The sequence below is a fragment of the Oryctolagus cuniculus genome, chromosome 19 (genome assembly GCF_964237555.1).
Source record: "Oryctolagus cuniculus chromosome 19, mOryCun1.1, whole genome shotgun sequence".
Lineage (NCBI taxonomy): Eukaryota > Metazoa > Chordata > Mammalia > Lagomorpha > Leporidae > Oryctolagus > Oryctolagus cuniculus.
In genome coordinates, this window is record NC_091450.1 from 61,493,973 (window position 1) to 61,782,330 (window position 288,358).

At 45.6% G+C, this 288,358-nt stretch overlaps 2 protein-coding genes and 1 pseudogene across 3 annotated transcripts; 2 read left to right on the forward strand and 1 right to left on the reverse strand.

Moving 5' to 3' along the window:
- Window positions 1–34,661: 34,661 nt before the first annotated feature.
- On the reverse strand, window positions 34,662–59,016 carry LOC103346529 (trafficking protein particle complex subunit 9-like). The gene is made up of 6 exons (XM_070063919.1): window positions 59,012–59,016; window positions 58,399–58,524; window positions 46,352–46,497; window positions 39,974–40,059; window positions 37,348–37,474; window positions 34,662–35,057 (listed from the first exon to the last, which is right to left on the reverse strand). The coding sequence occupies exons 1-6, from the start codon at window positions 59,014–59,016 to the stop codon at window positions 34,933–34,935; spliced, it is 615 nt and encodes a 204-aa protein (XP_069920020.1). The 3' UTR covers window positions 34,662–34,932.
- An 8,341-nt stretch (window positions 59,017–67,357) lies between these two features.
- LOC108176275 (glutamate receptor ionotropic, NMDA 2A) lies at window positions 67,358–166,066 on the forward strand. Of its 2 annotated transcripts, XR_011384394.1 has the most exons (14): window positions 67,359–67,528; window positions 68,145–68,239; window positions 79,902–80,020; window positions 80,425–80,518; window positions 108,909–109,066; window positions 132,244–132,383; window positions 138,952–139,127; window positions 139,385–139,911; window positions 140,409–141,093; window positions 147,469–147,674; window positions 151,443–151,612; window positions 151,718–151,869; window positions 163,074–163,167; window positions 165,817–166,066. XR_011384394.1 is itself a non-coding variant. In XM_070063805.1 (12 exons), exons 9-12 carry the CDS (start codon window positions 141,064–141,066, stop codon window positions 151,804–151,806), a joined length of 495 nt encoding a protein of 164 aa, XP_069919906.1. In that variant the 5' UTR covers window positions 67,358–67,528; window positions 68,145–68,239; window positions 79,902–80,020; window positions 80,425–80,518; window positions 108,909–109,066; window positions 132,244–132,383; window positions 138,952–139,127; window positions 139,385–139,911; window positions 140,409–141,063; the 3' UTR covers window positions 151,807–153,705. The 2 variants fall into 2 exon arrangements, 1 of the variants encoding a protein (XP_069919906.1); XM_070063805.1 differs by lacking the exons at window positions 163,074–163,167; window positions 165,817–166,066 and having other exon boundaries at window positions 67,358–67,528; window positions 151,718–153,705.
- On the forward strand, window positions 70,503–73,005 carry LOC100340126 (26S proteasome regulatory subunit 10B pseudogene; annotated as a pseudogene).
- Window positions 166,067–288,358: the final 122,292 nt, after the last annotated feature.

A 288,358-nucleotide genomic window follows, 5' to 3' on the forward strand; every position in this document is an offset into this window, starting at 1 on the left:
GGGCTCCTCTCCCCACCTCTTGCATGGGCTCTCGGGCAGGAGCAGATGCGGCGCTGACTCCCAGCGGAGCACCGCTGGGCAGTCGGCGCCAAGCGTGCCGGTGCACTTCCGGGTCATAGCACCAGGCGCAGGCGCACTCCACATGGGCTGTCACCATGGCACCCCAGGACGCATCTGCACACTGCTGCATCCAGCGTCCTAAGCCCCAGGGCCGCTTCCAGTCCCGCCTCTCCAGGCTGCTACCAGGGACGCAGATGCTGATGGCCCAGGTTCTCTGGACCCCACCTCCCTGCCTCATGGGAGTCCTAATTGCAGCTCCTGCCTCCTGACTCCTTCCTCCTGCCTCCTGCCTCCTGGCTTCTGCCTGGCCCAGCGCTGGCCATTCACTGGAGCCACTTGGGGAGAGAGGCAGTACAGGGGGCCTCACCAGCACTCTCACACACTCTCTCTCTCTCTCCATGTGGAGGTTCACCCCCGAGCTGGCTACAAAGGCCAGGACTGGGACAGAAGCCAGTGGCTGAAGCAGAAGCCAGGGACTTTAGCCGCTGCTCCATTCTGGGTTCAGGGGCCTAAGTCCTTGGGCCGTCTCCTTCTGCTTTCCCAGGCCTGTAGCAGACAGCTGGATCCCACGGTGAACGGCTTGCGGGAGGGTCGGCACTGTGAGGTAGCGGGTAAAGCCAAGGCCCACAGTGACGCCACCCCATATGGGCGCCGGTTCGAGTACGGCTGCTCCACTTCCGATGCAGCTCTCTGCTGGGGTCTGGGAAGGCAGCAGAAGACACCCAAGTCCTTGTGCCTCTGCACCCATGAGGAGATCCCGGCGAGGCTCCTGGCTCCTGGCTTCAGATATTCTCAGCTCTGCCCATTGCAGCCAATTGTGTAGTGGACCAGCAGCTGGAAGACTTCTCTCCAAACACACACACACACTCCCTCCCTCACTCCCTCCCTGTCTCCCTCCCTCCCTACCTCAAGCACCCTCTGTGTGTAACTCTTATGCCAAGTAAATAAATATGATCTTCAAGAAAAGTAAAAAAAAAAAAAATTAAAAAAGGAACCCATAGCTATAAATAAAAAACCACATCAAGGCCAACTCCTAGAGTTTCTTTTTGTTTTTAGAAATTGGTATTATTTACATTACCTACCCTATTAACCCAGAATTTGAAAAAGAGTTTAACTGGGTCTTAGAAGGGATTTTGGTACCCAGTCATTCTCTTCTTCCTTACAAACATTCTGCGTGGCATTATCTCTGACTTGTGCATGAGGAAATCTTTGGAATGTACTTATTCAGACACTTACGTACCCACGCACACAAGCACTTGAAACACCTGGGATCTACAGAGTTCTCCACGGAACACAGGTCTGCTTCCACTCACCGCCCCCCACAGTCTAGCCCTGCCTTTAAAGTATGGATCATGTTGGACACAGGCCAAATCGTGTCTCCCACAAAGCAAGAGAGAATACAGAAAGGTAGCATCGGAGGTCACTGCTGACATTTGCTACGTGCACATTATCATGTTGCTACTTTTTCTCTCATTCCTCAATGTTAGATACAAATTGGGAGGGAGGAAGTCCAACTATCCCTATTTGCAGATGACATGATTCTCTATATAGGAGATCCTAAAGACTCCACTAAGAGACTATTGAAACTCAGAGTAGAGTGTGGTAAAGTGGCAGGGGAGAAAATCAGCAGCCTATTTGTATACACAGACAATGTCATGGCTGAGAAAGGACTTCAAAGACCAGCCCTGTTCACATAGCTACAAAGAAAATAAAAGAGCTTGGAATAAATTGAACCAAGGGTGCTCAATATCTGAGAAACACAAAAGATTAAAGAAGGAAATGGAAGAGGACACCAAACAACAGCAACAACATATTGAGAAGCTTCTGCACTGCCAAAGAGACACTCAGCAAAATGAAGAGGCAAACTAACAGCTGCAAAGCATGCAGCTGATAAAGAATCAACTACCAGAAACTTTCCAGAAGTTCAACACCAGCAAAACAATCCACCCACTCCAGAAATGGGCAAGGGACTTCAACAAGCAAACTATTTCAAGAAAGGAAATCTTCATGGCCAACAAACACATGCAAACATGCTCAGGATCACTAGCCATCAGGGAAATGCAAATCGATATTACAACGGCCTTGAGGATGTGAGGGAAAAGGCACCCTAATCCACTGCTGGTGGGAATGTGAACTGGTATCACCACTGTGGAAGACAGTATGGAGATAAGTCAGAAATCTGAATACAGACGTAGCATATGAGCCAGCCACTCCAGCTCTGGGAATGCACCCAAGGGAAATGAAATCAGCATACAAAAAAAGAGTTCGCTCTGCCCCCATATTTACTACAGCTCAACTCACAAGAGCAAAGTTATGCCATCAGCCAAAATGCCGATCCCCTCAAGACTGAATAAAGACATTACGGGCTACGGACACCATACATGCGTCTGCAGACTGCACAGCCTGGCTATTGTGCATCCTCCTGCAATAAGCATAGGCCTGTGAAAGCCTCTCTGTCTACACAATGATTTCATTTCCTTCAATATGTTCCCAGTAGTGGGTACACCCATACAGTTTTCCATGTTGACAGGACCAATTTCACATGAGAAATTGTATTGCTCTGCAGGTATATATTACAGAATACAGACATCGGATCTATAAATCCAGTTTTAACTACCTTAAACACTAGAACAGTAAAGTAAATTTAAGAAACTGGAAGGAGGAAAAGATGCAAACAGAAATCAACCCAACGGCATAGAAAATATCACAACAGACATTCAGTGAGACCAAAATACAGTTCTGGAAAACTTAGTGAAACTGACAAAACGTTTATCCTCAGGAAACAGAGGAAAAAAAGGAGAACAGACTCAAGTGACTTGACAACAGAAATGACAGAGAGGACATCACTACCAACCTTGCCAAAATAATAAACCAAAAATACTAGGGAAAAACCAAGGCACGGGGATTTGGTCAACCTAGATAGAGTGGCTTGATTCTCCGAAAGATGCAAACCACTAAAACTGAATACAGTGAAACAAGAAACTCTGAATACACTTATAATTTCCAAAGACACTGTAGTAGCAGGGAAACCAAAACAAACAAAAAAGACATGAAGAACATGAAGGAAAGTCCAGGACCAGATGGCTCCATTGGTGAGAACTCCCATTTAGAAGATAATTAAAATCCGTGATTCGCACACCCTTCCAAATAGAAGATGAAGAGGAAAAGCCTTCCATTTCATTCCATCAGACCAGCATTATCCCAACATCCCAAACAAGCACATCATAAAGAAAATGCATATATATATATATATATATATGTATCCGTAGTGAATGTGTCATAAGCCTCAACAAAATATGACTAGACGCCATCCAGAAGCACAACCAAGGCTTAGCACATTGCGCGCAACTGAGAGTTACTCTGGAAATGCAAGGATGCCTACCATAAAAAATCAATCTTTCCCAGAACAGAAGTGGAGGATGGCCGAAGTCCTTGGGGCCCTGTACCCACCTGTGATACCAGGATGAAGCTCCTAGTTTCCTATCAGAGGACACCAAACAACAACAGCAACAACAACAACAACAACAAATTGAGAATCTTCTGCACTGCCAAAGAGACAGCAAAATGTAGAGGTCAACTAACAGTTGCAAAGCATGCATCTTTGGCCGTGCGGCCATCTGGGGAGTGAACCAGTGGATGGATGATCTCTCTCTCTCTGTCTCTACCTTTCTCTGTAACTCTTTCAAATAAATAAGATAAATCTTTTTTTAAAAAAGGACAGTGCATAGCACTGGATTGTTCTTTCTCTTCTATCTTTAAGCAAGAGCAGACTTTCTAATTGTTTCTATCAAGCAGTGATTGAAAACCAGTATCTACCTCACAGAGTTGGTGCGAGAGGGCACTTAACAACGTCCAGCACCAGGGACTCCCCCCATGCCTCCACAGCATCCAGCAGCCTGCTCTCTGCTGTACTTGTTGGTGGGACAGTGAACAGGAATCACAGGAAGAAAGAGCCCAGCACAACTTCCTACTGCAAAACAAACAGCAACACCTCATTCCAGAAGCCTTAGTTCGTGTGAGTCCTTGCCAAGGAGCAAACAGGGCCCACAGTTAAATGGAGTTAACTCCCCAGTTAAATGCTTCTGAGAGGGGCAGACTGAGAGCCACCGCAGGGTCAGCTCCTGCTTGCAGGAGGCCACAGATGAGCCTCTGCCCCCGAGCCTGAAGCTTTCCCTAGACAAGGGCTTCACGGTGGCCTCGTGACTGCACAGGTGGAACTGCAAGTGATAATTCACAGCCTGCACCAAAACCCCTATGGTCCTTGGGTGTCCACCTTGCTCTCCCATGACCCTGGCCTGTTCTGCCTTTTTCTGTGCAAACATCAGCATTGCGCTTCTGTTAACCATGATCAGCAAGGGGGGCATCACACACACACACACACACACACACACACACACATGTCCTGTCCCACATAGGTGTGTGGCTCCCTCATTGCATTTACAAACCACAGGGTATCCAAGATGCTAGTTCTGATTTTCTTTTATTTCAAAAGCCAGAGGAAGGTTTTCCCACATGTGAGCCACAAACTGCCACTTCGTTCTCCACTTAGGATGGCAGAGGGAATGCCTGAGCCTCTCCCATGACAGACACCAAGGCAAAGACACCACCAAGCAGGTCAGTATCGAACACTGAAGGTGCCACCAAAACCCACAGAGCTCAGATGTCCACTGGAAGCTTGTATGCTGTTCCTAGGCAACGACATTACACGTGGTACTGCCCCCTGCTGCTCACAAATAATCCCCACTGGGAGTCTGACTGCTGAGCCTGCCCAGGACCCCGGCACTGGGCACCACTCATTATGCCCAACTCCCTTCTGGGGGAGAACTCGGGATCTGTTTACCCACTGCCCACTGAGAGGAACACGCAGTGCAGAGGCACAGAGCACTGCACAAACCGAGAAAATCCACCGCATCTGATGCTTGAAGCCTGGTAAGACATCCCCTTGACTTTCTCCATTGCTAACGCACCCAGTGCTAAGCCTGCTTGTGAACAACATAAAGAAATTGTTTTCTTAAGCACCAGCACAAGCCGAAGGAACTTCCTGATGGTTCATCAAACACTGCAGAGAGACAGCAAATTCTATGCAGGCTGCCGTGGACTGAAGCGTCTGTCCCTCTAAAATCCAGGTGCTGAGGTCCTGGACCCCAAGGCGAGGGCATGAGGAGGCGAGGCCTTTGGGAGGTGGCCGGGGTGGCTAAGCTCAGGAGGGTGGGGTCTCCCCCTGATAAGAAGAGGTAGAAACACCAGAGTTCCCCTCGGCCTCCTCCAAGTGAGGACACAGCGAGCGGGAAACACACTCTGCCAGCAACGTGGTCTCGGCCTTCCCAGTCTCCAGACGTGAGAAAGCAATTTCTGCTGCCTGAGCCACTCGTCCTGTGGTGCTCTGCTCCAGCAGCCCCAGCTGCCCAACACAGAGTAGCCGGAGAGACCCCAACAAGCTCCCTGTTACAGGATTTAGTTCCTAATTCCTAGTTTCAGCCCTGGGGCCATTTTGGGCATTGTAGGAGTGAGCTAGAAAATGGGAGATCCCTCTCATCTCTCTCTCTCTCTCTCTCTCTCTCTCTCTCTCTCTCTTTCTCTCTCTCTCAACCTCCTTTGCTTTTCAAATAAGATGAAAATAAATTAAAATTAAATGCCTGTGATAGTGGTTTGTGCTAGAGACTTGATATCTATATATGTACACATTCACACATACATAAACACATATCCCAATAAGTAAATAAATTCTTAACCATAAGACCCAAAACTCTAAAACGACTAGAGGAATGCAGAGGGAAAGGTCCATGGCATTGATCTGAGCAGTAATTTCTTGGATGTGACCCCAAAGGCATGGGCGGCAAAAGCAAAAAATAGACATATGAGATTGCATACAAGAAAATCCTTCTCCAAGCAAAGCAAACAAGCAACAGAGTAGAGAACTGACGCACACACTGAGAGAATATTTGAAATCATTTATCAGGTGAGGGGCTACTATCTTAATACAAAGAACTCAAATGAATCAGTAACAAGAAAACATGCCCTGAATGGACACTTCTCGAAAGAAGACATACAAGTAACCATCTCCAATTATCAGAGAAATGCAAATTAAAATCACAACAGAGAGGCCAGTGTTGTGACACTGTGGGTAAGCTGCCACCTGAGACGCTACATCCCACCTGGGCACTGGTTTTTGTCCCACTCGTTTCCCTTCTGATCCAGCTCTCTGCTAATGAGCTGGGAAAAGCAGTGTAGGACAGCCCACGTGTTTGTGCCCCTGCATCCAGGAGCTCCTGGCTCCTGGCTTTGGCCTGGCACAGCTTGGCCATTGCGGCCATCTGGGGAGCAAACCACCAGATGAAAGAGCCCTCTCTCTGTCCCTCCCTCTCTCTTCCAACTCTAACTTTCAAATAAACATAAAAATCTTTAAAATAGATAAATAAAAATAAAACCATATAAGACATCATGTCACTCCACCAGACTGGCTATTACCAAAAGACCCAGGCCACAGGTGCAGAAAGAGGGACCTAGCACACTTCTCAGGGGAACGTCAGTCAGTACAGCATTTTGAAAACAAGCACAGAGGGTCCCTAAAGGCTAAAAACAACTCAAGCTCTCCCACGACCCCACCAGCCCACATCCGAATTTATGTACACGTGCATGTAAGGTGTATATGTACATGTATGTCATGTGTGTATGTACATGTGTGTGATATCTGTGTGTGACATGTGTGTGTAATATGCATGTGTATATGTATGTGATATATACAAGAATACATATATGTATATGGCAGAGCCATGTCTTCACTTACATGTCCACTGCAGCACTGCTCACCACAGCCAAGACAATGGAAATGCATGAATGTGTCTTGGCAGGTGAATGGACAAGGAACAGCAGCAGCAACACACCCAGGAATACCCAGACCAAAAACAACCACAGGAGGGTCTGTCATTTACAGCATGTTCATGGAGATGAAAGTCACGCACTGTATACGAGGACTCTAAAGTCCTTAAAACACAGGATTGAAATGTTCTTACTGGGGCTGGTGTTACAGCACAAGTGGTTAAGTCACCGCCTGTGTCCCCAGCACCCCATGTGAACACCAGTTCATGTCTTGGCTACTCCACTTCTGATCCAGTTCTCTGCTAACATGCCTGGAAAAGGAGCAGGAGATGGCCCAAGCTTGGGCCCCTGACACACACACTGGAAACCTAGATGGTTTTCCAGGTTCCTGACTTCTGCCAGGCACAGTCCCAGCCATTGTGGCTACTTGGGGAGCGAACCAGCAGGTGGAAAATCTTTCTTCTCTCCCTGTGTGTTTGTGTGTGTGTGGGCATGCACATGTGTCCCTGTGTGTCTCCCTCATCCCACACCCATAACTGCCCTACAAGTAAATAAATAAATCTTAAAAAAATAAAAGGAAGGGGAAGAAATACCAGAGAGCTGATCTGTCTCCACCCCATTAGAACACAGCAAGAAGATGGCCACCCTCACCAGGACCCAACCATGCTAGCACCTGGGTCAGACTTACAATGCTGAGAACCGTCAGAAAATCAATGTCTGTGGTCAGGCCAGGCCAGGTGTGGGGTTTGTTACAGTAGCTTGAGCTGACTAACACACCCCCAAGGCCTCCATAAGAGCATGTGACAACCTGACACAGCTAACCCGTGAACTCACATCCCCACGCGGCCAGGCCTGGTGCTGCAGCAGATACAATTCCCATTGCCCCCAGCTCTGTCTCCTTACTGGCATCACCAGATGGGAGAACTCCATCATCACCACTGTGTATTCCACCAACACAGCAGGTACACTTGGGGGAAAAATCACAGCATTCCACTCCCTTAGGACAACCACCTAGCACATCAGGACAAGATGGTCAAGAGTGGGAATTGAGAAACTGTCTCTATAATGTGCCTGCAGTAAGCCACGCTGTTAACCAAGTGCAGGGGCAAGGTCTCGGTTGAGCGAGTCACATGACCGGTGGTGGGTGCTGTCGCTCCCCCTCTTCACGGAGGAACGACACAGGACCCTGCGCTGTTCTTTTATCTGCTCGGCCCTCCCCGGGTTTGCTGCTGGTTCTTCCCAGGTTGGCTATCGTCCCTTCCACCTCCGTGGAAGGGCGGTTCCCCCTAGCCACTTTCCCCACTTCCGCAGGGGAGCGGCACACTGCCGGCCGGCTCTCTCGGGGGCTGCACAGGTGTTCCCTCAGATGTTCCTGGTGCATGTTGTCTCTCTCCTCCTTTATAGTCCTCTTCCACCAATCCCAACTCTGCTACCCACACGCCGAGTACGCTGCTCTCCTCCAATCAGGAGTAGGTCCTACAGTTTATTGGTTGAACTGGAGGCAGCTGTGTAGAAGCTGTTTCTCCCTTCTCAGCGCCATATTGTGGGAGAGCAGATGCATAGAATAAGTCTTAATTCCAGTAACTTAGTCTAGTCCGAGTTGCTCCCCACAGATCCCCCTTTCTTTTTATTTTTGGCGTTGATACGCGCCTGCCTTCGGTGCCCCCATGGCTCACACTCGGCTCTGCTTGCTGGAGTTGCCCACAGGTGCTTACAAGCCCTATCAATCAGGCAAACCGAATCCGGGTCCTCTCTTCGCCATGTTGTGAGGAGGTTTTTAGGCGCTGATGCGTGCCTGTGTTCGGTGCCCTGCAGCGCATGCTCTGCTCTGCTAGAACTGCCTGCAGGTGCTTACAAGCCCTAACAATCAGGCAAACCGAATCCAAGCCTTCTCATTGCTGTATTGTGGGGAGACTTATTGGTGTTGATAACGTGCCTGTCTTCGGTGACCTGCAGCCACCCACAGGTGCTTATCATCTTACTAATCAGGCAGACCAAATCCAAGCTCTCTCATTGCCATGTTGAGGGGAGGCCTTATTTTTCTCTATTTCTCTATCTCCGGGCATTCCTATCTCTCCCATTTTACTTCTATCTGCCAGCATTCCTATTTCTCTCATTTTACTTCTAAAACTTCTGTTTCTCTTATCCCTGCGGCTTCCCGGCGCCCGCCCCGAGGCTGCTTCTCGGCGGCTTCCCGGCTCTGAGCCGCTTCAGCCCGCGCTTCTCTCATCTGCGTGGCTTCCCAGCTTTGCGCGCGCACTCCGCGGTCTCCGCGCCCCTTCGCGCCCGCACCATGGCCTCGCACTAGCCCCACGTTCCCTATCTATTCACAGCCCGCGTGCTCTCTCTGCATGCGGCGGCTTCCGCGAGTCACACAGCGTAGCTTACGTTTCCGCCACCGGTATTCAATCTAAGTTCCCCGGGCTAACCTGGCGAATTCAACCTAGCTTACGCGTCTCCACCTTATGGTTTGGCTTCCCGTCTTTTGCTCCCCGGGATAATCTGACGGATTCCAACCTGGCCCACGTTTCCGCCTCTGGTTTAACTTTTCACCTTCTGCTCCCCGGGCTGAGTTAAAGAATTCTAAGCTGGCTTACGTCTCCGCCTTGGCCTGCCCCCGCAGCTTCATCCTCCCTAATATTTTTCTCTACCCTGTATGTTTCCCTAAGTTTTCTTCCAACAATATTCCTCCCTCATTTCTCCTGGCTTCTCCCCACAGTCCGTATCCAAGTCTGTTTGTTCTAGCTTTCACTTTCGCTTTCGACCTTAGAGATTTCTCCCAGCTTCCCCCCGTAGTCCGTATCTGAGTCTATGCCTAGGCTTTTGATAGCTTCTTTCGGCACCTTTTCCGTCCGGCTTTTCCCAAGGCTCTTTACTAGTCTCTCTCTCCAGTATTTTCCCACTTCTTCCTGTTTCTTCCCTCCTAGGTTTCCTATCCGAGTCACGGCACCATTATGTCGCTCCCCCTCTTTGTGGAGGAACGACACAGGACCCTGCACTGCTCTTTCGTCTGCTCGGCCCTTCCCGGGTTTGCTGCTGGTTCTTCCCGGGTTGGCTACCGACCCTTCCACCTCTGTGGAAGGGCGATTCCCCCTAGCCACTTTCCCCACTTCCGCAGGGGAGTGGCACACCACCGGCCGGCTCTCTCGGGGGCTGCACAGGTGTTCCTCTTAGATGTTCCCCTCAGATGTTCCTGGTGCATGTTGTCTCTCTCCTCCTTTATAGTCCTCTTCCACCAATCCCAACTCTGCTACCCACACGCCGAGTACGCTGCTCTCCTCCAATCAGGAGTAGGTCCTACAGTTTATTGGTTGAACTGGAGGCAGCTGTGTAGAAGCTGTTTCTCCCTTCTCAGCGCCATATTGTGGGAGAGCAGATGCATAGAATATGTCTTAATTAGTCCGAGTTGCTCCCCACAGGTGCCACAGAGAGCTGACTACAACACACACCTGGGAGCAGGTGAGCTCTCAGAAATGAGGGAGCCACTTACCATCACTCAGGTCCTGCAGGAGACCCTCCTCACAGGAGAAGTCCAGGCTCGCTTTGATGGTGACAGTGAAGGTGGCTGCTTGCCCAGGCTGCAGGGGGAACTGGGCGAGGGTTTCTTCCATCTTCCAGCTCAGGAAGTTGCCATACAGTTTATCTGCAATGATAACAACAATAGTGATGTTGATGGTGATGGCAGAGCAGAGGCACAATGAGACTGACACCAACCCGGCTGGGAAATTCTGGCACACACTCAAAAACAAAAGTGAGAACCATTCAAGATGTCAGAAAGCAAAGTCCTAGGAAAAGCCCTGAATCAGAAGAGGCCATGAGGCACAAAGAGGAGGGAGAATGCATCACACCCAGGCACAGGCCCAAGGCCAGGCTACCGTCCCTCCTGGGGAGCCGCGGGATCTGCAAACAAAATGAAGGCCTGTGGCTCTGGCAAGTGAAGCTAAGTTTCTCCACCATGAACATTTTCTGTATTGTACTGCTGTGAGGGAAACACACCCATGTTAAGCAGGGACACTGCCTCAGAGAAAGGAATCCAGAATTAGAAACACACAGCTAAGAGCAGAGCCTCAGGCAGGGCCAGCGAGGAAGCGGCCTTGGGCCTGGAGCACCATGCAGAATGGTAAATCCTGAGCTGCGGTTTGTCTGCAGACAGCATGAGGGAGACAGACACTGCATCGGGGGCTGGTGCAGAAGCTGTGCACGGTGGCCAGCACCGCGGCTCACTAGGCTAATCCTCCGCCTTGCAGTGCCAGCACACCAGGTTCTAGTCCCAGTCGGGGCGCCGGATTCTGTCCCGGTTGCCCCTCTTCTGGGCCAGCTGTCTGCTGTGGCCAGGGAGTGCAGTGGAGGATGGCCCAAGTGCTTGGGCCCTGCACCCCATGGGAGACCAGAAGCACCTGGCTCCTGCCATCGGATCAGCGTGGTATGCTGGCCACGGCGGCCATTGGAGGGTGAACCAATGGCAAAGGAAGACCTTTCTCTCTGTCTCTCTCTCTCACTGTCCACTCTGCCTGTCAAAAAATAAAAAAAAGAAGCTGTGCATGGTGACCTCTGCAGAGAACAGGGCAGGGGGCATCATCATTGCATCGGGGGCTGGTGCAGAGGTTGCACACGGTGACCTCTGCAGAGAATGGAGTGGGGTCATCATCACTCACAGCAAGGCACCCTATGGAAGGACAGGAAGAGACACAGGGGACACCCAGTGTGGCCTGGGAAGTGGCCATCCCTCCTTCATTAGTAACTGGGAGTGAGATGTGAGACATCCAACCAGGGCCCAGGATTCTCTGCAGCCAGCACACCTGGGAAAACTGACAACCTCCAATGGCTGTGCCACAAGGTCAGCTTCCAACTCTGCTCCACTGAGAAGCTCCCAGCCCCACTGCCCTCCTGCTCACAGGGGCAAGCACAGATGCTGCACAGCCCTGAGCAGTGAGGTCCAGTGTTCGGCCAGCCAGCAGAATGACACAGACACACCAAGCACATGCATGGTGGGTCAGTCATGGCTCCTGGGCAGTGCACTGCAGAGCCTAGGGTCCAGGTATGCAGCACTAGGAAATCTTCCCAGAGAGACTTGAGGGGAGGAAGACAAGCCAGCGATGGTTAGTAGGAGGAGGATTCTGGTCCTGTGCTGTGTCCAGCACGATCTTGGTATGTGGCACAGCTTAACAGATGTCACGCTCAAAACTGCCTTCACACACTGGTTTTGTGGTCTGTCTTCTGTGTAGCCGCAGCACGTGGGGACTTCAGACATTCACAGCAAACATCCTTAGTGGGCAAGGCACTGCCCTAGCCCACAAAGATCGTTGAAGCTTGTGTGTGTTCCTACTCTCCAGTCTGCACCGCAACCCTGAGGTCCAAACTACCCTGGGACAGCTGCTCTGGGTGCTGTAGCAGCTCCAGACGGAAGTTATGCCATTCCTCCCGCACGACGGATGGGACCGAGACCCTCCAGCAACCCAGGAAGTCTATAAAGATATTACATGGATTTTAATGAACTCCACTTTTTTGCTTTTTAGCCCAGTCAATCCATTCAGGAATGGAATGGATAAGAGATGCCAGGTGACAGAGAGCCAAGTGGACCCTGCTTACTAGGGCCAGTTCCAAGGCCCCAAGGACACAGGAAATGCAAGCTGACTGCCCCCGTGGCCTATGCATGAGCCACACCAGCAGCCACCCCCTTCCTAAGCACAGCCCATGTCAGACAAGACACCAAGGCCTTGCAAAACCTCACCTCCCAACATCCTCTCCAAGCTGTTTCTAGAGCACAGTCTGTGTAAATGGCAGCCACTATGTCAGCTACCCGGTTCAGACAGCCAGGGATGGGCAGGAAGCACGGGCAGGCTCTGAGCGAGCGCTCCTGCAGCAGGAGGAGCGCACACACTGAGGGGCCTCAGGAGGGCACTCTGGCCCACATGTTGCCAACTCTCCTCCACCAGCACAGCCTGTGCCTCTGTGGAGAGGGCCAGGCCCACTGTCTCCACAGAGGGGTCCCACTTGTCCTCCACAGCCCCACTCATGGGCTGCGTTCCTGTGGGCCTTGTCCCCCACACACATACACACAACCCTTCCATGCCCTGACAAGTAGGATACTATATCCAAGGGACTCATTCTCCTACCAATCAATCAATCAATGGATGGCACCAGCCCCCAACACTGAGACCCAGCACCTGCCTGGAGAGAGGCAGGAACCATGAGGGTTAGGAGCACCAGCTTCAGGACAGGGCATCTCTCCTCACCTGCCAGCCCTGGCTGCATGTCCTAAGTGAGCCACCAAACATCCGTGTCTGTCAGTTTAGCCATCTGTAAGATGGGCTGTCGTGCCAGGTCAACAAGGTAATAGAAGCCAAGTGCTTAGAACACAGCATGGGCCGGCGTCACGGCTCACTAGGCTAATCCTCCGCCTAGCGGCGCCGGCACACCAGGTTCTAGTCCCAGTTGGGGCACCGGATTCTGTCCCGGTTGCCCCTCTTCCAGGCCAGCTCTCTGATGTGGCCAGGGAGTGCAGTGGAGGATGGCCCAGGTGGTTGGGGCTACACCCCATGGGAGACCACGAAAAGCACCTGCCTCCTGGCTCCTGCCATCGGATCAGCATGGTGCGCCGGCCGCAGTGCGCCGGCCGCAGCGGCCATTGGAGGGTGAACCAATGGCAAAGGAAGACCTTTCTCTCTGTCTCTCTCTCTCACTGTCCACTCTGCCTGTCAAAAAAAAAAAAAGAACACAGCATGGACTAGAACAGCACTTGGGCAGTGTTAATGATTCCTCCCATGCCTCAAAAACCCCTCTCTCCTTGTCCTAAGTGAGTAGTCCCTCCCCAAGGCCGAGTGAGGATGAGCTAGCCCTGCAGAGTGTGGGACCCCGGCCCAGCAGTCAGCAGGCGCACTCTAGCACTAGCTGCCACCAGATTTCTGCCCCTCCAGGACCTGTCACGGGGAAGCAGACACAAGTGACAATAGCGTGGGCCAAGTCACAGTGTTCGGTTTATAATTCAGTTTATAATTAGAACAGATGGAAACAAGTTACACGGAAAAAAAAAAAAACAGGATGCCAGACTGAACGTACAATGTAATTTCAAATGCATAAAAGTACTCAAGTAGAAAAAATGAAAACATATCTATACACTAATATTAGTTTGCTTGGAGTCATGGGATCATGGGTAATTTCAAATGGTTTTGTATTTTTTGAATTTTCTGCAATGAGCTTTTATCATGCTTTTATAAAGAAATACACACAAGGATACTTCAAGAAGTTCACAGAAAATAGAATTAAAGGGTAAGTTTATTTTGATGCCAAAAAAGATTAAAATGCTTGCATATGAGGGACCTTCAAATCATTCATGAGAAATGTACATTATGAATAAAGCATGCATGGATTTCAAAAACGTTTGGCACCAAATAAATTACTTTTAGTTCTGTTCTTCCATGAGCTTTGGGAAGTCCCCTTGAGCCTGCACACACACACACACACACACACACACACACACTTGTATAAATCTGCGCTAATAGCTCTCTAAGTCTAGGCCCCTGCCCCCTTAACCTGGTTTCATGCAGGGAGAAGCCTGTGGGTCCTGGCTGAACATCCACATGCAAGACCAACCACACCAAGGCCTGTGGCCCACCTGACAGAGAGGTGGGTTCTGAGCCAATGCACATGCCTTCATGGTGCCCCACGCTGTGGCAGGGCAGTAATGTTTCCTGATGACAGGGGCAGCAAATCACAGGGACTGTGTGTCCCCAAGTCCCAGACTCGTCTCAGCCAGCTGAATAAACTTCCCTAGGGCAGCAGATTAACTCTGTGGCAGCCATGTGCATTGGCAGGCAATCAGATGCCTACAAAGAATTTGGTCAGGCTAAGGAAAAACTAGCCCACCCACACTAATTAGGTGAGCTCTGCCTCTCCATGCCACTACTGTGCTCACTTGGCAAGGCAGGGACCATCCGGAGGGACCATCCAGCAGGAACAGCCCCAGGCAAGCAGGGCAGGAATTGGAGCAACTGCCTAGTTAGCAGCTTCCCAACAGAGATGCTCCATCCCAAGTCATAAAAGAACCGATTACAGCACAGAGATTTACAGCAATTTGCCCAAAGCCAAGCAGCTGGTAAGTCGTGGAACCAGGAGTCAGCGCTTGCATGGCAATGGCCTCCTCCCACCTCTCTGAGGCCCTGACCAGAGCCGGAGTGAACTCCAAAGTGGAGGCTTCGTACAAGGGAACTTCATGGAGGGCATGCAGAAAACAACACGGAACACTCAAGAATGGGAGCTCTGGCATCTGCCCACCTAAGTGTGAAGCCCAGCTTTGCCCTTCAGCAGCTCTCGGAACAGGTAGGGCTACAAGTCCTCTGTCAGCCAAGATGACCTGTCCTCAGAGGAGGTGGTAACAGAGTCAGCATGATGGTAACATGAAGCAATGCGAAGACTTAGCATAGCAACGCGGCACCCAGAAACTGCTGGGAAGATGGATGAGATAGCCCGGGCCCCAGTGAGGTTTGCTTCTCACATTCCACACTGCCCATTTCAGTCGTGCAAGGAGCATTCATTGCACAGCCACTGAGGAGCCTCATGGCAGGCATGAGGCAAGGTTCTGAGGACAAAGAGACCAGGAAGATATGACCCCTGCCCTCGAGAGTGGTCAGGGGAGAGGTCTCTGACTGCACAGTGGAAGCTGCCAACATACACCAGATGGAGATGAGGCGCCCGTGAATCTGAATAATATGTAAATATCACCACCACTGCATCATAGAGAATGGGGACAGTAACTGCCTGCTGAATTCACTGCCCACATCTGGGGGCCCAGAACTAAAGGAAGACTCATTGCCCAGTGGCTTGAACTGCTGGGTCCCAGACTTGGCAGCTGCCCATCTAGCCTATCAGAAATCCATAACTAGTGGGGCGGAGGGCTACATGTTACAAGCAGCTACAGCACTCTCCTCGCCTGTCCAGAGGGCTTTTCCTTCCTCAAAAGTGCTTCACTGGAGAGATGAACTCTGGGACTGAGGCCACAGAGCCCTAGGGGCAGGGGGACTGAGAGGCGGTGGTGTATGGCGGAGAAGGGAGGTGCAAGGAACATAAACCCTGACTGTTGCTGACCTGCAGGAGGCACCTGCCAACCACAACCCCAAAGGAAGTGCAGGAGCAGGGGGCAAACGTGGGCTCAGTGCTACGTGCTGTCACCAAAACACCAAGAGCCAGGCAGCTGGTGTCTGTGCGTGTTCCCCTGAGCAGGTACCTGCTAAGATCGGTGTATATATTTTCTCCCTGACTTCTGCATGGGCTCTGCTCCCCATCCCATCTTAGGAAGGGCACCAAGTCCACATGGCATCCGGCACTCTGCTGTCCAACCCTGACCACAACCCCGTGAAATGATACCATTCTTTCAAGTGTAATTTTATTTTTGACAGGCAGAGTGGACAGTGAGAGAGAGAGAGAGAGAAAGGTCTTCCTTTTACCGTTGGTTCACCCTCCAATGGCCGCTGCAGCAGGTGTACTGCACTGATCCGAAGCCAGGAGCCAGGTGCTTCTCCTGATTTCCCATGCGGGTGCAGGGCCCAAGGACTTGGGCCATCCTCCACTGCACTCCTGGGCCACAGCAGAGAGCTGGCCTGGAAGAGGAGCAACCGGGACAGAATCTGGCGCCCTAACCAGGACTAGAGCCCGGTGTGCCAGCGCCACAGGTGGAGGATTAGCCTATTGAGCTGCAGCGCCGGCCTGAAGTGTTATTCTTTACACGAGTGTGGTACACCGAGATCCCGGGATAACCGCCTGGGAATCTGGCAGCCAGTGGTCTCCGAGCTGCAGGGCCAGGCATCCTGCATTCTCTTGCCCTTCTGCCCTGCTCACTTAGGTCCCATCTGTACTCCCAACCAGCGGAAATTAGCAAGCCCCACAGTGTGCGCCTAAAGGCCTTCCACTTTCTCTTGAGATCAAACTTCTCCATCATGACCCTGGTAAGAAAGCCACTGCCATCTGGCACACAGTGGGCCAGCAGGATGGAGGGCTCTTAGTCACGCAGGAGTTTCCAGGTCCTTCTGGGAGGCACACCCAGAAATCCACTCACTGTGGCAAGTGGTGCAGAGCAGGAAAACACAGGATGTATAACAAGAGCTCTGTTCCATTAGGTGAGTGGATCTGACTCCTATACCCCACCGCAAGACCCAGCAGTGTTTATGTGCTAAGCACATGCCTAGTGTGGCGACTGGCATGTAAACGTGGTGCACACACGTTCAACTGTTGCCAAGTGAGGTGAGCATCTCTGCAACAGAGGACAAGCAGAACATGTGAGGCTGCAGAGGTGGAATTCATTCCACTGGATGGGGAAGCTAAGCATTCGGGAGGGGACACGTGGCCTGGGCTGCAGAGAGGACAGAACTGGGCATGCACAGAGGACAGCCAGGAATGAGTGGAGCCCAGCAAGCGTGAGTGCAGAGGCCATGGAGCCTAGTGGCACAGAGGTGGGTCCAACTCATCCTGCAGTCTCCAGGGCACAGGCATCACCAGCAGTGGGAGGCACTCACTGTGGGCTCACCCAGCAAAAGATGAACAGCTGATGGCAAAGGACAGACACCCGGACAGGCAGAGGCAGCAATGGTGGGGAAGGGGAGTGGAGCACCTAACCCCTCCCTGGACAGCCCCATCCTGTCCCTCTGCTTGCACAGGACATGCTGCACCTGTCCCTGTCCAGCTTTGGTACCACATTCTCAGCCCCATGAAGACACAGATCACAGTCCCTGAAGCATAGTGGTCACCAGAGGAGAACAGAGGGAGAAATGTGGGCAGGGAGCCTCTGAATGTAGGCTAAGAAACTGAGTAGAGGAAAACGATTTTAAAATGTTCAAGAGGCCGGCGCCGCGGCTCACTAGGCTAATCCTCCGCCTAGCAGCGCCGGCACACCGGGTTCTAGTCCCGGTCGGGGCGCCGGATTCTGTCCTGGTTGCCCCTCTTCCAGGCCAGCCCTCTGCTGTGGCCAGGGAGTGCAGTGGAGGATGGCCCAGGTGCTTGGGCCCTGCACCACATGGGAGACCAGGAAAAGCACCTGGCTCCTGGCTCCTGCCATCGGATCAGCGCGGTGCGCCGGCCGCAGCGCGCCGGCCGCGGCGGCCATTGGAGGGTGAACCAACGGCAAAGGAAGATCTTTCTCTCTGTCTCTCTCTCTCACTGTCCACTCTGCCTGTCAAAAATAAAAAATAAAAAAAAAATGTTCAAGAAAGGTGGGGGCCGACACTGTGGCATGGCAGCCTAAGCTCCACCAGTGACGTCAGTTTCTCATATAGGCAACCGTTCAAGTCCCAGCTGTTCCACTTCTGCTTCAGCTCCCTGCTGACTGCCTGGCAAAGCAGCAAAGGATGGCCCAAGTGCTTGGGTCCCTGCCATCCATGTAGGAGACCCAGAAGAAGCAGCTGGCTCCTGGCTTCAGTTTGGTTCAGTTCTGGCCGTCGTGACCCTCTGGAGAGTGAACCAGCAGATGAAATATTTCTCTCTCTCTCTCTCTCTCTCTCTCTCAGTCTCTCAGTCTCTCTCACTCTGCCTTTCAAATAAATAAAATTAAATAAATATTTTTTAAAAGAGTTCACGGGGCCAGCCCTGTGGCATAGTGGGTAAAGTTGTTGCCTGCAGTGCAGGCATCCCATATGACTACCAGTTCAAGTCCTGGCTGCGCCTCTGCCAATCCAGCTCCCTGCTAATGCACCTGGGAAAGCAGCAGAGGATGGCCTACATGCTTGGGCCCCTGCACAACATTGGAAACCTGCATGGAGTTCCAGGTTCCTGGCTTCAACCTGGCCAAGCCCTGGCCATTACAGCCATTTGGGGAGTGAACCAGCATATGATCTCTTTCTTTGTCTTTCCCCTCTCTTTGTAACTCGGCCTTTAAAGTAAATAAATGAAATTCTTTGTAAGATAGATGATAGATAGATAGATAGATAGATAGATAGATAGATGGATAGAAAGACAGACAGATCAATCTGACCTGAATATCTCTGATGTCTCCCAGGCACCAGCAGACCAGGGCAGCAAACCTCAGCTCTTGTCCCCACTCACAGGAGTGGTGAAACAGCAGTCACTCTTCAGACACTCTGGGGAATTACTCATTCTGGAATTACTGCATGAGGGGAAGACTAGATCCCAGTGAGTATCCAGGAGGCACATTAAGCCCCCAGCAGTCAAATCGCTCAAGCCAAGTCAGGCAGCTGGTCACTAGCAGATAACCCAGCAACAGCAACATCCAGGAGAGGGAAAGCAAACCCTGAGGAATCTGAGGAGTGTAAGGGACCGGGCCGTCCCCCATACATGTGCGGCAGGAGCAGAGCATGAGAAGAGGTGTGAAAACTGCTGGCACAAGGCCAGAATGTCAGTGACGCTCCAGGGCTCACACCTGGAGGCCAGCATTAGGAAACTCAGACAGACACCGAACACTCTGCTTATGTTGTAGGAAACTGTGCCTTAAGTGATGTGTGCAAGTCACAGACAGTGCCACACTCAGGGACCATCTAATGCCAAACAACCAAAGCCTTTATGGCTAAGACACAGCATGCAGCAGTGGGCAGGGCCAGTGAGCCGTCTCTGTGGCTGCAGTATCACAGAAAGCTACACAGCTCAGGCACCAGATTCAAGACCAGGCCCTGCCTCGCAGGCGGCCCTTCCTGTTTGTTTCTTCTCTGTATTTCTGTGCTATCAGACAGAATGAAGAATGCAGCCTCTCAAAATCCCACAGAGGGACGTGCGGCCAGAGGAAAAAGGAGAAACAGAAGTCAACTGTGGGGCACACGTCACTCATTCTCCCCCTGAAAAAAGTGGTGTCAGCATCTTAACACCGAGTAGCACTGGATGATGAGGCAGGGACCGCTCAGCTCTGCCTGTGGTTGCTGGCTTCTCCCTGCACCTGGGCTGAGCTCCAGCATCCATGGGAAAAGACGCAGCCCAAGAAGCTCGGCCCAGTCAAAACCTGCATTAATCTTCAATCACGCTGGCATGGAGTCAGCACTTCTTGTTGAAGAAAAAAGACATCCAGGATTGTGTGCGGGTGTGGCTACATATGTGCATGTGTCTGCCTGTGTGCACACCCTCGCACACGTGGATGACAGGTCATTTGTTGGAAAGCTTAAACAAACAGTAGACTTTTCTGAATCTGGGACTATTTAAGCAAGAGTGAGTATTGACATCTTCCCAAGTCTACAAAGGATGACTTGTTGCTGGTGAATTATAAGTAAAGGGTTAAATCACTAGACAATCCTGGTCCTGAAATGCAGTGGAGTGTAACAGCTCATCTCCTGGAAGGAATGTGTACACGCGGGAACAAAAGACTCCACTAAGACAGTATTGAAACTCAGAGTAGAGTGTGGTAAAGTGGCAGGAGAGAACATCAGGAGCCTATTTGTATACACACACAATGTCATGGCTGAGAAAGGACTTCAAAGACCAATCCTGCTCACATAGCTACAAAGAAAATAAAAGAGCTTGGAATCAACTTAACCAAGGATGTTCAATATCTGGGAATCACAAAAGATTAAAGAATGAAATAGAAGAGGACACCAAAAAAAAAAAGTGAGAAGCTTCTGCACTGCCAAAGATACACTCATCAAAGTGAAGAGGCAAACTAATAGTTGCAAAGCACAACTGATAAAGAATAAACTACCAGACACTTTCAAGAAACTCAAAACCAGGAAAACAAAACATCAAGAAATGGGCAAGAGACTTCAACAGGTAAATATTTCAAGGAAGGAAATCGCAACGGCCAATAAACGCATACAGAAATGCTCAGGATCACTAGCCATCAGGTAAATGCAAATCGATACTACAACAGCCTTGAGGATGCGGGGGAAGAGGCACCCTAATCCACTGCAGGTCAGATTATAAACTGGTATGGCCACTGTGGAAGACAGTATGGAGATAAGTCAGAAATTTGAATACAGACGTAGCATATGAGCCAGCCATTCCACCTAAGGTATAAACACAAGGGAAATGAAATCAGCATACAAAAAAAGAGTTCTCTCTGCCCCCATATTTACTACAGCTCAATCCACAAGAGCAAAGATATGCAATCAGTCAACACGCCCATCACCTGAAGACTGAAAAAAGCCATTATGGGAATGGACACCATCCACGAATACACAGAGTGCATAGCCTGCCTATTGTGCATCCTACTGCAATAAGCATAGGCCTGTGAAAGCCTCTCTGTCTACACAATGACTTCTTTCCTTCAATATGTTCCCAGTAGTGGGTACACCCATACAGTTTTCCATGTTGACAGGACTAATCTCACGTGAGAAATTGTATTGCTCTACAGGTATATATTACAGAATACAGACATTGGATCCATAAACCCAATTTTACCTACCTTAAAACACTAGAACATCAAAGTACATCTTAGGAAACTGGAAGGAGGAAAAAGATTCAAATGGAAATCAACCCAACAGCATAGAAAATATCACAACAGACATTCACTGAGACCAAACTAGGGTGCTTGAAAACTCAGTCAACTTGACAAAACGTTTATCCACAGGAAACAGAGGAAAAAGGAGAACAGACTCAAGTGACTTGACAACAGAAATGACAGAGAGGACATCGCTACCAACCTTGCAAAAATAATAATCCAAAACCACTAGGGAAAAACCAAGGCACAAGGATTTCGTCAACCTAGATAGAGTGGATTGATTCTCAGAAAGACCCAAGCCACTAAAACTGAATACAGTAAAACAAGAAACCCTGAATACACTTATAATTTCCAAAGACACTGTAGTAGCAGGAAAGCTGAAACAAACAAACCAAACAGACATGAACAAAGTCCAGGACCAGATAGATGGCTCCATTGGTGAGAACTCCCAAGGAAAAGATAATTAAAATCCGTGATTCACAAACCCTTCCAACAAGGAGATGAAGAGGAAAAGCCTTCCATATTATTCCATCAGAGCAGCATTTTCCCAACATCCCAAACAAGCACACATCATCAAGAAAATGGCACACACATATCCGTCGTGAATGTGTCATACGCCTCAACAAAATATGACCAGAAGCCACCCAGAAGCACAACCAAAGCTTAGCACACTGTGCATAACTAAGAGTTACTCCGGGAATGCAAGGACGGCTACCATACAAAATCAATCAATCCCAGAACAGAATACACATGGGGAAAGCCCACAAAGTATGCCAATAGACACAGAAAACCTATTTCACAAAAACGTCCACGACTTTTGCGAAACTAAAAAACGAATCATGAAATTAGAAACAAAAGGTACACCTCGGCCTGACAAGGCTCTTTCATGAAAAACCCACAGAGCGCTAACATCACAGCCAATGCCAGGAACCCGAAACTGTCCTCCTAGACCAGGACACAGACACGCAATTTCGCTCTCATTCCTCCCGACAACACTCACAGGTCTAGAGCAGGGCGGCTGGGCCCTCCAAAAGCAGACAGACAAGATCACAAGGCCGTTCTGGGAGGAGATCCAGCCACCTCTGCTGTTGCACAGCTGCTCGCACCCTGGGGACCCTTCCAGACCGTCCGCACTGCACGACCGCGACTCCACCCGCGCCTTCGGGACCCACGAGCAACAGGCACGCCAGCAGCCAGGACGCCCAGCAGGAAACCGCAACAGCTGCGCATCACTCACCTCCAAGGGGGCCCAGTCTGCTGGGGGCACAGAGGTCCGTGAGGGCCGTTGCTTCCCGAAGGGGCCAAAGAAAAGCAATGCACCTGGGAAACAGTGCGGCAGACTCCCACATACAGCCTCTCTGATGCTGGCCTGGCCCTGGGGTCGCTGGGTCTCCCTCAAACTCAGCCAGCCGCGTCGAGGACGGCTCCTCTCCGTGTGGCTTCTGCAGGCTTCGGGCAGAAGCAGATGCGGCGCTGACTCCCAGCGGAGCACCGCGGGGCAGTCGGCGCCAAGCGTGTGGGTGCACTTCCGGGTCATAGCACCAGGCGCAGGCGCACTCCACATGGGCTGTCACCATGGCACCCCAGGACGCATCTGCACACTGCTGCATCCAGCGTCCTAAGCCCCAGGGCCGCTTCCACTCCCGCCTCTCCAGGCTGCTACCAGGGAAACAGATGCTGATGGCCCAGGTTCTCTGGACCCCACCTCCCTGCCTCGTGGGAGTCCTCAGTGGACCTCCTGCCTCCTGCCTCCTGCCTCCTGCCTCCTGCCTCCTGCCTCCTGTCTCCTGCCTCCCGCCTGGCCCAGCGCTGGCCATTCATTGCAGCCGCTTGGGGAGAGAAGCAGTGCAGGGGGCATCGCCAGCTCGCGCGCTCTCTCTCTCTCTGAGTGATCGTCCATCTGGGGGTGCACCCCCGAGATGGCTACAAAGGCCAGGACTGGGACAGAAGCCAGGGGCTGAAGCAGAAGCCAGGGAATTTACCCGGCGCTCCATTCTGGCTTTAGGGGCCTAAGTCCTTGGGCCGTCTCCCTCTGCTTTCCCAGGCCTGTTAGCAGACAGTTGAATCCCACGGCAAACGGCTTCCGGGAGGGTCGGCACTGTGAGGGAGCAGGTAAAGCACTGCCACAGTGCCTCCACCCCATAAGGGCGCCGGTTCGAGTACGGCTGCTCCACTTCCGATGCAGCTCTCTGCTGGGGTCTGGGAAGGCAGCAGAAGACACCCAAGTCCTTGTGCCTCTGCACCCATGCGGAGATCACGGCGAGGCTCCTGGTGCCTGGCTTCAGATACTCTCAGCTACGCCCATTGCAGCTAATTGGCTAATGGACCAGCCGACGAAAGACTTTCTCTCTCTCGCTCTCTCTCACTCACTCTCGCTCTCTCTTTCTCTGCCTCCCTCCCTCCCTCTCATCTCCTCTGTGTGTTACTCTCAATGTCAAAGAAATAAATAAGATCTTCAAGAAAAGTAAAGCAATTAAAAAAGGAAGACATAGCTATAAATAAAATACCACATCAACGCCAACTACTAGAGTTTTTTTTAGAATTGGTATTATATGCATTACCTACCCTATTAACCTAGAATTTGAAAGAGTTTAACTGGGTCTTAGAAAAGATTTTGGTACCCAGTCATTCTCTTCTTCCTTACAAACATTCTGCGTGGCATCACCTCTGACTTGCACATGAGGAAATCTTTGGAATGTACTTATTCAGACACTTACGTACCCACGCACACAAGGACTTGAAACACCTGGGATCTACAGAGTTCTCCACGGAACACAGGTCTGCTTCCCAGTCACTGCCCTCCACAGTCTAGCCCTGCCTTTAAAGTATGGAACATGTTGGAAATAGACCAAATCGTGTCTTTCACAAAGAAAAATAGAATACCGAAAGATAGCGTTTGAGGTCCTCTGGCTTTTATTTATTTATTTTTTTTTTTGACAGGCAGAGTGGACACTGAGAGAGAGAGAGATAGAGAGAACTTCCTTTTCCGTTGGTTCACTGTGCTGATCTGAAGCCAGGAGCCCGGTGCTTCTCCTGGTCTCCCATGCGGGTGCAGGGCCCTAGGACTTGGGCCACCTTCCACTGCATTCCTGGGCCACAGCAGAGAGCTGGACTGGAAGAGCAGCAACCGGGACTGAATCCGGCACCCCAACTGGGACTAGAACCTAGGGTGCCAGCACTACAGGCTAGGATTAGCCAAGCGAGCTGCGGCGCAGTTAGTAACCTTCTAAAATGCATGCAAATGCACTGTACGGGATCATTACTGAAGGTATAGTAATGTAAAATGTTTTGTTAGTAAACCTCTATCCTGTCAAAAATAACTTCCTAATTCATTTGTCATCAATTTAACACATGATGAATTAAGTGTATTTCAAATAAACACTGACAAAATTAAATATTTTTGTTGCATTTTTCTCTTATATTAAATTGATGTAACTTTTCACTTTTTGTGAAAATCCGGCGCCCAGACTGGGAGTAGAACCCAGGGTGCCGGCGATGTAGGCCGAGGATTATCCTAGTGAGCCATGGCGCCGGCTGGTCCCCTGGCTTTTAATGGGAGCCTAATTCACTATCTCCTCTGTTCAATTCTCTGTCATTTCCTCCTGAATTTCCTGTTTTGAGTCAAGGGTGCTACCATCTTCTTAGTCTTGGAAGTCTCTGCAAACTCTATGTGCCTGCTGTGTCCTGTGTCCATGTGAGTTGATCTCACCTTGGCCCCTCCTGCCTGGCGTGTCCTTTGTCCACAGGTGAGTTGATCTCACCTGGGCCCCAGCTGCCTGGCATGTCCTATGTCCATATGAGCTGATCTCACCTGGGCCAGTTCTTCCCCTTCGCGCTGTCATGGCCCTGGTGCAGATCTCAGGTCCCTCCTGCTCTGCAAGCTGCAGCATCCTCTCAATGTCATGCCCCGTCCCCTGGCTTGGCTCTTTCCAGCCTACTTGTCACAGGGTAGAGAGAGTTTGCGCCTTCTGCTTAGCTCGGGAACCTGTGGGCTGGCCTTGTGTACCCTGTGAAGTCTTGGCTTTATCTCAAGGAAACTCACGGTTTGCTTCAAGCCATCTTTTTAGCCTGGTTTCATACTTTCCCCATCTACATAATATGTATTTGGTTTACTGGGCATTTTTGGTTCTTGGAGCCCATCATGCAGTTTGGTGCTGTTCCTGCCGGAGCAGAAGCTCTGTGCTACTCCTTTCCCCAGCTCCCCTGCTGTTAAGAAGTCAGGCGATTCTTCCTCCTCTCCTTTTGATTACCTGGCTATCTCAATGAGATCATTTAGTTAGGCTCCTAGTGTCCCTTAGCTAGCTGATCTCTCCCTGTGTTGTGCACTCCTGGGGACAGGGATCCTGCTGTCTTTCTTTCCCTGTAAGTTGGGCAGTCTGTGTGGAGCTGAACGACTTCACATTGTCTTTTCTGAAGGTTTAGTAACCCAGGCAGAGTGACAGCCAGGAGTTAGAGGACTGATGTTTCTCTTCAAGAGATGGAATCTCGCTGAGTCGTGTCAGGGAGGGTCTTCCTCACAGGATGATGGCTGCTTAGGCAGTGTCTGCATGCTGGGGGGAGTGCAGTGAAATCTGGGCATGTGGGGGAGGAGTGGCAGACCCCCGACGTGGGGTGAGTCTCTGAGCCTTGGCCTCCTAATCTGTGGAGAAGGGATGGCAGTGACTGTGTGTGTCCCGAGTTTGCACTGTCCTGGATGCCTGTCGCTGCTGCCACGGTCATCTCAGGTCTAGGAATGCCCTGCATTCAAACCAAGGCACCTTGCAGCTTCTGTCCACCTCTGACCTTTTATGGTGCTGGGTTCTGTACCCAGAGGGAGGGTTGTAGCAGGCCCCGAGTTTTCTTTGTTAAAGCTTTTTGAAAATTCAAGTTGAAGCATTTAAAAAAAATGTTTGTTTATTTATGTAAGAGGCTGAGTGACAAAAAAGAGAGAGAAATCTTCTATCCAGTGGTTCACTCCCCAAATGCCTACAACAGCCAGGGCTGGGCCAGGCCAAAGTTAGGAGCCCAGAGTTCCTTGCAGGTGTCCCATGTCGGTGGCAGGGACACAAGCACTTGAGCCATCACCTGCTGCCTCCCATGGTGCTCATGAGCAGGAAACTAGATCTGTCACTTGGAGCAACCAAGACTTGAACCAGACTCTCCAGTGTGGGATGTGGGTGTCCTAAGCTGCAGCCTAACCTGCTGCACCACAGTGCCTGCCACAGTTGAAAGCATTTCAATGATAAATTTTAGCTTACAAATTATGTATGTTCCTTTTAGAAATCTTGAAAAATATAAATGGATAGTAAAAAAATAATTCCTCATCCTGCATCCTAACTGTGCATAGACAGGCACACTTAACATTCTATGTGTTTATTTAGTACTGTATATTTTTTTAAAAAATTGGATTGATTTTAAAAATTGAATTTATTGGCTGGCACCGCAGCTCACTTGGATAATCTGCCTGCCTGCAGCACCGGCACCCCAGGTTCTAGTCATGTTTGGGGCGCCGGATTCTGTCCTGGTTGCTCCTCTTCCAGTCCAGCTCTCTGCTGTGGCCCAGGAGGGCAATGGAGGATGGCCCAAGTGCTTGGGCCCTGCACCCGCATGGGAGACCAGGAGGAAGCATCTGGCTCCTGCCGGAGCAGCTGGAGCAGCCATTTAGGGGGTGAACCAATGGAAGCAAGACCTTTCTCTCTGTCTCTCCCTCTCTCACTGTCTAATTCTGCCTGTTAAAAAAATAATAAAAAATTTTACAAAATTTAATTTATTTTATAAATCTGTATTTTGATTTTTGAAGTAGCATAAGACTTTTCCATATTATGAAGGTTTTCTGGGAGTGAACTAGAAAATGGGAGATCCCTCTCCTCTCTCTCTTTTTTTTTCTCTCTCTCTCAGCTTCCTTTGCCTTTCAAATAAGATGAAAATAAATTAAAATTAAATGCCTGTGATAGTGATTTGTGCTAGAGACTTGATATCTATATATGTACACATTCACACATACATAAACACATATCCCAGTAAATAAATAAATTCTTAACCATAAGACCCAAAACTCTAAAACGACTAGAGGAAAGCAGAGGGAAAGGTCCATGGCATTCATCTGAGCAGTAATTTCTTGGATGTGACCCCAAAGGCGTGGGTGGCAAAAGCAAAAAATAGACATATGAGATTGCATACAAGAAAATACTTCTCCAAGCAAAAGAAACAGATGGGATCTCTCTGTCTCTCCTTCTCTGTCTGCCTTAACCTCTCTGTCTCTGACTTTCAAAAAAAATTAAACAATTTTTTTTGTAGTAAAATAGGTCAGGAAAGCAAGGAAGATGGAAGGGGGGATAACAGAACAAGATACTTTTCTTTCTCTGAGGTTGGTATCTGAAGAACGGGGGGTTATTCAGGGTGAGTGCAGACGTGTTAAGGGGCTGTGCGGGCCCTGCCGAGACCCTCGGTGCCTCCCAGGAGTCAGGCAGGAGCAGGAAAGGACACAGGGTGCCGGCAGGTTCAGCGGCATCAGGCACTGAGACCACAAACGCAGTCCTGCAGAGAGGAGGGTGCACCAAGCACCGCCACTGCCAAAGCAAGCTGGGTCCAGCACTTCGGTGCCTAGTACTGTCCCCCTGTGTCCTGCATCCTCAGGACGCCCCCAGGAGGGGAGAACCAGGGTTGACACTTGTGCAGCACCTGCTAAGTGACAAGCGCTGCTCTGGGTTCTCAGGCACGGGGGATGTCACAGTGAAATAAACAGATTACCAGAGCACCCACCCCGATAGCCCTCCTGTGGTCACTGGGACAACTTCATATGGAAAAAGAATGTCAAGTGCCTTACACCTGGTGCATGAAATGAGCTCCAGGGTGAGAGCTCTTCCTAATTTTAAGATAGAAAATAACTCTACCACCGGCACAAAGAAAGAAAACGTTGCAGGCACCAGAGAAGCATTCCATCTGCAGAGCAGGCATTCAGTAGGCTCAGTGGGCCCAAGGTGAAACTGAGGCGAGAATGGAAATAGATGCTCTTTAATATCCACAGGCAAACCTGCTGCTGTCACCATGGCCCCACACAGGAGCCTTGCGCACGTTCCCAGTTTCTAGTGCTGGCGGTCATCTGTCACCACTGGGGGCCTTGCCTTGTACAGCAAAAGCACCAGGAATTATTCCTTTTGTATATTCTGGAAGCATATGGTTTGTTTCCATTAATTTAATTCCACATGTAAATGTATGGCAGCTTGGGAGGAAACTAAAGAAAGAATGATGGCTTTAATTTTTCACTGGTAACTGTGTTGCTCTGAGATGGCTACACCGGGCAGTGTGTTACATGATTATGGTGCTTCTGCCTCCTAAGGGTGACTACACCAAAGCTGAGAATCAGGAGACTTTGGTCCTCCTGCTGGTTCCCCGTGCACCTGCTATGTGACCTTAGTTAATCACCTCTTCTGCCTTTACTTCCCCTGTCCATAAAAAGGAGGAGAGTAACATAGACCCCAGCCATCCTAGGCCTAACTAGAGACAAGGGCCTTTGGCCCTTTGGGAGTTAAACAATCTATGGATAATATTTCTCGCTCTGTCTGTCTTTCTGCCTTTCAGGCAAACGAAAGTAAATTTCTGGCCGGTGCCGCGGCTCACTAGGCCAATCCTCCACCTGCAGCGCCGGCACACCGGGTTCTAGTCCCGATCAGGGCACCGGATTCTGTCCCAGTTGCTCCTCTTCCAGTCCAGCTCTCTGCTGTGGCCCGGGAGTGCAGTGGAGGATGGCCCAAGTGCTTGGGCCCTGCACCACATGGGAGACCAGGAGAAGCACCCGGCTCCTGGCTTCGGATCGGCGCAGTGCACTGGCCCCAGCGCACCAGCCACAGGGGCCATTGGAGGGTGAACCAACGGCAAAGCAAGACCTTTCTCTCTGTCTCTCTCTCACTGTCCACTCTGCATGTCAAAAAAAAAAAAAAGAAAGAAAAGAAAGTAAATTTATTTAAGATTTATTTTATTTGAAAAGCAGAGTTACAGAGAGAAAGACACACAGAAAGAACTCTTCCATCTGCTGGTTCACTCCCCAAATGGCTCCAACTGTCAGAGCTGGACCAGGCCGGAGCCAGAAGCCAAAAGCCAGGAGCTTCCTCCAAGTCTCCTACAGGGACCCAAGCACTTGGACCACCTTCCATTCCTTTCCCAGGCATACTAGCAGGGAGCTAGATCAGAAGTGGAGCAGCTGGGACACAAACCGACACCCACATGGGATATCAGTGCCACAGGCGGTGGCTCAACCAGCTACACCACAGTGCCAGCCTGAAAATAAATGTCTTTAAAGATTTTTAAGACCGACCAGGTGTGGGCAAGACCCAGTGGAAAATTAAACTCAAGGTAGGGAAGAGAGGGTGACTGGGCTGCACGTCTGCCAATTGCCACCTGCCAGTTGATATGCAAGTCACCCACACCCTGCATCACCAGCAGTAAACACCCAGTGGGGCTGCCCAGCACACAGACGACAGACAAGAGTGTTTGCTCCCGGGGTTGCACTGGGACTTGCTGGGAAGAAAGCTGGGGAACTTTCTGGGGTGATGGAAATGTTCTGTATTATATCTTGATGAGGGCTTAGATTACACAATGACATGGGCCAGCATCTGTTGAAACTCATCGGATGAAACATGTTAGACCTGCACATTTCAGCGCATGTGCATTTTATCAAAAACATCGAGCTCAGAAGCACTCACAGGTGCTTCTGAAATCCGGAACAAGATACTGGGCGGGGTGAGGGGTGTAGGTAGGAGGCCAGAGAGATGTGTTACAAGGCAAATGCAGCAAAATGCTAAGTATGGAAGCTACACAGCAGGCACACAATTGTTTAGATAGGATTCCTGCAAGTCTGCAATCAATAGTGTCCTGATAAAAGGCAGGAAAGAAAGGGATGGCTGACACGGGACTGAGTTCCAGAAAAGTTCAAAGGCACAGCAACAGCAAAGGAAACAGCAGCCCAGAAAGGTGGAAAAGCTACACCTTGGGCTTGGCACTGTGGTGCCGAGGGTTAAGCAGCCTCCTGCAATGCTGGCATCCTTCGGAGGTTTGCCCAAGTGCTTGGGCCCCAGCTATCCACATGGGAATCCTGGATGGAGTTCCTGGCTCCTGGCTTCAGCCTGGCCCAGCCCTCAAGTGCTGAATCAGGAGGCGGCCCTGGGCTGCAGGAACCATGGGATCGGCCTGTTCCTGTCTCCCAGTCTTCCACTCAGTAACCAGTCTGCTGAGGATCTGACCCCTGTTCAGATCCAGTAATGGGAACCAAGGGCACGAAGGGGTCAGCCTCATGCCTGTAGCATGTGGTGTTTGATCTCCACCCCCATCAGGACTGCACCAAACTAAAGCAAGCTTTGAGGTTTTCTGAACAGTAGCTATGTAAAATATCACTTGTGCAAGGCAACAACGCAAACTTCCCAGGTCTGACGCACTGACCACACCTACCCTTGGTGGGGAGCAGTTTGGAGGTGACCTGCAGTGTCTCCAGGGGTTCCAGGCCAATGTTTTCTAATGTGACGATGAGTTGATGAGTCTCCCCGTTGAACAGCTGCATAGACACGTTGGTAGATATCTCGTCACCAGAGGAAGGCTGCAATGAGTGTGCCGATCTAAACCAAAAGCAGGGAGAATAAACTGAAGGAAGAAACCAACGCTGTGCAGGAATGATTCACATCAGGGGTCGGTGCTGTGGTGTAGTGGGTAAAGCCGCTGCCTGCAGCACCAGCCTCCCATGAGTGCCAATTCAAATCCCAGCTGCTCCACTTCCAATCCAGCTCTCTGCTAATGTGCCTGGGAAAGCAGGGGAAAACGACCCAAGTGCTTGGGCCCCTGCACCCATGTGGGAGACCCAGAAGAAGCTCCTGGTTCCTGGCTTTGTCTTGGTCCCAGCTCCAGTCATTTGGGGAGTGAACCAGCAAATGGAAGATCAATTCGTTTTCCCTCTCTCTCTTTCTCTCTCTCTCTGCCTTTCAAATACTAAATTAAAAAAAAAAAAACTGATTCACATCAGGTAAAAGGAAGACCACATTTTGGCATTTCAGAAATAGGAGCTAGAGAATCTTGGCTTGAATGAGAAATTCTGGAGCCAACCATGCTAAGAACAAGTCAGGTTCTGTAAGCCAGGCATATGACGCGCCTCGGCTCCAGGCTCCGATCAAAGGCAATGTTTTTTCCCAAACCAAATCCTGAGAAAAAAAACAGCACAACAGGTTGAGGCGATTTCCTCTGTGCCATCTGTAACAGCGTTCCTCGCTCCTAGGTCAGGGAAGGAAAGCCGATGCACAACCTCCCTGCATGACCCCTGTGCAGCTTGCACATCAGTCCCTCCTGGGGGAAGCTTTCAGGAGGTAACAAAACTCAGCCAGGACTAATCACTGGCTGTCTCGCACAGCAGGGTGTCCAGGCCCTCTGTGCTGCAGGGGACAGGGGCGGAAGGAGGCACCCACAGTGCAGGAGCCCCGGAGCCACGAGGAACGGCATCAGAGTGAGACTGCAGCTGGCACTGCTGCAAAGCCACACTCGGGACATGGCACTGGGACCCAGCTCCCACCAGCAGCACTGTCCTCCTCAGTCCTGCGCTGGCCCCAGAGCCTTCCCAAGGCAGGAACGATGTTTCTGTCTGTTTGCTATCAGCTCCTAGCCATACACCTAGTGTCTAATAGGTACTCACTAAGAATGCACTGAACAGACTGATAAGCACCTCAACTCTGAACCTCCTGTGTGGCATACAAGAGCATCTCATCAGTGTCTGCCCGAGCCCAGGACAGAGTGACCACTGTGTGTTCAGCGGCTGCTTGCTTGGTGCCTGGCCTGGTGCAGCATCTCTCAAGGTGCGGAATGCAGGGGCTGGTGTGGTGGTGTAGCAGGTGAAGTCTCTGCATGCAGCACTAGTATCTCTTAATGGGTGCCGGTTCAAGTCCCAGCTGCTCCACTTCCAATCCAGCTCCCTGCTAATACACCTGGAAAAACAGTGGGAGATGGTCCAAGTATCTGAACTCCTGCCACCCACATAGGAGACCAAAATGAAGCTCCTGGTTCCTGGCTTCAACCTGGCCTTTGTGGCCATTTGGGGAGTGAACCCACAGATGAGACCTCTCTCTCTCTCTCTCTCTCTCTCTCTCTCTCTCTCCCTCCCTCTCTCTCTCTCTCTCTTTCTCCAGGTGTGTGTGTCTGTGTGTGTGTGTGTGTGTTTCTCTGTAACTCTGCCTTTCAAATAAAAATAAATAAATCTTAAAAAAAAAAAGAGACTGGAAGGAAGGCACAGCCCCATTGTGCCCACACACAAGCCATCAGGCCACAGGCCTAGCATCATTCCTCCTGCCAGGCTCTGTTGCCCCCCAATGCCCACAGGGTTATTCTCTTTTGTGTGGCTGACCCACAGGGAGGCCTGTGTCCACTGTGCCATGCGCTGAGCTCACTCTGTCTCTGGGGAGCTGCCTCTCCAGGGCTCTGCATCTGTCCCATCCTGCTGTTCTCAGTCGTATTTCACTCCCTTCTTTACGGTCTGTGTTTGACCATGCTTTGTAAATCCCACACTTTCTATGGAGCCTTCCTGAACCCCACAAGACAGGGTCAGCGTCCCCTCCTCTGGTTCACATTACAGGAGCAGTCAGCAAATCCCAATGATCACACCAACCCCCTAAAGCCCCCATACCCCCGATAGGGAGCTCTTCTAAAGGGTCATGGCCTAGGTCAGGGTCCTGGAGCACAAGGTGGTGTTCACAGATGCTGGTGAGTGCATTTCACCAGTCACAGGGGCCTTTATAGCAGATTAGTTACAATCAACACCTAATTAATCAAGAGTCACTTGAAAAAAAAATACTTATTTATTTATTTATTTATTTATTTAAAAGGCAGAATTACAGAGAGAGAGAAAGCACACTTCCATCCACTGGCTCACTTCCCAAATGGTTGCAAAGGCCAGGGCTGGGCCAGACCAAAGCCGGAGCCAGGAGCTTCTTCTGGGTCTCCCACGCAGGTGCAGGGGCCCAAGCACTTGGGTCATCTGCTGCTGTTTTCCCAGGCCATAGCAGGGAGCTAGATCAGAAGGAAAGCAGCTGGGACACATACCAACACCCATATGGGATGCCAGTGTTGCAGGCAGCAGCTTTACCCACTACACCACAATGGCCAGCCCAGAGAAATAGGGTATAATGTATTATACCATTTTTCAGTAAGAGATAAAAGGCAGCCATCCTGGCCTTCGGTGTCCATGCTGAAGCATGTGTCGGGAGCATGCGTCAGTGCGTCTCCACTGCTCAGCTGCACCCCAGGTGTAAATGGGCCATATTTGGTTCCTGTGTCAGGGCCCTGCTTGCCTGTCTTGCTCAGCGGCAACCCAGGTACAAATGTGTCACATTTTGTTCAGCCACTTGCCAGGCAATGGGCATCCAAGTTCTGCCTGCTTTCTGGACTGTTACAAAAAATGCAGCTGTGAACATTCATATACAAGTTTCTGAGTCACTGTGTGCTTTCCTCGGCCTTGGGTGGACACCGAATTTCTGAGTCATATGGTCAATTTACGTTCAACATTTGTAGAAACATGGCAAACGTGCAGGCTTCTCCAGCACCACACATGGCTACCGCCTGTCTTCTGAGGACAGCCACCCTGGCAGGTGTGAGCAGGAACCCCACACGGTACCAGCTCCAGAAAGATTGATGATGCCACACACCTTTCCAGGTTGCTCGTTAGCTCCTGGGAAGTCTTTCAGGGGGAGAGAGCTAACCCATACTTCTGTCAACCTTTCTAATTTAGTTGTTTGCCTTCTTAGTTTGGGTGTTAAGTAGCAGATCCTTACCAGAAACATGATGTACAAATATTTCCTTCCAGCCTGTGAGTTGTCTGTTCATTTTCTTAGTGGTATTTCTGGAAGCACAGCAGTTTTTAATTTTGATGAAGCCCAATTTATCAGTGTTTTTTTTTCTTTGTGGATCTTGCTTTTGGTGACATGTCAAAGAACTCTTTGGCTAATACAAGGTCGTGAAAACTCTCACCAGCTTTCTTTTCAAAGGCTGGTGCTCTGAGCTCTCACAGTCAGGTCTGGGATCTGCTTTAGAATTCATGCTTCCTGCATTTCATTGCATTCCCCAATCACCTGATGCTTTCTCCACCTCTGACAAATGCTCCCAGCTGCCCACTGTGCATGGCTAACTCCTGCTCCCAGCCCCTCACGGCCACCAGTGGGGACCGGAGGGCAGTGGCCATGCTGGTTCTGCCTTCTCCCTCTCTCCCGCTGAACACAGCCTCCTTGAGCACCAGGCCCCAGAATGCTGGGCCCACGGTTTCAGCTCTGGCACCTGGCCCACTGCCTAGCAAGCAACAAGCATGTATCAGACACACAAACCAGTTAAAACCTTTTAGAAAATCTCAGACATCCTAAAAATAGCCAAAGGATGTCCAAGAAGTGTCACCCCTGAGGGCAACAACTGAGAATGGCCCAAATCCAACAGCAAGGAAAGGGCGGTTATGCAGTCCTGAGATATCCTCAGGCTGTCCTTTTTAAACGCAACTAGAAACGTTTTTTTAAGACTCTGTGAAAGTGTGAGGAAAAGCTTATTAATGTGATTTCACAAAAACTCATCTATGACACCGTGTTCAGAAAAGTGTTTTCTAAAGTGGCAGGAAGCACCTCCAAGCATTCACAGTGACTGGCTCCAGGCCTCCCGACAGCCACTTCCCTTTCTCCTTTATGCTTCCCTGTGATGCTGAAAATCTAAAACAAAAATAAAACAATCCCATATGGGTGCCAGACTTCCACAGTAGAGCCGCTGGTCTTTATTCCCGGGAGGTGGTCCAGCAGGCAGTCACTGACAACACCAAAGATGGTGGTGTGGTAACCTGGGACACAGGAAAGTAGAGACCTCACAACTCCCAGCAAAGTTCCATGCCCCATGTCCACCTTTCTGTCCACTGCTGAAGTCCCCAATCAGCAAGGGCAACCCTGCAGTAGACCTGGGTCCTGGTGCTGGCTCCGTTACCTGCCAGTCCCTGCCCACAGCCTCAACATCCCTCGGGCTCCTCCTTTGTGGTGGGGATTACAACAGCACCTGTACTCCCATCCCACCAGGCTGACTGGGCCCAATTGGGAAAGCTCCTGTAAGCCATCAATCTCTGCACAACCCGTAGTCAGCATCTCAGCCTGGGACTCACTTGCTTTTCAGATTTATCCATCTCCACAGTGAGGATGGCAGTTAATATTCCTTCCCGGGACATAATGTAATTTAATGAGTATTTGAAAAATGCTTCAGAACCTTCTGTTGAGAGACGAAAGTTCAAGAGCCAATTATTATTATTGCAGCAGCTTTGTGATGGGGTGAACTGGCTGTGTGTGTGTGTGTGTGTGTGAGCACTGCCGTTTAAGATGAGCAAATTTCCCACTGGTGAGATAAGCACTTGAAACTATTTAAGCAAAGCTGTAGAACGGCTTTTGAAATTTAGCTAATTATTGTCAACAGCATTTACTGTGCAACAAAATGAAACCATACCCAGTGGCTCGAGGCTCAGGTGACAACCTGCCTACACTTGTGTGAGCCTGGGGTGTGCTCAATGGAGAAGCCAGCATGGCTTTCAAGGGCTCCTGGGGCTCCAGCAGCCTCCTCGGTCCTCGTGAGGTTCCTGCTGGCTGGGAGCTGCGCTCTCAACACCATTCCAGCTCACCCTCCCTCAGAGAGTGGGCTTGTCAAAACACCCCTGCAATGGGCAAAACACTATTCTCCCCACAAATCCATACCTGGAACCAGGGTCTCTTGCATTTCCCTTTCAACAGGAACCTGATATATGTTTCGCCTGCTGAGCAACCACTATTTTATAATCCCTAATTAGAATCAGGCCTTTCCTTACCATTGCTGAAAATGGCTGTCACATAATAGTCTGATGACAAAGACTTGGGGTCCACAATTACTGTGCACAGCAGTACAGGGTCAGCCCGTCTAGCTTTGTGCACAAGACACACCAAAGAACAATGCCAACTGCTCTGTACAGAGATGCACAGCTCAGGGACCACTAAGTCCACACAGGTAGTGGAGGAAGTGGAAAAGGATAGGGCACTTGCAAGACAGCAAAGGTAGAGGAACAATGTGTAACCCAGCAGGAAGGCTCGGCAGAGGAGCACAGAGATGGACCACACAGGGCTGGGGAACTTGGCCTGATGACGAGGGAAAGTTACTCCCACTGGTTGACCACGACGCCTTTTAGAGGAGAGAGAGGGGTCTCAGAGAAGAGACTGCTTTGGGGAGGGGAGCTAGTACACTTGGGTTGGACGTGTTGAACACGCATGTCCCACCCGCTGGACACCAGGGGTATAGCTGGGAAGTGCTGGGGCACAGGCCAGGGAAGTGCACCTGACCCCAGGTATGGTGAGCAGTCTGCGGGGCTGTGAGGCAGAAAAACACTGTGGGGCTGGGGACACCCTCACCACCGGTGACTTATGGAGGACAGAGAGGAGGACAAGAAACACAGAGCGAGGGGCACCTGTCAGAGGGCTGGGCTGCAAGGGGACACCTGCATGAGACCAGCAAAACTGAGGAAGAAGGGCCAAAGAGACCGCAGAAAATCTGGAGGGTGTGGTGTAACCAAGGCTGGAGGACACAGCTCGCCACACATGCAGGGTGGCAAATGAGCACTAAAGCTCCAAGCAAACCAAACCACTGGTCCCAGGTTTAGGCAGAAAAACGCCACTAGTGATGCCACAGACAGGTGTTCTGGTGAAGGGATAAGGGTTAAACTCAGGACGTGGAAGGGTGCAGGAACATGGCACTGGTGGCAGAAGCGACTCAGTGTGCACAGCCAACCCTCCCAAGAGATCCAGCAGAAGACAGGGGCTTCCTGAGAGCACATGGGACATCGTGGCATCAGGAAAGGTCAGGATGCAGAGGTAGGAACCAAGCTGTTGGAAGACTGTCTGGAGGAGGAGGCAGACAGAGCACAGGAAGGGGCCCCGCCCAGCGCAGCAGGAGCCTGGCAGGTGCCAATCACACTCCAACAACTTGCACCACATCCCAAGGAAAGGCAGTCTTTCCCCATCCCTTGATGGACGAGGACTAACGAGATGGGTGAGAGGCTCTGGACCCTGGTGTACGGAACAGCAGTGTGGCAGCCCCTCAACAGCAGCAATCAGAAAAGCCCTTACCGTTCACGGTGATCGTTCCAGTCATCTGTGGGACCCCTACGAGCGTCACCAGGTACAGACCAGACTCGGCTGGAAGGGAGAGCGCTGTGGGGCGTGACTCGAATTCCACTCCACTGGTCAGCAGCCCCTGCAGCAAGGCACAGAGCAACGTGAGCAGGACCAGCCTGCACCGCACACCTGGCAGCCCAGAACAAGGCAGTGGAAGGCTGCGGCTTCTTAGAACCCACAGAGAACTGCAGAGACCATGCACACGTGACGCACGGGGCAGTCAGATCAACAGCCGCTGCCCTTGATTTTGGTCCTCTCTGCCATGTTTCTGATGTTCGCTTTGCTTTCTTCTTGCACCAAATGGGAATATGAACACAAAGGAAAATTTTTATTTATCTTTTTTTGAAACACTTATATTTATTTGAAAACAAGAGGGAAACAGAGACAGAGAGATCTACTGTTTTACTCCACTAATGGCTGCAATGGCCGGGGCTGGGCCAGTCCAAAGCCAGGATCCAGAAGCTTCCTCGTGGTCTCCCACAATCTAAAAGATGTCAACAATCACCAGTCAACTATTAGAAAATAAAATGTTTAAAAAAATGAACAAGACACCAAAAATTCCAACTATCTTGGAGTAAATCTAACGAATAATGTGCAAGATTTCATCACAGTTACAGAACCCTGCTGAGATAAATTAAAGAACTCAAGACACAGAGAGTCCTGCCCTGTTTGTGGGGTTCCGCTTTCCACAGTTCGCAGTCAAGGCAACCCTCAAACTCTCAGATCCAGGGCCGGCATTGGGGCGTAGCAGGTAAAGCCTCTGCCTGCAACACCAGCATCCCATATAGCTGCTGGTTTGCATCCTGGCTGCTCCACTTCCGATCCAGCTGCCTGCCCATGTGCCTGAGAATACAGCAGAAGATGGCCCAAGTGTTTGGGCCTCTGCCACCCATGTGGGAGATCCAGACAGAACTCCTGTCTTCAAGCCTGGCTCAGCCCTGGCTTGGGCGGACACTTGGGGAGTGAACCAGCAAATGGACTCTGTGACTCAACTTTCAAATAAATAAATAAATAAATAATCTTTAAAAAAAAAAAAAACCTCTTTTATCTGTGGCAGGACAAGGCATGTAAGTAGGTGTGCTGAGAGGAAGGGCGCAAACATGGAATGCAGGAAGGCAAGATGCTGGGCCTTGGTGTGAGTTCAGGGTGTATGAAACCTGCATGCACAGATGTGTGCGTGGTGTAGACAGCTGGGTGTGTGGAATGCACATACACTGTGTCTAACTCTGTGCACAGGAGACGCCGGCAGCAGAGACACTCTGGGGGCAGTGAGCACGCCTGCCGCCCACATGTGAGGCAAAGGCGTGAAGTGATCTGTGTGTGTGCGTGTGGAGGGGGTGCAGTGGGCAGGGCACACTCAGTGAAGCTGATCGTATGCCTTTCATCTCTAACAGACACACTGGCCTCTCTGTCTTCATAGAACAGCCAGGGCGGTGTGGCCACCGCTGCCTGCCTGAAATGCGGGTGGGTTGTGCACGTCTGAAGTGTTCCATGAGTCAGCTTTCGACACAGCACCATGGTATGCTGGCTATATCCAAGTGGTGTTTTTCTCTTGTCTAAGTCTCTACCCTTCCTGATTTGTTAAAATATGTAATTTATTACTTTTAAACCAGGTAAAAATGCTACTTTTAAAATGAAAAAAAATGTATAAGAAACAGCAGCAATCATCTGACATTTTAACTACTTTGTGGTAAATTCCCCCCTTGGATTCCAAGAGCCAGACAGCCACAGCAGAGGCTGACCATGGCCATGTCCTGAGGCCAGTGAACCCTTGTGCAACAGTTGGGGGAACACTGGTCCTCAGTCAGTCTCAGGACTGCTGGCTTAACACAGGCTTGGGGAGCAGTCACATGCAGCAGGGCTGCCCAACAGTCCTGGCTTGCGGAAAACTGTGGCTCCACCAGGCAGTCTGGCCCAGCCAGCAGGGGCGTCTCTCCCAGGCAGGCGCCATGCATCCCCAACACAGCTCATTGTGTTCACACCAGGGATAAGGGCTATGGGCCTTTGTATCCCCCGGGCCCCACGCACCCTGTACCTGGCACAGGGCATGGCCCTCAGTGAGACACCAGCAGGAAGAGCCTGGTTCTCACCTGGAACACCGGTTATGAAACTGGTTGCAGTACAGAGAACCTTGGGAACGGATCCCATGGTAGTCTGAAGGCAGCACAAGTCCCCCAAACAAGCATGGACCAGGGCGTGAATCTTCCACACCCTACATGGTGCAGTAACACAGCACCTCTCTCTACAGCTCCCCCTGCGCCTCAATCCCTGTGTCACCTCACAGCAGCACAACAATCTCCAGTAAGCCCCTATGAACTCAAAAGTGCTGACTTCCAATCTCACAGCCAATGGGCAAAGCTCTGTGCGTGTACAAGCCCAAGGTTGCTCTGTGCTGTCTACTCGGCAGCAAGCATGAGACACGGTAATGACAAAACACGGACTTCATTCACCAAACGCTTACTATCTTGGGCAAAGCAGACATGTGTGCCAGAATTAGTGCCTCTAACAGTAAGCAAAGACGCATTTTAGTGACATGCTGGGGTTCTCGGTCACAGAGGCCCCTGGCGGTGGTACATACCATGTTCTGCACTCGAAGCTCAAACAGCATGGGGTTGTACACCATCAGATGGACTTCACATACATCCCCTTGAACCCACTGGAAATCTAGACACACACACAAAAGAACCCTGCGGTTAGCAGGTAGTTTTGAACTTCTCATGGGGTTTCAGATCAGCCCACTGACGATTTTCTTCCCACAAAGGTGGTGGCCGCCATGCCCATTGTGAGGTGGGAAGTTCACAGCTTGGTGTGCCCTGCTTTCTCTGAAACCACGCAAAGCAAGGTATTGCCACTGTCCTGACACTACACACAGGCTGCCTCCCCCGCCCTCTGCAGGCTGCACTCCTGCTGGCACCCCAAGGCCACCTCACAAAGCTACAGCTGGACCTGGTGTGGCCCCTTACAGCACACAGCACCCCAAGGGCCCCACAGGCTGTCAATGCAGGAAGAAGGCTGGGGTCATTGGCAAGAGGCCCAGAGTGTGGGTCACCTGTGCCCCCCAAGACCACGACTTTTCCACCCAGCCCACCTCCTTGTCAGTTGTAACTCAGCAGCCGCTGGGGGAGACCGAACTCTGAAATAACCCCAAGACTCCAAGCAACCCCAAAACAACCCCAAGATGACCTGAGTGTGAACATGATGACCAAGCCACGTGACAGAACACAGGTGAATGGTTCCTGTAGACTTAATAGAGGTCCCCAACCAGCTGACCAAGTTCATCAAAAGGGAGATTGCTCTAGATGGGATAGACATGATCAAGTGAGCCCATAAAGGGGGTGAGACCCCTCCTGGAGGGGCGGCCCCTAGGAACTCAAGCCAGCAGCACAGGGACCTGAGAGAGGGGCTGGGGGCCAGCAGGGGATGGGGACCTGAGGGAGGGGCTGGGGGCCAGCAGGTGTGAACAGGGACCTGAGGGAGAGGCTGGGGGCCAGCAGGGGAACAGGGACCGGAGGGAGGGGCTGGGGGCCAGCAGGGTACAGGGACCTGAGGGAGGGGCTGGGGGCCAGCAAGGTACAGGGACCTGAGGGAGGGGCTGGGGGCCAGCAGGGGTGAACAGGGACCTGAGGGAGGGGCTGGGGGCCAGCAGGGTATGGGGACCTGAGGGGGGCCACCCCAGGGAAATGGCTGAGGATACCATGAGGGGTATGGACACAAACCTCCCCTGGACAAGCCTGAGATGTGGACACAGCCTGGGCATAGGACTGCACTGGACGCCCTGATTTCACAGACAGTGAGGAAATCAATCTGTATTGCTCTAAACTGGGAAGTTGGTGATTTCTTACAAAGCAACGAGACACCAGCAGAGTACCCATGATGGGTGTCCAAGATATGCCAGCAGGCAGAGCCTGGCTCTCACCGGAACACCTGTTATGAAACTGGAAGGCAGTGAAGGAAAATCAGACCCCACGTGAGGCGTAAAGCCCTTCCACACGGCTGCCCCACTGCTGTTTGTAATCACCTCGGGGGAACAGCAGTGACCCCAGGGTCACAAGGCAGGCACTTGGGGTCTTAGCAGATGAGCAAACCTGCCTGGGAATACCACTGCCAGCATCTTGTGCCACAGGGACTCTGGCCCAGGCCTGGGAACTCCGGGTGGGGCCTAGCAGAGATGTGGTGGCAGAAGGGGAAGCAGAGGCTTTTCCAGCATTTGCTGGCCGGAATTCCTTGGCTTTCACAGAGCCTTCAGCTTCTGCAAACACCTTGTGCCAGGGCAGCCTGCACAGGATCCAGGACCAGCTCCACCACACCTGTGATGATGACCGGGAGCTGGCATCTTGGATCCATTCACAAGATGATGGCACAGAGTAACACAGTGCAGGACCGACTGCCACCTGGTCAGAACCAGCACTTGCCTTATTTTACGAAGAGGGAAAACTCCTCCTGACAGGTGGGGCAGCCTGCCCATCTTAGGCCCTGATAAATCATTGCTCAGACTCAAAACACAAGGCTGTCAGCTCTGGAACCCACGCTCTTTCTCCCTCCACCAAGCTGCCCCTCGGTAGCTCCTGGGACTGAGGCTGCCCTCTCTCTGCAGGGGTCTGACGTCAGCCTCTTATAAGCTGCAGGAGCTTCTCCACAAAGGAGCCAGGGCAGCTGTGCTCATCCCACCTGACCCCTCCGCCCTCAGCAGCCTCCCTTGGCCTGCAAGAGACTGGCACCCCAGCCCACCCCCAACCAAAGATGAGGAACTCATTGTCTCTTAAACAGGTCCTTATGTCTGGTATCACAGATTTGTTCTCTCTCGTGGTCAAAAAATGATCATTGTTCTTTCCAGGGTGCCGAAAAAAGTAATTTGTACTTTGACGGCTTTTGTCCACTACAGGTAAGTCTAAAGTCAATCACTGAGTCTGTGAGAAGTGATTTTTGTCAGAAACAGACAATCCCCTGCCTGTGCCCCTGCCTCAACAGTCCCTCCCTGAAACAGCAAGGGAGCAGGAGTCAGCGGCAGTGAAACCCGCTGTCTCAGGTTCGGCCCATCCCCTGCGCCCATTATCATCTGTGCAGACAGGTGCTTCTGTGGCCACGTTTGCCTCTGCCTGTGGGAGGAAGCGCTCCTGATTGCCTGCTGCATCCCAGTACCGAGCCCCAGGCACACGAGTGCCAGTGCAAACATCATCTACAGGGACATCAGGAACTCTCTAATCTGACCCTCAGCACAATGCTCCCATGAGCTCCCAGTGTGCCCACAGCATGGAGGGCACACGTGCAGCCCAGGTGGCCCTGTCAGCTGTCCAAGGTCACATGGTGGGGAGTGGGGGTTGCAGGGCTAGGCTGCAACCCAGGCTGCCACGTTCTGTCCAGGCCACCCTGCCTGGCAGCAGTGACCTCAGACTGAATCTGGGATACCACAAGGTCCTTTCACAAGAGGGAGGAATCTCTTCACCCCTCCAGGCCTTGCCTGGGACCTTGGTTGCCATCATCTCTGCTCAGAGCAGGGCCCAGACGAAGCCTGCACACAGGCACTCAGGCCAGGATTCAGTGCAGGCGGAAGGCAGGTGGTGTCAGCACTGGCCCTCAGGGTCTGCCTCACCTCCAGTGCCCAGTTAAAGATGGACTTACAGAGACTAGAATCTCAGGCAAAAGGGACACGAGTCTTCACACTATAGGCAGAAAATTGTCCAAAAGATATCAGAAGTCATGGAACACAAAGTACATTCTCCTACCCATGAGTATTCAACAAATAATATGCATCTCAGCTGAACCTTCTGTTATAGATATTTCAGAAAAAACACAAAGCTTGACATTATCCACTGAATAGATGAGCAGGCACTTCTTACTATGATGCAAAACTGTATCACAGAGGATAAGGGTGGAGGGCGTGAGGCATGGTGGTTCAGACACCACTTGGGATGCCTGCATCCCGTATCAGAATGCCTGGGTTTCAGTCCCTGCTCCACCTCAATTCCAGCTTCCTGCTAACGTGCACCCCGGGAGGCAGGAGGTGCAGTTCCAGCTTCCTGCTAACACACACCCTGGGAGGCAGGAGGTGACAGCTTGGGTACTCAGGTCCTTGCCACCTGGATCATTGAGTTCTGGGCTCCCATCTTTGAACTGGCCCAGCCCTGGCTGTGGTAAGCATTTGAAGAGTGAACTTGTGGATGGAAGATCTCTCTCCATGTCTCCCTCCCTCCCTTGCTCTCTCTCTGTCTCTCCCTTTCAAATAAAATGAAAAGCAAACAAACAAACTGCAGTCCCTGAGTGCCGAGTTCTAAGCCGAGGGAAGGAGACAGGGCCCGGCCATGACCTGGCTGGCTGGCTCAGGGCAGGTGATGTGCACCCCTCAGTCTCCACCCTCTCCGTGAACAGGCACCTGCAGCATCAGCATCCCATCACGATGAGAACTCCTACCTGGTGTCGGCTTTGGGCCTCATTCACAAAAGGAAGCCTCATCAATTGCTGAAGAACAAAGAACAGTAATGAGGCTGGATGCTGGGCACGAGCCACAAGGGCAGAGACTCCAAGCCAAGCTCCAAGGCCTTGAGTTTAAGGCTCTGATGTCGCTGTCTTTGAATCCTTAATAATGTTGTAACCAGGGGCTCCCTGATCCCCTGCTGTGCTGGGCCCTGTGGATCACACAGGTGGCCTCAAGAAGAGGAGCCTGGCCTCCAGCCCCTAAGCCCTCTATACAAGTCTGCTCTAGAGCCTCTCTGGCCCCGCCTCCCCAGTGCACAGTCTTTGCTCAGACTCAAAGGGGAGGTACCCAGGAGCACCTCTGCCACCGACATCCTGTCTCCCTGTTTGACTTCCTATGCACTTGTCCAGCCTGCACGAACTGGGTGGGTAGGGGCAGGCTGCAACCCTCTGGCTTAGCTCAGTGCAGCCCAGTGTCAACATGCTTGGAACACTTACACTAGCCAGGAACTGGGCTCACATGATTTACTGAACACTGACAGCAAAGGACAGAATGGTGTATAGGTGGCTGCCACACCACCATGAAGCCATGACGCTGTACCTGAGCCCTTAGGAGCCAGGCATAATCTGCAGCTAACTGGGGCCCACACCAGGTGTGCATGCACATTAGAGCAAACCAGAGAGCACCCCTGGGAGCGGGACACTTGGTCTAGGGATGTGTGAGCCCAGCTCTTGGCTTTGCCACTAAGCAGCTAAGTAACCTGTAGGAAACCATCTCTCTGAGTCTGTGTTTTTCTGTCTATAAGAGGAGATAAAAATCAACTCCTCCAAAATTAATGCGACAACTAAAGGCACAAAAATACGAGCCAGCCTCTTCTCAAGCAGCATCTGAATGAAGAAGTGATCTCCAGGGACAGAAAGCACAGGTCTGTCTAGGACTCCCAACTTGGTCTTGCCCTGTAGCTGAGCAAGCAACTTTCCTTCCAAAGACGCACTGTTTTCAGGGAGTTCTGACAACATGCAACTTGTTGGTGATGTTTACCGTGAGGCCCTACTAGGAGCTGAGGCCAGCTGGTGCTGGAGTTACAGGAGGAACACTACGATGATGATCTCCACACAGCGCTCCGGTGTCCCTTCTGCAGGGAACAACGTGGCACTGCGGACAGCACAGACTGAGCAGCGAGGCCACTTCTCCTGGCAGTGAGGTCCTGGACAAGCCCTGTCCACTCCATTCACTCTTTCATTGTGCTATGGGCATTGGGGACAGGACAGGGAGCAGCACAGAGCTCCAGGCCTCTTGCTACATTGTGGGAGGGAAGCCATAAAGAGGCAAATGTCTAATTGAGTTAAGGAAAGGCACTACCGAGGGGCAAGCTAGGGATGCTGAGGGCAGGGTGGCCTCCAGAGTGCTGGGAGCAGCAGATTCCCCCTCTGAGAAGACGATATTTGAACAGAGACCCAAGCAGCGTGACTGTGAGTGAGGCAGCGACAGCAATGGGACGAGGTCCATGCAGAGACCAAAGCTGTGGGACTGGGACAAGTCATGTGTTCAAGGACCAGAAAGGAGTCATGTGGCTGGATCTGAGAAGCAGAGGTGAGAGAGGTGGGGGGGTCAGGACAGGCAGGCAGCTGCGGTGGTATGCGAGGCAGGGCCCCTAAGGAATGAAGGTGCCTTTTCCCTAAAAGGAGGCACAGCAATCAAAATCAGAAATAAAGAGGCAGCACAGAAAGTGCTGAGGATCAAAAACCGAGAGCGAGAGAGCTGCCAGCAGCCTTGGGCCTCCACACCAGGAGGGGACCAAGGGCAGTTGGCCTCTGGGCAGGGCCCGGCCTTCCCTAAACTCGGGCTCCTTGTCTAGGAAATGCAGGCCCCTGCCCCTGTAGATCTGTCATGGGGACGCACAGGCCAACCAGCATGACAGGCAATCCCCACCCCATATGCAAGTGGACACTGGTGTCTGTCTCCAGGGCAGTGAGGGAGAGAGCTCAAGCCATGGCCAGGCCTTGCAAAGGACACCAGAACACCGGACAGGGAGGGCCTGGGGCACACTGTGCCCTGGGTCAGTGACAGGAGAGACATGAGTGGTTGCAGCCTGGGAAGGGGCGGGGAGCTTGGAGCCAGAAGGGCAGAGGCGAGGTCTTCAAGAGAACCAGGGTTCTGCTCCCCCTCTCCCCACGTTCACGGGGAAACGGCACCAGGGACACGGCCCAACCCCAGAGCAGAGCTTTCTCTGCTGGTGGGAAGTCAGCACGGATCATCTGAGATCACGCTTGTCTCCACTGCCTTTCTGACATCATCCGTGTTAAGTCTCAATAAACACAGCTCTTTTCAGTTCCTGGGAATTTCCTGAAAATGCCGTCAATGAAATACAGCTTTAAAACTCAGCTCCACGGGCAGCTGCCTGCCAAAGGCAGCAAACCAGACAAGCTTCCGTGGGAGGAAAGGCACACAGGCAGCCAGCCTGGAGCTTTGCGCTGACATCCAGAGGCGCCAGGGGCAGTGGGAGGCAGGGCGGGGGGACAGAGCTGGGGCCACGGGGCCTACCTATCTTCTTGTTGCACTCTTCCCTGAGGTCGTGTGCGATGACCGGCGAGTAGATGAAGGGGCTCTTGGCCGACACGTTCTGACCCAGCAAGCTCTTCATTGTCTGTGGCCGGAGGCTGGCGGGGAGGTTCAACAGCTTCACACGCCTGTGACAAATGGCACAAAGATGTCAGCAGACATGCTGGCCTGGCCTCAGGGAAACAGGACGTGTGGGAACAAAAGTGGATATGTCAGGGGAGATGAACCAAAGGAAGGGAAAGCACTCAAAGTCAGCAGCAGGGCAAGGCAGCCGAATGCCACACACAGTGAGCTCAGGAAGGCCCAGGAATACCCCCACCCCGGGATGGGGGCACAGCCACTTTCCCCTGGCCCCACAGACAAGGCCCAGGATGAGCCCCCACTGCTACTGCGACCAGCAGGCTGGGCTGCCCTGGGCTCAGGAGGTCAGAGGCCAACAGCACCCCTGCTTTCCTGTCAGTGCCACCTGACCCTTACCCTGCCTCCCCGGAGTGGGTTAGCTCACAGACCCACAGAACCAACCCCACACTTCATCTGTGTGGTCTCACTGATGCATCACATCCACCGTCAGCTTGGGTGCCATTAGTATGATCTCCACATAACCAGTTATCAAACAAGAGATTAAGTGCACAGCCTAAAATCCCATGGCTGGACAGGGATGACAGCAAGAGATGCTGGCTCTGAAACCATGGCGGGGGCGGGGGAGGGGGGTCTCTCCTGGGAGATTGTCTTGGCAAGGTGGTGGATCAGCTCAGGAATATTGCTAAGGAAACCTCTTTGGATGGGGGAGAACAGGTATGATAGCAACACTGCCGGCAATGCACCTGCATGTCCCTCCACCCCCACCTCCCAGAGATAAGGCCATGGGAGCAGCTCTGGCCACCAGGTGAGGGGTGGGAACCATGCAGCTCCCTCCCAGAGGAAGCCTGGGCCTCCTACTTTCTCCTTCCACAACTGTAAAGCCAGACACAGGGAAGGTGAAGCAACCAGGATCATGGAGCAACCCCAGGGAGCTCAGGGGCCTGGAAAAGGGCCCAGCTGGCATCAGATTTCATTGCAACAAAGCACTAAGACTGCAATGAGACTGCAACGGAAATTTCTGCTACCGTGTAGCCCAACCTCTACTGGAGAATGAGGACTGCCGTACCAAACCCACGAAGCCACAGCCTTGCCGGGCTGGATGGGGTCTCCAGATGCCTTGTACAGTCCTCTTCCCTACCCGCTACATACACTCACATACAGCATCCCCACTGTACCCAGAAAAAACACCCGACAACTTCCCATCCCCATCTTTGCAGAGTCTGGGTCACAGCTGTGATTTTCAGCCAGTGTCCACGGCATTCGCAGGCAGGAGCTGCAGCTCACAAACCAGCATCCTGCAAACCACGGGTTATGTCGAACATGCCCCGTCCGCCCCCCTTCTCCTGTGGGCACCCTGTGTCCCGTTTACCAGAGAGGGTCAGAACTGTGCATCTTTTGTCTGCTTCAATTCTGCTGGAAGCTTGCAGAGGACAGCTGCACCAGAGCCCTCTCTGTGTCCCCGCCAGGCACCCAGTCCAGGACTCGGACTTTGAATAGAATCCCAAGCTTCCAAATCTTTCAGAAGCTAAGCTCAAGGCTAAGCAGCTCATTCCTGACTACTGCAAATCCCAGCCCTGTGAACATTCTGGAAATACCAGCTGCACAATCCGTGGACTCAGGCCCCTCTGAAGGCTAGGCTGAGCCTCAGGCCCACACCCAGCCACCTAGGGACCTGCCTGTGGCCAGTGCTCACCATCTGCCTGGGAGACATTCTCAGGTAGGAGAAAGACCATGACCACAGGGCAAGGAGTTGCCAGCATCCAATCCCAGAGGCCACTGGCACTGCGTGGCCCTCGGCTCTTTCACTGGAAAGGTAGGAAAAGTGAGAAGTCCCTGAAAAATAGTAAGATCCCCATGTACCTCAGCAGTCACTCCAAGACTAAGCTGGAAACACATGTCAGGTACCTGTATTAGCACCTGACAGGTAGTAGGTCAACATAATCCCCTCCTCTGCCCCTTCCTAAAACAACATTTACTTATGCACACACAGAGCAGAGTCCCTGGTGTAAAAATCACAGCACTGGACTGCAGTGAAGACATGAGGTTCTGGATCCCTGCTGCTGACCCCTGGGCTAGGACACAGTTGCTCTACACCTGAGGGTTAACTCATGTATAAGACAATTCAGGTCTCTTGGGACACAAACAGCTTCCTATTCCACACCACAGTCACCACCTAAACATGAACTTGGCTGTACTTCCAAGGAATCATCACTGTAAGCAGAGAAAAATCTAGATCCACCTAAAATGTTCTTAAACATGGAAAAGGGATGGGCATTTGGCACAGCAGTTAAGATGTTACTTGGGACACTAGCAGCCCAGGTCAGAATGCCCAGTTAGAGTCCCAGACACTCTGCCTCCTATCCAGCTTCCTGCTAGTGCACATCCTGGGAGACAGCAGATGATGGCTCAGGTACTTGGGTCCCTGCCACCCATGTGGGAGCCTGGAGGGAATTCCTGGCTCCTGGCTTTGGCCTGGCCTAGCCCTGGAGGAGGCAGGGAATTAAAAGGCAATAGAAGGGGAAATCTCTTTAAGATGGCCCAGAAGGCTTCCTTCCCCCCAAAAGCTGCCTTGAGCAAGACAAAAGTGCCAATCCCACTCCTTTCCCATGAGAATAGCAAGGAAGCAGTGATTCTACCCTCTGAGTTTTCAGTTTACAGTGAAAACAGAAAGAAGGCCCTTTTTGTTTTATCATGAGCAGGCAAGACAGGACAGACAAGATTACAAACCCAGCCTTTTGATGCGTTTTGCCCCAGCCTCCTAAGGGACTGTTAGCTACTATTCTGTTTTTCACCCCTGAAGTTGTACTTAAGAGACTGGACAGACACAGTTTCTGGGGCTGTGTCTCTTGGATAACCCTCCTGGCTGCAGTGGCAGCAGGTTTCTGACTTAAATAGAGCTCGCTTTGCTCACTGCTGTGTCCAGGTGGAAATGCTTCTTTCGTGGCAAAGAACCGAGGATGCCTTTCTTCACTGTTTTTTTACCCATAATACTGGCTGTGGCAGCCATTTTGGAGAGTGAACCAGCAGATGGAAGATCTCTCCCTCCCTGTCTCTCTCATTCTTATTCTCGCTCTCACTCTCACTCTCTCATTCTCTGTCTCCCTGCCTTTCAAATAAAATGAAAATAAATTTAAAAATTTTTTAAATATGTAAAAGCATTCCAAGAGCTCTTGAGGCAACAGTCATTCTTCGTTCTTCAGTGTTGGTTATGCATGAGATCAGAGGCCAAAAAACTCATTTACCTGTACACATGTGTGTACTTCTTGGTATGTATACTTTTTTCAAAAAAATTATTTTTTAATAAATGTGAAACTACATATTATATTGTGTCTTTTTTATCTTTATTTATTTATTTTTGACAGGCAGAGTTAGAGAGAGACAGAGAGAAAGGTCTCCCTTCCACTGGTTCACTCCCCAAATGGCCGCTATGCCTGGCGCACTGCGCTGATCTGAAGCCAGGAGCCAGGTGCTTCCTCCTGGTCTCCCATGCAGGTGCAGGGCCCAAGGACCTGGGCCATCCTCCACTGACTTCCCGGGCCACAGCAGAGAGCTGGACTGGAAGAGGAGCAACCGGGACAGAATCCGGCACCCCAACCAGGACTAGAACCCGGAGTGCAGGCACCACAGGAGGAGGATTAGCCAAGTAAGCCATGGCGCCAGCCTTCAACAATGTTCTTTGTGGGGGGAGGGCTCTGAGGGCAAGTTCAGCCAGAAAAGTACCCTTGCTTAGTGGTCATAGCTCAAGTTTTTTCATCTATGTCATTTTACAAAATATGCCCCCCACCACTACCACAGAAAATGTCCAGGGCTCCTGCCCTAAACGCAACATAATTTGGCACAGATAACCACAGAACTCACACGTTCGGCCTGTGACACTGCCTATGGCGGAGCAGGATCCCTGGGGTAAGGAGTCCCAGAGAAGGAATGTTCTTCCAGATTCTATCTGGAAAGCCTGGCTCTGCTCAGCACACTGTGGCTAACTGGAATCAAGCAAAGCAACCGTGGGATGCTAATTAGCAAACTGACAGAAAATCAAGTGGGCAGGAGGGAAGAGACAGGACAAAGAGCACTCCTTTTTCTCCTGCCCTCTTAGTTCCTCAGCCTGCCTTCTAGGGAAGCATGGAAGACAGCACTGGAGAGCAGGTAACAGAAGGGCGATGGCTGTGAGAAGCCTCACCAGGCCGCAGGTGGAGCAACAGGGAAGCCGCCCATGCTCCAGGTCCTGCACTGACCACACTGCAGAGGAGGACAAGACCTCCCCGCTCTGACTTCCGAATGCTACAGACATTCCTCACTGGCTCCAACAGCCCTGGTTTGAGAACTACTTCCAGGAGGATACCAAGTAGGGGAGAAAATGCAGGACCAGGGCTTACAACTGCTGAGAGCACAGGGCCCCCACCCTGGGGCACCTGTGAGGCTGACAGCTTGCCTCAGTGCTGGGCCTCTCAGCCTCTTTGTGATTAAATGTGTATGATCCCCCCTCAAGCTGCATAATTAAACCTAAACTTTAAGTTGCAAAAGCACCAAAGGCACTCAGAACTCTAATTGGGGGATTTAGATCCTTAGATTCTTAAAAATTTCAATACCTTCAGTAACTCTAGGGCTCTTTGCCAGGTGCAAGGAGCTCAGCAATAGCTCCTAAAAAAGCAGACTCCCTACCCACATCACCACCCCAACTCGGAGGCTCACTGGGGAGTGGGAAATGGCACCTATTTCTTCTTTAATAAGATGTGCTTTTGGTCTGCATGGTTATTTGTGGCTGGTGCTATAACTACTGGTCATCCCCCTCTGTAGGCAATTCTGTGGAGAATCAAGCGGAAGGCTTGTAATCTGAGCTGGCTGTCCTCGGCAGGACCTCCAGACAGCAGTGCCCACGGAGGGTTTGGCAGCCCTCCTGGCAGTCATCCTTGACCATGACTGAGTCCCTGGCAGTTAGCACAGAGCCAGACCCATCTTGGGCACTCAATACATATTAGATTAATTGACTTCTGCAATAGAATTAAAATAGAAATGCACTTTGTCTCCTTTTTTATTATTAATTTGCATCATAATTACTTGAAACCATTTAGGGGTGAGGTTAGTTCCGGTTCTCCTGCTCCAGAGAAGAGGTAAGTAGTTTCCTATAAATTGCTAAAACAGCTTTACCGTCAAAAACTAAGAGACCTCAACAGAAAAGAAAATGGCTTCAATCATCTGTTCTGGCACCAGAATTACAAGGATGAGACTCTCCTCAGGTGCGTCTGATAGCCCTATACAGCAGGTGTGATCATTCACTCACCAGCGCAGGTATCCTCCAAGCAGCTGACTGCCTAGCACTAACAAGGTGCTTCAGTCTCCAAATGCACCTCCGCTGAGGCTGCCTGGAGCTAGCAGGGGGCCGTGCAACACCTGATGTAAATGTTTTTTTTTAAATTAAGCACTCCTGGGCATAGGACTTTGAAATCATTGGCTACTACGTTAAAATAGCCGCAGACTTGATTTCTGAGGAAGACTATGGCCCAGTCCACAGAGCTGCTGTATAGGACTGGTCAGCAAAATACCTTGGACAAATACCCATGAAGAAAGATGGGTTTATGCAGATCACTGTTTTTGGAAGTTCAACTCCAAGGTTGGTCGCGGCACCTGTTGTGCATCTGTGAGGGTGGCAGATGGCTGGGTGGAGCGCACACAGAAGAAGGACCCCCTGGCCAGCCAGGAAGGGGATACAACAGCTGGGCCTGACTCAGGCATCCACAATCACATGAGAGTTATCTTTTCTGGGCAACACCCACCAAAGACCTGGGGATCTCCCAGTAGGCACTCTTAGGCCATGGGACTGTGTGAGGCTTCCACCCTCACAGTCCCATCAGTACAGGACTCTGGGGTTTAAAGCCCCGCATGAGTTCAGGACTAACATCATGTTTCAACTGTGAGGATGAGAAGCAAGACTGAGGAAGAGCAGACCACCTGTATACAGTGCCTCTAGTTAAGCATCCCACACCAGCTCGCTGGAGGACTGCCGGGAACCAAGCACCTGTGACAGGCAGCTGCCATCCTCAGTCAGCACCCCCACCCCCAGCCACTTCTTTCTGATGCCTGAGAACATAACTCTGCGAGGTGCTGCCTGACTCCTGCCAAAAGCTCACTTAGGAAATCACATTCACCAGGCAAAGCTGATGTGTCAGCAATCCACCCGTCATTCTGGACATTCTCAGTGGTGGTGCCGGAGCAAGCCAGACAGCAGCCAGCCAGGCACACCGCTGGTCATCAGTGAGCACACTGGGGCATCACACCCTGCATGTGCACAGCCGACTGCTGGGATTGGAGGAGACCTCTGCAGTGATGTTGTGCAGGAAGCCATCCCCTGCACCCCAAGGTCGCCTCATTGAGACCCCATGAGCCTTGTCACCACGAAGACGTGTCTCCCCAGTGGGACTGGACCTGTCTGCTCATGAGACAGAGGACCTCAGCATCCAGCAGGCTGACTTCTTGTTGGCCACAGCCAGGTTATGCTTTGCCCCTTCCAGCCCTCACATGGTACCTTAAGACTTCCAGGTACTAACAAAACTTGTCCTTTATTTTCCCATCGCGCCCTTGCTTTCCCATCACTCTGGCAGGACTATTTTTAATGTATATTTATGTGTGCTGCTGCAAACACTCTAGGAAATAAGGCAGAATAGTACCCACACAATAACCACTTGAACCATTTCTAGGCGAGCCAAGCGTGCTAGACTAAGAGTCTAAGGCCGAGTGTCTTCATTGATCCAAATGCATCCAACAGCACCCACCCCCTTCCCTTCCCGCCCCTAACAAGTCAGTCCTGATGCCACCAGACAGGACAGAGCCAGGTGGGTGCCTGCACCGGCCCAGCACAGATGACGAGGTCCAGGCAGAGCAGGAAGGGCCCATGGGCTGGGTCCAGCAGCACCCCAGCAGAGGCATGCAGAGCTACACAGGGAGACACATAGGACAACAACAGGTGATAGACGAGAAAACAGAGAAGTAGCTGTTCATGAGAGTGGAGGGCAGGGTCCTCACGACCAGAGAAGGGGCTGTAGATGTGAGACACCTGGAACACAGCCCACTGGGCTGGGCTGCAACTGACTGCAGGGCTGGAGCAGGGGAAGTGTTAGATAAGATGAACCCTACACATGTGACAAAGGACACAGCAGACTTCTTGAAGGGGCCCCCACTGGCCAAATCAGGAATGATGGAAGCATCACAATAACAATAGGATGGAGTTTATCATATAATAATATATTACAGGACACCATAAGTATACATATAGCAAAGTAGGCAGATGGATAGATGGGTGGATGGACAGACAGTGGATAGATAGAAAGACGGATAGATAGAAAGGTGGTCAGATAGATTGGTAATCAACAGATATATAGACAGACGGGCAAACAGAAAGGTAGGTGGGTGAATGGATAGATTAGATAAAGACAGATGGGGAGAGAAAGACAGGAAGATGGATAAATGGATGGATGGACAGATGAGAGGGTGAGAGTGACAGGGACAGAGAGAGAGGATAGACAATCAGATGAGAGACACGTGGACCAACACAACCACTCCTCATTTCCTAGCTCTAGCTCTAAGTAACATGAATTTTCAAGAGTAAATAAAGTCACATTTCATTTCATAGGGAGCGATGGATTTAATTCAGCTGACATAACTTAATACTTGTATGTATAGGCAAAAGCATTAACTGGCAGGAAACGGTAAAGTCACTTTAATCAGTGCAAGAGCTCCCTGGAGCTTCCAGGAGAACACAGACCTGCAGAGACCTCTGCTGCTTACACTGCACTTCCCCAGCGTCTCACTCAGTCCTCACAGGAGCTCAGCACCAGCGGCCTCACTTTGGGAGGAGATGAAGGCAAGGAAAAGCTAAATGGTTCTTTAAAACCACACGATTAATTACAGAAAACAGAGTTTGGATACAAGTCTACTGGGCAGAATCCTATGGTTTTTCCAATTTTACATTAAGGGAAGTTATTAATGTTTGGCCTTAAGAAGTTACATCAATAACTATTAGCTACAGTTCCTCCTTCCTGAAGCCCAGGGAAGTGCTTACGCATCAGAGGCCTGTGACAGAGAGGGATTCAGAGGAGGAAGCTCACACGGCCTGTTCCAGAAGCATGACCTGGGGTATATCTCTGGAGAAGAAAGATCTTACTTGGACAAGGAGAAGAAAAACATTAGAGGCTGAAGAATTACAGAGCAAGGACATCACGTTTGTCCTAATTCCTTATCTTTCCAAGCAGGGAAAACTTAAGAGAACAGCACAAAAGCAAAAGCTGGCAAGCACATTAAAGTAAGCGAATGTGTATCTGTGCATGAAAATTAGTCTCGGATAAAAACACAGGCCCCCAGACCCAGCCCTCCTAGGCAGAACATGTCACAAGTTCAGGAAGAGGCTACACAGCTCACAAAACAGAGCACACCCCCACTCTGTGGCGGAGCTTCCTGTCCAAGGCCTCCCTCTCAGAGGAGGGAAGGGCAGCTCCCACCAGTGTGCTGTCTTGCCCCACAGCATGGCAGTCTGGACACGAAAACTGGCCTCTGTGCCTGGGCAGCATGGCAGGCTGAGTGGGTTACAACGCACGACATGGGGCCTGGACTGAGGGCTGACTCCTAACGTCCACTCCCCCACTCCGCCCCATTGGCCAACAGTCCTGAGGCTTCACCTCCGTCATATAGTTCAGGGGTATGGACCTGGGACGGTGGAAAGCATAGGGACACTTATAAAGGCCCCTGAGAGGATGGCCCCTACCTTTCCTTCTCTCTTTTCCTGAACACGGAGTGACGAGAATGCGAGGCAGGGAGCTGCTGCTGTCACTCTGATACAACACCAGGCCTATGTGATCCATGCACTGTTGGGAAGTGTGGGTATAAAAATGTCTCCAAGAAGGAAACTTGGCCAGCGTTGTAGCTCAGTGGGTTAAGCAGCAGCCTTCAAGGCCTGCATCCTATTTGGGTGCTGGTTCAAGTCCTGACTGCTCCACCTCTGATCCAGCTCCCTGCTGGGAGCACCTGGGAAACCAGTGGAAGATGGCCCAGGTATTTGGGCAGCTGTCACCCATGTGAGAGACCTGAATGCAATTCCTGGCTCCTGGCTTCAGCTTGGCCCAGCCTGTTGTGGCCATTCGGGTAATGAACCAGCGGATGGAAGACCTCTCTTTCTCTAAGTCTGCCTTTCAAACAAACAAATAAATCTTTTAGAAAGAAAAACAAAGGGCTGGTGCTGTGGCATAGTGAGCTAAGCTCCGCCCACAGGGCCAGCATCCAACATGGGCGTCAGTTCAAGTCCTGGCTGCCCCTCTTTTGATCCAGGTCTCTGTTAATGGCCTGGGAAGGCAGTGAAAGAGGCCTAAATGTGTGCGCCCCAGCATCTGCATGGGAGACCCTGAGGAGGCTCCCAGCTTCAGATGAGCCTAGCTCTGGCCGCTGCAGCCATGTGGAGAATGAACCAGTGAATGGAATACCTTTCTCTCTGTCAGTAACTCTAGCTCTCAAATAAACAAATTCAAAAACCTTAAAAAAAAAAAAAGGAAAAAAGACAACGGAGATTCATTTCGTGTTTCCTATGGGCCAGGAACTATGCTGGTGTTGCTGTACGTAGGAGCCATGGTGAAATAAAACCAAACAGCCCATGAAGGGGCATTTCTAAGCCTGTGGGAAACCTGAGAACAAAGCTCAGAGAGGCTATGTCCTTGTCCAAGGCCCCAGGTTAGTGGAGAACAAACCCAAGGCCTCAAATCTCAGTTCCAGGGCTGCCTGGATGGCTCAGCCTCCCTCCCCTCCAGCGTCTCTGGGAGATCAAGTCCCTTCTTGGTGGCCATGCCCTGTGAGGAACAACCCTTTCCAGCTTCACTGATGAGAGGCCTGCTTGCTCAGAGATCCGCACACGGCCCAGAACGTTCCATGAACTGCGGAGTGCCCTATTATACAAGGTTTTCTAAATTTAAAAATGATCCAAGCCACGATGCAGATAAAAATTATTAAGAAAGGCTTTTCTAGTCTTTTATTTAAAAAAATGAATCGTGCCCTTAATCCCAAATCAAACACATTCCACTCGAAGCCTTAGTTAGAGCGAAGCCCACAAGGAAGCCCTCCCTTCCCAGCAGGCAGGGGGCATGGCAGAGCAGCTGCGGCCTCCTCAGGCCCACCCGTGCCTCACTGCTGCACATCCCTCCCGAGACAGAGCCCTTGGCAGCCAGAGCAAGCCCTCAGGCTGCAGCCCAGGCTGTGGCCACCTCCAGCTGAGCAGCTGCCTCAAGAGTGCCCTTCAGACACCTGCCAGGAATATGTGTGCCAGGTGGCCCTGCCCGCCCAGCTCTGGGGGGGGGGTCACACAGCTCTGGCTATACCACACCTGCCTTCAATGAGCTGTGAGGAGAGAGACACTGAGCAGCCCCATGCCACGCACTCCTGCTGCACAAGATGCTCTTGGAAACCTAATGCCCTGGGGCTGTTCTCAATGTGGGGGGCAGGGCAGGGACCAGCAGCCCAACCCCGTGGGGACTGGTTCCACAGACACCTGGGGTCACAGCACCCCCATCAGCGGCAAAGCCACGTCTCAAGCTTCTTTTCAGTCTTCAGATGGGTCAGGGACACGGAAATCACTTGAGGTCAGTTCCTCCATTTCTACAGGTGCCTACTCTGTAGGAGTCACAGGCCTCCACCATCTAAGTCTAGACCCAGCAGGAGAGATGGTCACCTGTCCAGGAGGCAATTCCTGGACCACACATGGTGGTGAATGCCATGATGGAGGTGACCAATGTACCATGGAAACCAGAGGACTGGCTTTGCACCCAGAAGGCAACTGAGCTGGCTGTGAGTCTATAGAAACAGTGTGGGGAAGGGAGGTAGGCATTTGGCCTAGTGGTCAAGACACTAACCCTAACCCCCACCTAAGATATCTGGTTCCCACATTTGAGTGCCTAGGTTCAATACCGAGCTGACTCTGGCTTCCTGCTAACGCAGACCCCAGGAAGCAGTGGTGATAGCTCAGGTGATGGGGTTCCTGACACCCCTGTTGGAGACCTGTACTGAGTTCCTGGCTCTGTGCTTCAGGACTGAGCTAGACCATTGCAGTCATTTGGAAAGTGAACTAGAGGACAGAATCCATATCTATCTATCTATCTGTCTGTCTATCTATCTGTCTATCTCTGTCTATTTCTATGCCCCTCAAATTAATTATAGAAAGAAAAATCTCAGCCAGCACCATGGATCACTTGGCTAATCCTCCACCTGCAGCATCGGCATCCCAAATGGGCACTGGTTTCTAGACCAGGTTGCTCCTCTTCCCGTCCAGCTCTCTGCTTTGGCCCAGGAAGGCAGTGGAGGATGGCCCAAGTGCTTGGGCCCCTGCACCTGCATGGGAGGCCAGGAAGGAGCACCTGGCTCCTGGCTTCAGATCAGCGCAGCACTGGCCGTGGCGGCCATTTGTGGGGGTGAACCAACAGAAGGAAGACCTTTCTCTCTTTATCTCTCTCTCATTGTCTGTAACTCTACCTGTCTAATTAAAAAAGGAAAGAAAGAAAAATCTCTCTAAAATAAATGAATAAAGGGATAGGTTAACACCAGACAAAGTCAGGGAGAGGACAATGAATGCCAGGGATAGGCAGAACACGTACAAAGGCACTGAGGCCGGAAAGCTCCTGGTGTGTTCCAGAAGTTTCTCCCATTCCTGTGCTGCTGGGCCACGTGGCCCAAGAAAAAGGAGCTGACTGGAACCTTGTAAGTAGGAGAGTGACAAGGTCAGACTAGTCTCAGTCACAGCCCAGGCAGACCTGGGTCAGGACGTGGCTCTGCCATTGAACAGGCAAGTGCCTGGGGCCACTGTGGGACATTACAGGCCTGGGCTCTCATGTCCACATATCCCAGGATGGCGATCATCCAGGAAAACATGGAAGTTCTTCTCAATATCTCTACACATGGGGTAGGAGAAGCCCCGCCCACCTTACCTGACAATGGGGAGCTTGGAGAAGGGCACAGGGTCAGGGTGATGCCATCTGGGAGAGCGATGAGCTCCATGGTCCCAGGACACTTGGAGGTGTAGTTCTCCAGGCTCTGAGTCACATCCTTCTTCTCTGAAGAAAACACAAACACAAGATAAAGGCTCATTAAACAGAACGGGCAGCTGTGATATTTCCTGAGCACTCCGAGGCACACAGGTACAGACCATGGAGGCGAGGGCTGTGCAGGGCGTCCCTCAGTGGATCCAGACATTCAGCAGCAGCTGCTCCACGTGAGGGCCTAAGGATGGAGGCAACATCAAGGCACTCTCCTTGACAAGGTTACCATTGGCCCAGGAAACGTGTCCGCACCAAGTTCCAAGGCAGCCAGCAGGCAGGACGGGGGGAGGAGTGTGCCTGCGACCAAACAGCACTTTCCCAGCTGTCACAAAGAGGCCAGGCTGGACACTGGACTCGTCCCCAAGGAGTCTACGGTTTGTTCTGTAGACAGACTTAAACATCTTAAACATGTACAGATGTTTAAGCAAGTAATAATTATAAATCAGCATTTCTGAGTGAATGCAGAGATTTCTAAGGTAAAGAGCACTGTCCTGCACCTCACCCCATCCCTCTCATTAGCAGGGAGGGAGGGAGGGAGGGAGGGAGGGAGGGAGGGAGGGAAGTGGTACCACCATGCCAGTGAGCCTGCTGTCTGGGGCAGGCTGCACATGGATATTCAGACTCCCGTCACCCACTGCCAGAAGCAACTGACCGGCTACTGACTCAGGACAGGAGCATTATCGGCCCCCTTTTTCCAAATGAAGAAAATGGAGACCAGGTGCAATTAAATGCATGTGCAGCAGTCTCCCTAGAGGATTAAGGAAGGAGCTGGGGGTGAGTGGGGCTGAGGAGGGCAAGGCCTCTGGCCTCAAAGGTCAAAGTCACCGTGGAAGGGAAAGGCACAGATCCTGAGGACCAGAGCAGTAGAGGTGTCTGCGTGGGGAGGGGCCTGGGGCAGTGCAGTCAGACCCACATCTGAAGAAATGGCTTGGTCCTTCCTCATTCCTCACGCAATTCTTTAAGGGACATCACTCAACCCTGCTGAGACCTGTTTTGCTGCAGTGAGGAGCTAAGGAATCACTAATGATAAAATGAGATAATACGCCAAACAACAGTGATCCATAGAAACCAGCACTGAATAAATTTAACCAATGACATCTATAATCACCATCAGCATCCTGCTACACCAAAGGAAATGTCAGAGAATGGAAAGAGAGGGGCTGATGCTGTGTGCAGCGCTTATAACCCAGAATTTGTCCACGGGGGAGGATGGTTTCCCCATCAAGCGTTTGGTGATCCTGAAACACAGGACACTGACCGGAGGGCCAATGCATGGTGCAGATGATGCTTTATTTACTGAGGATGGAGCCGGAGTCCATCAATTCCAGTGAGGATGCTGAGCTGTGTGCGCACTGGCACCATGATGAGCAGACGGGTGCTGGTGATGATCTGACTGGCTGCCACCTCTTTGCTGCTCAAGTGGTACCACACTTGGCCGGCAGGAGTCTCTCTGGGGTGGTCCTTGTGCCCATTTCTCAGTGACAGCCTCTGTTCCTCTGGCTCATCCCCAGCCCCAGACCTAGAACAGCTTTTGGGACACAAACTCCTTCAAGGGAAGACAACTTTGCCATTACCCATACTTGAATTTTCTGAGCACTCATGCAGGCCAAGTACCATGCTGTGTTCTTCAGACTACAAAATCTGGAAGGAGGGGCTGGCATTGTGGCATAGTGGGTAAAGCCATCACTAGCAATGCCAGTATCCCATTTGGGTACCGGTTTGAGTCCCAGCTGCTCCATTTCCAATTCAGCTCCCTGCTAATGTGCCTGAGAATGCAGCAGAAGCTAGCCCAAGTTTGTGGGCCTCTGTAGCAACATGGAAGACCCAGATGGAGCTCCAGGCTGCAGCCTGGACTAGCACTGGTCATTAAAGGTATTTGGGGAGTAAACCAGTGAATAGAAGATCTCTCTCTCTGTCTCTACCTCTTTCTCTGTTATTCTGCCTTTCAAATAAATAAAAACAAATTTTTTTTCAAAAAAAAAAAAACCTTGAAGGCAAGAGATCTTGGTATATTTACAGAACTTCACAGAACTTCAATACTTTTTATTCAAAATAGGTACATGATACTTTCCCTCAAAATTTCTATAAAAGAAGGGGTTAAGAGGGGGTCCAGTGCTGTGGCACAGAAGGTGAAGCCTCCACCGGCAGTGCCGGCATCTCATATGGGTGCTGGTTCAAGTCCTGGCTGCTCCACTTCTGATCCAGCACCCTGCTAATAGACTGGGAGCACACTGGAAGACGGCCCAAGTGCTTGGCCCCTGCATCCACATGGGGGACTGGATGAAGCTCCTGACTCCTGGCTTCAGCCTGCTCTACCCCTGGCCACTGCAACCATTTGGGGAGTTTACCAGCGGATGGAAGATCTCTCTGTCTCCACCTCTCTCTTGGTAATTCTGTCTTTCAAATAAATAAATCAATCTTTTAAAAAAATCTTCAATTATTATTGAAACAAAAAGGGGGGGGAGGCATTATTATCCCCTTTGAAACATGATAGACTAACTCAAGGATAATCTGGAAAATTTCATTATGCACTGGTTATAAATGCTACCAAAATCGAATTTTTTTAAAAGACTTATGTTCAGCACCCATTTGGAATGCCAATGCCAGAGGCGTCGGCTTAACGCATTGCACCACAGTGCCAGTCCCTAAACATTAACTTTTAACTATGATATTAACATTGTGGTAATATAAGAGCATGCCCATTTTTTAGAGGCATACTAAAATATGAAGATGTGAAATGACATAATGTGGCCAGGATTTTCTTTTAAATAACTCAAACAAAAAAAGCAACAGATGAAGTAAATGCGCAAAAAATCTTGGTAACTATTAAATTTTGGTGGCTAATATTTGGAGATTCACATTACTATGCTTTGGGCTGTTTTTTGAAAGATTTTTTTTTTCAGCTGAGGAGGCTTTACAAAGTTCATGAAGGGGCCAGCATTGTGGCATCATGGGTGAAGCTGGTGCCTGTGACACCAACATCCCATATGGCTGCTGGTTCAGATCCCAGCTGTTCCACTTCTGATCCAGCTCCCTGCTAATGGGAAAGCAACAGAAGCTGGCCAAGTGCTTGGGTCCCTGAATCTCCATGGGAGACCTGGAAGAAGCTCCTGGCTCCTGACTTCAGTCTGGCCCAGCTCTGGCCATTGCAGCCATTTGGGGAGTGTACCGGCAGATGGGACTCTATCTCTCTCTGTCTGTAAATTCACCTTTCAAATACATAAAATAAAGCTAAAAAAAGTTCATGAAAAACGTGTATTATGGAAAATCTATTAATGAATCTCAAAAATGTCTTTTACTGAAAAAAAGTTTTCTTTTAATTCAATTTTCCTTGAACATTTTGAAGCATCCTGGAAGCTTAATGGGCTTGAGGACAGGACATAAGTAGTTACTTAGCTGGAGCACAACAGAGATCAACACAGGCCTCCTATCCAATCCTGGAGTAAGACAGCTGTCACCCACTTTTTTTTTTGTTTGTTTGTTTGTTTTTTGTTTTTTGACAGGCAGAGTGGACAGTGAGAGAGAGAGACAGAGAGAAAGGTCTTCCTTTGCCGTTGGTTCACCCTCCAATGGCCGCCGCAGCCGGGCGCGCTGCAGCCGGTGCACCGCGCTGATCCGATGGCAGGAGCCAGGAGCCAGGTGCTTTTCCTGGTCTCCCATGGGGTGCAGGGCCCAAGCACCTGGGCCATCCTCCACTGCACTCCCTGGCCACAGCAGAGGGCTGGCCTGGAAGAGGGGCAACCGGGACAGAATCCGGCGCCCTGACCGGTACTAGAACCTGGTGTGCCGGCGCCGCTAGGCGGAGGATTAGCCTAGTGAGCCGCGGCGCCGGCTGTCACCCACTTCTTTAACGGTGCCTGGCCGCTTCCGGTGCCGCTATGCTTACTGGGAGGAAGAGGCGGGTCCTGGATGGATGGCGCTTGCACAGTCAGCCTAGTGGAGACAGAGACGATGTATCCAGCGGTGGCGGCATGTTGTCGGCAGCCGGAGTTGTCGGCTTCCGGCGGCGTTTTCGGCAGCGGTACTGGCCTTGAGAGTGCGGGAGTGAAGGTGAGTTTTTAAGAAACAGTGAGAGGCCTGGCACCTCGGGAGGTGGGGGGGTTGTGGCGCCTCGGAGCAGTGTAGACAGTCAGGTCAGGCTGAGCAGCCCTGGGGGCGGGCGGCGGCTCAGCTGTGGGAAGCGGAGAAGCAGGTGGCTGGGCTCACGCCGGAGGACAGGACTGCGGGTTACAAGGTAGGTTTATTTGTAACCTGTAACTTATTTATTTAGTCAGTTCTAGCAGTGTTTCTGGTGGGTGTTTTAGTTTTCATTGATTTTTATGAGTATTTTTAGGTTGTCTGTGTCTTCTGGAATTAATCTTAGTAGGTTATGTGTATTTGTTATCCAGGGATTTCTCCATTTCTTCCTAGCTTTCCAGTTTATTAATATACAGTAGTGAACAGCAATTTCTTTGAAACCTTGAGTTTCAGTGATGTTGTATTAACATTATAAAATGTCTGCTTTTTTGTCTGTAATTTTATTTACTGGAGTTTTTATCGTTTTTGTTAGTCAGGTTAGAAGATTATCTACTTTTTAAAATTTTACATCAGGTATGAAAATTTCATGTATTTTTATATACTAATTCAAAACATACTGATACTTCTTCCCATACTAGCATCTCTCAAGCCTATACTCCCAGCCTTCTTCTTCTTCCCTCTCTTGTGCCCACTCTTAATTCTTCTAATTATCTATTTTCAGTTAACTATATATGATTAACCTTGCAATAAGTAAAAGTGTTCAACAAAAAGTATGCAGAACAAAACACTGTTCTTTAAAGTGAAACTAGAACTATAAGAAACAATTTTATCTCAGAATGTCAGTTTCTCACCTACACATTACGTTTAGGTACTCTATTAGTTATCACAAATCAGGGAAAAAATACATTATTTGTCCTTTGGGACTGGCTTATTTCACTAAATATAATGGGCTCAAGGTACATCCATTTTGTTGATAAAGACAGCATTTCTGTGTTCCCCAATGGGTGGTATTCCAAGTGTATATATGCCATAATTTCCTTATCCAGTCATCAGTTCATGGACATCAGGTTTAATTCCACAACCCAGCTATTGTGCACTGAGCTGTAGTGATTGTGAAGGTACAGATAACCCTTTCAGATCTGCTGATATCATTTCCTAGGGGTAAAGCACCAGGACAGGGATTGCTGATAAATTTCATAGTAAATGGTAGATTGATTTTCAGCTTTCTGAGGTATCTCCATACTGTCTTCCGCAATGGCTTTACCAGTCTACATTCCCACCAAAAGTCAGTGAATCAGGGTACTGTATTCCCCACTTCCTCAGCAGCATTTATCGTTCGTTGTTGATTTCTGTATGAGAGCCATTCTGACTGTGGTGCGGTGAAACCTCATTGCCATTTTGATTTGCATTTCCTTGATGGCTAGTGATCCTGAGCATTTTTTCATGTGTCTGTAGGCCATATGGATTTCCTTTCTTGAAACATGCCTGTTCAAGTTATATGCCCATTTCTTAACTGTATTTTTTGTTTTGTTGTTGAGCTCTTAGTATATTCTGGATATTAATCTTTTATCAGTTTTATAGTTTGCAGACAGTTATCTCCCATTCATTCTGTTGTCTCCTCACTTTGCTGAGTGTTTCTTTTGCAGCGCAGAAGCTTCTCAGCTTGATGGAATCCCATTTGTCTGTTTCTGTTTCTGCTGCTATTGCTTGTGCTTCTGGCTGTCTTTTCCCAGAAATCTTTGCCTATGCCAGTGTCTTTCAGGTTTCCCCAGTGTTCTCTAGTAATTTGATGAGATTGGGTTTTAGATTTTGTTCCTTGAACTATTTTCAGTTGGTTTTTCTATAAGGTGTAAGGCATGGGTCTTCTTTCATAGTTCTGCATATGGAGGTCCAGTTTACTCAGGAACGTTTTTGAAGAAACTGTCCTTTGCACCTGGGATTAATCATTAGCGCCTTCTTCCAAGATAAATTGATTGTAGATGTGTGGATTGATTTCTGGAGTTCCTTTTCTGTTCCATTGTTCTATATGTCAATATTTTTACTAAACCAGTTGTTTTGATTGTAACTGCCCTGTTCTGTGTCTTGCAATCTGTTTTTGCGATGCTTTGAGTTTTGTTTATGTTGTGTAAGATTGCTTTCACTATTCAGATGTTCTGTGTTTTCATAAGAATTTTAGCATTGTTTTCTCTCCATCTGGGCAAAATGTTATTTGACCTTTGATTGGGATCCCATTATGTCTGTAAATTGCTTATAGTAGAATGGAAATTTTCATTATGTTGATTGTGCCAATGAATGACCATGAAAGATTTTTTGATTATTGTGTGTCTTCTTCCATTTCTTTAATGTTTATTAATTTTCATTGTAGACATTTTCATGGACATGAAACTGGATGCAGTTGAAGTTCATCTGCTGGGTCATCTTCCATTTCTAGAGACTGCTGGACTTCCTGCTAAACACAGCTGGGGCTTCTTCCTGGAGAGGAGCAACTGGTGAGCAGATGTGACCACCTCATGTACGCGGCAGCCTTGAAGCACAAGGGAAGGAGTAGGGAAGGGACACCACATTCCCTGCGGTTGGGCGGGTCATGTGGACAGTGAAGTTGACTTTCATCCCGTGACAGGGAGGGTCAAATGGAGTAGCCCCAGAGGTTGGGGTAAAAGAAATGTGGGGGCCAATGGGGTAGAGGAGAGTTAGGTGCAATGAAGATGAGGGCACTTGGATGTTGGAGAATGAGTTCCCCCAAGTTTTGCAGTGAATCAGGTGTCAAAGAATGTGGTAAGAGGGGGAATATTGGGGCATCCAGGCAATGAGAGGGAGGCCTGGGAGGAGAAGTGTGTGCTGTTGCCTCAGAGTACAAAACACCAAAAGTCTGTTTTTGAGGGATATGGAAATAAAAGTTTGGGTTTTAGAATTCATGGTTAAGGATGACAAGATTGCAAGGAATCTCTGCTGGGGGGGCTGATAAGGGTAAATGCCACAGAAGAACTTGGGACATGCAAGGCACTTGGGAGTTGGGAGCTGAAATGAGGTAATTTCTTTATGTCATCATCTTTTGATAGATAGGGGAAATGGAAGGATTATATAGAGGAAGTCAGGTGACTTTCAACAGAATTGTAACATGAAGGAGGGTTAGGTCAACTTATAAGAACTAGTGGAGTATAAGAGTGTTAGACCTGGGAGAGGGTCTGGTGAGCAACCTTAGAAAAAGTGAGGGAAGGGAAATGGGTGGACTGGTAGAGGGAATTTCAGAAGGGATGGGGAATGGATGCTGAGTTAATCAGGGAATTCAGATAGCATCTGCAGAATACCAAGAGATGGAGAAGATGTTATCTGAAAGAAAACTGGGTTGTTAAGGGACTAGGGAACATGGAGACCTTGTCTTAGGCTGGGAATGAAGTTTGTGGCTTGTAGTCTACTTGTAGACGTCAGAATTCAGAAGAGGACTCTCTCTTGATAAACGTGTGCTTTTTGGCTTTTGAATGTGTCTGTAATTCGCTCACATTCATTCTTGTTATTTATCTAATACTGAATGCTTCTTGAACATCTTTGAGAAAGTTTGTGGAAAGAGGGTGATTGTCATGATGGGTGTTTTTCATATTCTTCTAGGCAGCTCTGCGTGAAAGCTCCTGCTTTCATGATGTTTTTGTTCTTATTATTTTGGGGTGCTAGGGATGGCTTGAGTCCTAAAGGATTTAAACAGAAAGAATACGGTATGAGCTCTTGGAATAGCTTCCCAATTTGTTGGATTTCAAACTTTATGATACTTCCTATTCTACAACTGCTTTTTTTTGCCAGCTCAGATATTTCCAGTTGCTTTTAGAGTCCCTAAACTGTGTCTCTGTGTCAGACTGTGACATTTATTAGGAAGGCGCATTCTTCCTTAAGTGTTACTTAAATGATGTGTCATTCTTTACAATGCAGTGTTATTTGGTATTTTTGAGTAATATATGTTCAGAATTATATAGTTTACTCTTTTTTAAATATTTATTTTATTTATTTGAAAGAATTACAGAGAGAGGTAGAGACAGAGAGAGGTCTTGCATCTGCTAGTTCACTCCACAGATGGCTGCAACGGCCAGAGCTGGGCCAATCTGAAGCCAGGAGCCAGGAGCTTCTTCCAGATCTCCCATATGCATGCAGGGGCCCAAGGAGTTGGGCCATCTTCTACTGCTTTCCCAGGCCATAGCAGAGAGCTGGATTGGAAGAGGAGCAGCTGGGACTAGAAGCAGTGCACATATGAAATGCCAGTGAGTTAGCCATGACTTTAACCTGCTGCGCCGGCCTCTGTATCTTACTCTTACTTTTAGATTATTTCTATAGAAACATTTTCATACTTATATTTTCATAAAAGTCCTAGAATTTTCCACATACACAATGTTACTAATGTGCACAGTGTGTCTTTCGTTTTCTCTGTAGTGTGAGTACTTTTTTTTTCTATAAGTTTCCATTAAACATTGATATTGTGTCCAGTGGATGCGTGTATATGTTTAGGGTCAAAAAATTCTTCAATATAATTTATAGACTGATTTAAAAATAAACCACATGCCCTTTTCTCTGCTCTCCTTCTAACACTGTCTCTCCCAGAGTCCCCTTCCATCCCTCCCTCCTTTCTTGCCTCATTTCCTTCTTTTTCCTTCCTTCCAGTTTCAGATAATATATTTTAAATTTATATTACAGTAATAAGGCTAATAAGAAGTTTAAGAAGTAAGAACAGGTATGCCAGTGCTGTGGTATCCCACAGGGGAGTCAGTTCAAGTCCTGTTTACTCCATCTCTCATCCAGCTCCATGCCAATGTGTGTCCTGTGGACAGTGAGGAGTGCGCCTGTGCCTGGCACTTTGACCCAGAAGTGCACCCGCAGGCGCTGCCACTTCTGCCCTCGATGCACTGGTGGGAGTCAGAGCCATGTCTGCTCCTGCCCAGAGCCTTGAGGAGCCGCCTTCAACGCTGGTGGCTGAACCTGAGGAGACCCAGGGCCCTCCCCAGGCTCAGGCCGGGATCAGGTGAGGCTATGGCCTGAGGCGGCCGCATCAGTTTCCTTGGGCTTCTGGAAACCTCCAGACGCGGTCCTCTGCTTTGACCCCTTTCTGAAGACTACACTTCGGGACTCAGTTCCTGTTCCTGAGGAACAGAAACGCTCTTTGTGTGGGGAGTTTGGCGCGGTGGCCTTCCTGTGACGGGGTAGTCGTGGCCTGGGGTGCAGAGCACGGGGAGGGGTGTGTGTAGGGTGTAGCTGGGATAGAAGGTGGAGGAGAGGAGAGGGTCAAAGGGGAGGCAGGAGGAGAGAGGAAGTGGGGAGAATGAAAGTGGAGAGGTGAGGGAGGGAGGGGGAGAAACACATGTGGGGGAGAGGAAAGGAAGGGGAGAGTGACAGGAGTCCCAGGGCTTGTGTGTGGGAGGGGGATTGGGAGGGGAAGAACTTTCCCCAGGGCTCTGGGTCCATTTGGGGGGTTTTCTGTGCCTGGCCAGAAGTAGCCTTGGCTAGCTGTGTCTGTCGAAGAGGCCTTGACTGACAGCCTCTCTGCTCCGGGTTGTTTGGCAGCATAAGGGATGTGTGCAGGAACACGGGGACACGGGGCACTTGAATTAATTGGCACGTAATCCGGTGAATTTTCACAGACTGCACACACGGAGGAGAAAGCAGAAGCTTAGAGAAATGCCAAGAATCCCTCAGTGCCCTGTTCCAGCCTGCCCCAAGATTCTGACACCTCACAGTAAGTACTGATATTTTATTCTATTTAAAGAATGGTTTGCAAAGCAGAGTTCTAGATGAGGCGGGGGGGAGAGATCTTCAGGGTATGGGTTCACACTGCAGGTGGCTACAATGGCTGGTGGTGGGCCATGAGGGTATGGGTTCACACTGCAGGTGGCTACAATGGCTGGTGGTGGGCCATGAGGGTATGGGTTCACACTGCAGGTGGCTACAATGGCTGGTGGTGGGCCATGCCGAAGCTAAAGCCATGTACTTTATCTAGTACTCCAGTGTGGGTTCAGGAACCGACGCCCTCGGGCAACTTGAGTTTGTGTAACACACTACCTGTATATGTAAAGTGCTTACCCCTTTTATCACCATTTATTTGCTAAATACCAATATCACGTATAAGACTGTGAGTTTGTCCAGGGCAGGGCTTTGTCTCTGCTTTCATTCCTGTAGTCCCTGGTACACAGTTGGAATTCAGCTTATGCAGAACTAACAATGCACTCACTGTTGGATCTTGGGACAGGAACTGTTGGTTATAGAAAGGTCTGTTTACAGCAATAAAGGTAGGAGGGCCAAGAAGGGATGTTTAAGAGAATCAGCATTAATGAAGCACTTTCAGTGGTCAGGCTTCTTAATGTACCATTGTCTCATTTCTAAATAACAACACAAGGAGGGGAAGCAAGAGTTTTATTTAATTATACAACATTGTCCTGTCTAATCCTCTTCAAAACTCTGTGAGGAAGGTACCACTGATACCCTTTTAAATATGAGTTAAAGGAAGTGGGAACCAGCCCTAGGCCATATATAGATATCAGTGAAGTTCCAGTTTAAATCCTGCTGTGCTTGCCCCTCCTGGGCTGCAGGGTGTGGGCTAATGTGAGAGGTGAGTGTGTGAGGAGTGCAAGGAGGGTCCTGGAGGTGTGGTGCGACTTGCCTGCTGGGAGTGTCTCTGCAGGGCCAAAAGCTTTGACCTTTCAGGGTTGCCTGGATTTCAGCTTGGGCTGTCTGGAGTTGAGATTCTGAGGGCAGGAGTGTGGTGGGTCTTGCCAGTTCCCGCCTTCCTTCTCTGAGCAAAAAAGTAGCTAAGATGAGGCTGAGGGCCCTGTGAGTCCCTGCCCCACAGGCAGGTGCAGTGGGGGCCTGGGCTGTGCTTGCTAGCACAGGTGCCTCTGCCACACTTGATCTTGTGGCAGTTGCAGTGATTAGTAAAGTGGGTTCTTTGCAGACCCCAGGGAAGTGGCATTTCTCAGCTTCCCAGTTCCACGTGTGGTATGATGGCATGCCCCTGAGGGATCAGTGGGAACCATGCACAGGCATCTAAAGATAGGAGAACATAGTGATTGCTAACTAGCCTCAGGCTGGCGGCTGTGCTGGGTTAGTGAGGAGTCCCCGGCCAACCCCCACAGCACCTTCAGGCAGAAGTGCTCTTTGTTCATCGCTGTGTTACTTTATTGCTTTCTGTCCCTGAGTTACAGCTACCCGGAATGGCTTAGAATTTTCTCAAGCATGTAATTAGAGGAGTGGCTGTGAATCTAGGAAACAGTTTGGTCTTACTAAGGCAATCATTAAAAGTTCCTGAAAAGCATTTGTAGGTCAATTTTTCACTATTTTTTGCTCACTGTTTCCTCCGGTTTGTTACTCCTCTTTGTGAATCGCCTCCCCCCACCTCCCCATGACATGTCATCTTGGAATTCACTTTGGAAATGAAGAGCAGGTCTACCTCTCTGGCTTCCACCTTGGTGAATGTCACAGGCAATCCCTTCTTTACCAGTTGGGCGGTTCCATGCATGGTACTTCATGAGCGCATGAACATTTTGTCTTGCTGAAGGAGGCTTGTTGGCGTTTATCCAGTGAATACTGTGTATCAGTGCTTGTGAACCCTGCTTCCTCTGAGACCTTGGAACTGATTGGGGTGGTTGTGTGTGCCTGATTAATGACATTTCCCTCTTTCTCAACAAGGAGTGATACAGTTAGAAGCATACAGGCTTGGATCTGTTCACACCAAGCATTTTTAAACAAACTAGCCTTTCTAAAAAGTCCAGCATGCAGACCCTCCCAGTGAGGGTTGTGTACGTGAGATGAGGTTCTCTTGGCTCTGGTGTTTTGAGATGTTTGGACCTCATGTCATCTGAGGACATTGGCATCCAACCATCTGGCATCCAACCATCTCAACAACTAATGAAATTGATCATTTTAGCAAACTTTTCTTATTTATTCATTATCTTTAGAACTCAAAAGTTTGGAACTTTGCTTTAGTTTCAAATGATGCTTCCCTTATTTCTAAGTCTGACAAAATTCATACAGACTCTCTCATTGAAATCAGATGCAGTTTAAGGGTCTGTTTTATAAGCTGTTTGATAGAACAGGTCTGTTTGTGTCTTCAATGAATGAAGAAGGGTGAAAATATTAAAAGATATGACCATCCTTTTTTTTTTTAAAAGTTTTCTTATTTCTTTGAACAGCAGAGTTACAGAGAGAGGAGGAGAGACACACAGAGATCATCCAACTGCTGGTTCACTCCCCAGATGACCCCAGTCTCCGGGATTGGGCCATGATAAAGCCATGAGCTTCTTCTGGGTCTCCCATGTGGATGCTGGGGCCCAAGCACTGGGGCCATCCTCTGCTGCTTTCCCAGGTGCATTAGCAGAGATCTGGATTTGAAAGTGAATTAGCCAGTGGGTATCAAACCAGCACCCAAATGGGATGCCTCAGGCAGAGGCTTAACCTGTTGGGACACAATACCAGCCCCATGACAGTTTTTTATGTATGCCCATCAAAATCTATTTGAAACATGACAGCATGTTCACTTTCAGTTTTCAAAAAACCACATGCACAGAGGAACAAATGCACACACAGCACTGTAGCCAGGCAGCCACAGAGTGACACAGTCTCAAAGTCCCATGTGCACACATGCAAGGCTGGCTGTGCTCGTTGGGTTTTCCAGCTTCCTGCGGAGGAGCAGTAATCCCCTTAACTTTTTTTTTTGACAGGCAGAGTGGACAGTGAGAGATAGAGACAGAGAGAAAGGTCTCTCTTTGCCGTTGGTTCACTCTCCAATGGCCACCGAAGCTGGCACACCACACTGATCTGATGGCAGGAGCCAGGTACTTATCCTGGTCTCCCATGGGGTGCAGGGCCCAAGCACTTGGGCCATCCTCCACTGCACTCCTGGCCACAGCAGAGAGCTGGCCTGGAAGAGGGGCAACCGGGACAGAATCCGGTGCCCTGACCGGGACTAGAACCCGGTGTGCTGGTGCCGCAAGGCGGAGGATTAGCCTAGTGAGCCACGGCGCCGGCCATAATCCCCATAACTTAAGCCCAACCTCTTATTTCTTTGGGCTGGGGCAAGGGGAGTCATGAGAACTAGATCAGAATGAATGCTAACTCATATTACTCATTAGCAGTTCTCTTTGGTGTATACCTTAGTTCCTTTATACCATTTTAAGGTGAACATTCACTAGCAGCACATGTGCACAGTTGTGCAGCCAGCACTGGCATCTGATTCCAGAACTTTCTTCTCACTCCTCACCCCCCCCCCCAAGATACATCGTCAGCTGTCATAGACAACTTGACAAAAGTAAGCTGAATCCAGGAACAAGAGCTTCTTTGGATATGACTACACTAAGTATCATGAGAGATTTGCCAGGAGTGATGGATTCACTGGTTTACAACATGCCTCATGGGAACCCAGGGAATGTTTCTTACTCTGAGATTAGAGGGCTGTCAGAACAGATCCAAAAATTAAGAGAGGTAATAGAATTACCTCTTAAAAACCTAGAATTATCCCAGCATGTAGGAATAATACCTCCAAAAGGCTGTTTATTATATGGAACTCCAGGCACAGGAAGAATGCTTTTGGTGAGAACTGTTGCTAGTCAGCTGGATTGTAACTTCTTAAAGGTTGTATCAAGTTCTATTGTAGACAAATAGATTGGTGAAAGTGCCTGTTAGATCAGAGAAATGTTTTATTATGCCAGAGACCGACCATCAAACATGCATCATTTTTATGGATGAAATAGATGTGATTGGTGGTCGTCGGTTTCCTGAGGGTACATCAGCTGACAGATTAAGAGAACTTTAATAGAGTTGCTAAATCAAATGGATGGGTTTGATACTCTGCATAGAGTTAAAATGACCATGGCTACAAACAGACCAGATACACTGGACCCGGTTTTGCTACGTCTGGGAAGATTGGACAGAAAAATACATATTGATTTACCACATGAACAAGCGAGGTTAGATATATTGAAAATCCACACAGCTCCCATTACAAAACATTATGAAATAGATTATGAAGCAAGCATGAACCTTTTAGATGGCTTTATTGGAGCAAACTTGAAGTGTTTGTACTGAAGCTGGTATGTTTACAATTCGTGCTGATCATAATTTTGTAGTACAAGAAGACTTCATGAAAGCCATCAGAAAAGTGGGTTATTCTGGTTGGCACCATGGTTCATTAGGCTAATCCTCCGCCTGCGGCACCGGCACCCCGGATTCTAGTCCCGGTTGGGGTGCTGGATTCTGTCCCGGTTGCTCCTTTTCCAGTCCAGCTCTCTGCTGTGGCCCGGGAGTGCAGTGGAAGATGGCCCAAGTCCTTGGGCCCTACACCCACATGGGAGACCAGGAGAAGCACCTGGCTCCTGCCTTTGGATCAACATGGTGTTCGAGGCCGCAGTGGCCATTGGGGGGTGAACCTAAGGAAAAAGGAAGACCTTTTTCTCTGTCTCTCTCTCTCTCACTGTCCACTCTACCTGTCAAAAAAAAGTGGGTTATTCTAAGAAGCTAGAGTCTAAATTGGACTACAAACCCATATAATTTACTGTCAGTTTTTTGATTGCTGCATGACAGACATTGGCTTAATGTAAAAATAAAGCTAAGCAAACAATGTGTGTACTGGCAATGATCTCATTAAAAATAAGAGTAAAATATGTATGAGTAACATAAATTAGTATATAATTCAGTGACTCCACTTTTAAGATGGGTACAGAAGAAATCTGTATGTTGTTCATGTATTTATTGCAGCAGAAATTAAAAAAGAAGAATGTGTTGAAGCTTTTTATATTTGCTATGTGAACATTTTGTAAAACATTGAAAATGGTCTGGGAGTAGTACAAGAGAGTATTTCTTATGATTTATTTTATATCATTTGAGTATTGATTTAGATAGGCTATGGGAGGAAGTGAAACATCAGACCTTTGATATTTAAGATCCTCCATAATATGTTGCATTAATAGTCTTTTTTTTTGACAGGCAGAGTTAGTGAGAGAAAGAGACAGAGAGAAAGGTTTTCCTTTACATTGGTTCACCCCGTAAATGGCTGCTATGGCCGGCGCACTGCGCTGATGCGAAACCAGCAGCCAGGTACTTCCTCCTGGTCTCCCATGCGGGTGCAGGGCCCAAGCACTTGGGCCATCCTCCACTGCCTTCCCGGGCCATAGCAGAGAGCTGTTCTGGAAGAGGAGCAACTGGGACAGAATCCGCTGCCCCAACTAGGAATAGATTACCAGTGCAGCAGGTGGAGGATTAGCCAAGTGAGCTGGGGCGCCGTCCAACATTAATAGTTTTTCAAAACTGTTACTTAGGAACCCAAGAATCCACACAATAAATTTGATTTCACCACCAAAATGTGTCTTCAACCTGCCTATATCTGCCACCACTCTAAGCCAAGGCAAAGCTGAACTCTGTTCTTGCATGGCTCATAGAGCAGGTGCCTACATAAATTCTGTACCCTGGATGCCCCAAATGCCTGGTTATAACCCCAACCGTAGCCCAGCCCACCATAATTCTCTTGACTGAATTCAGTGACCTCTGAGCTGATTTCTTCTATCAGTAATCTTTTCCTCTGTAATATGTTTTCCACTCAGCATCCAAAGAAATCTTTCTGTACAAATGTATTTTTAAAATTGTTTGAAAGGGAGGGAGCTGGTTGGGAATGGATAGGAGGGAGAGAGGAGAGAGGATGGAGGACAGAGGACAGAGGGGAGGGGAGAGGGAAGTAGGGAGAGGGAAAAGGGGAGGGGGGAGGAAGAGGGGATAGGTAGAGAGGGAGATTCTCCATCCACTGGTTTATTCTACAAATATAACCCTGTGACTTGACTCCTTGTGTGTGGTTGCCTACTTTGTGCTATCCTTGATGGATTATTTGTACTTCTCTTCCTTCTCTCTTGCTTGTGCATTACCTATCATTTCAGACCACATCTGAAATGCTTTGCTCCTTTTGGGCGCCCCATTTCTCTTGAGGTGATCTTACTCTTGTGGCTTCAACCAGTGTTTCTATGAGACTACCTTCCAAAGTAGTGTCTCCATCATAAGCCTTCACCATGAGATCCAAATCTCCATTGCCACCTGCCTGTTAGAGACACACACTTGAGTGTCCTGTGGGTACCACAAACTTCCTCTTCCCTTTAAACCTGCTCCACACATTGCACTGGATCTCTGCAGTGGTGGCTCCATCTGACTTGCCTTCCAAGTTGGAAAGCTTGGCAGCACCCTCTTTCCAACCATCTGTCTCCTAGTAGTCACCAAATCAATGCCAGTGGTGTCTCAGGACCTACACAAGCACTCATACCAAAGCTGAACATCTGCTGATAACTATTACTTCTGTCTGGATTCTTTCTTCCAGGCTTTTTCTGCTTCAGGCCTGCACACCACCTGCATTTTCCTAGAAAGCACAGGTGACTCTGTCTGATCTTTTCTCATCTCTTGCATACTTGCAAAAGCCCTAATCCCTTAGAGGGGATTCCAAGGCCTCATTCTCAGGTCTGTTCACACTTCCTATTCCAAGCCGCCCTCCTCCCAAACAGCCCCTGCTTCTGTCATGCCAGACTTGTCATGGTTCTGCATATAGGCAGTCACTACTTGATGTTCCTCAATGTTTTCAGCTTGAGAAACTCCTAGCCATGTTTCAAGATATCCAACTCAAAGGTCTTCCTTCTCTTTGATACTTTTCTCTCATTCCCCCAGGCAGAGCTAAGTATCCAGAGCTTCTGTAACACACTACCTATCTACATAACGTACTTAACCCATTTTATCACCATTTTTTTTGCTAAATACCCATATCTCGTATAAGACTGTGAGCTTGTCCAGGACAAGACTTTGTCTCTCTGCTTTCATTCCTGTAGTCCCTGGTACACAGCTGGTGTTCAGATATGCAGAACTAACAACACACTCACTGGTGGGCCCTGGGACAGGAAGTGATGGTTAATGAAGGGTCTGGTCACAAGAACAAAGGTAAGAGGGACAAGGAAGGAGATTGTAACAGAGTGGCATTCATGAAACCCTTTCTTTTTTTCCAACTTTTATTTAATAATTATAAATTTTCGGGGGCTGGTGCTGTGGCTCACTTGGCTAATCCTCCGCCTGCGGCGCCAGCATCTCATATGGGCACCGGGTTTTGTCCTGGGTGCTCTGCTTCCAATCTGGCTCTCTGCTGGGCCCAGGAATGCAGTGGAGGATGGCCCAGATGCTTGGGCGCCTGCACCCGCGTGGGAGACCAGGAGGAAGCACCTGGCACCTGGCTTCAGACTGGTGCAGTGCACCAGCTGTAGTGGCCATTTGGGGGGCGAACCAATGGAAAGAAGACCTTTCTCTCTATTTCTCTCACTGTCTGTAACTCTACCTCTCAAATAAGTAAATAAATAAAGTCTATAAAAATAAATAAATATAAATTTCCAAAGTACAACTTTTGGATTATAGCAGTTCTTCCCTCTGTAACCTCCCTCCCACCTGCAACCGTCCCATCTCCCAATCCCTCTCCCATCCCATTCTTCATCAAGATTCATTTTCAATTATATTTATATACGGAATATCAACTCAATATATACTAAGTAAAGATTTCAATAGACTGCACCCACACAGACACACAAAGTGTAGAGTATTGTTTGAGTAGTAGTTTTACCGTTAATTCACATAGTACAACACATTAAGGACAGAGAGATCCTACATGGGGAGTAGGTGCACAGTAACTCCCATTGTTGATTTAACAATTGACACTCTTATTTATGATGTCAGTAATCACGTGAGGCACTTGTCTTGAGCTGCCAAGGCTATGGAAGCCTCTTGAGTTCACCGGATCCGATCTTACTTAGACAAGGCTATAGTCAAAGTGGAAGTTCTCTCCTCCCTTCAGAGAAAGGTACGTCCTTCTTTGATGGCCTGTTCATTCTGCTGGGATCTCATTCACAGAGATCTTTTATTTAGTTCCTCTTTTTTTTTTTTCCAGAATGTCTTGTCTTTCTATGCCTAAATCACTCTCATGGGCTTTTTAGCCAGATCCGAATGCCTTAAGGACTGATTCTGAGGCCAGAGTGCTGTTTAGGGTATTTGTCATTCTGTGAGCCTGCTGTGTATCCTGCTTCCCATGTTGGAGCATTCTCCTCCTTTTTAAGTCTATCAGTTATTGTTAGCAGACACTAGTCTTGTTTATGTGATCCCTTTGACATTTAATCCTATCATTATGATCAATTATGAACTGAAACTGATCACATTGACTAGTGAGATGGCATTGGTTCATGACACCTTGATGGGATTGAATTGGAATCCCCTAGCACGTTTATAGCTCTACCATTAGGGGTAAGTCTGAGTGAGCAGGTGCCGAACTGTACATCTCCTCCTTCTCTTATTTCCACTCTCATATTTAACAGGGATCACTTTTGAATTAATTTTAAATGCCTAAGAATAATTGTGTGTTAATTAAAGAGTTCAACTAATGATATTAAGTAGGACAAAAAAATACTAAAAGTAATAAAATAGTAAGTTGTTCCTTGACAGTCAGGCAAGGGCTGATCAAGTCATTGTTTTTCATAGTGTCAGTTTCACTTCAACAGGTTTCCTTTTAGCCCTTTCAATAGTCAGGCTTCTTAATGTACCATGTTTCATTTCTAAATAAGAACACAAAGAGGGAAAGCAAGAGTTTTATTTAATTACACCACATTGTACTGTCTAATCCTCTTCAAAGCTCTGTGAGGAAGGCACTGCGCATCCCCTTTCAAATACGAAACTGTATGAGGTGGGAACCTGCACTAGGCCATATATCAAGAACAATAAAGCCCCAGTTCAAAACCTGCTCTGTTTGCCCCAGAGCCATGTTCCTCCTGGGGTTGGAACCCTAGGTTCTAGCAGTTAGAGACGTGGGGAATGAGAGGGGTGGTAGCTGGTGAAAACCGGTGGTCCTTTTCTTTGGGCTTACCTTTGTTGGGTGCATCACCACAAGGACTTGCCCTGTGTCACTAAGGACATTTCATACTAACTCTGTGGCCTCATGCTGTGATTTGTTAACATAGGTCCTGTGTCCTGGTTCACACTAATGGTCATCTTAAGATTTACTTTGCTGTTCTAGTGTTTTTTTTTTTTTTGGCAGGCAGAGTGGACAGTGAGAGAGAGAGAGAGAGAAAGGTCTTCCTTTGCCGTTGGTTCACCCTCCAATGGCCGTCGCGGCCGGCGCGCTACGGCCGGCGCACCGCGCTGATCCGATGGCAGGAGCCAGGAGCCAGGTGCTTTTCCTGGTCTCCCATGGGGTGCAGGGCCCAAGCACCTGTGCCATCCTCCACTGCACTCCCTGGCCACAGCAGAGAGCTGGCCTGGAAGAGGGGCAACCGGGACAGAATCCGGCGCCCCGACCGGGACTAGAACCCGGTGTGCCGGCGCCGCTAGGCGGAGGATTAGCCTAGTGAGCCATGGCGCCGGCCTGTTCTAGTGTTTTAAGGTAAAATTTAGTTTACTGATCTGATATCTGTATTCCTTAATATATACCTGTATAGCAATAAAATTCCTCATGTGAAATTAGGCCTGTCAACATGGAAAACTCTAAGGATGTCACCACTACTGGGAACATACTGAAGGAAATTAAATCATTATGTAACAGAGGGATGCACAAGCCTACGCTTATTGCAGCAAGATGCACAATAGCCAGGCTATGCAGTGTGTATATGTATGTATGGTATACATAGACCATAACTTCTTAATTCACTTTACAGTTGCACAGCATTTTGGTTCATTGAAATATGCCTGTTGAAGCCATTTGCCCATTTCTTGAGTGGGTGGTTTGTTTTGCTGTTGTTGAATTTCTTGAAAATATCTGGTAGTAAACAGTTTATCAGCTGCATGCATTGCAGATTAAGTTCTACCATTCTGTTAGTTGCCGCTTCACTTTGTGGAGTTTTTTTTTTTTTTTTTTTTGGTGTCCTCTTCATTAATCTTTTATAGTTCTCAGATATTGGACATCCTTGGTTAAATTTATTCCAACCTATTTTATTTTCTTTGTAGATATGTGAATGGGATTAGTCTTCGAAATCCTTTCTCAATCATGACCTTGTCTGTGTATACAAAAGCTGTTGATTTTCTATCCTGCCACTGTACCAAACTCTACTCTGAGTTTTGATATTCTTTTAGTGGAGTCTTTTGGATCTCCTATATACAGGAGAATAGAAAATGTCAACAGTGACCTCAGAGGCTACCTTTCTGTATTCTGTGTTAATGGGGTATGTAATGCATATAGAATCAAATTCTAGATAAACTCTAGTAGTTGGCCTTGATGTAGTATTTTCTTTACAATGAGCTAGGTTTTACTTTTTTAAAAAGTCTTATTTATTTATTTGAAATTCAGAGTTATACACAGAGAGCATGAGAGGCAGAGGCAGAGTGGCAGAGAGAGAGAGAGGGAGAGGTTATCCATCTGCTGGTCCACTTTACAGTTGGCTGCAATGGCTGGCGCTGAGAGGATCCAGGGTGAGGAGCCAGGAGCCTCCCTGGGGTCTCCTTCATGGGAACAGGTCCCCAGGACTTGGACCATCTTCGACTGCCTTCCCAGACCATAGCAGAGAACTGCATCAGAAGTGGACCAGCTGGGACTCGAACCTGCGTCATATGGGATGCTGGCACTGCAGGTGGTGGCTTGACCCGCTACCCCCAAGTGCCGGCCCCTCCCGGACGCCGTTCACGGTGGGATCCAGCTGTCTGCTAACACGCCTGGGAAAGTGGAGGGAGACAGCCCAAGGACTTAAGCCCCTGAACCCAGAATGGAGCACCAGAAAAAAGTCCTTGGCTTCTTCTTTGGCCTGTCCCAGCCCTGGCCTTTGTAGCCACCTGAGGGGTGAACCCGCAGATGGACGATCACTGAGAGAGAGAGAGAGAGTGCTGGTGATGCCCCCTGCACTGCTTCTCTCCCCAAACGGCTTTGACGGCCAGCACTGGATCAGGCAGAAGTCAGGAGGCAGGAGCTCCATTCAGGACTCCCACGAGGGAGGGAGGGAGGCAGGGAGGGACGGAGGCAGCGAGCCAGGGTCCAGAGTACCCAGGCCTCAGCGGCTGCCTCCCTGGATCACAACCTGGAGCAAGAGCAGCTGACTGAAGCGGGCCTGTGGTTTCGGGCGCTGGATGCGGCAGCGCACAGATGCGTCCCGTGGCGCCATGGCGATGGCCAGTGAGGAGTGCGCCTGCGCCCCGCGGTTTGACCCGGAAGTGCACCCACTGGCACGGCCACTTCTGCCCTCGGTGCAGGGGTGGGAGTCAGCACCATGCCCACTCCTGCCCACGGCTTGAGTGAGCCTTGAGGAGCCATCTTTAACGCTGGTGGCCAAACCTGAGGAGCCCAGGGCCCCCCGGGCTCAGGCCAGGATCAGGTGAGGCTGCGGCCCGAGGCGGTCGCATCAGTTCCTTGGGCTTCTGGAAACTTCCAGGCGCGGTCCTCTGCTTCGGCCCCTTCCCGAAGACTACACCTCAGGACTTGGTTCCTGTTCCTGAGGAACAGAAATGCTCTTTGTGAGGGGATTCGGCACGGTGGACTTCCTGTCACGGGGTAGGCGTGGCTCAAGGTGCAGAGTGCGGGGAGGGGGTGTGTGGGGGGTGTCACTGGGTAGAAGGTGGAGGAGAGGGAGGACAAAGGGGAGGCGGGAGAAGAGAGGAAGTGGAGAGAATGAAGGTGGGGAGGCGAGGAAGGGAGGGAGAGAAAGGCGTGTGGGGGAGAGGAAAGGAGGGAGAGAGTGACGGGAGCCCTGGGGGGGTGTGTGGGAGGGGGGTTGGGAGCTGGGTCGGTTTGGGGGGTTTCTGTGCCTGGCCAGATATAGCCTTGGCGTCCTTAGAAGAAGCCTTGACTCACGGCCTCTCTGCTCCAGGTTGTTCAGCAGTGTAAGGTTGTGTGTGCAGGAACACGGGGGCACGGGGTGCTCAAGTTAATTGGAATGTAATCCGGTGAATTTTCAGACTGCACACATGGAGGAGAAAGCAGAAGCTTAGAGAAATGCCAAGAATCCCTCTGTGCTCTGTTCCAGACTGTCCAAGGTTCTGACACCTCATAGTAAGTACTAGATATTTTTTTTTCTATGGAACAATTGGTTTGCAAGGCAGAGTTCTAGATGAGGCGGTGCAGGAGAGATCTTCAGGGTATGGATTCACACCCCAGGTGGCTACAATGGCCGGGGCTGGGCCAGGCGGGAGCTGAGGCCAGGTACTTTATCCAGTACTGCAGTGTGAGTTAAGGTGGCCCAGGTCCTTGGGGTGCTTCCTCTGCTTTCCTAGGCATTTGAGCAGGCAGCTGGATCTCAAGTGGGAACAGCCTGGGTTGATGGGGGTTGGGGGGTGGGGTGGGAGCAGCCATGGCATAGTGGATGAAGCCGCCCCTGCATGTACCAGCATCCCACATGGGCATCGGTTCGAGTCCCAGCAGCTCCACTTCCGATCCAGCTCTCTGCTGTGGCCTGGCAAAGCAATAGAAGAGGGCCCAAGTCCTTGGGCCCCTGCATCTGAGTGGGAGTCCTGGAGGAACTGCTCCTGGTTCCTGGCTTCAAATCTGCTCAGCTCCGGCTGTCGCTTCCATCTGAGGAGTAACCCGTGGATGGAAGACCTTCTCTCTCTCTTTCTCTCTCCCTCTGACTCTCTGTAATTCTACTTTTGAAATGAATAAAGCTTTTAAAAAAAAAGCATAACAGGCAGGAATCCAGTTGGCGTCTAGATGGAATGACATTGTTCCAGGCAGTGTCGTAACCTACCGTGCCACAAGGCAGGTCTCATAAGTACTTTTCTGCCCACTGTTTCTTTTTACTGAGCAGAAATGGGGTATGTGAATACAGTAACTCATATCTAATACATTTTCTGATACTTTATAATTATGTGTTACTCTAGTTATTATAAATTATAACTTCCTTAGTAATTATGGAATCATTCCCGTTTTTCCTTTCCCTTTGTGTGGATTTTAGCATATTCTGTGTTTCAAGGCATTCACACAGTTCATTTATCTTATATAATTTTTGGTCACAGAGTCGTTCATACTATTCCTTTACAGTTATCTTGTCCATGGAGTCATGGTGGCACCGTTTCATTAACCAACTCATTAACTTGCACCGTTTTTCTTGGTTGGTGCTGAGAAGAGGTTCACGAATTTTGTGGATGTGTTCAAAGAACCAGATGTTAGTTTTGTCAACGTTTTTCTGTGATTGAGCTTTTTTCAGTCCCGTCGACTTGTGCTTGTATCTCTCCATGATTGATTTGATTTTCCTCACCTTGCTTTAAGTGTTTAAGTTGCTGTTTTTCCTCTGATCTCCTGGGATCAGATCAGCTCATGGATCTTGGTGGTTCTTTTCTAAAATATGCATCCATTACTGTAAATGGGCAGGATACAGTTTCCATTTAGTTTGAATGATTTTTTATTTGAGATTTATAAATGTGTCATTTTGAGGTTGGTTGATTGTTCTTCTCGCAAATATTTGAGATTTTCCAGCCTTTTCTTTTTTTTTAACAGGCAGAGTGGACAGTGAGAGAGAGAGACAGAGAGAAAAGTCTTCCTTTGCCTTTGGTTAACCCTGCAATGGCCACCGTGGCTGGCACACCGCGCTGATCCGAAGGCAGGAGCCAGGTGCTTCTCCTGGTCTCCCATGGGGTGCAGGGCCCAAGCACTTGGGCCATCCTCCACTGCACTCCCGGGCCAATAGCAGAGAGCTGGCCTGGAAGAGGGGCAACCTGGACAGAATCTGGTGCCCTGACCAGGACTAGTGTGACCGGTGTGCCAGCGCTGCAGGCAGAGGATTAGCCTATTGACCCGCGGCGCCGGCTGGATTTTCCAGCCTTTTCATACTGACCTCTCAGTAGAGAGGTTGCATTGTGATCTGAGACCTTACATTGTGTGGTGACTCTTCCTTAGGAGTTGAGGTCTGTTGTACAGCAGCGAACGTGGTCAGAGTGGATGTGCTGTGTGGGTCTGAGAAGAGTGTCGTGTTGCGTTGTTGTGGACAGAGCATCCTCGAAGGATCTGTTCAACGCTTGGTTGATTCAGGTGCTATTCTGTTCAGCTACATCCTTACTGATGGTCTGACTGCTGATCTGATAACGAAAGAGATGTCTTGACGTCTGTGAGTGTAATAGTGCCTTTGTTTATTTCTCTTTGTAGTTTTAACAATGGTCGCTTATGTATTTTGGGATGAGGTTTACTTTTGGACTCACTATCCTACTCCATTGAAACGTGTTTCTTCTGTTCTTTCAGGAATCCAAAAGCAAGGTCTTGGTTATTGTAGGTTTATTGAAAGTCTGGAAAGACAGTTGTCATTTCACAGAGTTCCTTGTTTTTCATGGTGGAGTTGATAGTCAATTGTCTTGAGTTTTCCTAACTACATTCAGGTTTGTTTATTTTTTTCTCAAAACCTCTTGCTGGAGGTTTTTTTGGTGTTTGTTTTTTGTTTTGTTTTGTTTTTTATTTGGATGGTGTTAAACCTAGAACCATTTTAGAAGAAATGTTATGTTAATAATATTCAGTCTTACAGTCCTATGCACAGCGTATTTACTTAGATTTTCTTTAGTTTCCTTCATCATCATCTTAGTCTTCAGCCAACATACTGTGTATTTTTTTATTTTTTATTTTTTGACAGGCAGAGTGGACAGTGAGAGACAGAGACAGAGAGAAAGGTCTTCCTTTGCCGTTGGTTCACCCTCCAATGGCCGCCGCGGCCGGCGCGCCGTGGCCGGTGCACCACGCTGATCCGATGGCAGGAGCCAGGAGCCAGGTGCTTTTCCTGGTCTCCCATGGGGTGCAGGGCCCAAGTACCTGGGCCATCCTCCACTGCACTCCCTGGCCACAGCAGAAAGCTGGCCTGGAAGAGGGGCAACTGGGACAGAATCCGGCGCCCTGACCGGGACTAGAACCCGGTGTGCCGGCACCGCAAGGCGGAGGATTAGCCTAGTGAGCCATGGCGCCAGCCCCATACTGTGTATTTAATTGATAGGGTTTACGAGTTTTCATTTCAGTAGGCTATTTTAAATTTCAAATCAGTGTCTTCTTGTTGATGATGGTAGTATACAATTGATTTTTTTAAACTTTTATTTAGTAAATATAAATTTCCAAAGTACAGTTTATGGATTACAGTGGCTTTGCCCCCCATAACTTCCCTCCCACCCACAACCCTCCCTTCTCCCGCTCCCTCTCCCATTCCATTCATATTAAGATTAATTTTCAATTATCTTCATATACAGAAGATCAATTTAGTATATACTAAGTAAAGATTTCATCAGTTTGCACCCACACAGAAACACAAAGTGTAAAATACTGTTTCAGTACTATTTATAGCATTATTTCACATTGGACAACACATTAAGGACAGAGATCCTACATGAGGAGTAACTGCACAGTGACTCCTGTTGTTGACTTAACAATTTGACACTCTTGTTTATGGCGTCAGCAATCTCCCTAGGCTCTAGTCATGAGTTGCCAAGGCTCTGGAAGCCTTTTGAGTTCGCCGACTTCAATCTTATTCTGACAGGGTCATAGTCAAAGTGGAAGTTTTCTCCTCCCTTCAGTGAAAGGTATGTCCTTCTTTGATGGCCCCGTTCTTTCCACTGGGATCTCACTTGCAGAGATCTTTCATTTAGGTCTTCTTTTTTTTTTGCCAGAGTGTCTTGACTTTCCATGCCTAAAATACTCTCATGGGCTCTTCAGCCAGATCCAAATGTCTTAAGGGCTAATTCTGAGGCCAGAGTGCTGTTTAGGACATTGCCATTCTATGAGTCTGCTGTGTATGGTGCTTCCCATGATCGATCGTTCTCTCCCTTTTTGATTCTATCAATTAGTATTAGCAGACACTAGTCTTGTTTATGTGATTCCTGTGACATTTAATCCTATAATTATGATCAATTATGAACTGAAACTGATCACTTTGACTAGTGAGATGGCATTGGTACATGCCACCTTGATGGGATTGTATTAGAATGCCCTGGCACATTTCTAACTCTACCATTTGGGGCAAGTCAGCTTGAGAATGTCCTAAATTTAACATCTCCTCCCTCTCTTATTCCCACTCTTATATTTTACAGTCATAACTTTTCAGTTAACTTTAAACACCTAAGAATAATTGTGTGTTAATTACAGAGTTCAACCAATAGTATTAAGTAGAACAAAAAAATGCTGAAAGGGATAAAGTATTAAATTGTACATCAACAGTCCGGACAAGGGGTGATCAAGTCACTGTTTGTCATAGTGTCCATATCACTTCACTAGGTTTCCTTTTTGGTGCTCTGTTAGTTGTCACCGATCAGGGAGAACATATGATATTTCTCCCTTTGGGACTTGGCTTGATTCACTCAGCATAATGTGTTCCAGATTCCTCCATTTTGTTGCAAATGACCGGATTTCATTGTTTTTGACTGCTGTGTAGTATTCTATAGAGTACATGTCGTATAATTTCTTTACCCAGTCTACTGTTGATGGGCATTTGGGTGGATTCCAGGTCTTAGCTATTGTGAATTGAGCTGCAGTAAACATTAATGTACAGACAACTTTTTTGTTCACCAATTCAATTTCCTTTGGGTAAATTCCAAGGAGTGGGCTGGCTGGGTTGTATGGTAGGGTTATATTCAGGTTTCTGAGGAATCTCCAGACTGACTTCCATAGTGGCTTGACCAGTTTGCATTCCCACCAACAGTGGGTTAGTGTCCCTTTTCCCCCACATCCTCACCAACATCTGTTGTTGGTGGATTTCTGAATGAGAGCCATTCTAACTGGAGTGAGGTGAAACGTCATTGTGGTTTTGATTTGCATTTCCCTGATTGATAGTGATCTTGAACAATTTTTCATGTGCCTGTTGGCCATTTGGATTTCTTCTTTTGAAAAATGCGTATTAAGGCCGGCGCAGCGCGTCACTAGACTAATCCTCTGCCTAGCGGCACCGGCACACTGGGTTCTAGTCCCGGTCAGGGTGCAGGATTCTGTCCCGATTGCCCCTCTTCCAGGCCAGCTCTCTGCTGTGGCCCAGGAAGGCAGTGGAGGATGGCCCAAGTGCTTGGGCCCTGCACCCCATGGGAGACCAGGAGAAGCACCTGGCTCCTGCTTTCGGATCAGCGCAGTGCGCCGGCTGCAGCGCGCCAGCCGTGGCGGCCATTGGAGGGTGAACCAACAGCAAAAGGAAGACCTTTCTCTCTGTCTCTCTCTCTCACTATCCACTCTGCCTGTGGGAAAAAAAAAAAGAAAAATGTCTATTGAGGTCCTTGGCCCATCTCTTATGTGGGTTGGTTGTTTTGTTGTCATGGAGTTTCTTGATCTGTTTGTAGATTCTGGTTATTAACCATTTATCTGTTGCACAGTTTGCAAATATTTTTTCCCATTCTGTCGGCTGCCTCTTCAACTTTCCTGACTGTTTCCTTTGCAGTACAGAAACTTCTCAATGTGATGCAATCCCGAATGTTAACTTTGATTTTGACTGGCTGTGCTTCTGGGGTCTTTTCCAAGAAGTCTTTGCCGGTGCCAATATCTTGCAGGGTTTCTCCAATGTTCTCTAATAATTTGATGATGTCAGGTCATAGATTTAGGTCTTTAATCCATGTTGAGTGGATTTTGTGTGTCGTGAAAGGTAGGGGTCTTGCTTCATGCTTCCGAACATGGAAATCCAATTTTCTAGCACCATTTATTGAATAGACTGTCCTTACTCCAGGGATTGGTTTTGGATCCTTGATCAAATTTAAGCTGGCTGTAGATGTTTGGATTGATTTCTGGTGTTTTCATTCTGTTCCATTGGTCTGTTCATCTGTTTCTCTTTTTTTTGTATTATATCTTTTTTTATATATTTTATTTAATGAACATAAATTTCCAAAGTACAGCTTATGGACTACAGTAGCTTCCCCCCACCATAATTTCCCTCTCACCCACAACACTCCCCTCTCCCGCTCCCTCTCCCCTTCCATTCACATCAAGATTAATTTTCAATTATCTTTATATACAGAAGATCAATTTAGCATATATTAAGTAAAGATTTCAACAGTTTGCACCCACACAGAAACACAAAGTGTAAAATACTATTTGAGTACCAGTTATAGCATTAATTAAACACCTAGGAGTAATTGTGTATTAATTACAGAGTTCAACCAATAGTTTTAAGTAGAACATAAAAAATACTAAAAGTGTAAAGTATTAAGTTCTTTTTTTTCTTTTTCTTTTTTTTTGTTTGTTATATAGTTATTTTTTATTTAATAAATGTGAATTTACAAAGTGCAACTTTTATATTGTTGTGGCTTCCCCCCCAACCTTCCTCCCTCCCATGGCCCTCCCCTTTCCCACTCCCTCTCCCATCCTGCCCTTCATCAAGTTTCATTTTCAATTACCTTCATATACTGAAGGTCAACTTAGTATATACTAAGCAAGGATTTCAACAGGCTGCACTCACACAACCGCACAAGGTATAGGATATTGTTTGACTAGTAGTGTTGTTTTTAAGTTTCATAGTAGAACACATTAAGGACAGAGATCCTACGTGGGGAGCATGTACCCAGTGACTCCCGTTGTTGATTTAACAATTGGCACTCTTATTTATGACGTCAGCAATCACCTGAGACTCTTGCTATGAGCTGTTTAGGCTATGGAAGCCCCTTGAGTTCACTGACTCTGAACTTGTTTAGTCAAGGCCGTATCACAGTGGAGGTTCCTTCCTCCCTTCAGAGAAAGGCGCCTCTCTCCTTGATGGCCTGTTTCTTCTGCTGGGGTCTTGTTCACCAGGATCCTTCATTTAGATTGTTTTTTGCCACCATGTCATGGCTTTCCATGCCTGTAAGACTCTCATGGACCTTTTAGCCAGGTCTGAATGTCCCAAGGGTTGATTATGAGGCAGGAGTGCTGCCATTCTATGAGTCTTCTATGTGTCCTGTTCCCCCGCAGGATCATTCTCTCCCTTTTAATTCCATCCTTCATTATTTGCTTACACTGGTCTTATTTGTGAAATCTCATCGACACATACCCTATCTTTTTGATCAGTTTTGTATTTATACTTATCACTTTACCAAGTGCGCTGGCATTGGTACCTGCCTCCATGGTAAGATTGAGTTGAAATCCCCTGGCACATTTCTAGTTCCACCATTGGAGGTAAGTCCGAGTGAGCATGTGCCAACCTATATATCCCCTCCCTCTCTTATTCCCACTCCTATGTTTAACAGAGATCACTTTTCTGTTAATTTTAAATGCCTAAGAATGATTGTGCATTGATTACAGAGTTCAACCACTGATCTTATGTAGAACAAACAGAGCAACAACAACAACAACAACAACACTAAAAGGAATAAAATAGTAAGTTGTTCCTCAACAGTCTAGATAAGGGCTGATCATGTCATTGTCTCTCGTATTGTTCATTTCACTTCAATGGATATCATTTCAGATGCTCGTTTAGTTGCCATTGATCAGGGAGAACATATTATATTTGTCCCTTTTGGACTGGCTTATTTCACTCAGCATGATGTTTTTCAGCTTCCTCCATTTTGTTGTAAATGCCTGGATTTCATTGTTTTTTACTGCTGTATAGTGTTCCATAGAGTACATATCCCATAGTTTCTTTGTCCATTCATCTGTTGATGGACATTTAGGTTGATTCCATGTCTTAGCTATTGTGAATTGAGCTGCAACAAATATTGAGGTGCAAATGGCTCTTTTTTTCTCCCCTTTAATTCCATTTGGGTAAATTCCAAGGAGTGGGATGGCTGGGTCCTATGGTAGTGCTATATTCAGGTTTCTGAGGATTCTCCAAACTGTCTTCCATAGTGGCTTTACCAGTTTGCATTCCCACCAATAGTGGATTAGTGTCCCTTTTTCCCCACATCCTTGCCAGGATCTGTTGTTGGTTGATTCCTCTATGTAAGCCAATCTAACCGGAGTGAGGTGAAACCTCATTGTGTTTTTGATCTGCATTTCCCTGATGGCTAGGGATCCTGAGAATTTTTTCATGTGTCTGTTGGCCACTTGGATTTCCTCTTTTGAAAAATGTCTGTTAAGGTCCTTGGCCCATTTTGTTGGGTTGTTTGTTTTGAATTTGTGGTGTTTTTTGATCATTTTATAGATTCTAGTTGTTAATCCTTTATCTGTTTTGTAGTTTCCGAATAATGTCTCCCATTCTGTTGGTTGCCTCTTCACTTTCCTGACTGTTTCCTTTGCTGTTAAGAAACTCTTCTATTTGAGGTAATCCCATTTGTTTATTTTATCTTTCATTACTCGTGCCTCTGGGGTCTTCTTCAGGAATTCTTCACCTGTCCCAATATCTTGAAGGGTTTCCCCTATGCTGTCAATTAGTTTCCTGATGTCGTGGTGCATCTCTAGTTCTTTGATCCATGTTGAGTAGATTTTTGTATAAGGTCTAAGGTAGGGGTCTTGCTTCATAGTTCGACATGTGCACATCCAGTTTTCCCAGCACCATTTGTTGAAGAGGCTGTCCTTGTTCCAGAGGTTGGTTTTAGGTCCTTTGTCTAATATGAGTTGGTTAAACTCACATTCATCTGTTTCTGTACCAGTACCATGCTGTTTTGATTACAACTGCCCTGTAGTATGTCCTGAAATCTGGTATTGTAATGCCTCTGGCTTTGTTTCTGTTGTACAAGATTGCTTTAGCTATTTGAAGTCTCCTGTATCTCCATATGAATTTCAGCATCATTTTTTCCAGATGTGAGAAGAATGTCTTTGGTATTTTGATTGGTATCGCATTGAATCTATAAATTGCTTTTGGGAGATTGGATATTTTGATGATATTGATTCTTCCAATCCATGAGCATGGAAGATTTTTCCATTTCTTGGTATCCTCTTCTATTTCTTTCTTTAAGATTTCTCATCGTAGAGATCTTTATCATCCTTGGTTAAGTTTATTCCAAGGTATTTGATTGTTTTTGTAGCTATTGTGAATGGGATTGATCTTTTTTTTTCTTTTTTTTATCTTTTATTTAATGAATATAAATTTCCAAAGTACGACATACGGATTACAATGGCTTCCCCCCCATACCGTCCCTCCCACCCACAACCCTCCCCTTTCCCACTCCCTCTCCCCTTCCATTCACATCAAGATTCATTTTTGATTATCTTAATATACAGAAGACCAGCTTAGTATACCTTAAGTAAGGATTTCAGCAGTTTGCTCCCACACAAACATAAAGTGAAAAATAATAGATGATTTTTTTTAAATGATGATGAAATCAGATCAGACCTATTGTCATGTTTAATCCCAGTGAGAGTCAAGTTGGGAATTGATAATTTCTTTTTTTTTTTTTTACAGAAGATCAGTTTAGTATACATTAAGTAAAGATTTCAACCGTTTGCACCCCCATAGAAACACAAAGTGAAATATACTGTTTGAGTACTCGCTATAGCATTAAGCCTCAATGTACAGCACATTAAGGACAGAGATCCTACATGAGGAGTAAGTGCACAGTGACTCCTGTTGTTGACTTTACAAATTGACACTCCTGTCTATGGCATCAGTAATCTCCCTATGCACCAGTCATGAGTTTCCAAGGCTATGGAAGCCCCTTGAGTTCTCCGACTCTTATCTTGTTTAGACAAGGTCATAGTCAAAGTGGAGGTTCTCTCCTCCCTTCAGAGAAAGGTACCTCCTTCTTTGAAGACCTGTTCTTTCCACTGGGATCTCACTCACAGAGATCTTTTTGCCAGAGTGTCTTGGCTTTCCATGCCTGAAATACTCTCATGGGCTTTTCAGCCAGATCGGAATGCCTTTAGGGCTGATTCTGAGGCCAGAGTGCTGTTTAGGACATCCGCCATTCTATGAGTCTGCTGAGTATCTCGCTTCCCATGTTGGATCACTCTCCCCTTTATTTATTCTATCGGTTAGTGTTAGCAGGTACTAGACTTGTTTATGTGCTCCCTTTGACTCTTAGTCCTTTCATTATGATCAATTGTGAACTGAAATTGATCACTTGGACTGGTGAGATGGCATTGGTACATGCCACCTTGATGGGATTGAATTGGAATCCCCTGGTATGTTTCTAACTCTACCAATTGGGGCAAGTCAGCTTGAGCATGTTCCAAATTATACATCTCTTCCCTCTCTTATTCCCACTCTTATGTTTAACAGGGATCACATTTCAGTTAATTTTCAACACTTAAGAATAACTGTGTGATAATTACAGAATTAAACCAGTCATATTAAGTAGAACAGACAAAAAAAATACTAAGAGGGATAATGTATTAAGTTGTTCATTAACAGTCAGGGCTATGCTGATCAAGTAACCATTTCTCATAGTGTCCGTTTCACTTCAGGAGGTTTCCTTTTTGGTGTTCAGTCAGTTGTCACCGATCAGGGAGAACATATGGTATTTGTCCCTTTTGGACTGGCTTACTTCACTCAGCATGATGTGTTCCAGATTCCTCCATTTTGTTGCAAATGACTGGATTTCGTTGTTTCTTACTGCAGTATAGTATTCTAAAGAATACATATCCCATAATTTCTTTATCCAGTCTACCGTTGATGGGCATTTAGGTCGGTTCCAGGTCTTGGCTATTGTGAATTGTGCTGCAATAAACATTAGGGTGCAGACCGCTTTTTTGTTTGTCAATTTAAACTCCTTTGGGTAAATTGCAAGGAGTGGGATGGCTGGGTCGAACGGTAGGGTTATATTCAGGTTTCTGAGGAATCTCCAGACTGACTTCCATAGTGGCTTGACCAGTTTGCATTCCCACCAACAGTGGGTTAGTGTCCCTTTTTCCCCACATCCTCGCCAGCATCTGTTGTTGGTAGATTTCTGTATGTGAGCCATTCTAACCGGGGTGAGGTGAAACCTCATTGTGGTTTTGATTTGCATTTCCCTGATTGCTAGCGACCTTGAACATTTTTTCATGTGCCTGTTGGCCATTTGGATTTCCTCTTTTGAAAAATGTCTATTGAGGTCCTTGGCCCATCTCTTAAGTGGGTTGTTTGTTTTGTTTTTGTGGAGTTTCTTGATCTCTTTGTAGATTCTGGTTATTAACCCTTTATCTGTTGCATAGTTTGCAAATATCTTTTCCCATTCTGTCGTTGTCTCTTCACTCTTCTGACTGTTTCTTTTGCAGTACAGAAACTTCTCCATTTGATGCAATCCCAATATTTGATTTTGGCTTTGACTGCCTGTGCCTCCCGGGTCTTTTCCAGAAATTCTTTGCCTGTGCCAATATCTTGAAGGGTTTCTCTAATGTTCTCTAAAAACTTGATGGTGTCAGGTGGTAGATTTAGGTCTTTATCCATGTTGAGTGGATTTTTGTGTAAGGTGTAAGGTAGGGGTCTTGCTTCATGCTTCTGCACGTGGAAATCCAGTTTTCCCAGCACCATTTATTGAATAGACTGTCCTTGCTCCAGTAACTGGTTTTAGATCCTTGGTCAAATATAAGTTGGCTGTAGATGTTTGGTTTGATTTCTGGTGTTTCTATTCTGTTCCATTGGTCTATCCATCTGTTTCTGTACCAGTACCATGCTGTTTTGATTACAACTGCCCTGTAGTATGTCCTGAAATCTTGTATTGTGATGCCTCCGGCTTTGTTTTTGTTGTACAAGATTGCTTTAGCTATTCGAGGTCTCTTGTGCCTGCATATGAATTTCAGCATCATTTTTTCTAGATCTGCGAAGAATGTCTTTGGTATCTTGATTGGGATTGCATTGAATCTATAAATTGCTTTTGGGAGAATGGACATTTTGATGATGTTGATTCTTCCAATCCATGAGCATGGAAGATTTTTCCATTTCTTGGTATCCTCTTCTATTTCTTTCTTTAAGGTTTTGTAATTCTCATCGTAGAGATCTTTAACGTCCTTGATTAAGTTTATTCCAAGGTATTTGATTGTTTTTGTAGCTATTGTGAGTGGGATTGATCTTAGCAGTTCTTTCTCAGTCATGGCATTACTTGTGTATACAAAGGCTGTTGATTTTTGTGCATTGATTTTATATCTTGCCACTTTGCCAAACTCCTCTATGAGTTCCAATAGTCTCTTAGAGTTCTTTGCATCCTCTAACTACAGAATCATATCGTCTGCAAAGAGGGATAGTTTGACTTCTTCCTTTTCGATTTGTATTCCTTTGATTTCTTTTTCTTGTCTGATGGCTCTGGCTAAAACTTCCTGAACTATGTTAAATAGCAGTGGTGAGAGTGGGCATCCCTGCCTGGTGCCAGATTTCAGTGGAAATGCTTCCAACTTTTCCCCATTCAATAGGATGCTGGCTGTGGGATTTTTATAAATTGCTTTGATTGTATTGAGGAATGTTCCTTCTATACCCAATTTGCTTAGAGTTTTCATCATGAAAGTGTGTTGAATTTTATCAAATGCTTTCTCTGCATCTATTGAGATAATCATATGGTTTTTCTTTTGCAGTCTGTTAATGTGGTGAATCACATTGATTGATTTGCGAATGTTGAACCATCCCTGCATACCAGGGATAAATCCCACTTGGTCTGGGTGGATGATTTTCCTGATGTGTTGTTGTACTCTATTGGCCAGGATTTTATTGAGGATTTTTGCATCTATGTTCATCAGGGATATTGGTCTGTAATTTTCTTTCAGTGCTGCATCTTTCTCTGGCTTAGGGATTAAGGTGATGCTGGCTTCATAGAAAGAATTTGGGAGGATTCCCTCTTTTTCGATTGTTCTGAATAGTTTGAGAAGAAATGGGATTAGTTCTTCTTTAAACGTCTGGTAGAATTCAGCAGTGAATCCATCTGGTCCTGGGCTTTTCTTTGTTGGCAGGGCATTAATTATTGTTTCAATTTCTGTTTCAGTTATGGGTCTATTTAGGTTTTCTGTGTCTTCATGGTTCAATTTTGGTAGATTACATGTGTCCAGGAATCTATCCATTTCTGATAGGTTTTCCTGTTTGCTGGCATACAGGTCCTTGTAGTAATTTCTGATGATTCTTTTTATTTCTGTGGTGTCTGTTGTTACGTTTCCTTTTTCATCTCTGATTTTATTGATTTGGGTCTTTTCTCTTCTTTTTTTAGTTAGTTGTGCCAATGGGGTGTCAATTTTGTTTATTTTTTCAAAAAACCAGCTTCTCGCTTGGCTGATTTTTTGTAGTGTTTTTTTGGATTCAATCCTATTAATTTCTTCTCTGATTTTAATTATTTCTCTTCTACTAGATTTGGGTTTGGTTTGCTGCAGTTTTTCTAGGTCCTTGAGATGTGCTGAAAGCTCATTTATTTGGTACCTTTCCAATTTCTTGATATAGGCACCTATTGCTATAAATTTGCCTTTAAATACTGCTTTTGCTGTATCCCATAAGTTTTGATATGTTGTGTTGTTGTCTTCATTTACTTCCAGAAAGTTTTTGATTTCTCTTTTGATTTCTTGAATGACGCAGTGTTCATTCAGGAGCATGTTGTTCAGTCTCCATGTGTTTGCATACTTTCTGGGGTTTCCTGAGTTGCTAATTTCCAGCTTCATTCCGCTGTGGTCTGAAAAGCTGCATGGTATGATTCTAATTCTTTTGAATTTGCTGAGACTTGCTTTATGGCCTAGTATGTGATCAATCCTAGAGAAGGTTCCATGCACTGCTGAGAAGAATGTGAAGTCTGTAGATGTAGGGTTGAAAGTTCTGTAGATATCTGTTAGATCCATTTGGGCAATAGTGTCAATTAAATCTGCTGTTTCCTTGTTGATCTTCTGTCCGGATGATCTATTTCTGAGAGTGGAGTATTGAAGTCCCCCAGTACTATTGTATTGGAATCTAAATCTCCCTTTAAGTCCCTTAACATATCTTTTAAATAGACCGGTGCCCTGTAATTAGGTGCATATACATTTATAATAGTTACATCTTCCTGTTGAATTGAACCCTTAATCATTATATAGTGTCCCTCTTTGTCTCTCTTAACAGTTTTTGTATTAAAGTTTATTTTTTCTGATATTAATATGGCTACACCCGCTTTTTTTTTGGTTTCTGTTGGCATGGAATATCTTTTTCCTACCTTTCACTTTCAGTCTGCATGCCTCTTTGTTAGAGAGATGTGTTTCTTGTAGGCAACAAATAGTTGGGTTGTGTTCTTTGAGCCAGTCAGCCAAACGGTGTCTTTTAACTGAAGAATTCAGACCATTAATGTTCAATGTGACTATTGATACATAGTGACTTTGCCCTGCCATTTGCCAAAGATAAGTTCTAATATATGCTTTGGGCTTCCCATGCTCTTTTACTGGTAGCTGTTCTTCCTTTCCCTTCTTTCATGTTGATGGCCGTGTTTCTGTGTTTCTGAGTGTAGCACATCTTTAAGTATCTTTTGCAGAGCTGGACGAGTGGCCACAAAGTCTTTCAATTTCTGTTTGCTATGAAAGGTCTTTATTTCACCTTCATTCACAAATGAGAGCTTGGCAGGATATAATATTCTGGGCTGGCAATTTTTCTCTCTTGGCACCTGTGCTATGTCTCACCTTTCCCTCCTAGCCTGTAGTGTTTCTGATGAGAAGTCTGCTGTGAGTCTGATTGGAGATCCTCTGAGAGTAATCTTACGTTTCTCTCTTGCACATTGTAGGATCTTTTCTTTATGTTTCACTGTGGTAAGTTTAATTACCACGTGTCGTGGTGAGGATCTCTTTTGGTCATGTTTATTGGGGGTTCTATGAGTTTCCTGTACTAGGATGTCTCTGTCCTTCTCCAAAGCTGGAAAGTTCTCTGCTAGTATCTCACTAAAAAGGCCTTCTAATCCTTTTTCTCTCTCCATGCCTTCAGGAACTCCTAGAACTCGAATGTTGGTTTTTTTAATAGTATCCTGTAGATTCCCAACAATATTTTTTAGATTTCTAATTTCCTCTTCTTTTCTTTGGTTTGGCTGTATATCTTCCTGTGCTCTATCTTCTAATTCCGATATTCTCTCTTCTGCTTCACCCATTCTGTTTTTAAGGCTCTCTAATGTGTTTGTCATTTGATCTATTGAGCTCTTCATTTCATTTTGATTTCTCTTCACTATCACACTTTCCTGTTCTACTAGTTTCTGAGTTTCATTTTGATTCTTCCTTAAAATTTCAATTTCACAAGAGAGATTTTCAATCTTGTCCAATAAGGATTTCTGTAGTTCAAGGATTTGCTTTTGAAAACTAAATGTTCTTATCATAAATTTTTTGAAATCCGTATCTTGCATTTCTTCTATCTCATCATCTTCATAATCTTGCTTTGGGGTGTTTTGTTTATTTGGAGGCATCATAGTGTCATAGTTGATATTGTTCCCTCAATTTCTGTGTTTGTTACTTGGCATAGTTAATTCTTCTTGCGTCACTGTGCGTTTTTTTTTTATTTTATACTATGTCCGTGTTAAGTGGACTGCCTGCTGTTGGAGGAGCCTTGGAGGCCTGAGATGGGTGCGGCCTGAGAGCTCTGCTTGGTTCTTCCTGGTTAAGGGTGTGCAAAGGTGACACCCTCAGGTTATGCGTGGTAAATCTCTCTCTTTTTATTTATTTATTTATTTTATTTATTCAGGGGGTAAGTAACACCGCATGGCACGGCTGTGCAGAATTGATGGTATTTAGCTTCCAATCTCTGGCTTCTACCCCCAGAGTCCGTTTAGGCTCCTCTGGACTCCCACTGGGTTGCCTAGGCTACTGAATTGTAGTGACTCAGTTCCTTAGTTCTCCCCCGTTGATATGTAAATCCAGAGGGGGGGCCTGCTCTTTGTCTCTTGGGAATTCTTCAAGCCTTGCAGCCTTGCAACCTTTGCAAGGTTAGGGGGAAGAGAAACCCCGAAGCTTTTTTTTCCTTCTTTCCGGTAGTGAGTTTGCTGCACTTTCCGGCCCCCCTTTAGATTCTGACCCCCGTTTCCCCACCAATGTCTCGGGTTATTGAGCTCACCTCCCCTTCCAGCGCCGATGTATGGACTCGGAGCCTTGGACGTCCCAAGTCTCCCCGCTGTTGTCTGTGTGGCATGCACTCCCCTTCGAGCACTGGCACGCAGACCCTGCGGCTTCCACGGCTCGGTCCCGCGGCTCGGCTTCCGCGCGGTGGGCGAACTTGTTCTCCCAGTAGGTCCTCCGATTCACAGCCACTCGATTCAGAAGAGTTTCCTCTGCAATATTTTCCTGGTTCTTTTTTCTGAGGCTACTGTAACTCCCCTTTTATTAAACTAAATTTTCCCGGACTATCTGTGCATGCCCTCACTATTCCGCCATCTTGGCACCGCCCTGAATGGGATTGATCTTAGCAGTTCTTTCTCAGCCGTGGCATTTCCTATGTATACAAAGGCTGTTGATTTTTGTGCATTGATTTTATATCCTGCTACTTTGACAAACTCTTCTATGAGTTCCAATAGTCTCTTAGTAGAGTTCTTTGGGTCCCCTAAGTAAAGAATCATATCATTTGCAAAGAGGGACAGTTTGAGATCTTCCTTCCCGATTTGTATCCCTTTAATTTCTTTTTCTTGCCTGATGGCTCTGGCTAAAACTTCCAGAACTATATTGAATAGCAGTGGTGAGAATGGGCATCTAGTCTAGTACCAGATCTCAGTGGAAATGCTTCCAACTTTCCCCATTCAATAGAATGCTGGCCGTGGGTTTTTCATAAATTGCTTTCATTGTATTGAGGAATGTTTCTTCTATACCCAGTTTGCTTAGGGTTTTCATCATGAAAGGGTGTTGTGTTTCATCAAATGCTTTCTCTGCATCTATTGAGATAATCATACGGTTTTTCTTTTGCAGTCTGTTAATGTGGTATATCACATTGATTGATTTGTGAACATTGAACCATCCCTGTATACCAGAGATAAATCCCACTTGGTCTGGTGGATGATCTTTCTGATGTGTTGTTGCATTCTCTTGGCCATAATTTTATTGAGGATTTTTGCATCTATGTTCATCAGGGATATTGGTCTGTAATTTTCTTTCAATACTGCATCTTTTTTTGGCTTAGGAATTAAGGTGATACTGGCTTCATAGAAAGAATTTGGGAGGATTCCCTCTTTTTCAATTGTTCTAGATAGTTTGAGAAGAATTGGAGTTAGTTCTTCTTTAAAGTCTGATAGTATTCAGCAGTGAATCCATCTGGTCCTGGGCTTTTCTTTGTTGGGAGGGCCTTTATTACTGTTTCAATTTCTGACTCAGTTATGGGTCTGTTTAGGTTTTCTGTGTCTTCCTGGTTCAATTTGTGTAGGTTGCATGTATCCAGGAATCTATCCATTTCTGATTGATTTCCCTGTTTGCTGGCATACAAGTCCTTGAAGTACTTTCTGATGATTCTTTTTATTTCTGTGTTGTCTGTTGTTATGCTTCTTCTTGCATCTCTGATTTTATTGATATTAGTCTTTTCTTTTTTTAGTTAGTTGTGCCAATGAGGTGTCAATTTTGTTTATTTTTTTAATTTGGGACATGCTCAGGCTGACTTGCCCCAAGTGGTGGAGTTGGAAGCATACCAGGGGATTCCAATTCAATCCCATCGAGGTGGCATGTACCAATGCCATCTCACTGTTCCAGGTGATCAGTTTCAGTTCACAGTTGGTCATGGTAAAGGGACTGGGAGTCAAAGGGAGCACATAGACAAGTCTAGTACCTGCTAATGCTAACCGATGGAGTAAATAAAGGGGAGAGTGATCCAACATGGGAAGTGAGATACTCAGCAGACTCATAGAATGGCAGATGTCCTAAATAGCACTCTGGCCTCAGAATCAGCCCTAAAGGCATTCGGAGCTGGCTGAAAAGCTCATGAGAGTATTTCAGGCATGGAAAGCCAAGACACTCTGGCAAAAGATCTCTGCGAGTGAGATCCCAGTGGAAAGAACAGGTCATCAAAGAAGGAGGTACCTTTCTCTGAAGGGAGGAGAGAACCTCCACTTTGACTATGACCTTGTCTAAACAAGATAAGAGTCGGAGAACTCAGAGGGCTTCCATAGCCTTGGAAACTCATGACTGGAGCATAGGGAGATTACTGATGCCATAGACAGGAGTGTCAATTTGTAAAGTCAACAACAGGAGTCACTGTGCACTTACTCCTCATGTAGGATCTCTGTCCTTAATGTACTGTACATTGAGACTTAATGCTATAATGAGTACTCAAACAATATATTTCACTTTGTGTTTCTATGGGGGTGCAAACTGTTGAAATCCTTACTTAATGCATACTAAACTGATCCTCTGTAAAAAAAAAAAAAAAAGAAATTATCAATTCCCAACTTGACTCTCACTGGGATTAAACATGACAATAGGTCTGCTCTCATTTCATCATCATTTAAAAAAATCATCTATTATTTTTCACTTTATGTTTCTGTGTGGGAGCAAACTGTTGAAATCCATACTTAATGTATACTAAGCCGATCTTCTGTATATTAAGATAATCGAAAATGAATCTTGATGTGAATGGAAAGGGAGAGGGAGTGGGAAAGGGGAGGGTTGTGGGTTTGAGGGACGGTATGGGGGGAAAGCCATTGTAATCCATAAGTCGTACTTTGGAAATTTATATGCATTAAATAAAAGTTTAAAAAAAAAACCAGCTCCTCATTTGGCTGATTTTTTGTAATTTTTTTGGATTCAATCCTATTGATTTCTTCTCTGATTTTAATTATTTCTCTTTTACTAGATTTGGGTCTGGTTTGCTGCAGTTTTTCTAGATCCTTGAGATGAATCGAAAGCTCATTTATTTGGTGCCTTTCCAATTTCTTGATGTAGGCACCTATTGATATAAACTTGCCTCTTAACACTGCTTTTGCTGTATCCCATAAGTTTTGGTATGTTGTGCTGTTATCTCATTTACTTCCAAAAAGTTTTTGATTTCTCTTTTGATTTCTTCTAAGACACAGTGTCATACAGGAGCATGTTGTTCAATCTCCATGTGTTTGCATATGCTCTAGGGATTCCTGAGTTGCTAATTTCCACCTTCATTCCACTATGGTCTGAGAAGCTGTATGGTATGATTCTAATTCTTTTGAATTTGCTGAGACTTACTTTATGGCCTAGTGAAGTGGTATTGGATAGGAGGGCTTATCATTTTCTTTGTTTGAGGATTTATAACTGGATTCAATGTCTTGAGTAGATACAGGTGGATACTTCAGAAAGTCACAGGAAGCTGAAGTGGAAAATTTATTGTGGAGCAGAAGAAGTGTGTGTCAAGAGGCCAGCAGAAATGTCCTCCCCCGGCTTTAATTTTTTATTTCTTCTTCTTTCATAAGTGAGAGATTTGCAAAGGACTTTATTTTTGGTTAACAGCTCTTTTTTTTAAGACTTGGAATACATCTCACCACTTTCTCCTAGCTCATACAGGATGTCTGATGAGAAGTCAGGTGTGATTCTAATTGGAGATCCTCTGAAAAAGGACTGGTGTTTCTCTTGTATGATTTTAGAGTGCTGTCTTCATGTTGGAGTGTGCAGAATTTGACTGTGGTGGGTCATGGTGAAGATCTTTCTGGTCATGCGTATTAGGACTTCCATGTGCTTCCTGTGCTCTACCATTCCTTTCTTCAAATTAAGCAAGTTGTCTGTAACTACTTCAGTAAAAGGGCCTTCTCGTCGACTGTCTTTCTACGCCTTCGCCTACTTGTTCTGATAATATCCCTTAGCTGAGGCCTAACAGTAAAAATATTCTTAGTGGGTGACATGCTAGGGAGAGAATGACAAGGCCTATTCAGAGCAGCTGTCACTCCTGCTGCAGTCCCTCGGTTCCAGCTCCCAAGCGCTTGGCTTGGCCAGAGGAGGATAAGGCTGCTCATGCAGTGACAGGTGCAGATAAATGTGTGCTCCCTGTTGCCACTACCACTTCGTGTCTGGCCACAGTTGAACCGTGGACCCAAGGCTGGGAATGGCATCCAGGAGAGGAGTGATGCATACCACATTTCTGTTGGCTGCAGACCAGTGCAGTCCCTGCGTGCTGTTTCACACCAGGAAGAGCAGGGCTCCTGCTGTGGCAGCGGCGAGAAGTTCTGGGGTGCATCCTTGCTTGGCCTAGGAGAGAAGATGAGCTGTTATGACAGCTGTGTCACCGGCATCTGGTGGCTGTGCCAGGGCTGGGTCTTGAATTGGTTCCCTCTGAGCAGTGGCTCGCACTGTCATCGCACTGCTAACACCCCCTGTGGTTCAGACTTCCAGCCCACCTTTGGCGGGATCCGTGGCCTGTGTGGTAGTCTTCATGTCCTCAGCCGCCCTGAGCATGAGCCCCCCTGGGATCTGTAGCTACTCTGGTCAGGTCTGAGTGTGGTTTGGTTGACTCTAGGGGGACAGACTTTAACAGAGAGGATCTGCAGCTTGAGCTGTGAAGGGCAGGATTTAGGGAAATGATAACTCTTCTCTGACTGAGTGTCCACCAGGACAGACAGGCCAGAGTGTTGGCTCACGTCTTTGCTTGGGATTTCTTCCAGCCATGCAGCTTGACTTGTGTTAAGGTGGTGGGCAAGGGGAAGGTCTGGAGGGAGATACTGGCCTTGAACACGGGTGGTCCCCTTGCTGAGATACTTACCGCCAGGGAACCACAGCCGTTCTTTATCTGTCACCACAGGGCCACACTGACTCATGGAAGCAAGAAGCCAGAGGCCCTTATTCATTCATTCCCACCGTACCCTCCCATGTTCCTCTGTACGCATTGCACATGTGTTCCCAAAGTGCTCCTGCTACAAGGCTCTGCCAGGATGCAGAGGCCCCCCACATGGAGCCAAGAAGTCCTTGTAATTTGTTGTCTGTCAAGGTCATCTGATGGCATTGCTGGCTATACTAAGTGGCACCAGGTGTCCTACAATATTCCCAGCCTGCCTCGCTGGGCTGTTTAATGGTGAGAAGGAGGAAATGTAGAGGGCACAGCCCCATGGGGCAGCTCCCTGCATACTAGGGCCACACAGGTCACGTGCAGTGAGGGTGGCCTGGCTGGGCAGGAATCCACACACCTTCGTGCACTCCTGTGCTCCTCAGTACAGCATGTAAGGGTGCAGCTGAGGCGATGGCCCCTTCCTGATGGGTTCAGGAGGCGCCCAGGATTAACCCTGAGCCTTCTGGTCAAGTGATGGTGACCCTAAACTCTGCAGCCGGGTGTTTCAGGAGAGCAGTCTTCTGTCTGTATATGTGTATTTGTGTACTCACGTGTGCCTGTATGTAACAAACATACTTACTCACTTACTTACTCACATCTTTAAGCGTCTTTTGCAGGGCTGGACGAGTAATGACAAATTCTTTCAATTTCTGTTTGCTATGAAAGGTCTTTATTTCACCTTCATTCACAAATGATAGCTTTGCAGGATATAATATTCTGGGCTGGCAGTTTTTCTCTCTAGTCCCTGGGCTATATCTTGCCATTCCCTCCTAGCCGGTAGGGTTTCTGATGAGAGGTCTGCTCTGAGTCTAATTGGAGATCCTCTGAGAGTAATCTGATGTTTCTCTCTTGCACATTTTAGAATCTTTTCTTTATGTTTTACTGTGGTGAGCTTGATTACAACGTTTTATGGTGAGGATCTCTTTTGGTCATGTTTACTAGGGGTTCTGTGAGCTTCCTGTACTAGGATGTCTCTGTCCTTCTCCAAACCAGGAAGTTTTCTGCTAGTGTCTCACTAAAAAGGCCTTCTAATCCTTTTTCTCTCTCCATGCCTTCTGGAACTCCTAGAACCCGAATGTTGGTTTTTTAAATAGTATCCTGTAGATTCCTGGTAATTTTTTTTAGATTTCTAATTTCCTCTTCTTTTCTTTGGTTTGGCTGTATATCTTCCTGTGCTCTGTCTTCTAAGTTCGATATTCTCTCTTCTGCATCACTGGTTCTGTTTTTAAGGCTCTCTAATGCGTTTGTCATTTGATCTATTGAGCTCTTCATTTCATTTTTATTTCTCTTCACTATCACACTTTCCTGTTCTACTAGTTGCTGTGTGTAGCTTAGAAGGTAAAACTGTGTCTTTTCACTAGTATGGAGCAGAGTCTCAGAGGGACAAGGGGATGGTCCTATAAGAAATTGATGCTGGGGCCGGCGCTGTGGCACAGCAGGTGAAAGTCTTGGCCTGCAGTACTGGCATCCCATATGGGTGCCACTTCATGTCCCAGCTGCTCAACTTCTGAGCCAGCTCTCTGCTAAGTCCTGGGAAAGCAGTAGAAGATGGCCTGAGTCCTTGGGGTACTGCACCCATTTGGGAGACCCAGAAGAAGATTCTGGCTCATGGCTTTGGATCAGCTCAGCACTGGCCATTGCAGTCATGGGGGAGTGAACCAGCTGTTGGAAGACCTCTCTCTCTCTCTCTCTCTGGCGCTACCTCTCTCTAACTTTTTCAAATAAAATAAATCTTTAAAAAAAATAACTTAATGCTAATGGGTGCATTTGTTCTAACTTGGAAAGGAAATTTCATTCCTCTGCTTCAAGTCAGCTTGCAATTCAGGAAGGGCAGCATTTTGGTGCATTTGGAGAATCTTTAGGCTTCTTGCTTCTTCTCTGCTGGCCTCTGCCTTGTAAATTATCATGTAGCATCATTCTTTGCTCTGGTAGGATCCATATTTTTAAAATTTATTTGACAGATAGAGTTAGACAGGGGGAGAGAAAGAGAAAGGTCTTCCTTCTGTTGGTTCACCCCCCAAATGGCCACCATGGCTGGAGCTATGCCAGTCCAAAGCCAGGAGCCAGGTGCTTCCTCCAGGTCTCCCACGCGGGTGCAGGTGCCCAAGTACTTAGGCCATCCTCCACTGCCTTCCCGGGCCATGGCAGAGAGCTGGAACCAAAGAGGAGCAGCCGGGACTAGAGCCCGGCACCCATACAGGATGCCGGTGCCACAGGCCAAGAATCAGCCAAGTGAGCCACAGCGCCGGCCCCCGGATCCATCTTTAAAGCCGTGTTTTTTCTCTTCTTCATGAGAATACTTCAGAAAGTTAATGGAAAATGGAATCAAAAGATAACTTTATTTTGGTGTAAAATTTTTTAAACCCATGCATATTTCTTGTAACACATATTTTCTATATAATGTTTGCAGATCCCTCGTTTATCATAACAAGTCTACAAATTTTTTGTCATTGTCTTGTTTCTTTAGTTACTAGGAATAAATTATTTTGTTAGGTTGAAATTAGCCTATTTGAATTAGTGTCAGATCTCATTTGCTGTGAAATAAAGGATCACTTTATGGATAATGAAAGCCATTTAATGATGTGGTGTAAAGGAGAAAACAGTATTACTCAAGCTGTTAACACCAGGGGACTTCTCGCTGACCTCTTACAGTGCCCTGCAGACTGTACATTATTGCACTCTTGAGGATCCGGGGGCTGAAGTCTGGCCTGAAGGTATTTTAGAGAATTCTCCATCTGGAAAAGTCATAAAAAAGCAGAGAAATATAATTAGCAATAAATGAGAAGGCAGAAGAGACTTCTAGAATTGAACGGACCACAAGGTTTGCTGGGATTTTTTGAGCAGTACAGCACTAAGTTGTCTGTATTGGGCACCAGAAACAATCACTGCAGCCTTGTGAAATTAAAAACTCTATGAAGTTCTGCAGAATGGTGTTTGAGACTCACTAATAAGACTCTACCTACAAGGAATGCAGATGAGACAGAGCATCTCTGACCTTAACAGTGGCGGTCTTTACTTTCCTTTTATATTGTTGTAGCAACTTTAAAATGCCTTTTGTTTAAAAACCTGAGGAAATGTATCTGGAAAGTCTTATTGGCAATCTTTTGTTATCAGTAAATTCACCATCTTAAGTTTGTGATAACTTACTGAACCTGGAACTTGATAGAACTAGGAACCTGATAGAACTTTGCAGCATTAGACTACAATTTGCTGCTTGCTCAAAACTGAGGGAGATGGAGCTTACCCAGCATAATTAGAAATGTACCGTCTATTTGAAGTCTTGGCAAGAACCATAATTTATGATTGTGGCTGTGTGTCACTGGTAGAACGTGTTGTTCAGTCCTGAGTTTGGACACCTTGTTTGTATATGACAGAAAAACACCTTTCAGAAACTTCCTGGTGGATACAGTATCCTTTTCACAATCTGGTGGTTTCACTGCTTTTTTCTAAAGGTTTAATTTTCCCTTCAAGTGCAAGCATGTTCGTTTTATCAAAGCTGGCATTTTCTCTTCTTTAAAAATAAATCTTGAGTATTCTGAAGAAATTTTCCAAACCACTAGGGTATATAAAAGCATGTTGTGTGAGCATAATTACAAGGGTGAAATGCTTTGCTTTTGAGTAGCAATGGACCAACACTTGGTGTGATAAGAAACATAGTTTTTATTCCATTTTATGGTTGAAAGCCTGCTTACTACTGCTCCTGATCGTAATCTTAGTCCTTTTTGTCAAATGGATTTAGAGCCCACAGCACCTTTTTATCCACCTTCTCTCGGAAAAGCAGTGGGAGATAGAGCAAATTTTTTAGATTTATTTATTTATTTGTGAGGTAGAGTTACAGACAGAGAGAGAGGTCTTCCATCCACTGGTTCACTCCGTAAATGGTTGCAATGGTCAGAGCTGAACCGATTCAAAAGCTGGAGTCAGGAGCTTCTTTGAGGTCCCCTGCATGGTTTCAGGGGCCCAAGAATTAGGCTATCTTCTGCTTTCCCAGGCCATAAGTTTCACTTTTAATTCTTCCTATGGCTTTAATTTAGCTACCTGGGAACCCTGAGCAGGGGATAGGACAAATGTTCCCAGCCTCATTCTATGTGTCAGGAATAAATAAAGCCTCAAGTAGTGGTTGCATTTGTTCATCTGGAACTTGATACCAGAGCCCAGAATTTTAGTTTCATAAATATTGAAGATTTTTGGCTCCAGAGTTTAAAAGAAGTTCAGCATCTTTACTTTTTGTTATTCTGAATGTGATTCACTTGTCCCTAAAGTGTGCACATTACAAAATTTATGATTTAGAAAGTGGAAGTTGAAAAAAAGAAAATGGAAGTTAGCCCTCACTTCTGTTTGGAGATGTCCGAAGCACTGGTGACAGTTTGGTGTATCCTCTTACAGGTGCTTTCCCCACCTTAATAAAAGTGTGTGTGGGGGGGTGTGGGGGTATATTTGTGTGTGTACTGTGCTCACATGCACATAGAAATGACTTTGTGCAGAACTGTGTTCTTAATAGGATGGTTTTCCATCTTCCTTTTTATACTTGACAGTAGAGTAATTTTTGTATGATTATAAACATACAGATCTAATTCTCTTCAGTGACTGTATAAGATTACATTTTATTCCAACACAAGTGGTTGCTATTTTGTGTGATAATTCTGATTTTTTACCATTAAAATAATGCCGGAGTGAGAAACCTGGAATATCCATACCTGAGCATTCCTGGAACTGTTTTGATGACCTGCATTATTTGAGAATCACTAGATCAAGTACATTCCTGTTTAAAATGTTGCTAGGTCCTTCTAAATTATCCTCCATGATTGCATCCATCTAGACTTCCACAACCAGTGTGGTAAATCTCCTGTGCTTTCCATCAACACCAGGTTTTTATAATTCACATTCCTTTCAGTGAAGCATCTCTGCTTCAACACAAGACATTTGGAAGGGAAGAGCTGCCCTTCCATCATTCCCTGTTGGCACACCAAGGGCAGGCAGTGTAGAGGAGTCCATTAAAGCTAACAGAGAGGTGAGCATCTGTTAAGCTAGAAACAGAGGTGTTTGGCTTCCATTCCTGTTTATTAATGCAGATAATGGTTATGGAAGGCTGTTACTGGCCAGGGACCCTGGGAATAGCATGATAAACAAGACAATGCTCTGCCTTCACGAGCTTGCATTCTAGACTGGGTCAGCCTTGAGCACTTCCAGCAGAATATAATGTCAAGTGTGGTGAAGACTTCAGATGAAAAATAAAGCAGAGAAAAGGACAAGGGAGGAGGTGTGTGTGGGGAGACCAGGTGCAGGAGAGGATGCCACTCGGATGGTCTTGGAAGGTTCTCTGCTGATGGGACTCGTGAATAGAGACCCACGTGCAGTGAAGCCTGAGCCCCACTGATAATCTGCAGAAGGCCCCATCCTGCTGGAGCTGGCAATAGCAAGCACAGTCAGGCAGGTTCCAGAAGAAGCCCCAGAGCTGCACTGACACTTGATTTGCTAGAGGAAGATAATTGAGCTACTTACTTTCTTTGTTGAATGCTGTGTTCAGGCGAATGAAACCTTGAACCACATGTGTGTGTGTTTGAAGGAGTGAAGCTGTTCATGTACCGTAGCCCTTGAACCACTAGAATGCAGCATCTTAACCACTAGACAGCAAGTCTCTGTCAGCATTCTTCATAGTGAAGTGGCATTGCATGCCAGCTCTTTCACTACCAGAAGGATGACTTTGTCAAAATATACACAGGAGTTGAACAGACCTCTGCACCTTCATTGTGGAAAAGACTAGAGCAGTACACTCTTGTGCCTAACTGCCCTTCTTTCTGCCTCTTTGTGTTGTACATTATTAAATGTGCTTTCAAAGCTCTGGTGCTCACAACTGAAAACAAAGTAGGTTGGTGGACAGTCACAGACAGCACTGTCCAGTCACCAGGCCAGGTAGTTTCTCCTTAACCACTGTGCCAAATGCCCTATTCCACCCATTATTAACTCTAGGCCTTTCAGAGTTATTGGCTGTGTTATAAAATTTCTAGCTTTCTGAGGGGTTTTGTAAATCTTTAAAGTAAAAAATAAGAACATGTGTTGCTGCCGTTGTGACTTAGCTGGTAAAGCCGTGCCCATGATACCAGCATCCCACATGGACACTGATTCAGAGTCTCAGCTACACTTCCATCCAGCGGTCTGCTAATGCACTTGGGAGGGCAGCACAAGATAGCCCAAGTGCTTGGGCTCCTGCACCCCCACTCCTGTCTCCTGGCTTTGTTCTGGCACAGTCCTGGCCGTTGTGGCCATTTGGGGAATGAACTAGTGTATGGAAGACCTCTCTCTTTCTCTTTCTCTGTCTCTCCCTCTCTTTATGTAACTCTGCCTTTAAAAGAAATGAAATGTTTTAAAAAGGAACCTTTAACCATTCAAACAAAGCCTCAAGTAGAAAGAAAAAGAATCTTGCAGACCCACAGTATAAACTGACCTAAAACCTTGACTGAAATTTTTGTTGAAGTTTGCTGATAGTATTCATCAGAAATGACACATACTGACTTGTGTGAAGTGAGCTGATTGATATTCTTGAAACTGTGTAAAAATCAATCGGCTAGATTTTACATGATGTACCTGTTATACCCTTGAGCTACTCGAGAGCTGTTGGGTAGAGATGTTATTACTGGCAAAGTGGTCACACTGCACAGCTCCCGTGGGCACCATTACACTCTGTGACTGGCACTTCCAGGGCTAGTGCTGTGCACACCTGGGAAGCCTTACCAATAGGTGGTGTGGTATGCACACAATGTCTGCATGATGGTTCTCTCTTCATTTAGATGGTTGGTAGGGTTCCATTAGTACACAGTCCCTCAACTTGTGACTTTTCAATATTGCTCACTCACATGGTTTTGAGTCCCCTCGGGGGAACAATTGCAGCCCTGAGGGGTTGCCCACTTGAGACAAGGACAGGCCTAACCTTGCCTCCTGGAACTTTCTCTGAGTTATAAACCTCTTAGAATTATTATACAACCTTGACATTTTGTATTTAATGATGTATCTTTAAGCAGAGGTATCTTATAAGCATAGTGCAGCAATCATAGACTTATTTTTATTATTCTTTTTTTTTTTATTGAGGCGGGAGTAAAGCATTGTTGTTCAGTGCACATGGTGCTTAATGTGGAATCTTGAGGTGGAGATGGTGTTTTCTTACTTATATAGTTTCTGATTTCCAACTATCTCCAAGAGGTAAATACTAGAATTAGGTCTAGGATGTGGTTCTAGCTTGTATGGCTCTGTTTTAAATTTTCATCTCACAGCTGCTTGGCATCAAGATTTCCAGCTTTCCAAGGCTGGCCACACATTTAAAGCAAGTGTCTAAACCAGTTGTTAGAGGAAAAGATACAGCCATGGTATATCTGACACCTCACAACCTAGTTGAAATATCTATGTGTTTTCTTGTTTTCTGCAATAAAAATAATTCAGACTTACCGAAAATATACATTTTCATTCCTTCCACATATGAGACAATCTATTTTCTGACTCATTGGGCTTCTAAAATTCTGTGGTTAGGGGCTAGTGTTGTGGTGCAGTGGGTTAAGCCACCACCTGTAATGCCAACATCCCATACTTGTTTTCTTTCTGTAATCCAGTAGTTGAAAAACAGCCACCACTCCCAATACATGAGTCATATAAAAGCAATTTCACTTTATTTGAACACTCTAAGGAGAAAAAGCAGATGAGTATGTACTGTACCAAAAGAGAAAAACTGTCAAATTTTAGATTGAATGGTGGAATAAATTCCATGACAAAAGTGAAACAAACAATTGACTTGTGGCCCCACTGCACTGGACCCTGGCTTCACTGCCTACTTGGGACAGACAGCAGGAGCTCAGGAGAAGCCTGGAGCCACACCCCCTGTGCGAGCCTACACAGGCTTGGTCTTTGTTTTCTGATTGGTGGGAGCCTGGAGGTAATCCAATCAGACTTGATGTATGCCGTTGAATACTGAGTTTATAAAAAGGGTACTCAGTGCTGCTGTTTCCCTTTTCTCTTCTTGGTGTCCAGCGTTGTGGAGTTCTTCATTGGAACATGTGCTAAGCCCAGGCCCTAACAACAAGGAGGTGAGCAGCCAGGAGCAATACCTGCAGGGAGGGCTGGGATGCTGGTGTCGGAGGAGTGGCAGTGGATTCAACAGGACCCTCAGGTTTATCCATCCTCGCCTGGTGAGTCTTCCTGAAATGCTTGTGCGTATCATTCATATATTTATATAGTATAAATGTAATATCATATGTTCTAAATAGATTGCAAATTGTATATTGTGAAATGTATATGTGCTCGGGGGTATCACATACAGTTCCAGGAGGTGTGAGCCTACCTGGCTGAATTCTGATGCCAGTGTGGGTGAACCAGCAGCAGGTGAGTCACCTTCTTTTGGGTGAGTGATTTAGATGCCTAGCGACTGTGTTAATTTCCAGGTCTCTTGTTTTGTTTTCTGGATTTATAGTTTTACTTAGTGGATAGGAGCTGAGAAAATGAATCTGGTCATCCAGCAAGGAGGTTCCTGCTCACAGGCTTTGCTTCCTGTTTTTCCTAATTTGTTAAGATTGTTTATCTCAGTTGCATTGAGGGTTCTCCAACACAGCAGTGATAGCATTGACTGGTAAACCCAAAACGATGGCTTAATAGGTGTTCTTCCCCCACTGAATTCTAATCCTGTCTCTGTGATATCCAGTGTTTCCCTAATTTTATGAAAAAGTTCCTGAGATGACCATGGCCTTGTCTAAATATGATCAGAGTCAGTGAACTCAGGGGGCTTCCATAGCCTTGGCAGCTCATGACAAGGGCCTAGGGTGATTACTGATGCCATAAATAGGAGTGTCAATTTGTTAAGTCAACAACAGGAGTCACTGTGCACTTACTCCTCATGTAGGATCTTTGTCCTTAGTGTGCTGTACATTGAGATTTAATGCTATAACTAGTACTCAAACAGTATATTTCACCTTATGTTTCTGTGTGGGAGCAAACTGTTGAAATGTTTACTTAATGTATGCTAAACTGATCTTCTGTATATAAAGAGAATCGAAAATGAATCTTGATGTGAATTGAAGGGGAGAGGGAGTGGGAAAGGGGAGGGTTGCGGGTTGGAGGGACATTATGGGGGGAAGCCATTGTAATCCATAAGCTGTACTTTGGAAATTTATATTCATTAAATAAAAGTTTAAAAAAAAGTTCCTGAGGAATATATTGTTATATTGTAATGAATGCAGTTATAAGGGGAGACATATCATGTAAAATTTACATAGTCCAGTCATATTATTGCATTAATTAGGCATATGGGGACTCTGTTTATCATCAGAGGCACCTAGATCCGAGGATGCCACCGAAATTTTGAGAGGGAAGCATTACTTCCTAAGTATATTTGTTTCTGTTACAAAACTATAATGTTCTGAATAATTCAGTACAGGTTCTTTTTACTTCTAAATTAGATTTTGAAATATTGAAATCATTTAGATTATGATATTTTTAGACCATTTTTAGGTCTGAGAGGGCAGGGGCATTGTTTCTGCACAGTATCCACAATGGTTGCCATATAATTGTTTCTAAAACATCGGTTGATGAATTGAAATTTCTATTTGTCCCTGTGTTTCAAGCAACACAAAATTTCAAAATCCGTAGGTATTGTGTTTTATGGTTTGGTTCTTACAGTATGTGGTGAATCGAGTCTCCCTTCCTTCTGGTTAGCAGTTCCTAGTGTTGACACCCAAGGATCGTTCCTTGATCCTCATCTTATGAGATGCTGACCAGTGACTACTCAGAAACAGCCCTTTGGTGCACGTCCTCAAGGATGTTCCAGTTTCCTCGTCATCCACTCTTGCTGTTCCTGTTAGTGCTGATTGTTCACATCCAGAAGTTGAAATGACCCCATGTTAAGTGCAGGTGTTTGTTCTCACTGGTCTTCCCATCCTAGACAGCCTTATCTCTATAACGTGTTTCAGGAAAGTCTTGGATTTTTCTTGCCTCATTAGCTAGACCTGTTTATATTGCCCATGGTTTTCTCGTTTTGGCTATTTTAGAGCTTGGTTTGGTGATTCCATAATTCTTTTCCCTCACACACAACAAGCCAAGAAAAATCTGTTCTGTTGTTTTCTCATGCTCCCAATCCACAGATGTTCTCTGATAACAATCACCAGGCATCTCAAAGGCTGGCTGGTCCCTACACCCTTCTCAAAGCCACATGAGTATGTGATTCTTCTGCTTTTTGCTTTTATGTCTGAATTCCGTCACATTTTCCACACCTCTGCTCCTGTGACCATCATAAAACTTGAGCATCTCCCACAAAAATCCTAGGCTAGCAATTTCTAGTGTACTACTAATAAGAAGTTCAAATATAGAAACTTTCTGGGGAGATTCCAAAATTAGAGTGGTTTATGCCAAACATCTTAAGATGCTTTCCCTCTGTTTAACTAAAGTCAGATCTATGGGGGAAAACTAGATGGATAATTCACTACAATGTCTTTGTTTCACCTTTATAAAATTTTGTTTGTGAGTTATGTAGGCCTCAATAATTATGAATGGGAAAACTAAAACTGTGACTTGCAGTTCAATATTGCAAATATTGATGAGTTTTGTACTGAAGTGCTGTGGTGAGAGAACAGGCATGGAGTCCAGGAAATCCTTCAATGAATTGGTATATGTGTAGTTTTCAGAGTGCTTCTTTCAGAGACATTTAAACTTTGTAAACATTTTCTTTTACATATGATGTTACATTTAAAATTGCTGTTTCAACAAACACTGAGCTCTTTGTGATTGGTAACCCCTTCTACACTAATGAATCACCTTGCTTGATTTTCCCACATGATTATTGTGGAAGATGACATGTGAGTGTCAAATGGGGAAAGAAAGATTTTTTAAAGATTTATTGAACTATTTGAAAGGCAGAGACACAGAGAGTCAGGGGCAGAGAGAGAAAGAGAAAGAGAGAGGTCTTCTATCTGCTGGTTCACTCCCCATAGGGCCACGATGGCCAGAGCTGAGCTGATACGTAGCCAGGAGCCCAGAGCTTCTTTTGGGTCTGTCACATGCGTGCAGGGGCCCAAGCACTTGGGCCATCTTCCACTTTCCTAGGCCATATCAGAGAGCTGGATCGGAAGTGGAGCAGTGGGGACTCAAACCAGCACTGTTATGAGATGCCAGCACTGCAGGCAGAAGCTTTTCCGGCTACGCCACAGTGCTGTCCCCAAGAAATATTCTTGTGGTAGACTAATGTTCATGGGTATAGCCCTCTGCTCTGTGCAGGTAGAATTTGAGTAAATCTTGGCAGACCCCTAAATTTTCGAGGTACATAGGGATACCATGATAAATGTTTTGGGACCCACAGTTTTCCAGAGAAACACTTCATGATATCTATCTACTGGGGCCCTGCCATTTATGAAAATGGGTTCTAAAGCAACCTGATTAGTGAAGACATCGCCACCTATTGATCCAGTGAAGCAAGTACAGAGGGAGCACCTCTGACCCTGGCAGAGGCTCCACCCCTGGTGACTAAGATGCTGTAGACCTGTGCTGCAGCTCACTCCATGGGGAAGGCCCTACCATACTGCTGTGAGCATCCTGGTTTAATATTTTGGTATTGTCATGTTTTGGTTTGTTCTTCAACTTAAACACATGGTATCTCCATTTGGTTTGTATATTTCATGTTGCAGTTTTCACAGCTAAATTTCTTTTTTTAATAATTTGTATTTATGTAAAGGTGAACAGATATCATGTATTTCATATACACAGATTGAGGAGTGTAGTGATACTTCCTACCTTTCGCTCCTCCCCCCAGCATCCTGCCCTACTTCCTCCTTCCTATCTTGTGATTATAAAATAAACTGAAAGAATGTGATTGTGTGAAAATTGTAAGAAAGTGTGAATTCTAAACCTTGACAGAAGTAACTACATGATGTGTAGCTCCTAGTAGGAACTGAAAATGCAGATTTTGTTTAAAAATTGTCATGCATTTAAATATGGAAAGCCTAGGAATTTAGATTGAGTTTAGGTGAGAATCCACCATGGTGCCTCCACAAACATGTGCTCTCTAAACATAATGTGCCCACACCCAACTATTGCTTTGAACCAAGGGCCATAGTGGTCACCAATGATGGGAATTGGAAGGCTTTTTAGGGCAGTGAACCTGAGGACTGTGACCAAGACCTGTCCCAGTGAGTCAGTGCGAGATCAAACTCTGCGTGTGCTCCCTGGCTCCAAGCCCCAGCACTTGCCCCATCTTCCTATCAGACTTCATTTATGAAGCACAAATTCAAGTGAAATCCAGTAGGAATTTGGACAGCAGGGAGTGTACTCTCTTGAATTGGGTCCAGTTGCTGTGTCACTGGTCACATCCTGATGAAGCAGGCCCTGCATTTTCAGTTCCATAGTGTAACTGGGCGAATTCTCAACCTGCCTGTAATATGTGACTGTGTTACATGCACATAGGGATGTACACCGATTGGTGGGAGAACAGCATGTAGGAATTTATAATTCTCATTTCTCTTTTCACTTTCCTGGTCTCCTTCAGATACACTTCCCTTCATTTTCTATTTCTGAATTTTCAGTTTGAGGGAGGTGAGATGACAGTGTAATATGTTACTTGGATATTGTCTTAAGTATTCTCTTGATAGAAATCCTGAATCTTTATTTTCAAGATATAAAATGCCTGTAATTTAGTCAGTCAAGTTCATGAATAATTTCTTAAGATTTATTTATTTTAAAGTCAGAGTTATACAGAGAGAGAAGGAGAAGTGGAGAGAAAGAGGTCTTCTGTCTGCTGGATCACACCCAGATGGTGGCAATGTCCAGAACTGTGCTGATCTGAAGCCAGGAGCCAGGAACTTCTTCCAGGTCTCCCACGTGGGTGCAAGGGCCCAAGGACTTGGGCCATCCTTTACTGCTTTCCAAAGCAATAGCAGATAGCTGGATCGGAAACGGAGCAACCAGGACTTGAACCGGTCCCCATGTGGGATGCTGGTACTGCATTTGGTGGCCTCACCTGCTATACCACAGTGCCAGCCCAAATCCTGAATGCCTTAAAAATCATTTCTGTCCCATGAAGCCTACCAAAACCCCACAATATTAGCCTAAGTTCCTTAATTTTTATTTGCATTTTAAGTATAGGAACCTATTTTTGCATGTTGTATTTTTCCAGCCTTATTACAGTATAACTGAGAAACAAAAATAGTACATATTCAAGGCATGCAATCTGTGTTTGTATATGAGTCTTATCTTTCTATTGCATTTTCACACAAACCTTTCGACTCTCCTGGTACTTACAGAACACTAGGAAAGGATTAGTACAATGAAGCTACTTAACAAATTTATCACTCTTATAGTGTTTTTAAACGTATCTCATTTTATTTATGTATTTTCCCAGAAAGTTTTTATTTAAGATATATATATTTTATGCATTCTATAAATACAGCTTTAGCAGCATAGTAATTCCTGCTACCATACCCACCCTCTCACTTATACTCCTGTTATTTTATAGTGTTTTTTTTTTTTAAGAATACTGACCTAGGAAATTACAAGTACAGAACATGGTGTGAACTGGTTACCCGGAGTATATATTAGATTTTCAAAACCTTACCTCATAATTGTAGATTTGATTTTTTTTTAAGATTTATTTGAAAGGTAGGGGCTGGCGCCGTGGCTCACTTGGTTAATCCTCTTCCCGGGACGCCGGCATCCCATATGGGTGCTGGGCTCTAGTCCCGGTTGTTCCTCATCCAGTCCAGCTCTCTGCTGTGGCCCAGGAGGGCAGTGGAGAGTGGTCTAAGAGCTTGGGCCCCTGCACCGGCATGGGAGACCAGGAGGAAGCACCTGGCTCCTGGTGTCGGGTCAGTGCATCGCCAGCTATAGGGGCCATTTGGGGAGTGAACCAATGGAAGGAAGACCTTTCTCTCTGTCTCTCTCTCACTGTCTATAACTCTACCTGTCAAATAAAAAATAGAAAAGCAGGAGAGAAAGAAGGAGAGTAAGACAGAGACAGAGAGAGTGAGAGAGAGGATGAGGGATATCTCATCTCATGCATTATTTCTTTTTTTTTTTGACAGGCAGAGTGGACAGTGAGAGAGAGAGACAGAGAAAGGTCTTCCTTTGCCGTTGGTTTACCCTCCAGTGGCCACCACGGCCGGCGCGCTGTGGCTGGCATGCCACGCTGATCTGATGGCAGGAGCCAGGTACTTCTCCTGGTCTCCCATGGGGTGCAGGGCCCAAGCACTTGGGCCATCCTCCACTGCACTCCCCGGCCACAGCAGAGAGTTGGCCTGGAAGAGAGGCAACCGGGACAGAATCCGGCGCCCCGACCGGGACTAGAACCCAGTGTGCCGGCACCGCAAGGCAGAGGATTAGCCTAGTGAGCCGCAGTGCCGGCTTTTCATGCATTATTTCACTCCTCAAATGTCCTCAGTGGCAGGGCTGGGCCCCAGGTCTCCCACTTTGGCACAGGGGCCCAAGTTGTGGGGTCATCTTCTAGTGCTTTTCCAGGCACATTAGCAGGGAGGTTAATGGGAAGTGGAGCAGCTGGGACTCGGTTGGGTTCCCATATGGGATGCTGGCAGTCCAGGTGGAGGATCAAGCTTTTACACCCCACATACAGCACCATAACCATATATTTGTATCGTTTGACTAACATGTCTTCATTTTCATGTCCCAGTTCATCACAAACACCATCCTGCTCTCTGACTGTGTTAGTTTGACTTTTTCATATTTCACATGTAAGTGTGCTCATGTAGTATTTCTTATTTCTGTGTCTTGTTTCACTCACTGTAATGTCCTATAGTTCCATACTTTTGGATCCATCTTGTGACAAGTAGTAGTGTTTCCTTTCTTTTTAAGGTTTAGTGAGGATGCCACTGTGTGTGTATCTCATTTTTCCTTATGCATCCATCAACAAACATTTGGGTTATTTCCATATTGTGGAATTGTGAATGATGCTGAAATGAATGTGGGGGTGCAGACAGTTCTTTGAGATGGTGATTTTCTTTTGGATTCATGGCCAATAAAGGTTGTTCCTTTTTTAATTTCATTTGAGGAACTTCCATATTGCTTTTCATAATGGATGGTACAATTTACATTCCCTCCAATACTGTGTGCTCTGTGTTCTCTACATTGTGCCCAATACTTGTAATCTTTTAACTTTTTAATAGTAGCCTTTTAAGATATGAGGGAATAAACCATTGTCATCTTGATTTGCATTTGCTGATGATAGCAATGTTCAGAACTTTTTCACATACCCACTGGGTACATTGTCTGTCTTTGTTGGAAAACATTGATTCAGTCCTTTGTCCTTTTTTAATTGTATTCTTTGTTTCTTAGTGGTATGCTTGTATTATTCCATTGATCACACATCTGGTTTGCTAATATTTTCTCCTATTCATTGGTTTGTCTTTTCATTTCATTGATCTTTGCTTTACTGCTTTTTGTTGTAGTTTCATTTCCTTATATTTGCTTTTGCTCTCTGTGCTTTAGTTGTTAACACATAAGCAACCACTCTTGAGGCTAATGTCAAGGAATTTTCTATTTTATAAGTTGTAAGTGTTCAGATCTTCTGTGTGTACTTTTATTCATTTTGAGTTGATTTTAATATGTGGTGTAAGAATGATGCAGTTTCAGTTTTGGGCATGTGGTTGTCCAGGTTGCTTCTGCCTCAGATGTGGGCCTTTATGTCCAGTGACTGCATGTTTGGTAACCCTGGTGGGCCAGGGTTCCCTGTATCTTCAGCTGGATCCATTAAACCAGATGCTGTGGCTGGAGTTAAGCAGGAGCTTGGCATGTGTGGTGATTTGGGAGTAGGAAGCCATGTAGTGATGGAGTCAAGACAGGGGACTGCCCTCCTCCTCTGGAAGCCAGGGCTATATGAGGGTATGTTAGAAAGTTTTTTGAAGGGTAGACATTTGGCATAGTGGGAAAGACAGTGCTCAGGATACCAGTGGCAGCGGTGATGGCTTAAGTAGTTGGATTCCTGCTACCACATTGAAGACCATCTCCCAGCTTCAGCCTGGGTCAGATCAGCCCTGAGTATTGTGGGCATTTGGGTAATGAAATACTAGGTGGGTGGTGTCTTTCTCTCTCTTGCTTTCTCTCTCTTTTCCCCTCCCCCTCATTGTTTCTCTGTGTTTTGCTTTTGAAACTAATTGCAATATTAAAACTAGGTGGAAAAAATGGGTACGGATGATTATCCCAGGAGCAGTAGATTACTGAGTAATTTTCTAGAATCATACAGGTGGATGTGTGTAGCTCACAGTGATCCATTATATCTGTTATTAGAAAATGAAATAAAGGAGCTCTAGGTTCTGTCCATAAAATAATGTCAAAAGATAAATGTAGACTTGTTCAGTACAAATTTTATATGAGTATTGAAATGTCACAGTAGCCCATAAATATGTTCAGCTCTTGTTGATAACATTTAAGTGAAAATACCAACATGTTACTTGGTGTATAAAGTTAAGGGGTTTTAAATGATTAATGTCACGACTAATATTATGGTATTTGAAATTGGTTAATTAATATGAGCAAAAACATAACCTGTAAATAACTGAACTGTTCTTTCTTATCATGTTCAGTTGAAAGGCTGCTATGCTGTGTTTTAAGTTGGTGATGAATATTTATTTTAGATTGTTTCCTTTAATTAAGAAAAATGGTAGTATGTTCTCATGTGTATGTGAAATTGAATAGCAGTTGTATTGCAATTGAATGCAGTTGTATTGCATCAGAGCAATACAGTGAATACGAGATAAGCTTTTTCATATTTGAGATTTTATTGGTTCTTGAGAATCACTACAGAGACATTTCAATTTGTACACTATTCTTAACAAATCAAAAATTTTGGAGGAGGCAAGATGGTGGAATAGGAAGGGAGCACATTGATAGTCCGGGGAGAGACAGTTTAATAAAAGTGGAGATACTGCAGGTTCAAGGAAGAGTAGGGGAAGAAACAGCAGAAGAAACTCTTCTGGAACGCATGTTTCACAGTGGACCTGCGTGGAGAGCATGGGAGCCCACAGTTCGGGACACCAGCGGCAGACTCAACACACCAGCGCTGGAACGTGAGGTGAGCCGAACCTCAATAGCCCGAGACACCGGCAGGCAAGCGGAAAGAGGAGACTAGAGGGAACGACCGACCCCGGGGGTGGGGGAGTTCACCAGGCTAACTAGAAGAGAGAGAGAGAGAAAAATAAAAGTGACTGGTACGGATACGGGTTTCTCTCTCTCCGCTCACCTCTCAAAGGTGAGCAAGGCAAAGAGCAGGCACCATCTTGGACATACGTCATAAGCAGAGCGAACTCAGGCCTGCACTGGCCCTGAGCCTAGCAGAAAAACCTGACTCTGGGCAGGGCAAATTAACAGGAGATTAGGACCTAGTAAATTTGTGGTGCTACTGAACTGAGACTGTGAAAAAAGAGACGGTGGGGGAGAGAACTCATGGAATTCACGTGAGTACTCTCCAGAGACGCTACAATTCCATAACTTTGGCAACCCAGTGGGAGACTGAAGGAAAATCTGAGCCCACTCTGAGGGCATAACAGATTCCCTGTGTGGTCCTTGGGAAAGAGCTTCTGATCTCTGGCTCCTGTGGGTATATCATTTGCCTAATAACAACCTCCAACTTCGTTCAGCTGTGTGGAATTACTTCCCTTTTGAATCAAAAAAAGAAAGAGAGAGAGAGAGAGAGGTTTACCACGCCTAACCTGGGAGTGTCACCTTTGGCACACCAAACAGAGCCTTCAGGCCACACCCATCTCAAGCCCTAAGGCTCCATCAAAAACAGACAGTCCACTTAATCTAGAGTCATAGTAAAACAAGAAAAAGCACCACAGTGAAGAAACCAAATATCTCCAATATGCCAAATAACAAATGCAAAAACCGAGGTAATAAAAACAAGGAAGTCACCATGATGCCCCCAAATGAAAAAGATACCCCAATTCAAGATTATGAAGATGATGAGATAGAAGAAATGCAAGAAGCAGATCTCAAAAAATTGATAAGAACATTAAGAAGGGCCGGCGACGCGGCTCACTAGGCTAATCCTCCGCCTAGCGGCGCTGGCACACCGGGTTCTAGTCCCGGTCGGGGCGCCAGATTCTGTCCCAGTTGCCCCTCTTCCAGGCCAGCCCTCTGCTGTGGCCAGGGAGTGCAGTGGAGGATGGCCCAGGTGCTTGGGCCCTGCACCCCATGGGAGACCAGGATAAGTACCTGGCTCCTGCCATCGGATCAGCGCGGTGTGCCGGCCGCAGCGCGCTGGCCGTGGCGGCCATTGGAGGGTGAACCAACGGCAAAGGAAGACCTTTCTCTCTGTCTCTCTCTCTCACTGTCCACTCTGCCTGTCAAAAAAAAAAAAAAAAAAAAGAACATTAAGAAGTTCTCAAAAACAAATTCTTGAACTACAGAAATCCTTAATGGACAAGATAGAAAATCTCTCTCGTGAAAATGAAATATTAAGGAAGAATCAAAATGAAACGAAACAACTAGTACAACAGGAAACTGTGATAGTGACGAGAAATCTTAATGAAGTGAAGAATTCAATAGATCAAATGAAAAACACAATAGAGAGCCTTACAAACAGAATGGGTGAAGCAGAAGAGAGAATATCGGACTTAGAAGACAGAGAACAGGAAAGGATACAGTGAGACCAAAGAAAAGAAGAGGAAATTAGAAATCTAAAACATATTGTCAGGAATCTTCAGGATACTATTAAAAAACCCAACATTCGGGTTCTAGGAGTTCCTGAAGGCATGGAGAGGGAGAAAGGATTAGAAGGCCTTTTTAGTGAGATATTAGCAGAAAATTTCCCAGGTTTGGAGAAGGACAGAGAAATCCTAGTACAGGAAGCTCACAGAACCCCTAATAAACACGACCAAAAGAGATCCTCACCACGACACGTTGTAATTAAACTCTCCACAGTGAAACATAAAGAAACGATCCTAAAATGTGCAAGAGAGAAACGTCAGATTACTCTCAGAGGATCTCCAAACAGACTCACAGCTGACTTCTCATCAGAAACCCTACAAGCTAGGAGGGATTGGCAAGATATAGCCCAGGTACTAAGAGAGAAAAACTGCCAGCCCAGAATATTATATCCTGCAAAGCTCTCATTTGTGAATGAAGGTGAAATAAAGACTTTTCATAGCAAACAGAAATTGAAAGAATTTGTCGCCACTCGTCCAGCCCTGCAAAAGATGCTTAAAGATGTATTACACACAGAAACACAGAAACACGGTCATCAATATGAAAGAAGGTAAAGGAAGGAAACCTCACAGCAAAAGATCACAGGGAATTCAAAGCATATATTAGAACTTCTCTTTGGCAAATGGCAGGGCAAAGTTACTGATGTAAAGTCTTTTGTCTGATATGAGTATAGCTATTACAGTTTGTGTTTTCTACTTGTATCGTAAATCTTTTTCTCATTACTCAGTTTCTGTCTTTGTGTAACTTTACCTGTGAAGTAAGTTTCTTGTAGAAATATAAAGTTGGGTCATACTTTTTAAAAAGTTACTTGACCAAACTTTTTCTTTTTACTGGAGAATTTAAATCATTAATATCCAAGCTAAATATTGATAGATAAAAAGTAAGTCCTGGCCAGTGCCACAGCTCAATAGGCTAATCCTCTGCCTGCGGCGCCGTCACACCGGGTTCTAGTCCCGGTCGGGGCGCCGGATTCTGTCCTGTTTGCCCCTCTTCCAGGCCAGCTTTCTGCTGTGGCCAGGGAGTGCAGTGGAGGATGGTCTAGGTGCTTGGGCCCTGCACCCGCATGGGAGACCAGGAGAGGCACCTGGCTCCTGGCTTTGGATCAGCGCGGTGCACTGGCTGCAGCGCGCCATCCGCAGCGGCCACTGGGGGGTGAACCAATGGCAAAGGAAGACCTTTCTCTCTCTCTCTCTCTCTCTCTCTCTCTCTCACTGTCCACTCTGCCTGTCCAAAAAAAAAAAAGTCCTGCCATTTTGTCAATTGATTAGTGATTGCGTTATTTCTCAATCTCTGCCTCTATTATTTTTATTATTTAGCATATTGGTAGTCTTGTTTTATAAGGTTGAATCCTCTTTTTCTTATTTTGTATATCTATTAGTGAATTTAGTTCTCTTGTATGTTTTCATGATGGTTATTTCTAATGTAGGAGTCCATTTAGGATTTCTTGTAGTACTGGTCCAGTGGTGAATTTTTTCAGGGTTTTCTCCTCTGGGAAAAAGTTTCTATTTCACTTCCAAGGCATTGTTTCACTGGATGTAATAGGCTTGGTTGGAAATATTTTCTTTCAAGTATTTGATTTTTTTTTCATCTTTTTCTCTTCTGGTCTGTATGACATCTGCTGAGACATCTGCTGTTTGTCCAGTGGTTTTCTTGTGTGTGTAACTTGAGACTTTTCTCTGCTTATGGATACTCTCCTTATCCTTAAGTTGACAATTTCATCATAATATATTTCTCAACAGTTTTTTTTAAAGATTTATGTATGTATTTGTTTTTAGTTAGTTAAGTTAGTTATTTGACAGATAGAGTTAGACAGTGAGAGTGAGAGACAAGAAGAAAGTCTTCCTTCCGTTGGTTCACCCACCAAATGGCCACCATGGATGGTGCTATGCCGATCCAAAGCCAGGAGCCAGGTGCCTCCTCCTGGTCTCACATGTGGGTTCAGGGGCCCAAGCACCTGAGCCATCCTCCACTGCCTTCCCAGGCCACAGCAGAGAGCTGGACTGGAAGAGGAGAAACTGGGACTAGAACCTGGTGCCCATATGGGATACTGGCACCACAGGTGGAGGATTAACCAAGTGAGCCATGGCACCGGCCCCTTATGTATGTGTTTGAATGGCAGAGTTACAGAGAGGCAGAGGCAAAGGGAGGGGGGAGAGGTGTGTGTCACCTTTAATCTCTTGGTTCACTCTCCAAAAACAGCCAAGGCTGGGCCCATCCAACCCAGAAGCCAGGAGCTTCCTCCATGGATGCAGGGGTCCATCTTCTAGTGCTTTCCCAGGCCATAGCAGAGAGCTGGATTGGAAGTGGAGCAGCCAGAACTCGAGCTGGCACCCAGATGGGTGCCCCTTTCCTATTTTTCCTTCGGGTATTACTGTAACATGAGTATTTTCTCAATTAGTAGTTTTCTGGATAGGAAGTAGGGCCGCTGAGAATCAAACTTGCACCCATATGTGATTCCAGCATTACAGGCAACAACTTTACTCACTCCGCCACAGTGCCAGCCCCCAGTGATTTCTTCATTTGTGTTGTTTTTCTTATTCACAGTGTGCATTGTTTTTCTCATTTATTTTAACTTTCAATGTGCTCTTGCATCTCATTGAGTTTCCTTAGGATCACTGTTTTGAATTGTTTTTCAGGTACTTCATAGATTCTCTTCAAATCATGATCTATTTCTGGAAAACTATTGTGTGCTCACACTGTGACCATCCTCCACTGTCCCCCTCCTTGCTCCACAATGCTTGTTCTCCCACTGGCCTTTAGATCCGGCAGCCTTGGCTGTGGTCCTGTCCATGGCCTCTAGGAAGAAGCATGTTTGTGTCACAGTACTGTTCACACTGCCTATTTCTAAAACAGAATCAAAAGTTAGAGAAATACATATCTGCTGTGTCTGCTGGCTTCTGGTGTTTTCTCTTCTGGTATGTTTGATTTTTAAATAAAATTGCTGGAGCTGGCGTTTGTGGCACAGCCTGGGTTTAAGCTGCTTCTTGCATCTCTGGCATCTCCTATGTGAGGGCCAGTGCCAGTCTCAGCAGCTCCACTTCTTCTCCCGCTTACTGCTGAAGTGCCTGGGAAGCAATGGAAGATGACCCTAAGTGCTTGGGCTCCTGCACCCATTGGAGTGCCCTGGATGCCTATGGGGGACCCAGCTGGAGTTCCAGGCTCTTGTTTTCAACCTGGCCCAGGCTGTTGGGAGCATTTGGAGGGGTAAACAGAGGATGGAAGATTTCTCTCTCTCTGCCTTTCTCTGTCACTGTGCCTGAAGCATAAGTATATATTGTTAAAAAATACTGATCAACCCACTAACTAGATTTCACAACCTACTGCTGGGACATACAGGCCTAGGAAATGAATCTGTTAGATGGACAAACAAGTGTCTGTGTTGAGCATATGGATGGAAGGATAGATGGATATGTGTGTGAATGGATGGATAGATGGAGGGATGGGTGAAAAGAAGGCTGGGTGTGTGGATGAAAGGATGGGTGGATGGATGAATGGATGCACAGGTGTTAGTTGGATGGGTGATGAATAGATGTGTGGGGGGATGAATGTGTGGATTATTCTAGTGATGCCTCTTTGGCCATGAACCCTTTCAGGACATCTCGGACCCCTTTCAGGGCATCTCTGGAACTGGACAGAATTTCTCTCTCCAATGTTTGGTAAGAAGGGCTGCCACCCCTCACTCTGCTCTCTGCTGGAAGTCAGAGGCCTCCCAGGAAGCCCCAGGGTCCCTCCTCACCCTGCTGTTCTATCCGTGGCACCTCCCACCAAGTGAAAGCGGCCTCCCCATCCCTCTCCCCTGGCAATGTCCTCCTTCTCCAGGGCTCTAAGTACTTACAAGACCTTTGGAGGGAACAGCTCCAGTCATGTTAGGCTTTGCATGCATATAGCAGGTGGAGTAGATAGCAGTGGTTGCTTGTACTGAACTCTGTGCTGTTAAATTGTCTTCAGAGTCTCACTGTGACCTCAGGGGTAAGCAGTGCTGTGCTCCCCCTGTGTAGACAGCACAGGATCATCTGGTTCTGGTCCTGGTGTCTTCACTTATGGTCCAGCTCGCTGCTAATGCACCTCAGAAAGCAGTGGATGATGGCCCAAGTGTTTGCATCCAATGGAAGATCCAGTAGAGTTCTAGGCTCCTGGCTTCAGCCTGCCCAAGCCCCAGCTGCTGCAGGCAACTGGGGAGTAAAGCAGCCAATGGAAGATCTCTCTGTGCCCCCGCCCCTCTCTGTTACTCTGCCTTAATAAACTAAATATATCTTTTTGAAAAAAACAGAAACCAGATGCTCAGATAGAGCAGGGGAGAGTGCCTGAAGTCACAGGTGGCAATGCTGGGACAAGAGTCCCTTCCAATTAGTTATCTCCTTTCCCCATTGCTGGCCTAGGCAGAGAGCCTGATTGACAGCTTTGTCATCAGGCTGAGTGGCAAACAATTCTGAGAGTGTTTCCTCCCTTCTATGGGCCTCCGTTTTCTGCCCTGTAAAATGCAGACACTAGGACTGTAGTAGGTGCCAAATAAATGCTAATATGTGTTTGCTAATGGGAGTCCTGCTATTTATTACTTGGCTATAGATTTGGGTATTTATTTCTCAGATCTCTATCCCATTCCGTTGTTATATATGTTTGCTTTTTATGCCAGAAACATGCTGTTTTCATCAAGATAGCTATGTGCATTTGTTGAGTTAACATTTTAAATTTGTATTATAATCAAAGGCTTAATGCTCTACTAAATAATGAGTACATGTAATAAAAACATAGTTCGGCAGAAACATATGCAAGTGTTTGTGTGTATTTTTTGAAGTTATGTATTAGGAAATTAGGGATGCAGCCAGAGGATTTCTTTTTCCTCAAGATTGCTTTGCCTATTAAGGGTCCTGTGAGTTTACATATGAATTTTAGGAAATGCTTCTTCTCATTATGTAAAGAAGTCTATTGTTATTTTGCTAGAGATGGGATGGAATGTGTATGTCAACTCTAGGTGGTGTTAATCTTTTAATAATATAAACTCTCCAATTCTTGAACATGAGAGACATCTCTTTTTTCTTTGATTTTTTTCATCAATATTTTGAAATTTTCCCTATAGAGGTTATTCATAACTTTAGTTAAATTGATTACTAAACATTTTGTTTTATAGCAGCTATTATGGATGATACTACTTCTATGATTTCTTTATCAACAAGTTTGTTGTTGGCATATAAAATGCTACTACTTTTTGTATCTTGAATTTGTGTCATGTAACTTTATTACATTTTTTTAACTTTTATTTAATGAATATAAATTTCCAAAGTACGGCTTATGGATTACAATGGCTTCCCCCCCATAACATCTCTCCCACCCGCATCCCTCCCCTTTCCCACTCCCTCTCCCCTTCCATTCACATGAGGATTCATTTTCGATTCTCTTTATATACAGAAGATCAGTTTAGCATACATTAAGTAAAGATTTCAACAGTTTGCTCCCACACAAACATAAAGTGAAAAATAATAGATGATTTTTTAAATGATGATGAAATCAGATCAGACCTATTGTCATGTTTAATCCCAGCGAGAGTCAAGTTGGGAATTGATAATTTCTTCTTTTTTTTTTATAGAAGATCAGTTTAGTATACATTAAGTAAAGATTTCAACAGTTTGCACCCCCATAGAAACACAAAGCGAAATATACTGTTTGAGTACTCATTATAGCATTAAGTCTCAATGTACAGTACATTAAGGACAGAGATCCTACATGAGGAGTAAGTGCACAGTGACTCCTGTTGTTGACTTTACAAATTGACACTCCTGTTTATGGTATCAGTAATCTCCCTATGCACCAGTCATGAGTTTCCAAGGCTATGGAAGCCTTTTGAGTTCACCGACTCTTATCTTGTTTAGACAAGGTCATATTCAAAGTGGAGGTTCTCTCCTCCCTTCAGAGAAAGGTACCTCCTTCTTTGAAGACCTGTTCTTTCCACTGGGATCTCACTCACAGAGATCTTTCATTTAGGTGTTTTGTTTTTTATTTATTTATTTATTTATTTATTTTGCCAGAGTGTCCTGGCTTTCCATGCCTGAAATACTCTCATGGGCTTTTCAGCCAGATCGGAATGCCTTTAGGCCAGAGTGCTGTTTAGGACATCCGCCATTCTATGAGTCTGCTGAGTATCTCGCTTCCCATGTTGGATCACACTCCCCTTTATTTATTCTATCGGTTAGTATTAGCAGGTACTAGACGTGTTTATGTGCTCCCTTTGACTCTTAGTCCTTTCATTATGATCAATTGTGAACTGAAATTGATCACTTGGACTGGTGAGATGGCATTGGTACATGCCACCTTGATGGGATTAAATTGGAGTCCCACTTTATTACATTTTTTATCAAGTCTTATAGTCTCTTTGTAGAGTTTCTAGGTCTTTCTACAGACAGAAACATGCCATCTGCAAACAGGGAAATTTTGAGTTATTTCTTTGCTACTTATACAGTCTTTTAACTCTTTTTTTATTTTTTCCTAATTTCTCTGGCTAAGATTTCCACTACATTTATAAGAGCAATGAGAGTATATATTCTTCTTTTGTGCTAGATAGTTAAAAAAGATACCTTCAATGTTTTCCAATTTAGCATGATATCTATTGTGGTATGTCAAGACTTGTTTAGCATTTATTATATTGATCTATGATCCTCTCATACTTAATTTCTTTGAGATTTGGATAATGAATGGGGTAGAATACTATCAGATGCTTTTTCTGCGTCCATTGAAATGATTATAAAAGATTTTCATCTTTCATTCTTTTATTGTGATGCATTACACTTACTGAATTTAATATGTTGAATAATCTTTGCATTACTTGGAAAAATTTTCCATGATCATGGTGGATGAGAATTTAATGTGCTGTTATACTCTATGTGCTAACATCTTGTTTAGATCTCTACACGTTGGTTTATGGTTTTCTTTTTGGTGGTTGTTTCCCTATCTGGTTTTGGTATTAGGGTAACATTACCTCTTCAGATGGATTTAGGGGGATTCTTGCTTTTTGGAAAAGTTTGAGAAGACGATTCACTAAAATTTTAGTGGAATTCAGCAGCAAAACCATCTAGTCCTAGGTTTTTATTCATTGAGAAATTTCATTTACTGATTCAATTTTATTACTAGTCATTGGTGCACTCCAGTATTCCATTTGTTCATGGTACAATTTTGATATATGTATATTATATGTATATATATCACATATATATGATATATGTATATATGTATATATAATATATAATATTATATATAATATATATAAATAAATGTATTTATTTATCTTAGGTTTTCCGTGTTTTATAGTTATTTATGATAGTTCCTAATAATCTTTTGTTTTTCTGTGGTATCAGTTTTACGAGATTCCTTTGTATCTCTGATATTATTTTTTTTGCATTCTTTTTATTTTCAGAGAAGGGGTTTATTTTAGCACAGTCTGGGGGTCTGTGGAAAAACCGAACAGAAAGAGCACTCCTTGTGTCTCTTCCTCCTCTGTGCCAGAATTGGTCAGTGGGGCAGTCCCGGGGGCACACAGGTCGCCCTGGCACTGGGCGTTCTGTGGGCCCAGACAGAAACCATGCGTGGCCACCCTGTGGCATCACATGCTGCAGTCGCACTTGGCCCTCAGCCCTCGGCCCGCTGCCCCACCCCCTCGGCCTCAGAGTCACTGCTTTCTGGGGATGGCAGGCAGCCGGAAGCCCCCGGAGCCATAGGCATTCATGGGGCTGAGCTGTTAACACTCAGGGAGGCCAGGAGACCCCCAGGCTTTAGGAAGACTGGGCATCAACAGCCCACTCCCAGCTGGGGTCTCCAGGGCAGAGCAGGTCACAAGGAGAGGGTCAGGGGAGCCTCACCTGCTCCGGGTTTCCAGGGCCACCCTGGATCAGGCCCTCCCACTGTGGTGGCCGTAGGAGCAGCTGGCCACTGGTCAGCCCTGAGTGGGCGGTGGTCTCGGGCTGTGCTGTGTTGTCCCTCCCTCACCCCAGGCTCTCCTGTGCTTGGCCACTCCATTGAGGGCCCAGGGGTTCCTGGAGGTGGCGTCAGCACTTGGGCTCTCTGTCCCCCAGGCAGGCACAGAGGCGGCCCCCGGCTGGAAGGAAGCTCCAAGCGGCCTGGGCAGGTTGTGCTGTGGAGGGCAAGGACCACGGGGCAGGAGAGACCGCTTCAGAGGAGAGGCAGGCATGGTCATGGAGTGAAGGACTTCTGGCTTGGAGCTGAGCTGGGGGCAGGGCAGGGCTAGGGTTAAGGGGTCACTAGGGGCTTCAAGCCCAGCTGGGAGACCCAAGGCCGGGTAGGGGTCAGAAGTCCAGGGAAAGTAAGGCAGAGACAGTGGCAGACCAGGAGGCCCAGAGGATCCTGAGTAGGATCCTTGGGCCAGCCGTGGGCATGAAGAACTCCTGAGAGGCTACTCGGGGGCTCCATCAGCCCAGGACGTGGGAGTGGCAGCCACCACCTCCACCTCCCACCAGGCCTGAGCCAGCAGCAGGAGGAGCCACAAGACAGGGCAGCGCCAGGCCTAGGTCATGGTCAAGGGTACCTGTGGGGGCCCCAGGGGCTGGGGTCGCCACAGGGGATTCTGTGGCCTTGAGGAGGGCCTGCTGACATGTGCCAGCCTCCGTGTATGTGGAAAGGGGCTTGGAACCCTGCATTTGTTTCCCAGAAAACAAGACAGTGCAACAGGCCCAGAGGAAGCCAAGAATATTCCTCAGTCTCCTGATGGCCAGGTCTCTGCTCCCCCGCTGTAGCCAAGTTCCTGGGCCTTCCAGGAGGGGTTGGCTGGGCTCAGCCAGGCATGTCCTAGGCCCTCATCTCCCCACCTCTGTCTCTGCCAAGGCCACTGATTTCACAGCTTCCTCAGGGTCCATCCAGACCTGTAAACCCTCACCCCATCCAGGCCCCATGGGAGCAGTCCCGAGGTCTCAGGGCTGCATTCATTCCCCTGCCCCCTGCCCTTGCTGTCCCTGGGCCCTGACCAAGAGGAGCTGGGGTGGGGGCTGCACTCGTCTCTGATTTCCTCCAGCAGGGCCCAGGGTGAGGCCATGCCCAGCCAGCTGTCTGGCCTCCTGGTTTGAGACCAAAGGCCTCTGGGCAGCCGAGCACCTGCCCCACATGTGGCCAGGTGATGGACGCCGCCTCCAGGGCAGGGCCTGGAAAGAGTGGGGACCATAGCAGAGGCAGCCGCTCCCTCCTCAACACACCCCAGCCTCAGCTACACTGAGTCAGCCCTGGACCCTGGCCATGCTGGCCACCAACCTGGCCGTAGCACGAGCCACCATGCTCTGTGACTCACATGGCTTCCCGCCTCCACCTCGACTTCCAGCATCCAGAAAGAGCTCCCTAAAGCAGGTGTCAGACACCACCACCACCCCAACTAGCAGCTCTCGACAGCCGCCCCCTCACCTGGTCACCAGACCCCAGGAACGGCCCTCCCAGCCCAGCTCCTCCATACCCACCTCAGTCTGCTGGGAGTCGCATCCCCCCACCCCCTCCCCCATCCTGGCCTCCCCCTCAGCACTTGGCATCTGACCTGTGAAGGCAGGGGTTGTGATGGCCTTGGTGACTGACCCCAGGGGGCTCCAGGAAAGGACGGACGAATGATCAAATGAAGGAATGAAGGGACCCATACCCAGCCGCTTCCTCCCCGTCCTGCTGGGGAGCCCTCGCCTGGGTCTTGTCCTCTCTCTCCCGCTGGCAGGCCCCATTCATGGGTTGGATGAGGCTCAGAGAAGGTGTCAGAGTGGGTGAGGAAGGCGGGGGTGCAGCCTGGCACCGAGCAGGCCCAGACCCCACCCCATGCTGCAGGGTTCATCTCCACCAGGCCCACAGTCCCAGAGACCCCATACCCGCACTAGCCTGCATTCTTCCTTTTTTGTCTTGGTCATTCCAGCCACAAGTTTGTTGTGTTTCTTGATATTTTCAAGAAAACAATTCTTCATTTCACTGGAAATTTGTATTTTTTAGACTCTATTTCATTTGTTATTTTTCTATCATGGATATTTCTATTCTTTTACTAATTTTGGTTTTGTTCTTTTCAGGATTTTTGAGATGCTTTCTTGGGTTGTTTATTTGAAAATTTTGCCTTTAAAAATCTAGTTGCTTCTTATGATACATTTGTTATTATTGCTTTTGCTGTGTTCCTAAGATTTGAGATTTTGTGTCTCCACTATTGTTTGTTTCAAGATAGTTTTAGACTTAACTTCTGATTTCTTCAATGATCTGTTGTTCATTTCACAGTGTGTTGGTTACGGGCCATGTTTTTGTGTAATTATCCAAACAGAAGAATCTTATTCCTTTGTGGTCAGACATGAATCACTGTTGCTGCTCTGCCACCGTCCCCATGGTCTGCGCTTCTTTCTGGCTTTCGCAGCAGAAGCCACCACCGCCGCCCTGGAATCACACTGGCTTCACTTCCTCCCCCTCTTCTTCTTCTTCTTGCTGAGCCACTTGCTTCCTAGCACTCTGACCTTTGTCTCTGTCCAGCAGCGGGAGCCCTTCATCCCGGGTGGCCTGGTTGCGCCGCTTGGCTTTTCTGCTAGCGGTTACTCCAGGACCCTCCTGATGGTGACCACAGCTCCGCCGCCTTTACCCTGGATCCCGGACTCCCGGGTGCTGTCCCCGACCCTCTTTCTCCCTCACTTCCTAGGGAGAGACAGCTCCTGTGTGATCCCCAAACCTCGCGCTCCAGTAGCTCTGCCTAACTGCAGCCCTGCGATGGGGGAGGCACCTTCACCCCATGATGGGGGAGGCACCCTTCAGGCAGTGCAGAAGAAGTGGTGAAACAAGGTATGGGTCAGCCTGGCTGGTCAGCTGTCTGGCCGCTTCCACCAGTATCGCAGCACCGACAGAGGCTAGAGGGTGGCCCAGCTGGGCGGCAGAACAGAGCAGGGGACAGGAGGTCCCAGGCCAGGCCACTGTCTTGTGCCTGACTCCTGGGACAGCAAGCCAACTGAGAGATTGAACCTGGTCCCTGGGCCACTGTGACCCACAGCACCTGGCCAACTGCCGCTCAGAAAAGAGGTTTTAAAATCAAAGATGGGGCCGGCGCTGCAGCTCAATAGGCTAATCCTCCACCTTGTGGCGCTGGCACACTGGGTTCTAGTCCCTGTCGGGGTGCCGGATTCTGTCCCGGTTGCCCCTCTTCCAGGCCAGCTCTCTGCTGCCCAGGGAGTGCAGTGGAGGAAGGCCCAAGTGCTTGGGCCCTGCACCCCATGGGAGACCAGGAATAGTACCTGGCTCCTGCCATCGGATCAGCACAGTGCACCGGCCGCAGCGCGCCGGCCTTGGCAGCCATTGGAGGGTGAACCAACGGCAAAGGAAGACCTTTCTCTCTGTCTCTCTCTCTCACTGTCCACTCTGCCTGTCAAAAAAAAAATCAAAGATGGGAAAATCAGAGAAAGTTACCCTTTCCCACTGCCAGCTTGTTAATGGTATACACGTGAGTGAACAACCAAAAATAAACAGAAAAGCAAACCTAAGTTGCCAGTAACCAAGATCACTCCTACAAAAAAAGAAATGAAAGTAACTTACAGCAGGACTCTGTTTCATCTGATAGAATTCAGAAGCAGGAAAAAAAGCCTTTTAAAAATACAGAGAATATTAAAAACATGCATTTGAAGAAATCAGCATTTCTAACTGAAGTGAGCCAAAAAGTAGAATTATGCTGGCATGAAATTTAGTAACCCACCATCTCCTACTGTTCTTCCAGAGCCTCCTAGTCACTGGATGGGAAGCTCTGTTGAAAATTCCAACCAAAATGGGGAGCTGATGGCTGTGCACTTGAAAACACTGCTGAAATTCAAACTGAAGATTTCAGATTTCAATACATATGTAAAACATAGTTTTTCCCAATGCCCTGGACTCTTGGAAGTTGGTGCAGATCTGGAAAGCTGCCTTGTTGCAGTGTAAGAGTACAAAAGATGAGTTTAAAAAGCTATATATAAACAGCTTGCATTATATTTTGTATTTTGTAAATACTGTATACCATATATTATGTATATATTATTCATACTTGAGAAGTACATTATAGTTCTGTTATGAAAGTATGTATTTTGCCCTGCCCACATGGCAGGTCATTGTGTATATATATGCACATATATAATATTATATGTTATAATACATATTTTCTATAGATAATGGAAAAATTTTAAGGGTGCTAAAGCACATGGAAGATCAGTTTATTTGCCCAAGGTACTGAGAGTTTACCAAGAAGCAGCTGTCAGATCTCAAGGTGAAAATCTAAACGTGAATAGTTTACCAATGCACTACTGAAGATTAAGTCTGTGGCACAATCATTGTAAACAATGGAGTCTGTCTTTATTTAAATTGATTTCTACCTTCCAATCTATAATTACTGGAAAAACTCCTCTCCCTATTTCTACCAAATTTAATTTCTTGTTTTTGGTACATATGCATTATTCAAATTTAAGATGCCTCTAATTTTAATGCCAACAAAATTGGTCATAATTAAAAATTTTTTTTTTTATTTTTTGACAGGCAGAGTGGACAGTGAGAGAGAGAGACAGAGAGAAAGGTCTTCCTTTGCCGTTGGTTCACCCTCCAATGGCTGCCGCGTGCTTGTTCTTATAGAGAGAAATTAAGCTGTACTTTAATATTATATATTAAATGATTAAGAGGTTATATTCCAATATGACAGTATCCACATCCAAGAATGTCTTACTTGTAGGAGTCATGCTGCTTTCAAGTGTGCACATGGTGATTCTTTTGTGCAGACTTCAGAGGAGGTCCCAGCACCTGGGCAGCATGAGTCTCCTCTGCCCAACAGCCTTCCCAGAGTAAAAGGCCACCCAGACCATCCTGCTGCTGGTGAGTGCCTTTGTGGTCACCTACCACCTTAACCTCATCATCCTGTCTATCTCAGTCCATGTGTGGTGGACATACAACAAAGTCTGAGTATCTGGAAGTTAGTATTTAATGCTTGTGCTACAGTTAGTCCTGTGGTGCTGCTCAGTTCTGATAAAAGAATAATCAGTATTCTGAAAAGCACACAATGTAAGAGCCATTAATGTTTACTAATATTGTGATGGGATATTTTTCTTGAAAATATGTTCTAATGCAGTTAAATTATTCAGTAGCATAAGATTATTTTTTTATTTCTGTAAGAGGAACATTTCATTATTTCATATGTACAGTTTTAAGAGTAAAATGATACTTTATCAGATTAAAATAAAGTGCAATTATTTGATAATTCTTTACCTGAATGTAAATCATAGTTTGATGCATATCATGTATCATCTTATTTCATTTTCTTTACTGTAGAAAAACATTTATTCTTGACATGTAGGTTTAGAAAGCTCCTGTTGGTAATCAAATCTCTGTTTATTTTTGATTATGTTTTATTCATCTTGGTCCATTAACTAGATTTTACCTAAGGATCCAACTCTAGCTCAGATAATTGCTTTTGGCATGATTGATTTTATGTCTGTTTTACAGCACCATACCAGTTGTTAAAAGGACTATTTTAGTCACCTCTGTGAATGATCTCTGTTTTCCTCTTACTGTTTCTAATTTTTTTCTCCCCTGATGTTATGAAGTCTGATTATGTATACTTTTGTGTCTTTTTGACACACTGCATTTGTAATTCAAGAGTTTGTAAGCATAGAGTCTTTTAAATCATCCAGGTTTGATAATTGCCTTTGTGTGTTTTTCTTTTTTTTTTCAATATTTATCACATAATATTCTTTTTTTAAATTTTTTATTTAATGAGCATAAATCTCCAAAGCACAGCTTAAGGATCACAATAGCCTCCTCCCCACCGTATCTTCCCTCCCACCCACAACGCTCCCCTCTCCCACTCCCTCTCCCCTTCCCCTTCACATCATGATTAATTTTCAATTATCTTTATATGCAGAAGATCAATTTAGCGTATGTTAAGTAAAGATTTCCACATTTTGCTCCCACACAGAAACACAAAGTGTAAAATACTATTTGAGTACTAGTTATAGCATTAATTAAACACCTAAGAGTAATTGTGTATTAATTACAGAGTTCAACCAATAGTTTTAAGTAGAATATAAAATGCATCTTTTGTATTGTTGTGGCTTCCCCCCTGACCTCCCTCCCTCCCGTGGCCCTCCCCTCACCCACTCCCTCTCCCATCCCGCCCTTCATCACATTTCATTTTCAATTACCTTCATATGTTGAAGATCAACTTAGTATATACTAAGCAGGGATTTCAACAGGTTGCACTCACACAACCGAACCAGGTATAGGGTATTGTTCGACTAGTAGTGTTGTGTTTGAGTTTCATAGTTAAACATATTAAGGACAGAGATCCTGTGTGGGGAACATGAACCCAGTGACTCCCGTTGTTGATTTAACAATTGGCACTCTTATTTATGATGTCAGCAATCACCTGAGACTCTTGCTATGAGCTGTCTAGGCTATGGAAGCCCCTTGAGTTCAGCAACTCTGAATTTGTTTAGTCAAGGCCATATCACAGTGGAGGTTCCTTCCTCCCTTCAGAGAAAGGCGCCTCTCTCCTTGATGGCCTGATCCTTCTGCTGGGGTGTTGTTCACCAGGATCCTTCATTTAGATTGTTTTTTGCCACCATGTCATGGCTTTCCATGCCCTCACCATGACTGCAGGGGTTGGAGACCCAGGCAGGGGGCTGGGTCAGGTCTGCCCAGGGCGGATCCCTCGTTATGCCTGGGGTTCCTCGCCATGCTTGTAGGTGCTGGGTCCTGGACACGGGGCGGGTTCCATGTGGGGTGCCCAGGGAGGGCTCTCACAGGGCCTGCAGGGGCTGTGGATCCCAGCGGGGTTGCGTCTGGGGTGTGGGGCCCAAGCTGTGACTTAGGGGCTAGGGACTTGGGCGGGCGGGGCGGGGTCCTATCTGGGGTGCCCAAGGAGGGCTCTTTCTGTGCCTGCACAGGCTGGGAATCTGGGTGGGAGGCGTGGTCATGTCTGGAATGCCCTGGGCGCATCCCTCGCTGTGCCTGAGGGTCCCTCACCATGCCTGTAGGGCCTGGGGACCTGGGTAAGAAGCGGGATCCCGTCTAGGGTGGCCAGGGCAGTATTCTCACCATCCTTTCAGGGGCTTGGCACCCGGGTGGTGGGGAGGTAGTGTCTGGGGTGACCAGTACTGGGCCTTCAGCCTGCCTGTAGGGGTCAGGACCCGCATAGGAGGTGGGGTCCCATCTGTCGTGGCCAAGGTAGGGCTGTCGCCATTCCTGCAGGGGCTTGGCACTCGGGCGGAGGAGGTAGCGAGTGTCTGGGGTGCCCAGGGAGGGGGTCTCGCATGCCTGCAGGGGCTGGAGATCCGGGCGGGGGGGAAATAGCCTCTGGAATGCCCAGGGTGGGGCCCTTGCTATACCTGAGAGTCCTGGCCAAGCCTGTAGGGACTGGGGTCCTGGGAACGGGGCGGGGTTGCGTCTGGGTGCCCACGGTGGGGCCTTCGCCCTGCCTGCAGGTGTGGGGACCCGGGTAGGAGGCGGGGTCCCTTCAGGGGTGGCTAGGGTGGGGTCTCTGCATTCCTGCAGGGACTTGGGACCCAGGCAAGTGGTGTTCGAGTCTGGGGTACTCGGGACGGGTTTTGCCTTGCCTGCAGGGTGGGGGATCCGTACGGGGGACGTGGTTGCGTGTGAGGTGCCCAGGGCAGGGCTATCACAGTGCCTGAGCATCCCTTGCTGTGCCTATAGGGGCTGGGACCCCGGGGGGGTGCGTGGTCACATCTTGGGTGCCCAGGCGGGGACCCAGCTGCTCCCGCCCTTGCTTTACCCGTGGGGCCCTCGCCCTGCCTCCTGCAGCGGTGGCCCGGGCAGGTGGCAGGGTCACCTCCGGGGTGCCCAGGGCGGGGCTCTCCCTGTACCTGTATTGGCTGGAATTAGATCAGGGACGTGGTCGGATCTGGGGTGCTTCAGGGTAGGGCCCTTGCTACAACTGCCCTCACTGTGCCTGCAGAGCCCTCCGACTGCCTGCAGGGGTGGAGAACGGGGTAGGGTGTGGGTCGCTACTGGGGTGCCCAGAGCGGGAATTTCGCTGTGCCTGCAGGGGCTCGGATGCGGGTAGGGGGCGTGGTTGCATCTGGTTGCATCTGGGTTGCTCAGGACGGGGCCCTCGCTGTGGCTGCAGGCCCTCCTGTGCTGCAAAGGCTGTAGCTCCGGGAGGGGGACACGGCCTCGTCTGGGGTGCCAGCAGGGGCTTGTGAACCAGGCAGGTGGTGGGGTCCCAACTGTGGTGCCCACTGCAGGGCACTTACAGTGCTTGCGAGGCCTGGAGCCCCAGGCGCGGGGGAGCCGGGTTGCATCTGGGGTGCCCAGGCGGGGTTCTCGCCCTGCCTGCAGCAGCTGGGGACCAGGGCAAGGGACAGGGTCACATCTAGGGTGCCCGGGGCAGGGAGCTCGCTTTGCCTCAGGGACTGGGGCGGGGTCGTGTCTTGGATTCCCAAGGTGGGTCCCTCCCTGTGCCTTAGGGCCTGGGGACCCCGGCGGACGGGGCGGGGTCCCCTCTGGGGTGCCCAGGGCAGGCCTCTCAGTCAACATGCTGGTGCTTGGGATGCAGGTGTGTGCTGGGGCCGAGTGTAGGGTGAACAGCGCGGTGCTCTCGCTGTGCCTGCAGGGGCTGGAGATCCGGACTGGGGGTAGGTATCATCTGGGGTCCCAGGGCCGGGACTCTACTGAGCCTGCCCTTGCTTTGCCTGCGGGGCCCTCGCCCTGCCTGCAGGTGTGGGGGCCCGGGCAGGGGGTGGGGTCACGTCTGGGGTGCCCAGGGCAGGCCTCTCGGGCCAGTGTGCTAGGGCTTGGGACCCAGGTGGGTGCTGGGGCCGAGTGTAGGGTGCCCAGGGCGGGGCTCTCACAGTGCCTGCAGGGGCTGGGGATCCGGGAGGTGGGCGTGGTCGTGTCTGAGGTGCCCAGGGCGGGGCCCTGGCTGTGCCTCAGGGGCTGGGGACCTGGGCGGGCGGGCAGGGCGGGGTCACGTCTTGGGTGCCCAGGGCCGGGACCCCACTGTGCCCGCCCTCACTGTGCCTGCGGGGCCCTCGCCCTGCCTACAGCAGTGGGGGCCCAAGCAGGGGGCGGGGTCACGTCTGGGTAGCCCAGGGCAGGCCTCTAGGCCAGCATGCTGGGGCTTGGGATCCAGGTGGGTGCTGGGGCCGAGTTTAGCGTGTCCAGGGCGGGGCTCTTTCCATGCCTGCAGGGGTTTGTGCTCGGGCGGGGGTGGGTCGCCTCTGGGGTGCCTGCAGGTCCTGGGGCCCCGGGTGGGGGAGGGCGGTGCAGCGCCTGGGATGCCCAGGGCGTGGCTATTGGCACGCCTGCCCTCCCTGTACCCGCGGGGTCCTCAGAGTTCCTGCAGGGGCTCTGGACCTAGGCGGGGTGGGGTCGCCTTTGGGGTGCCCAGAACAGGGCCCTCTCTGAGCCTGTAGTGCTGGGAACCCGGGCTGGGGGCGGGGTCCCGTCTGGGGTGCCCAGGGAGGGCTCTCATCCTGCCTGCGGGGGTTGGGGATCCAGGCGGGAGGAGGAGGCGACTTGGGTCCCCATGTGCCGCAGGGGCTGGGGACCCGGGCAGACAGGGCGGGGTCCCGTCTGGGGTGCCCAGGGTGGGCTCTCACTGTGCCTGCAGGGGCTGGGGACCCGGGCGGGTGGGGCGGGGTCCCGTCTGGGGTGCCCAGGGCAGGAGTCTCGCTGTGTCTGCAGGGGCTTGGGATCCGGGCGGGGTCGCGTCTTGGGTGGCCAGGGCGGGGCTCTCGCCTGGTCTGCAGGGGTTTGGAACCCAGGCGGGGGTGTGTTGTTCCTGGGGTGCCCAGGGCGGAGCTCTCCCCATGCCTGCAGGGACTGGGATCTGGGCGGGGGGCGTGGTCGCGTCTGGCGTTCCCGGGGAGGGCCCTTGCTGTGCCTGAGGGTCCTCGCCATGCCTGTAGGGGCTAGGGTCCTGGGCAGGGGGCGGGGTTGTGTCTGGGTGCCTAGAGCGGGGCCTTCGCCCTGCCTGCAGGTGTGGGGACGCAGGTAGGAGGCGGGGTCCCTTCAGGGGTGGCCAGGGCGGGGCTCTCGCCATTCCTGCAGGGACTTGGGACCCAGGTGAGTGGTGGTCGAGTCTGGGGTGCTCAGGACGGGTTTCGCCTTGCCTGCAGGGGTGGGGGATCTGGGCGGGATACATGGTCGCGTGTGAGGTGCCTAGGGCGGGGCCCTCCCAGTGCCTGAGCGTCCCTTGCTGTACCAGCCGGGCCGGGGGCGGGTTCGCGTCCGGGGTGCCCAGGGTGGGTCCCTCGCCATGCTTGCAGGGGCTTTTGACCCGGGAGGTAGGTGGGCCCTTGCTGCAACTGCCCTCACTGTGCCTGCGGAGCCCTCCCAGGATACCCGGGTAGGGTGCGGGTCGCCTCTGGGTTGCCCAGAGCGGGAATCTCCCGGTGCCTGCAGGGGCTGGGATGCGGGTGGGGAGCGTGGTTGCATCTGGGTTGCCCAGGGCGGGGCCCTCGCTGTGGCTGCGGGCCTTCACTGTGCTGCAGGGGCTGGGGCCCCCGGCAGGGGCATGGCTTCGTCTGGGATGCCAGCAGGGGCTTGTTACCCGGGCAGGTGGCGGGGTACCCACTGTGGTGGCCATTGCAGGGCACTTAGAGGGCTTGCAAGGCCTGGGGCCCCAGGCGCGGGGGAGCCGGGTTGCATCTGGGGTGCCCAGGGTGGGGCCCTCGCCCTGCCTGCTGAAGCTGGGGAGCCGGGCAAGGGGCAGGGTCACGCCTAGGGTGCCCGGGACAGGGCCCTGGCTTTGACTTAGTTGGGGAGCTGGTAAAGCAGTTGAACCCAACTAACTGAATGTTGATGGTGTAAAATATGGCATAAGGTGGCTGCCGCCATGGCTCACTAGGTTAATCCTCTGCCTTGCGGCGCCGGCACACCGGGTTCTAGTCCTGGTCGGGTCGCTGCATTTTGTCCCAGCTCTCCGCTATGGCCCAGGAGTGTAGTGGAGGATTACCCAAGTCCTTGGGCCCTGCACCCCATGGGAGACCAGGAGAAACACCTGGCTCCTGCCATCGGATCAGCACGGTGTGCCGGCAGCAGCGCACCGGCCGCGGTGGCCATTGGAGGGTGAACCAACTGGAAAGGAAGACCTTTCTCTCTCTCTCTCTCTCTCTCTCACTGTCCACTCTGCCTGTCAAAAAAAAAAATATGGTATAAGGTATTACCTTGATATCTTGCTGGTGAAAAAAGAGAATACATTGTAAAATTCTAGATTTTTGTTTTACACTTAGAAATGAGAAATAATGACAGCTGAGGCAACTGGAAAAGTTTTAATAATGATTGCATTCTTTTTAAATGAAATTCCCTTTAATTGTGTAATCTTAAACCTGAGAGGTGAAGGGAAGCTCTCCTCTGGCCCCAAAGCTGCCTCAGACTTTCCTCTCCACTCCCGGCCTGCCTCACTTCCTTCCCGCTCACACAGGCTCCACAGCGGCCTCGAGGTCTTGCAGCAGGATGTCATAGAAACTGCTTCATACTTGTGGAGAAATAAACACAATTCTGCTGTGAGAATACGACACTCAGGAGGAGGGAGCGTGTGGAGCTCTTTGGAATCACAGTGCTCTGCCTGAGGAACGGGGTGTCTGTCCCTGGCGGTGGGTGAGTGTAGCAAATACCTCTAGACCTCTCCCGAGCAGCTGTTCCTCCTCTCCCTTGTGTGGTTGGCTGGATAGCTGAAGGGGGGGGGGGACTGCTGCCTCAGTGTCAATGTTGGAGCTGACTGAAAGACCCCATGGCTGAGCACCCGGGGGTGTGTTGATGGCATCATTTGAGGTGTGACCCTGGGACTTGATGGACATTTGGGTGTCATGCAGCCGAGGAGAATGCGCCGATTTCCCTGTGTCTCCTGCTTCCAGAGCCATGAAATCAAGGCTGCTTTGCACCAAGTGCCGGGAGAGCCATCTTCTCATCCCCATCAGACACAGACGTTTCTGTTGAGGAGAAGCATCTGCTCTTCATGTCAGTTCCGCACCTGGACCAGGCCTCAGCCCTGTTTTCTTCAGGACCTCTCAGGTTGATGGGTGAGGAGACCCGTGGGAGGAGGACTTAGAAGTCCGGAGGCTGAGTGCCTTCTAGTTGTGCACAGAAACACCCTGTACGTGTCTTCCTTAATTGCAGAGTGTTCCTGATGTCATGGGCACGTAGGAACCAGAGAGGAACCTCTGCCCTGGACCTCTCTGCTGGATCTCAGCTGCCTCATGTTTCCTGGTGCTGTTTTTTTTTTTCTTTAAGAGTTTATTCAAGTCAGAGGTATCTGCATTTATAGCTTCTTCCTGATAATTCTTTCCTCTCCTGATGGAGTTTCATTTCTCCTGTGTTTCAGGAAATGCCTGGGGTGGGGTGGTGTCCCCCATTGGATTCTAGTCTGAGGGAGTCTTCCATGGTGAGTCACGTGCTGCTTTGCTCATTAGAAGAATCCTAAGTAAGATGGGAAAAGACTCTTTTTGTTGGAGAGAGAAAATGAAAACCAGCTTTTCTGAGGCCAGAGGGGCTCATGTTGTAATAAACGATGAATTCATCCTTTTTTTCTGCCATCCCTCCCAGTGGCAGTTGATCTCATGACAGCTGTTTCCAGCTGTACTCTGGATTTTGTGCAGGCCCCTTGGGATGGCTGTAGTGACTCACACAGCTGGGCTTTTTCCACAACGGGCTGAACCTGGCTGCTAGAGGAGCAGGGGCTAGAGGCAGGGAAGGTGACTCTGGTGGCTGGAGGAGATTTCCTTGTTGGGATCGCTGTCCCTGCAGGGCCCTCCTGTCCACAGAGATCCTGGGAGATAACGTCTGGGGCAGGGTAGAGAATGTGTTCATAGAGAACGTGTGTTGGAGAAAGCCAAATGTTCTTTTTTTTTTTTCTTTTTTCCCTGCCCCTTTCCTTTTCAGATGGAAGTAGATCTGTGTGTGAAATGGATACATGAGTGAGTGTTGAGGGAGACGTTGGTTAACAGATGGACATTGCAGCCATCCGGCGCAGTGGGATGCCTGCATCCCACACTGGAGTTTCTGGTTTGAGTTCAGGCTCCTCTTCTTCTGACCCAGCTTCCTGTGAATGCGCTCCATGGGTGGCTGACACTCATGCAGAGACCGGGTTTGAGCTTTGGGCTTCTAGCTTTGGCCGAGCACCGCCTTGGCTGAGTCACACCCGGAGCAGAAGAAGCTGACTGAAGTGGGACTGGGGCATCAGAATGACGCTGGATGCGGCAGGGTGCAGATGTGTCCCGTGGCGCCATGGCGACGGCCAGTGGGGACTGCGCCTGCGTCCTGCACTTTGACCCGGAAGTGCACACGCACGCATGCATACCCCGACTGCCCGCCAGCGCTCTTGTAGGAGTCAGCACCGCGTCCGCTGCTGCCCAAGAGCCTGCACAAGCTGTGAGGAGCCGTGCTCGACGCTGCTGGCCAAGACTGAGGGAGACCCAGCGGCCCCAAGGTCAGGCCAGGATCAGGAGAGGCTGCATGTCTGAGGCTGCAGCACTATTTCCCAGGCGCGGTTGTCTTCTTCAGCCCCTTCCGGAAGCAACGGCCTTGGCAGACCTCTATGCCGCCAGCAGACCGGGCCCCCTTGGAGGTGAGTGACGCGTGGCTGTTGCGGCTTCCCGCTGGGGTATTGGGTGCCGGCGTGCCTGTTGCTCTTGGTCCCGAAGGCTCCGGTGGAGTCGCAGTTGTGCTGTACAGACGGTCTGGAAGGGTCCCCAGGGTACGAGCAGCTGTGTGAGAGCAGAGGTGGCTCCATCTCCTCCCGGAACTGCCCCACGTTCCCATCTGTTTGCTTTTTGAGGGCCCAGCCGCCCTGTTCTAGACCTCTGAGAGTCTTGTTGGGAGGAACGAGAGTGAGAATGTGTGTTTCTGTCCTGGTCTAGGAGGACAGTTTCCGGTTACTCGCGTTTGGTGTGCTGTTAGTACTCCGTGGGTTTTTTATGAAAGACCGTTGTCAGGCCCAGGTGTACCATCTGTTCTTAATTTGATGATTTTATTTTTTTAATACCGCAAAAGTAATGAAGGTTTTGTGAAATAGGTTTTCTGTGTCTATCGGGATACTTTGTGGCTTTTCCCATGTGGATTCTGTTCTGGGATATATTGCTTTGGTATGGTAGCCATCCTTGCATTCCCGGAGTAACTCTCAGTTGCACACAGTGTGCTAAGCTTTGTTTGTGCTCCCGGATGGCATTTGGTAATATTTTATTGAGGCATGTGACACATTCATGACGGATATTTGTGTGCCATTTTCTTTATGATGTGTGCTTGTTTTGGATGTTGGGATAACGCTAGTCTGATGGAATAAAAAGGAAAGTTTTTCCTCTTCATCTCCTTTTTGGAAGGGTGTGCAAAGAACGGATTTTAATTATCCTTTAAATGGGAGTTTTCACCAGTGGAGCCGTCTGTTCCTGGAGTTTTCTTCATGTGTGTTTGTTTCCCACTACTGCAGTCTCTTTTCAAATTATGAGTGTATTTAGGGTTTCTTGTTTTACTGTATTCAGTTTTAGTGGTTTGTGTCTTTCTGAGAATCAGTCCACACTGTATCGACATTGACCAAATCCTTGTGCCTTGGCTTTTCCATAGTGTTTTCTGATTATTATTTTGGTAAGGTAGGTAATAGTGTCTTCTCTGTCGTTTCTGTTGTGAAGTCAGTTGAGTCTGTTCCCTTTTTTCCCTTTTTTCCTGCGGATAAACATTTTGTCCATGTCACTGAGTGTTCAAGAATAATATTTTGGTCTCACTGAATTTCTGTTGTGATATTTTCTATTCCGTTGGATTTATATCAGTTTGTATATTTTTCCTCCTTCCACTTTCTTAAGATTTACTTTTCTGTTCTAGCGTTTTAAGGTACAATCCCCACCTTGGGAGACCCAGAAAAATTACTGGCTCCTGGCTTTGGATTGCCCCAGCTCCAGCCATTGTGTCAATTTTGGGAGGTGTACTAGTGGATCGAAGACCCCCCTCTCTCTCTGCTTCTATATCTCTGCAACTCTGCCTTTCAAAGAAATGCATAAATCTTGTAAAAGAAAAGATTGACAGTAGTTTTATCATTAGAAACAACATATGCTACAAGAGAACGGAGAAACTCTTTGAAGTACTGAAAGATAAAGAGTGTCAGCATAGAATTCTTTGCACAGTGAACGTATGTTTCCAGTGTGAGAGTGAAATAAAGATTCTAGACATAGGATCACAGAAATAATTCATCACCAGCAGATCCACACTACCAGAAATATTAGAAAAAGTCCTTTAGGGAGAAAGACAATGTTACTAAGTGGGTATTTGAATCAACACAAAAGATGAAAACATGAGAATTGAAAGCTACATGGTTAAATGTATACAGATTTTTTTTTTGGACAGGCAGAGTGGACAGTGAGAGAGAGAGACAGAGAGAAAGGTCTTCCTTTGCCATTGGTTCACCCTCCAATGGCCGCCGCGGCCGGCGCGCTGTGGCCGGCGCACCGTGCTGATCCGATGGCAGGAGCCAGGAGCCAGGTGCTTTTCCTGGTCTCCCCTGGGGTGCAGGGCCCAAGCACCTGGGCCATCCTCCACTGCACTCCCTGGCCACAGCAGAGAGCTGGCCTGGAAGAGGGGCAACCGGGACAGAATTCGGCGCCCCAACCGGGACTAGAACCCGGTGTGCCGGCGCCGCTAGGTGGAGGATTAGCCTAGTGAGCCGCGGCACTGGCCATGTATACAGATTTTTAAACTGTTTAGTCACTTTAAAAGATAAATGAGTTTTTTACAGCAAAAATACTAAACATGTAGCATACAGTTTATAGCTTTTTAAAGTTAAATGTGTGGCAACTGTAGTACAACTGTAGGGAGAGTGAAATGGAAATACACCATTTGGCATGGTGCAATATCACTTGAAGATAAATGTGATAAATTTAAAATATATACAATGAAACCTAAAAAAGTCACTAAAGGTAAATAAATGGGGGTATAATTAACCCGTAAAAGAAATAAAATGGAATCATGGAAAAGAAACTGATCCAAAAGTAGGCAGATAAAGAGGAAAAACAGAACATAGAACAGATAGAAAACACCTAACTAGGAGATTAATTTAAGCTTAGCTATTTCATTAATTACATTAAATGTAAATGGTATAAGGAACTCAATTACAAGGCAGAGAGATTATAACATTGAATCAAAAAACAAGACCCAAGTATAGGCTCCCTAAGTGAAATTCAGTTTGAATATAATAGCTTGAAAATTGAAATATGGAGAAAGAAATACACATTAGTCATCTACAAAACTGGACTACCTACATTAGCAACGCAGATCATGGAGTACTTTTAGGATCATGGGATATTTTCAATGATAAAGAAAGTCAATTCATGATGATAAATGCTTTGATCCATCAGTAAGACATCAATCTAAGTATTTATAGACCTAGTAACACAGCTTCAAGATGCTGAAGCAAAAGTTGATAGAACTGCAAGGTTTATCTGAAAAAAATCCATAACTGGAATGGGAGATTTCATTATTCTTATCTCAGTAATCAGTAGAGCAAGCAGATAAAAGTTGGTATGGAAACAGTCTTAAAGACATCACAAACTAGTTGACTTAATACACATATGTAGAACACTGAAATCAATAACAGATCACACATGTTTTGAAAGCACTCAGAAAATATATATGGATGTAATTCTTTAGGTCATAAAGGAAGTTTTAATAAATTTAAAAGGATTTACTTAGTGCTTCAAGGAATATATGAGAGCTATAATTGAATGACAAAGATTTCTGGAAAATTTTCCATTGTTAACACAATAAACAACACTTTTAAATAACCTGTGAGTCAAAGAATAATTACTAAAAGACAACTTTTTATGTTATCTCCTACCAGCAACCCCAGGCTCTTGGGGAAGCTGTTTTTCCCTCAGGTGTGGGATGACATCCTCAGTTAGCTAAGAGATAGGGCGTGTGGCTTGCCTGTGTCATTGTTTCTCAGGATAGTCAGGAGATGGCCACACAGTGATCATGTGTGTGAGGGCATAGAGGAAGTGTTTGTTGACACAAAGAATGGAACACTGTATCCACATGGGTGTGGGTATAGTCCCAGGCAAGCTACATTTCTTGTCTTCATGAGAGTTTTTATCTGATGGTCAAAGTAGTACCCAAAGCAAGATTTGGGGAATTAAGATCCAAAATCTTGTTAAATTCTGAAATGTTCCATGTGTCATCTTTCTCATCTAACAGATTGGTGTTGTCATTTGGATTTAAATTTCATGATGGCAGAGAAGAAAAAGATGCTAGAGACCAGTTAGGACAATAATTTTTCAAAGATTTTTCTTTTTTGTACAGAAGAGGACTAGGAGTGTTTATGTGTCATCATCATAGTCCCTAGGGTATTAAACAGTGATTATAACTTTTTTTCCTATTCAGGTAAATATTAGAATACAAGTGACTGATGACAGTAACTCTGGTCTGAAATATTTTTAAGTAGCTAATTCAGAAAATTCAACTCAAATTTATAAAAATAACATGAATTTTAATACATTATTTTAAGTAGTCTTACAACATCAAAAGTGCAATTTTCTTTTCTGTGCTGTATTATAGATGGTGAATTTGAGCCCAAACACACAGGGTTAGTTTTTCACCAATTAATAGCAAAGACAGGATAAGAGAAAACATTTTCTTTCTTCTAGAATTATATGTGTTGGGTCCACTACACCAGTCCTCTTTCTTTCTAGGTTCTGTATCGATAATAATGATCATGATAATAATAAGATGTTGTTGATGAGGATGAGGATGAACTCCAGGGACCTTACTCATTATATCTTTGTAGGCCAGTACTTGTTATACTGTGGACACTTAATAATGTTTACTGAATGAATATACAATGATAACTCCTCATAGAGCTATGATTTTGACCTAGGTGAATACAGGATCTGGGACCTCGATCGAGGTCTCCCACATGGGTATCAGTTGCCAGGTACTTGAGCCATCACCTGCTGCCTCCAAAGGTCTGCATTGACAGAAAGCTGGAATTGGGAGCTCGGGCTGGGAATTGAACCCAAGCATTCTGATATGGGATGTGGGTGTCCCAAGCCATGTTGCAACCAATTCACCAAATAGCAGCCCTCTATATTAGCTTTCCTAAAAAAAATTTATTTATTTATTTATTTTTTGAAAGTCAGAGGTACACAAAGAGAAAAGGACAGGCAGAGAGAGAAAGAGAAAGAGAAAGAGAGAGAGAGAGAGAGAGAGAGAGAGAGAGAGAGAGAGAGAGGGCACCTATCTGCTGGGTCAATCCCCAGTTGGCTACAATGGCTGGAGCTGCACTGATCTGACGCAGACCAGCTTTGGCTGGAATTTTGCTGTGAAGTCTTCTGTGTAATGTGGTCAGTGACATCACCAAAGGTTGTGCTGGTTGCACAACCTTAGTTTATGTTTGCCTTAGTTTATGTTGCCTTGGGGATTTAGGAGCCTAGTGTGCCAGGCAGGTCGGGTTTTGTGGCTATGACACAGTTACTGTAGCTCAGTTAACAGAAGCACCCTGCAGAATCGGAAAGCACCTTCAGATTCAGACTCCTGGTGCCCTGCTTGTCCACCATTCATTTCATGTGATGCTGATGTTACTGGAGGGGTGGGGAGGGGTCACAGCCCCCCAGCTGAGCATGGACTTGGCACTTAGCTTTTCAGACGAGGTGCTTCCCTGGAGTTTATTGTCACAAACACAGCACTGACCTGCGGTATCAAGTGATCACGTGTGGGAACAGGAGCAGGAGGAGGAAGGAGCCAGCACTGGTCAGGGCAGCTTATTCTCGGTGTGTGTGAGCATTGCCAATAAGCTGTCAAAAAAAATTATGGTTTAAAACAAACAGCCAGCTGGCACCACGGCTCACTAGGCTAATCCTCTACCTGCAGTGCTGGCACACAGGGTTCTAGTCCTGATTGGGGTGCTGGTTCTGTCCCGGTTGCTCCTCTTCTAGTCCAGCTCGCTGTTGTGTCCCGGTAACATAGTGAAGGATGGCCCAAGTCCTTGGGCCCTGCACCCATATGGGAGACCAGGAGGAAACACCTGGCTCCTAGCTTCAGATCGGCGCAGCGCACCAGCCACAGCACGCCAGCTGTAGTGGCCACTTGGGGGTGAACCAAGGGAAAATGATGACCTCTCTCTCTGTCTCTCTCTCTCACTGTCTAAATCTGCCTGTCAAAATAAAAATACAGCCCACAGGCTTCAATTCACTTTCACCAAGACGCTCAAGCAGCTCAGAGGGAGCACAATTGATTCTGTTTTGACAGGTCCTGATGTACGCTAAGCACTGCCTTATTTATTTGTCATGATGTTCTTAGGAAGAAGGTGGGATTGTGTACATTTTACAGCTGGGAAAACGAAACTGTCAGTAATGAAGCGTGTGCCTAGAGTATTTCAGTTACAATGAAGGTACTTCAATGAATTCCTAGAAAATGGAATTCAAAGATAACTTGATTTTGTTGCAAAAATGTTTGAATTCCACAACGTAGGTTTTTTTTAATAATAGATGTTTTCATGAAGTTTTTTCAAGACCTCTCATGTAGGTATCCATGTCAAAATTTTTTATACCAAAACCAATTTTTTCGTAGCAGGCATTTGGTGCAACAGTTAGGTCACTTCCTGGGACACCCGCATCCTTTTTGGAGGGCTGGACATAGACCTTGCTGATTTTTTCAGAAGTCTACGCTTTTTCCGTCACATCCGTGACAATGAGCTCTGGCAGGACATCATGCTTTGGTGCCACTCCCAGACATGCATGTGCAGTTCCTCTGTGGAGGAGCTGGGGGGAACTGCAACTCGATACTCTGTTTTCTCATTAGCCCAGTTTGTCTTAACCTGTGAGCAAGAGCACATGTTTAGGAAAGTAAGAGGACAGCTCTTATGGCAGATGGATTTCTGCTCCCACGCCTTCCGTGGGAAGGACTTGCCCTGCCAGAAGTCAGAGGCACAAGGCAGCACTGGTGTATCTCTGTGTTTGTGGTGCAGGTGGGCAAGTGGGAGAACCAGACCCTGAGCCCAAGGCCCACGGTGTGGCCCTGGTACAAGTCCTTCTCTGACTGTGAGCTGGATCACAACCACCTGAGCATCGTCACCCTGGAGGAGGCCCCCTTCGTCATCGTGGAAGACATCAACCCGCTGACTGAGGCCTGTGTGCGGAACACGGTGCCGTGTCGGAAGTTCATCAAAATCAAGTGAGTGCCAGGGAGGCTGTGGTCTGGACATGCCCACGCCTGTCACATAATGCAAGTCACTGATCACAACAGCATCTGTACTACAAAACATAACACAGAACACACTGTTGTGATAGCTGTAGTGTTAGCAATGGGCTTATGTTTATGATTGCCTGGAGATGCACTAAGTTTACATCCGTTAAATTCTCACAGCCATATGAGGTGAGGGCGTTTGCCATTTACAGTTGATACAGTTGAGTTATGGGCAGGTTGGAGAACACGGCTGAAGCCATCCAGAGGTATGGCTGACTCCAGCTGTGTTCTTACCCATGGTGCTCAGTCATCCCCCAGCATCCTCAAAAGTCTCTCCTTAAAGTCTCCTTAAAGGATTTCTTTTTTTTTTTTTTTTGACAGGCATAGTGGACAGTGAGAGAGAGAGAGAGAAAGGTCTTCCTTTGCCGTTGGTTCACCCTCCAATGGCCGCCGCAGCCGGCGCTCTGCAGCCGGTGCACCATTCTGATCCGAAGGCAGGAGCCAGGTGCTTATCCTGGTTTTAAACATTTTTCTGTCCGTTCCCTCCCTGGCACGTCCCCCCTCCTCTGTATTTCCCAGACCGGGGGTGGACACAGCTTGGGAATGATTTCCTGATGCTGTAGAGGTGGAGTTTGAACCACTGACAGCATGCCAGTGTTGCATCCCTGCTGGAGAGTCACGGGTTGGTGGAGGATGGAGGGGACTGTGCAGGGAAGTCATGGGCTGGAGGAGGATGGAGGGGACATTGCAGGTTTGTTACCAAGGGCCGTTCTGATTTCAGTGGGTGTTGGGAGCCAAGCTTGACCACGTGAAGAAAGCAAGGAGCATAACATCTGTGGGACAACACCCTGTGTGCTTCATTATGGCCCATGAGTGTAGTCTCTTCTTCATAGTCGATAGCAGGAGTTTACAGTCTTTGAAAATCAGAAGGCCTAGAGCTGAAAACAAGCAGATGTCCACATCCCAGTTTGCTTGACTATGAAGTACATGAGCCAAAAATCAACGACTCCCTATGAAAGAATTGATATTTTTACTGAACACTGTGAACAGCGTCTCAGGTACAAGCTCAAATTTTGTTGTTGTTGTTCCTGTACAGAGGGGGCAGCTTGTGACTTTGCCTTTTCTGCTTGAGAACATGAGAAGTTTACTATGTATAGAGGTGAATTAAAGCCTTTGACTTCCGTGGGAGCAATACAAAATTAGAATCCATGAATCCCAACATTAACGTAGGTTAAAGCAATTAAATTTCCTAAATGTAGCATTTTGAGCCAGGCTAATTGGTTGCAAAAAGAATTCCTGTTGGACAACATGACTGTATTTACTTGGTACTGATTTTTCCAGGGAAAAACCTGCCCTTTCTAGCCTCTGGGAGATTCTGGGGTCTTGGAGGCCCATATTAGTCTCCAAAACCAGTTTAGGTATTGAATCCAGTGGTTATCACATGGAATATATACAAGGGTGGTACCCCAGATCTGGGGTCATCTCCCTGGAGGCTAGAGCTCAAAGTCTACATGGTGATCATGGCTGTAGAAGCAGAGTGGTTGAGGCAAACTCAAGGGCAGCATGACTGTGGTGGTGAGGAAGGTAGGTGGTTGGTGATTCTGGAATAAAGGAGAGCTCCAGGGAAAAGGTGGCATTTTCAACCTACTTCTGCTACTCAGTTATATTTTCAAGTCTGTCCACATTCATGGATGTAGCTATAAATAAACCTCTCTGACTCGATTATGTGTGTGTAACAAATTATATATGCTATATGTAGTCCATATTAACTGGAGAATTTTTTTTTTATTTTTTTATTTTTTTATTTTTTGACAGGCAGAGTGGACAGTGAGAGAGAGAGACAGAGAGAAAGGTCTTCCTTTTGCCGTTGGTTCACCCTCCAATGGCCGCCGCGGCCGGCGCGCTGCGGCCGGCGCACCGCGCTGATCCGATGGCAGGAGCCAGGAGCCAGGTGCTTTTCCTGGTCTCCCATGGGGTGCAGGGCCCAAGCACCTGGGCCATCCTCCACTGCACTCCCTGGCCACAGCAGAGGGCTGGCCTGGAAGAGGGGCAACCGGGACAGAATCCGGCGCCCCGACCGGGACTAGAACCCGGTGTGCCGGCGCCGCTAGGCGGAGGATTAGCCTAGTGAGCCGCGGCGCCGGCCAACTGGAGAATTTGATGGAAAAATCCTAATATGAAAAGGCAAAATCATTTTCTACCATTAAAAATAGCTGTGCTTCTCATTATTTTTTCATCCAGTTATTTCATAAACTCATTAGTTTTTACAGAGCTGTGATTATTATTTATAGTATTATATAACCTCTTTTCTAAACTAATAGATAGAAATGTACTTTCCTACTTATGAAGTTGAGTGTCTTCAAACATTATTTTAGTGCTTAGACGATAGTCCCGTGTGTGAATTTGCTCAAAATGTAAGGTTACAGATGGAGCACCTACATTGTAGCATGTGTGATTCAAGTAGAAGGTAGAGCTTCTGGGATGTTCCAGTGTAAGCAAGTTTGTTCCCTGAAGAGGCTGTGGTCTTCCTGCCTGCATTGTCTAAGACTTTCTGCTGTCAGTGGGGAAGACCATCATTTCCTTCCTTACCAAAGACGTTTCTGATTCGTGTGGGTGTTCTTTTCTAGGAGCTGGTTGGGAGAGTATAGCAGGGTGCCTGGTAGAAAACAGTGAGGTTGACCCTGGCAGCTCAGAAGATAGACTTTCCACTGGCCATATGGTCTCTGTTTTAATGGCAATTTTTCCCCCAGTCCTGGATATTACTCTTGAAAAGTTTGACCTTTTGTGCATCAAGCCATGTTGTTAGGAAGAAAAAATAGTACGAATGAGCCTTCACGGATAGTCGGGCCTAGTGTGAGAAGTTAATTCTGTGGACTCGGGCATGGGGTAGAACCCCATGATCGTAGGAGTTATCTAGGCACTTCCAGTTCTTACCTTTGGTTTCAGGCCTCCGTACTTAGAGGATGAAGCAAAACCTTACTTTACTTGAGAATTTCACACCTTCTTCTCTTCCATTTTCCAATAAATTTTTATGACTCAACTTAGATCAGATTGCTAGACTCTGGTTTAATGAAGTTGTATGTGGGGGCCGGTGCCGTGGCTCACTTTGTTAATCCTTCCCCTGCAGCAGCGGCATCGCATATGGGTGCCAGTTCTAGTTCCGGTTGCTCCTCTTCCAGTCCAGCTCTCTGCTGTGGCCCGGGAGGCAGTGGAGGATGGCCCAAGTGCTTGGGCCCTGCACCTACATGGGAGACCAGGAGGAAGCACCTGGCTCCTGGCTTCGGATCTGCATAGCTCCAGCCATAGTGGCCATTGCGGGGTGAACCAACAGAAGGAAGACCTTTCTATCTGTCTCTCTCTCACTGCCTACCTCAATCTGTCAAATAAAAAAAGAAGTTGAATGTGTTAGAAATGTTTAAAAATAAGAGTTAGTAACTCTTGCCTGTTGAGTAGAGGTACAAATGCTACCTAATTTGGAGAAACATCATGGAGCTCAATCCAGCAAATGGTATAAAGCATTTAGTGCAGTGCCTAACTGCAGTGTAGTAACTTCTCAGTAAACATTAGCTATTGTGCTAGTAACCGCTGTAATTAAAGACACTTGCTCCTCTGGCCGCCATAAGCTCAGTGTGCGTCCATGGAAAAGTTACTTCCCTTCTTGAACTTCAACTTCGCAAAGCTAGTAGAAGGGTATAGCTAATGACTAGACAAGTCTTCCAGTACTAACAGCCCATGGTCTTGGGATTTTCTTTGCAGCAATTCAGCTAACAAGGGGATGAACTTTAAGAAATGCTGCAAGGGGTTCTGCATTGGTATCCTGAAGAAGCTCTCCTGGACGGTCAAGTTTACCTATGACTTCTACCTGGTGACCAAAGGGAAGCATGACAAAAATGTCAACAATATGTGGATTGGAGTGATTGGGGGAAGTAAGTCACCTTTCCACCCCGGCCTCCCATTCTGACAGGGGCCTGTGGTCAGAAGTGTTGGGAAGAACATGTAAAGGTGCCATTCTTTTTATGCCTTACCTCCAGGTGGTTACCACAAAGCGGTCCTGGCAGTGGGCTCGACAACATCAATGAGGAGCGTTCTGAAGTGGTGGAATTCTCCGTGCCCTTTGTGAAGACAGGGATCAGTGTCATGGTTTCAAGAAGCAATGGCACTGTCTTGCCTGCTGCTTTTCTAGGTAGGTGAACATCATAGGGAATCCTGCTTCGCTATAAGAAATTATAGTTTGCTGAAAGCATGGGACTGGACCAGACCTAGCTGTTTAGCATGATTTGCCCACATCAGCATGTTCCAGAGCATGTTGCATTTATATTATCCCAACTCACACTCCCCCACCACCACTCCAGTTCACAGCTCTCATTAATCCTGTTACAAATCTCTGCTGAAAACTACTCTCATATATTCAGATACCAGTCTTCACTCTAGAATGCAAATTAATGAATATATGGCTTAGAGCCTTGAAAATATTTAAAAACTTAAACCTGGCTGTCCACAGTTAATTTAAATCAGTGCATAAAGCTTTATTCAACATCCATGTACACATCTTGCATCCCATGCTGTGGGATAAATGCCATTAATTTATTTATTAGATGCAAGAGGGAAAATAATGATGACTGCACTGTTATTTATACCAGTACTCTTATAAACAAAATGGTAGTCTGAAGAATGTACACTGATTTAAAATTAATGGAATCACATTTTAAATATGGCTGTTCTTTAAGCCAAATAGTTTGCAAAGCAGGAAGATCTCTTGACTCTGTTTTAACGTAAGTTTGTTTTCACATTAAAATATTCCCTTTTTGGATTTGTATATTTTCTCTTCCTTTAAACTTTTCTTCAGCTCTGTATGTACATGTGTTGGATACCCCGGCTAGATTAGTGAAAACTCCATGGAAGGTAGCCCAGCCCAGTTCATTTTTCTCTCTCACAAGGAAAGTGTTGTGTTGACTTTTCTTTCACATGCATTATTTCCATTAGTGGATGTCTTGTTGACAATCAGGCACTTCAGAGCATTAACTCCCTCTTGGTACTGCTATATGCATGCATTCACCTCAAATTTGTGAAGATTGGAACACACCTTAGAGGAAAGCAAATAAGAGAGGGAAGGCAGTTCTACGAAGCTTAATCAAAGAGTTGCAGAGAGAGTTAGAAACAAAGCGAGAGAAAAAGAAAGGCAAAGAAAGAGAGAGGTCTTCTATTTGCTAGTTAACTCCCCGATGGCTGCGATGACCAAACTGAGCCAATACAAAGTCAGGATCCAGGACCTTTTTCCTGGTCTCTCAAGTGGTTTCAGTGGTCCAGTGACTTTGGGCATCCTCTGCCACATTCCCAGGCACATTAGGAGGGAGCTGCATGGGAAGAGGAGCAGTCAGGACTCGAATTGGCACCCATATGGGATGCTGGCACTGCGTGTCGTGTCTTCAACCTGCTAGAACACAGCACTGTCCCTGACAGTATGGTTTTATTCTTTCTTGATTTTGATCTATTTATGTTTATTGATTTGCAAATGTGGAACCACCATGGCATTTCTGGGATAAATTCCAATTGAAGGTAATATATGAGCTTTACCATGTGATTTTGGAGTTTTTATTTTGGCTAGAATTTTATTGAGAATGTTTTCACCTGTTTCATTAAGGATATAGGGTGGCAATTTTCTATGCATTTCGTGTCTTTTGTAGTTCCTGGCATCAAAGGAATGCTGGCCTCATAAAAAGTGTTTGCCAAAATTCAGTGTTATTCAGTATTTTGAAGCAGTTTGAGAAGTGTTGAAGTGCCTTTTGAAATGTTTTATTGAATTCAGTTGTAATGCAAGCAGTTTTCATTGCTGGAGTTTAGTGCCTGGAGTTTGCTGGAAAACTTTTAATTACTGCTTCAGTCTCACTGACTTTAAAGGGTCTTTTTCAGATGTCTGTGTCTTCTGGGTTTAATCTTAGTAGTTTACATGTATTTGTTATGGAGGAATTTCTCCATTTCTTCCTGTTTTTTCCAATTTTTTAGCATATGATATTGAATAGCAATTTCTTTTGAAGCCTTGTATTTCAGTGATGTTGGTTATTATGTCTGCTTTTTCATCTGTAATTTCACTTACTGTAGAGTTTTTCTCTTTTGTTATGTTAGTCTGGTTACAGAATTATCTATTTTTTTCAAATTTTATGTCAGGTATACAAATTTCATTCATTTCTTCTATACAGAGTCAAAACATACTGATACTTCTTCCCATGCTACAATCCCTCCATCCTGCTCTCAAACCCTTCTGCTCATTTCCTCTTTTGTTACTACTCTTTTATTAAAAAAATTTTTGACAAGCAGAATGGACAGTGAGAGAGAGAGACAGAGAGAAAGGTCTTCCTTTGCCGTTGGTTCACCCTCCAATGGCCGCCGCAGCTGGCGCACTGCGGCCAGCGCACCGCGCTGATCCGAAGGCAGGAGCCAGGTGCTTCTCCTGGTCTCCCATGCGGGTGCAGGGCCCAAGCACTTGGGCCATCCTCCACTGCACTCCTGGGCCACAGCAGAGAGCTGGCCTGGAAGAGGGGCAACCGGGACAGAATCCAGTGCCCCGACTGGGAATAGAACCCAGCATGTCAGCACCGCAAGGCGGAGGATTAGCCTATTGAGCCACAGCACTGGCCTTGTTACCACTCTTAATTCTTAATAATTATCTATTTTCAATTAACTATATACTCATATGTTTAGCCATACAATAAGTAGAGAACAGTATTAAAAAAAAAAACACTGTAGAAAATCATCTATCACAGAATGTCAGTTTCCCTCCTACCCATTACCCTTTAGGTCTCTATTGGTTACCACAAATCAGGGTAACATATGGTATTTGTCCTTTCAGAATGGCTTATTTCACTAAATATACTGGTTTCCAATTATATCCATTTTGTTGCTAAAGACAGCATCTCTGTAATCCCCAATGGGTTGTGTTACCTAGTGTATATAGGCCATGATTTCTTTATCCAGTTATCAGTTCATGGACATCAGGGTTGATTCCATGTCTTAGCTATTGTGAAGTGAGCTGTGCTAAACTTGGAGGTGCAAATAATCCTTTCAAATCTGCTGATTTCATTTCCTAGGGGTAAATCACCTTGAGATGGATCGCTGAGTCATATAGTAGATTTATTTCCAGCTTTCTGAGGTATCTCTACTTGCTTCCACAATGGCTTCACCGGTTTATGTTCCCACCAACAGTGGATTACGTTCCCATAGTTGTCACATCCTCAGTAGCATTTATTATTTGTTGATTTCTGTATGTGAGCCATTCTAACTGTTGTGCAGTGAAACCTCATTGTCATTTGGATTTGCAATTCTGTGATGGTTTGTGATCTTGAGCATTTTTTCAAGTGTCTGTTGGCCATATGAATGTCCTCACTTGAAAAAATGCATGTTCAAGTCCTTTTCCCATTTCTAAACTGGATTTTTTGTTTTGTGGTTGTTGAGTTCCTTGAACTCTTTATGGATTCTGGATATTAATCTTTTATCAGTTTCATAGCTTGCAAGTATTTTCTCCCATTCTTTCAGTTGCCTTTTCACTTTGCTGAGTGTTTCTTTTGTAGCGCAGAAGCTCCTTGGCTTGATGGAATCATATTTGTCTCTGCTTTTATTGCTTGTGCTTCTGGGATCTTTTTCCCTAGAAATCTTTGCCTATGCCAATACCTTTCGGTTTTCTCCAATGTTCTCTAGTAGTTTGATGAGATTGAGTTTTAGATTTTGTTCCTTGAAGTATTTTTAATTGTTTTTTGTATAAGGTGTAAGGCATGGGTCTTCTTTCATAGTTCTGCATGTGGAGGTCCAGTTTTCCCAGGACCATTTTTTGAAGAGACTGCCCTTTGCACCTGGGATTGATCTTTAGCCCATTTGTCCAATAGCATTTGTTTGTAGATGTGTGCACAGATTTCTGGAGTTTCTTTTCTGTTCCATTGGTCTATATGTCAATTTTTTGCTTATACCATGCTGTTTTGATTGTAACTGCCCTGTTCTGTGTCTTGCAGTCTGTCGTTGCGATGCTTTGAGCTTTGTTTATGTATATGTTTTAAATTTGTATTTAACAAATATAAATTTCAAAAGTGCAGCTTTTGGATTATAGAGGCTTTCCCCCCCATAACCTCCCTCCCACCCACAGCCATCCCATCTCCCACCCCCTCTCCCATCCCATTCTTCATCAAGATTCATTTCCAATTAGTTTTTTTTTTTTTTTTTTTTTGACAGGCAGAGTGGACAGTGAGAGAGAGAGACAGAGAGAAAGGTCTTCCTTTGCCGTTGGTTCACTCTCCAATGGCCGCCATGGCCAGTGCGCTGCGGCCGGCGCACCGCGCTGATCCGATGGCAGGAGCCAGGAGCCAGGTGCTTCTCCTGGTCTCCCATGGGGTGCAGGGCCCAAGCACCTGGGCCATCCTCCACTGCACTCCCTGGCCACAGCAGAGAGCTGGCCTGGAAGAGGGGCAACCGGGACAGAATCCGGCGCCCCGACCGGGACTAGAACCCGGTGTGCCGGCGCCGCTAGGCGGAGGATTAGCCTAGTGAGCCGCGGCGCCGGCCTCATTTCCAATTAGTTTTATATACAGAAGATCAACTTAATATATACTAAGTAAAGATATCAACAGTTTGCACCCACGCAGATACATAAAGTACTGCTTCAGTACTAGTTTTACCATTAATTCGCATAGTACAACACATGAAGTATAGTGCTCATTAAGAAATGCCACGCATTTACTTTTTTTCCCCCATTTTCTTTTTAATAGGTACAGTAGCATCTTAGGAACATCAGATTACTTGTTAGAACAAGGAAACTGTCTTCCAAAACCTGCCTTACAGACTGCCAGCCAGGATATCTCCTGCACGTGGCCTTTAGGAGAAGGAGACAAGCAAAAAATGCAGCGTTAAGAACACAGTTGCATAGGGAAGCAATGCCTCTCTACATGTTTTCCTCTAACTTCTATTTCAGATCATTGGGCAGAGAGAGTGCATATTCAGGGAGTTCTAAACCCCTGCCCGAGCCCCCATCACAGACAGAGAGATGCAGTGGTAAAATGGACCAGTATATTACATCCTTAATCCTCACTTTCAGTGGAGACAAGGGTTACTTAGAGGACTTTTCTCATCACTCTGGTTAACGTGTTTCTGGTTTGGATCAGAAGTGAGCAGAGGGCCTGTGGCATTATGGAAAGGACCTGAGTTGGTGTTAGTCTGAATTGAGGTCAGTCCGTGGCTTGACCTGTTTCTAGGGGAGTTATATGGCATCTTTCATCCTTCTCTGCCTCTTCCTCAAAATGGAGATAATCGTGGTTTCTTCATCTGTTTGTTGTGAAGATAGATAAGTTTAGGTACTTGCGGTAGTACCTGGTACACCCAACGTTCTGTTTATGTAGTCTTTGTCCTTATTAAAAATGTGGATGTGTGTGCAGGAAAGGGCGTGATTGTGGGGAGCAGCTGGGGGGAACTGTGGCCCGATACTCTGTTTTCTCTTTAGCGCCAGTTTGTCTTAACCTGTGGGCAAGTGCATGTGTTGAGGAAAGTAACAGGACAGCCCTTATGGCAGATGGATTTCTGTTCCCGTACCTTCCATGGGGAAGACTCACCCTGCTGGAAGTCAGAGGCACAAAGCAGCAAAAAGCCTAAAACTGGGATTCCAGATGAAATAATCTTACTTTACTTTCATTTAAAAATATTTAAATGAACACTGACCAAAAATAATGCGTAGTCTGGTGCTTTGGGGACCTGACTCTGTCCTGTTATCCAAGGCACTCTTTCTCCAGGTTGTCATTTTAATTTGTCATTCCTTGGGTATTAGATCACTGGATGGTTGAGTATATTTCTTTAGTTATTTTGAAAGTTGAAGGTGGAGGGAGGAAAGAGAGAGAGAGGGAAGGAGTCTTCCATCTGCTGGTCTACTACCGAATTGGCTGCAGTGGGCAGAGCTGAGAGTACCTGAAGTCAGGAGCCAGGAGCCTCCCTGGGGTCTCTTCATGGGTGCAGAGGCACTAGGACTTGGGGCATTTTTTACTGCCTTCCCAGACCACAGCAGAGAACTGCATTGGAAGTGGAACAGCCAGGACTCGAACTGGCGTCATGGGATGCTGGCACTGCTGGTGGTAGCTTGACCCACTACCCCACAGTGCCGGCCCTTCCCGGAAGCCTTTACCCCTGGGATCCAGCTGTCTGCTAACACGCCTGGGAAAGCAAAGGGAGACGGCCCAAGGACTTAGGCCCCTGAACCCACAATGGAGCACGAGATAAAAAGTCCCTGGCTTCTGCTTCAGCCTGTCCCAGTGCTGGCCTTTGTAGACACCTGAGGGGTAAACCCCCATATGGACTATCACTCAGAGAGAGAACAGTGCTTGCGATGGCGCCTGCACTGCTTCTCTCCCCACGTGGATTTGATGGCCAGCGCTGGGCCAGGCAGAAGCCAGGAGGCAGGAGCTCCATTCGGGACTCCGAGCGGCAGGGAGGCAGGATCCAGAGAACCTGGGCAATCAGCAGCTGCCTCTCTGGGTCAAAGTCTGGAGCAGCGGGACTGAAGTGGCCCTGGGGCTTCTGTCCCTTGATGCTGAAGTGCACAGATGCGTTCTGTAGTGCCATGGCAACGGCCACTGGGGCCTGCGCGTGCATCCTGCACTTTGACCCGGAAGTGCACCCTCTGGCATGGCCGCCTCTGAGCTTGGCGCATAGGTAGGAGTCAGCGCCTGCGTCTGCTGCTGCCCGAGAGACTGCACAAGCTATGAGGTGAGGAGCCATCCTCGACGCTGGTGGCCAAGCCTGAGGGAGACCCAGCAGCCCCAGGGTCAGGCCGGGATCTGGAAAGGCTGCGTGTCCGAGGCTGCCGAGCCATTTCCCAGGAGCGTTTCTCTTCTTCGGCCCCTTCCGGAAGCAACGGCTTTGGCAGGCCTCTATCCCGCCTGCAGACTGGGCCCCCTTGGAGGTGAGTGACGCGTGGCTGTTGCGGATTCCCGCTGGGGTCTTGGGTGCCAGCGTGCCTGTTGCTCTTGGTCCCGAAGGCGCGGGTGGAGTCGTGGTCATGCAGTGGGGACATTCTGGAAGGGTCCCCAGGGTGCGAGCAGCTGTGCGAGAGCAGAGGTGGCTCCATCTCCTCCTGGAACTGCCCCGTGTTCCTGTCTGTTTGCTTTTTGAGGGCCCAGCCACCCTGCTCTAGATGTCTGAGACTGTTGTCGGAAGGAAGGAGAGTGAAAGTGCGTGTCTGTGTCCTGGTCTAGGAGGACAGTTTCGGGTTCCTGGCATTGGGTGTGATGTTAGCGCTCTGTGGGTTTTTCATGAAAGAGCCTTGTCAGGCCGAGGTGTACCTTGCGTTCCTAATTTGATGATTTGTTTTTAATACCGCAAAAGTAATGAAGGTTTTGTGAAATAGGTTTTCTGTGTTTATCGGGATACTCTGTGGGTTTTTCCCATGTTTGTTCTGTTCTGGGATAAATTGCTTATGTATGGTAGCCTTCCTTGCATTCCCGGAGTAACTCTCAGTTGCACACAGTGTGCTAAGCTTTGTTTGTGCTCCCGGATGGCATTTGGTAATATTTTGTTGAGGTATGTGACACATTCATGACGGATATTTGTGTGCCATTTTCTTGATGATGTGTGCTTGTTTTGGATGTTGAGATAATGCTGCTCTGATGGAATAAAAAGGAACGTTTTTCCTCTTCATCTCCTTTTTGGAAGGGTGTGCAAAGAACAGATTATAATTATCTTTTAAATGGGAGTTCTCACCAGTAGAGCCATTTGGTCCTGGACTTTTCTTCATGTTTTTTGTTTGTTTATTTTTGTTTCCCTGCTACTGCAGTCTCTTTTCAAAGTATAAGTGTATTTAGGTTTTCTTGTTTTACTGTATTCAGTTTTAGTGGTTTGTGTCTTTCTGACAATCAGTCCACACTGTAGCAACATTGACCAAATCCTTGTGCCTTGGCTTTTCCATAGTGTTTTCTGATTATTATTTTGGTAAGGTAGGTAATTGTGTCCTCTCTGTCGTTTCTGTTGTGAAGTCACTTGAGTCTGTTCCCTTTTCTCCCTTGTTTCCTGCGGATAAACGTTTTGTCCATGTCATTGAGTGTTCAAGAATAGTATTTTCGTCTCACTGAATTTCTGTTGTGATATTTTCTATTCTGTTGGATTTATTTCAGTTTGTGTATTTTTCCTCCTTCCGGTTTCTTAAGATTTACTTTTCTGTTCTAGTGTTTGAAGGTAAAATTGGGTTTATTGATCTGGTATCTGTATTCCTTAATATATACATGTATAGCAATACAGTTTGTCATGTGAAACAAGTCCTGTCAACATGGAAAACTGTATGGATGTACACAGTACTGGTAACATATTGAAGGAAACGAATCATTATGTAGGCAGAGGTTTTCACAGGCCTATGCTCATTGCAGCAGGATGCAGAATAGCCAGGCTGTGCTGTCTGTACATGCATGTATGGTGTACATAGCCCATAATGTCATTATTCAGTCATCAGGTGATGTGCATTTTGGTTGCTTGCCTATCTTTGCTCTTGTAATTAGCTGTAGTAAATATGAGGGCAGAGATCACTGTTTGTATGTTGATTTCATTTCCCTTTTGTATATTCCCAGGGCTGGAGTGGCTGGCTCATATGGTACATCTATCTTCAGATTTCTGAGGTATCTCCATACTGTCTTCCACAGTGGCTATAGCAGTTTACATTCCTACCAGCAGTGGATTAGGGTGTCTTTCCCCCACATCCTGAAGGCCATTGTAGTATTGATTTGCATTTCCCTGATGGCTAGTGATCCTGAGCATTTTTGCATGTGTTTGTTGGCCATTTAGATTTCCTTTCTTGAAATATGCCTGTTGAAGTCCCTTGCTTATTTCTTGGTGGGTGGTTTGTTTTGCTGTTGTTGAGTTTCTTGAAAGTTTCTGGTACTTAATCCATTATAAGTTGCATACTTTGAAGATAATTCTGCCCATTCTGTTATTTGCTTTTTCATTTTGCTGAGTGTTTCTTTTGTAGTGCAGAAGCATCTCAATTTTTTTGTTTTCTTCTATTCTTTTGTTTAATCTTTTGTGATTCTCAGATATTGGACCTCCTTGGTTAAATTTATTCCAAGGTCCTTTATTTTCTTTGTAGCTACTTGAACAGGTTTGGTCATAGAGGTTCTTTCTCAGCCATGACATTGTTGGTGTATACAAAGGCTGTTGATTTTCTATCCTGCCACATTACCAAACTCTACTATGAGTTTCGAGAGTCTCTTAGTGGAATCTTTTGGATCTCCTATATATAGAATCATGTCATCTGCACATAGGGATAGTTGAACTTTCTCCATCCCCATTTGTATCTAACATTGAGAAATGAGAGAAAAAGTACCAACAGGATAACATGCACGTAGAAAATGTCAACAGTGACCTCAGATGCTACCTTTATATTCTATCTTGCTTCGTGGAACACAGGATTTGTCCTATTTCAAACATGATCAATACTTTAAATGCAAGGCTAGTTATGGAGATTGGAGATTGGGAAGCAGACCTGTGTTCCATGGAGAACCGTGTAGATCGTGGGTGTTTCAAGTCCTTGTGCGAATGGGTATGTAGGTGTCTGAATAAATAAATTCCAAAGATTTCCTCATGTATAATTCAGAAATCATACCACACAGAATGTTTGTAAGGAAGAAGAGAATGAATGGGTACCAAAACCTTTTCTAAGACCCAGTTAAACTCTTTTTCAAATTCTTTGTTAGTAGGGCATGTAGTGCATATAGTATCAAATTCTAGATAAACTCTACTAGTTGGCCTTGATGTAGTATTTTATTTAGAGCTATGTTTTCCTTTTTTAAAAGAATTTTGCTTTTTTTAAGGTATTTTTTACTTGAAATTAGGAGTTAGAGAGAGAGAGAGAGATAGGTGTCTTCCATATGCTGGTCCACTCCCTAATTGGCTACAATGGATAGAGCTGAGGGGATCCAGAGCCAGGAGCCAGGGGCCAGGAGAATCGCTGGGGTCTCCTGCATGGGTGCAGAGGCACAAGGACTTCTACTGCATTCCCAGACCACAGCAGAGAGCTGCATTGGAACTGGAGCAGCTGGGACTCAAACCAGTGCCCATATGGGATGCCGGCACTGTGGTCAGTGGCTTCACCTGACCCCGCAGTGCCTGCCTCTCCTAGAGGCCCTTCCCTGTGGGATCCAGCTGTCTGCTAAGCAGCTTGGGAAAGCAGAGGGAGAAGGCCCAAGGACTTAGGCCCCTGAACCCAGAATGGAGCACCAGATAAAATGTCCCTGGCTTCTGCTTTGGTCTGTCCCAGTGCCAGCCTTTGTAGTCATCTGTGGAGTGAACCCCTATATGGATGATCACTAAGAGAGAGAAATATTGTTTGCGATGCCCCCTGCACTGCTTCTCTCCCCACATGGCTTTGATGGCCAGGGCTAGGCCAGGCAGAATCCAGGAGGCAGGAGCTCCATTCAGGACTCCCACAAGGCCTGGCGGTAGGGTCCAGACTACCTGGGTCATCAGCCACAGCCTCCCTGGGTCACAGTCTGGAGCAGAGGGACTGGAAGTGGCCCTGCTGCGTCCGACCCTGGATGCGGCAGCATGCCAATGTGTCCCCTGATGCCATGGCAGCCACCCATGGGGATTGCGCCTGCGCCCAGCACTGTTCCTTGGAAGTGCTTGCACATGCGTGGCCCCTTTTGACCCGATGTGCTCAGGTGGGAGTCCGCAGTGCGTTGGCTCAACCCGAGAGCCTTTTCAAGCAATGAAGAGCCGTCCTCGACCCTGCTGGCGGAGCATGAGGGAGACCCAGCAGCCCCAGGGTTAGGCCTGGATCTGGAGAGGCTGGACCTGAGGCGGCCACATCAGTTACCTTGGGCTTCTGGAAATTACTAGGCTCGGTTCTCTTCTTTGGCTCCTTCCAGAAGAGTATGCCTCTTACTGAGTTCCTGTTCCAGAAGAACAGAAATGCTCTTTCTGTGTTGAGTTTGGTGTGTTGGCCTTTCTGTCATGGTGTGGGCGGGGGCTGGGGTGTGCATGCAAGGGGGTTAAGGGGATAGTAGTAAGAGGAAGAGTGTCAAGGGAGAGGTGGGAACGGAGAGGAATGGGAGAGAATGAAAAGGTGGCATGAATGTGAGGAGGCGTGAAACGAAGCTAAGAAAGGCGTGTTGCAGAAAGGAAAGGGAGGGGGAGTGTGGCAGGAGTCCTAGAGGGTGTGGTGGGTGGTTGGGAGAGGAAGAACTTTTCCCACGGTCCTGGTACTGTTTTGGGGGTTTCCTGTGCCTGGCCAGATGTAGCCTTGGCCACATCCATGAGAAGAGGCCTTTACTCACGGCCTCTGCTCTGGGTTGTGCAGCAGTGTAAGGTATGTGTGCAGGGGCACGGGGGCACGGGGCACTCAAATTAACTGGCATGTAATCCAGTGAATTTTCACAGACTACACACACGGAGGAGAAAGCAGAAGCTTAGAGAAACACCAAGAATCCCTCTGTGTTCTGTTCCAGCCTGTCCAAGGTTCTGACACCTCATAGTAAGTACTAGATATTTTTTACTTTTTAAAGATTGGTTTGCAAGGCAGAGTTATAGATGAGGCAGTGCAGGAGAGATCTTCAATGTATGGGTCCCTACCCCAGGTGGCTACAGTGTCCCGGGGGTGGGCCAGGACAGACCAGAAGCCAGGTACTTTATCCAGTACTCCAGTGTGGGTTCGGATGCCTAAGCCCTTGGGATGCTTCCTCTGCTTTCCTTAGGGGTATGAGCAGAAAGCTGGATTACAAGTGGGAACAGCCTAGGTATTTGGGGCAGCGGGTTGGCTGAGCCATGGCATAGTGGATGAAGCCGCCGCCTGCAGTACCAACATCCCATATGGGTGTTGGTTCGAGTCTCAGGAGTTCCACTTCCGTCCCAGCTCTGCTGTGGCCTGGCCAAGTAGTAGAAGAGGGCCCAACTCCTTGGGCCGCTGCACCTGTGTGGGAGTCCTGGAGGAAGCTCCTGGCTCTTGGCTTGAAATCTGCTTAGCTCCGGCTGTTGCGTCCATCTCCTATTTTTATCCTTGTATCTCAAGAGCAGTATCTTTCGTGTGTTTCACAATATATACTAAGCTTAATAAAATGAAAAGGTTTGAAGATTTTCCTGCAGCGGCCTTTGCTGCAGCCTCTCCAGTGGGCAGAGCACCAAACATGGCTCTGTATTTCCAAGTTTCAACTTGGTAAGAAACAAGTTGTGAGCTTTAGGACTGAAGAAACGAATTGTGCAGTGAACACTCTTTACTTTGTACTGTGAAGTTTATGGGTCAGTTTCTCTGGGATTGTGCTAATAAAGTAACTCCCATGAAAGCTGAGGGTGTTGATCCTAAAGGCTGAAGTTAGGGGATTACTCAGACTTTGAATTTCAGCTTTTTATTGTGTATCAAGTGATCCAGTGCTTGTCATTGAAGAAGAATGCGTGAATCTCTTTGACGTTGAAGTTGGCTCTGCCTCATAGCAGTGACTCTTAACCATTTAGTGCACTTAAAAGTCAACTGGGGAGCTTGTTAAAGCGCTGACTCTGGGCCCCACTCCAGAGTCTGCGAAAGGGACAGGAATAAGCATAGCCACTGGGCTCCACACCATACAGGTACAGCTATGGCTTTAAAGCTGTTTCACTGACCTCATATATGAGATTGTTAAATTAACAACAGGAGTCACTGTGTTCTAACTCCCTGTGCAGGATCTCTGTCCTCAATGAGTTGCATTATGAGAGTTAACTGTAAAACTAGTTCTCTTTTTTTATTTTTATTTTTTTGACAGGCAGAGTGGACAGTGAGAGAGACAGAGAGAAATGTCTTCCTTTGCCGTTGGTTCACCCTCCAATGGCCACTGCAGCCAGCGTGCTGTGGCCGGCGCACCGTGCTGATCCGAAGGCAGGATCCAGGTACTTATCCTGGTCTCCCATGGTGTGCAGGGCCCAAGGACTTGGGCCATCCTCCACTGCACTCCCTGGCCACAGCAGACAGCTGGCCTGGAAAAGGGGCAACCTGGACAGAATCCGGTGCCCCGACCGGGACTAGAACCTGGTGTGCCAGTGCCGCAAGGTGGAGGATTAGCCTAGTGAGTCACGGCGCCAGCCGAAAAACTAGTTCTCAAACTGTGTGTGTGTGTGTATGTGTGTGTGAGCACTTGTGTGTTCAACTTGCTGAAATCTTTACTTAATATAGAATTTGTCTTCTGTGTATAATGTTAATTGAAAATGAATTTTAATGGAGAATGGGACTGGGAAGGGGAGAGGGAGGAAGAAGCGGTGTGGGAGTGTAGGTGGGAGGATGGGTATGGTGGGAAGATTCACTGTATTCCTAAGGTTTTATTTATAAAATTTATATTAAAAGTAAATAAATAGAAAGGACGAAAAAAAAAGCTGATTTTCAGCAGTGGGTCTCTTGACATTTGGGTAATTCATAGCCGTGGGGAGTTGTTTTATGCATTAAAGACTTTAGCATCCTCTCTGGTGTTTATAGACTAAGTTTTGGTTGTACCTCACCCCCAAGTTGTGACAGGTAAATTCTCCAGCCTCTGCTTGGTGGGGCCCATTCCTGTAGATTCTGGCTGGCTGGTAGACAAGTATCATTCACTGAGTTTTGAGTTGGTAAATGGTAAGGTCAGTTTTAGAGTTTGTTGAGTTGAATTGGTTGGTGAGATACAATGAATGTCCAGTTATTTTGATATGGGAATGATTAGGGCTAGATATAGGATTTGGGAGCCATCATCATCTCTAGTTTAACTCTAAAAATGGCTAAAATATCCAAGAAAATGATAAACTGAGAGAGGAACAGTGGCTGTAACACAGAACCCGGGAGGAGTGCTAATGGTGTGGGAGGTGAGTGAAGGAAGAGGCTTCCATAAGAAGTCATCAGGGATGTAAGAGAAGGGCAAGAAGCAGAGATGTTTTGGAAAGTGATGGAAGCGAGTATGGCCAGGATAAGGAAGGTGACACTCAGCAGGAGAAATGCTTCAGAACTATAAATCCCAAAAAGACTGATTGGACCTAGCTGCTGAGAGATCATCTTGACTGTAGAGACCTGTACCTGTATAAGATGTGGCCACTGAGCACTAGAGGTGTGGCTGGACCATGCTGCAATTTGCTATAAGCACAAAGTTCACACCTCCAAAGAGTTTCCCTCATGACTCATTTGAGTCTCCTCCAGTGATTCAGACTACAGCCTGGAGGTGAGAGTGAGGGGCGGTCTCAGCATCCTAACCACTGCCATGTCTTCCATGTTGGAGAAGTTCTCCTACATCCTCGAGGACAAGGTTAGCTGCTACGGGCAGACCGAGAAGCCAGAGGCCCCACTGCATACTCTTTGCCAGTAAGAGAGAGCTCTTTGCTTATCTCCTAAAGTGAGATCGCAGTTTAGTGGTCGCTTGTTTAGATGTTTGTTGATGAAAATATGCACTGAAAATAGATAATGTGATGTGTGTGCATTTGTGATTTCTGTTGTATTTAATTTCACTCTGCTTTCCTCTCCCTTTATCTCAAATCCTTTTGCTTTTAAGATAATTAATTTTATGCTTTATTCCTAACAGTGTATTCAAGAAACTTACAAATGGTATAGAGAGTCTCTCTCTCTCTCTCTCTGTATCTCAGGGATATCTAGGTTCCTTATAATGTACAGATCACATTCTTCAATATAGAAGAAACCTGATTTATTTATCCAATCCACGTAATGATTGCAGTTTCGTTTTGTGAGATTTTCCCCCTTAGAAGTGTTGATCTGCAGTGATAATGATCCAGCTTGACTATGCACATGTGATTCCTTCTAAGAAGTGGGGGTTTGGGGTCATAAGTCATGCAAGTTTTTAAATTTAAATATCTATGACCCAGTTTTGGTGCAGAATAACTGCCAATTTCCATTCACACCCATAGGTTGTTAAATCCCCCAGTTTCCCAAGTCCTCAGCCACTTGCGACTGTTGGGGAAAAACTTCCCGTACTGGTGCTTCTGGTCTCAGACTTAGTATTTCCTGCCTCCTTATACACTAAGTATTTTTGTGGGCCATGGGACGTCTTGGCAACCATCACACTTAGAGCTGAATTGTATTCCATCAAATGGACAGCTCCTAATTTATTTGACTGCTACCAACTTGGTGGATGTAGAGTCAATTTGATGTTTCTGAGAAGTCTCATTGTTCTTGTGGCCCAACACTGGCTCAGCTGTTGAGATTTAGAGTTATCACTGCAGACTCATTTGGCATATTTTTGTCTGATGCTCACTGAATCAATCCATACTTCATTCCTCGGATAACGAGCATTGTAGCACTGTGATTGAGGGACTGGGCTCTGGAGTTAGCCTGTCTGGTTTCAAATATGGTGTCTTCTGCTTTCTCTGTGCCTTGAACGATCAATTTACCTTTCTGGGCCTGAGGTGTTCATTGTGAAATTATAACAGCCCCTACTCTCACAGTGATCATTCCCCAACTTTGGCACACATCAGATTTTTGGGGAGAGCTTGTTACATCAGAGACTGGGCTCTGCATGTTGGCATGTCTCAAGTAGCAGCAGTACAAGCATTTGTGATTCTAGCATTTTCCTGGGTGATGCTGACCTTGCTTCCTGGGGATTTTGTTTTGAGAAGCTATTGTGAGTATTAATTGAGGTGACACATGAACAATGCTGCTTAGCACCATGCTTGTGTTGCCCTCGGTAATTAGGCAATAACTTTTGAGCAATGCATGAAGTTTCTGGCCATCATTAATGACAATCAGCAGATCATGTGAGTTTATGGCAGGAGAGTACAGGGTCGCTCTAAAATATCAACCTCTAGCATAGAGGTCAAGTTCCTCTCTGTCCTGGGGCTTGAGGGGTGTGTGTGTGTGTGTGTGTTAGACAGTATACTTCTCTCTGCACTGGGGCTGGAGGGGTGTGTGTGTGTGTGTGTGTGTGTGTGTGTGTGTGTGGTAGGCAGTATACTTCTTTACAATTAACACAGACCTGAGAAAGGAACTATTCAATTGGGAAGTCATGGTCCTGTGACAACTTCCCTTCCTCTCCTCTTCACCTCAATAATCCTGTTTCTACATCACCCTTTTTAGCATTTTAAATAATTCTCCAAATGCCAGGATAAACCTCAGGTAAATCCATGTGAGACACGCGAGCCTCTTAGTGAGTGTGATTGCTGCCAGCCTAGAGACAAGAGCTGGGCTAATGAATTCGTTCTTCCTTTCATGAGGGGTGCCCTGCAGGTGGAATACTCAGAAATGTGAAATCTTGATGGAAATGTAACTCAATTGTAGGGGAGTTGAAATATACACAGAAGAATAAATTTGGGGCCAGTACCGCGGCTCACTAGGCTAATCCTCCGCCTTGTGGTGCCGGCACACTGGGTTCTAGTCCCAGTCGGGGCACAGGATTCTGTCCCGGTCGCCCCTCTTCCAGGCCAGCTGTCTGCTGTGGCCAGGGAGTGCAGTGGAGGATGGCCCAAGTGCTTCGGCCCTGCACCCCATGGGAAACCAGGATAAGAACCTGGCTCCTGCCATCGGATCAGCGCAGTGCGCCGACCACAGCACGCCAGCCATGGCAGCCATTTGAGGGTGAACCAACGGCAAAGGAAGACCTTTCTCTCTGTCTTTCTCTCACTGTCCACTCCGCCTGTCAAAAAAAAAAAGAAGAAGAAGAAGAAGAAGAAATTTGGGTGGAAGAGTTTGCAAAATATTCTGTTCCCTTTCCAGTGGCCACCCTGGATTCCATTCTTGAAAATCCTGCCATTGTAAAATTCTGTTGTGCCATTTCCAGAAGTTAAGCCTTTAAATGCAGCAAGTTTATAACGGTGATTTCAGTCCCCAGAGAAACACACATCAAGAGCAGTTTAAGTTGTCATCCACTGCCTGGAGTTTAGCCAGGCATCTCTGCACCCATGGAGGATCCAGGGTACTTACACAGGGTGTAAGGTTGGGAAAGGGCACAGGAATCTTTGTTAAACCCCTCAACCCCAACAAGCCCAGTGTTCCCACACTCACCCTAGGAGGGTGTGGGCCACGTGTCCTTGGCCATAGCTAGAGCAAGCCCAAAGAAGCCCATCGAGAACAAAGCTTGTAGAGGTCTCTGGGTTTCCACCCTCCACCCTCCCTCCTTGCATGCGCAGTCCTGGTGCATGCCCCTGGCATGTTCAGAGGAGATAGGGAATAACTTCAGTCCTTGGATACCATACACTGACATGAAGATGGGGAAAGCATGTCTAGGGACACAGTCAAGTAACAAGAATTCTTCTGCTCAATATTGACCAAAAACAAAACAAAACACAACAAAACAAAACAGGAGTGCAGAATCTGATAAAATGCCCACCCCAGCACTCACCGTGGAGAAGTGGAGAAAGAAGACTGACATGCCACATTGGTTTCAACATTTTAAAGGCAGTAAAACATTATTGATGATGTAGAAGTCCTGCTCAGACCCCAGTCCCAACTTCCTCCCCTGGTCCCTGGAGGGAACACACTGGGAGGCATTTGCTGTTCATGCAGATTAATGGACATGGTTTTGTACTTAAAGTTTCAGCATGTGCAGATCTCTAACAAGTTTGTGGAATTGTGCAGGATCTTGAAGCATTTTTAAATATTTTGTTTATTTGAGAGAGAGGGAGAGTATAAAACCCACTGCACCATAGTGTGCACAATAGCAGGAAGCTGGATTGAGAAGATGGAACTGGGAGCTGAACCCAGACACTTTGGTGTGGGACATGTGCTTCCCAACTGGCATCTTAACTGCCAAACCAAATGCCTGCTCCTGCAAGCTATTTTAATTCCATTTCTCATGAACCTTTTGAAGTACCCTCCTGTGCAGCCACATAACCAATACATAGTATCTTTTTTTTAATTTGAAAGGCAGAGTTACTGAGAGGGAGGCAGGGACATACATACTTCTCCCATGCTCTGGTTGGGTCATCTCGTAGAATATGCCATGCTTGTACTTGTGTACTGGCCAGGTGTCTAGCAGAGGGCACTTATGCACCTTGAGCCCCAGCGCTCTGTTGCAGAGTAAGGTGCTGCAGGTTGCTCCACAGCTTCCTGAAGGAGGGTGGTCTCGGCCTCTCAACCATACTTTCCCCAGCACTTTGTATTCTCATTTGCGGGCTTCTCCTGATGTTTAATTTCATCTGATTTTTTAAATAGCAACTGGAGACTCTTTCTCCTTAAGGGTTTGGGGGTGGATAGAGTAAAATAGAGTACAACAGACAGAGAACTTGGCAAATTTGTGTCTTGGTCACCATTGTGTTTTGGTATCTCATGTGGTTCCTGGCAATTTCCAAATGTTAAAAAAAAATATACTATATGTATATAAATATAATGTTATTTATTTTTATTTATTAGAGAGGTGCCTAATGAAAAATACTCTGTCAAATTTTAAAATGAATCGCAGTATAATTTCAAAGAACAAAGTGAAACAAACGAAAGACCTGTGGCCCCACTGCCCTGAGCTCGCCTCACCTTGCTGCCTACTTTTGACAGCTCGAGCTCAGGAGCCGCCTGAAGCCATGCTCCCTGTGCCAGCCTACACAGGCTAGGTCTTTGTTTTCTGATTGGTTGGCACCAGAAAGTATTCCCATCAGAACTGAAGTTTGCCATTGAATACCAGTTTTATAAAAGTGTTGCTCAGTCCCACTATTTCCCTTTAGTTTCTTGGTGTCCAGCGTTGTGGCGTTCTTCCTCGGATGCTGTGTAGAGCCCCAGCGCTGGACTTGGAACAAGGAGGTGAGCTCCATGATGAGCAACACCTGCAGGAAGGCTGGGCCGCTGGTGTCTGAGGAGTGGTAGTGGATTCACCGGGCCTCTGAATCAGGTTCATCCATCCTCGCCTGGTGAGTCTTTTTGAACTCTTTGTGCATATCGTGTGATGGCCCCGAACATGGGTCAGGGACACTCAGGCCTTCAGGAGCCAGATGGAAGGAAGAATAAATTGTGTATTACATTGTATGCTACAAATTAAATAGTGTATTTTATATTATAAATTATTTTTGTTACATATCATAAATTGTGTGTTGTTATAAGTATACTTTAAAATGTATATGTGCTCAGAGGTATCACACATAGTTCCAGAAGGAATGAGCCTACCTGGCTGAATGCTGATGCCAGGATGGGTGAACCACCAGGTGGGCGATGAAGACACCCAGCCACTGTGTTAATTTCCAGGTTTTTTGCTATTATTTTCTGGATTTATAGTTGTACTTAGTGGATAGGAACTGAGAAATGGATCTGGTCATCCAGAAAGGAAGTTTCTGCTCGCAGGCTTTGACTCCTGTTTTTCCTGATTTGCTAAGATGGTTTATCTCAGTGTGCCTTGAAGGTTCTCCAGCACAGCAGTGATAGCATTGACTGGGAAACCCAAGTAGACAGTTGTGTGTGTGTCATCGCCTACTGAACTCTGATTCTCCTCTGTGATACCCAGTGTTTCCCTAATTTTGTGAAAATTCCTGAGGAATGTCTTCTGTTATATTATCTTTATGAATGCAGTTATATGAGGAAACACAGAATGTAAAAATGTATGTATCCCAGTCATATTATTACATTAATTGGGACTGTGGGGCTCAACAGAGGCAACTAGATCAGAGAATGGCTCTAGAATTTTAAGAAGTAAGCATCAATTGCTGAGGATATTTGTTGCACTTAGGAAACTAAAGTCCTGGATACCTTAGTACAGGTTATGTTTACTTCCAGATTAGATGTTGAAATGCTGGAATTATTTTAACTCTGATATTCTTAGAGCATGTTTAGTTCTGAGTGGGCAGGGACTGTTGTTTCTGCACAGTATGCAGAAAGGTGGCCATATAATTGGTTCTAAAACTTGGGTTGACAAAATGCAATCCCTCTTTGTCCCTCTGTTTCACAAAACAAAAACTTTCAAAATATTTAGTGCTTTGTGCTTTGGTTCTTATAGAATGTGGTGAATTAAGTCTCTGTTCCTACTGGTCAGCAGTAACTAGTGTTGACCTTGAAGAGTCATTCGTCTGGCTTCATTTCCCCTGGGATTGCTATTGTGGTGACTCCTCCTCATCCTCCAGGTCTCAGCTCAAGGGCTGGCTCTGAGGAGGCCACCTGTGACCCCAGTAAGTTTATTCTGCACACCTTTGCCCTTCAAATTCCTACTGGCTTTATAGGGGTTCATGATCAGTGTGTGTGGTTTCCCTGTTTTGTAACATTTATTTGAAATGAGGAGTGGGGATGAAAAAGAGATATTTTCAGATCCTCCATCTGCTGATTCACTCCCCAAAGGCCAGCAAGAGCTGCGGATGGGCCAGGCTGAAGCCAGAAGCCTGGAGCTAGGAATCTTGGTCCTCAAGTACTGGAGCCATCATATATCATCTCTCAGGTGCATTAGCAAAAAAACTGGATCAGAAGTAGAGTGGCCAGGACCAACTAGGCACTCCACTATGGGATATGCACATCCCAAGCAGCTGCTGAACCTGCTGAGCCAAAATACTCACCACTATGTGTGTATTTGAAAAACTGCCTTAAATATATTTTATTTGAAAGGCATCATCCACCGACGTGCATGTACACACACACACACAGAGAGAGAGAGAGAGAGAGAGAGAGAGAGAGAGAGAACTCTTATCTGTATTTTCACTGCCAGAATGTCCACAACAGCAGGAGCAGGGCCAGGCCCAGCAGGCCAGAACTCGGAGTTTCCCATGTGATGGCAGGAACCCAAGCACTGCTGCCTCCCAGGGTGCACATTAGCAAGCTGCTGGAATCCACAAGGGAGCTGGGACTGGAACCAAAGCACCCCCCATTAGGTTGGGAGCATCCCCAGACAAATCTTACTTCTGGGCCAAACGACCCCCCCCATATCAATGTTGAATACGCAACAAAAGGATGAATGAATGAATGAATGAATGAGTGGCAAAGGGTTAGGAAGACAGTTAGACACATGGAATTTGCTGTTTTCCAGGGCTTTACAGCATGAGTGAGAAGGGCTTTTTGCCTCTCCTTGTTTCCTGCTTGGGAGCTCACCAGGGAAACTCAACTCTGAGTGCTTCTGCAGCCTTGCTTTTGCTTTGCAGTCTTGTAGAACAAAGCCCTCATGGCCCTTGCTTTACTTGTTTCTTTACCAAAGTGGATTTTGTAAGACTTGTATTTCAGCTTTGCAAAACAGTGTTGCCAGGACTGTTCACCTGGGGAGGCCAAGCATCCTCTTTCAGGAAACTGACATGTTTTGTCTACTATTGCTCTAGAAAGGATAGGGCCGGGCCCCAGGCGGGATCTATGCAGACATCCTGGGGAAGCTCAGGAGGGTTCCAGTCATTGAGCATGGGGGCTGAGCCTGTCAAGGAGCTGGCCTCTCACAGGTGGTGAGCTAAGGGTGCAAGTCCCAGTGGCCCCCAGGTGAGGAGGGAGGGACCAAGGGACTGCAGCTCCTGGCTGTCCGGCCTGTAAGTGCCCATGGTCCTTGGTTGGCCACTTTTTTGGAGACAAGCCCACACGGGAGCGTGTTTGTGAGAGAGCTGCAGCTTGGCTGGGGGGGGTGTGCCCCCATGGGAACCTTTGCATGTGCGGGGCCAGGCTGGGACATGGCTCCTCTACCCCATTCCTGACTCTTTCAATCTTTCTTCAAGCTCCAGGCACATTGCTGTGGCTGCTGGAGAGGATGTGTCCACTGGCCTGAGCTCGGCATGAGGTCCCCCGTAGCACTTGACCCCAGGCCACATGGCAGCTGCAGAGACTCCCACTCCTGGAGTACACAGTGTGGGTGAACATGAGCGGTGAGTGCGTGCTGGGCACGGGGAGGGTCCTGGAGCACCTGGGCAGGTGTGGCTCTGTCAGGCCCAAGCCTCACCTTTCAGGGTTTGCCCTGTTTTCTGCTTGGGCACCAACACCACTGGGCCATCTGGAGTTGGGACTCTGAGGGCAGGAATGTGGCAACTCTTGCCAGTTCCTGCAGTTCCTTCTCTGAGCAAAAAGTAGCAGAGATACGGGCTGAGTGCCCCATGTGTCAGTGCAGCACGCGGGCAGGTGCAACAGGCACCTGGGCTGTGCTGGCTGGCACAGGTGCCTCTCTGCCGCACTTGATCTTGTGGTGGTTATGGTGATTAGGAAAGTGAGTTTTTTTTTGACAGGCAGAGTGGACAGTGAGAGAGAGAGACAGAGACAAAGGTCTTCCTTTTGCCATTGGTTCACCCTCCAATGGCCGCCACGGCCAGCACACTGTGGCCAGTGCACTGCACTGATCCGATGGCAGGAGCCAGGAGCTTTTCCTGGTCTCCCATGGGGTGCAGGGCCCAAGCACTTGGGCCATCCTCCACTGCACTCCCTGGCCACAGCAGAGAGCTGGCCTGGAAGAGGGGCAACAGGGACAGAATCCGGCGTCCCTACCAGGACTAGAACCCGGTGTGCCGGCGCCGCTAGGTGGAGGATTAGCCTAGTGAGCCGCGGCGCTGGCCCGGAAAGTAGGTTCTTTACAGACCCCAGGGAGGTGACATTTCTCATGATGGCATGCCCCTGCGGGAACAGTTGGAACCATGCACAGGAGAAAATAGTGATTGCTAACTAACCAGCCACGGGGTCACGGCTGTGCTGGGTGAGTGAGGAGTCCTCGGCCAACCCACACAGCACCTGGAGGCAGAAGTGCTTTGTTCATCACCATGTTACTTCACTGCTTTCTCTCACTGAGTTACAGCCACTGTTTTCTCTGATTTGACATTTGTCTTTGTGAACCCTCCCACCTCTCCATGATATGGTCGTCTTGGAATTCATTTTGGAAATGAAGGGCAGGTCTACCTCTCTGGGTTCCCCCTTGGTGAATGTCACAGGCAGTCACTTTTTCACAGTGGGGCTTTTGCTCCATACACGTTATTCTCATTTTCACATGCAGAAGTTGGGGCTCAGAGAGGCTGAGTGACTTGCCCCTGGTGACACAGCATGATGCTGCCTGTGTTGCATAATCAGGGAGTGAGTCCTTGTGAGCAGAGAAGTGAGGCTGATGGGGGCAGAATGAGTCCCAAGGCACCAGCAGGAGTGTCCTCATGGGACCTCTCTGAATCTGACCTTATGCAGCTTCCTCTTCTGCCCCATCCATGCTGGCCTCTCAGTTCCATGATGGTGCCAAGTTCTCTTCCACCTCGGGGCACTTACATTGCTTTTCTTTCTTGATTGTTTCTGTCCTTGAACTTCTGCCATGAAACTGAGGAACAGACCACATTTCCCGGTGGTTGAGAGTTTGGTAGCTGGGGGAGATGTTCGTGGAAGGATGAGTTTCAAAGCCTCATGTTCCTCTTCTGTTAAAATGGAATCCTCTCTGAAGATTATCTATTTTATCATCTTAAAAAGGTAAGTTTTGGTTTGCTGATCTAGTATATTTTTTATTTCATTTATTTATGTTCTGATCCATTTTATTTCTCATCTCATGCTTGTTTGGGGTTTTGTTTTTTCTTGTTTATCTAAATTTTTGAGATATATCACTTGATTTTGAATTTTAGGCATTTCTCATTTTAAATATGACTGCTGTATGCTATAAACTTCCCACTTAATGTTTTTGCTTTAATCAACAGTGTTTCACATGTTTTGTTTTACTTTTCATTTATTTCAAGATAGGTTTTATTTGCTTTTTAATTTCTTCAGTGATCACTCATCATTCCGTAGCATCTAGTTAAATTTCCAAATATTTATGAGTGTTCAATTTTTATTCTTATAGTTTATTCCTAGTTACCTGATAGGATTTCAGTCTTTTCAGATTTGCTGAGGATTGATTTGTGGACCCATATATAATATATGCAAAAAAAAGTTGAGTGTGCTGATGAGAAGAATGTAGCTTTTAGGTTAAATGTCCTATAAATTTCTGTCAAGTCATTGACTTGATGTAATATTTTAGCTTTGACACATGTCATTATTTATATTGTATTTGGATGATCTGTCCATTAATGAGAGTGCATTGTTCAACTTACTCCCTATTGTTGTATAGGAATGTCTCTCCCTTTCGGTCTAATGCTATTTTCTGTGTATATCTTGGTGGTCTTGTGTTGGTTGCTTATATATTAATGATTGTTATATCTTCTGCTGAATAAAATTTAATCAATGCAATGTCCTTTTTATCTCTTTTTATAATTTTTGATTTCAAGTTTTTTATTTGTTATCAAGATAGCCAATTCTCCTCGTTTTTATTTTCTGTTTGTGTGGAATATCTTTTTCTAGCCCTCCACTTTCAGTCTATGTGTGTCCTTGTGAAGTGAATTTCTTATAGATATTATATAGTGGGGCCTTTTGTATTTAGTTCAAACTTTTATTCTTGAGATTTTTTCCACTTTTTTAAAAATTTAAGTTATATAAATTTCGTGCATTTCATAAATGAAAATTTAAAGAGATATTATTTTTTCCCAGCCGCACTCTAACCCTTCTTCCTCCACTATCTCTATTCCCTTTCTTATTTGTTTAGTAAGATTTATTTTTAGTTAACTTTAAATGCATAAGATTAAGCATATACTTATTAGAGCTCAGCAAATGGTATGAAATAAATAAAACTGCTCCTCAACAGTTGAGACAAAGGCTGTTCAAACCATAGCATTTCAATGTCATTTTTATTTTTATAGATTACCATTTTTTACTGTTATTATAAATATTTTGCTCAAAACATTTTATCTAAGGTACACAAGCTTCATAAATTTCTTTTTAAAAAAAATTTTTTATTTGAAAGGTAGAGCTATAGACAGTGAGAAAGAGAGAGAGAGAGAGAGAGAGAGACAGAGAGAAAGGTCTTCCTTCCATTGGTTCACTCCCAAAATGGCCGCACTGACAGGTGCTGCGCTGATCCAAAGCCAGGAGCCAGGTGCTCCTTCCTGGTCTCCCATGTGGGTGCTGGAGCCCAAGCACTTGGGCCATCCTCCACTGCCTTCCTGGGCCACAGCATAGAGCTGAACTGGAAGAGGTGCAACCAGGATTAGAACCTGGCGCTCCTATTGGATGCTGGTGTCCCAGGCAGAGGATTAACCAAGTGAGCCACTGTGCTGGCCCCACACTTCATAAATTTCATTAATATAAATTTATGAACATAGTGATTATTTTCTACCCTATCAGTACTCCCACCTTTCTTCCTCCTCCCTCTCCTATTCACATTCTCATTTTTTGTGAAGATCTATTTTCTTTTCTTTTTAAATATTTATTATTTGTCTATATGAAAGGGTTACGCAGAGAGAGAAGGAGAGGTAGAGAGTCTTTCCTCCGCTGGTTCACTCTCCAGTTTGCTGCAACTGCTGGAGCTGTGCCAATCTGGAGCCAGGACCAGGAGCTTCTTCTGGGTCTCTCAACAGGTGCAGGCACCCAAGGACTCAGGTCATCTTCTACAACTTTCCCAGGCCATAGCAGAGAGCTGGATTAGAAGAGGAACAGCCAGGACTTGAACCGGCCCCAGTATGGGATGATGGCACTGCAGGTGGCAGCTTTACCTGATATGCCATGGCACCGGCCCATAAGATCTATTTTCAATTAACTTTATGCACATATGATTACCTCTATAGTAAGTAAAGAGTTCAAGGAATAGTATGAAAAAAGAAAACCTGTTCCTCAGCAGTTGAGATAATGGCTGTTCAAAGTAATCACATCGGAAATTGGCAGTTTAACTTCTGTGGATTACATTATAGATACACTATTAATTATTAACAGAAATTTGCGGAGAACATATTGTATTTGTCCTTTTGAGACTGGCTTATTTTGCTAAGTATAATGTTTTCCGGTTGTAACCACTTTGCTTCAAATGACAGGATTTCTTTTTCTTCTTTAGGACTGTGTAGTATTCTGTGGTGTACATATTGAAAAATTTCATTATCTTTTTTCAGTTAAAGCACATCTGGGTTGATTCCACATCTTAGCCATTGTGAATTCACCTGTAGTAAACATGGGGGTACATATCAGTCTTTCATAGGCTGATTTCATTACCCTTGGGTAAATTCCCCATAATGAGATGGCTGGATCATATTGCAAATCTATTTTCAGGTTTCTGAAGAATGTCCATACCATCTTCCACAGTGGTTGTATCAGTTTACATTCCCACCAACAGTGGATTAGGATACCTTTTTCCACACATCCTCACCAGCAATTAGTTGTTTGTTGATATCTATATGAAAACCATTCTAATGGAGGTGAGGTGAGAACTTAACTGTGGTTTTGGGTGGCATTTCCCTGAGGTTAGTGATCCTGAGCATTTTTGCATGTGTCTGTTGGATTTCCTCTTTGGAAAAATGTCTGTTTTTCTCCTTCACTTATTTCTTAACTAGATTGTTTTGTTGTTGAGTTTCTTGAGCTCTTTATATATCTAGTATTAATCCTTTATCAATTGCATAGCTTGCAAACAATTTCTTCCATTCTGTTGGTTGGCTCTTCACTTTGTTGAGTGTTTTTTACAGTGCAGATTCTTCTCAATTTTATGTAATCCTATTTGTAAATGCTGTCTTTGATTGCCAGTGCTCTGGTGTTTTTTCCAAGAAGTTTTTGCCTATGATAGTGTCTTGCCGGTTTTCCTGAATGTCGGGTAATAAATTGATGGTATTGGGTTGTCGATTTAAATCTTTAATCCATGTTGAGTGGATTTGTGTGTAAGCTGTAAGGTAGAGGTCTTGCTTCATACTTCTGCATGTGGAGATCCAGTTTACCCAGCGCTATTTGTTAAAGAGACTTTCCTTGCTCTGGGCATTATTTTAGCTCCTTTGTCAAAGACAGGTTGGTTGTAGAAGCATGGGTTGATATTTGGAGTTTCTGTTCTGCTCCATTGGTCTATCCATCTGTTTGTGCCAGTACCAGGCTGTACAACTGTCCTATAGTATGCCTTGAAATCAGATATTGTGATGCCTCTGGCTTTGTTTTTGTTGTTAAGATTGCTTTAGCATTTTGGGGTCTCCTGTGTTTCCAAATAAATTTAAGCATCTCTTTTCTAGATCTGTATTCTGATTGATATCACATTGAACCTATTAATTGCTTTTGGTAGTGTGGGCATTTTGATGATAATGATTCTTCCAATCTACCAACATGGACGATTTGTCCATTTTTGTTTCTTTATTTCTTCCTTTATTGTTTTGTAATCCTCATGTTAGATTTAGTTGCTGTCCTTGGTTAAATTTATTCCAAGGTATTTAATTTTTCTGTAGCTGTTGTGAATGGGATTGAGCTTAGAAGTTCTTTCTCAGCCTTGGCATTGTCTGGGTATACAGAGGCTATTAATTTCTGGTTTTTTAAATATTTTGTTACTTTACCAAACTCTCTTATGAGTTCCAGTAGTTTCTTATTGGAGTCTTTTGGATGCACTAAATACAGAATCATGTCATCTGCAAGTAGGGATAATTTGACTTCCTCCTTCCTAATTTTATCCTTTGAATTTATTTTTCTTTTCTGTTGGCTCTGGTAAAACTCGCAGGACTGTATTGATTAGCAATGATGAAAGTGTGCATCCTTGTCTGGTTCTGCATCTTAGTGGGAGTGCATCTAACTTTTCCATACAGTAGGATGCTTGTCCTGGGTTTGTCAAATTGCCTTGATTGTGGTGAGGAATGTTCCTTCTGTAGCCAGTTTGCTTAGAATTTTCATCATGAAACGGTGCTGTATTTTGTTAAATGGTTTCTCTGCACTGAGTGAGATAATCATATAGTTTTTATTCTGCAGTTTGTTAATGTGGTGTATCACATTGTTTGATTTGTGAAAGTTGAACCATCCCTGCATTCGAGGGATAAATCCTTCTTGGTCTGGGTGAAGGATCTTTCTGATCTGTTGTTGTTTTTGATTAGGTAGCATTTGCTGAGGATTTTTGTGTGTATATTCAACAGTGAAATTGTTCTGTAATTCTCTTTCTCTGTTGTATGTTTTTCTGATTTAGGAATTGAATCATGCTGGATTCATAGAAGGAGTTTTGGAGGATTCCCACCAATGAATTTGTTTTGAATAGCTTGAGAAGAATTGTGGAGTTAGTTCTCCTTTAAATGTCTGATAGAATTCAGCAGTGAAGTCATCCAGTCCTTGTCTTTTATTTATTGGGAAGGTCTTACTGATTCACTTTCCTTCTTGGTTAATGGTCTGTTTAGGTTTTCTGTTACATCATGGCTCAATTTAGGTAAGTTGTATGTATCCAGGAATTTATCCATTTCTTCTAGGTCTTCCAATTTGTTGGCATACAGTTTCTTGTCATAATTTCTCATGATTCCTTTTATTTCTATGGTATATGTTGTTTTGCTACCTTTTTCATCTCTAATTTTATTGAATTGGGTATTCTCCCTTTTTGTTTAGTTGGCCTGATGGTATATTATTTTTTTTCCAAAAAAAGCAGCTTTTTTTACTGATCTTTTGTATTGTGTTTTGTATTTCAATTTTGTTAATATCTTCACTAATTTTAATTATTTCTGTTGTCCTACTAATTTTTGGTTCATTTCCTGTATTTTTCTAGATCCTTGAGAGCTGTTGATAGCTCACTTATTTGGTGCCTTTCCAATACCTTGATATAGGCACCAATTGGTATAAACTTTCCTCCTAACACTTCTTTTACTTTATCCCATAAACTTTGATATTTTCTATTGTCATTTCATTCGTTTTACAGAAATTTTTTGATTTATCTTTTGATTTCTTTTATGATCCACTATTCACTCAGAGCATTTTGTTCAGTCTCCACATGTTAATATGTGTTCTGGAGATTCCTGAGTTTTTGATTTCCAGTTTCACCCCATTGTGGTCAGAGAAGATGCATGGTATGATTTTGATTTTTCTGAATTTCCTGAGACATGCTTTATGGCCTATTCTGTGCCCTATTCTAGAGAAAGCTCCATGCCCTGGTAAGAAGAATGTGTATTCTGCAACTGTAGGATGGAAATTTCTGTAGATATCTATTAGGCGCATCTGGTCTATATGTCAATGAACTCTGTTGTTTCTTTGCTAATTTTCCATCTGGTTGGTCTGTCCATTGCTGAACATGGGGTATTGAACGTTCCCATTTGTATTATGTTGGAGTGCATTACTCCCTTTAGGTCCATTACCATTTATTTTAGGTAGTCAGATGCCCTGTAATTATTGGGTGCATATATCTTGACTATAGTCACATCTGTTGAATTAATCCCTCAGTTGTTATACAGTGTCCTTCTTTGTCTCTTTTAACAGTTTGTGTGTTAAAGTCTATTTTTTCTGATATTAGGTTGGTTACACCAGCTTTTTATTTTTTTGGTTTCTGTTAGTGTGGAATAATTTTTTCCATCATTTCACTTTCAGTCTGTGCAAATCCTTGTAGGTGACATTTGTTTGTTGTAGGCACAAATAGATGGGTCTTGTTTTCAACCCATTAAGCTAGTCTGTGTGTTAACTGGAGAGTTGAGACCATTTATATTCCAGGTGACTGTTGATAGTGACTTGACCCTACCATTTTCCCATAAATATTCCTGTTTTTCCTGTGGATTTCCTTTGTTGTTTTATTGGGGAATTGCCTTCACCTTCTTTCATAGTGCTGACCATGTTTGTATATTCGTGTGTGTAGTGCTTCCTTAAGTAAGCACTTCCTTTTGTAAGGCTGGATGAATGATGTCAAATTCTTTCAATTTCTTTGTTGTGGAAGGTTTTCATTTCCCCTTCATTGATAAATGAGTGCTTTGTGGGGTACAGTATTCTGGGTTGACCTTTTTTTTTTTCCTCTTAAGACTTGGGATATATATTGTGCCATTCTCTACTAGCCTGTAGGGTTTCTGATGAGAAGTCAGCTGTGAGTCTAATTGGAGATCCTCTGAGAGTTATCTGGCATTTCTCTTATGCACATTTTAAAATCTTTGTTTCACAGTGGAGATTTTGACTACAATGTGCTGTAGTGAGGATCTTTTCTGGTCATGTCTATTAGGAGATCTGTGTGCTTCCTGTACTTGGATGTCCCTTTCATTCTCCAAATTAGGGAAGTTTAGTGTAATTACTTCACTAAAAAGGCCTTCTCATCCATTCTGTCTTTCTCAGAAACGCCTAAGACCTGTATGTTTGGTCATTTGATATTTTCCCATAAATCTCCAAGACTGTTTTTAAGTTTTCTGATTTCTTCTTCTTCATTTTTTTTGGTTTGACTGTAAAATTTCCAGAAAATTGTCTTCTAAGTTAGATACTCTTTCTTCTGACTCACTGAGTCTGTTGCTAAGATATTCCACCACGTACTTTATTTGAGCTATTGAGTTCTTGATTTCTAACATTTAATTTCATTTCTATTTAAAATTTCAATTTCATGGAAAAATTTTTCATTCATGTCATCTATGGATTTCTTTAATTCGTGGATTTACTTCTGATGATTTCTAAGTAACCTACAATCAGTTTTTCGAATTCCCTATCCAGCATTGCATCAATCTCTTCATGTTCGCATTCTAATAAGGAATTGTTTTGTTTCCTAAATTCCTCTTTTTTCTTTTGTTTGATTATATAGTTTCTGGTGCTTGGTCTTCTGTGCCGATATCTTCTTATGCTTCATCAATTCTATTGTTAAAGGTCTCCACTGCATTTTTGTTTGTTCTGTTGCATTTTTCATTTCATTGAGATTTCTCTTTAAGATCTCAATTTCATGGGACAAATTTTCTTTCATGTCCAATATGGATTTCAGTAGTTCATGCATTTGCTTCTGATTACTTCTATGTATTTTACGATCAATTTTTTGAATTCCATTTCTTCAATTCTTCTATCTCATCATCTTCACAATCTAGTATTGAAGTTTCATGGTTTTTTTTAAGATTTATTTATTATTTATTTGAAAGCACTACACAGAGAGAGAAGAAGAGGCAGAGAAAGAGAGAGAGAGATAGAGAGAGAGAAGTCTTCCATCAGCTTGCCACTACCCAGTTGGCCACAATGGCCGTTGTATACCAATCTGCAGCCAGGAGCCAGGAGCTTATGGAGATCTCCCATGTGGGTGCTGAGGTCCAAGGACTTTGACCGTATTACACTGCTTTTCCAGGCCAGAGCAGAGCGCTGGATTGGAAATCGTTCAGCCAGAACTTGAAGTAGTACCCATATGGTATGTTGGCACGGCACATGGCGGCTTTACCGACTATGCCACAGTTCAGGCTCCAAAGTGTCTTGTTCTTTTGGGGGCATGATATTGTCTTTCTATTCTTGTTTCTTGAATTGGTGTATTTATTGTTTGGCATTTGTGGAGATACTTGTTGGTTTTCTCTTTGTCTCTCTCTCTCTTTTTTTTTTTTTTTTTTTTTTTTGCTGTGGCAACTTTTATCTTTGGACTATGACTGTGTAGATAAGTGGAAGGTTTTCTTAGTGAATATCTAGAGGCTTGTAGTGGGGGTGGCCAGAGAGCTGTGTTCAGTTCTCCAGGGATAAGGGAATGCCCCAGGTGACACACCCAGGTTTGTTGTGGCAAATCTCTCTCTCTCTCTCACTCACTCTCTCTCTCTCTCTCTCATCAAAAGGGAATTTATTCTGTGCAGCTGAGCTCCTCTCCTCAATGGAGACCCAGGCTAGAGTGCTAGCCCAAGTTTGTATTATATTTATCCGCTCTGTCCCAAGGTCCACACAAAGGATCTGTGCATTCCTCAGTGTAAGATCAGTTTCCCTAGCAGTATCTCTAACAGGTAACCAGGAAACCCTGAGCATATGGAGTCTCCCACTGTAACTACTCAAAGTCCTAGCCACACTGTGAGTCTTCCCACACACCCTCAGTTTTTTCCCGTGTCCAAATACAGACACTTCACACAGTCACAAGCTATCGGCCCCCTGTTAGTTCTCCCCACCAGAATCAGGAGTCTCCACTTGGCTGGTTGCTGGGCAGAGATACGAGCTGGTGCACCTGTGATGTATCTCTGAAATGGCACCCTTCTACTGGCATGTTACAGGATGCTGTTGTAAACTGATTTGGGAGAGAGAAACGTGTCCACCCCATTCTTTTTCTTTTTATCATCTAGTTTGGCTAGTACAGTGTCTCCCATGGGGCTCCAAGCCTGGTTCGCTCTAGACTCTTTCTGCAGCTTTTTTGCCACTTCTGGGTCTGCTGTGGTCTTGTCTCACTTCACTTTCTAGTGCTGGTCCATAGGCTGTTGGCTGGGTAGGCTAGAGTCCTGAGCAATGTGCATCCATGCCTGCCACGTAGGTCCACCCTGTCTCTCTAATTTCGGTAGAGTTTCCTCTGCCATTGACTCACTAATTCTATCCTTAGATTACACTCTCTCCACATTTTTAAACTATCATCTCCTGGGCTAGAAGCGAAGAGTTAAGCTCACTCCCTACTCTGCCATATTTGGACCTCCTATGAGTTCTAATAATCTCTGAGTAGAGTCTTTTGGATCCTTTATATAGAGTTTTTACTCAGGTTTTCATCATGAAAGGGTGTTGTATTCTATGAAATGCTTTTCCTGCTATTAATGAGATAATCATATCATTTTTGTTCTTCACTTTGTTAATGTGGTGTATCACATTGATTTGTGAATGCTAATAATCGCTGTGTACCAGGGATAATACCCACTTTGTCCGGATGAATGATCATTTCTTATATGTTGTTGTATTCAATTGGCTAGTATTTTGATGATGGTTTTTTTGTGTGCTTATCAGGGACATTTGTGTGTAATTTCTCTCTTGTATCCTTTTCTGATTTAGGAATTAAGGTGATGCTGTCATCATGGAAGGAGTTTGGAAGGCTTCCCTCTCTTTCAGTTGTTTTGAATAGCTTGAGATTGGAGTTAGTTCTTCTTTAAATGTCTGATAGAATTCAGCAGTAAAACTGTCCAATCCTAGGTTTTTCTTTGTTGGGAGTGTCTTTATTACTGAATCAATTTGTGTCTTGTTTATTGATCTGTTAGGTTTTTCTGTGTCTTGGGTCAATTTTGGTGGGTTGTGTGTGTCCAGGAATGTTTTTCTTCTAGGTTTCCTGATGTGTTGGGCTACAGCTCTTTGTAGTAATTCCTGATGAGAAGTCAGCTGTAATTCTAATTGAAGATACTCTGAAAGTAATCTGACATTTCCCTTTATGCATATCTTTGAATCTTTTCTCTATGTTTTACTGTGGAGCATTTGACTACAATATGTCATGGTGAAGGTCTTTTCTGGTCATGTATATTAAGAGTGCTGTGTGTTTCTAGTACTTGGACATACTTACTTTCTCCAAATTCGGGAAGTTTTCTGTAATTATTTCACTAAAAGGCCTTCTAATCCATTCTCTCTTTCCATGCCTTCAGTAACCCCTAAGACCCTATATTGTGTCATTTGGTAGTATCCCATACATCTCCAACCCTATTTTTCACTTTTCTAATTTGTTCTTCTTCATTTTTTTGTTTGACTGTTAATTTTCCAGAGATCTGCCTCATGAAATCTGTTGTTAACCCTCAGTGGGTGCTGTTCTCATCTGTGGTTCTGTGGTTCTGAATGATTGCCACAAAGGGTCTGTGCAGTGTTCAGTGTGAGCACAGATCCTGCTGCAGTGACCCACCCCAGGCAGCCAGGGTGCTGAGCTTGTGGAGCTACCCAAGTATTTTCCCAGAAACCAGCTACACCGTGCACCCTCTCCTGCATGCATGGGTTCCCACAGTCTCAGTACCAGAGCTCCCACAGACACAGGGTGCAGAAGACCCACTCCACCACACTAACCTGTTCTGTCCTTGGAGAGGCTGAGAAATTCTGAGAGCCAGTTGCCTATGGGTTCTCCACTTAGGCAGTTTGAGCTCCAGAGCCTGCGTTATGTTGAGAGGCTAAGGGCTCATGATAGTCATAGGTGCATTTGCAGCCCCCTGTCAGTCTTTACACCCAGACTGAAAGTCGGTGGGGAACACAGATTTTTCCCTGTGGTGAAATCCCTGGTCATACATGTCCACAAGAGCTGCTGGCCACAGCACTGCTTGTTTCACAATCGTGCTTCTCCCCGCCAGTTTATGGACACTTAGAAGAGTCCCTGCAGCTAGTGATGATGTCTGAATGGCTCCTTCTCCCTGCCTGTTGCTGGGCAGCACCTGGGCTGTTGCTACTTGAGAGAAGATGGCGCCTTTTCCCTGACTGTTGCTGGGAGCCTGCACAAGAGCTGCTGCAGCTACTAGCATATCCAATATGGTGACTGCCCTCTCTCAGCTGGTTGTCGGGGGCTGTTGTGAGAGGATGGGGAGAAATTGTCTCTCTTTTCTGCTGGGTTAGGGGATACCCGTTACCCTCAGGGTCCAAGTCACACCCCAAGACAGTGTAGTCTGCTAGGCTCTCTCTGCAGCTATTTCAGCATTGGCATGGGCCACTGCAGTCTGATCTCACCTTGGTCTTCAGAGCCGGCACTTTCTCCAGCTCTCGGCTGCTGGCACTTGTGTAGTATCAGTGCTTGTTGCTGGGCATCTGCAGCTTCCACACAGATCCACAGCATCTCTCCTCTTACAGAATCTCCAGTCTCCCCTGAGAATGCACTTTCTTGCCTTTTTTTCTATTTTATGCTAGCCTATAGCAGCCCTCCATTTCCCTATTCCTCCATGTTGGAATCCCCTCTGAGGATTATTAATTTTGTTTACCTTCTCAAAATGAATTTTTGATTTCTTGATCTTTTTTTAATTTCATTTATTCATGCTGTGACATAGATTATTTCTCACCTCCTTCTGCTTAAATGTTGTGATCTTATTTTTCTAAGTTTTTGAGATGCATCATTAGATCTTTAATTTTGAAACATTTCTCTTTTTTAATATAATCACTATATGCTATAAACTTACCTCTTAATAATGCTTTTGCTGTAACTCACAGGAGTTAATATGTTGTGTTTTCATTTTCATTTATTTCAAGAAATATTTTATTTCCTTTTAAATTTCTTCAGTGTCCCATTGTTCATTCAGGAGCATCTTGTTTAATTTCCATATATTTTTTGAGTATTCTCTTTTTGTTCGTTTATTTCTAGTTACTTGATAGGATTTCAGTCTTTTCAAATTAAATGAGAGTTGATTTGTGGCCTAATGTTTGGTATACCCTGAAAAAATGTTCAATGTGGTGAATAGAATGTAGCTTTTGGTCTGTTAGGTCATTTGTTTGATGTTATGTTTCAACTCTGATGTGTCTTTACTTATTTTCTATCTAGATGATCTGTCCATTGATGAGAGTGCATTGTTGAAGTCACCCACTTTTATTGTCTAGGAGTGTCTCTCTTTCTTTAGGTCTAATAGTATTTTCTGTATATAACCGGTGGTCTTGTATTCAGTGCATAAATATTTATGATTGCTATGTCTTCTTTTGGAATCAAAAGTTTTATCAGAATACAATGTCAATTTTATCTCTTTTTACAAATTTCTATAGAAAGCATACTATGATATGCTTCTTTGATGATATCCAATTTCTATATTAAAGACCTTGAAAAATGTACCCTTGGTTTAAACTGATTCTTTTTTAAAAGATTTATTTATTTATTTGAAAGGCTGAGTTACAGAGAGACAGAGGCAGATGCAGAAGTGGGGGTGCAGAGAGAGAGAGAGGTCTTCCACCTTTTTTGGGTTCAGGGGCCCAAGGCCTTGGACCATCTTCTGCTTTCCCAGTCCGTAGCAGAGAGCTGGATTGAAAGTGGAGCAGCCGGGACTCGAACCTGTGCCCCATATACATGCCGGCACTGCAGGTGGTGGCTTCATCCACTATTCCACAGCGCTGGCCCCTAAACTGATTCTTGACAATAATTTGTGAACTGAAAAAATATCAACCATGCAACCACTGGTAAATTTTCACCAAAATCATTCACATGACCAGTGAACAGGACTAAAACAGTAGTCTTATTGCACAGTGCATATGGCCAATCTTAGAATTCTCCCATTAGTATCTATGTAGTTTCAGATTCTTTTTGGGGTTGCCAGGTAAAAATATATTAGTAATAGAAGTTACCTTCACAGAATCATATCATCTGTAGTATTTTAATGCATATTTTACAAGCTTTATAATGAGTTTTTATAATTAAATATGCATTGGGGGTTCATAATAAATGATTTGGGGTAGCTGTTGCTAACTGATGTGTCCCTCAATAGGCATGTGTTGAAACGTAATACTCAATGTGTTGTTATTTAAGAGCAGGGGTGCTGGGAGGTGACTGGATCATGAGGGCAGATCTTCTGAGAATGCTATCACTGCCTTTATTTTTTTAAAAAAAGTTTTATTTACTTATTTGAGAAGCAGAGTTAAAGACAGAGAGAGGAAGGACCAGAGAGAAAAGACTTCCATCTTCTGGTTCACTCCCCAGTCGGCCACAATGGCCAGAGCTGAGCCAATCAGAAACCAGGAACCGGTGTATTCCAGGTCTCCCACATGGAAACAGGGGTCCAAGGGCTTGGGCCATCTTCCGCTGGCACTGGTTTCCCAGGCCGCAGCAGAGAGTTGGATCAGAAGTGGAGCCTCTGGTACTCAAACCCGTGCCAATGTGGGATGCCAGGCCTGAAGGCGGCTTTACCCACTATGCCACAGCACCCTTTTAAGAATGGCTTGATGGAGCAGCTTGTTTACCCCTTTGCTATTCTGCCACATGAAGGCACACAGACATTAGCCAGCAAAGCTTCACTAGACACTGAGCCCCTAACACTGTGATCTTGGACTTACCACCCTCCAAAAGAGAGTAATATATTCCTGCTGTTTATAAATTTCCCAGTGTAATGTGTTTACTTACAGTAACCCAAATAGACTAAGATGCAGTAACTAATCAGAAAAGTTTAGAAATGGGTGGGCATGATGCACAGCAGGTTAATGTGACATTTGGGTTGTCAGCATCCTGCATAAGCTGCCTGTTGTGAGTCCTAGCTCCCCCATGTCCAGTTCAGTTTCCTGGTAATTCCCCTGGGAGGCAACAAACAATGGCCCAAGTGCGTAGTTCCTGCCACCTACATTGGAGACTGAGATGTAGTTCCTGGCTCCTGGCTTCTGCCTGGCCCAATCCTGGCTGTTGGGGGCATTTGAGGAGTAAGTCAGCAGGTAGAAGATCTCTCTTTGTGTCTCTGTCACTCTGCCTGGCAAATGAATACATAAGCCTTATGAAAAACATTGATGACATGACTTTGGTAAATGCTTCATCAAGTAAGAAGTTTAAGAACATGGGAATGGCACTGTACGAGCTCTGGTTCAAATCCTGTCTGTTCTACCTCTGATACAGCTCCCTGCTAATGCCTCTAGGATAGTAGCAGAGGATAGCCCAAGTGCTTGGGCCTCTGCACCCTTGTGGGTGACCTAGAATAAGCTCTTGGCTCCTGGTTTCATTGTGGATGAACCCTGGCTGTTCTGGCCATTTGTGGAGTGAACTGAGTAGATGGAAAATCTCTTTTCCTCTCTCTCTCCTTCTCTCTGTAAGTAACTGTGCCTTCCAAGAAAATAAAGTAAATCTTTAAAAAAAAAGTAAAAGGCTGGCGCCGCAGCTCAATAGGCTAATCCTCCGCCTTGTGGCGCCGGCACACCGGGTTCTAGTCCTGGTCAGGGCGCCAGATTCTGTCCCAGTTGCCCCTCTTCCAGGCCAGCTCTCTGCTGTGGCCCGGGAATGCAGTGGAGGATGGCCTAAGTCCTTGGGCCCTGCACCCCATGGGAGACCAGGATAAGTACCTGGCTCCTGCCATCGGGTCAGCGCGGTGCCCTGGGTGCAGCGCTCCGGCTGCAGCGGCCATTGGAGGGTAAACCAACGGCAAAAAAGGAAGACCTTTCTGTCTCTCTCTCTCTCTCTCTCACTGTCCATTCTGCCTGTCAAAAAAAAAAAAGAAGTAAAAAAGAAAAAAAAAAGAGAAACCCTAATTTAGTGGGAAATAAGCAAACAGGCATAAACAGCTGAATGGAAAATGACCATTTTACCCAATAGCATAAATTTTAATGTAATCACAGATCATTAAAACTATGCTAGTGTAATGTTCTTCATTATTTTTAAATTATGTTTGAAATAATTTTTCATGAATTTCATAGGTGCTGTTCCAGGAAGACAACCACATTCCTCTTTTGCTCTTCCTCTCCCTCCCTTGTCTCTCTTCTTTTCATTATTTTTTGCAAGATATAATTTTAATTCACTTTATTATTCATAATCTTAATTCACCACTAACCATAGTATTCAACAAGGAAAAGTAGGAAGACCACAATTCCACAAGAGCAGTATAATTGTCCTTTTTTTTAATAATTATTTTTTTTTGGCAGGCAGAGTGGACAGTGAGAGATAGAGGCAGAGAAAAAGGTCATCCTTTTACTGTTGGTTCATCCCACCTTGTCTCCCCATAAGGGTGACAGAGGCCCAAACAATCGACCCATCCTCAACAGCTGTTCCCCAGGCCTCTAAAAGGGTGCTGGATCAGAAGTGGAGCAGCCAGGGCAGGAATTGGTCTGATCAATGGATGCCTGCGCCACTGGTGGCCCTACCCACTACACCACAGCACTGGCACCTGGCTTCACTGTTTTTGACCATACTTGTAAGAACAGTCTTCTGAGAAGTGCACGGCTGCCCCATCTCAGTTGATATTTATAAATGATGAGAGATATGGATCTAAATCCATTCTTCTACACGAATACATCGAGCTTTGCCAGCACCATTTGTTGAAGAGATTATCTTTACACCAATGAAAGGTCTGACCCCTTTTGTCAAAAATCAGGTGGCTATATGTATTTACATTAACTTTGGGATTCTCTGTTTCGCTCCATGGGTCTATGTCTCAGTTTTTTTTTTTTTTTTTAGTATCAGTGTGATGTGATGTTAATACAGTTTTTTAGTATGCTGTGAAGTCAGGTATTGTGATGTCTCCAGCTTGATTTTTATTTCCTCAGGTTCACCTTAGCGTTTCTGGATCTTCTGTGGTTCTGTATGAATTTGAGGGTTGTTTTTTTAAATTCTGTACAGAATGTCATTGGTATTCTGTAGATTTCTTTCCATGAGATAGACATTTTAATGATACAAATTCTTCCAATCCACAAAAAAAGGATTACCTTTCAAGTTTTGTGTTCTTGACGGTTTCTTTGGTCAGCGTTTGATGATTTTCATTATAGAGATCTTTCACTTATTTGATTAAATTTATTCCTCAATAGTCTAATTTTTGTGGTTATTGTAAATTGGATTTTTGTTGCTTTCTTTGTCAGTGAGGCCATCATTAATATGTAAAAAGCAGCTTTTTCAAATGTTTACTTGTACTTCTAAAGTTTTCTGAATTGGATTATCAGTTGAAGCAGCATTTTGCTGGAATGTTTGTGTTCTTCCAGGAGCAACATCATGTCATCTGCAAACATTAATTATTTGACTTGTTCTTTTCCAGTTTTAGTGCCTGTTATTTTGTTCTCCTCTGTAATTGCTTTTGTGAAAATGTATAGTACTGTATTCAGTTAGAGTGGTGAGAGTGGACGTCCTTGTGTTGTTACAGATTTTGACAAAATGCGTTCATCTTCTCCTCATTCAGTATAATATTGGCTGATTCTTTGTCAAATATCACATTTATGTTTTTGAGGCATGTTCCTTCTATGCCTAATTTGTGGAGGTTTTTTTTTTTGTGCCATGAAACACAATGCATCATATCAAATGCTTTCTCTGCATCTAATGAGAGTATGGTTTCTATTCTTTCATTATGTTGATTAATTTATGATATTTATTGTTTTGCAAATATGGAGCCACCATGGCATTTCTGGGATCAATTCCGATTGATAGTTATGTATGAGTTTTTTGATGTTTTCAATTGTTTATTTAGTACTCTGTTGAGAATCTTTTTAACTATGTTCTTCAAGAATATACGCCTGTAGTATTCTTTCCATTTTGTGTCTTGGTTTGTTTTTGGCACCAAAGGGATGTTGGCCTCCTAAAAAGTGTTTGACAGTGTTCCATCCTGTTCAGTGTTTCCAAATAGTCTGAAGATTGTTGGAGTTTATCTTTAAATGTTTTGTAGAATTGGATAGGAAAGCCATCAAGTCATGGGTTTTTTATTGATGGAAGAATTTTGCTTACTGCTACAATGCCATTACTTTTTGTGAGTCTGTTACATTGTCTTTATCTTCTGGATTAAATTTGGTAAGTTACATGTATTGAAAAACTTCTCCATTTTTCTGCTTTTTCCAGTTTATTAGCATATAGTATTGAATGGCAGTTTCTTTTGAAGCCTTGTATTTCAGTAGTGTTGATTATACTGTCTGCTTTTTCATCTAATCTTATTTATTTGAGGTTTTGAGGTTTTTTTCTCTTTTTTTCTTTGTCAGTCTTGTTAGAGACTGATTTAGTTTTTAAAAATTTTATGTGAGGTAAACAAATTTCATGTACTTGCCATATACATATTCAGGAACGTATTGATTCTTCACACCCAACGCTTCCTCTAGCCCATGCTTCCATACTTCTTCCTCTTCCCTCTCCTGTTTCCACTGTTAATTCTAATAGAAAAATATTTTCAGGTAACTTTATACTCATAATAGTCACTATTCACTAAGTAAAAAGTTCAACAAATAGTATGAAGAAAATAAATTGTTCCTCAAAGTGAGACAAGGCTTGTAAAAAAAAGCATCATATCTCAAAATACTCATTTTATTCCTACACATTATTACCTGTTAAATACTCTCTTAGTCACCGCAGATCAGGGACAACATGTGGGATTTGTCTTTTGGGGACTAGCTTATTTCACTAAGTATAATGTTTTCTAGTTATATCCATTTTGTTGCAAAAGACTTCATTGCATTTTTTCCTGCTGAGTAGTATTCCATAGTGTATATATACCATAGTTACTTTTTTTCAAGATTCATTTTTCTGAGAGGCAGAGTTGAGAGAGGGAGAGACAGAGAACGAGAGATCTTCCATCTGAGAATGAGAGGTCTTCCTTCTGGTTCACTCTCTAAATGGATGCAATGGCTAGAACTGGGCTGATGCAAAGCCAGGAACCAGGAACTTCTTTTGGGTCTCCCACGCAGGTGCAAGCGCCCAAGGACTTGGGCCATCTTCCACTGTTTTCCTAGGCCTTCATCAGGGAGGATCCAGGCTTCGAACAGGAACACCTATGGGATGCTGGTGCAGCAAGTAGGAGGCTTAACCCACTTTGTGCTGGCCTCCATAATTTCTTTATCTAATCATCATTTGATAGACATCTGGATTGATTCCATATCTTAGCTGTTGTGAATTGAGCAGCCATAAACGTGGGTACAGATAACTCTTTCATCTGCTGATTTCAATTTGTTTAGGTAAATTCCCATGAGTGGCATTGCTGGTTCATATGATTCATCTATTTTCAGCCTTTTGAGGTGTCTCCATACTGTCTTCCACAATGGCTTCACCAGATTACATTCCCAGTGGATTAGGGTACTGCATTATTATTATTATGTTATTTATATTAATAATATTAATATATTATTATAATTATATTAATAATTGAGAGGAAGAGTTACAGACAGTGAGAGTGAGAGTCAGAGAGAAAAGTGTTCCATCCAATGGTTCACCCCCCAAATGGCCACAATTGCCAGAGCTGCACCGATCCAAATCCAGGAGCCAGGTGCCTCTTCCTGGTCTCCCATACGGGTGCAGAGGCCCAAGCACTTGGGCCATCCTTCATTGCTTTTCCAGGCCACAGCAGAGAGCTGGACTGGAAGAGGGGAAGCTGGGTTTAGAACCCGGTGCCCATATGGGATGCCAGGACCGCAGGAGGAGGATTCACCTCGTGCACCACGGCACTGGCCACTTGTGTACTGTTTTGCCACATCCTTTCCAGCATTTGTTGTTTGTTGATTTCTGTATGCAAACCATTCTAGCTGTGGTGAGGTGAAACTTCATTGTGGTTTCATTTTGCATTTCCCTAATGGCTAGTGATCCTGAGCATTTTTCATGTGTCTGTTGGTCATTTGCATTTCCTTCCTTGAAGAATGTCTGTTCAAGTCTGTTGCCCATTCTTAACTGCATTGTTTGTTTTGTTGCTGTTGAGTTTCTTGAGCACTTTATACATTCTGGATATTAACAATTTATCAGGTCATAGTTTGCATATATTTTCTCTCATTCTGTCAGTTGCCCTTCACTTTGCTGAGTTTTCATTTACAGTGCAAAAGCTGCTCAGCTTGATGTAATCCCATTTGTGTGTTTTTGCTTTTAGTGCCTGTACGTCTGTGTTCTAAGAAGTCTGCATCTGGCAATGTCTTGCATCATTTCCACAATGTTCTCTAAGAATTTGATGGTATTAGGTTGTACATTTAGGTCTTTGATCCTTTTTTGAGTTTGTTTTTTTGTAAGAATGAGGTAGGTTTTTATTTTCATACTTCTGCATGGGAGATCCACCTTTTATGCATCATTTTTTGAAGAGACTGACCTTGTCACATGGTTGGATTTTAGATCCATTGTCAAAGATAAATTATTTGTACATGTATAGATTGAGTTTTTGGAGTTTCTATTGTGCTCCATTGGTCCACATGTCTATTCTTTGCCAGTATCAGGCTGTTTTGTTTGTAACTGTCCTGAAGTATGTCTTGAATTCTGGTATTGTGATGCTTCTGGCTTTGTTTTTCACATATAAGATTCCATTAGCTATTCTGGGTCTCTTGTGTTTCCATTTGAATTTTAGCATCTTTTTTCCCTAGATCTGAAAAGAATGTAATTGGCATTTTAATTGGGATCACATGAATTTGTAAATTGCTTTTGGTACTATGGACATTTTGATTATATTGATTATTTTAGTCCTTGAATATTAAAGATTTTTCCATTTTCTGTGTCTTCTGTTTCTTTCACTAATGTTTGCTAATTTTCATATTAGATACTTTGGCATCCTTGATTAATTTTATCCCATGGTGTTTAATTTTTTTGTAGCAATTGTGAATGGGATTGATCTTAGAAGTTCTTTCCCAGCCATGGCATTTTATACATAGACTATTGATTTTTGTGTTAATTTTGTATCCTGGCACTCCCCCAGATTCTTTTTATGAATTCCAGTAATCTCTTAGTGGAGACTTTTATTTCCCCTATATATAGAATCCTGTCACCCGCAAGTAGGGGTAATTTGATTCCCTCCTTCCCAGTTTGTATCCTTTGATTTCTTTTTCTTGCCTAATAGGTCTGGCTAAAACTTCCAGGTCTATATTGAATAGCAAGGGCGCAAGTTGTCATCCTTGTCTGATTCCAGCTTTTCATGGGAATGCTTCCAACATTTCCCCATTCATAAGATGCTGTCTATAGGTTTGTCATAAATTGCCTTGATTATGTTGAGCAATGTTCTTACTATACTCAGTTTCCTTAAGGTTTTCATTATGAAAGGATGTTGTATTTTGTCAAATGCTTGCTCTGCATCTATTGAAATAAGCCTATGGTTTATTTGAAAGTTTTATTTATTTATTTGTGAGGCAGAATTATAGATGGAGTAGGAGAGACAGACTTTTTGATTGGTTGGAATACAGTCCTTTGTATTAGCTCCTGATGGGTAAGTCTTTTAATCATCTGTGGTATCTGTTGTTACCTTTCATTTTTCATCTCTGATTTTACTGATTGGGGTCTTCTTTTTTTTAAGGATAGTTGGACCAAGAGTGTATAAATTTTTTAAGCAAGTTCTTCATTTCACTGATATTTATATTCTTTTTTGCTTTCAATTTTGTTTATTTCTCCTCTAATTTATATATCTCTTTCCTCTTGATAATTTTGCATTTGATTTCATTTTTTTTTTCAAGGGTGCTACATTGGTGGCTCACTTATTTGATTCTTTTCCAATTTCTTGGTATAGGCACCAATTTCTCTAAACTTTCCAGTATCTGATAAGTTTTGATATGTTATACTGTCATCTTTATTCGTTTTCATCTTTTTTTAATTTTTTCTGACTCACAGTTCATTCAGGAGCATGTTCAGTCTCCATGTGGTTGTATATGTTCTTGAGGTTCTTGGTGTGGTCATTCGCCCCTTCATTCCATGTAGTTGTGGAAGATGCATGGTATGATTTTGATATTTGTTGAATTAGCTGAGACTTATGGCCTACCTTATTGTGTATCCTGGAGGGTGGCTCAAGGCCTTAGTTCCTGTCAACCATGTGGGAGACGTGGATGAATATCCCACTTCTCAGCTTTAGTCCCATCTTGAGGGCATTTGGGGAGTGACTCAGTAGATGAGAGCTATCTCTAGCTCTCTCTCTCATAATGAATCATTCAAAATTTTACCTCCCTTTTTTACCTGGAAACTTGATTTAAAGTATTCAAACTTGATGTATTTCATATATACAAATTTAGAAACATTAATTATTCCCACTCTACCCTCGCTCACTCCTACCCACCGACCCGAACATGCTCCCATCCCTCTTCATTTTTTTAAAGATTTATTTATTTATTTATTTGAAAGTCAGAGTTACAGAGAGAGAGGAAAGGCATAGAGAGGTCTTCCATCTGATGGTTCACTCCTCAGTTGGCCACAATGGTCAGAGCTGTGCTGATCTGAAGCCAGGAGCCAGGAGCTTCTTCTGCGTCTCCCAATGGGTCAGGGGCCCAAGGACCTGGGCCATCCTCCACTGCTTTCCCAGGCCATAGCAGAGAGCTGGATCGCAAGTGCAGAAGCCAGTCTCAAACTGGCGCCCATATTTAATGCTGGTGCTCCAGGCCAGGGTGTTAACCTGCTTGGCCACAGCACCGGCCCTATTTCCCATCCCTCTTCATCCTCTATCCACGATTCCCATTCTTATTTTATACAAAAATCTATTTTCAATTATTTTATACTCATAATATAAAGCCTGCAATATGTAAAGAATTCAACAGTTTGAAAGAATCAAAAAAAAATCTGTTCCTGAAGAGGCAAGACATGGTTTGTTTAAAATCATTCTATCTGCAAGACAAGAGTTGTCTAAATCATTGTACGTCAATGTGGGGAGCAAACCGGACTAGACTGTTACTGGAATTAAGACTTATTCTATGCATCTGCTCTCCCACAATATGGCGCTGGGAGAGAAGTAAACAGCTTCCGCACAGCTGCCTCCAGTTCAACCAATTAACTGTAGGACTTGCTCCTGATTGGAGAGCAGCGTACTCGGCGTGTGGGCAGCCGAGTTGGGATTGGCGGAGGAGGACTATAAAGGAGGAGAGAAACGGCATGCACCAGGAACATCTATGGGGAACATCTAAGGGAACCCGTGCAGCCCCCAGAGAGCCGGCCGGCGGTGTGCCGCTCCCCTGCGGAAGTGGGGAATGTGGCCAGGGGGAGCTGCCCTTCCACGGAGGTGGAAGGGATAGTAGCCAACCCGGGAAGAACCAGCAGCAAACCCGGGGAGGGCCGAGCAGATGAAAGAACAGCGCAGGGTCCTGTGTTGCTCCTCCACGAAGAGGGGGAGCGACACGTCAAAGTATCAATATCACTAATATAGCTCACCTTTTAGGTACTCTGTTACCACAGATCAGGGAGAATATACAGTGTTTGTCTTTTTTTGGAAAGGGTTATTTTAAAGTGTAAGGTTTTACAGATGCATCCATTTTTTTTCTTTTTGCAAATGACAGGTTTTTCTTTTTTCTTTTTTTTTTTTTTTTTTTTTTTTTTTTTTTTTTTTTTTTACCAGAAAACGTTTCTTACCTGGAGCACATTGGAGATCAACACAGTCTTAGCCCGGAGCCAAGACTGCTGTCACCCACGTTTTTGACGCTGCCTGGCCGCTTCCGGTGCTGCTGTGCTTACTGGGAGGAAGAGGCGGGTCCTAGATGGCTGGCGCTTGCGCAGTCGGCCTGGTGGAGAGCAAGACGGTATTATCTGCTGGTGGCGGCATGTCGTTGGCTGCCGGAATTCTCCGCTGATGGCGGCGTTTTCGGCAGCTGTACTGGCCCAGAGAGTGCGGGAGTGAAGGTGAGTTTTTCTTATGAAACAATGAGAGGCCTGGGACCTCGTCGCGGGGTGGGGAGTGGGGGGTCGTGGCTCCTCGGAGCAGTGTAGACACTCATGTCCGCAGGCTGGCGGCCGTGGGGGCGGGCGGCGGCTCAGCTGTGGGAAGCGGAGAAGCGGGTGGCTGTGCTTGCGCTGGAGGACAGGACTGCGGGTTACAAGGTATGTTTATTTGTAACCTCTAACTTATTTACTTAGTCAGTTCTAGCAGTGTTTTTGGTGGGTGTTTTAGTTTTCATTGATTTTTATGAGTCTTTTTAGGTTGTCTATATCTTCTGGATTTAATCTTAGTAGGTTACGTGTATTTGTTATCCAGGGATTCCTCTGTTTCTTCTAGTTTTCCAGTTTATTAGCATATAGTACTGAATAGCAATTTCTCTGAAACCTTGTGTTTCAGTGATGTTGATTATAATCTCTGCTTTTTTTCTGTAATTTTATTTACTGGAGTTTTTATCATTTTTGTTAGTCTGGTTAGAAGATTATGTACTTTTTAAAATTTTATATCAGGTATGTAAATTTCATGTATTTCTTATATACAGATTCAAACATACTGATACTACTTCCCATGCTAGCATCTCTCAAGCCTGCACTCCCAGCCTTCTTCTTCCTCCTTCTCTTGTTCCCACTCTTAATTCTTCATCAGTTAAAGGTAGGGTGGGCAAGTTCCACGTGAGCTGCATAGTGATCTATTTTCAAAAAAATATATTTTCTTAAGTGGCAGAGATCCAGAGATAGGGAAACACAGAGATAGAGGTCTTCCATCTGCTGGTTTGCTCCCGAAATGGCCACAGGGCCCATTGCTGGGCTGATCCAAAGCTAGGAGTCAGGAGTTTCTTCCAGGTCTCCCATATGGAGACTGCATTCAGTAAGAGTGGTAAAAGGGACATCTTTGTGTTCTTATATGTTTGACAAAATGATTTCACATTCTCCCCATCCAGCATGACATTGGCTGTTGGTTTGTCATACATAGCCTTTATGATTGTGATATGTATTCCTTTTTTGTATATTTTGTGTAGTTTTTAATCATTTTTTATTCTATTGATATCTGTATCTAATTAGATGATGTGGTTTTCAAAAGATTTATTTCATTTGTTTGCAAGATTTATACAGAGAGATATAGGTAGAGCAAGAGCAAAAGAGAAGGAGGGAGGGAGAGAGGTCTTCTGTTTGCTAGTTCATTCCCCAAAAGACCTTGATGGCCAAACTGAGCCATCAGGATCCAGAACCTTCTTCCAAGTCTCCCATGTGGCTGCATGGCCCCAACTAATTGGGACATCCTCCGACATTTTCCCAGGCATGTTAGGAGGGAGCAGGATTGAAAGTGGAGCAGCCTGGATGCTAAATGGCACCCATATGAGATGCCGGCATTATGTGTTTTGGTTTTAACCCTCTGTAACACAGCGCCAGCCCAGACAATGTGGTTTTATTCTTCCATTATTTTGATAAAATTCATCATGTGTGTTAATTTGCAAATGTGGAACATCATGGCATTTCTGATATAAATTCCAATTGAAGGTTTTATGTGAGCTTCAGCATGTGGTTTTGGTTTTGTTAGGCTAGAATTTTGTGAAGAATCTTTGCATCTTTTTCATTATGCATATAGGCCTTCAGTTTTCTTTGTATTTCGTGTTTTGTTATCTTTTGTAGTTAAAGTAATGCCGGCCTCTCAAAAAGTGTTTGTTAGAGTTGAATCCTACTCCTTCCAGTTTATTATTTTGAAATAGTTGGAAAAGTATTGGAGTTGCTTTTTAAATCTTCAAGCTCCTTGGATACCTTTATTCAAAGTTATTTAAATTTTAGTAGCTATTGTGAATGGAATGGATCTTTGAAGTGGTTTCTCAGCCCTGATATTGTGTGTATACAAATTCTATTGATTTTTGTGTGTTGATTTTATATCCTGCCACTTTTCCAAACTCTGTTAAGAGTTCTAATGGTCTCGTGGTGGAGTTTCTTGGTTCCCCCATTTATAAAATCATGTCCTTTTGAAGGAGGGATAGTTTGACTTCCTCCTTCCCAATTTGTATCCATTTGATTTCTTTTTCTTGCCTAATGGCTCTAAAACTTCCAGATCTATATTGAATAGCAATAATGAGAGTGCATCCTTGTCTGATTCCAGATCGTAGTTGGGAATGCTTCCAACTTGTCCCCATTCATAAGATGCTATCAGTCGGTTTGACATAAATTGCCTTGATTGTGTAGAGGAATGTTCTTTCTGTTGTCAGATTCCCTGAGGTTTTCTTTCTGAAAGGTTTTTGCATATTTTCCAGCTGTTTTCATCTATTGAAATAATTATGTTTTTTAAATATTTATTTAATTGAAAGGCAGATTTATGGAGTGAGGGAGATTTTCCAAGAATTTCCAATTCATTGGCAAACAGTACATTGTAGGAATTCCAGATAGTTGTTTTTATTATTGGGTTTCTATTATTACAGTTTGTTTTTCATTTCTGATTTTACTGATTGGGGTCTTATTCCTGTTTGTTGTTGTTGTTGTTGTTTTGGAGATTTTCAGCAATTTTCTAAAAAATATTTTTAACCAGATTTTCATATCAGTGATCTTTTTATTTTTTTTTTGGACAGGCAGATTTAGACAGAGAGAAAGACAGAAAGGTCTTCCTTTTCGTTGCTTCATTCTCCAAATGGCCACTCTGGCTGGTGCACTGCGCCGATTTGAAGCCAGGAGCCAGGTGCTTCCTCCAGATCACCCACGCGGATGTAGGGCCCAAGCACTTGGGCCATCCTACACTGCACTCCCGGGCCACAGGAAAGAGCTGGACAGGAAGAGGTGCAACCGGGACAGAATCTGGCACCCAGACCAGAACTAGAATCCGGTGTGGCAGCGCCGCAAGTGGAGGATTAGACTATTGAGCCACGGCGCTGGCCTCAATGATCTTTTATAATGTTTTTCTTCAGCTTTGTTCATTTCTTCTCAAATTTCCATGATTTCTGTCATCCTACTAATTTGGAGTTTGATACGTTGTTTTTCTAGATTTTGTGATGCATTGAAAAGCTCATTTATTTGATGCCTTTCCAATATCTTGTTGTAGGCACAAGTTGTTATAAAGTTTCCTGTTAACATTGCATTTGCTGTGTCCCATACGTTTTGCTATGTTGTACTGTTATCTTTAATCATTTCCAGAAATTTCTGGATTTTCATTTTGATTTCTCCTAAGACCCACCATTCATTCAGGAGCATGTTGCTCGGTTTCCATGTGTTTGCATATGTTCTGGAGTTTCTTGAGTTGTTGATTTCCTGTTTCCTTTCATTTTGATCATAGAAGATGCATGAACTGATTTCAGTTATTGAGTTTTCTAGGCTTGCTTTATATCCTATCATATGTTGTGTCCTAGACAAAATTCCAGGGACTGATGAGAAGAATATGTATTCTGCAAGTTGTGGGATGAAATGTTCTGAGTTAGGATTTCAAACAAGGCAGCCTGTTCTCAGGGACAAAGTGATGAGCAACTGTGTCACCTACAATTTTGACATAGGGGAGGGGCTAGGAAACGACCAAGAGAAGACAGTTCAGGTGTTCTTGTAAGATACTGTTTTTTAGTTAAGAGATCCAAATTCCATGCATTTCATAAATACAATTTAGGTACACAGTGATAGTCCCTACCCTACCTCCCTGTCTGTGGCATAACACATTGTGCACTTGTTTGTCTGACTCCGGGCAGCAACCCTGGCACCGACCAGGCCAAGGATGCTGGGTGGGTATCTGCCGTTCAGTAGCCGTGACCATGGGCAGTTTGGCAGAGCTGTGCGCCATGTGGGAGAGGCTGGGTGTTAGCCCGGGAGGTGTAGAGAGCTCCACACTGCCCTGAGCTTCTGGTGGGCTGGATTGGGAGCAACGATGCCCTTGGAGTGCTCCTGATGATGGTGAGCACAGGAAAGGCATGTCAGGCTGGGGCTCAGGCTGCAGCCCCTGGTTCTTCAAGGTAGTGCAGCCTGTTCTGCTGATGCTTTGTTTCTGGGAGGAAGGGATGGGTGTTAGTTGGGTGGTACTTGCGCAGTAGGCCTAGGGGAGAAGTAGGCTATATCCAAGGCAGTGTCGTTGTTGACTGGCATTGGCAGTAGCGGTTCAGTAGGCTTGTAGAGTGCAGGATGGACTTGTTGCATTTAAGTTTATGGACAGAGAGATGCCCAGGGCCTGCCTCAAAGGATGGGGGATCCCGGTGCTTCCCAGCAGTGTTTTCCCTGCAAATCCACTGGTTCAGAGGCAGCGGGGGCTGGGCAGGGGCTCAGGTGTGAAGAAGCCATGATGCAGCTGTCTGCCTCGCCTCCCCCCCCAAGAAGGACTCGGATGTGAAACTAACGCAGAGTGGACACTGACCCTCAGCTGCCGGGTAATCTTGCTCTTCTGGAGACTCTCCACTTCCTGTCATCAGTTCATGGACATCAGGTTTTATTCCATATCTCAGCTATTGTGAACTGAGCTGCAGTAAACCTGGAGGTACAGATAACCCTTTAAAATCTGCTGATTTCATTTCCTAGGGGTAAATCACCAGGAGAAGGATTGCTGAGTCATATGGTAGATTTATTTTCAGCTTTCTGAGGTATCTCCATACTGTGTTAGGCAGTGGCTTCCCCAGGTTACATTTCTACCAACAGTGTATTAGGGTAGCATAGTGCCAGATCCTCAGCAGCATTTATCGTTTGTTGATTTTAGTATGAGAGGCATTCTGACTGTGGTGTGGTGAATCCTGATGGCTAGCGATCCTGAGCCGTTTTTCATGTGTCTGTTGGCCATATGAAGTTCCTCTCTTGAAACATGCCTGTTCAAGTCCTTTGCCTATTTTTAAATGGAATTTTTGTTTTGTTGTTGTTGAGTTCCTTGAACTCTTTGTAGATTGTGGATATTAATCTTTTATAAGTTTCATAGTTGGCAGATTATTTTCTCTTATTCATTTGGTTGCCTCTTCACTTTGCTCTTTTTAGATGCTGGATATTAATCTTTGTTTTTTGACAGGCAGAGTTAGACAGTGAGAGAGAGGGAAACAGAGAGAAAGGTCTTCCTTTTTCCATTGGTTCACCCCCAATTGGCTGCTGCGGCTGGCATACCACGCTGCTCCAAAGCCAGGAGCCAGGTGCTTCTCCCGGTCTCCCATGCAGGTGCAGGACTCAAGGACTTGGGCCATCCTCCGTTGCACTCCTGGCCACAGCAGAGCCTGAACTGGAAGAGGAGCAACAGGGACAGAATCTGGCACCCTGACCGGGACTAGAACCCAGAGTGCTAGCGCTGCAGGTGGAGAATTAGCCTATTGGGCTGCAGCGCTGGCCTGGATATTAATCTTTTATCAGTTTCGTAGTTAGCAAATAGTTTCTCCCATCCTTTTGGTTGCCTCTTTACTGTGCTGAGTGTTCCTTTTGTAGTGCAGAAGTTTCTCAGCTTGATGGAATCTCATTTGTTTGTTTCAGCTTTTATTATGCTACTGGCATTTTTTCCCAGAAATCTTTCTTTAAGCCAATGTTTTCCAGTATTCCCCAATGTTCTCTAATAATATGATGATATTGAGTTTTAGATTTTGTTCCTTGACGTGTTTTAGTTGCTTTTTATATAAGGTGTAAAGTATGGGTCTTCTTTCATACTTCTGCATGTGGAGGTCCAGTTTTCTCAGGACCTTTTTATAAAGAAATGGTCCTTTGAACCTGGGATTGATCTTTAGCTCCTTCTTGAAAGATAGATTAGTTGTAGATGTGTGTGTTATTTCAGGTGTTTCTTTTCTGTCCCATTGTTATATTTTCTGTTCCATTCTTTTCTGTTCCATTGTTGTCATTTTTTTTTTGCCTATAGCAAGCTGTTTTGATTGTAACTGTCCTGTGCTGTGTCTTGCAATCTGTTATTGTGATGCTTCAAGTTTTGTCAATGTTGTATAAGGTTGCCTTCTCTATTCAGATGTTCTGTGTTTTCATATGAATTTTAGCATTGTTTTCTCTCCATCTGGGCAAAATGCTATTTGACCTTTGCTAAGGATCCCATTGTGTCTGTAAATTGCTTATGGTAGAATGGATATTTGCATTATGTTGATTTTGCCAATGAGTCAACGTGGAAGATTTTTTCCATTTTTGTGTGTCGTCTTCCATTTCTTAATGTTTTGTAACTTTATTTGTAGACATTTTCATCGATATGAAATTGGACACTGAGTTGACAAGGAAGTTCAGCTGCTGGGTAATCTTCCATTTCTGGAACCTCCTTGGCTTCCTGGTAAAACCCAGCTGTGCCTTCACCCTGGACAGGAGCAACTGGTTAGTAGTACATGTGGCTGTGTCCTGTTGATGGCAGCCCTTGGGCCCAAGGAGGAGAGAAGGGACGGGAAGGGAAGGGAACCCTGTGCCCTGGGGTTGGGCTGCCAGGCTGACAGCAAAGTGGACTTCCAACCTTTGTGAAGGAAGGTCAAGTGGTGGGAGCCCTATATACATGTGGAGATAGAAATGTGGGGACCTAGTGTTCCTAGAATAGAGGAATCACAGAGACAGAGTTGAATAAGATATTGGGGAATGATTTCCCTGAGGCTTTGCCGAGAATTGAGGGGCAAAGAACATGCTAAGAAGGGAAGAATGGTTGTCCAGGCAGTGGGAGGGGAATCTGGGAGGAATACTGTCAAATGTTTAATCAGAGTAAAAACATAAGAGTCTGGTTTGGAGAGATGTGGTAATAGTTGTTTGGGTTTTAGATTTTCAGGCTAAGGACAATGGGATTGCAAGTACTTCATGCAGTGGGAGTGGAGGGTTAGATGCCATGGAAGAACCTGGGTAATGCAAGGTTTTGGGAGCTGAAAACAGTTTGTGTCTGTATGTCACCATCCTATGATAGAAAAGGAAAATGGAAGGATTGTGGGGAGGAAGGCAGGCAACTTTGAGGAGAGTTGTAATAGGGAGGAGCTGTAATAGGTCTGCTTGTAAGAACTAGTGGAGTATCAGAGTGTGAAATCCAGGATAGGTCCTGGGGAGAAACCTTACGAAAAGTGAGGGAAGGGTATCAGGTGGCGGGCAGAGGGAACTTTCAGGAGGGACTGGGGAATGGGTGCTGAGTTAATCAGGAAATTTGACCAGAGTTTGCAGACTACCAAGAGATGGAGAAGATGTTATCTGAAAGAAAACTGGGTTAATAGGGGTCTTGGGAACAGGGAGAACCTGTTTTAGCCTATGAATGAAGTTTGTGGCTTGTGGAAGTCAGAATATGGACAGAGGAGTTTCTCTTGGTAAATATATTTTTCTTGGCTTTCAAAGGAGTGTCTGCTATGTGCCCACATTTGCTCTAGTTATTTAAGGTACTGCAGAGAGCATCATGAGGGTTCATGAAAAAGTCTGTGGAAAGAGGAATTTGTAAGTTTGTTTCCTTGTGTGTGTGTGTGTGTGTGTGTGTGTGTGTACAGAGAGAGAGAGAATTATTCTTATCAATTCAACTGATGATGTTTGAAGTCCTTGAGAATTTCTTGTTTTCCCTGCCGTGAAGCATACTGCAATAAATATTGTGGTGAACGTATCTCTGATACAATACGTTCATGTATTTTGGGTTATATCAGTAGAGGAATTGTTCCATCATATGACAAGTCTGTTTTTATTTTCTTAAGAAATCTTTATATCGTTTTCCACAGTAGTTGCACTAATTTAAATTTTTACCACCAGTGTGTAAGTGTTCCCCTTTTCCCACATCCTCCTCCTCATTGTGACTCTCTGTCCTTTCGGTTTTAGCCAGTATATACGTGTGAGCTGATATCTCATTGTGGTTTGGACTTGCATTTCACTGATAGCTTGTGATGTTGAGTATTTTTTCCTATATTTGTTGGCCACCTGTGTATCTATGGGGAACTGTCTGTTGCATTCCTTTGGCAATTTCATAACCTGATTGGTGGTTTTTTTGCTGTTTTTTTTAAGTTGCAAATATATTTTTTTCTTTCTATTTTTTTAACTTTTATTTAGTAAATATAAATTTCCAAAGTACAGTTTATGGATTACAATGGCTTCCCCCCCATAACTTCCCTCCCACTCGCACCTCTCCATCTCCAGCTCCCTCTCCCATTCCATTCACATCAAGATTCATTTTCAATTATCTTTATATACAGAAGATCAATTTAGTATATATTGAGTAAATATTTCATCAGTTTGCACCTGCACAGAAACACAAAGTGTAAAATACTGTTTCAGTACTAGTTATAGCATTACTTCACATAGGACAACACCTTAAGGACAGATCCCACATGAGGAGTAAGGACACAGTGACTCCTGTTGTTGGCTTAACAATTTGGCACTCTTGTTTATGGCATCAATGATCTGCCTAGGCTCTAGTCATGAGTTGCCGAGGCTATGGAAGCCTTTTGAGTTCGCCAACTTTGATCTTATTCCGACAGGGTCATAGTCAAAGTGGAAGTTCTCTCCTCCCTTCAGAGAAAGGTACCTCCTTCTTTGATGGTCCTGTTCCTTCCACTGGGATCTCACTCGCAGAGATTTTCCACTTAGGTCTTCTTTTTTTTCTTTCCCCAGAGTGTCTTGGCTTTCCATGCCTAAAATACTCTCATGGGCTCTTCAGCCAGATCTGACTGCCTTAAGGGCTGATTCTGACGCCAGAGTGCCATTTAGGACATCTGCCATTTTATGAGTCTGCTGTGTATCCCGCTTCCCATGTTGGATCATTCTCTCCCTTTTTGATTCTATCAGTTAGTATTAGCAGACACTAATCTTGTTTTTGTGATCCCTGTGATTCTTGGACCTATCAGTGTGATCAGTTGTGAACTGAAATTGATCAGTTGGACTAGTGAGATGGCATTGGTACATGCAATCTTGATGGGATTGAATTGGAATCCCCTGGCACGTGTCTAACTCCACCATTTGGGGCAAGTTCAAATGAGCATGTTTCAAAATGTACATCTCCTCCCTCTCTTATTCCCACTCTTACATTTAACAGGGATCACTTTTCAGTTAAAATTTAAACACCTAAGAATAATTGTGTGTTAATTACAGAGTTCAACCCAATAGTACTAGAACAAAAAGTACTAAAAGGGATAAAATATTACATTGTACATCAACAGTGATGACAAGTGCTGATCAAGTCACTGTTTCTCATAGTGTCCATTTCACTTCAACAAGTTTCCCCTTTGGTGCTCAGTTAGTTGTCACTGATCAGGGAGAACATACGATATTTGTCCCTTTGGGACTGGATTAATTCACTCAGCATGGTGTTTTCCAGATTCCTCCATTTTGTGGCAAATGACCTGATTTCATTATTTTTGACTGCTGTATAGTATTCTATAGAGTGCATTTCCCATAATTTCTTTATCCAGTCTACTGTTGATGGGCATTTGGGTGATTTCAGGTCTTAGCTATTGTGAATTGAGCTGCAATAAACATTAATGTGCAGACAGCTTGTTTGTTTACCAATTTCATTTCCTTTGGGTAAATTCTAAGGAGTGCGATGGCTGGATTGAATGGTAGTGTTATGTTCAGGTTTCTGTTGAATCTCCAGACTGACTTCCATAGTGGCTTTACCAGTCTACATTCTCACCAACAGTGGGTTAGTGTCCCTTTTCCCCACATCCTCACCAGCGTCTATTGTTGGTAGATTTCTGAATGTGAGCCATTCTAACAGGGGTGAGGTGAAACTGCTTGTGATCTTGAATATTTTTTCATGTGCCTGTTGGCCATTTGGATTTCCTCTTTTTTGAAAAATGTCTGTTGAGGTCCTTGGCCCATCTCTTAAGTGGGTTGTTTGTTTTGATGTTGTGGAGTTTCTTGATCACTTTGTAGAGTCTGGTTATTAACCCTTTATCTGTTGCATAGTTTGCAAATATTTTCCCATACTGTCCGTTGCATCTTCACTTTCCTGACTGTTTCTTTTGCTGTACAGAAACTTCTCAATTTGATGCAATCCAAAATGTTAATTTTGGCTTTGACTGCCTGTGCTTCTCGGGTCTTTTCCAAGAAGTCTTTGCTGGTACCTATATCTTGCAGGATTTCTCCAATGTTCTCTAAGTGTGTGATGGTGTCGGGTCGTAGATTTAAGTCTTTAATCTATGTTGAGTGAAATTTTCTTTAAGGTGAAAGGTAGCGGTATTGCTTCATGCTTCTGCACGTGGAAATCCAGTTTTCCCAGCACCATTTATTGAATAGACTGTCCTTACTCCAGGGATTGGTTTTGGAGCCTTCATCAAATATAAGTTGGCTGTAGATGTTTGGGTTGATTTCTGGTGTTTCTGTTCTATTCCATTGGTCTATCCATCGATTTCTGTCCTTGTACCATGCTGTTTTGATAACAACTGCCCTGTAGTAGGTCCTGAAATCTGGTATTGTGATGCTTCCGACTTTGTTTTTGTTGTACAAGGTTGCTTTAGCTATTCAAGGTCTCCTTTGTCTTCATATGAATTTCAGCATCATTTTTTTCCAGATCTGAGAAGAATGTCATTGGTATTTTGATTGGTATCGCATTGAATCTATAAATTGCTTTTGGGAGAATGGACATTTTGATGATATTGATGCTTCCCATCCATGAGCATGGAAGATTTTTCCATTTCTTGGTATCCTCTTCTATTTCTTTCTTTAAGGTTTTGTAATTCTCATTGTAGAGATCTTTAACATCCTTGGTTAAGTTTATTCCAAGGTATTTGATTGTTTTTGTGGCTATTGTGAATGGGATTGATCTTAGCAGTTCTTTCTCACCTGTGGCATTGCCTTTGTATACAAAGGCTGTTGATTTTTTTATTTTTTTGACAGGCAGAGTGGACAGTGAGAGAGAGAGACAGAGAGAAAGGTCTTCCATTTGCCATTGGTTCACCCTCCAATGGCCGACACGGCTGGCGTGCTGAGGCCAGCGCAGCACGCTGATCCAATGGCAGGAGCCAGGTATTTCTCCTGGTCTCCCATTGGGTGCAGGGCCCAAGTACTTGGGCCATCCTCCACTGCACTCCCTGGCCACAGCAGAGAGCTGGCCTGGAAGAGGGGCAACCGGGACAGAATCCGGTGCCCTGAGCGGGACTAGAACCTGGTGTGCTGGCGCCGCAAGGCGGAGGATTAGCCTAATGAGCCGTGGCGCCAGCCTGGCTGTTGATTTTTGTGCATTGATTTTATATCCTGCTACTTTGCCAAACTCTTCTATGAGAACCAATAGTCTCTTAGTAGAGTTCTTTGGATCCCCTTAATAAAGAATCCTATCATCTGCAAAGATGGATAGTTTGACTTCTTCCTTCCCAATTTGTATCCCTTTAATTTCTTTTTCTTGCCCAATAGATCTGGATAGAACTTCCAGAACTATATTGAATAGCAGTGGTGAGAGTGGGCATCCCTGTCTGGTACTGGATCTCAGTGGAAGTCTTCCAGCTTTTCTCCATTCAATAGGATGTTGGCTGTGGGTTTTTCATAAATTGCTTTCATTGTATTGAGGAATGTTCCTTCTACAGCCGGTTTGCTTACAGTTTTCATCATGAAGGGGTGTTGTATTTTATCAACACTTTCTCTGCATCTATTGAGATAATCATATGGTTTTTCTTCTGCAGTCTGTTAATGTGGTTTATCACATTGATTGTTTTGCGGACATTGAACTATCCCTGCATACCAGGGATAAATCCCACTTGGTGTGGGTGGATGATCTTTCTGATGTGTTATTGCATTCTATTGGCGAGAATTTTATTGAGGATTTTTGTGTCTATGTTCATCAGGGATATTGGTCTGTAATTTTCTTTCAATGCTGCATCATTTTCTGGCTTAGGAATTAAGGTGATGCTGGCTTCATAGAAAGAATTTGGGAGGATTCCCTCTTTTTTGATTGTTCTGAATAGTTTGTGAAGAATTGGAGTTAGTTCTTCTTTAAATGTCTGGTAGAATTCAGCAGTGAATCCATCTGGTCCTGGGCTTTTCTTGTTGGGAGGGCCTTTATTATTGTTCCAATTTCTGTCTCAGTTATTGGTCTTTTTAGGTTTTGTATGTCTTACTGGTTCAATTTAGGTAGGTTGCATGTGTCCAGGAATCTATGCATTTCTGATAGATCCCTGTTTGCTGGCATACAAGTCCTTGTAGTAATTTCTGATGATTCTTTTTATTTCTGCGGTGTCTGTTGTTACATTTCCTTTTTCATCTCTGATTGTATTGATTTGGGTCATCTTTTTTAGTTAGTTGGGTCAATGGGGTGTCAATTTTGTTTATTTTTTCAAAAAACCAGTTCCTTGTTTGGCTGATTTTTTGTAATGTTGTTTTGGATTCAATCCTATTGATTTCTTCTCTGATTTTATTTTATTTCTCTTCTCCTACGAGATTTGGGTCTGGTTTGCTGCAGTTTTTCTAGATCCTTGAGATACATTGAAAGCTCATCTATTTGGTGTCTTTCCAATTTCTTGATGTAGGCACCTATTAATATAAACTTTCCTCTTAACACTGCTTTTGCTGTGTCCCGTAAGCTTTGATATGTTGTGCTGTTATCCTCATTTACTTCCAGAAAGTTTTTGATTTCTCTGTGATTTCTTCTGTGACCCATTGTTCATTCAGGAGCATGTTGTTCAATCTCCATGTGTTTGCGTATGCTTTAGGGACTCCTGAGTTGCTAAATTCCAACTTCATTCCTTTATGGTCTGAGAAGCTGCATGGTATGATTCTAGTTCTTTTGAATTTGCTAAGACTTGCTTTATGACCTAGTATATCGTCAGTCCTGGAGTAGGTTCCATGCACTTCTGAGAAGAATGTAAATTATTTAAATGTAGAAGGAAAAGTTCTGTATATATCTGTTAGATCCATTTGGGCTATAGTTTCGTTTAAATCTACTGTTTCCTTGTTGATCTTCTGTCCAGTTGATCTATTTCTGAGATGGTGTATTGATGTCCCCCAGTACTATTGTATTGGAATCTAACTCTCCCTTTAAGTCCCTTAACATATCTTTTAAATGAACCAGTGCCCTGTATTTAGGTGCATATACATTGATAATCTTTACATCTTCCTGTTGAATTGATCCCTTAATCATCATATAGTGGCCCTCTTTGTCTCTCTTAACAGTTTTTGTGTTAAAGTTTATGTTGTCTGATATTAAGATGGCTACACCCACTCTTTTTTCATTTCTGTTGGCATGGTATATCTTTTTCCAGCCTTTCACTTTGTCTGCATGCGTCTTTGTTGGAAAGATGTGTTTCTTGTAAGCAGCAAATAGATGGGTTTTGTTCCTTAACCCAGTCAGCCAATCTGTGTCTTTTAACTGTAGAGTTGAGGCCATTAACGTTCAATGTGACTATTGATAAGTAGTAACTTTGCCCTGCCATTTTCTCAAAGATACTTTCTAATATGTGCTTTGAACTTCCTCTGATCTTTTGCTGTGAGGTTTCCTTACTTTACCTTCTTTCATATTGATGCCCCTGCTTATATCTTTGTGTTTAACACATCTTTAAGCATCTTTTGCAGGGCTGGATGAGTGGCGACATATTCTTTCAATTTCTGTTTGCTCTGAAAGGTCTTTACTTCACCTTGATCCACAAATGAGAGCTTTGCAGGATATAATATTCTGGGCTGGCAGTTTTTCTCTCTTAGTATCTGGGCAATGTCTCCCCATTCCCTCCTAGCCTGTAGGTGCTGTGAGTCTAATTGGAGATTAGATTTCTCTTCACTATCACACTTTCCTGTTCAACTAATTTCTGCATTTCATTTTGATTCCTCCTTAAGATTTCATTTTCATGAGAGAGATTTTCTATCCTGTCCAGTAAGGATTTCTGTAGTTCAAGAATTTGTTTTTGAAAAATTCTAAATGTTTTTATCATAAATTTTTTTGAAATCCGTATCCTGCATTTCTTCTATCTCATCATCTTCATAATCTTGGCTTGGGGTGTCTTGTTCATTTGGGGGCATCATAATGTCTTCCTTGTTCTTGTTTCCTCAGTTTCTGCGTTTGTTGCTTGGCATTGTGGAGATATTCTTTGGATTCTTCTTCCCTCGCTGTGGTGTTTTTTCTTGTTATACACTATAACTGTATTAAGTGGACTGTCTGCTTTTGATGGAGCCTTAGAGGCTTGAGATGGTTGTGGCCAGAATGCTCTGTTTGGTTCTGCAGGGTTAAGGGTCTTCCAAAGGTGACACACCCAGGTTAGGCATTGTACATCTCTCTCTCTCTCTCTCTGTCTCTCTCTCTCTTTCTTTCTTTCTTTCTTTTTTTTTTTTTTTTGATTCAGAAGGGAAGAAATTCCGCACAGCTGAGCGGAATATTAGGCAGTCAGCTTCCAATCTCTGGCTCCTGTGGGTTTAACATTCGTCTGCTCTTTCCCAAGGATGACACCAAGACTCTGTGGTGCCCCGACTGTGGGCTCAAATTCCCTTCCAGTCTCCCACCAGGTTGCCAAGGTTACCGAATTGTAGCGTCTCTGGCGAGTACTCACATGAACTCTGTGAGTTCTCTCACCCACCATCTCTTTTTTCACAATCTCAGTTCATTAGCTCCATGCATTCAATAGGTCCTAACCTCCTGTTATTTCACCCCGCTAGAGTCAGGTTTTTCTGGTTGGCTGATGGCGGGCACTGCTTTAAGTATGTCCAAAATGATGCCTGCTCTTTGTCTTGTTCGGTTTTTAGAGGTGAGCGGAGAGAGAGAGACTTGTGTCCATACTGGTCCCCCCTTTTTTTTCCTCTCTCCTCTAGTTAGCCTAATGAGCTTTCCTGCACAAGGCTTCAAGCCCTTAATGAGAAACCACTACAGATTTTTTGGTTTGTTTGGGGGATTTATTTGTTTATTTGAAAGTCAGAGTTACAGAGAGGGAGGGAGAGACAGAGATGTTTCATCCACTGGCTATAAGAAGCCAGGAGCCAGGGGCAACACGTTGTCTCCCCACATGGGTGACAGAGGCCCAAACAATCGACCCACCCTCAACAGCCATTCCTCAGGCCTCTAAAAGTGTGCTGGATCAGAAGTGGAGCAGCCAGGGCAGGCACTGTTCCCCACAATGGATTCCAGCACCGCTGGTGGCCCTACCCACTACACCACAGCACTGGCACCTGGCCTCACTGTTTTTGACCATACTTGTAAGAACAGTCTTCTGAGAAGTGCACGGCTGCCCATCTCAGTTGATTTTTTATAAATGATGAGAGATATGGATCTGATTCCATTCTTCTACACGAATACATCGAGCTTTGCAGCACCGTTTGTTGAAGAGATTATCCTTACACCAATGAATGGTCTGAACCCTTTTGTCAAAAATCAGGTGGCCATATGTATTTAGACTAACTTAGGGATTCTCTGTTTCGCTCCATTGGTATGTCTCAGTTTTTTTATTGCCAGTCACATGGTGTTTTAATTAGTATAGTTTTTTAGTATGCTGTGAAGTCAGGTATTATGATGTCTCCAGCTTGATTTTTATTTCATCAGGATCACCTTAGCATTTCTGGATCTTCTGTGGTTCTGTATGAATTGGAGGGTTGTTTTTTCTAATTCTGTAAAGAATGTCATTGGTATTCTGTAGATTTCTTTCCATGAAATAGATATTTTAATGATACAGATTCTTCCAATCCACTAGCAAGGAATATCTTTCCGTTTTTTTGTGTGTCCTTGATTATTCTTTGGTCAGTGTTTGATAATTTTTATTGTAGAGCTCTTTCACTTATTTGATTAAAATTATTCCTAAATATACTGATTTTTGTTCCCTCTTAACATTGCATTTGCTGTGTCCCATACGTTTTGGTATGTTGTACTGTTATCTTCAATCATTTCCAGAAATTTCTTGATTTCCATTTTGATTTCTCCTACGACCCACCATTCATTCAGGAGCATGTTGCTCGGTTTCCATGTGTTTGCATATGTTCTGGAGTTTCTTGAGTTGTTGATTTCCCGTTTCCTTGCATTTTGGTCATAGAAGATGGATGAAATGATTTCAGTTATTGAGTTTACTAGGCTTGCTTCTGGCCTATCATATGTTGTGTCCTAGTGAATGTTCCAGGGACTGATGAGAAGAATGTGTATTCTGCTAGTGTGAGATGAAAAGTTCTGAGTTAGGACTTCAAACAAGGCAGCCTGTTCCCCAGGACACAGTGATGAGCGATTGCGTCATCTATAATTGTGACATAATGAAAGGGCTAGGAAACGACCAAGAGAAGACAGTTCAGGTGTTCTTGTAAGATACCGTTTTTTAGTTAAGAGATCCAAATTCCATGCATTTCATAAATGCAATTTAGGTACACAGTGATAGTCCCAACCCTCCCTCCTGTCTGTGGCACAACACATTGTGCACTTGGTTGTCTGACTCCAGGCAGCAGCCCCGGAACTGACCAGGCCAGGATGCTGGGTGGGTATCTGCCGTTCAGTAGCCGTGACCATGGGCAGTTTGGCAGAGCTGTGCACCATATGGGAGTGGCTGGGTGTCAACCCAGGGATCTAGAGAGCTCCACACTGCCCTGAGCTTCTGGTGGGTTGGATTGGGAGCAACGATGCCCTTGGAGTGCTCCTGATGATGGTGAGCACAGGAAAGGCATGACAGGCTGGGGCTCAGGCTGCAGCCCGTGTTTCTTCAAGGTAGTGTGGCCTCTTTCGCTGACACTGTGTATGCTTGGAGGAAGGGGCAGGTGTTAGTTGGATGGTGCTTGCATAGTAGGCCTCGGGGAGAAGTAGGCAATGTCTGTGGGAGTGGTGTCGAGGTTGAGGCCAGCTGGCAGTGGCATTGGCGGTAGTATTACGGTAGGCTTGGAGAGTGCATGAGGGCATTTGCTGCGTTTAAGCTTACGGACAGAGAGATGCCCAGGGCCTGCCTCAAAGGATGTGGGATACGGGGCTTCCCAGCGGCATTCTCCCCCCAAATCTGCAGGTTCGGAGGCAGTGGGGGTGGGCGGTGGCTCAGCTGTAAGGAAACTGAGAAGCAGATGCCTGCCTCCCCTCCTGCCTCCCAGAGGACACGGATGTGAAATTAACCCAGAGTAGACTAGTGTTCTCCTGTAATTTGATGATACTGAGTTTTAGATTTCGACCTTAAAGTGTTTTTAGTTGCTTTTTTATTTTTGATAGGCAGAGTGGACAATGAGAAAGAGATAGAAAGGTCTTCCTTTTCCGTTGGTTCATGCTCCAATGGCCACTGCGGCTGGCGCGTTGTGGCCAGCGCACCGCACTGATCTGAAACCAGGAGCCAGGAGCCAGGTGCTTCTCCTGGTCTCCTATGTGAGTGCAGGGCCCAAGGACCTGGGCCATCCTCAACTGCACTCCTGGGCTACAGCAGAGAGTTGGACTGTAAGAGGGGCAACCAGGACAGAATCCGGTGCCCCGACCGGGACTAGAAACTGGTGTGCTGTGCTGCAGGTGGAAGATTAGCCTATTGAGCCACAGCGCCAGCCATTTAGTTGCTTTTTGTAGGTGTAAAAGGTATGGGTCTTCTTTCAGAGTTCTGCATATCTGTGCAGTTTTCTCAGGACCATTTTTTGAAGAAACTGTCCCTTGCACTTGGGATTGATCTTCAGCTCCTTCTTGAAAGATAGATTAGTTGTAGATATGTGTGTGTTATTTCAGATGTTTCTTTTCTGTTCCTTTGTTCTGTATGTCAGTTTTTTTACTATACCAAGCTGTTTTGATTGTAACTGTCCTGTGCTGTGTCTTGCAATCTGTTATTGCGATGCTTCAAGTTTTGTCAATGTTGTATAAGGTTGCTTTCTCTATTCAGATGTTCTGTGTTTTCATATGAATTTTAGCATTGTTTTCTCTCCATCTGGGCAAAATGCTATTTGACCTTTGCTAAGGATCCCATTGTGTCTGTAAATTGCTTATGGTAGAATGGATATTTGCATTATGTTGATTTTGCCAGTGAGTCAGCATGGAAGATTTTTCCATTTTTGGGTGTCTTCTTCCATTTCTTTAATGTTTTATAACTTTTTTGTAGACGTTTTCATGGATATGAAATTGGACACTGAGTTGACAAGGAAGTTCAGCTGCTGGGTAATCTTCCATTTCTGGAACCTCCTTGGCTTCCTGGTAAAACCCAGCTGTGCCTTCACCCTGGACAGGAGCAACTGGTTAGTACATGTGGCTGTGTCCTGTTGATGGCAGCCCTTGGACCCAAAGGGGAGTGGAGGGAAGGGAAGGGAACCCTGTTCCCTACAGTTGGGCTGGCCAGGTTGAGAACAAGTTGGACTTCCAACCTTTGGGATGGAGGGTCAAGTCGGGGAGCCCTACATACATGTGAAGACAGAAATGTGGGGGCCTAGCATTCCTAGAATTGAGTGGGGGCCACAGAGACAGAGGTGAATAAGATGTTGGTGAATGAGTTCCCTGGTTCTTTGTAGTTTATTAAGGGCCATAGAACATGCTAAGAAGGGAAGACTGGTTGTCCAGCCAGTGGGAGGGAGACCTGGAAGGAGAACTGCTTGTGTTGACTCAGAGTACAAAACATAAGATGTATGGTTTTGGGAGACATGGTAGTAGTTGTTTGGGTTTTAGAGTTTCAAGCTAAGGACGATGGGATTGTAAGTACTTCATGCAGTGGCAGTAGAGGGTTAGATTCAATGGAAGAACCTAGGGCATGCAAGGTTTTGGGAGCTGAAAACAGGTTATTTCTGTATGTCACTATCCTAAGATATGGAATATGGAAGGATTGTATGGAGAAAGGCAGGCGACTTTGAGGAGAATTGTAATAGGGAGGAGCTGGTAGGTCTACATGTAAGTACTAGTGGAAGCCAGCGCCGAGGCTCACTAGGCTAATCCCCTGCCTTGTGGCGCCGGCACACTGGGTTCTAGTCCTGGTCGGGGTGCCGGATTCTGTCCAGGTTGCCCCTCTTCCAGGCCAGCTCTCTGCTGTGGCCTGGGAGTGCAGTGGAGGATGGCCCAAGTGCTTGGGCCCTGCACCTCATGGGAGACCAGGAGAAGCACCTGGCTCCTGCCTTCAGATCAGCGTGGTGCGCCGGCCGCAGCACGCCAGCCACGGTGGCCATTGGAGGGTGAACCAATGGCAAAAGGAAGACATTTCTCTCTGTCTCTCTCTCACTTTCCACTCTGCCTGTCAAAAAAAAGAAAAAAAAAGAACTAGTGGAGCATCAGAGTGTTAGACCCGGGACAGGGCCTGGGGAGCAACCTTAGGAAAAGTGAGGGAAAGGGTATCAGGAGGCAGGCCGAGGGAACTTGCAGGAGGGACTGGGGAATGTGTGTTGATTTAATCAGGAAATTCGACCAAAGTCTATAGAGTACCAAGAGATGGAGAGGATCTTATCTGAAATAAAATAAGGGTTAATAGGGGGCTTGGGTACATGGAGAATCTGATTTAGCCTGGGAATGAAGTTTGTGGCTTGTAGTCAGCTTATAGAAGTCAGAATTATAGCAGAGGACTTTTTCTTGGTAAATGTTGTGGTTTTTTTTTTTTTTTGGCTTTCAAAGGAGTGTCTATGATGTACCCACATCAGTTCTAGTTATTTAAGATAATACAGAGAGCATCATGAGGGTTTTCGAAAAAGTTTGTGGAAAGAGGGATTTGTAAGGTTGTTTCATTGTGTGTGTGTGAGTGTGTGTGTGTATGTATGTATAGTACTATGCTTACGCATTCAGCTGATGAAAATTTCTTGTTGTCGCTGCCGTGAAGCATAAATATTGTGGTGTACTTATCTCTCTGATACAGTATGTCCATGTGCTTTGGGTTATAGCCAATAGGTGGGTTGCTCTATCATATGGCAAGTCTATTTCTGGTTTCTTAAGAATCTCCATACCGTTTTCCACAGCAGCTGCACCAATTTACATTTCCACCACCAGTGTGTAAGTGTTCTTCTTGTCCCACATACTCCTCATCATTGTGACTCTCCGTCCTTTGGGTTTTAGCCAGTATGTACGTGTGAGCTGATATCCCATTGTGGTTTGGATTTGCATTTCCCTCATAGGTTATGATGTTGAGCATTTCTTCCTGTATTTCTTGGCCATCTGTATATCTATGGGGAACTTTCTGTTGAGTTCCTTTGGCCATTTCATATCTGGATTGGTTGTGTTTTTTCTTGCTGCTATTTTTTTCTAAGTTGCAGATGTATTCTTGATATTAATCCTTTGTCAGATAGGTAGCTGACAGTTATCTTCTGCTCATTCTGTTGTATGTCTCTTCTATCTGTGATGACTTCCTTTGCTGTGCAAAGCTTTTAATTTCATTTAATCCCATTTGTTTAGTTTTGATTTTGCTGCTGGGCTTTGAGGGTCTTTTCCAAGGGTCATCGCCTATTCCAGTGTCTTGGAGCTTTTCTTTGTATTACCTTCAAAAAGCTTCATAGTCTCAGGTTATAGATTTAGGTCTGTGATCCGTTTTGAGTTGATTTTCCTATTTTATGGGAGTTATGAATCTAATTTCGATGTTCTACACAAATACATCCATTTTTGCCAACAGCATTTGTTGAAGAGTTTTTCCTTTCTCCAATGGATAGATCTGAATCCTAAAAATCTGGTGTTGTACATATTTGGATTAATATTGGAGCTCACCTTGTTTTCTTCCATTGGTCTGTGTGTCACTTTTTCTGCAAGTGCTTTGATATTTGGTTTAGTGTAGATTTGTAGAATACTTTGAATCAGGTGTTGTGAGGCATCTAGGCTAATTTTGTTTTGTCTTTTTTCTCAGGAACACCTTATCTATTCTGGATCTTGTGTGATTTTGTATGAATTTTCGGTTTGTTTTATGTAATTCTGTAAAGAATGTCATCGGTGTTTGGATACAAATTTAATTGAATCTTTAGGTAGCTTTAGGTGGGGTAGAGATTTTAATTATACTATTCTTCAAATCCACCAAAAGGGATATCTTTCCATTTTTTGTGTCCTTGGTGATTTCTTACATCAGTGTATGGCAATTTTCATGATAGAGCTCTTTGGCTTCTTTGGTTACATTTAGTCTTAAACATTTTATTTCTGTCGTTATTATCTTTGGGATTTTTTTGATTGCTGTGTCAGTGAGTTCATCATTAATGTATAAACACTGCTGCTTACACAATATGCTTATTTGTAACCTGTGACTTCACTTAATTGTTTCACCAGTTCTAGCAGCATTTTTGGTGGATTGTTTTCGTTTTTTCTCGTACCATAGCATGTCATATGCAAGCATTTAGAATTTCAATTTCTCTTTTATAATCTAGGTGCTATTTCTTTCTTTCTTCTGCTTTCTTTCTCTTGTGAAAATTTACAGGACTGCATTCTGTCAGAGTGGTAAAAGGGGACATCCTTGTGTTACATGTTTGACAAAAATGCTTTCACTTTTTGCCCATCCAGCATGCCATTGGCTTTGAATTGTCATACATAGCCTTTATGATTTTGATACCTATTCCTTTTGTACCTACTTTGTGGAGGTTTTTTTTTTAATAATGAATGGGATTGAATCTTTTCAGGTTATTTTTCTGTATCTAATGAGATGATAATGTGTTTTTTTTAAAAAAAGCTTTATTGCACTTTTTGCAAGAATTACAGAGAAACATAATGAGAACAGGTGAGCAAGAGAGAGAGTGAGAGAAGATGAGAGTGAGAGAGAGAGAGGTGTTATAGGCTGCAGCGGTATGGTAGGCTTGGAGAGTGCGGGAGGAATTTGCTGCATTTAAGCTTATGGGACAGAGATGCCCAGGGCATCTACCCAGCGGCATTCTCCCCCCAAATCTGCAGGTTTGGAGGCACGGGGTGGGCAGCAGATCTATTGTGAGGAAGCCAAGAAGTGGATGTCTGCCTCCCCTGCTCCCTCCCACAGGGCACTGATGTGAAACTAACCCAGAGTGGACGGTGAAGCGCAACTGCCGGGTGTTCTTCCAGTTCTGGAGACTGCACAGCTTCCTGCTCAATGCCAGCTGGACCTTCTTCCTAGAGAGAAGCAACTGGTGAGCAGATGTGGCACCCTCAGTTGTATCCATGTCCTGAGTGCACAAGGGGAAGGGAAAGGACAGCCCGTTCCCAGGGGTTGGGCAGCCCAGGCTGACACAATGTGGACTTCCACCCTGTGGCAGGGAGGGTCATGTGGGGTAGCCCCACAGGCAGGGGGAGAAATGCAGGGGCCTGGTGGGCTTCAGCAGAGTGTGAGAGCATGGAAACAGGAGTGGGTAGTATGTTGGAGAATGAGTTCCCCGGGGCTCTGCAGAGCATTAGGGGCCAAAGAACATGGTAATAGGGGAATACTTGGGTATGCGGGAAATGGGAGGGAGACCTGGAGGACAAGTGTGTGCTGTTGAGTCAGAGTACAAAACCCAGGAAGTCTGGTTTGGAGAGATGTGTTAATAAAAGTTTGGGTTTTAGATTTCGGGGCTAAGAATGATGGGATTGGAAGTAAATTGTGTGGTGTGATTGGATTGTTAGATGCCATGGAAGAACCTGGGGCAAAGCAAGGTGTTGGGAGCTGAAATCAGGTAATTTCTGTATATCACCATCCTGGATATAGACAGGGAAATGGAAGGATTGTATGGAGGAGGTCAGGTGACTTTCAGTAGAGTTGTAATAGGGAGGACCTTGTAGGTCTACTGGTAGGACTGGTGGAGTCTCCAAGTGTTAGATCTGGGACAGACCTTAGGAAAAGTGAGGGTAAGAAAATGGTGAGGGGTATAGTGTGGTCTTTCTTAGGGACTGTGGTATGGGTGCACGGTTAATTAGGAAACTTCAACAAAAGTCTCCAGAGTACCATGGATGGAGAGAGGCTTATGTGGGAGAAAACTGGATTGGTGTGTGCTTAGGAAGACAAGAACCTAATCTAGCCTGGATTGAAATTTGTGGCTTGAGGTCAGCTTATAGAATCTGAATTTGGGCACAGGACTCTCTCTTGGTAAAGGTGTGTTTCTTTGTCTTTCAAAGATGTTTCTGTTATGTGCCAGCATTTGTTCTAGTTATTTAATGTAATGCAGGGGCCAACATGAGATACTTTGTAAAGTTTGTGGAAAGAAGTGGTTGTGAGTTTGCTTTCAAGACATTTTGATGAACTGCATACAGCTTTGTCGTGGTGCATGTTTTCCATATCCTTCTAGGCAGCTCTGTGTGAAAGCTTCTGCTTTCATGGAGTTTTTGTTCCGATTGCTGTTTGGGGGCTGGGGATGACTTAGTCCTGCAGGACTTTACCAGGTAGGAGTTCTTGAAATATCTTCCCCTTATGTTGGAATGTATACTTTGTAGTACTTCCTATTCCTCATTTGATTTTTTCCATCTCTGATATTTCCTTTGCTTTTATGATCCATTGAACCATGTGTTTTTGTTTCACACTGTCACTTTTATTAGGAATGCAAATTCTTCCTTAGGTTTTACTTTATAGGATGTGTCATTCTTTACAATGCAGTGTTGTTTTTGAGTCACACTTATTCTGAATTATATAGCCTTTATACTCTTACTTTTTAGGTTATTTCTACAGAAAGATTTGCAAGCTTACATTTTTATGAAAGTCAGGATTTTCCATGTACAGAATTTTATGAATGTGCAAATTTTATATATTTAATTTTCCTGAAATGTGAGTGCTTACCCATTTTATATAAATTTAATTAAAGATTGATGTTGTCTCCAGTGGATGTATTTGTTTTTTTATTTTTTTATTTTTGACAGGCAGAGTGGACAGTGAAAGAGACAGAGAGAAAGGTCTTTCTTTTGCTGTTGGTTCACCCTCCAATGGCCGCTGCAGCTGGCGTGCTGCAACCGGCGCATCACGCTGCTCTGAAGGCAGGAGCCAGGTGCTTCTCCTGGTCTCCCATGGGGTGCAGGGTCCAAGGACTTGGGCCATCCTCCACTCACTCCTGGGCCATAGCAGAGAACTGGCCTGGAACAGGGGCAACTGGGACAGAATCTGGCGACCCAACCGGTACAAGAACCCGGTGTGCCGGCACCTCAAGGTGGAGGATTAGCTGATTGAATCACGGCGCCGGCTTGTATTTGTTTTTTAGGCTAAAATAATTCTTGGGTATATTTTATAGAACAATTCTAAGAATAAACGACATTCCTTTTTTTTTTTTTTTTTGACAGAGTGGACAGTGAGAGAGAGAGAGAGAAAGATCTTCCTTTGCCTGGTTCACCCTCCAATGGCCGCCGCAGCCAGTGCACTGCGGCTGGCGCATTGCGCTGATCCGAAGGTAGGAGCCAGGTGCTTCTCCTGGTCTCCCATGGGTTGCAAGGTCCAAGCACTTGGGCCATCCTCCACTGCCCTCCTGGGCCATAGCAGAGAGCTGGCCTGGAAGAGGGGCAACTGGGACAGAATCTAGCACCCCAACCAGGACTAGAACCCAGTGTGCGGGTGCCCCTAGGCAGAGGATTAGCCTGTTGAACCACGACGCCGGCTGACATTCCCTTTTCTGCTCTCCTTTCAACACTGTCTTTCCCAGTGTACCTCTTCCTTTCTTTCTCCCTTTGTTCCTCCCTTCCTTACTTCCTTTCTTTCATCCATTTTTTGGATGGTTTTTATATTTGCATTTTAGTAAAAGGCTAAGTGCTTTACCAAATAAGAAGTTCAGTAACCAAAAAGTAGGGGTGAGGCAATATTTGGCATCCCATACAGGTGCTGGTTCAAATCTCATTTACTCCACTTCTTTTTTTTTCAAGATCTATTTATTTATTTCAAAGACAGTGTTATAGAGAGGCAGAGGTAGAGAGAGCGAGTAAGAGGTCTTCCATCCACTGGGTCACTCCCTGGAAGGCCACAGCTAGCGGAGGTGCACTGATCCAAAGTCAGGGGCCAGGAGCTTGCTCAGGGTCTTCCTACACAGTTGTAGGGGCCCAAGGACTTGGGCCATCTTCTACTGTTTTCCCAGGCTATAGCAGAGAGATGGATCAGAAGTTGAAAAGCTTGGACTTGAACTGGCACCCATATGGGATGCCGGCACTGCAGGAGGTGGCCTTACTCATTATGCCACAGCACGGGTCTCTTCTCCATTTCTGATCCAGCTCCATGCTAAAGCACCAAAGCATCAGAGGACAGCCCAAGTGCTTGTGACTTAGGAGCCATGTGGGACACCTGGAAAAAGCTCCTGGCTCTGTCATCATCTTGGTGCAGTCCTGGCTGTCTTGGCCATTTGAGAAGTGAACCAGCAGATGGAAGATCTCTCCCTCTTTCTCTCTCTCTGTATGTAACAGTGTCTTTGTAATAAACAAAGTAAATCTCATAAAATTAAGGGAAGAACAGAAACCCTAGTTTATAGGGAATATAAGCAACAAGTATAATCAGTTGAATGGAAAAATGACCATTTTTCCCATACACCCTAAATTTAAAGTAATCACAGATCATTACAACTATACTAATGCTACATTCTTTTTTCTTTTCAAAATTTTTTTAAGATTTACTTTTACTTACTTAAAAGACAGAATTACTGAAAGAGGTGTAGAGGTAGAGAGAGTGGTCTTCCCTCTGCTGGTTCATTCCCCAAATGGCCACAATGGCTATAAATGAGGCAATCCAAAGTTATGAACCAGGAGCTTCTTCCAGGTCTCCCACGTGGGTTCAGGGCCCTAGGACTTGGGCCATCTTCTTCTGCTTTCCCAGGCCATAACAGAGAGCTAGATCAGAAGAGGAGCATTGGGGTCTAGAACCTGTGCCCATGTGGGATGCTCACCTTTCAAGCCTGGGATTTAACACACTGCCACACAGCCCCTACCCCTTCAATTGTTTTTAAAGTGAATGAAAAGAGAACATATTTCATGAATTGTGTAGGTACAGTTCTAAGAATAAACCCAGAATTTCCTCTCTTCCCCTTTCCCCTCCTTCCTTTGCTCTTTTCATCTATTTTTCATGATATGATTATAATCCATGTAATATTCAGGGTAACAGTAATATTCATAGGAAAAAGGTACAAAGAATAAAGTTCTACTGGAGCAGTATGATCTTTTATTTTAGGACATTAAATTTAAAAAAAAAAACACATTAGTTTTCTTGAGAGGCATTGTTACAGAGAGAGGAAGACATAGAGTTAGAGGTCTTCCATCCATATGTGCTCATTCTACAAATGGCCACAATGTCTGGAGGTGGGCCAGTCCAAAGGCAGCAACCAAGAGTTTTTTGCATCTTTCCGACTATGTTGCAGGGGCCCAAGCCTTTGGGCCATCTTCCACTGTTTTCTCAGGTCATCAGCAAGGAAGTGTATTGGAAGTGGAACAGCTGGACTTGAACTGGTGCCCATATGGGATGCCGGCACTACAATGGATGCTTAACCTACTATGCCATAATTCCAGCCCCAGTATTCTGTTCTTAACCATTGTTTTGTCCAGTTTTCAAACAAAGTTTGATAGGAGTATATTTGCGGCAGTAGTGATACACATTCACATTTATATTTCTTTTTTTGTGTATTGATTTTTCTCAAAAAGTTAACTTTCACATGTAAGGTAATACATGTGGGTATTTTTTTTTCTGGCTGATTTCTCTAAGATGAAGTCCTCCAGTAGCTCCATTTTGATGCACTTGATAAAATTTCATTATTTTTAAATCCTGAAATACATTTTTTTTATCTTTTATTTAATGAATATAAATTTCCAAAGTACGACTCATGTGTTACAATGGCTTCCCCCCCCATACCGTCCCTCCCACCCACAACCCTCCCCTTTCCCACTCCCTCTCCCCTTCCATTCACATCAAGATTCATTTTCGATTATCTTAATATACAGAAGATCAGCTTAGTATACCTTAGTAAGGATTTCAACAGTTTGCTCCCACACAGAAACATAAAGTGAAAAATAATAGATGATTTTTTTTAAATGATGATGAAATCAGATCAGACCTATTGTCATGTTTAATCCCAGTGAGAGTCAAGTTGGGAATTGATAATTTATTTCTTTCTTTTTTTTTTTTTTACAGAAGATCAGTTTAGCGTACATTAAGTAAAGATTTCAGTCGTTTGCACCCCCATAGAAACACAAAGTGAAATATACTGTTTGAGTACTCGTTATAGCATTAAGCCTCAGTGTACAGCACGTTAAGGACAGAGATCCTACATGAGGAGTAAGTGCACAGTGACTCCTGTTGTTGACTTTACCAATTGACACTCCTGTTTATGGCATCAGTAATCTCCCTATGCACCAGTTATGAGTTTCCAAGGCTATGGAAGCCCCTTGAGTTCTCCAACTCTTATCTTGTTTAGACACGGTCATAGTCAAAGTGGAGGTTCTCTCCTCCCTTCAGAGAAAGGCACCTCCCTCTTTGAAGACCTGTTCTTTCCACTGGGATCTCACTCACAGAGATCTTTTTGCCAGAGTGTCTTGGCTTTCCATGCCTGAAATACTCTCATGGGCTTTTCAGCCAGATCCGAGTGCCTTTAGGGCTGATTCTGAGGCCAGAGTGCTATTTAGGACATCCACCATTCTATGAGTCTGCTGAGTATCTCACTTCCCATGTTGGATCACTCTCCCCTTTATTTATTCTATCGGTTGGTGTTAGCAGATACTAGACTTGTTTATGTGCTCCCTTTGACTCTTAGTCCTTTCATTATGATCAATTGTGAACTGAAATTGATCACTTGGTTCTGCATGGGCATGCAGATGTCCAAGCTCTTGGACCATCCTCCACTCCTTTATGCAGGCCATCAGCAGGGAGCTGAATTGGAAGTGGGGCAGTTGAGACTTGAACCGATGAATATATGGGGTGCTTGTGCTGCAGGTGAAGGTTTAGGCTGCTATCCACAGTGCCAGCCCCTCCTTTCCTTTTGTGTAGTGTCTTCTTCCAGTGTAAAGTGAAATAGTAAAGCTTTATATTTATACGTGCCATCAACACTTAGGCAAAGCAAAGTATGGGCTGGGGATAAAGTCAACATTTTAATTTTTGAAATTTTTTATTCATTTATTTGAGAGGATGAGAATTAGAGAAAGAATCTCATCTACTGATTGAATTCTGAGATACCTGAAATAGCCAAGGCTGCACTGGGCCCAGGAGCTGTTTTTTTTCTCCTGGTCTCCCAAGCACTTGGGCCATCCTCCACTGCCCTCTCGGGCCACAGTAGAGAGCTGGACTGGAAGAGGAGCAACCGGGACTAGTACCCGGCACCCCAACTGGGACTAGAACCCAGGGTGCCGGCGCTGCAGGTGGAGGATTAGCCAAGTGAGCCACGGTGCCAGACTACTTCTTTGTAATGTTATGATCAATTTTTTGAATTCCATTTCTTTCAATTCTTCTATCCCATCATCTTCACAATCTAGTATTGAAGTGTCATGTTCTTTGTTTTAAGGTTTGATTATTATTTATTTGAAAGTCAGCACTACTAAGAGAGAAGGAGAGGCAGAGAGAGAGAGAGTTCTTCTATCAGCTGCTCACTACCATGTTGTCTGCAGTGGCCGGAGCTACACCGATCTGCAGCCAGGAGCCAGGAGCCAGGAGCCAGGAGCTTCTTCTGGGGATCTCCCATGTGGCTGCAGGGGCCCAAGGACTTTGACCTTATTGCACTGCTTTTCCAGGCCAGAGCAGAGAGCTGGATTGGAAGCAGCACAGTCAGAACTCGAACCAGTATCCATATGGGATGTTGGCACTGCAAATGCAGCTTTACCCACTGTATCACAGTGCTGGCCCCAAAGTATCACATTCTTTTGGTGACATTATGTTGTCTTCCTATTCTTGTTTCTAGAATTGGTGCATTTATTGTTTGGCATTTGTGGAGATACTTGTTGGTTTCCACTTTCTCTTTTTTTGGGGGGTGTGTGGCAACTTTTATCTTTGGACTATGACTGTTAAGATAGTGGAAAGTCTACTTTTCAGTGAAAATCTAGAGGCTTATAGTGGGTTTGGCCAAAGAGCTCTGTTCAGTTCTCCAGGGATAAGGGCATGCGCAAGTTTGTGTTACATTTATTCGCTCTGTCCCAAGGGTCACACAAAGGATCTGTGCATTCCTCAGTGTAAGATCAGTTTCCCTAACAGTATCTCTAACAGGTAACCAGGAAACCCTGAGCATATGGAGTCTCCCATTGTAACTGCTCAAAGTCCTAGCCACACTGTGAGTCCTCCCACACACCCTCTGTTTTTTTCCCTGTCCAAGTACAGAAGCCTCACACAGTCACAAGCTGTCGGCCCCCTGTTAGTTCTCCCCAGCAGAATCAAGAGTCTCCACTTGGCTGATTGATGGGTAGAGACACGAGCTGGCTCACCTGTGATGTATATCCAAAATCACACACCTCTACTGACATGTTACAGGATGCTGTTGTAAAGTTATTGGGGAGAGAGAAACGTGTCCATCCCATTCTTTTTCTTTTTTTCCTGTAGTTTGTCTAGTACAGTATCTCCCATGGGGCTCCAAGCCTGGTTCCCTCTAGACTCTTCCTGCAGCTTTTTCATCAGTGGCTGGTCTGCTGTGGTCTGGTCTCACTTCACTTTCCAGTGCTGGTCCATAGGCTCTTGGCTGTGTAGGCTGGAGTCCTGAGCCATGGGCGTCCATGCCTGCCACGTAGGTCCACCCTGTCTCTCTAATTTTGGTAGACTTTCCTCTGCCGTTTTCTCCCTAACTCTTCCCTGAGACTACCCTCTCCACATTTTTAAACTATAATCTCCTGGGCTACAGCAGTAAGCTCCTCCCTGCTCTGCCGTATTGGGACCGCCTATGGGTTCTAATAGTCTCTGAGTGGAGTCTTTGGATCCTCTATATACATAATCATGGCATCTGCAAATAGGGATAGTTTGACTTCCTTCTTCCTGATTTCTACCCCTTTGATTTCTTTTATTGCATAATGACGCTTGCTCAGACATACAGGACTGTATTGAATAGCAGTGATGTGAGAGGGAAGCAACCGTTTTCTGGTTCCAGATCTTAGTGGGAATGGTTACGACTTTTCCCATTCAGTAAGATGCTGGCCATTGGTTTGTTATAAACTGTCTTGCTTGTGTTGAGGAAAGCTCGTTCTATACCTGATTTGCTTCAGGTTTTCATCATGAAAGGGTGTTGTATTTTATCAAATGCTTTCCATGCTAATGATGAGATAATCATATGTTTTTTGTTCTTCAGTTTGTTAATGTGGTGTATCACATTGATTTGGGAATGTTGATAATCGCTGTACCAGGGATAATACCCCCTTTGTCCAGATGAATGATCATTTCTTATATGTTGTTGTATTCAATTGGCTAGTATTTTGATGATGATTTTTGTGTGTGCTTATCAGGGACATTTGTGTGTAATTTCTCTGTTGTATCCTTTTCTGATTTAGGAATTAAGGTGATGCTGTCTTCATGGAAGGAGTTTGGAAGGCTTCCCTCTCTTTCAGTTGTTTTGAATAGCTTGAGAAGAATTGGTTTTAGTTCTTGTTTGAATGTCTAATAGAATTCAGCAGTGGAACTGTCCAATCCTAGGTTTTTCTTTGTTGGGAGTATCTTCATTACTGATTCAATTTCTTTTTTGTTTATTGGTATGTTTGCTTTTTTGTGTGTTCCTGGGTCAATTTTGGTGGGTTGTGTGTGTCCAGGAATGTTTTTCTTCTAGGTTTCCTGATTTGTTGAGCTATAGCTCTTTGTAGTAATTCCTGATGAGAAGTCAGCTGTGAGTCTAATTGGAGATACTCTGATAGTAATCTGATATTTTTCTTTAGCACATTTTGGAGTCTTCTTTATGTTTTACTGTGGAGCATTTGACCACAATATGTTGTAGAGAAGGTCTTTTCTGGTCATGTGTATTAGGAGTGCTGTATGGCTGGCGCCATGGCTCAGTAGGCTAATCCTCCCATTGTGGCACCGGCACCCTGTGTTCTAGTCCTGGTCAGTGCTCCGGATTCTGTGCCATTTGCTCTTCTTCCAGTCCAGCTCTCTGCTGTGGCCCGGGAGTGCAGTGGAGGGTGGCCCAAGTGCTTGGGCCCTGCACCCGCATGGGAGACCAGGGGAAGGAACTGGCTCCTGGCTTCAGATAAGCATGGTGCCTCATCTGCAGTGCGCTGGCTGCAGTGGCCATTATTGGGTGAACCAATGGAAGAAGGAAGACCTATCTCTCTGTCTCTCTCTCTCTCTCACTGTCCACTCTGCCTGACAAAAAAAAAAAAAAAGAGTGCTGTGTGTTTCCTGTACTTGGACATCACTTTCTTTCTCCAAATTTGGGAAGTTTTCTGTAATTATTTCACTAAAAGGCCTTCTAATCCAATCTCCCTCTCCATGCCTTCAGTAACCCCTAAGACTCTATATATTGGTCATTTGATAGTATCCCATAAATCTCCAACCCTATTTTACATTTTTCTAATTTCTTCTTTTTGTTTTACTCTTAATTTTACAGAGATTTGCCTTATGGAGTCTGTTGTTAAGGCTTTCCATCGCATTTTTTAAATTTGATCTATTGTACTCTTCATTTCTAATATTTAATTTTGATTTTTCTTTCAAATCTCAATTTCATGGGAAAATTTTCATGCATATCAGTTACGGATTTATTTAATTTGTGGTTTTGCTTCTGATTACTTCTGAGTAAGCCTACAGTTACTTTTTTGAAATATATTCCCTGAATTTTATGAATTTCTTCACCTTCCAATATTGCAGTGTTGTGTTTTTTTTTCGGGGGCATCATGTTATTTTCTTTATTCTTGTTTCTTGAATTTCTGCATTTTATATTTATGCATTTGTGGAGATACTTAATTTTTTTTCCCTCTGATGGCTTTTATTATTGGACTGTGTCTCTGTGAATTAGTGGAGTGTCTGCTGTTTCAATGAATACCCAGAGGTGTGTGCTGCTTGTGACTAGGCAGCTCTGGTCACTGCTCCAGGGTGGGACCAGTGTCCAGGGTGACACCCATATTGGGCATGTTAGATCTCCTCTTGTTAATAGAAAAGAGGATATGGTCACTGCTGTTGGTATAATCACACCCTCACTCCTCTTTTCCAAGGTGAGACTAACCCAGGTGTTAGCCCTCAGTGGGTACTATTCTGTTCTGTGGTTCTGCATGAATGGCACAAAGGGTCTGTGCAGTCTTCAGTGTGAGCACAGATCCTGCTGCAGTGACCCACCCCAGGCAGCCAGGGTGCTGAGCTTGTGGAGCTACACACAGTAATCTCCCAGAAACACAGCTACACCAGGCAGCCTCTCCTTCATTCATGTGTTCCCACAGTCTCAGTACCAGGGCTCCCACAGACACAGGGTGCAGAAGATCCACCCCACCCCACTAACCTGCTCTGTCCATGGAGAGGCTGAGAACCAGTTGCCTAGGGGTGCTCCACTTAGGCAGTTTGAGCTCCAGAGCCTGCATTATGTTGAGAGGCTAAGGGCTCGTGATAGTCATAGGTGCATTTGCAGCCCCCTGTCAGTCTTTCCACCCAGACTGAAAGTTGGTGGGGAAGACAGATTTTTCCCTGTGGTGAAATCCCTGGTCATACATGTCCACAAGAGCTACTGGCCACAGCACTGCTTGTTTCACAATCATGCTTCTCCCCGCCAGTTTATGGACACTTAGAAGAGTCTCTGGAGCTAGTGATGATGTCGGAATGGCTCCTTCTCCCTGCCTGTTGCTGGGTGTGTGCCCCTGGGCTGTTGCTACTTGAGACAAGATGGCGCCTTTTCCCTGACTGTTCCTGGGAGCCTGCATGAGAGCTGTTGCAGCTACTAGCATATCCAAAATGGTGCCTGCCCTCTCTGAGCTGCTAGTCAGGGTCTGTTGTGAGGGGATGGGGAGAATTGCTCTCTTTTCTGCTGGGGTAGAGGATACCCTGTTACTCACAGGGTCCATGACACATCCAAGACAGTCTGCTAGGCTGTCTCTGCAGCTATTTCAGCATTGGCATGGGCCACTGCAGTGTGATCTCACCTTGTTCTTCAGAGCCGGCACTTTCTCCAGCTCTCACCTGCTGGGTCTTGTGTTGTATCAGTGCTTGTTGCAGCTTCCACACAGATCCACAGCATCTCTCCTCCTCTTCCAGAATCTCCACTCTCCCCTGGGAATGCACTTTCTCTGCCTTTTTTCCTATTTTATCCTAGCTTATAGCAGTCCTCCTTTTCCCTATTCCTCTGTATGGAATCCCCTCTGAGAATTATCTTGTTTTTTTTTAATCTTCTCAAAATTTTTGAGCATGTGTTGAAATGTAATACTCTGTGTGTTGTTATTTAGGAGCAGAGATGCTGGGAGCTGACTAGATCATGAGGGCAAATCTGAGAATGCTGTCACTGCCCTTATTTTTTAAAAAAGGTTTTATTTCCTTATTTGAGAGGCAGAGTTACAGACAGAGAGAGGGAGAAACAGAGAGAAAGTGTTCCTTCTGCTGGTTCACTCCCCAAATGGCCACAATGGCCAGAGCTGAATCAATCTGAAGCCAGGAGCCAGGAGTTTATTCCAGGTCTCCCAGGTGGGTGCAGGGGCCCAAGGACTTGGGTCAACTTCGACTGGTTTCCTAGGCCAGAGAAGAGAGTTGGATCAGAAGTGGAGCAGCTGGTACTCAAACCCGTGCCAATGTGGGATGCCAGGCCTGAAGGTGGCTTTACCCACTATGCCACAGCACCCTTTTAAGAATGGCTTGATGGAGCAGCTTGTTTATACCTTTGCAGTTCTGCCATATGACGGTGCACGGACATTAGCCACCGAAGCTTCACCAGACACCGCGTCCCCTAACACTGTGACCTTGGAGTGACCAGCCTCCAAAAGAGTGAGTAATAAGTCCCTGTTGTTTATAAACTTCCCAGTGTAATGTGTTTTCTTACAGCATCCAAAATGGACTAAGATGGAGTAATAATCTGAAAAGTTTAGAAATGCGTGGGCATTGAGGCACAGCAGGTTAAACTGGCATTTGGGTTGTCAGCATCCTGCATCAACCTGCCTGTTGTGAGTCCCAGCTCCTCCATTTCCAATTCAGTTTCTTGGTAATTCCTCGGGAGGCAACAAACAATGGCCCAAGTGCATAGTTCCTGCCACCGACATTGGAGACAGAGATGTAGTTCCTGGGTCCTGGCTTCTGCCTGGCTCAGTCCTGGCTTTTGGGGGCATTTGTGGAGTAAGTCAGTCATGAGGTGGAGGCTCTCTCTTTGTGTCTCTGTCACTCTGCCTGGCAAATGAACCCATAAACCTTATGAAAAACATCGTTGATGATATGACTTTGGTAAATGCTTTTTGAAGTAAGAAGTTTAAAAAGTAAAACATGGGGCTGGCACTGTGGTATCACGTACAAGCTCTGGTTCAAATCCTGGCTGTTCTACCTCTGATCCATCTCCCTGCTAATGCACCTGGGATAGTAGCAGAGGATAGCTCAAGTGCTTGGGAAAGGGAGAGGGAGAGGGGGAAGGGGCAAGGGGCAAGGGGCAAGGGGCTCCTGGCCTCATCCTGGCTTCATCCTGGCTGAACCTTGGCTGAACCCTGGCTGTTGTGGCCATTTGTGGAGTGAAGTGAGCAGATGGAAGATCTCTTTTCCTGTCTCTCCCTCTCTGTATGTAACTGTTCCTTTCAAGTAAATACAGTAAATAAAGTAAATCTTTTTTTTTTTAAAAAAAAAAGGGTAAAAGAAACAGAAGCCCTAGTTTAGTGGGAAATAAGCAACAGGTATGAACAGTTCAATGGAAAATGACCATTTACCCATATAGCATAAATTTTAAAGTAATCACAGATCATTAAAACTATACTAGTATAATGTTCTTTATTTTTAAATTATTTTTAAAATAAATTTTCATGAATTTCATAGGTGCTGTTCCAGGAAGACAGCCACATTCTTCTCTCCCCCGTCCTCTCCCTCCCTTGTCTCTCTTCTTTTCATTATTTTTATGAGGTATAGTTTTAATCCACTTTATTATTCACAGTCTTAATTCACCACTATCTGTAGTATTCAACAAGGAAAGGTAGGAAGACTACAGTTCCACAAGAGTAGTATAATTGTCTTAACCATAGGTTTGACAAGGTTATAAAACAAAGTTTTGAGCAATAGTGATATACAAAAGCATTCTTTATGATTTTGTGTTTTGATTTTAAAAATGTTAGCTTCCACATATAAGAGAAGACATGTGATATTTGTATTTCTCTGGCTGATTTCACTAACTGATGTCCTCAGTTGCATCCAGTGTTGTTATTTTTTTTTTTGACAGGCAGAGTCAGACAGAGAGAGAGACAGAGAAAGAGTTATAGACAGTGAGAGCGAGAGAGAGAAAGGTCTTCCTTCCATTGGTTCACTCCCCTAAGGGCCGCTACGGCCGGCGCTGTGCCGATCTGAAGCCAGGAACCTGTGTGCTTCCTCCCTGTCTTCCATGAGGGTGCAGGGACCCAAGCACTTAGGCCATCCTCCGCTGCCCTCCTGGGCCTCAGCAGAGAGCTGGAATGGAAGAGAAGAAACCGGCACTAGTACCCGGTGCCCCAGCTGGGACTAGAACATGGGGTGCCGGCGCCACAGGTGGAGGATTAGCCAAGTGAGCCTTGGCACCGACCAAGTGTTGCTATGTTTTATACCTGAATAAAACTTCCATTATAGATATATACCATATTTTTCTTATGCATTATCTTGCTGTGTCTGTTGTGAACAGTGCTGCAAAAAACATGGTGGTGGAGGTATCTCTTTGATACATGATGCTAATACCTTATATGTATAAACCCAGTGGGATTTCAGGATCATATGACAAATTCCTTCTGGTTTCTTAAGAAATCTCCATACTATTTTCCATGGTCTTTGAACGAATTACATTCCCACAGATGGTGTACCAGAGTTCCCCTTTTTTCATATCCTCTCATCATTTGTTATTCTATATCGTGGATTTTAACAATTAAGAAAAGGTGGTTATTTATCATTGCAGTTTTGATTTGTATTTCCCTGTTGGCTAGCGGTGTAGAGCATTTTTTCCAAGATTTGTTAGACATTTGTATTTCCTTAGAGAACTCTTTGTTGAGTTCCTTTGGCCACTTTTTAACTGGTTGTTGGTTTTCTGTTGTTCTTGTTCTCTTTTTTAAGTTGCTGATGTACTCTGATGATTAATTCTTTATCAGATAGTTAGCTTACAAATATTTTTCCTCATTCTGTTGATGATTTCCTTTGCTGTGCAGAAGCTTTTGACTTGCATATAATGCCATTTGTTTAGTTTTGATTTTGTTGCCTGTGCTTTGAGGGTCTTGTCTAAGAAGTCATCCCCTCTCCAGTGTCTTGGAGCATTTCTTCTGCAGTTGCTTCCAAAAGCTTCATAGTCTCAGTTCTTAAATTTTGGTCTCTGACCTATCTTTGTTCTGTTTATTAAATAAATAGATTCTTTCCCTTGATCAATTAATGCTCGTCAGCACATTTTTTAGAGGAAAGTGGCTTGATGAATGCATCAAATAAATATATACAAGATCATTTACTTTGCTATTTCATAAAAATTGGTTTTATTGCTGTACATAATTTTCATCAACCATGTAGGAAATGCATCCATAACAAAATCCCTTGTGATGTTACTTTATCATTGCTAAAGGCAATGTGACTTTGGTAAAGAATAACGGAGTTTTACAAAAATTCATTGCATGTTCAAAATCTCTACTTCATGCATTTAATGTATTTTAGAGGAAGACACATAGTTATCAGAGTACATGACTTCTGCCAAGAGAACTTTCCAATTTACATTCCTCTTATTTTGTTTTACTAGTTGAACTTCCAAATATTTTGTTTCTTAAATTTTATTAGTAGATCATGTTTCCTAAATAGAAATACCTGAAATAGACAGGCATTAAGACCAGATTCAATTTATAGCAGAAATGTTAGATTTCAGTCTCTTTCAAGCAAATATATTTCATACATCCATGTAACCACCCATTCAGTTTCATTGTCTACAACACTAGTGGCTAAAATACGCTGCAGCCAAAATAATATATTTGAGATTTTAAGAATTTGAATGTCAGACTTCCGCTCTCCAGGCAAAAAATTAGATGTGAATTCCCTCAGAAAATGACCAAGCTAGGAGGAAAGATAACAAGGTAACAACACTGCAGACTTCCCAAGGAAATAGTCTGCCTGCCTTGCCCTGGCAAACCTAAGGCAGCTCAGCAGCAGTCCAAGAGAAAATGTTCATTGCAGACTGGGGAACGAGGAGTCTCACACTCTGCGGAATGGGGAATCTCACACAGATCTGATTGAATGGTTTGTCTGCCTCAGGTGGACTGCCCTTAATGAGAAACCACTACAGAGTTTTTGGTTTGTTTGGGGGATTTGTTCGTTTATTTGAAAGTCAGAGTTACAGAGAGGGAGGGAGAGACAGAGATTTTTTTTTCACTTTTATTTAATGAATATAAATTTCCAAAGTACTGCTTATGGATTACAATGCCTTCCCCCCCATATCGTCTCTCCCACCCGCATCCCTCCCCTTTCCCACTCCCTCTTCCCTTCCATTCACATGAGGATTCATTTTCGATTCTCTTTATATACAGAAGATCAGTTTAGCATACATTAAGTAAAGATTTCAACAGTTTGCTCCCACACAAACATAAAGTGAAAAATAATAGATGATTTTTTAAATGATGATGAAATCAGATCAGACCTATTGTCATGTTTAATCCCAGTGAGAGTCAAGTTGGGAATTGATAATTTCTTCTTCTTTTTTTTTTTTTTTACAGAAGATCAGTTTAGTATACATTAAGTAAAGATTTCAACAGTTTGCACCCCCATAGAAACACAAAGCGAAATATACTGTTTGAGTACTCATTATAGCATTAAGAGACAGAGATCTTTCATCCACTGGTTATAAGAAGCCAGGAGCCAGGGGCCCCATGTTGTCTCCCCACAAGGGTGACAGAGGCCCAAACAATCGACCCATCCTCAACAGCTGTTCCCCAGGCCTCTAAAAGGGTGCTGGATCAGAAGTGGAGCAGCCAGGGCAGGAATTGGTCTGATCAATGGATGCCTGCGCCACTGGTGGCCCTACCCACTACACCACAGCACTGGTATCTGGCCTCACTGTTTTTGACCATACTTGTAAGAACAGTCTTCTGAGAAGTGCACGGCTGCCCCATCTCAGTTGATTTTTATAAATGATGAGAGAGATGGATCTAATTCCATTCTTCTACACAAATACATCGAGCTTTGCCAGCACCGTTTGTTGAAGAGATTATCCTTACACCAATGAATGGTCTGAACCCTTTTGTCAAAAATCAGGTGGCTATATGTATTTACATTAACTTTGGGATTCTCTGTTTTGCTCCATTGGTATGTCTCAGTTTTTTTATTGCCAGTCACATGATGTTTTAATTAGTGTAGCTTTTTAGTATGCTGTGAAGTCAGGTATTGTGATGTCTCCAGCTTGATTTTTATTTACTCAGGATCACCTTAGCGGTTCTGGATCTTCTGTGGTTCTGTATGAATTTGAGTTTTTTTTTTTCTAATTCTGTAAAGAATGTCATTGGTATTCTGTAGATTTCTTTATGAGATAGACATTTTAATGATTTAGATTCTTCCAATCCACAAAAAAAGGAATACCTTTCCAGTTTTGTGTCCTTGATGGTTCTTTGGTCAGTGTTTTATAATTTTCATTATAAAGATCTTTCATTCATTTGATTAAATTTATTCCTAAATATGCTGATTTTTGTGGTTATTGTGAATTGGATTTTTGTTGCTCTCTTTGTCAGTGAGGCCATCGTTAATATGTAAAAAGGCAGCTATTTTTGTCTATTTATTTGTATGTAACCTTTACTGAATTGGATTATCAGTTGAAGCAGCATTTTGGTGGAATGTTTGTGTTCTTCCAGGAACAACATCATGGTTTTTTTTTTTGTTGTTGTTTTTTTTGTTTTTTTTTTTTTTTGACAGGCAGAGTGGACAGTGAGAGAGAGAGACAGAGAGAAAGGTCTTCCTTTGCCGTTGGTTCACCCTCCAATGGCCGCCGTGGCCAGTGCGCTGCGACCGGCGCACCGCGCTGATCCGACAGCAGGAGCCAGGAGCCAGGTGCTTTTCCTGGTCTCCCATGGGGTGCAGGGCCCAAGCACCTGGGCCATCCTCCACTGCACTCCCTGGCCACAGCAGAGAGCTGGCTTGGAAGAGGGGCAACCGGGACAGAATCCGGCACCCCGACTGGGACTAGAACCCGGTGTGCCGGCACCGCTAGGCGGAAGATTAGCCTAGTGAGCCGCGGCGCCGGCCTAACATCATGTTTTCTGCAAACATTGATTATTTGACTTGTTCTTTTCTAATTTTAGTGCGTGTTATTTTGTTCTGCTCTCCAATTGCTCTTGTCAAAATTTACAGTACTATATTCAGTCAGAGTGGTGAAAGTGGACACCCATGTGTTTTTACAGATTTTGATGAAATGCTTTCATCTTTTCCTCATTCAGCATAAAATTGGCTGTTGGTTTGTCAAATATAACCTTTATGATTTTCAGGAGTAATCCTTCTTTTCTTTATTCATTTGACAGGCAGAGTTACAGACAGAGAGAGAGAGAGAGAGAGAGAGAGAGGAAGAGAGAGAGAGAGAAAGGTCTTCCTTCCATCGGTTCATTCCCCGAATGGCCGACATGGCCTGAACTGTGCAAGCCAAAGCCAGGAGCTAGGAGCCTCCCCCAGGTTTACCTCGTGGTTGTAGGGGCCCAAGCACTTGGGCCATCCCCCACCACCCTCCCAGGCCACAGCAGAGAGCTGGTCTGGAAGAGGAGCAACCGGGACTAGAACCCAACAACCATATGGGATGTCGGCGCCGGAGGTGGCGGATTAATCAGGTGAGCCACGGCGCTGGCCCCGAGGCATATTCCTTCTATATCTACCATCAAAGGGTAATGAATCATACCCAGTGCTTTCTCTGCATCTAATGAGAGTATGGTTTTCATTCTTCCCAATATGTTGATTAATTTATGATGTTGATTGGTTTGCAAATGTGGAACCACCGTGGCTTTTTCTGGATAAATTCCAGTTGATAGTTATGTATGAGCTTTTTGATGTTTTGAATTTTTTGGCTAGCACTTTGTTGAGAATCTTTGCATCTATGTCCTTCAAGGATATAGGCCTGTAGTCTTCTTTCCCTTTTGTGTCTTTGTTTTTAGTGTCTAAGTGATGTTGGCCTCCTAAAAGGAGTTTGGCAGCGTTTCATCCTGTTCAGTGTTTTCAAATACTTTGAAAAGTGTTGGAGTTTGTCTTTAAATGTTTTGTGGAATTTGATAGTAAAACCACCAAGTCTTGCGCTTTTCATTGATGGAAGAATTTTGATTACTGCTACAATCCCATTACTTTTTATGAGTCTGTCAGATTGTGTTTATCTTCTGGATTTAATTTGGTAAGTTATTTGTATTTACAAACTTCTCCACTTCTCCAAGGTTTTCCAGTTTATTAGCATATAGTATTGAATGGAAATGCCTTTTGAAGCCTTGTATTTCAGTAGTGTTTGTTATAATGTCTACTTTTTCATCTAATCTTATTTACTTGAAGTTTTGAGGGTTTTTCCTCTTTTTTTCTTTGTCAGTCTTGTTAGCAGATTATCTATTTTTTAAAAATGTTATGTAAAGTAAACAAATTTCATGTACTTGCTATATACATATTCAGGAACATATTGATTCTTCGCATCCAATATTTCCTATATCCCATGCTTCCATACTTCTTCCTCATCCCTCTCCAATTTGCACTGTTAATTCTTACAGAAATCTATTTTTCAGTTAACTTTATACTCATAATATTAACTATACACTAAGTAAAAGTTCAACAAATAGTCTGAAGAAAATAAATTGTTCCTCAAAGTGAGACAAGGCTTGTAAAAAAGCACCATATCTCAAAATGCCCATTTCACTCCTACACACGTGTTAAGTACTCTGTTAGTTACCACAGATCAGGGACAACATATGGTATTTTTCTTTTTAGACTAGGTTATTTCACTAAGTATAATGGTTTCCAGTTGCATCCATTTTGTTGCAAGAGACAGCACTGCATTTTTCCTGCTAAATAGTATCCCATATTGTGTGTATACCACAATTACTTCTTTTCAAGAGTTATTTATTTTAGAGGCAGAGTAAGAGAGGGGGAGAGACAGAGAATGAGAGGTCTTCTATCTGAGAATGAGAGGTCTTCCATCTGGTTACTCCCTAAATGGCTGCAATGGCTAGAACTGGGCTGTTGTGGCCGGCCCTTCGGCTCACCGTGCTAATCCTCTATCTTTTGGCAATGGCACTCCAGGTTCTAGTCTTGGTTGGGGTGCTGGCTGTGTCCCTGTGGCTCCTCTTCCAGTCCAGCTCTCTGCTGTGGCCCAGGAGTGCAGTGGAGGATGGCCCAAGTGCTTGGGCCCTGCACCCATGTGGGAGGCCAGGAAGAAGCACTTGGCTCCTGGCTTCGGATCAGCACAGTGCACCAGCCATAGCGGCCATTTTGGGGTGAACCAATGGAAGGAAGACCTTTCTCTGTCTCTCTCTCTCTCTCACTGCCTAACTCTGCCTGCCAAAACAAAAGAAAAAAACAAAACAAAAAAAAAAGAACTAGGCTGTTCCGAAGCCAGGGGCCAGGAGCTTCTTCTGGGTCTCCCACATGGGTGCAAGGACTTGGGCCATCTTCCACTGTTTTCCTAGGCCATCATCAGGGAACATTCAGGCTTAAAACCGGCGCCACTATGGGGTGCTGGTGCAGTAGACTGAGACTTATCCCACTTTGCCATGGTGCCTGCCCCCATAATTTCTTTACCTAGTCATCATTTGACAGAGATGTGGGAATGGTCCTCAGAGATGGGTAAGACACTCAGCATCCTGTACCAATCTAAGACAGAGCTCTAGGCCAAGCTGCCAGAGTTACCAATGACGGGTAAGGGCAGAGATGGCTGAGGGCAACCTAAGACAGAGGCCATTCTCAATAAAATAAAAAAGGGGGAGATGTAGGCAGCCTTTGGACATATCAGGGCCAATCTTGGCTTGTGGAATTCCTAGGATAAGAAAGTCACATACTCCCATCCTGAAGGAGGATGATAATCAAGAACATCCTGTTAAAATTATCTTTGCTGCCGGATGCCCCAATAACTTGCTTACGTATGTTACTATTTTTTGTGATTCTTTGTTCTGCAGCTGGATATGGATAAATGCCACGGCTCACTAGGCTAATCCTCCGCCTAGCGGCGCCGGCACACCAGGTTCTAGTCCCGGTCGGGGTGCCGGATTCTGTCCCGGTTGCCCCTCTTCCAGGCCAGCTCTCTGCTGTGGCCAGGGAGTGCAGTGGAGGATGGCCCAGGTGCTTGGGCCCTGCACCCCATGGGAGACCAGGAAAAGCACCTGGCTCCTGGCTCCTGCCATCGGATCAGCGCGGTGCGCCGGTTGCAGCGCGCTGGCCACGGCGGCCATTGGAGGGTGAACCAACGGCAAAGGAAGACCTTTCTCTCTGTCTCTCTCTCTCACTGTCCACTCTGCCTGTCAAAAAATAAAAAAATAAAAAATAAATAAATAAAAATTAAAAAAAAGAACACCTGTTAAAATTATCTTTGCTGCCACAGGCCCCAAAAACTTGCTTACGTATGTTATTATTTTTTGTGGTTCTTTGTGATTCTTTGTTCTGCAGCTGGATATGTATAAATGCTGCTGAGACTTTAGAATAAACGAGCCTTGATCAGCCTTCCAGCTTCTTCCAGGTCTCCCATGTGGGTGCAGGGCCCCAAGGACTTTGGCCATCTTCTACTGCTTTCCCAGGCCATAGCAGAGAGCTGGATCATAAGAGGAGCATCTGGGATTAGAACTGGCACCCATACAGGATGCTGGTGCTTCAGCCCAGGGCTTTAACCCACTGTGCCATAGCGCCGGCCTTATTTATTTATTTATTTATTTATGTCAGAGTTACAGAGATTATGACCAAGAGAAAATCTTATTTATTTAAGATTTTATTTATTTCAGAGATGGAGTTATAGACAGATGGAGAGAGAGACAGAGAGAGAGGTCTTCCATCCGCTGGTTCACTCACCCCAAAATGGCTGCAATGGCTGGAGCTGAGCTGATACCAGGAGCTTCTTCCAGGTCTCCTAGACCGGTCCAGGGGCCCAAGCATTTGGGCCATCATCTACTGTTTTCCAAGACCATCAGCAGGGAGCTGAATCAGAAATGGAGCAGCCATTGGGACCATCTGGGGAATGAACCAACAGATGGAAGACCTCTCTCTCTCTCTGCCTCTCCTTCTCTCTTTGTGTAACTTTAATGGTCAAATAAATTAAAAAATCTTTAAAAGAAAAAACTACATATAGCCAAAGACAACACACTTTTGCTTTCTTTTTATATTTTATTCAATTCTTTACTTAATTATTTTTGTATTTGAAGGACAGAGAGTCTAGTAGTGGTGGGGAGGAGAGAGAGAAAGAGAGAATTTCTCACCAGCTGATTGATTTCCCAATTGCCTACAACAGCTGGGGCTGAGCCAGGAGCTTACAGTCCAATCTGGATCTCCTCCCACATGCGTGTCAGGGACCCAAGTACTGGAGCCATCACCACTGCCTCCCAGGATGTGCATGAGCAGGAAGCTTCAGGAGTGGAGTGGGGACTCACACCCAGACACTGGGATGAGGGATGCTGGTGTCCTACGTGGTGTCCTAACTGCTGCACCAAATGCCCGCCCCAGACAGCAGACTTCTAACAGGGAGTTGCAGGCTGTGTCCTCATCACCTAGTTATGAAGAAGGCCTTGTGGTCAATGTATGTTATAGTATTTAGCTAACACTTTAAATCTCATGAAAAATTTAATACACAGCATGTAAATGTGTACTGCATTTGCACAGATAATGGTGTGTTTGGATGAGGTCACGGGCATTAGCACAAAGGGGTTGTTTAACAGTTATCTACCATCCCCACTTGTCTTCAAATACTGTGATTGAGATGGAACTCTAGCACATGAAAGCACTTGTTCACAGAGCCATTTTTAGAATATAAATTGATATTATAACAGAAGCCCTCTCTTAGCTCAGCATAATAGATAGGAGCCAGCATGTACTCCTGATCCAGGTTATGTTATGAGAATGAATTATTTTATTGACAGCTCTTCTAAGTAGCATTAGTGCTAATTAATGAAGAGATTTAATGTAATATTGATAATATTATGCATGCAAAATAGCATACTTCATCTCAGTAAAATAATTAAAATATACTTGAGGATGTTTTACATGCCACCCGCACTTGAGAGTGTTTATTGCTTGTTACTGAGTACATCAGCATTAGCCAGGAATGCCAATGATCTCATAAACATCCTGTATTCAGAATTCTGAAAAAAATTCTGAACAAAGGCATTTTTTAAGATTTATTTATTTACTTGAAAGTAAGAGTTACACAGAGAGGAGAGAGAGAGAGAGGACTTCCACCTGCTGGTTCATTCCCAAATTGGTCCCAACAGCTGGAGCTGTGTCAATCTGAACCCAGGAGCTTCTTCCAGTTCTCCCACACGGATGTAGGGGCCCAAGGACTTGGGCCATCTTCTACTGCTTTCCTAGACCATAGCAGAGAGCAGGATGGGGAGTGGAGCAGCCGGGACTCGAACCAGTGCCCATATGGGATGCCAGCACTGCAGGCAGTGGCTTTACCCACTAAACCACAGCGCCAGCCCCAGGCATGTTGGTTAGTGGTATGGGGTTTCCTTTGGTAGAGGTGGAGAAGTCCCAGGATCAGATATGACAGTTGTGTGACACTGTGGATGTACTAAATGCCACTCTGATTTTTACAATGCTATATTAGTAATATTTATTATGCATTATATGCTTTTCTGCCACAGCACAACTCAGTTGTTTGGCGAGACCCCACCCTCATCCTCTATGGACCAATCCAGTTTGCTTGTCCTCAGGCTGGCAGGTGACATAGGAGCATCTTACACTCTGAATGCCCTAGGAGGTTGGGTCCACATTTTGTTTTGTGCTTTCCATTTGTTATCACTTTGGCCCCAGGTTTTTCTCATTCACATCTGAATTCTATAACAATTTAATGCAAGGGAGTCTCAGAAAGGTCACAGAAAATGGCATTACTTCAATGCAGAAAAACCATCTCAGATTTTATATATATATATAACGGCTGCTATGGCTGGCGCTGCAGCAATCTGAAGCCAGGAGCCGGATGCTTCTTCCCAGATCCCCCCCCCCCCATGCGTGTGCAGGGACCCAAGCACTTGGGCCATCCTCTGCTGCCATCCTGGGACACAACAGAGAGCTGGACTGGAAGAAGAGCAAGCAGGACTAGTAGCTTGCGCCCCAACCAGGACTAGAACCCAGGGTGCTGGCGCCACAGGTGGAGGATTAGTCAAGTGAGCCACAGCACCGGCCAAGCTATCTAGTTTCATATTGAATCAGACCAGTAAGAGTACTCTCTGCCCACTGTTACTCTTATCTTGTCAAAGATGTTAGAGGAATGTTTTTGAATTCCCCATTTCATATGATATTGGCTGTGGGTTTGTTATGTATGGGTTTATTAAGTTGAGAATTTTTTTTCCATATGCATGTGTTCATGATTTTAATCATGAATGGATTTTCTATTTTATGAATCCTTTAAGCTTTGTGGGGAAAATGTGCTAATAATCTAATTGGGGTTTCCCTTAAAAGGGACCATGTGCATTTCTGATTCAATTCTGTTTCTTTTTTTGTGGTGTTCTTTTGAGTACAAGCATAAGGTGACAGAACTTTTCCTGGTCACTTCTCTCAAGGACTTTTGAAGCCTCCTGTACATCACTGTCCATATATTTCTCCAGCCTGGGGAAGTTTTCAGCTGTTACCTCACTGCACTGGTTCTTCTTCTCTCCCTAGTGACTGCGGAAATTTGAATACTTGTTTATGTTGTGTTCCGCTGGTCTCAGGAGGCCATCTTCTCTTTTGTTCCTTTTGTCTGACTGGTATATTTAAAAAGACTCATCTTTGAGTTCAGGTATTCTTTCTTTTGCTCAGTCTAGTCTCTGTTGTTGAGATGTGTTTGAGATTCACTTTTTTGACTGAATCACTTCATGCTTTCTAAGATTTCACTTTAGTTCTTTTTCAAGGTCTCTGTCTCTGTTGAAGTTTTCATTCATTGATATCATGCATCACTTGCATAACATTCAGCTAACTGTCCATATTCTCTTGTGTCTCTCTGAAGATCCTTATAGCCTGTCTTTTGAATTCTTTATCTGGCATTTTACTCAACACCTTTTCTTTGTGTTCTTGTACTGTAGTGTGGTTATATTCTTTTTGGGTAGCATATTGTTTTACTTTTCACTCTTCTGTCCCTATGTTGATTGTTGTACATCTGATAGATCAGTTTTTTTGTATCATTTTTAAGGGATGGTTTTCCAGGATTAAAGGATTTTTCCTGAATGTCTGTCTTTAGGTGTTGACTATGTAGCATGTTTTTGTCTCCATTTCAAGTTAAATACCATAGCGGCCTCTCCGTATAGCTTATTTTGCTGTAGTTCAGTACAGCAGCATCAAGGGTGTGGGGTCCATTGGAGTTGCTTGGCCCCATGGTATGGAATCTCTCAGCCACCACTAGAGTGAGGGAACAGAGTTGCAGAAATGACATTCTTTCTGGAAGCACATGTGGCTGGCTCTGTGAGTGGGCCCAGTGACGGCTCACCACCCATCACCCAAATGTGATACAAGAAGTGCTAGAGACCATTGCCTGATGGGCCAGAGCCCCAGGAGTCACAGTGAAGCCCATTAGACGGGGCAAGCAGACCCCTAGTCACTGCCAGAGGGTGGGGCTGGAGCTGCTGTATTGTATTTGGGGCTGAGATTTGCAGGCCACAGGACCTCCAGAGGGGCAGAAGTGACAGGAGTAGTGCTGGCGCTGGGCACTGATGATTTTTCTACTCTTTTATTTATTTATTTATTTACAGGCAGAGTGGACAGTGAGAGAGAGAGAGAGAGAAAGGTCTTCCTTTTGCAGTTGGTTCACCCTCCAATGGCCGCCGCGGCCAGCACGCTGTGGCCGGTGCATCGCGCTGATCCGAAGCCAGGAGTCAGGTGCTTCTCCTGGTCTCCCATACGGGTGCAGGGCCCAAGCACTTGGGCCATCCTCCACTGCACTTCCCGGGCCATAGCAGAGAGCTGGCCTGGAAGAGGGGCAACCAGGACAGAATCTGGTGCCCTGACCGGGACTAGAACCCAGTGTGCCAGCACTGCAGGTGGAGGATAAGCCTATTGAGCCGTGGCGCCGGCCAATTTTTCTACTCTTAAAGAGAACCTGTTTGTGTTTCTTGTGGTAAAATTTCCAAAACTATTTCCAAAACTCCACCTTGACCCCAATTTAAGAAGCAGACTCACAGAGAATGATTAATAACTGTTCACTTCCACTGAACTGTGATCCACTGGGTGATTCCAACTATGCCAGAAATGGAAGCTAGGAACTAAATCCAGGTCTCCCACTTGCATGGCAGTGATAGATTTCTGTGAGTCATCATCTGCTGACTCCCAGGGTCTTCGTTGGCAGAAAGCTGGATTCAAACTGAGGCACTGCATTATGGGTGTCTCAATGGGTGTTCCAACTACAAGGCAAAATGCCCACACACAAAAATGTTTTTAACTGTCAAGGCAGGTCACCTCCAGCCTCCAGCAGTTGGACAGTTACCATGGAAGTGTCCTTACCATTTGCTGCATTCAGCAGCTTCTCTCTTCCTGGTAAGCTGGTATTTCTTGTAGTGGCGTATATTTCTCATGTTCAGGGACGCTGTTTTCCTTATGACCTCAATTCTTGGGCTAATCTAAGAAGAGAATTGGTGTTAAGTATGTTGTACTATTTTCTTGTCTTTACAAGTGACTATTCCGTTATTTACATTTTGGAGCAGAAATTTAAAATTTCCTTTGAAATTACTTAAAAGAAAAATCACCAATTACAGATGTATAACACCTTGGTGTTAGTAGATTCATGTAATTGTGCAACCATCACTAGCATTCTGTTGTGAAAATTTTTAATGCCTTCCAAAGACCAGGGAATCCTCTTTGTAGTCATTCATTTCCCATTCATTGATCACCATGACTGCAATTGAAAAGATCAAAAATCTAGAAAACAGGTATCATCAAATTTGAATCATTAAATTTGAATTTTATTAGATTATGCCTTCATCCAATCGATCTTTTTCCTGCTTTTGAGATAAACAGAGGAGAGATCTCATTATATCTATTGGGAATAATTTAAGGAAACAAGCCATCTAATAGAGCAGAACTGAAAAACCTAAAGGAGAATGGTGGAGTAAAGTCATAGTGAATGTGTTTTCTTAAGTAGTATTTAGTGTGTTCCTTAGTCTCAGCCTGTCAGAGAGTGGTTGAAAATCAGCTGAGTATTAATAATAGGACTTTCTGAGCTCTGATAAAAGAGTAGTCCCATCTCATATATTTGAACAGTGGAAGTAGCTATGTTTGATCTAAATAAAGTAAGCTGAAATACAGATAGTGGTTTCTGGGTGATGAGTTACATTCTTGGGACAGGGAGCCTTGAGGGCAAGGCTTGTGTGTAAATTCTGCTGCCAATCAGTTGCCACAGGAATTTGCAAAATTCTCACGGCAATCATTTTCCTCAGTTTGTCAAGAAATAGGATAAGATCTTTGTACCTCTCTGGGGTCCCTTCTTCCGAGATTTCTCTGAGTTCCTGGGGACCAGGGATGTGCGTAAAACATGCCTGGGGAACTGAAGATGAGACCTGATGTTTGTCATTACTCTGTGTCTCCTGCAGCAGCCTGGGCTTAGTCTACATTCTGAGCTCAAGAGCTGAGGGAGTGCATCAGAGAAAGCATGTTTGGGGGACAGGAGTTAGCCCAAGCAACACCAGGTGACATTAGAGCAAGTGGACCCAAAGAGGGTGTGGATAGGGATAAGCCGAGCCAGAAACTTCAGGGGACTCTCACATATGCCTGGTCCACTATCCAACTCCTCCAGGGGCATCCTGAGTTGAGCAGTAAGGACTGGGAGAGGAACTTACTCCACAGTGACATGTGTACCTGTCCAGGGAGCTGCTCTGATGGACCCAGATTAGGTTTACAGGGAGTGGATGCACTGCCTCCTGGAGGATGAGGCTGTGAGCCTGAGGCTCTGACCAGACACAGGAGCCTCAGTTCTGGGGCTGTCCTTGCAGGTGATGCCCTCTAAGGAGAGTTGACTTAGAGAGAGCAGGTGGAACTTGAGGAAGGGATGGGTATGTCTGTTCTTACGTTAAATAGTTCTTCCCTAAAGTCAGGTATATCAGGGTAATGGGACCCTTCCTCTGAAGTGTTGGTACTAAGGATATTCTTCCGGGCTTTGAGTTGAGAAAGACTTTACACACAGTACTTTTTAGCTGTGACAAGTATTTGGGATTCAGCTATCAATGTGTCGCTGCAGAAACTCAAGACCGTGAATGGTAGATCACAGGTTGTTTTGCTAACAATGTGATGTTTCTGATACACTGGAGCCTGGCAGGGTAAGACAAGCATGTTGGCGGTCATGATAGTAAGATGAGGAGAGGAAACCTCTGTGCCATTCTATTTTTTTATTTGACAGAGTTAGACAGTGAGAGGAGGGAGAGAGAGAGAGAAAGGTCTTCCTTTCGTTGGTTCACCTCACAAATGGCTGCCACGGCCCGAGCTATTCTGGTCCAAAGCCAGGAGCCACGTGTTTCCTGCTGGTCTCCCATGTGGGTGCAGGGGCCCAAGCACTTGAGCCATCCTCCACTGTTTTCCCAGGCCACAGCAGAGAGCTGGACTGGAAGAGGAGCAACCGTGACTAGAACGTCACACCCATATGGGATGCCGGCACCGCAGGCAGAGGATTAACCAAGTCAGCCAAGGCGCCAGCCCCTGTGACATTCTATTTCACTGTCCTTCCTTGGATGGTGCAGGGTCCTCCTTAATGAAGTGGGTTTTCTGCCTCTGTGCTGAGAGCACTGTACACTTGACAGGGCCTTAGGGCAGGAGTCAGTCTCTCAGGGTATTGCCATCACTTTGACTCTATGTTGACACACAGAAATTTATGCTGCCAAGATTGCCCAGGAAACTAATGTTAATTGTAACTATTATGTCCTGGCCAGCCAGGGAAATATGAAGATAATATAAAAAAATCAAAGGACATCTTTTTCATACTGATGAAATAGGATTTGTTCTCTCCTTTATAAGTTAAGTAGAATCCAGCCCTCAAGATTCTCTCTCAATATAAAAAAATAAGTGTATATCAGCCATCTTATGAAAATTTTATAATTCAGTATTTTATCATCAAATTATAATTTATGTAAGTAGAAGTAAAGTAACTCCAAAGTTGATAGGTCCATGTAGCAGAATCTGGGGTTGAAGGTCATTCCATCATGGTTTTTATGCTTAGAAAGAAAAGAAATGACCTCTGTGTTGTTTATCTGCTTTTCCAATCCAGTTCTGTAACCTGTCCCTCACTGCCTATTGAAAAAACCTGAATTCTAAATGAATCAGGCCCATCTCAGGTATTTCCTGAGCAAACTGAGGGTCACACATGGTGCCAGTTAATGGGGCTATGGGGAGATAGGGGTATCACAGAGCAGTCCTGTCAAAAATATCTTAGTGTCCCTTTCTCTAGTTTAGCCTGGGTTATCTGTGGGTGAGAATACCAGTAGTAAAAATGCATAGGCTCTTGTCGCATAACAGGAAGATGGTAATGAATGCTGTTGTCTGTCATGGATGCCGCTCATCCTCCCAAAAATTGAGGACCAGAAAGGTCTAAAGATTCTCCTGCACAGTACTTGAGTGCCCCCTGTAGTATGGGGATAGACAAGTAAACAGTTGTACTGCCTGGGTAGCGCATGACTTAAAAAGAAATCACTGGGGGTCTGCTCAGAAAGTGAAATTTTACATAATACTGCACATAGATGGAATGAAGTTTAATTCAGTGCAAGATATCTCAGCATTCAGCAACGGAGGCCCCTCCTGTTGTGATGGTTGTCCATGCCAAATAGGAAAAAGAACTACTTGATTTCATTGGTCTTACAGAACTAGGAGGACCTGAATGCATTTCACCAAGTTGAAAAAACAGCTCTGCCTCCAGGGGCCTTCCAATAGAATTGGTTTCATTGGGAGTGCCATACAAGGTGGTAGAATAGAGGTAATAATATCCTTGAGATGAACTGACTGAGAGCAGCACTACATAATTTCGAATCAACAAGGAGAGAAAATTTTTGCCTTGGTAGACATTGCACATTGAGCCCACAATCTGCAATCATCCTTTCACAGAATATATTCATTGTTACAGCTGCCTGTTACAACTGGCTAGCAGTGATGCCAAGGCAAGTATTCATTACAAAGCCAACTTAGTTTAGTAAGAATCTCAGTGGGTGACCCCACGATCATACACTACTTCTGTTTTTTATAAATAAATAGTGATTTTTGAGCAATTTTACCCATTGCTACATTTATTCCACCAATAACTGCTATCCTTTATCTTTGAGTGGTTAGACATACCCTATGGACAAATGGGTAGTTTGTAAGTCTTCAGAATGGTTCTGAAGGCATATATTGATAGGAGTCAATTGTATTACAATGGTAGTAATTTGGTGTAGAGAGCTCCAGCTCTAGCGTTGCTCATGAATCTAGACACACAGGTGGAAATACACCTCACCAGGAGTTAGTATTGTCTTCTCAAAATCACCTGGTGATTCTAAACACTCAGCTTTGAACTGATTGATGTTGTATCTTTCCCTTTGAAATAAGCACGCAGCTTCTGCCGAGCCAGCTTCAGGCTATTGAATAACAGGAAAAAAAAAACTGCCAAGTGTTGCCAGTTAAAATTTGCCTTTGGGTTTAGAAAGACTTACCTCCACAATCGGTCTGTGGCAGCCCTAAGCTGTGTAATGATGGGAAAATTACTTATCCTCTCTGAGCTTGTGTTTTTTTTTTAACCTTATAACAAGAAGTGGCATATCTTAAAATTGTGATCAATGATTTATTAACAGTAAAGAAAAATAAAGACTCTTACAGGAGGCATCTAGCAGAGTCCCTATCACTCAAGAAATGGTACTATTTTTCAGTTACTATCTTGTCTGCTTTTGGTGGTTTGAAGGAAACAGGGCCAGTTATAATTTGCAGAATTGTTTCTGTTTATTCTTTGTCCAAAGTGCATGTCAAGGACCAAATTATTTGAGTCATTACCACTGCTTCCTAGGTTCTGCGTTGGCAGGAAACTGGAATCTAGGGCAAAGATGGAAGTTGAGACCAAGTACTCAGGTATGGGACATGGGCAACCCAACCAACAATTTAACCTCTAGGCCAGATGTCTACCTCTGATTCCTAAATCTGTAGTTACTCTGTATCTTTTATTTTGGTTCCTTTTTCTTCTTCTCCTCCTCCTCCTCTACCTCCTTTCTGTGGAGATAGGCACACTACTTCTGCATTTGCAAAATTACTTTCTTTTCTTATATCTAATGTAACATTATTTCAAAATGTGATGACTTAATAATATATTATTTTCTTACAGATTTATCTTTATTTATTTGGATGAGAGAGGTAGAGACAGAGAGAGAGGCCTTCCATCCGTTGGTTCACTCCCCAAATGGCTACAACAGCCAGAGCTGGGCTGATGCAAAATCAGGAGCTAGGAGCCTCTTCTGGGTCTCCCATGTGAGTGCAAGGGGCTCAAAGACTTGGGCCATCTTCTGCTTTCCCAGACCATAGCAGAGAGCTGGATTGGAAGTGGAGCTAGAACTGGCGCCCATATGGGATGCTGGCACTTCAGGGTAGGGCCTTAACCTGCTGTGCCACAGCACCGTCCTGAATAATATTCTTTTAAAAGGGTTATTTATTTGAAAGGCAAAGCTGCAGAGAGAGGGAAAGATAGACATTTTCTTTATTTTTTTAAGAAATGTTTGCATCCCTCATCAGGGCCACTTTTCTTTCTTTTGATTTATTTGACAGTTACAGAGAAGCAGAGAGGGAGAGGGGAGGGGTGGAGAAAGGTCTTCTGGCTGCTGGTTCACTCCTCAAATGGCCTCAATGGTCAGAACTGGGCATATCTGAAGCCAGGAGCCAAGATGTTCTTCTGGTTCTTACACACGGGTGCAGGGGTAGAAGTACCTGGGCCATTTTTCTACTGCTTTCCCAGGCCACAGCAGAAAGCCGGATTGGAAGTGGGGTAGCCAGGGTACAAACTGGCACCATGGGCACTTGCACTGCAGGTGGTGGCTTTACCCACTACCCCACAGCACTGGACCCCAGAGAGACATTTTATACCCTCTGGTTTATACCCCAAATGGTCACAAGAGCTCGAGCTGGGCCACTCTGAAACCAGGAGCCTGTAACTGCATCCTGATCTTTACCATAGGTAGCAAGGTCCCAAGGACTTGGCTCATCTGCTGCTCTCCCAGGCACATTAGCAGGAGCAGCTGGGACTTGAACTGATACTTGTATGGGATGCCAGCCCTGCAGGTGGTAGCTTTACCTGAAATGCCATAATGTTGTCTCCAGGAATAGTTTGTTTTGCACTCTCATGTCTCAGTGGATTTAGTGAGCTTTCTGGACTCCGTTGATCAGTTCCTGTCTGTGACCCTTCAGGGGGTTATGATGATGTCAGTTGAGACTACTGGTGTTTGGGCTCACTCAGAAGACTGGTAGTTGACACTGTCTGTTAATGGGACACTAAGATTATAATGTGTTCTGCTTTCTTGTATTTGTTTAATTTTTCTTTTTGCAGATCTTGGAATCACTTATTTTTTAATTTTATTTAAGTTATACAAGTTTCATGTATTTCATATATACAGATTTAGGAACACAGTGATACTTGCTACCCTATCCTCCCTCCCACCCATGCTCTAACCCTTCTTCCTATTCCATTCCCACTCTTAATTTTTTAGCTTTTATTTAATTAATACAAATTTCATAGGTACAGCTTTAGGAATATAGTGGTTCTTCCCCCCCAGAGCCACCCTCCCACCCCAACTCCCGTCCCACCTCATACTCCTCCCATCCCATTCTTCATTAGGATTCATTTTTAATTATTTTTATACAAAATACCAAGTCTATACTAAGTAAAGATTTCAACAGTTTGCACCCATACAGACACAAAGCACCCACACAGACACAAAACGTATAAAGTACTGTTTGAAGACAATTTGCAGCAGTGGGGTGGCTGGATCATAGGGTAGGTCTATAGAGGTATCTCCATACTGTCTTCCACAGTGGCTGCCCCTGTTTACATTCCCACCAACAGTGGACCAGAGTACCTTTTTCACCACACACTCACCAGCCTCTGTTATTTGTTGATTTCTGTGTGAGTGCCATTCTATGTGGAGTGACATGAAACCTCATTGTGGTTTTGATTTTCATTTCCCTAATGATTAGTGATCCTAAGTATTTTTTCAAGTGTTTGTTGGCCATTTTATTATTATTATTTAAAAGGCAGAGTGACAGAGAAAGAGGGGGAGACAAAGAGACATAGTGGGAAAAGAGATCTTTCTCTGGTTCACTAACAGAATGGCTGTAATCCCTGATGGAGTCAGGAGCCTGGAACTCCATCCAAGTTTATAATGTGAGTGGTAGCACTTAAGTATTTGGACCATGTTCATCTCATTTTCCAGGTGCACCTTACTGGTCAAGAATATATTATGGGGCCAACTAGAGTTCAGAAGATTTTGGGGGCAGGCGCTGTGATGTACAGGTATAGCTGCCACCTGGAGTACCAGCATCCCATATGGGCACAGGTTTGAGTCCTGGCTGCTCCACTTCTGATCCAGCCCTCTGCTATGGCCTGGGAAGGCAGTAGAAGATGGCCAAAGTGCTTGAGCCTCTGCCCCAGCGTGGGAGACCTGGAGGAATCTCCTGGTTCTTGGCTTCAGATCAGCGCAGCTCCTGCCATTGCAGCCATCTGGGGAGTGAACCAGTGGATAGGGGACCCCCCCCCCTTCACTCTTTGTCTGCCTTTCAAAAAAATAAAGACTTTTACAAATGATATTACAGAATGCTGGGTGAATGTGCAGAGGGTGTAACATCTTTTATATTGGAAAACGTTGTTTTCCAGTTTTGGAATTGTTGCCAAGAAGAAGTAAAATATGCCAAATACATGATTTCCTGGTGTGTATTACCCCTAGGGTAGACATATGCTGTCAATGTAGCCAAACACAGACAGCTGCCCTCTGTCGCTCCCCCTCTTCGTGGAGGAACGACACAAAACCCTGCCTAGGCTTCATATCCGAGTCACGGCACCATTATGTCGCTCCTCGTCTTCGTGGAGGAACGACACAGGACCCTGCGCTGTTCTTTCGTCTGCTCGGCCCTCCCCGGGTTTGCTGCTGGTTCTTCCCGGGTTGGCTACTGTCCCTTCCACCTCCGTGGAAGGGCAGTTCCCCCTGGCCACATTCCCCACTTCCGCAGGGGAGCGGCACTCCACCTGCCGGCTCTCTCGGGGGCTGCACAGATGTTCCCCTTAGATGTTCCCCGGTGTATGCCATCTCTCTCCTCCTTTATAGTCCTCCTCTGCCAATCCCAACTCGGCTGCCCACACGCCGAGTACGCTGCTCTCCTCCAATCAGGAGCAAGTCCTACAGTTTATTGGCTGAACTGGAGGCAGCTGTGCAGAAGCTGTTTTCTTCTCTCCCAGCGCCATATTGTGGGAGAGCAGATGCATAGAATAAGTCTTAATTCCAGTAACAGTCTAGTCTGGGTTGCTCCCCACACCCTCAGCTGGAAAGAAGCTGCTAAGTTGTCATTTCTGGCAGTGACTTCAGCAGTTGTAAGGTCACTGAGCTTTCACAGGCAGCAGTGCCTGCACTGGTACGATAGTGACACCAAAAGCCTGCATCAGTGACAGTGGGAGCCTTCGGTAAGCAAATCGGAAAGATCAAGATCTGTGGACAAGTTGTAGTTTAGAATCTCTGCCACACAGAGGACTCTATTTGTGTCTTGCTCCTGGTTGTGGTTCACTATCTTCTTCAGGGGTTCTTTTGTATGCTGCCTATGATCCTTCAATGGACTTTTCAAAAATTTCTTGAATCAAGGTTTAATTCTCATTTTTTATGTCTTAGAATTCTAATTCACACAAAATAAATTATTTTAATGTTGTTTTTATGAGGCAATAAATCTTGGTCTAATGCTAAACTATATACCGTGATCATATCAGGAAATCTGTAGTCAGAAACAAATAATTGCATCATTCTAACATTTTGGATATTGGTATTATTATATTATTCTCAAACATATGATATTTCAGCTTTACTGCTGCTTTTTGTTGAGGCTTTTGAAAATAAATACCACATTCCATAAATGTTTATTGTAGTATATGCATGGCTTAGCCCTTAGAGTGCTTATATTCCACTACAGAGATAAATTTGAAAAACAAAGATAAGATATGCAATATATGTATATAACTTAATTTCAACCTTTTCTCATTTTGCCTTCAAAATCTTTTTTGGTTAAAATATTTTGAAAGAAGTCAGAAAATATTCTAGGGAGTGCAACTGCTGAGTAAGGCTTTCAAAAGGCTGAGTCATCTCACCTGAGCTGCCAGGAGTCAGAAAGCAGAATATTCATGATAGTCGTGATTCCAGGAGCAAGAAGTGAAGGCAACTCCTCATAAACAGCATTACCAAAAGCAGTGGGTTAAAATAAGTGAAGTAAAGGAATTGCTCCAGAAAAAACTAACCCATCAAATTTTCTCAGACTATCAAAGGTGTTAAAATAAGTATCACATAGCAGAGTACTGGTAGCAATGCCACATTGCAATGTTAACTCTTGTACAGATATTTAAAGGAAGATTACCAAAAACATGAAAAAAAAATCTGAAAGCACAGCTAAATGAAAAACCAGAAGGGGAAAAGCTGTTATCATATGATCCCCTAAAACAGACATCAGACCGGCAGTGAATCTTCATCGTGTTTGATATAATTGTAGAGCAGTGAATTTTTCTCTCCTTACACTCTACTCTCTACATTGCTCATGTCTCAGTTAATTGGCTCGATTCTCTGTACAGAATACTTTATATCAGAGGAATGTGTGTGTGTGTGCGTGTACAAGTGCATTCTGAAGAGGAAAGGAGACCATAAATAGTTGAGAACAAAGTACTATCTAAATCAAAATGCAAATGTCACTCCTGTCTCTCCCTTTGTATTTTCAGCAGCAGAGTTGTTTGCCAAAGAGTGACTATCAAGGCCTTGACTAATGTTCTAAGGAGGGCACAATGTTCCACTCCCAAAACAATGTAACCCAGTGGTTTTCAGCAAGGAAACTGCTAAATTTCCCAAAGGAATTCCTTACTGTTAGTAAGACCTCTGAAAATTAACTAGTGAGAATAAATGCCACGAAATCTAACATTAGTATTCTGAACTGAATTTGCTTATGCCAGACCTCTAAACAATAAACTGTGTTCTGCTGTGTTGCTATGCCCGTTCATGAGGCATAGCCATTTTAAAGTAAAGCATCTTGGAGATTCCAAAAGAGCAGAATGGGGAAGGGGTGTACTGCTTTAGGCTAGGGGAAAACAGCAAAAAAAAAAAGTGGATGAAGTATATTCTTAGGGGAGACTTGGAGAGCAAACTACAGGAAGTGCTGAGGAAGGAAGAAGGACACCGTGGATCATGGTGGAAGGCCCACGTGGACGCAAAGCAGCAAGCACAGACACAGCACATGACCCCAGGAGCTGCATCAGCTTTGGAGAGTGAGTGAGATCAGAGTGCAGAAACCTGTGACACTGGTGATCTAGCTGGAGGGAGAGCCTGGTTGACTGCGCTGTCTGTGAATGCGGCCTAGAGTCCTGAGTGCGACAGGGCACCCACTTACCCAGTGGGACAAAGGGGCACATTTCCCTCTCCCCGTTTCCCCACAAACAGGTGGCTGAGAGATGGCAGGTGGAATTATGGATGTAAGAAGCAGCTGAGCAGGTCTCGGGCATGTGCCCAGCAGCTGGCAGTTCAGCTGGAGGATGTTGGGGAGAAGGTGCCATTGTGAAACAAGGAGGGGCTGTGGCGAGTGACTCCTGGTGCACGTGTGGGATCCAGGGATATTGCCAGAGAGCAAAGTCCCTGTTCCCCACTGACCTTGAGTCTGGCTGGGAGGATTGATGGGGGCTGTGTGCCCAGGTAAAACTGTGAGGTACTCCCAGGCACTCAACATATCAGAGGCTCAGGGGCTCAAAACCCAAGGTGGAGCAGCCACAGAGAGCTGGTTCTGGGAACATGGCTCTCTCTCCATGGATGGGTGGAGCAGATCTTCTGCACGCCATGGCTCAGAGAGGTTCCCCCAGGTATCCCAGTTGGATCCAGAGGCCCAAAGACATGGGCCATCTTCTCTGCTTTCCCACGTGGGAGATGTGAATGAAGCTCCTGGTTGCTGAGTTCAGTCTAGCCCAACCATGGCATCCAGGATTCTCCTGGTAAACTTCTCTTTGGGGGAGGGTGTGTGGCACAGGGATGACACCACCTGTTGGGATGCTCCCATCCCATACCAGAGGGCCTGAGTTCAAGTCCCAGCTCTCCTTGCAGTTCCAGTTTCCTGTAATACCCACCCTGGGAGACAACAGGTAGTGGCTCAAGTTGTTGGGTCCTTGCCACTCACATGGACCCAGGTTGAATGCCTGGGTCCTGGCTTCTGCCTGGCCCAGCCATGGATGTTGTGTATACTTGGAGGGCTAAACAAGGATGGACGTTCTCCCCATCTGGCCCTTTCTCTTTGTGTGTCCCTGCCTTTCCAATCAATAAAAAAATTGGGGGCCAGTGTTGTAGCATAGTAGGTTCACTCACCTTTTGTAATGCCAGCATCCCATATGGGCACTGGTTTGTATCCAGGCTGTTCCACTTCTGATCAGGATTCTCCTGAATATCCTGGGGAAAGCAGTGGCAGATGGAACAAGTGCTTGGGGCCCTGCCACCCTCACGGGAGACCGGGAAGTCTCGACTCCTGACTCCTGACTCCCGGCTTTGGCCTGGTCCCATAGTGGTTGATGCAACCACCTGGGGAGTAAACCAGTTGGATGGAAGATCTCTCTATGTCACAGTCTCTGTATCTTGGGCTTTCAAATAAATACCTAATCATAAAAAAATAAAAACATTTGTTTGGCACACTGGTCTTCCCCTGTCCCAAAGGGCGTCCAACCTCAGGCCAGCAGGACTGCCGCTTTCCTGCATTCTGTCTTGTGAAGTTTGCTCTTTTTACTGACGAGGACTTGAGCACGGGTTCCTTGCTCTCCCCTCAGCACCATGTCCAGGAAACCAAGCTGCTGGTTTTGACAGACACCTTTACCCACCCTGGTAGCACCACAAGCTCAGGGTGGGGAGGAAAGGGACACAGCTCCAGGCCAGCACACCACCTTCTCCCACTCTTCTTTCCTGGGCAGTCAGCAATTCTCCATCAATCAGTGCTGTCTGTTTTGTGGTTGATTGGTTTGGGGTTTTTTTGGTGGATTCCCAGAGGCCTTAAAAGTTGTTGGTTTTGTCTTGTTTCATAGCTGTCGGACACATTGCTGGGGAAAGCCAGACATGAGCCTCCTTCAGCACCGGACACAGCCTAGGATCCTGCTGGGCTCAGGACCTCCCCTCCCATCTCTAGTCCCACGAGGTGAGTCGGCCCTCTTCAGTGAAGCTCTCCACTCAAAACCAGGCCTCCCTCAGCTGGCAAGGGGAGGTGCCAAAGATTTTATGTATGCCTGTGGGGGTCCCAACACTGTCTGAGGCAGTAGTACCCAGCGTGGTGTGCACGTGAACTAGCAGATGGAACACCACCTTTCATCCCTAGGGTGTGCAAACTCTTACACTCACTGACCTGACACTTCACAAGGGAGCCAACCTTTTTGGAGCTTCTGCTCAGCTAAGCTCCCACGTTGGAGCACTATTTCAAGTCTCAGCTGCTCCACTTCCCATCCGGTCTTCTGCTTGTGTGCCTAGGAATACAGCAGATCCAGGCCCAAGTACTTTGGCCCTACCACCCATTTAGGAGAGTAGTAGGAGTTCCCTGCTCCAGGCTCCATCCTGGCCCCTACCTGACTGTTGGGGTCCTGTGGGAAGTGAACCAGAGGAAGGAAGACCTCTCTGTCACCACCTCTTTTGCTCATTTCTGTTTCCAATGCATAAATCTTTGTGAAAAATTACACACCACATGGTAGTTTTCAGATCAATGTGGAACCTTTATTTATAAACACAGGCAATGAGTTGGATCTGGTTCCAGGGATTCAAACCCTTGCCATTTCACAAGGGAGGGAAGGCCAGGTTGGGTTGAGGAATACCCAATACTCTCCCCACGTACCCATGGTGCAGCATGAATGCTACAGAGAGCCCCGCATTGCCCCCCCAGTCTCCTCTTCCACTGCTCTCCCCATTGTCCTGGATCCAGTGCCCCATTCCATGCCTGCCACCACCATCACCCCGTGTTCCCCTTCTCCCTCCCAATTCCACAAGAAGCCCATGCTCAGCCTCCCTCAGCCCACGCTCGGCCCACCCTCGCCCTCCCTCGGCCCACCCTCAGCCCACCCTCGCCCTCCCTCGGCCCACCCTTGGTCCACCCTCGGCCCACCCTCGCCCACCCTCGCCCTCCCTCGCCCTCCCTCGGCCCACCCTCGGCCCTCCCTCGGTCCACCCTCGCCCACCCTCGCCCTCCCTCGGCCCACCCTCGCCCTCCCTCGCCCTCCCTCGGCCCACCCTCGCCCACCCTCGCCCTCCCTTGCCCTCCCTCGCCCTCCCTCGCCCACCCTCGCCCTCCCTCGGCCCACCCTCGCCCTCCCTCAGCCCACCCTCGGCCCACCCTCGGCCCACCCTCGCCCTCCCTCGGCCCACCCTCGCCCTCCCTCGCCCTCCCTCGGCCCACCCTCGCCCTCCCTCGCCCTCCCTCGCCCTCCCTCGGCCCACCCTCGCCCACCCTCGCCCTCCCTCGGCCCACCCTCGCCCACCCTCGCCCTCCCTCGCCCTCCCTCGGCCCACCCTCGGCCCACCCTCGGCCCACCCTCGGCCCTCCCTCGGCCCTCCCTCGCCCTCCCTCGGCCCACCCTCGCCCACCCTCGCCCACCCTCGCCCTCCCTCGCCCACCCTCGCCCACCCTCGCCCTCCCTCGGCCCACCCTCGCCCTCCCTCGCCCTCCCTCGCCCACCTTCACCCTCCCTCGGCCCACCCTCACCCACCCTCGCCCTCCCTCGGCCCACCCTCACCCACCCTCGCCCTCCCTCGCCCTCCCTCAGCCCACCCTGGCCCACCCCTGAACCACTCTCTTTGTCCCCATCCTCCATTATTCTGCCCGTGCCCATACCCCCATCCTGCCTTCTCCCTTCCCTCACCCATGTCCACCACTCCCTTGCTCCCCAGGCCCTCTCCCCACAGACCTGCTCTCCCTGCTCTGTCCCTGCCCTCGGCGCCTGTCCCTGTGCCACTGTGCTGGCAGCAAGGCCTAATAACTGCCACGGAGGATGACATCACAGAAGTCTGGCCTGTGCCAACATTCTGTGCAGGTGAGGTCATTGCCCTCAGTGGGACTGTGAGCCACATGTGGAGCACACTGGCTCTTGTGCACTGGCCACTCTCTCCACATTGGTCCACTTCCCAGCCCATTATGGGGTGGCAGGTGTAGACGGGCTCTTATAGGGCTCATGACCAATGGAACCTAGTTTTAAACTAACCCCAGAGCAGGGATGAGTAAGTGTACAGCATTCCTTCAAATCAATCACAACAGAGCTGCCCCTTCTCTGCTCGCAGGTCTTCCTCAGGCTGGGTAAGAGGGCAGTGCTGTGGGCTTTACCCTCAATTGACAGTCACCAGAAAGCGATGACAAATTGAACATACCACAGTGGGACAAGGACACTGGCAGATGAACCTTGCCCAAATCTTTTATGTTATCTAAGATCTTAGCTAAGGACAGAATGATGTTTCAGTTGCCAAGGTATTCAAAACTCTACTTCCCTATTTTCATACACATGAGTAGACCCATGATGCATTTAATTAGACCCATGATGCAGTGTGTGTAAACTGCTTGGGCAATCTTTGGGCCCAGCAGTGAGAGCACCAGGATGAGACCTGGGGTTTCCATCCAGGCTCCACTCTGGTTTCCAGCTTCATCCTGGGGCTCCAGCAACTTCAGACACCTAGGAGGAGCGTGCGCTCTCGCTCCCTCCTTCTTAAATAAATAAAGAAAAAATTCTTAGAAAATGAAATCTTCAAATTATAGAATCTAGGCAGATTGAACATCAACGCTGGCCTTGGCTCCACACTGGCCCAGTGCCAAGGGAAGGGCCTAGAACAATTGGAGCAGTGGGCAGTGGAGCAAACTGCCCATGGACAGGCACCTACCCAAGAGTCACCGTGCCTGGCCACTAGAGTACCTCCAGCTGCCAGGCCACACCCCACCCACCCTCTTGGAACCATTTCTCCCTCCCCACCCCAAGGGGTCCCACCCAGGTCTCTGCCCCTCAGTGACTTTGGGGGAGGGGCTCATATACACGGACCCAGTGCCAAGAGGGACAGCAGGTTCTGCCACCCACACCCACCCGTTGAAACCTCCAGAGTCAGCAACTGGGACTGTGTTGTGTGGGAAGTTGCCTTCCAGGATCTGGGCTGCTGGGGTCCCTGGTGCATCTGTCAGCAAGGCCAGGCCCTCCTGGGGAGCTTCCACAACCACAGTGGGGGAAGGGGCACAGTTAGAGGGAGACAGAAGCCACAGAAGCTGACACTGTGCCCCAACCCCTGTAGCCTCTGTATCCCTGTCCCACCTGCCCTGGCCTGGCTGGCCCCTGCAAAACCTGGTTTCTCCCCAGGAATGTTTGTTCCCGTTCTCTGCTGGGGGAGTTTTTTCATGGCGGGGCCTCATCCTCGACGAAGCTGTGGGACTCAGAGCCAGGCTCTGTGTGGCCCGACGATCCTGCTGACCCCGGCCTCCTGTAGACCATGGGCCGCCATACCCCTGGCCGCATTTCCAGCTTTTCAAGTGGGAAGAAACCACCCTGCGTCCCAGGACTTGCACTTCTGTGGGCCATCCTCAGCAAGGTCAGTGAAGTGTCTACAGCCGCCTGGACCATTTCTATGAAGAACGCTGGTCGAAGCCTTGGCTGAGGGGGTCCAGGGGTGTGGAGTTGGGGGTGAGAACCCTGCAGGGAGAGAGGTGGTCACTGGTGTCCAGGAGCCAGCTAAGGTAGCCATGGGCCTCCCTAACCTGTCCTCGCCCACAGTGTTTCACGGTTGGTTTGGCATTTGTGGCCTCAGATCACGGGCTCCTTTGCTGATAGGTATGTACCCTGCAAGCATGTGGGCCCCACCCTTAGGAACCTGCTGGGCGCTAGAGGCTGGGAGCTGCCAGAGGACAGGCGATGGCCTCAGGAGCTGGTGGACACTGGGGGCAGCTGCTGAGCGTGGGTGCCCTGAAGTACACTTAAAGGAAGAGGAGCCCAGGTCCCTCCTATTCCCTATGGAGTTTTGAATGCGGCTTCTGGAACACTGTCCCCTCTGGAGCTCCTGAGTTTGTTTTACATGCAGCCAGTTGTAGCCTGGCTCTGAGCTCTGCAGTCACACATATGCAGCGCACACACACTCAGTCCAGAAGTGAACTCTGAATGGGCTGTGCCCGGATGCATACTTCAGCCCACAGGCCCTTCCTGCACATGCTTCAACTGGCATGGGCTGGGGGGTGTGTGGGACAGACCCCCTCAGTGAGCCTGAGCAGCAGGCGGGTCGCTGGCCCTAGTGGAGGGGTGCTGAGGAGGGGGCAGTGGGCTCGGGGGTCCATGGTCTCCACTCAGAAATGCACCCTGAGAAGGGACCCAGCAAAGCGCAAAGGACACCAGCACCTGTCGTGGACACAGGTGACTGCAGATATCCAAAAGGGCCCAGGTTAAGGGGCTGCCTCCCCCCGCCAATCTCCTTGTGATGCTCACCTTGGAGAGGACGCAGGGCCATGCTGGTACCGGCACTGGAGAACCCAGGACCCTAAGTCTCCACCCACACCCCATGGCTGCTTTCATCCTGGTGAGTGTCGGAGACCCTGAAGGGCCAGGCCATGGTCCCAGGCAGAGGCCTGTCCTCAGTGCGCTGGCCCTGGGCCTCTTGTTCCCTCTCTCTGGATGTGTTTGTGTCTTGCACTGGAGGAGAAGCAGCCATGCAGGTCCTGAGCAAGAGTCAGAGCTGGCCTGGTCAGGGAGTCTTCCTCCTGGCCCAGACCCACCTGGGACCAGGAACGTTCTCAGTGCCAAGGGGTTCCACACATTCCTACAAAAACCAATGTGAAACCCAGTCCTCGCAGCTGCCCCTTAGGGCCCCAGGACTCCATGTCCTGAAGGCGGGGAGGGGCAGAGCACATTGCTGCCCCTGGACTCTGCTCAGAGCCCCAGCGTCAGAGTTATGCCCACCCTGGTGGCTCCTGGGTGCGGTTACTGCTTCTGTTTTCCCTGTGGACCACAGCAGGCAGGCCACCCCCTTCCTGGAGTAAGATCACCTGTGTGGACCGTGACGGTGATGTTAGTGTGTGTGTATGTGTGTGTTCTGTGTGCATGTAGGTTCACATGTGTATGTGTACTGTGCAAGTGTGTGGTGTGCACATAGTTAATGGCTTCATCCTGGCCCAGCTCTTGTTGCTGTAGCCATTTGGGGAATGAACCAGCAGGTGGAAGATCTCTCTCTCTCTCTCTGCAAATCTGCATCTTAAATAAAAAAAAATCTTAAAACCCTAAAACCCTACCATTTTCAGCACTGGGGACGCCTTCAGAGCTCTAGGAGCTCAGGCACTTGATGTTTGGTGGAATCAGGGACAGCGAGGTGGCACAGCTGGGCCTACAGCCAACACTGGCATGGCCTTCAGGTGCCAGCTTGAGTCCCAGCTATTCCCAGCTCCTGTCTTGGGTGCTTGTGAGCCGGGAGAGAGGCTGTGGAGTGGTGCAGGTACTTGGGATTCCTGGCTGCCCCAGGTCTGTCCACGTCTGGACCTCCCCCTCGCACCTCGTCAGCACCAGTAATGCTGTGTCCTTGGTCCCTGGCATCTCTAGGGCCTCTCAGGTGATTCTGGGTCCTTAACGTGGGGTCTGAAGCTGCTCTTACCGTTGGCTTCCACATGGCTGCTGTCTGTTGCTTTTGTGGCCACCATGGCTCAGCCATGGCCACACTCCCTGAAGAGTGGTTTAGGGGTGGGGCTTTTGCATCCTCTGACCCCTGCCTTCCCAGGTGTGTTCACGGGGCAGCCAGGACTAGAACAAGTGCCTATGATGATGCCACTCCACCCACCACAGCCAGCACTGATCCCTCACCTCACCTTCCCAACCTGTGTTCAGCTCAGTGGACAGGAGAGGGCAACAGTGTGGGCCTCTCTGGTCAGGTGGCCACTGACAGGAGGAGGTGTCGAGCCAGGCCTGCTTTGTGTCTAGCTCTAGTTTTCAGGGTGGCAGCTCCCACTGGTGGGCACCTGACCAGCCACCTCCTAGTGGTCTCCAGGGATTGCCTGTTGGGGGATGTGGGAAGGGAGTTCTGGCCCCCATGGCGGCATCTGCCACCCACCCTGTCACTTGCAGCTCTGTGGGAGATGGGTTAGGGTGCCCCTCTTCTGAGCAGGACCCAGAAGGGAGCTGTAGAGACAGAGGTGCAGGCTGAGTGGTGGAGTTAGGCATGGCTGACAGGTTTATAAATGAAGACCTGGGGTCCTCATGGACCTAGATTGAGACCAGGACCTCCCCCAGGCCCTGCCTTCCACTGGGAGTCTGCAGCCCAGCCTGCACACACCATGCTACCCTCCCCTGTCCCCCACCTTTCTTCCCTCCCCTCTCCACCTGCCCCTTCCACAGGTGCTTCAGGTGCCTCAGGCGCACCGGCCCCAAAGGCCATTCTCTCAGGTTCCTCCTGCCCCCAGGGCGTCGTCTTCCTACAGTTTTCCATAGCAGCTGCACTAATTTACATATTTAACAGCAGTGTGTAGGTGTTCCCCTTTTCCCACTTCCACCTTATCATTGTGACTCTGTCCTTTGGAGCTTAACCATTTTGAAAGGGTTAGCTCATATCATTGTGGTTTGGATGGCATTTCCATGATGGCTTGTGATATGATATTGAGCATTTTTTTCATAGAATTGTTGGCCATTTGTATTTTTTTTTAATTTTTTTTGAGAGAGTGGACAGAGAGAGAGACAGAGAGAAAGGTCTTCCTTTGCCATTGGTTCACCCTCAATGGCTGCTGTGGCCGGTGCACGGTGGTTGGCACACCGAGCTGATCCAATGCCAGGAGCCAAGTGCTTCTCCTGGTCTCCCATGGGGTGCAGGGCCCAAGGACATGGGCCGTCCTCCGAGACTGCACTCCCGGGCCAAAGCAGAGAGCTGGACTGGAAGAGGAGCAACCGCCACAGAATCTGGCACCCTGACCAGGACTAGAACTGGTGTCTGGTGCTGCAGGTGGAGGATTAGCCTAGTGAGCCGCGGCACCAGCGGCCATTTGTATTTCTCTGGAGAACTCTGTTCAGCTCCTTTGGCCATTTCATATCTGGATTCATTGTTTCATTTTATTTTTTTTAAGTTGCGGATGTATTCTGGACATTAATCCTTTTTCAGATAGGTAGCTCACAGATATTTTTGCTCATTCTGTTGGAGGACTCTTTATTGATGATTTCCTTTGCTGTCCATAAGCTGTTGACTTTCATATAATCCCATTTGATTAGTTTTGATTTGTTGCTTTGCCCTGAAGGTCTTTTCTAAGAGTCAATCTGTACTTAAGTGTCTTCTAGTACTTACTCTACATTTGTTTCCAAAAGCTTCATAGTCCCTGGTCTTACATTTAAGTCCTTGATCCATTTTGAGTTGATTTTCTTCTTTTCTGTGAGTAATGGATCTAATTTCAATCTCGTACATAAATGCAGTTTTGCCAACACCAGTTTTTGAGGAGATTTTCCTTACAGCAGTGAGTATCTGAGACCTTTTATCAAAAATCAGATGTCTCTACATATTGGTATTAATTTTGGGACTTGCATTGTTTTTTTTCCATTGGTCAATGTGTCACATTTTATGCCACTGCTGTGATGTTTTAACTAGTGTTGATTTGTAGTATGCTTTGAATCAGGTGTTGTGAGGCATCCAGGAACTTTTGTTTTGTTTTGTTTTTTGGTACGGAACCCCCGAGCTGTTCTGGATCTTCTGTGATTTGTATGAATTTTAGGCATTTTTTTTGGTTTTTCCACAAAGAATGTCATTGATATTTTGATAACAATTTAATTGAATTTTTATATTGCATTAGGTAAGGTCGACATTGTTTTTGACAGGCAGAGTGGACAGTGAGAGACAGAGAGAGAAAGGTCTTCCTTTTACCTTTGGTTCACCCCCCAATGGCCGCTGCGGCCGGCATGCTGTGACCGGTGCACCATGCTGATCCGAAGCCAGGAGCCAGGTGCTTCTTCTGGTCTCCATGCGGGTGCAGGGCCCAAGGACTTGGGCCATCCTCCACTGTACTCCTGGGCCACAGCAGAGAGCTGGACAGGAAGAGGAGCTACTGCCACAGAATCTGGCGCTCCGACCGGGACTAGAACCTGGTGTGCCGGCTCCGCAGGTGGAGGATTAGCCAATTGAGCTGTGGTGCCGGCCAAGGTAGACATTTTAATGATGCTCATTCTTCGAATCCATCAAAAAAAAATCATTTCATTATTTCTGTTCTTGGTGATTTCTTTTATCAAGATATGGTAATTTTGATTATAGAGCTTTAATACATCTTTAATGTATTAAACACTGCTGTTTCTACAGTATGTTTATTTGTAACCTGTAACTTCACTTAATTGTTTCACCAGTCCTAGCAGTGTTTTGGGTTACATTGTAGTACATTGTACATTGTAGTACATTGTAGTAATTCCCGATTTTTTTTTTATTTATTGGGTTTCTGTTATTACAGTTTGTTTTTTGTTTATGATTTTACTGATTGGGGTCTTATTCCTGTTTTTTTGTTTGTTTGTTTGTTTTGGAGATTTTCAGCAATTTTGTAAAAAAAATTTTTTAATCAGCTTTTCATTTCAGTGATCTTTTGTAATGTTTTTGCTTCAACTTTGTTTATTCTCAAATTTCCATGATTTCTGTCATCCTAGTAATTTGGAGTTTGATATTGTTGGTTTTCCAGGTTTTGTGATGCATTGAAAAGCTCATTTATTTGATGCCTTTCCAATATCTTGTGGTAGGCACAAGTTGTTATCAAGTGTCCTCTTAACGTTGCATTTGCTGTGTCCCATACGTTTTGCTGTGTTGTGCTGTTGTTATCTTCAGTCATTTCCAGAAATTTCTTGATTTCCATTTTGATTTCTCCTACGACCCACCATTCATTCAGGAGCATGTTGTTTGGTCTCCATGTGTTTGCATATGTTCTGGAGTTTCTTGAGTTGTTGATTTCCCATTTCCTTGAATTTTGGTCATAGAAGATGCATGAAATGATCTCAGTTACTGAGTTTACTAAGCTTGTTTTATGGCCTATCATATGTTGTGTCCTAGAGAAAGTTCCAGGGGCTGATGAGAAGAATGTGTATTCTGCAAGTGTGGGATGAAAAGTTCTGAGTTAGGACTTCCAGCAAGGCAGTCTGTTCCCAGGGAGAAAGTGATGAGCGACTGAGTCACCTACAGTTGTGACATAAGGGGAGGGGCGAGGAAATGACCAAGAGATGACAGTGCAGGTGTTCTAATAAGATATGTTTTTTATTTAAGAGATCCAAATTCCATGCATTTCATAAGTGCAATTTAGGTACACAGTGATTGTCACCACCCTACCTCTCTGTCCAGAGCGCAACACATCATGCACTTGGTTGACTCCTGGCAGCAGCCCCAGGACAGACAAGGGCAAGGGTGCTGGGCGTGTATCTGCTGTTAAGTACCCTGACCAGGGGCAGTTTGGCAAAGCGCTGCACCATGCAGGGGTGGCTGGGTGTCAGCCTGGAGGTCTAGAGAGCTCCACACTGCCCTGAGCTTCTGATGGGCTGGATTAGGAGCAACGATGCCCTTGGAGCGCATTTGGTCATGGTGAGCACAGGGCGGTCATGCCAGGCTGGGGCTCAGGTCACTGCCCCTGGTTAATCAAGGCAGTGTGGCCTCTTCCACTGACGCTGTGTATTCTGGGAGGAAGGGGGCTTGCGCAGTAGGCCTCTGGGAGAAGTAGGAGATGTCTGCGGGAGTGGCATCATGGTAGGCTGGCGGTGTTATTGGCGGCAGCGGCACGGGAGGCTTGGAGAGTGCGAGAGGGATTTGCTGCTTTTGAGATTATGGACAGTGAAATGCCCAGGTCCTGCCTCAAAGGATGCGGGATCCGGGGCTTCCCAGCGGTGTTCTCCCACCAAATCCACAGGTTTGGAGGCAGTGGGGGTGGCTGGGAGCTCAACTGTGAGGAAGCCGAGACACTGCTGTCTGCCTCCCCTCCCCCTACGGAGGACACGGATGTGAACCTGTACCCATAGTGGACTAGTGTTCTCTAGTAATTTGATGATACTCAGTTTTAGATTTTGTTCCTTGAAGTGTTTTTCGTTGCTTTTTGTATAAGGTGTAAGGTATCGGGCTTCTTTCAGAGCTCTGCATGTGGAGGTCCAGTTTTCTCAGGACTATTTTTTGAAGAAACTGTCCTTTGCACCTGGGATTGATCTTTAGCACTTTTTAAAGACAGAGTAATTGTAGATGTGTGCGTTATTTCAGGTGTTTCTTTTCTGTTCCATTGTTCTATATGTCTTTTTTTTTTTTTTGCCTGTACCAAGCTGTTTTGATCATAACTGCCCTGTTCTGTGTCTTACAATCTGTTATTGCGACGCTTTGAGTTTTGTCAATGTTGTGTAAGGTTACTTTCAGTATTTGGATGTTCTGTGTTTTCATATGAATTTCAGCATTGTTTTCTTTCCATCTGGGTAAAATGTTATTTGTCCTTTGGTTGGGATCCCATTGTGTCTCTAAATTGCTTATGGTAGAATGGAAATTTTCATTTTGTCGATTTTACCAATGAACATGGCAGATTTTTCCATTTTTGTGTGTCTTCTTCCATTTCTTTAATGTTTACTAATTTTCATTGTAGACATTTTCATGGATATGAAACTGGACACCGAGTTGACGCTGAAGTTCAGCTGCTGGGTAATCTTCCATTTCTGGAGCCTGCTCAGCTTCCTTGTAAAACCCGGCTAGGCCTTCACCCTGGACAGGAGCAACTGGTTAGTAGACGTGGCTGCGTCCTGTAGATGGCAGCCTTTGGGCCAAGGGGGAGAGAAGGGAAGGGAAGGGACCTCTGTTCCCTGGAGTTGGGCTGGCGAGGCTGAGAGCAAGGTGGACTTCCAAGCTTTGGGAAGGAGGGTCAAGTGGGGAGCCCTGTAGACATGTGGAGACAGAAATGTGGGGGCCTAGCATTCCTAGAATAGAGTGTTGGCCACAGAGACAGAGGTGAATAAGATGTTGGTGAATGCGTTCCCTCGGGCACTGCAGAGAATTAGGGGCCAAAGAACATGCTAAGAAGGGAAGACTGGGTCTCCAGGCAGTGGGAGGGAGACCTGGGAGGAAAACTGCATGTGTTGACTCAGAGTACAAAAGATAAGAAGTCTGCTTTGGAGAGACGTGGTAATAGTTGTTATGTTTTAGATTTTCAGGCTAAGGACGATGGGATTGCAAGTACTTCATGCAGCGGGAGTGGAGGGTTAGATGCCATGGAAGAACCTGGTTCATGCAAGGTTTGGGGAGCTGGAAACAAGTTATTTCTGTATGTCACCATCCAGTGATAGAAAGGGAAAAATAGAAGGATTGCATGGAGGAAGGCAGGTGACTTTGAGGAGAGTTGTAATAGGGAGGAGCTGGTAGGTCTACTTGTAAGAACTAGTGGAGCATCAGAGTGTTAGATCCGGGACAGGGCCTGGGGAGAAACCTTAGTTAAAGTGAGGGAAAGGATATCAGGAGGTGGTCAGAGGGACCTTTCAGAAGGTACTGGGGAATGGGTGCTGAGTTAATCAGGAAATTTGACCAAAGTGTCCCGACTACCAAGAGATGGAGAAGATCTTAGTTGAAATAAGATAAGTGTTGATAGGGGGCTTAGGTACATGGAGAACCTGACATAGCCTGGGAATGAAGTTTGTGGCTTGTATTCAGTTTGTAGAAGTCAGAATTATAGCAGAGGACTTTCTCTTGGTAAACGTGTTTTTCTTGGGTTTCAAAGAAGTGTCTGTGATGTGCCCACATTTGTTCTAGTTACTTAAGGTAATGCAGAGAGCATCATGTGGGTCCTTGAAAAAGTTTGTGGAAAGAGGGATTTGTAAGGTTGTTTCACTCTGTGTGTGTGTGTGTGTGTGTGTGTGTATAGTATTATTCTTACCCATTCAACGATGATGTTAGAAGACTTCGTCAATTTCTTGTTTTCACTGCCGTGAAGCATACTGCAATAAATATTGTGGTGGACGTATCTCTCTGATACAATATGTTCATGTGTTTTGGGTTATAGCCAGTAGAGGGATTGCTCCATTTCGTATGGCAAGTCTGTCTGGTTTTTTAAGAAATCTCCATACCGTTTTCCACAGTAGTTGCACTAATTTACATTTTTACCACCAGTGGGTAAGTTTTTCCCTTTTCCCACATCTTCCTCCTCATTGTGACTCTCCGTCCTTTGGGTTTTAGCCAGTATGTACGTGTGAGCTGATATCTCATTGTGGGTTGGATTTGCATTTCCCTGATAGCTTGTGATGTTGCGCATTTTTCCTGTATTTCTTGGCCATCTGTGTATCGATGGGGAACTGTCTGTTGAGCTCCTTTGGCTACTTCATAACTGGATTGGTTGGGTTTTTTATTGGTGTTTTTTTTTTTAAAGTTGCAGATGTATTCCTGATATTAACCCTTTTCATATAGGTTGCTGACAAGTATCCTTTGGTCATTCTTGTGAATGTCTCTTCACTCTATGATGATTTCCTTTGCTGTGCAAAGCTTTTCATTTCATTTGATCCCATTTGTTTGGTTTTGCTTTAGCTGCCTGGGCTTTGAGGGTCTTGTCTAAGAGTCATCCCCTGTTCCAGTGTCTTGGAGCTTTCTTTGTATTTCCTTCAAAAAGCTTCAAGTCCTGGGTCTTAGATTTAGGTCTCTGATCCATTTTGAGTTGATTTTTATATTTTATTGGAGTTATGAATCTAATTTCAATCTTCTACACAAATACATCCATTTTTGGCAACACCACTTGTTGAAGAACTCCAATGGATGGTCTGAGACCTTTTGTAAAAATATGGTATTGAACATATTTTGATTAATATTGGAGCTCGCCTTGTTCTCTTCCATCGGTCTGTGTGTCACTTTTTATGCAAGTGCTATGATATTTTGTTTAGTGTCATTTGTAGAATACTTTGAATCAGGTGTTGTGAGGTATCCAGGCTAACTTTGTTTCACTTTTTGCTCAGAAACACCTTATCTATTCTGCATCTTCTGTGATTTTATTTGAATTATAGGTTTGTGGTATATAATTCTGTAAAAAACGTCATTGGTGTTTTGATGAAAATTTAATTGAATCTTTAGGTAGCATTAGGCAAGGTAGAGATTTTAATTATACTGATTCTTCAAATCCACCAAAAGAGACATCTTTCCACTTTTGTGTCCTTGGTGATTTCTTTCATCAGTGTATGGTGATTTTCATTTAGAGCTCTTTGACTTCTTTGGTTAAATTTTTTCCTAAACTTTTTATTTATGTGGTTATTGTCCTTGGGATATTTGTTGATTGCTCTGTCAGTGAGTTCATCATTAATGTATAAACACTGCTGCTTACACACTATGTTTATTCATAACCTGAAACTTCACTTAATTGTTTCACCAGTTCTAGCAGTGTTTTTCGGTGGATTGTTTTAGTTTTTTTCTGGTACCGTATCATGCCATCTGTAAGCTTTTAGAATTTCACTTTCTCTTTTATAACATTGGTGCTGTTTATTTCTTTCTTCTCCTTTCTTTCTCTTGTGAAAATTTACAGTACTGCATTCAGTAAGAATTTTAAAAGGGGATATCCTTGTGTTGTTACATGTTTGACCAAAATGCTTTCACTTTTTGCCCATCCAGCATGACATTGGCTGTTGAGTTGTGATACATAGCCTTTAAGATTTTGATGCCTATTCCTTTTATACCTACTTTGTGGAAGTTTTTTTTTTATCATGAATGGGATTGGATCCTTCAGGTTATTTCTCTATCTAATGAGATAATAATGTCAGGTTTTTTAATAAAAACATTTATTTCATTTATTTCTAAGAATTAGAGAGAAGGCCAGCAATGTGTTTCACTTGGCTAATCCTCCGCCTGTAATGCCGGCATCCCATATGGGCACCAGGTTCTATTCCCAGCTGCTCCTCTTCCAGTCCAGCTCTCTGCTGTGGCCCAGGAGGGCATTGAAGGATGGCTCAAGTGCTTGGTCACCTGCAGCCGCGTGGGAGAACAGGAGGTGGCAGCTGGCTCCTGCCTTTGGACTGGTGTAGCGCTGGTCATAGTGGCCATTTGGAACGTGAACCAACAGAAGGAAAACCTTTGTCTCTGTCTCTCCCTCTCACTGTCTAACTCTGCCTGTCAAAAAAAATCAATAAAATAAAAAAAAAGAATTAGAGAGAAACAGAACAAGTGCAGGTGAATGAGATTGAGAGAGTGGGAGAGTATGAGAGTAAGAGAGGTCTTCCATTTGCCAGTACACTCCTGGAATGACCGTGATGGCCAAACTGAGCCAATATGAAGTCAGGATCCAGGACCTTCTTCTGGGTCTCCCATGTGGCTGCAGGGGCGCAAGGAATTGGGACATCCTCGCCGCTTCCCCAGGCACGTTAGGAGGGAGCTGGATTGGAAGTGGGGCAGCCAGAACACACACTGGCACCGACATGGAAAGACAACACTGAATGCCGTGGCTTTAACGTGGTGTAACACAGCACCAGCCCTGCTTGTCTGACTCCGGGCAGCAGCCCCAGCCTCCGACTAGGCCAAAGATGCTGGGCAGGTATCCTCCATTCAGTACCCTGAGCACGGGTAGTTTGGCAGAGTGCTGCACCAACAGGAGTGGCTCTGTGTTATCTCGGAGGTCTACAGAGCTCCCCACTGCCCTGAGCTTCTGATCGGCTGGATCTGGATCGATGATGTCCCTGGAGCTTTCCTGATCATTATGAGCACAGGGACACAGTGCCATTTTAGACCTAAGGACACTTCCCCTGGTTCATCAAGGTAGCTCGGCCTCCTCCACTGACACTGTGTTTCCTGGGAGGAAGGGGGAGGTGTTAGTGGGATGGCACTTGCTCATTTAGCTTACAGGTCAGAGATGCCCAGGGGAAGCCTCAAAGGAGACGGGATCCCATGACTTCCCAGCAGCGTTCTCCCCAGAAATCCACAGGTTCGGAGGCAGCTGGGGTGGGCAGCGTCTCAGCCATGAAGAAGCCGAGAAGCAGATGTCTGCCTCCCCTCCTCCCTCCCAGAGGACCTGGATGTGAAACTAACCCAGAGTGGATGCTGCAGCTCAGCTGCCAAGTAATCTCCCATTCCCGGAGAGACTGCACAGTTTCCTGCTCAACGCCAGCTGGGCCTTCTTCCTGGAGAGGAGCAACTGGTGAGCAGATGTGGCCGCCCCAGTGGTGGCTATAGCCTGGGTGCCCGAGGGGAAGAGAAGGGACAGCCTGTTCCCTGGAGTTGGGTGGCCAATGCAGAGAGATGTGGACGTCATTCCCATGGCAGGGAGGGTCATGTGGGGTAGCCCCACAGGCATGGGGAGAAATGCAGGGGCCTGGTGGGCTTCAATAGAGTGTGAGAGCATGGAAACAGGGGTGGGTAGGATGTTGGGGAATGAGTTCCCCCAGGCACTGCAGAGCATTAGGGGCCAAAGAACATGGTAATAGGGGAATACTTGGGTATCCAGGAAATGGGAGGGAGACCTGGAGGACAAGTGTGTGCTGTTGAGTCAGAGTACAAAACCCAAGAAGTCTGGTTTGGAGAGACGTGTTAATAAAAGTTTGGGTTTGAGATTGCAGGCCTAAGAATGACGGGATGGAGGTATTTAGTGTGGTGTGAGTGGAGGGTTAGATTTCATGGAAGAACCTGGGGCATGCAAGGAGTTGGGAGCTGAAATCAGGTAATTTCTGTATATTGCCACTCTGTGATATAGACAGGGAAATGGAAGGAGTGTATGGAGGAGGTCAGTTGACTTTCAGTAGAGTTGTAATAGGGTGGAGCTGGTAGGTCTACTAGTAGAACTGGTGGAGTTTCCGAGTGTTAGACCTGGGACAGCATATGGGCAAAAACCCTAGGAAAATGAGGGTAAGAAAATGGTGATGGGTGTGGTGTGGTCTTTCTTAGGGACTGTGGTATGGGTGCACGATCAATCAGGAAACTTCGACAAAGGTTTCTGGAATACCAGGGATGGGAGAGGCTTATCTGGGAGAAAACTGGATTGGTGTTGTGCTTAGGAAGACAAGAACCTGATCAAGCCTGGATTGAAATTTGAGGCTTGAGGGCAGCTTACAGAAGTCTGAATTTGGGCAGAGGACTCTGTCTTGGTAAAGGTGTATTTCTTGTCTTTCAAAGATGTTTCTGTTATGTGCCAGCATTTGTTCTAGTTATTTAATGTAATGCAGGGGCCAACGTGAGGTACTTTGAAAAGTTTGTGGAAAGAAGCAGTTGTGAGTTTGTTGTCTTTCAAGACATTTTGATGAACTGCACACAGCTTTGTCGTGGTGCATGTTTTCCATATCCTTCTAGGCAGCTCTGTGTGAAAGCTTCTGCTTTCATGGAGTTTTTGTTCTGATTGCTGTTTGGGGGCTGGGGATGACTTAGTCCTGCAGCACTTTACCAGGTAGGAGTTCTTGAAATATCTTCCCCTTATGTTGCAATGTATATTTTGTAGTACTTCCTATTCCTCATTTGATTTTTCCGTCTCTGATATTTCCATTTGCTTTTTTTATTTTTATTTTTTACAGGCAGAGTGGACAGGGAGAGAGAGAGACAGAGAGAAAGGTCTTCCTTTGCCATTGGTTCACCCTCCAATGGCCACCGCGGCCAGTGTGCTGCAGCCGGTGCACCCTGCTGATCTGATGGCAGGAGCCAGGTGCTTCTCCTGGTCTCCCATGGGGTGCAGGGCCCAAGCACTTGGGCTATCCTCCACTGCTTTCCTGAGCCACAGCAGAGAGCTGGCCTGGAAGAGGGGCGACCGGGACTAGAACCCAGTGTGCCGGCGCCACAAGGCAGAGCATTAGCCTAGTGAGCCGCAGCGCCGGCCTCCATTTGCTTTTGTGATCCATTAAAACATGTGTTTTTGTTTCACACTGTCACATTTATTAGGAATGCAAATTCTTTCTTAGGTTTTACTTTATAGGATGTGTCATTCTTTACAATGCAGTGTTATTTTTGTGTCATACTTATTCTGAATTATATAGCTTTTATACTCTTACTTTTTAGGTTATTTCTGCAGAAAGATTTTCGAGTTTACAATTTGATAAAAGTCATATAGGATTTTCCAAGTACAGAATTTTATGAACATACACATTTAATATATTAAATTTTCCTCTAATGTGAGTGCTTACCTATTTTATGTAAATTTCCATCAAACATTGATATTGTCTCCAGTGGATGTATTTGTTTTTTTGGCTAAAAATTTCTTCAATATATTTTATAGAACAATACTGAGAATAAAGCGACATTCCCTTCTTTCTGCTCTCCTTCCAACACTATCTCTCCCAGTGTACCTCTTGCTTTCTTTCTCCTTTTGTCCCTCTCTTCCTTACTTCCTTACTTTCATCGTTTTTGGATAGTTTTTAAATTTGCTTTAGAGGAAAAAGGCTAAATGCTTTATCAAATAAGAAATTTAAGAACTAGAAAATGAGGTGGGGGCAATGTTTGGCATCCCATACGGGCGCTGGTTCAAGTCCCATTTACTCCACTTCTTTTTTTTCCAAGATGTATTCATTTATTTGAAAGACAGTGGTATAGAGAAGCAGAGGCAGAGAGAGTGAGAGAGACGTCTTCCATCCATGGGTTCACTCCCAGAACTGCACAATGGCTGGGGGTTCACTGATCTGAAGCCAAGAGCCAGGAGCTTTCTCAGGGTCTTCCCATGTAGGGGTAGGTACCCAAGGACTTGGGCCATGTTCCACTGCTTTCCCAGGCCATAGCAGAGAGCTGGATCAGAAGCACCCTTACTTGTTATGCCACAGCGCCGGTCCCTACTCCATTTCTGATCCAGCTCCATGCTAATGCACCTGGGAAAGAAGCAGAGGACAGCCCAAGTGCCTGTGACTTTGCACCCCAGTGGGAGACCTGGGAAATGCTCCTGGCTCCTGGCTTCCTTTTGGCCCAGTCCTGGCTGTCTTGGCCATTTGAGAAGTGAACCAGCAGATGGAAGATCTCTCCCTCTTTCTCTCTGTATGTAACAGTGTCTTTCTAATGAACAAAGTAAATCTAAAAATAATGAAAAAGCAGAAACTATAGGTTAGTGGTAATATAAGCAGCAAATATAATCAGTTGAGTGGAAAAATGACCATTTTACCCATACACCCTAAATAAAAGTAATCACAGATCATTAAAACTAGACTAACGCAATATTATTGTTTCCTTTAATTTTTTAAGGTTTACTTTTACTTATTTGAAAGACAGAATTATGGAAAGAGGTATAGAGATAGAGAGAGGTCTTCCCTGTGCTTGTTCATTCCTCAAATGGCCAAAATGGATAGAGCTGGGCTGATCCAAAGTTCTGAACCATGATGATCTTCCCTTCTTCTAGGTCTTCCACGTAGTTGCAGGGGCCCAAGGACCTGGGCCATCTTTTTTTTTTTTTTTTTTTTGACAGGCAGAGTTACACAGTGAGAGAGAGAGAGAGACAGAGAGAGACAGGGAGTAAGGTCTTCCTTTTCCATTGGTTCACCACCAAAGTGTCCGCTACAGCCTGTGAATTGTGGCCAGCGTGCTGTGCCAATCCAAAGCCAGGAGCCAGGTGCTTCCTCCTGGTCTCCTATGTGGTTGCAGGTCCCAAGGACTTGGGCCAGCCTCCACTGCACTCCCGGGCCACAGCAGAGAACTGGATTGGAAGAGGAGCAACTGGGATTAGACCTGGTGCCCATATGGGATGCCAGCACTGCAGGATGAGGATTCACCTCGTGCACCATGGCACTGGCCACTAGTGTACTGTTTTGCCACATGCTTTCCAACATTTGTTGTTTGTTGATTTCTGTATGCAAACCATTCTAACTGTGGTGAGGTGAAACTTCATTGTGGTTTCGTTTTGCATTTCCCTAATGGCTAGTGATCCTGAGCATTTTTTCATGTGTCTGTTGGTCATTTGCATTTCCTTCCTTGCGGAATGTCTGTTCAAGTCTGTTGCCCATTCTTAACTGCATTGTTTGTTTTGTTGTTGTTGAGTTTCCTGAGCACTTTATACATTCTGGATATTAACAATTTATCAGGTCATAGTTTGCATATATTTTCTCTCATTCTGTCAGTTGCCCTTCACTTTGCTGAGTTTTCAGCTTCTCAGCTTGATGTAATCCCATTTGCGTGTTTTTGCTTTTTTTGCCTGTACGTCTGTGTTCCAAGAAGTCTGCACATGGCAATGTCTTGCATCATTTCCACAATGTTCTCTAAGAATTTGATGGTATTAGGTTGTACATTTAGGTCTTTGATCCTTTTTTGAGTTGGTTTTTTTGTAAGAATGAGGTAGGTTTTTATTTTCATACTTCTGCATGGGAGATCCACCTTTTATGCACCATTTTTTGAAGAGGCTGACCTTGTCACATGGTTGGATTTTAGATCCTTTGTCCAAGATAAATTATTTGTAGATGTGTGGATTGAGTTTTGGAGTTTCTATTGTGCTCCATTGGTTCACATGTCTATTCTTTGCCAGTATCAGGCTGTTTTGTTTGTAACTGTCCTGAAGTATGTCTTGAATTCTGGTATTGTGATGCTTCTGGCTTTGTTTTTCACATATAAGATTCCATTAGCTATTCTGGGTCTCTTGTGTTTCCATTTGAATTTTAGCATCTTTTTTTCCTAGATCTGAAAAGAATGTAATTGGCATTTTAATTGGGATCACATGAATTTGTAAATTGCTTTTGGTACTATGGATATTTTGATTATATTGATTATTTTAGTCCTTGAATATTAAAGCTTTTTCCATTTTCTGTGTATTCTGTTTCTTTCACTAAGTTTGCTAATTTTCATAGTAGACATCTTTGGCATTCTTGATTAAATTTATTCCACGGTATTTAATTTTTTTGTAGCAATTGTGAATGGGATTGATCTTAGAAGTTCTTTCCCAGCCATAGCTTTTTATACATAGACTACTGATTTTTTGTGTTAATTTTGTATCCTGGCACTCCCCCAGACTCTTTTTATGAATTCCAGTATCTCTTAGTGGAGACTTTTATTTCCCCTATATATAGAATCCTGTCACCCGCAAGTAGGGGTAATTTGACTCCCTCCTTCCCAGTTTGTATCCTTGGATTTCTTTTTCTTGCCTAATAGGTCTGGCTAAAACTTCCAGGTCTATATTGAATAGCAAGGGCACAAGTTGTCATCCTTGCTGATTCCAGCTCTTCATGGGAATGCTTCCAACATTTCCCCATTCATAAGATGCTGTCTATAGGTTTGTCATAAATTGCCTTGATTATGTTGAGCAATGTTCTTACTATACTCAGTTTCCTTAAGGTTTTCATTATGAAAGGATGTTGTATTTTGTCAAATGCTTGCTCTGCATCTATTGAAATAAGCCTATGGTTTATTTGAAAGTTTTATTTATTTATTTGTGAGGCAGAATTAGAGACAGAGTAGGAGAGACAGACTTTTTAATTGGTTGGCATACAGTCCTTTGTATTTACTCTTGATAGATAAATCTTTTTATCATCTGTGGTATCTGTTATTACCTTTCATTTTTCATCTCTGACTTTACTGATTGGGGTCTTTTTTTAAGGATAGTTGGGCCAAGAGTGTATAAATTTTTTAAGCAAGTTCTTCATTTCACTCAGTTTTATATTCTTTTTTTTTATTTCAATTTTGTTTATTTCTTCTCTAATTTTAATTATCTCTTTCCTCTTGCTAATTTTGCGTTTGATTTCATTTGTTTTTCAAGGGTGCTACATTGGTGGCTCACTTATTTGATTCTTTTCCAATTTCTTGGTATAGGCACCAGTTTCTCTAAACTTTCCAGTATCTGATAAGTTTTGATATATTATACTGTCATCTTTATTCATTTTCATCTTTTTTTTATTTTTTCCATGACTCATTCAGGAGCATGTTCAGTCTCCATGTGGTTGTATATGTTCTTGATGTTCTTGGTGTGGTCATTCGCCCCTTCATTCCATGTGGTCGTGGAAGATGCATGGTATGATTTGCATATTTTTTGAATTAGCTGAGACTTATGGCCTACCTTATTGTATATCCTGGAGGGTGGCTCAAGGCCTTAGTTCCTGTCAACCATGTGGGAGACGTGGATGAAGATCCCACTTCTCAGCTTTAGTCCCATCTTGTGGGCATTTGGGGAGTGACTCAGTAGATGAGAGCTATCTCTAGCTCTCTCTATCTCATAATGAATAATTCAAAATTTTACCTCTCTTTTTTACCTGGAAACTTGATTTCAAATATTCAAACTTGATGTATTTCATATATACAAATTTAGAAACATTAATTATTCCCACTCTACCCTCACTCACTGCTACCCACCCACCCGAACATGCTCCCATCCCTCTTCATTTTTTTAAACATTTATTTATTTATTTGAAAGTCAGAGTTACACAGAGAGAGGAAAGGCATAGACAGATCTTCCATCCGATGGTTCATTTCTCAATTGGCCACAATGGTCAGAGCTGTGCTGTCTGAAGCCAGGAGCTTCTTCTGTATGTCCCAAAGGGTGCAGGGGCCCAAGGACCTGGGCCATCCTCCACTGCTTTCCCAGGCCATAGCAGAGCACTGGATCGCAAGAGGAGAAGCTGGATCTCAAACTGTCGCCCATATTTAATGCTGGTGCTCCAGGCCAGGTTGTTAACCTGCTTTGCCACAGCACCGGCCCTATTTCCCATCCCTCTTCATCCTCCATCCACTATTCCCATTCTTATTTTATACAAAAATCTATTTTTAATTATTTTATACTCATAATATAAAGCCTGCACTATGTAAAGAATTCAACAGTTTGAAAGAATTAAAAACATCCTTTCCTGAAGAGGCAAGACATGGTTTGTTTAAAATCATTCTATCTGCAAGACAAGAGTTGTCTAAATCATTGTATGTCAAAGTATCAATATCACTAATATAGATCACCTTTTAGGTACTCTGTTACCACATTACCACAGATCAGGGAGAATATACGGTATTTGTCTTTTTTTGGAAAGGCTTATTTTACAAAGTGTAAGGTTTTACAGTTGCATCCTTTTTTTTCTTTTTGCAAATGACAGGGTTTCTTTCTTTTTTTGTACTGGAAAAGGTTTCTTACCTGGAGCACACCGGAGATCAACACAGCCCCGCTATCCTAGCCTGGAGCCAAGACAGCTGTCACCCACGTTGTTGACACTGCCTGGCCGCTTCCGGTGCCGTTGTGCTTACTGGGAGGAAGAGGCGGGTTCTAGATGGCTGGCGCTTGCGCAGTCGGCCTGGTGGAGAGCAAGATGGTATTATCTGGTGGTGGCGGCATGTCATCGGCTGCTGGAATTGTCGGCTGATGGCGGCGTTTTCGGCAGCGGTACTGGCCCAGAGAGTGCGGGAGTGAAGGTGAGTTTTTCTTGTGAAACAATGAGAGGCCTGGGACCTCGTCGCGGAGGGGGCGGGGGTCGTGGCTCCTCGGAGCAGTGTAGACACTCATGTCCGCAGGCTGGGCGGCCGTGGGGGCGGGCGGCGGCTCAGCTGTGGGAAGCAGAGAAGCGGGTTGGCTGGGCTTGCGCTGGAGGACAGGACTGCGGGTTACAAGGTATGTTTATTTGTAACCTCTAACTTACTTATTTCATCAGTCTTAGCAGTGTTTTTGGTGGGTGTTTTAGTTTTCATTGATTTTTATGTCTTTTTAGGTTGTCTATATCTTCTGGATTTAATCTTAGTAGGTTACGTGTATTTGTTATCCAGGGATTTCTCCATTTCTTCTAGTTTTCCAGTTTATTAGCAGATAGTACTGAATAGCAATTTCTCTGAAACCTTGTGTTTCAGTGATGTTGATTATAATCTCTGCTTTTTTCTGTAATTTTATTTACTGGAGTTTTTATCATTTTTGTTAGTCTGGATAGAAGATTATGTACTTTTTAAAATTTTATATCAGGTATGCAAATTTCATGTATTTCTTATATACAGATTCAAACATACTGATACTTCTTCCCATGCTACCATCTCTGAAACCTACACTCCCAGCCTTCTTCTTCCTCCTTCTCTTGTTCCCACTCTTAATTCTTCATCAGTTAAAGGTAGGGTGGGCAAGTTCCACGTGAGCTGTGTAGTGATCTTTTTTCAAAAAAATATATATTCTTAAGTGGCAGAGATCCAGAGATAGGGAAACACAGAGATAGAGGTCTTCCATCTGCTGGTTTGCTCCTGAAATGGGCACAGGGCCCATTGCTGGGCTGATCCAAAGCTAGGAGTCAGGAGCTTCTTCCAGGTCTCCCATATGGAGACTGCATTCAGTAAGAGTGGTAAAAGGGAATCCTTGTGTTGTTATATGTTTGACAAAATGATTTCACATTCTCCCCACCCAGCATGACATTGGCTGTTGGTTTGTCATACATAGCCTTTATGATTTTGATATGTATTCCTTCTGTGTATATTTTGTGTAGTTTTTTAATCATTTTTTATTCTACTGATATCTGTATCTAATTAGATGATGTGGTTTTCAAAAGATTTATTTCATTTGTTTGCAAGATTTATACAGAGAGATAGAGGTAGAGCAAGAGCAAAAGAGAGGGAGGGAGGGAGAGAGGTCTTCTGTTTGCTAGTTCATTCCCCAAAAGACCTTGATGGCCAAACTGAGCCATCAGGATCCAGAACCTTCTTCCAAGTCTCCCATGTGGCTGCATGGCCCCAGCTAATTGGGACATCCTCCGACATTTTCCCAGGCATGTTAGGAGGGAGCAGGATTGAAAGTGGAGCAGCCTGGATGCTAAATGGCACCCATAAGAGATCCCGGCATTGTGTGTTGTGGTTTTAACCCCCTGTAACACAACGTCAGCCCAGACAATGTGGTTTTATTCTTCCATTAATTTGATAAAATTCATCATGTGTATTAATTTGCGATTGTGGAAGATCATGGCATTTCTGAGATAAATTCCAGTTGAAGGTTTTGCGTAAGCTTCAGCATGTGGTTTTGGTTTTGTTAGGCTAGAATTTTGTTGAGAATCTTTGCATCTTTTTCATTATGGATATAGGCCTTCAGTTTTCTTTGTATTTTGTGTTTTGTTATCTTTTGTGGTTAAAGTAATGCCAGCCTCTCAAAAAGTGTTTGTTAGAGTTTATTATTTTGAAATAGTTGGAAAAGTATTGGAGTTGCTTTTTAAATCTTCAAGCTCCTTGGATACCTTTATTCAAAGGTATTTAAATTTTAGTAGCTATTATGAATGGAATGGATCTTCGAAGTTGTTTCTCAGCCCTGATATTGTGTTTATACAAATTCTATTGATTTTTGTGTGTGGATTTTCTATCCTGCCACTTTTCCAAACTCTATTATTAGTTCTAATGGTCTCATGGTGGAGTCTCTTGGTTTCCCCATTTATAAAATCATGTCCTTTTGAAAGAGGGATAGTTTGACTTCCTCTTTCCCAATTTGTATCCATTTGATTTCTTTTTCTTGCCTAATGGCTCCAAAACTTCCAGATCTATATTGAATAGCAATAATGAGGGTACATCCTTGTCTGATTCCAGATCATAGTTGGGAATGCTTCCAACATGTCCCCATTCATAAGATGCTATCAGTCGGTTTGACATAAATTGCCATGATTGTGTAGAGGAATGTTCTTTCTGTTGTCAGTTTCCCTGAGGTTTTCTTTCTGAAAGGTTTTTGCATATTTTTCAGCTGTTTTCATCTATTGAAATAATTATGTTTTTAAATAGGTATTTAATTGAAAGGCAGATTTGTGGAGTGAGGGAGAGAGATTTTCCAAGAATTTCCAATTCATTGGCAAACAGTACATTGTAGCAATTCCAGATGATTGTTTTTATTTATTGGGTTGCTATTATTACAGTTTGTTTTTCCTTTCTGATTTTACTGATTGGGGTCTTTTTTTTTTTTAATTTTTTGACAGGCAGAGTGGAGAGTGAGAGAGAGAGAGACAGAGAGAAAGGTCTTCCTTTTTGCTGTTGGTTCACCCTCCAATGGCCGCCGCGGCTGCCACGCTGCAGCCAGCGCACCGCGCTGATCCGATGGCAGGAGTCAGGTGCTTCTCCTGGTCTCCCATGGGGTGCAGGGCCCAAGTACTGGGGCCATCTTCCACTGCACTCCCGGGCCACAGCAGAGAGCTGGCCTGGAAGAGGGGCAACTGGACAGAATCTGGTGCCCCGACCGGAACTAGAACCCGGAGTGCTGGCACCGCAGGTGGAAGATTAGCCTAGTGATCCGTGGCGCCGGCCGATTGGGGTCTTATTCCTGTTTTGTTGTTGTTGTTGTTGTTTTGGAGATTTTTCAGCAATATTCTAAAAAATATTTTTAACCAGATTTTCATATCAGTGATCTTTTTTTGGACAGGCAGATTTAGACAGAAAGAGAGAAAGAAAGGTCTTCCTTTTCATTGGTTCACTCTCCAAATAGCCACTATGGCTGGTGCACTGTGCCGATCTAAAGCCAGGAGCCAGGTGCTTTCTCCAGATCACCCATGCGGGTGTAGGGCCCAAGCACTTGGGCCATCCTACACTACACTCCCGGGCCACAGGAAGGAGCTGGACAAGAAGAGGTGCAACCGGGACAGAATCTGGCACCCCAACCGCGACTAGAACCCAATGTGCCGGCGCCGCAAGTGGAGGATTAGCCTATTGAGCCATGGCGCTGACCTCAATGATCTTATTATAATGTTTTTCTTCAGCTTTGTTCATTTCTTCTCAAATTTCCATGATTTCTGTCATCCTACTAATTTGGACTTTGATAAGTTGTTTTTCTAGATTTTGTGATGCATTGAAAAGCTCATTCATTTGATTCCTTTCCAATATCTTGTTGGCACAAGTTGTTACAAAGTTTCCTGTTAACATTGCATTTGCTGTGTCCCATACAATTTGCAGTGTTGTACTGTTATCTTCAATCATTTCCAGAAATTTCTGGATTTTCATTTTGATTTCTCCTAAGACCAGCCATTCATTCTGGAGCATGTTGCTCGGAATCCACGTGTTTGCATATGTTCTGGAGTTTCCTAAGTTGTTGATTTCCCGTTTCCTTCCATTTTGATCATAGAAGATGCATGAACTGATTTCAGTTATTGAGTTTTCTAGGCTTGCTTTATGGCCTATCATATGTTGTGTCCTAGAGAAAGTTCCAGGGACTGATGAGAAGAATGTGTATTCTGCAAGTTGTGGGATGAAATGTTCTGAGTTAGGACTTCCAGCAAGGCAGTCTGTTGCCAGGGACAAAGCGATGAGGGACTGAGTCACCTACAGTTTTGACATAGGGGAGGGGCTAGGAAACGACCAAGAGAAGACAGTTCAGGTGTTCTTGTAAGATACTGTTTTTTAGTTAAGAGATCCAAATTCCATGCATTTCATAAATGCAATTTAGGTACACAGTGATAGTCCCGACCCTACCTCCCTGTCAGGAGCACAACACGTCGTGCACTTGGTTGTCTGACTCTGGGCAGCAACCCTGGCACCGACCAGGCCAAGGATGCTTGGCAGGTACCTGCTGTTCAGTAGCCGTGACCATGGGCAGTTTGGCAGAGCTGTGCACCATGTGGGAGTGGCTGGGTGTTAGCCCGGGAGGTGTAGAGAGCTCCACACTGCCCTGAGCTTCTGGTGGGCTGGATTGGGAGCAACGATGCCCTTGGAGTGCTCCTGATGATGGTGAGCACAGGAAAGGCATGTCAGACTGGGGCTCAGGCTGCAGCCCCTGGTTCTTCAAGGCAGTGCGGCCTGTTCTGCTGACGCTGTGTTTCTGGGAGGAAGGGATGGGTGTTAGTTGGATGGTACTTGCGCAGTAGGCCTAGGGGAGAAGTAGGCTATATCCAAGGCAGTGTCGTTGTTGGCTGGCATTGCCAGTAGTGGTTCAGTAGGCTTGTAGAGTGCAGGATGGACTTGTTGTGTTTAAGTTTTTGGACAGAGAGATGCCCAGGGCCTGCCTCAAAGGATGTGGGATCCCGGTGCTTCCCAGCAGTGTTTTCCCTGCAAATCCACTGGTTCAGAGGCAGCGGGGGCTGGGCAGGGGCTCAGGTGTGAGGAAGCCATGATGCAGCTGTCTGCCTCGCCTCCCCCCCAAGAAGGACTGGGAAGTGAAACTAATGCAGAGTGGACACTGACCCTCAGCTGCCAGGCAATCTTGCTCTTCTGGAGACTCTCGACTTCCTGTCATCAGTTCATGGACATCAGGTTTTATTCCGTATCTCAGCTATTGTGAACTGAGCTGCAGTAAACCTGGAGGTACAGATAACCCTTTCAAATCTGCTGATTTCATTTCCTAGGAGTAAATCACCAGGAGAAGGATTGCTGAGTCATACGGTAGATTTATTTTCAGCTTTCTGAGGTATCTCCATACTGTCTTAGGCAGTGGCTTCCCCAGGTTACATTTCTACCAACAGTGTATTAGGGTAGCATAGTGCCAGATCCTCAGCAGCATTTATTGTTTGTTGATTTTAGTATGAGAGCCATTCTGACTGTGGTGTAGTGAAACCTGATGGCTAGCGATCCTGAGCCTTTTTTCATGTGTCTGTTGGCCATATGAAGTTCCTCTCTTGAAACATGCCTGTTCAAGTCCTTTGCCTATTTTTAAATGGAATTTTTGTTTTGTTGCTGTTGAGTTCCTTGAACTCTTTGTAGATTGTGGATGTTAATCTTTTATAAGTTTCATAGTTGGCAGATTATTTTCTCTTATTCATTTGGTTGCCTCTTGACTTTGCTCTTTTTAGATTCTGGATAATAATCTTATTTTTTGACAGGCAGAGTTAGACAGTGAGAGAGAGGGAAACAGAGAAAAAGGTCTTCCTTTTTCCATTGGTTCACCCCCGATTGGCTGCTGCGGCTGGCACATTGCGCTGCTCCAAAGCCAGGAGCCAGGTGCTTCTCCTGGTCTCCCATGCGGGTGCAGGACTCAAGGACTTGGGCCATCCTCCGTTGCACTCCTGGCCGCAGCAGAGGGCTGGACTGGGAGAGGAGCAACAGGGACAGAATCTGGCGCCCTGACTGGGACTAGAACCCAGAGTGCTAGTGCTGCAGGTGGAGCATTAGCCTATTGAGCAGTGGCGCTGGCCTGGATATTAATCTTTTATCAGTTTCATAGTTAGCAAATAGTTTCTCCCATCCTTTTGGTTGCCTCTTTACTTTTCTGAGTGTTCCTTTTGTAGTGCAGAAGCTTCTCAGCTTGATGGAATCTCATTTGTTTGTTTCAGCTTTTATTGTGCTACTGGCATTTTTTTGCCAGAAATCTTTCTCTAAGCCAATGTCTTCCAGTATTCCCCAATGTTCTCTAATAATTTGATGATATTGAGTTTTAGATTTTGTTCCTTGACGTGTTTTAGTTGCTTTTTGTATAAGGTGTAAAGTATGGGTCTTCTTTCATACTTCTGCATGTGGAGGTCCAGTTTTCTCAGGACCTTGTTTTGAAGAAACGGTCCTTTGAACCTGGGATTGATCTTTAGCTCCTTCTTGAAAGACAGATTAGTTGTAGATGTGTGTGTTATTTCAGGTGTTTCCTTTCTGTTCCTTTGTTCTATATGTAATTTTTTTGCCTGTAGCAATCTGTTTTGATTGTAACTGTCCTGTGCTGTGTCTTGCAGTCTGTTATTGCGATGCTTCAAGTTTTGTCAATGTTGTATAAGGTTGCCTTCTCTATTCAGATGTTCTGCGTTTTCATATGAATTTTAGCATTGTTTTCTCTCCATCTGGGCAAAATGCTATTTGACCTTTGCTCGGGATCCCATTGTGTCTGTAATTTGCTTATGGTAGAATGGATATTTGCATTATGTTGATTTTACTAATGAGTCAACGTAGAAGATCTTTCCATTTTTGAGTGTCATCTTCCATTTCTTAAGGTTTTGTAACTTTATTTGTAGACATTTTCATGGATATGAAACTGGACACCGAGTTGACGCTGAAGTTCAGCTGCTGGGTAATCTTCCATTTCTGGAGCTTGCTCAGCTTCCTTGTAAAACCCAGCTGTGCCTTCACCCTGGACAGGAGCATCTGGTTAGTACATGTGGCTGCGTCTTATTGATGGCAACCCTTGGGCCCAAGGAGGAGGGAAGGGAAGGGAAGGGGAGGGGAGGCGAGGCGAGGTGAGGCAAGGCTAGGCGAGGTGAGGCGAGCCAACCCTATGCCCTGGGGTTGGGCTGCCAGGCTGACAGCGAAGTGGACTTCCAGACTTTGTGAAGGAAGGTCAAGTGGTGGGAGCCCTATATACATGAGGAGGCAGAAATGTGGGGACAGAGCGTTCATAGAATAGAGGAACCACAGAGAGAGAGTTGAATAAGATATTGGGGAATGAATTCCCTGGGGCATTGCCAAGAATTAAGGCCCAAAGAACATTTTAAGAAGGGAATACTGGTTGTCCAGGCTGTGGGAGGGGAAACTGGGAGGAAAACTGCCATGTGTTGACTCAGAGAACAAAACATGAGTCTGGTTTGGAGAGATGTGGTAATAGTTGTTTGGGTTTTAGATTTTCAGGCTAAGGACAATGGGATTGCAAGTACTTCATGCAGTGGGAGTGTAGGGTTAGATGCCATGGAAGAACCTGGGTAATGCAAGATTTTGGGAGCTGAAAGCAGTGTGTGTCTGTATGTCACCATCCTATGATAGAAAAGCAAAATGGAAGGATTGTGAGGAGGAAAGCAGGCGACTTTGAGGAGAGTTGTAATAGGGAGGAGCTGTAATAGGTCTGCTTGTAAGAACTAGTAGAATATCAGAGTGTGAGATCTGGGACAGGCCCTGGGGAGAAAGGAAGAGTGAGGGAAGGGATATCAGGAGGCAGGCAGAGGGAACATTCAGGAGAGACTGGGGAATGGGAGCTGAGTTAATCAGGAAATTTGACCAAAGTGTGCAGACTACCAAGAGATGGAGAAGAAGTTATTTGAAAGAAAATGGGTTCATAGGGGGCGTGGGAACAGGGAGAACCTGACTTAGCCTATGAATGAAGTTTGTGGCTTGTAGAAGTCAGAATATGGGCAGAGGAGTTTCTCTTGGTAAATATATTTTTCTTGGCTTTCAAAGGAGTGTCTGTGATGTGCCCACATTTGCTCTAGTTATTTAAGGTACTACAGAGAGCATCATGAGGGTCCATGAAAAAGTCTGTGGAAAGAGGGATTTGTAAGGTTGTTTCATTGTGTGTGTGTGTGTGTGTGTGTGTGTACAGAGAGAGAGATAGAGAATTATTCTTCTCCATTCAACTGATGATGTTTGAAGTCCTTGGCAATTTCTTGTTTCCCTGCCGTGAAGCATACTGCAATAAATACTGTGGTGAACGTATCTCTCTGATACAATATGTTCATGTATTTTGGGTTGTATCAGTAGAGAATTGTTCCATCATATGACAAGTCTGTTTTTATTTTCTTAAAAAATCTCTATATCGTTTTCCACAGTAGTTGCACTAATTTAAATTTTTACCACCAGTGTGTAATTGTTCCCCTTTTCCCACATCCTCCTCCTCATTGTGACTCTCTGTCCTTTCGGTTTTAGCCAGTATATACGTGTGAGCTGATATCTCATTGTGGTTTGCACTTGCATTTACCTGGTAGCTTGTGATGTTGAACATTTTTTCCTAAATTTGTTGGGCATCTGTATAACTCTCTGTTGAGTTCCTTTGGCCATTTCATAACCTGATTGGTGGTGTTTTTGCTTTTTTTTAAGTTGCAAATATATTCTTTTCTTTCTTTCTATTTTTTTAACTTTTATTTATTAAATATAAATTTCGAAAGTACAGTTTATGGATTACAATGGCTTTCCCCCCCATAACTTCACTCCCACTCGCACCTCTCCCATCTCCAGCTCCCTCTCCCATTCCATTCACATCAAGATTCATTTTCAATTATCTTTATATACAGAAGATCAATTCATTATATATTGAGTAAATATTTCATCAGTTTGCACCCGCACAGAAACACAAAGTGTAAAATACTGTTTCAGTACTAGTTATAGCATTACTTCACATAGGACAACACCTTAAGGACAGATCCCACATGAGGAGTAAGTACAAAGTGACTCCTGTTGTTGACTTAACAATTTGACACTCTTGTTTATGGCATCAATAATCTGCCTAGGCTCTAGTCATGAGTTGCCGAGGCTATGGAAGCCTTTTGAGTTCGCCGACTTCGATCTTATTCCGACAGGGTCATAGTCAAAGTGGAAGTTCTCTCCCCCCTTCAGAGAAAGGTACCTCCTTCTTTGATGGCCCCGTTCCTTCCACTGGGATCTCACTTGCAGAGGTCTTCCATTTAGGTCTTCTTTTTATTTCGGCCAGAGTGTCTTGACTTTCCATGCCTAAAATACTCTCATGGGGTCTTCAGCCAGATCTGACTGCCTTAAGGGCTGATTCTGACACCACAGTGCTATTTAGGACATCTGCCATTTTATGAGTCTGCTGTGTATCCCGCTTCCCATGTTGGATCGTTCTGTCCCATTTTTATTCTGTCAGTATTAGCAGACACTAATCTTGTTTGTGTGATCCCTTTGACTCTTAGACCTATCAGTGTGATCAGTTGTGAACTGACATTGATCACTTGGACTAGTGAGATGGCATTGGTACATGCAATCTTGATGGGATTGAATTGGAATCCTCTGGCAGGTTTCTAACTCCACCATTTGGGGCAAGTTCAAATGAGCATGTTTCAAATTGTACATCTCTTCCCTCTCTTATTCCCACTCTTATATTTAACAGGGATCACTTTTCAGTTAAAATTTAAACACCTAAGAATAATTGTGTGTTAATTACAGAGTTCAACCCAATAGTACTAGAACAAAAAGTACTAAACGGGATAAAGCATTAAATTGTACATCGACAGTGATGACAAGGGCTGATCAAGTCACTGTTTCTCATAGTGTCCATTTCACTTCAACAGGTTTCCCCTTTGGTGCTCAGGTGTCACTGATCAGGGAGAACATATGATATTTGTCCCTTTGGGACTGGATTAATTCACTCAGCATGGTGTTTTCCAGATTCCTCCATTTTGTTGCAAATGACCTGATTTCATTGTTTTTGACTGCTGTACAGTATTCTATAGAGTGCATTTCCCATAATTTCTTTATCCAGCTTACTGTTGATGGGCATTTGGGTGATTCCAGGTCTTAGCTATTGTGAATTGAGCTGAAATAAACATTAATGTGCAGACAGCTTTTTTGTTTGCCAATTTCATATCCTTTGGGTAAATTCCAAGGAGTGGGATGGCTGGGTTGTATGGTAGGGTTATGTTCAGGTTTCTGTTGAATCTCCAGACTGACTTCCATAGTGGCTTAACCAGTTTGCATTCCCACCAACAGTGGGTTAGTGTCCCTTTTTCCCTGCATCCTCACCAGCATCTGTTGTTGGTAGATTTCTGAATGTGAGCCATTCTAACTGG

Bases quoted from the DNA above. Each gene is read 5' to 3' on its own strand.
- LOC103346529 (XM_070063919.1), bottom strand. The intron at 46,498-58,398 runs GTAAGGTGGGCG...CATTTGTCACAG, and splicing joins TCCAAGCTCCCCATTGTCAG to GCGTGTGAAGCTGTTGAACC. The intron at 35,058-37,347 runs GTAAGGGCTTTT...CCTGTGTCCCAG, and splicing joins TGGAACGATCACCGTGAACG to GTTACCACACCACCATCTTT.
- LOC108176275 (XM_070063805.1), top strand. From the start codon at position 141,064: ATGCCGCCAGCAGACCGGGCCCCCTTGGAG. The intron at 141,094-147,468 runs GTGAGTGACGCG...TTTGTGGTGCAG, and splicing joins CAGACCGGGCCCCCTTGGAG to GTGGGCAAGTGGGAGAACCA. The intron at 147,675-151,442 runs GTGAGTGCCAGG...TTTTCTTTGCAG, and splicing joins CGGAAGTTCATCAAAATCAA to CAATTCAGCTAACAAGGGGA.